Here is a 242,037-nt window from a genome sequence, read left to right as displayed (position 1 = left end):
TGGGTTCGTGCTCCGGAGCCTGCCGGACAACCCCTTCTCCGGAACCGGCCCGGGGCTGCCGCTGCATCGGGGCTTTGGTGTCGGGGCAGGCAGTGCCGGTCCCGGCTCGTTAAAAGCTCGTGCCAGGTGGCACAGCGAGGTTTTGTCCTCCTCTCCCGCCGCATCCCCCCTTTAGTGCCATCTCTTGGAGAGTGTGGGACTTGGTGGTCAGTCCAGCTGTGGTTGCTTCCACCTCTGGTGTCTGCAGCCCGGGATGCCGAGATGGGATCAGAGATAGGACACGTCCCCCATCACTAACAGGGAAAAGTTGAAAAGTTGCTCGCGGTGTGGCTGAGCGGTGAGCAGAGCCCCGGCACTGCGGGGACACGGTGAAGGACGCCGGGAGCTGCCCGGTGCCCTGTGAGCATCGCGCTGCCCGTGCCCGGCTGAGTCCCCGGCAGACGCGGTCAGAGGCCGGTGAGCGATTCGAGCCTCCCGGGCGGGCAGCGAGATGTGACAGGCTGGGAACCCACTGGCCATTGTGGGGGGAAAAGGGGAGCTGCCTCCTCACCTTGTAACATCCCTCATTCCACTTTCTGTGCTTTTGTCTGCACCTCCCACTGACTGCTAAGTCCCCATCATTAAAAATATTAAATAAAAAAATTGCGTTATCTTAGAGCAGCCAGAGCTTCCTTAGTTTTCCTCTACATCATTTCCTTTCCCTGGACAGAAATTTCCAAGTGTCTAACCTCTCACCAACCACTAAGCTTTTTTCTTTGAAATACCAGCCTGGTTTGAAATACAACCCTTGTTGCCACGGGCACTGTGCCACCAGCTGCAGCGTGACACAGAGCAGGCAGCTTGTCTCTCACTTGGATCCAGAGATTTGACATTTATCATTTCCTGGGTTTTCATTCACTCTTTTCCTCACCCTGTAGCTGGTTTAGTTGCCACCTTGGTGAGGGGCTTCTTTCTCCTCCTTTATCAGCTCAGCTCAGTTTGTTTTCTGTCACCTCCCTCCATCACTCATGCTGGGTGGGTCAGGACTTCACCTCACACCTTGTGCTTTCCCTCCAGCAGCAGTTCAGCTCACTGTGCCTGTGGTGCTGGCATCTGGTGGCACAGGAGGCTGAGCAGTGTCTCCCACTCCTTAGTGAGCATTTCCTCTTGTTTACACTTCTGCACAATGAGGACTCACCAAAGCCTGAGGCATGGTTGCAATGCTTATCTCTTGGATTGGAAGCGTGGGTGCTGGGTTTCCAAAACCCAAAACAGGATGCCAGCACCACTGGTAGAAAGCTTTTCCCCCAGATGTCCCCACAATGACTGATAGAAAGGCTGCATAGTTCCAGGGGAGTGTGGTGTAAGTAATGTGGGCAGGTGTGACCAGAGATGATGAGCAAGGAGAGATGACAAACACAATAAAATCACAAATGATACGGGGAAGCAGCAGAAGCTGTTCAGTGTGTTTGACAACAGAAGATCCATATGGGTGTAGTAGCTTTAAACAAATAAAAGTAACTCGTGCATCTTATGCACAGCTTGATAACGTGAGAAGTGGATGGCTCTAGGATGCCATGAACACCAGAGGCATGAGACCCAAAAGGGATTAGCCAAACTTACAGAGAACAGATTTCTCTGTAGTTATTAAAAACGCCTATCTGAGTCATCTTCCAGTTCATGAAGTCCCTGAACTGACTCTCCAGATATTCTTGCTATTCTGTACTTCCTCTGCTTGTATGGTGAATTTAAGTGAGGTGTCTGAGTTGATCTTGCTGCTGTTGATACATGCATGTCCCTACTAAAATTACTTGTATGTGTGTGCTGCTTCTGCTGCACCAGTTCTAGTATTTGTTCTGTTTATCAAACTGGCAGACAACTAACTCAGAGTCAATACTTCTCTGCCTCTAGTGAGTTGAATTAGCCCACTGTTTTCTAAGCCAGTGGTTCTTGCTTCTCTCTGCAGACTAGAAATGAAGATTCTCCTGTTACTACCTGATTCCAGGTGTTCAGATTTTAAGCATTTAGAAAATCAGGGTCATTATAAGATCCTAATATTTGTCTAATTAATTTCTAACAGCTCCTGACAGAGCTGGAGCCTTGGTTGTGCTAGAAGCCACACAGAGTTTAGGAGCAGTATTAAATTCACAGCAAGCAGGGAAAAAGAAACAGAATCATGCTTGTGTGGATGGAAGTGCTGCATGGCTTGCTAGTCTCATATCATTGTCAGCAGTCTATATGGCAATGTAAGTTTTGTTGGGTTTGGGGTTTTGTGTGTCAGGCTGTTTCTTGTTCCTAGAATCAGCTGGGTGCCACCATGAGCCCCCACAGAAGCCTGCAGCCATGTCAAGGCGTGGTCACAAAGGCACTGAGAAGCCTGCAGCACATAAGAAACGGGTTGGTGTCTTGTTATTTTGTACTGCTGCCATCTTCCTCTCAGTCAGAAACCTAAAATATTCAGTCCAGTGAGAGCACCATCTCCTCAAACCAAGGGTTTTCACATCCACCTTCACCAGCTGCAAAAGGAGCCAGAACCTGACACCTGGAGAACACCAGGATGGGGAGTGGCAATTGCTGGAAATAATAAACAGGATTTACACACACTGTGAGTAGGGTTGGTCTGAATACTTCAGACATCTCCACTACTGACTCTTCTATACAAGTCTCATTTCAATCTTGCAGCCTAGGTAATCAAATAGTGTCATTAAAGTCGGTTGGTTTGAGGGGATGTTTCACCTCTTCGTGGAGCAGACATCTTAAAAATGTCAGCTAAATTGGGTCTACACATGGAGCCAGAAGGAGTGCATTTAAGGATGCCAAGGGTGCTTGCCAATATAATTTCAAGATTGGCACCATAGCTACAGCTGTCTCTTTTAACATTTGTTCAAGGACTGGCAAGGTTTACTGCAGAGGGAGTTGTGAACTCAAAAAAGAAAAGCAGGGTACAGAGTAGTTTCCATGGTAGTTTAAAATTTGTCTATCCATCATTAACTGCAATGGAATAGACAGGAAAATACAAAGCATCCTATCTTCACAGTACCAAAGTACCTTTTGCAATAGAGTGTCAGAGTGGTAAAAAATCATAATTGTCAATGTAAGCATTCTGAAATTGTGTGATAAAGTGTGTTCTGCAAAAACATTTCCATCATTTCATAGACTGATAACATGCAGAAAACAGGAAGAGGACTTTTGGCCTGTTTGTTTGTGAAGATGTGATCTGTTCCTCAATAGAGCTTCATATGCTTAAATAGTCTTACATATTGTTATTTTGTTCCTTTGTGCATTTTGTTCCTCGTGTGCATTTGTTCCTTTGTACTCCCCTGACAAGGAGCTGTTTTCACATTGGTGAGCATGGTGGGATTGCTTCAACCCACAGGCTTTCAATGGCCATATTTCTGTCACACAGCAAGTTCAGGTTTGTCCTGGATCATGTCCCACATTCATTGTCCTGCCAGTTTCTGTCATGGTGACTCCTCCTTGCTGACACTCATCCTCTTCCCTGCTTGTAGGAATAACCTGCACTGGAATTTAAATGCAGGATGCTGCAGTGAACACACATGCTTTGACATATATTTAGCTATTTATTCTGTTTTCAATAAATATTATATTGAATTATATTATAATATCATTGAAATAACTGATATTATAACATCATTGAAATAATTGATAATATTGATATTATAATATCATTGAAATAACTATCTTCTTGGACATATCAATATGTATTTCTATACAAACATAACATGTTTTAACTTATCTTTGTGCTCAATATTGCAAGAGCTTCACTGGAGAGGCACTGAGATATCACTCATCCCTCATGTATCCTCTGTGAAATAAATTTGTGTGCTCTGGACTGCAATTCACAGAGCATTGTAAAACAAGGTAAATATGGACATTGATCTCTGTGACACAAGAGCCTCCTCCTTTCAGCTCAGAGGCTGTGGGTGTTATTTAATTTATGATCCTCTCTAGCAAGAGTTTTCATCTGCCAGTTCCATATCACAATTTTTTCCAATATAAATTACTGAGGCATGCTATGAAATATTTACCAGCAATAAGAATGGTGTAATATTAGACCATGTGCCTTTTAAAATCAACCTATAATCTAACCAAAGAAAGGCCCTACTTTGTTTGCTCTTGAATTAAAGTGTCAAAGAAGAGTGGTGGATCATCTTCCTGTGCTGTATCTTACCATTCTGTTCATAATTGGAAATCTTCAAGGGTAGGAAATGCAGGAAGAGAACAAAAGCACAGCTGATACAGGCAGGGAAAGCACTAGCCAGCCTCTCAAAGGCCCTTCCAGGACCATGATCTGTAATTTTATGTTTCACACTGAGCAGGTGAATCACCCAGGGATCTTGGAAGCCATCACAAACTGGCCCAAAGGTGAACATTTCAGACTGTCATCACGAGAGGAGGATGAGAAGTTGATTGCTGCTATAACAGCACATGGAACAGTACCAGGGACTGCCTCGTGTGGGAGTTCAGTTTTCCACCCTGGTTTATGGTTCAAGCCTTCCCCTGGGGGCTGTGTCAGCTCAGATGTCCCCAGGCAATGCAGCAGCACAGCTCAGGATGTGGCAGTGCCACTCTGGAGGACACTGGGTGGACATGGCCCTGTAGTGGCACCATCCCAATCTCTTGGCAGGGCCAGATCAGTGAGTGCCCTTTTGGGAGGGTGGAGGAGCCAAGTCCCAAACAGAGCAGCCTTAAATGCTTCAGTGAGAGGGAGGACTGCCCTTCTATGGGCACACAGCTCTCTCTCTGAGTCCTGGGCCATCACTTCATGGTCCATCCTCAGCAGAGGCACCAGCAGCAGGGAGAAGCTGCAAAGCTGTGCCACAAATGCGGAGGAGAGGCTGAAAGCTGGGTGGACATGCACTGTGGTGGAGTGTGTTGGGATGGCCACAGCAGCGGGGGTGGAGATGAATTGCAGGCTGAGGGATGGAAGGGAGGTCAGAAGGATGATGGGGTGATTTTCAAAGCAGTGTGAGGCTCTCATATTCAGTGTAGACATGACACTTCTGATGTAAAATGCCCAGAGACTAAAACATTGTGTGACATTTAGGCTGCACCACTTGGTGTGCTGACTTCATCCAAGACCTCCTTGTGCCAGCTTCCACCTGGCAATCAGGGAAATGATCCCAGAGACAGAGGAGGGCAGGTTAGAAGGGACCTGCTCTGTGACCCCAGCAGAGCGTCCTGACAGTGATTCCTGACCACAGTTTGTTTGACCACTACTTAAAGAATTCCAGAGACAGGGGTGCCACATCCACCCCAAAAACCTTAATTACTAAGAAACTTTTCCTTGGTGTGTCACTTCATTCTCCCCTAACTTCCCATATTTTGTCACCAAGGAGTGAACCTTTTGCCTATTTTATTTATTCCACACTGACACTAACCATATTCTCCTGCTTCAGTTTATGCATGCAAAAAAGTTAAATGACAGAAATATAAGATCAATCGTTTTCATGCTATTTATTTTGTAGCATTTCTTCATTGGCTGCTCTATTAATGATAAAATGTGTAATAATTAATTCAACTAAATTGTCTCCTTCCTACACTTCACCGAAAGCATAGCTTCAGATGCAGCATTTGTGAAATATCCACATAACTTACATCTGTGCTATGCTGCTCTGCCCTGCTGCTGATTATAGTCAGGCTGTGTCACACATCTCCTGAATTAATTACAGGTTTTATCAGCTTCACATGGGTAAGATGCATGCCATAGAAAATATAAATATCAGATCCTGCTCTCCAGAAACTCTCTCAGCTGACATAAATGGTTAATAATATACAGCAGAAATACTAAAGTGTTGTAAATACACACACAGTTTCCTCCCATCAGGGTAATGTGTCACCTCATCCCACAAAAACTCCCTGGTTCACACACCTTGCCCCATTGCAAAGCTTATTTCATGTGTCACTGATCTTATATACACACATGATCACTGCAGTGAGCATGGACAATTTCTGGTTTGGCAAGTACAATCCCAGACAGAAAGTATCAAATTGGCAAGAAATTCCCAGAAATTTACATGCACAGAACAGGGTAGTAGCAGAGATGGAAATTACCACTCAGTTCCTTGGGAATAAAAGCACGGAATTTCTCAGGTAGGCTGTGAGATTGCACAAGGGTCAGGTACACAGGAGGAGAGTCTCAAGAGGAGCACTTTTTGAAAAGTATTAGTTTCTGGAAAGCCTGTTTAAATTCTTCGTTAAAAGCTGTATAAATGACTGGATTGATTAATGAGTTTAGGTAACCCAACCAGGTGAAAAAGTCCAGGAGGATGGGATGAAACCAACAGGCATCTTGGCAGATTGGTAGGACTAGGGATATGACAAAAAAAGGCAGCCAGCAGAAAATGAAAGCTCCCAGAATAATGCCTAAAGTTTTGGTAGCTTTCCTTTCTCTCGCAGCAGAGATTCTTTTCCTTTCCAGCACACTATCTGCAAGTTTTATTTTAACAGGACCCAGAAATATTGGGGATGCACCTGAATGGGAATGCCCTTCATGGAGGCTGGCATTAATGGAGCAGAGGGAGGAGCCTGCAGAGCCAGTGATCAGGTGTGCCGTAGTAAAACGTTTGCCATACAACGAGGGCGGCTTCAGAATCCTATCTCGAGCTGCTACATAAATTCTCCCATACAATATCAGCAGGAGCACGGTCGGGATGTAGAAAGCTCCACAAGTGGAATAAATGGTGTAGGAAATTTGCTCAGTGTTTACAGCACACTTTGCAATCTCTTCATGAGCTTGCACTTGCCTCCAGAAAAACGGTGGCACGGAGATGCTGATGGATATCATCCAGACCACGGCAATCATGAGGGCTGCTCGGCCAGCGGTGCGGCGCTTGGAATATTCCAGAGCGTCTGTGATGGCCCAGTACCTGTCCAGGGCAATGACACACAGGTGCAGGATGGAGGCTGTGCAGCACGTGATGTCTGAGGACAGCCAGATGTCACACAGCAGCTGGCCAAAGGCCCACGTGTGGGTGACGGTGTAAGCAATGCTGACAGGCATCACCAGCACTGACACCAGGAGATCAGTCACTGCCAGGGAGCCGATGAGGTAATTTGCAGGTGTGTGGAGCTTTCTAGTCAGGAGAATTGTAATAACAACAAAAACATTGGCGAGGATCGTTGCCAAAGTTATGACGGCCAGAAGGATTGACAGTGAAATCTTCAGCCCCAAGAGTGTCCTTTCATCCCAAGGCAGAGGTGTCTCAGTGACATTTAATGATTTATTAGCTGAGCTCTGGAGAGAGAACTGTGCTGAATGGTTGTACTGAGTCATCCTCTGCTCTGATTTCACCTTCCAGTGGAATATTTCTGGGATAATGAAGAAAGATGCTCACTTCTGTTGATAAAATAGAATTTTTCATACTTTGGTCGAACACTGAAGAATTATTAACTTGTTGAAAACTTCAGCTGAAGCAGTATATGAGGTACTCTCCTATGGAGTATTTTCCATTACATCACATCACATCACATCACATCACATCACATCACATCACATCAACTACATAATTGCTAAAGCAAAATGTCATCCAGACCCAAGTCTGGTGTACAACAATGAAATCAGTACTATAAGTGATGGGAATTCAGGTGGTTTTAATCTTGAAGAAAACTAAATAATTCTTTATTATCTTTTTTTCACACCTCCTTTCTGACCTTATTTTCTGCAAAGTTGCATAAATCAATACTGATACCCTTACTGAAGGGTAAGAGATGGAAAAGAAACACCTGGGCATGCAGTTGATGTCCCTTTGTTTGAGACAAAGCTACCCTCAAGATTATTTTCCTTTTCTCTCTAATAGCTGAGTTTCATGGGTTTGGTATTTACAAGGGACACTTTGTTAGTAGAGTACCTAACATATAAAACAATACTTCAGAATTCCTTGCGTAAACATAATTTCTCCCAGATTTGCAAATCAAGACTTCTTCAAGCACAGACCTCCATTTTCATTTATTTCTGCAGACTATTCAGGTTTTCCCTTCAACAATTAGTCTTCAAATGCAGAAGTCAGGTGCTGGGTGCCAGACCCCAATGCACTGGTGCACATTACAGCACAATATGCAATCTACAGGCTTTCCATACTTTTCCTTGTATTCACCAGGGCTGGATTTCCTGAAGTCTTCACAAACCTGAAGGAAACATCCTGAGACAGATTTCACTCACTTCCATGAGCACCCGAATGTCAGTTCTATTATGCCAGCCCAACCTTTCTTGAAATACATCCTGAATGTGGGTTGGGAATGGCTTTGGAGAGTGCTGTGAGGGCTACAAGGAGGAACAGCCAACTTCTGCAAGCAGACAGTCCCCAGGCCAGCCTCCTCCCAGCCCTGGAGGAGAGGAGCCTCTCTCAGTCATCGCTGGTACCAACTCATGCCATCCATCCAGGCACTCAGCTGGGAATCTGTGCAAAAGAGGAGCAAAATATTCCGCATGAAACATCAGCACTTGGAACTCAAACAGCTTCTCTTAAGCTCCTAAATCCTAATATAAGAAGCAGCACTTTTCAGTTTGGTGTATTTGATTTTTTTATATGCAACCACCTTCTGTCAGTCAAACATTTTTCAGATATGCTTTTTCTTTTGAGATGTACTTTTCTAATAAAGAGACAGAAAAGTCTTGTATTTCACTCTAGACTATTATTTTCTTGGGTTTTTTTTTTCTCTCAAGGAAGAGAAAATCCCTTCCTCATGACCATATTGTGATACTGGGCAAAGCCATTGCATGATGATTTATCATGTACTCAGGAAGAGTTACCATCTAGACAAAATGAACATATTCCCAATAATTTAGTATTTCAATGAAGTTACCTTTTACTCAACAAAAGAATGATGAATACAGGTAAATTATTTTCCTGTTAGAAAGAAAAAGAAATTAAGTTTGTGTAAACTACAGATACTGAAGAAAAATAATATTAAATGACAAACAGTCATTAAATTATGTAAAATACAAGGTCATACACATAACTGCCTGTTAAGGAAAGCAGAAAACAAATATATAGATATTACAAATCCTGAAACAGCAGAGCCCAGGGGTGGGAAGTGGGCACCCAGCATGTTTCCTGAGAGCAGAGGGATGTGCTGCCAGGGCAGGATGCACACACCCATGGAGCATGAGGAGCACTGGGCAGAACCTGGGTGTTGAGGAGCACATTTAGTGCCAGCTGCAGGTTGAGCTCCTGTAGATGACAGCTCCTAAAAGACATCTGAAAGTGCCACAGGAAACTTTGTGAAACACCAGCACTGCCATTGGAAACCTGGTGAGGAACCCAGGGGTGCCCTGTGAGTGTGGGGTGGCTGCCAGGGGGTTCAGTGGTGCAAATGTGGCTGCCAGTGGCTCCGGGATGGTCACACAGGGAAGTTTCCCTGCTGCTGGTGCTGTTATCACCTCTAGATGAGATAACATCACCTCTAGATAAGACAGCACCGTGTGTGCCTCTCTGGGCTGGCTCCATGCATGGGGTGGCAGTGCAGCCTGCAGGCAGCTCAGAGCACCGGCCCGACAGCCCCAGCCCGCAGGGCATGGCAGGGCTGTCACCCTGGCGTGTCACCAGCCTTGTCACACTCCACAGCACGGGAATCCTCTCAGCTGCCTTGGCTGCATCACCCCTGCGCTTGGTCATCTTTCCTTGGGCTTCCCCTGCTGCTCTTGGCCGTGGGCTGTGGGCATTGTTTTCACTTCAAAGCACCTGTAATAAACTGAAGGTGATGTCACAGCCACCAGAGTGAGATTGGCACAGCACAGCATGATGACATAAAATGCCAGGCTGCAGCAAGCCAGTTTAACTCTCTGCAGTAAGAAAGCAAGGGCAAGGTGGCATGGAAGGGTCTATTTGAGGAAAAACAGAGCACCAGGTGTGCCAGGGCAGGTACAGTGACAGGCAGGAGAAGGCTGGGTGGCACCAGGAGCTCCTCAGGGCCGAGTGTCATCATGTGCTGCATCACCATTGTTCTCAGTCCATTTTTCCTTGGGCTTCACCTGGTGCACTTGGCCATGGGCTGTGGGCATTTTTCTCACTTCAAAGCACCTGAAATAAACTGAAGGCGATGTCACAGCCACCAGAGTGAGATTGGCACAGCACAGCATGATGGCATACAGTGCCAGGCTGCAGCAAGCCAGTTTAACTCTCTGCAGTCAGAAAGCAAGGGCAAGGTGGCAGGGGAGGGTCTATTTGAGGAAAAACAGAGCACCAGGTGTGCCAGGGCAGGTACAAGGCTGGGTGGCACCAGGAGCTCCTCAGGACCAAGTGTCATCATGTGGCCTCTGGGTATGGAGCTGCAGAGATTGCCCAGATAACCAGAGGTGCTCGGTCCCAAGGGTAAATAAACAAAGTCCCAACACATTTCTGCTCCTTTTGGAGCACAGTTATTACTGGAGAGTGGGGCAATTCCTGCAGAGTGTGATTTCATGGTGCAGCTGACACTTTCTGAGGATGCTGAGCTGCAAGGAGAAGGCTTTGATGCATCTCTGCAATGCTGGGCTGGAATAAATAATGTGTACAAAAGAGGTATGTTGAAATAAAAATACAGAATTTACTCTTTCACTAAATAGAACAGAAAAAAAGAGGAAACTTAGATAAAATGTCCTTTAGTAAGTTGCACATTTCCTTTAAGTTCACACTAAATTTAGAGGAATTAGGGAATTAATTTTCTTCTCTTGAAGGTGAAGAATTGCAAAGGGATGGTTGAGAACAGAGCTGAAGTTCAGCACATTACTGGAAGTTCATTTTGCAGCTTATTTTTGCTTTTCATTTAAATGTAGAGTCCATGAAATAGAGCAGGTCTATTCTGTCATGCTGAAAGTGTGATCAGCAGTGAAGCTGCTTCCAGTGAGAGCCAGCAGCAGGTGGGCACAAGGCAGGACAGGAGGCGGCACCTGGCCAAGAGGAACCCTCCGAAGGCCCTTTTATTAAAACAGGGAGCAAGTTTTGAGTAAGTTCTTGCGTATTTGGGACAATTGCCTCAAGCATGCATCATAGGGTAGATGTGGAGCCCAACCTGAAGACAAATTACTGTTCAAACAAAATGAAATCCATTTAGAATTAGCTCTAGGAATGTGCCCATCCAGAGATCACAACCAGACCTGGATGCAGCTCCTGGGAGAAAACCAGGCAATGCTGCATTGCGTTGCACTGAAACATCGAAGGTGCACTCTGTGTAAATTCTGTTTGCATCTGAATTTCTGGTCAAGCCCAGCAGCAGCTGAGCTCTTTAGGGCTGAGCATCTCTCCTCACTGCCAGCGAGGGGAGCTGGTAGAGAAGAGTTCTGTTTGTGGAGAAGTATGCCTGGCTCTGTGAGTGTTCACAGAGCACGGCTGGGTGTCTGATCTGCCAGGATCATTGTGACTGTTTCCAAGTAAATCAGGTCCCTATTTTGTTCATTTGATACAGAGAACAGCATTCTATATGAGAAACTATATGCAAAACATTTCTCATTTTAAATAAGCAACTACAGTAATTGGCAAGCAAATATTAGCAATGTTTAACACCTTCGCACTCTCCTCTCCACCGTCTATTTTTGCTCAGCTTTTAAAAAATTATTGTTATTTTCCCTCTCTAACCTTTATTTACACACCACCAATATGCATTAGTTATCCAACCCATTGATAATTACCACGTTACAATTGCTGTTACACATTATAACTAAATATTTCTTATCAAAGAGAAAATCTGGGGTTTAATAGGCCGTGATTCTGGTAAATGCCACATTGCAGAAACAGCCTCTACAACGTGTTACAAAGTTCTTTGGAGGGAGCAGGGGCTGGGAAGCTCTCAACCATAAAGTTGAATTTAAGGACAAGTGCAAGGTAGGTATTTCAGGTAGAAATGAGCAGTTCCCCTGGTGTGTGATGGAGAGTGACCAGCTCAGCAAAAACCCTGCACAGTGTGGGATCAATGTGCACTGTCAGCAGAAACTCTGACATTGTACCAGGGCAAAACAGCAACACCTTGGCAAGTGTGTACCTGGGAATAAGGCCTTGAATAGATCTTGTTCTGCTCATTTTGGACAAGGCCAAATGGCAGCCTGGCATCCAGCTCTGGGCACTGATCCCAGCAAGATACAGATCACACAGCAAGAAATCAGAAGGAAGCAGCAGGAACCATCAGAAAAGAAAATGGGGATAAACTGCATGGGAACAGGAATGCTGGGGTTTGAAGAGCACAGCTGAGATGTTCAACAGCCTTTCTGTGCATGAAAGCCTGCAGAACAGGAAGGAATAGTCTGTTCCCTGTGGCTGTGACTAATATCACTGAAGGGAGAGAGACAACTGCAGCAAGGAAGACTGAGCCCCCAGGAAATCTTTGGAGATAGTAAGAGCAGTGAAACAAAGTATTGCTCAGGGACACTTGCATCTCCATCTCAGAAAGTCACAAGAACAGATCTAATAATCTTTTTGCAGTGTGATTTCCTATAACCAATGAAGCAGCAGGAAAGTAAAGTGGATTAGTTTACCCCATGTAAAATGGTGAAAACCATATTTTTTTTGACAGTATAAACATAATGAGCTCCAATTTTGAACTCCAAAATGAACAAAAAACCAAGAAAGTGAAAGTTTTTGCATCACAGTTCAGGTCAGGAACCAGCTCAAGACTCGGCACTGTGGTGCTGTGGATTTCCACACGGGCAGAGGAACACAGAGAGTTTTTGTTGCTTTCTAGAAAGGACTGGTGAGGAATGGCGCAGCTGCCTGTGACATCTGTCAGTGGATGTGCTCAGGGCAGCAGAGCCCCCAGACTCATTTCAGAGCATGAACACAAGGAACAAACTCCCCATGACTGTGGCAGGTAAGAGCACAGAATATCCTCTTGACAGGTTGGGGCATCAGCCTCATGAGCATTTCCCATTCGCCTCTGGCTTTCTAAGCATTGCTCCCTGACAGCTCTCTGCCCTCCTTTCTTGCTCCACTCTGATCTTTGGTGTTCTCTTCTCCTTCAGCTTCACTTTCTAGCATGCACACACAGGTTTCCCTGACGTACAATCCTTGTCCCTTTGCTCCCTGAGCATTTGAAGCAGCACTCCCCTTCAGCTCTGGCAGCCCTGGCAAAGAAGCTGAGCAGTTGTTGCTCTGACCCCAGTTTTTGTGGCCATGATGCTGGTTTGGGTTTTTTTGTTTTTTTTTTTTCCCTCTGGCTTAGAATCAACTCCTCTACCCATCCCAATTTCACGGAGCTCAGAGACGGGAAAATATCCAAATTCCTTCTGCACGATTCTCTGTGCTCACCCAGGGTCAGGGATGGGCAGGCAGGAGGGAACAGCTTGGCTGAGCTCTGCACTGCCCCTGTGGGGATCACAGGGGGGGATTATGGCTTGTGTGCACACTGAGGGATGCCTTTCTTTACATGTGTGCATCACCAAGGGACAGAAAGGAATCTTTACTCAAAAGACAGAGGAAAATCCAGACAATTTTTATGCTGACTTTTCATATCTGGATGGTTTCCTTCAGAGCTCGATGTAGGAGAGTTCTATCCAGGCAAACAAGTATTGCCCTGCTGTGGACATGCCAGAAGTGACTGACACTTGTCACTAAGTTCAGTTCTGCATCTAGGTGAGCACAGTACACTGCCATCATTCTTACTCTGTGTTAAACACTGAAAGTAGCCAGGCCCCTCACATCTTCCTGCATTTTGACACGTCTCAACTCAAGAAATACATTTCCCAGATTTCTAAGTAAGCTGAAAACCAGCAGAGTTCACACCACGGGTTTGACTTTTTTTAAAAAAATTCATTATTCTCTGCACATGCTTGATTCCCAGCCCATCAGAAGTGTCATACATCAGAAGAAAATGAATGACTGATGGCTGGTGAGAATGCTTCTCTGAGATCAACCAGATCTGGGGGTAAATGTGAAAACCAGAAAATGTTACCAGCAACGTGGAAAACAACAAATTGACTGTTTGTTTGCTATTTGCTAATTTTAATATTTGAGAAGCATGTAAGATATAGATCATAAACCCTTTGTTATGATGCTGCTTTAACTTTTAAGACAATATGAAAAGGAAAAGCAAATTTGCCTTGAGAAACCTCACAGATCCCAGCTATTGCTTTCTGGAATAATCTGTTTGGCAGCAGTTCCTAGAAGGAGGAAGTTACAATTACTGGCAAAGGAATCCCACCTCTCTAAAGTCAGTTGTGGTGTTAATTTTGCAAAGGAAGTTGTTTTATTTTCCTGGGGTTTACATCAGGCTCACAACTGGGAAAGGGTCTGTTTCTCTGGGGCAGAATAATTCTCCTTGAAGTCCATGTTCCAGTTTCATGCACTGCTGCCCACTGGAAACTCCAGACTGCAACGCTGGCAGTCCTTGTGCTTGGCTGGCCCCTGCTCTTTGCTGCAGGACCAGAGCCCACCCCAAAAGTGGCTCATGTTCATCATTGAATCAACAGGTGACAGGTGTCCCTCTGGCTCCATGTGAGAAACAGAGCATTTTGTCCTGAAAGCCTGGCTTGCATCCAAGCAGGTACAGAGACATGGACAGGTGAGGATTCCAAGGGTTCAGTGTCACACTGGCAGCTTCTGGCTTTGCTCTAGCCCCTAATCAGAGGTGACCTTTGGCCACCATCCTACCCAGAACAGGAGTGAAGGAGAAACCAGACAGCCCTGTCACTCATCGAATACAAACCAGGATGGTGTGGGATAATAACGGAACAACCTTAAAGCAACCCAAAGCTTTCCCCAGGGCAATCTACATAAAATTACGCCTCTAAAGTGGTCACTTCATTTATCCAGTATTACCTGGTGGAAGAGCCCTGCAAGAAGCATTTAAAGCTCTAAATCGCCTGTGAGCTCCCTCCCAGACACGCACGCAGGGTCAGTGCAGGCTGCCCAGACAGGCTGCGGCTCCGAACACTCAAGGTCAGGCTGGACGTGGCTCTGAGCAGCCTGACTTGACTGGAGATGCATCTGGTGGCTGGGAGGACAGACTCGGTGACCTCTAAAGGTCCCTGTCCGCCCAAACCCTCCCGTAATTCCGCGATGCCCGCGGGGTCCCCGCTCTCCGCAGGGCGATGCCGCCACCGAGCTCTGCCCGCCCCATGCACGGGCACCTGCAGAGCCGGGGCGATACCGGGGAGATACCGGGCGATACCGGGGAGATACCGGGGCGATACCGCTGATCCCGGGGCGATACCGGCTGATCCCGGGGCGATACCGGCTGATCCCGGGGCTGATCCCAGGGTGATGCCGCTGATCCCGGGGCGATACCGCTGATCCCGGGGCTGATTGCCGGGGTGATACCTGCTCATCCCGGGACTGATCCCGGCGCTGATCCCGGGGCGATGCCGCCGCATGACCCGTCCTCCCGACCCCCTCCTCCCGTTCTCCCTCCTCCTCCTGGGCTTTTCCCGGGGCCGCCGTGGCGGAGCCCCCGTGTTCTGTCCCCGGGCACCAACTTCAGCCGGGGCCGAGCGCCCGCCCCGTCGGCATCGCCGCGGCCGCCAGCACTCACCGCTGTCCCCGCTGTCCCGTTCTCGCCCGGTTCCTGCAGCGTTCTCCCGGAACACCGGCGGCCCCGGCCGGGCTCGTCGCGCCCGCGCTGCGCGTCCCGCTGCGCTCCGCTGCTCCCTCCGCTCCCCTCCCCTCGGCTGCGGCTCGCTCGGAACCGGGGCTCGCTCAGAGCTCGGTGTTCCCGAGGATCTCACCGCCCCAGCGGGGCCAGCGCTGCCCGGGGCTGCGGGACGCGGCTGCTGCCCCTTCCCGGGGGTTCCGTGCGCCGGACCCCGCCGGCCAGCCCGGGCTGTGCCCCGGCGCCGTGCCCGTTCCGTATCCCGGTGCCGTGTCCCGGTGCCGTGCCCGTTCCGTATCCCGGTGCCGTGTCCCGGTGCCGTGTCCCGGTGCCGTGTCCCGGTGCCGTGCCCGTTCCGTATCCCGGTGCCGTGTCCCGGTGCCGTGTCCCGGTGCCGTGTCTCGGTGCTGCGGTGCCGTATCCCGATGCCGTGTCCCTGTGCCAGCCCCGGTGCCCTGCCCGTTCCGTGTCCCGGCTCCGTTTTCCCGAGCCCTGCCCCGTTTCGTGTCCCGGTGCCGTGCCCCGTTCGGTGTCCCGGTGCCAGTCCCGGTTCCGTGTCCCGGTGCCGTGTTCCGGGGTCGGGCAGCCTGGTGCCGTTCCGGTGGATGCGGGGATCCACAGCTCAGGGCAGCGGGGATGCCGAGGACAGAGAGCGGCTCCGAGCTCCTCCGGATGGGCTTGACCCAAGTGCTGCTTCAGCTTGGCTCCGACCTGGGCTTGCACACCCTCTCAGCACAGCCCTCCTGCTTTCCGTGCTAATTCCAGCATTTTTCAGCGATGCACTTAGTGGATTTTTACCAGTTCCAGTTGCTAACTAGAAATGAATGTTATTTTCTCTTTCTTTTTATTTTTTTTCCGAAGAAGCAGTAACTATGTTCACACTAGACAAAACTTTTACATAAAAGTAATTCGGATTCCAAGGTCTTGGAACAGAAATTCTTAAGCCACAGCCCCTTTGCAGCATCATTTGGCCTTAAATAGATTCTAAATTAGCCATTGCCAGCTGTCTCCATTTTCCTCTGGCAGCTAATTTACATATTGGATTACTTTCAAAATACAGATAATCCCATGATTTTTGCACACTTAATACTGTGGACAGCCAGGCTCTGCCCTCTCCACCACAGTGTCTCAGTAAATGATTTTTAATCCTGAACCCAAGCCTGCTGTATCACCCCTCAACTCAGTCCCAAAAAATTCACACTCCCTCCAAATATCTTGGAGGTTTTGCCCCAACTTCGACACCCCAAATAGCTGGCTGCTCCCAGAACAGCAGCACTTTACCTATCCCACTGCAATGGACAAGGGTTTTGAACCTGGAATGGCTGAGTGTGGCATAAATCATAAAGCCTCACTTGGGACTGAGAGGAAAAGATGAGCTTTTTAAACTGCAGCCACATGGTGTGAATCTTACACAGAAAATAATAATTCCTTGCAGCATCACTTCCCTCCCAGGCTGGGAGAGGACACATGGCGAATCTTTTGAGCCTCCAGAATTTCCCACTGAGACGAGAGCAGCTACAATAGGTTTCCTCTGAAAGCCTGAAGATGCCTCTCCATTTATTTTCCTCCCAAACAATGTGGGTGTTGTTCTGTGGGTGGGAATGTGTTTGATGTGATACAATGTGAAAGGAAAGAGGTTGGCTCTTTTATATCTCCACATGAGGAATAAATCCTGCCCTTGGGCTGGAGATACTCCATGGAAGCTTTGCAGCAGAGTGCAGGCTGCTCTGGGGTCTGTGGCCACCCCAAGAACCCTGCAGTGCTTTATCAGGAGAAGAGAGCTGGTGTGCCACAGACAGAGCACAGATTCCTCCTGGAATGGGAAAAAAAGGAGTAAAGTTGCTGTAAGGTTGTTGTTCTCCCATGCCAGGGCTTCACAGATATCAGTTATTTTCACAAACACTAATTCCATGCAGAAAAAGGAAGTGTCTGGTGCCCTTCCTTAGGCTGACTGGGAAAATCAGGGAAAATTCCAGGGTCCAGACTGGTCTTCAGATATTAAAAAAAATAAATTCTTCTCGCTCTGACTTTGATCCTCCAGACACTCTCTAATAAGAGCTGGAGCACATTTCTCTCGTGCTTTACAAGGTCAAGATCAGTATTGTGTTTAATATCCTGTGTTGAAAGTCCTGCTTAGAGAAAAATAATGCAACTACTCTTTTTTTGAGATATATTATCTTCACTTCTGATGGAGCAGGTGCACAGGGAGAATTTGTGCACAGGCCCAGAGCTGGCACAAATGTGCACCAGTGAGACAGACAGATCTGCAGATAAAGGAATCTTTGAAACAAGACTAACACTAGGGGGGGAAAAACCAAACCTACAGCTGGATTGGCAAGGCTGGCAGAGTCACAGCAGCCTGTTGGTGCTGCTCAGTCTGTAAATCCCTGTGAGGGATTGGAGATGTTGGTGCTCTCCATCACTGGAGCTCAGGCACATCTGCACCCACCTGGTGCTGCCTGAGGCAGGGCCTTGGGTGAAAATCAGCATTTCATACACAGCTTTTAGTAAATTTCTTCCTTCAATCCACTTATTAAACTTTCACAAGGCTGATTTCATTTTTCCTGGTTAAACGGAGCCCATCTAAGCAGTCCTACCTCTAATTTTTTTCCCTATCATCTCTGACTCCCAGAATTTCTCACCGCTGCTGCTCCCAGTTTAAACATTTCCCCAGCAGCCTGAGCCAAAGTTCTGATGCAGCTGAGCCTTGGCTGGGGAGTGGTGCACTAAGGGTTACAGGCACATCCAAGGGGAATTAAAGCTCATCCAAAGCTCCTGTCTCAGAATCCTGGGTGAAAGCCTCGCCACATCGACCAGACCTGGTTGCTCTCAGGTGGTGAGCAGCATTTCCTGGGTGTCCGATTTCACAGGGCTCAGGTTTTTATTCCCTTGCTGCAGAAGAAAGGCTGAAAAGTTGCTGTTTTCACCATCAGGGGAACAATTTCCTTCCTTGGTGTAGCTGGAAGGCCACCAAAGGCAGAGCTGATGCTTTTCCTCTCAAGGGTTTTGGCGTCCAGGCTGTCCCAGAGCGAGCCCACAATCTGATCTGATCTAATTCAACCCCCAGACACATTGGGGTGATGTTGCTGTGACTCCCCGGGGAATTAAGATGGAGATTAATTATTTCACTTAATTATTTCACTTATTTCACTCCTCCCAGGAATGCTGGAGGAGCGTTTTCACTTGTTTGAGCTGGCAGGAGGGGTGACAATCAGTCATTAAATACTCTGCAGGAGTGAGCACAGGCACAAATTCATCTGGTGCTGGTAAAACACTGCTGTGCTCCACTGAGAACAGCACAACTAGAGACAGAACTTCTGAAATCAGAATTATTTTGCTGCCCTGGTTGTAGCTTTTTCCAGAGCTGGAAAGCATCCTGTGATGGTGGTCACAGGGGTCTGGCGTTGAAGGAAGAGATGAGGATCTGACTCCATGTTTCAGAAGGCTTGATTTATTATTTTATGATATATATTACATTAAAATTATACTAAAAGAATAGAAGAAAAGGTTTCATCTCAGAAGGCTGGCTAAGCTAAGAATAGAAAAGAATGATAACAAAGGTTTGTGGCACGGACTCTCTGTCCAAGCCAGCTGGCTGTGATTGGCCATTAATTAGAAACAACCACATGAGACCAATCACAGATGCACCTGTTGCATTCCACAGCAGCAGATAATCAATGTTTACATTTTGTTCCTGAGGCCTCTTCAGCTTCTCAAGAGGAAAAAATCCTAAGGAAAGGATTTTCCATAAAAGATGTCTGCGACAGCATCCCAGTCTCCTTGTGCAGCATATGGGAGGGGCAGTGAATTCTCATGAAAACCATACCTGGACGCATCCTCCCTACTCAGACACAGAAAATGGCAATAAAGTGGCTGCACCTCGATGGTGTCGATGTAAAAATCCCTCCTTCCTCACCAGCCTGGCTCCTGTGGGTGCAGCACAGTCAGATCCATGGCTCATGTGAACAGACATTTGCTTTTTCTCTTTGCAGACCTTGCCAAGCCCAGGCTAGAGAAGGAGAGAAGGCTGATATCATCCTGAGAACCACAGCAAATACTTCAAAACTGCTTTTGCTCACCATTAAACTGTGGTGAGAACACTAATACAAAACACCCTCCTGGTTTTCAGTCTAATTTTGCCCACTGCTAATTTACATCTATTTCTCCTGCATCCAGCAGGACCTTCCTTGAGGTTTGCCCTCATGATTTACCCACCAACTCTTTTTTGAGGCAAAAAAATGTAATGGTTCCTTGTCACAGAAATTTACCTTGGCTGAGGCAGACAGATGCATCACGTGAGGTCCTTCCTTTTGCTTCAGGAATCCTCTTTGCTTTTTGATATTTGTTGTCACCTTAATTTATCATTGAAAACTTAATTAAAGACCCAGACATTCCAAAAAAAGGAGGAAACTCACAGTACTTTTTTCCTACATGAGTCATTTTCCTCTGAATTCCACGTTTTTGTCACATTCCAAACCTCACACTTAGATGCTGACATATGGAGAATTCTTCAGGCACTGCTTCTCTGCAGAAGGTGTATTTTGGCTTTAGAGCTTTATTCTCAGTCTTACAAAGGAGCAGAACCAGGAGCCCAGCCAATGCTTAACTATTCTGAGGCTCCTCTCTTTCCTTTCTCTCTATTAAATAGAAAAATGCTCAGAAATTGGTAGATAATCAAAATACAGAACCTCTGTTATGATTGCTGAGGTAACTTGTAGCAGTGCTTGGCATTTTTTCCCCCAGAGTCCCTTGAGCCTGTTTTAACCATCTGATTTATGCAGAACATGGCTGAGAAAGGCACTCAGAAGTTGTGTGTGCTCACTGAACTCCATGAGGTCTTATTCACACATTAAACAAAACAATATTGTTATACACAGACATGAATTTTCTTCCACAGTGAGAGGAATTCTCTGTCAGCACTGCTCTCCCACTGACTCAGTGAAGCATTTTTCTGCACAGAGTGACACCAGGGCTGGAGAAATCTCGGGGTCTCTTTTGCTCACAGTGACCCCAGAATGTGTTAGAAAGTCTCTTTTCCCAGCCTGGCAGTCAAAGAAGGAGTCAGAACTTTTCATTTCTCAGTCTCAAGGTTGTTTATTGTATCTTATCTATAAAATTCTTTCTCCTGTCCAGCTGAGGTCCGCTCAGCAGGACAGACAGAGGCACACTGGTATTATCTATTTATACTAAAAACTATGTGTACAATATTTACAATAACTTCCCAATACCCATCACCTATGTTAGACACTGAGCTTCTACTCTAAACCAATCCAAAAGTGCCACCATCACAGCAGAAGATGGAGGCCAAGAAGAAGAAGAAGAAGAAGAAGAAGAAGAAGAAGAAGAAGAAGGAGAAAGGCTGGACATGCCCAGATCCCTCCATCTCACCCCCTGAACCCCCATTCTAAAAACCCCAAAAATCTATTTTTTCACCCTGTGATAAATTCACTATCATTTTACTTAAACTTTCACGGCTTGTAATTCTTCATATAAAGTTGGTAAGTGTTTTTTCCAAGGGCTAAAGGAAAGGCACACAGGGCTCTTGGGCTCTGTGCCAGGGTCTCTGAGCCCTCTGGGCAGGGTTTCCAATCCTCTAGGGCATTCAGAGGAATTTCCTGGGTTCCCACAGAGAAACCCACCAGACTTTGTGTGAGGGAAGGCTGAAGGACCTGGCATGTTCATTTTGGAAAAGACCAAGGGGATCCAAGTGCCATCTTCATTTAACTGATGGGGTTATGGAAGGTGCCAGGGCCTGTGTGACATCTCCACGCACACCATGGGCATTTTGTCATTTCCAGCACTGGCTGGGTCTCATAAAGAAATCATCAGTGAGGTAAGGAAAGGGCTGTAAACAGGCTGAGTCAACATTTATTTCTTTTGACAGTGATCCCTGCATGCAACTGAGAATCCTGAATTTTAGGCTGACATTCAGCTCTGATGTTGTGGTAAATCCTCTGTGGAGGAAATGTCTGTATTCTCCAGGTGGTCATTAATGGGAAGGCTAATGAATAAATATTATATATATATATATTTATTTTTATATATATATATATATATATATATATATATATAAATTTTATATACATAAATTATAAATTATATTAAAAAAACTAAATAAATTTTTATATATAAATAAATTTTAACATATAAATTATAATTATATATAATTATAAATTGTATATACAATTTATATAATTTATAATATATAGAATAAATTTTATATATTTATATATAAAAATTATATTATATATATAAATATATATTTTATATTAAAATTATATATATAAATTATATATTATATAAATTTATATGTGTGTATATAAATTTTATATATATATATATATATTTTATATATATATAGACACATAATTTCTATATTAGAAATCATAGATCTGTACCTGTTCTTTGCCATCCTCCCCTTGCCTTACAGGCTATTATGAATTTAATGTGTATGAAGAGAAAAACAAGGGAAAACACTGAAACACAACACACTTTGATTTTATTTTAAAAAACCACTTTTCCCTGTCAACTCCCATTCTTTTCCTAACAACATATTTTGCTGGGAGGAGTTCAAATACCCAAAGCTGTGAGAAGAAGCAGCCCATGGGGCTCTCCAGTGAGGAGCTGCATTGTGCAGGATGGTGCCAGCAATGCCACAAGGCACACAGGCAGTGTGGTGTCCTCTCATAGATAGCAAACTGAAATATTCTCACTGTATGGAAACAAAAGAAAAATCACAGGAGAGCTGGAAAGGATTCCTGGAGGTCTCCAGTCCAATCTCCTGCTGAAAGGTGGGAAGTTTGGGAGCTACAGCCCAGGTTATGCAAAGCCCCATCCAGCTGAGAGCTGAAAATTTATGAGGTTCATAAAGAGTTAAATCATGGGGTACCATGGGTGAAAATGAAATTACCTCCCTGTGGAAGCAGCTCCTGTGAAGCCAAACCACCAGTGGTCCCATTGGCACATCCCAAAAAGCACAACTGGAAAGCAGTCAGCAAGGTGTAATAGAAAATAGGATTATAGCACATAGCAGAGGAAGGAGATAAAACACAAAAAATCAGAGCAAATGGAATGTTCATGTCTTTAATGCATATTTCAAAATTATGCGTTCGATTTTTCTCAGTGGCAAAAAAAATATTGGAGTAGAAAAAGAGAAGGATCCGCCTGGGAATGGAGAATCTTCTGTTCATGATTCACCTACAGGAATTAGCCTTGTATCTAGCCAGGAGAAAAACAGAATGTACAGACATAATAAATAATTCCTGATATTTTGTGAATTTGTAGGTAATTACACATTAGAAGCCATATGGGGAAAACAACACTGAGGGGAAAAAAATCTTAAAATAATTTCCATTTTATACATTTGGGAAAAATAAATTTTTGACATTTTGTCGAAAATCTCATTAGATTTTTCAAAATTTGTGTTTCCTAACTTCTTATTGGCTATTATTTTTTGGTTTCTGTCTTGGTCCAAACTTTTGAATGGATTTTTTTGTTACTTTTGCTCCATCTTCTTTTCCTTGCATTTGACATTGTCTCACTGGGGTTTTTTTTGTGAACAAACTGAACATTGAATAAAATAAACTATTTGTGCTCATCCAAAACTACACTAGAAAAGGAAAATGAAAGAAAGGAGAGGATAAAACCCATCTGATCAGATGAAATAAGGACAGCACACTGCTTATTGACCTTTGTGTTATATTTGTACCAAATCTCAGCATCAGTCTGAGCTGCTTGCTGTTGTTCATGTTAGTGAGAGGCTTTTACTATTATTATCTCCTTTTTTATAACAATGGAGCTACTTTCGCTTTCATCTCATATTTAGATTCCGTGCTTTCAAAATAATTGCTTCAGTATCTGTCATTGTCATTAGAGGAAGGTATTTTGGATGTTTCCCCTGGGTCTGATCCAATTTTTTCCTGAGAATTGTAGCAAGCACCCCCATCCTTACTGAGGCAGCTCACAATAGAGCTTTAGTGCCTAAGGAATTTGGTAATTTACTTTTTAAAATTTTAGCAGACAGCTAGAGTAGATAAATGCATTGCTTGTGCAGCTCAACACATGAAGACATTGTTCATTTTCATAGCACTGGATAAAAATACCTCAGAAACCTCTGAGCCTGGCAGAAAAGAAAGAGCTGAGCATTATAATAACATTTAAATGCCAAATAAAGAAGCAGATACTGTGTAGTTTGGCTTTGGAATAGAGCAGCTTGGCCCACAGCTCTCAGAGAATTGCAATTTCTGAGCCGAACCTGGCCCAGCAGTTCTCTGATCACTTCCAGAAAAGCTGATTTCATGTGAACATTGCCAAGGTGAAATGCAGAACAGAGCTGGTGGACCATCACCAGGTAAATGTCTAAAGGATATTTTCTAATTATTTTGCTTCCTTCTTGTATCTGCTGTGCCTGCCCCAACCCTTGCACATACAGCAGTCACCCTGGCAGCAAAATCTGAGAAATGGGTGATCTGAAATGGCAGAAATGGGTGAGTTAAAATGGCAGAAATGGGTGATCTGCAATGGCAGAAATGGGTGATCTGCAATGGCAGAAATGGGTGAGTTGAAATGGCAGAAATGGGTGATCTGCAATGGCAGAAATGGGTGATCTGCAATGGCAGAAATGGGTGAGTTGAAATGGCAGAAATGGGTGATCTGCAATGGCAGAAATGGGTGATCTGCAATGGCACTGCAGCTCCCTGGGGATTTAGGTGCCATCCCTCCCTCCCTGTGGGAGTTCTGGGGCTGCAGTCATAGAAATTCAGTGTCAATGGAGCTACATTACTAGAAAATGTTCACTTTGAAAACTTTTTGGATCTTCTGTGCTGCAGGAAATCTCCTCAGGGGACACCCAGCTCCTGCTCTCACTCACAATGGAAGGATCCTCTAAGAAGTTCTTTCTCCCACAGCAAGTTTCTTTACAAGCTGCACTAAATGGAGAAAATTGGAGTGATGCTTCATTTCTCTCTTTTGGTTTCTGCTTCTAGCTAGGAACAGGGCTTACCAGTAATCTTTCCTTTAAAAATGAGCCCTGGCATGTTGGGAATTACTGCTCTGCACAGAGCACCTTTCCCTGCTGGGATTGTAATTCATGGTCCATGCTGTGGGTGAAGTCACACCCTCCTTGCTTCCTTTTTTTGTCTTGTTCTGCTATTTTTTCTTTTTTTTCAACTTTTTTTTAGCTTTCCCCATGAAGCAGAATTTGCATCACTTGCTTTAAGCCTCCACATTGCAGCTGCCTGAATGAGTCACCCTGGAAAGGCAGAAAAAAGCCAGAAAAAAGCAAAGTCTCCCAGGAAGGGACTGATCTGATCCTCCTGTGTGTGACGGTGTTCACAGGGGTCTGAGGATGAGGGAAGAGATGAGGATATGACTCAATTTTTCAGAAGGTTTGATTTATTATTTTATGATATATATTACATTAAAACTATACCAAAAGAATAGAAGAAAGGATTTCATCAGAAGGCTGGCTAAGAATAGAAAAAGAAAGAATGATAACAAAGACTTGTGTCTCGGACAGAGAGTCTGAGCCAGCTGACTGTGATTGGCCATTAATTAGTAACAATCAACATGAGACCAATCACAGATGCACCTGTTGCATTCCACAGCAGCAGATAATCAATGTTTACATTTTGCTCCTGAGGCCTCCCAGCTTCTCAGGAGGAAAAATCCCAAGGAAAGGATTTTTCAGAAAATATCATGGCTGCACCTGGGGTCTGGCTCACTGCACTCCAGTCAGTTTGTGCTAAAGGAGCAGTGAGCTGCACAAACCCCACCAGTTTCATCCACCACTTCCACAGCGCAACTGGGACACCCCCCAAAATGCCTCTGACCCCAGCACCTCCCCTGCAGGACAGGAAAATCAGCAGCCACCTTCCTGTCACGATAGGACATGAAAGAACACAAGTTCACACTGCTGCTCTCAAGGTGAAGAAAAGGGAAGTTTATTCCCTGACTCGCACATTTTTAGATTTCCAAAAGTGACAGTGGATTGGAGGGTGACAGTGCCACCTCTCCAATGACACTGGACAAACCAACAGTTGATCAAATTTCTTTTTTTCTATAAAAGAATGCAAAACAATGAGTTATTTATAGAAAGTGTGTGAGAAAGTTTGCCACAAGAATGTAAACATCAGAAGGTTTAGAAAATCTTTAAAAATCAGGGTGCCACCTTCCTTTGGAGCTCTGCTCTGTGTCCTTTGCAGTTGGTTTGGGACTGGGAGAGCTTTGCAGTGAGGAGTGAAAAGTATTAAAGGGAATTACAGCCAGAACAACCAGACACAGGCAGAACAAGGCATTCCCAGCTTGAAGGATTTCCTACAACAATCCCTTCCACAGGGGAACCCTTCTGGCAGATGGGTTCAAAGATGCTTCCCAAAGAGCAAAACCCTCATGGTTCAGAGGTTGTGGAGAGAGCTCAGTCCTTGCTGGGCTGCCATGGGAGAGGGGTGGCAGAGCTGAGTCACCAGCTGGAAACTCTCAGCTCAATTCCTCACCTCACTTCAGCACTGCAGCCGAGTGGAGAGCACAACCAGGCACAGAGCATTTTCCTTTTGGGGCAGAAAGTCCTCACTCTGCTCCTGCTGGTGACCCTGAGAAGGTCTGACCACACCATCCATGGTCGTCTCTGCCTGAGATGGTCTGGTCTTGTTTGTTATTTATTTATTTTATCTTATTGTCTTGTTTATTGCTCATTCTTTTAAACCTGAAAATAATGGATCTGAGGGGGTCACCTGGACATTAAAAGCAGTCAGGTGAGCAGCCCTCAGGAGGACAGGGGTAAAGTAACCTGGTTACTATGAGATTAACCCCACCTGCTTTACAAGGTGTGAGAGATGGATCCAGTAAAGAATCGTGTATCTGTGATAAACCTCTGTCAAAGTGATGCCTTATATCAAGTGTTTGTGATAAACCTCCGTCAAAGTGATTCCTTATATCAAGGGTTTGTGATAAACCTCTGTCAAAGTCATGCCTTATATCAAGACCTCTGCTCTGCCTGGCTTTGGAGTGCCAAACCACAAAGGATTAAGCATTTAGTGGGGTTTTACCTGTTTCACTTACATGAAACTCATTTTTCTAAGCAAACCTTTAGCAGTTTGTCTTCTTCCGGTCTTAGAATTTAGCCTGCACATTAAATGTAATTCATGAGATATTGTGTAAAATATAAAATTTAATCACCCTAATGATAATTAGGGTGATTAAAAGTAGGAAATACAATTTCTAAAAGTAGGGTGATTAAAAGTAGGAAAAACAACTTCTACATCTCAGTTGGTTTTGGATAGTAGCATTCAAAATATCTCCTGCACACACTCTCAAGACTTAGGATGCACCAGAGCCTCACTAATAAAATCTTTGTGACTCACTCTGCTGCCAATGGGGAACATTTCCTGTGCATTTTGTCCTCTTTGTGAACCACAAAACACAGAAAAGTGCAGCTTGTGGATGTGGAATGGTCCTTGCTCTATCCTGAGAGTTGTCATGACTTGGCAGGGACTTTGAGCTGCTGTAATGCAGGGGAATTCTGAAGCATCCATTCTTCAAAACCCATTTATTTTCTTCTTGTAGTTGTGTAGCCTTTTTCCTACTGTTAAATACAAAGGTGGAGATAACAGCATCTGTTACATGAAAAATACTTTGACTTTAAACTTCCAATTATACAATGACCAATTTACAGAAATGTCGTATTTTAATCACTCTTCAGTACGCCAGAAAAAAATCACTTTTAAAAGGCAGCTCTAGCTGCATTTTCATGTCAGTGGGAGAGGTGCAAGCCAACATTTTGTCAAATATGCTAAATTACATGAGGGTGGGGCCACATATATCTTTGAGTGAGGATGCTGTGTGAGGAAGGACCTGTGTGGAGAAGGCTCTGGCAGAGAGCAGTGGGTGATGGCTTTGGGCAAGAACTACTGGGGAAAAAAAGTTACAAAATTTACAAAGCAACATCCATCACAGCTTTGACCAAATGCAACCTCTTGAGACTTCATTTTGAACCTGAATGACCAATTCATTAGAGTTTTCTTTATTTGTTTATAAATTGCAGAATTATGGAGACTTCTAGGGACCACTTGGTCCAACCAAGCAGGACCAGCTTTAAAGGTGAATTAGTTCTCAAATTAATTCAGGTTGTTGAGGGTTTTTCACATTTAATATCTTCAAGAATGGAGCCTCCACACCCTCACTGGCTTCCTCTTCCAGTGTTTCATTCCCCACCTCATTTGGAACCATTTGGCATTTAGAAATCCGGAGGCAGTAACTCCTGTTCTTCCAACAGGCAAGTTCCAGGCTGTTTCACAGAACTGGAAAGTCAGCAAGGCCCATGAAATAGTTAACGAGACCAAAGCCTCCTGCTCCTGAACATCCCCACCCAGCAGGCTGTTTTTCTCATGTTTTGGAGCGGTTTCAGCACAAGGCAGGTGGCACCATCCCCACGAGCAGATTCCTGGGCAGAGCGCGCTGGGCTGCGCTCGCTGCGTTCCCTGGGATCAGTCTGAGCCCAGGAGCTCTGACTCACTCCTGGATCAGGCTGGGGAGCTCAGAGCCAGCTGATCTGCAAGCTGCTCCGCTCCTTTAATCGATCCTCTCCGCCTGGGAGTGTGTTTGTACTCAAGATGAGGCATCTTTGATGGGAGATGCAGCTCCACCATGGCAGAGAACACCCCATGACCAAACAGAGTGAGGTTTCCTGGGTTCCCCTCAGTGGCACTGAATGCTTTGCATCTGCCTGGCAGGGCAGGAGCAGGCAGGCAGTTTGGAGCCCAGGCACTCTGCAATAATGTTGGCAGACTCTGGCATGTGTAGGTCTATCGTGTGCAAGGAGGGAAAGTCTGTGGCTCCCACATGATGTGGTTTCATGGGAGCAAAACAGTGAGCTAGCAGTGGAATCAGGCTCTGCACCAGCTTTTCCTGGAGCTGGGGCTGCCAGTTCATCTCCTGGGATAATATTTCCTTATTTGAGAGAGCCATGTCCATCCATGATGTTCCAGCTGCATTTAAATTTAAAATGAAATAAAAAAATATAAATTTAAAATAGAAATAAAAAATAAAATTAAATATAAATAAATAAATTTTAAATTAAATTTAATTTAATTTAAAAATTAATTAAAATTTAAAATATTAAAAAATTAAAATTTAAAAAATTAAAAATTAAAATTAAAAAATAAAAATTAATTTTAAAATTAAATTTAAATTAAAAAGCAGTGTGAGTGGAAGGCAAACTGTGTCAACAAAAACAAATATGCTTCCTTGTAGATCCCTCCCACCCCACCATTCCTGCAAGAGACAAATACTCTATTTCAAATAAACCAGAGTATTTTCTGTTGGTCCCGAAAGAAAGCATTTATGTTTTCCAAATTAAATTAAATCCAGTATTAAATGTAACGAATGCTGAAACCACAATGTCTGCATTCCCTCCTGTGCACAAGCAGATGTTTCAGAGAAAAGTGCAGGAATCTCTTTATAGCAGGGCTGTCCCAGCCCTACCAGACCAAACCTTCTGCTTCTGGGCTGGATTTTAAAAGGGAGAGACTCTCTAAAGAACAATTTGCAGCTTATCCCCATGAGATCCACACAGCTGCATCTGGAATTCCCAGCAGTGTTTTGCTCCCAGAGCTTCTGTTTCTCCAAACTGGTCATCTTCCTACAGCTCTGAGGTGAATTATCCTTTATCCACAGATTAAAGAGGGCACAACACACAACTGGTTGCATTTTTATGTCTCAATTCCACCTGGCCCCTGCCCTCCTGTGTATGGTGTTTGCAGGGGTCTGAGGATGAGGGAAGAGACGAGAATGCTGACTCCAGGTTCCAGAAAGCTTTTATTATTTATTATTTTATATCTTATTATAATATTTATTAATTTTTAATTATTTTATAATTTAAAATTTAAAAATTAGTTTATATTTATTTTATTTATTTTTATTTTATTATTTATTTATTATTTTATTATTTCTTTATTTTTAATATTTTTAGAGACTTATTATTTCATGATATATATTACATTAAAACTATACTAAGAGAATAGAAGAAAATATTTCATCAGAAGGCTGGCTAAGAATAGAAAAAGAAAGAATGATAACAAAGGTTTGTGTCTGACCAGTCTGGACAGCTGACTGTGATTGGCCATTAATTAGAAACAATGACATGAGACCAATCCCAGATGCACCTGTTGCATTCCACAGCAGCAGATAATCAATGTTTACATTTTGTTCCTGAGGCCTCCCAGCTTCTCAGGAGGAAAAATCCTAAGGAAAGGATTTTTCATAGAATGTGTCTGTGACACCACAGTGCCGCCATTGCCCCCAAGCAGGGTCATGAGCCCCTCTGGAGAAGGGCTGGGCTGGGTGGGGGAAGCTGAATCCCCACAGCCCCGTTCACTCTGCCAGGATAAGTCCCAAAATATCCAAAATTCTCCAAGCAAGACTTTAACCAGTGAAAATCTTGCACTGCTGAAGTCAGTGTCAGCTGAGCCTTGCAGAGAAGGCTCCTAGCAGAGGCGAGTCCTGTGATGCAGAATCGAGTCTATATTTGTGCAGAGACAGGAAAGTTCACCCACTCCCTGCAAGGAAACCTCAATGTGTCGTGTGTGCTTTTTCTGTGTGTGCTCACACCCCTCTGGCACTAATTTAGGCTGCTCCACAGAGCCATCCCTGCTCCTGCTGATGTCTGGATCCCACGGAGGCTGCGTTACACAAGAGGGGAGAACCAACACAGCCATTCCCCTGTAAACTGTGTCTACAACTAACCCCACATCACCCTCTGTGAGTCACCATCACCCAGATCTCATCACACAAAATATCTTTGACTGTGGGGTCAATCCAAGCATCTAACTGGAAATTCACTGCAATGAAAGTGCAGCAGAACTTCTAAGGAGATTTTAAACTTTTGAGTAAACCTGGAGTATTTTTCTCGAGCCTTAATAAAAGTTCAGCTTTATATTCTGGGGTTATTCAGCTCTTTCACTTACATGAATCTCATTTTTCTAAGCAAATGCTGAGTATTGTTTAGTATTACTTAGTATGCTTAGTATTTCCTTTAGAAAATTTTTGCACCAAAAGCCTTTACCAGTTTATATCCTTCTGGTCTTACTATTTAGCCTGTATATGAAATGTAATTCATTAAATATTGTGTAAAATATCAAATTTCATCACCCTAATGATAATTTAAACAATAAGCATATTTAATAAACAGTATTTCCTAAAGCCTAAGTTCATAAGCACTCCAGTGGGTATTTAAGTAGTTTTTCCCTTTCAGCCATTCACACAATCCCTTTTCTCTGTGCTTCTTCATTTTAGATGGAAAGCAATGAGAAGGATGTGTCTTTACAAACAAAGTGTGGGGCTGTTGGTAGAAAAAGCCAAATGCTGATAGGTGAAAGAAGCAATGGGGAGGAATCAGAAATTCCATAGGAATTCCACTAAATGACACAGACTGTTACTCAAGACTGTGTTAAATCTCTGGACTTAGAGAAAAAGAAGAGAGACACAAGGAAAAGAAAAAAGGGAGGAGGGACATACATTAGAAGGAGGTCTGTATCAGGCATTTTATTAGGGAAGTTTTTACCTCTCAAGTACCTCAGACAGTGGCAAAGAGACAGGGAAATGTGGCCAGGAAATTGGGAAAAAAATCAGGCTGCATCCTCTAACAACTTGAGAGACCCCATATGGGAAATGCCCCATGGCCTCTCCCCTTATTGAAATAAAGTTCCAGCACTCCTCTGTCTCCTTTTTGGACATAAACCTCAGGTGTTTGTGGATTAATTTTCCTGACAGAATCTTCTGAGCAGCAATCTGTCTCCCAATCAGCACAACAGGAGGATAAAATGTGTGTTTGGTCCGTGGTCCTTTGCTGTCAGCCTGCTGTAGGGGTGCAGTTGCTCTGCTGAACTCACCTGCATCCTGTCTCGATGCAAATGACATTTTCCCCAGTGCTAACCAATTTTATGGCTCGGTCCTTACCCCGGTTTCCTCCTGATGCTTCCACACACAAGACGTGAAAAATCCAAAGTCATGTCATGGAATTATTTTCTCTGCACAGCCTGGGCTACGTGTGAATGAAATTATTTCTGTTGCACATCCTGGCCAGAACAACATCCTGGCCAGAATAAAGTAATGCTAAAGTTAGTCCATTCTCTAACACTGAGAATTTTGTTGGAGAGCTTTTGTTTTTCCTGCAGTTGCAGTGACAACCTGAACCTGGGTGAAACTTTTTGGTGGTTCCTCAGATTGACATCCAAGCTGTCACAGAGGTGGGGATTGCTGCTCCCTTTCTCTGCAAAGCACTGTTTAACTGCTGCTCTGTTTGAGCACCCACCACCTCCACAGCCACATTCCTTCCTGGTACAGACACCTCCTACTCCTCTCTGCACACAAACCTTCCTATTCACATACTCACTCAGTCAATTTTCTGCACTTGATGCTCAGAAAATAGGGTGGTTGGAGTACTAATGGTGGCCTTGGTGGTTCTGTTATTTTTCTTTCAACAACCATGCTCAAAGAAATTCTCAAACGGGCTACAGAGGTGGGCTCATGAATTTCCTAGGGAAAGATTTATCATCCAGAGCATTTTGATAATAGCACTTGCAGTTAAGATTATATTTTAAATTTAGTCTGAAGACTGTAAAGTCAAAAATCACTGATTTTGTCTTGGATATGTGAAAAACTTAAATTGTCATTGGAGTGAGTTGGCCACATGGATGAATTAGCCTGTCAAGAGGTCCCAACTGGAAAAAGCCCCAGGCAAGTTGTTACAACTGGTTCCTTCCAGGTCCTTTCATTCTGTGATTACATGATCTATTAAACAGTCCTTTAGGGTTTGTGGAATAAAGTGCCACACATTTTTGTTAGCATTTCAAATGCAATCCTGAATTTCCAGCAGCTCATTAAAGTGCTCATTAAAGCCAGCTCAATGAGTGCTTTGAGTGGGTATTTGCATCAGTGAAACAGGAACACTGAAACCTTGCAAGGAGAAAATGGGAAATGACACAGAATACAAAACACAAGTGCTCTTTTCAGCTAAAGCAGCACTCAGAACCAGCCTCACTGAGCATTTTCCACCCAAACTGAGCTATTGGCAATAAATCAGCTTTCCTGGAGCTCTTAGGACTGTTCTTGGAGCACTCTTTGAGATCCCTTGGACTAAGGCTGGGATGTATTTGTGTTGTATTTGGGCTCCAGGTCAGCCCTGAACACTGAGGCCATGACAAAACCCTGTTATTGATCCTGAGCAATTCAGACTTACTGACTGCCATGGCACTTCCTAGCAGGAGTAATGTTACCTTTATCAATAATTTAACTCAATGACTGTTGCCTCCAAAGAAACCAATACATTATGTTGAGAAATTACACAATCATCTTATTTTTAATGCAGGAAGAAATCAACAGTGATTATCTATAGGAAAAAAACCACATGAAAGTACCAATAAATCTAAGAAATTCTCATGAAACAACAGCATCTGAGTAAAGTGGAGAGGAAGAGGGTCAGAGAATATGCCACAGATGAGAAAGCAATCAGGAACTAGTGCAGACAAAACCCTTTAAAAATTAACTTCCATGCTGTCCATATGCTGCATTATTTAACATAGTGTGGTTACAATACACTTCCATTTATCCAAGCTGTCATCTTAGAACCAGCTTCCTATAGCTCTGGAGATGTCTGGGACAGAGGAACATTGTGGAAAACATCCAGTTAAAGCTGCTCTTTGAGGAGTGAGACATGAGGGTTGGGTGTCCTCAAGGTAAGAAGTAGATTCACAGAAAGGCACCATCCCTGCAGCAATAACACAGCTCAGGTACCAGCTGCAGGCACAGGTCTGGTACTGCAGGATGAGCTCACGGCTGGTTCTAACCATGAAATATCCTTGTACACCTGTACTTGTGGTGTCTGAGCTAACCTGGGCTGGCTGAGCCTCCATTCTCCCTCTCACCCAGCCCTCCTGAGCCTGTCTTACCCAAAGGGGAGTCACAGGGTTACAGCAGTGCTGTGGCAGGAACCCTGCAGGTCACCAGGCCACCCTCCCACATGGAGCAGGGCTATCCCCCACACCAGCTCAGGTTCTCTAACCCAGCTCTTGTTGGCCCGTGGTTGTATTCCCTGAGGGGAGTTTTTCTTCTCCAAGCTCTTCCTGCACATTTAGACATCGTGCCCTGTCACATGCTGGGCTGTGGCCCCCAGGTCGCAGAGAGGAGTGTGAGTGACCCACTTCCCTGCCAGACAACCTTCCCCTGGCATGCAGGATGCTTGGGAGATTCCCTCTCTGATGCTGCCCTGACCTCCTCCATCAGCTGGAAGAGCTTCAGCTCTCTCATCAGTTCTTGGTTGCACAGGTTCTACGTCCCTCACCACTGGCAGCTTTGGAGTTACATCCCACGTTGTCTTGGTTTGGAAAGCCAGGAGTCTGCTGAGCAAGGCAGGAGCCTCCCCTGAAATGGAAAATGTAAACCTTCCCTACTCCCCTGAATTGTATAAATTTTAAATTAAGGGGCTCTCAGGCAAAAATATGGGAGCAGGAAATAACAGTTCTTGAATAGGGAATAAAATAAAAGGATAAAATAAACAACGCAGTGAACTAAACCAACCCTGCCAGAGTCAGAACCCAAGCTGACACCCTGTGGGTCAGGCTGTTGGCAGCAGTGCCATTGGAATTGTGGCTCAGCCCTCCTGCAGTGTCAGGGCTGCTTCTGCTGGAGCAGGGATCCTGGAGAAAGGTGCAGTCTCTGCCTCTGAAGATCCAGGGGCAGAGGCAGCTGCTGTTCCTCTGGGCAATCCGGTGCAGAAGCCGTGCTGGTGTTCCAGAATCTCCAGATTCTATCCGGGTAGGAATGCTTGGCTCCTCCCTCTGGGCTCCCATCTCCCAATGGGATGCTGTAGTTCTTATCAGCCATGCAGGGACATTCAATAGGTGTGATTGTGATCACTCAGAGAGAGATAAGGCAAACTACCCACTTGACAAAAGATAACTGCCATACAGATGGTACTAGAACACATCTTGCCTTGCAATCTGGAACATGTGTTCTCATGGCACGACCTGTGGGTCTCAGCACCCTCTCCCTCAGCTGACCAGTACCACAAAGGCAGCACTTTGTGGTGCTTCCTCAAAGGACCCTTCTCTGCACCCATCCAGGGCTCAGGGGCTCCTGGACTGGAGATGATGGCTGTGTTCTTCTCAGATCATTTTCCAATAACATGTAAAGCCTCACCCTCTGTTTCACAGGGAAAAGCAAGGCACAATTCTTCCCAAGAATATTTCATATTGTCTGAACCTCAGAGAAAGGAAAAACAATTCTTATCTCATTTACTGCCCCTGTGCTGTTCACAAGTGGAATGCATTGAGGAAGATTGTTTACCTGAAGGGAACTGATAATTGGATTCTGGTGTGAGTGTTTTCACTGACCAATTAAATCCAGGTGTGTGTGTCAGGACAGTCACGAGAGAAGTGCTGTGGAGTGCTTGGCAGATTCAGTTTAGATGTAATATAATATATGACAATATAGTATAATAAAGTAATTAAAGTAATTCATTAGCTTTCTGATAAGATGGAATCCTCCTCATCATTCCTCTCTTTCATTGGGGGCAAAAATATCCACGATACCTCTGTACTTCCCCAATCAACCACATCCACGTGTTCCACTGTGTGCCAAGAGGAGGGACAAGCTGTGGTTTGGCTCACATCCACCAGCGGCCTCTGACATCCCCAGCTCTTGTTCTGAAAGATGTAAATGGGAGATTTGAGCCCTTCAGTCTAAATGGGATAATCCTGAACACACTCCTGAGGCATCTTCTGTGCAGTTTGAGCTGTCGTGATGTATTCAGCCACTTCTCTCACAAAAGTTATTCCCTAATTTCTGTTTATGTTTGCTGTTCCTTTCTGAACTCCTCCCTGCAAGTTTACCTTCTTCAAACAGATGCTACAGACAGGCCAGGGATTTAAAGAGCATTGCAAACATGTCTTGTATTCTTTTAAAGCACTTTTTCTTAGTTGCTGAATCAAATTTAGAGCCCCTGCTGTCTGAGCAAACTCAGGATCACCTTTCTTACACTGATCTCACTTGCAGTAGCTTTCCCAGCCTTGCTGAGTAGTCATCAGGGCTTTAATAAAAGAAGGCAGAGGACTCCACCATGTTATCTTCAAACCTTCTGTAAGCACTGTACCCTTTGGTCTGTTCTTTCATTACATCTTTACAAGACTTTATGTGTCAGTTTTTAATCAAACATTACTGCATGTGACTTTGTCACTGCACAAGGTGAATCAAACCCTCTGCCAAACCAGGCCATGTCAAAAGTCACTTCTCTTGTGGGTTCCCTATTCTCTGCTGCACAAAGCAGTCACTGTCACCCTGTTCTTCTAAGTTCTTCTAAGCATTCTGATGTTTATATTTTTGTAATAGAGTTTCTCATGCTGTTTTCATGTAAGTAATGATTGTTTTGCATTCCTTTCTGGAGGAGGAGAGGATTGATGGACTGTAGCTTGACCAGTGTAGCTGAAGACATGGCAATTTCATCTTCCAACCCATGATCACTGTTGAAAGTCTATAAATATTGGAGTTCAGAAATAAACTACCCTTACCCTCTTTTCACCTTGGATGTCTCAGCTTGTGCGTGTCGTTCATTCCGTGTCCTATTGCAACGAGTCACCTTTCTTGCTTTCAGCCCTTCCAATGTCCCTCTGTTTCCTGAGCCAGCTCTCAATGCTCCTTTAGCTTTTAGGCCTGTAATTCACCCTAAAAGGGCCCTGTGTTATTTGCTGAACCACTTATTTGACTAACGTGACCTCAATGTTCCCTCAGTTCGTGGCACCACATGGCAGTGACACGGGAGGTGTGTGACATACCCCAGCCTCAGTGCCTTCCTCACACCAGGTGGTGGAATGTGATTTCTGGTGTCCTCATTTAAAACTAGGATTTCAGCTCTTCTCTCCTGGCATCTGTGAAGAAGAATGAGGCACTTCAGGGGCTAATGGGCCTTGAATGTGATGCATCACAGCTCCTGCAACTCAGATTCTGTTATCCAAGAGCCTCCTGTGACTGTCCACATTCCACTGGCCATCCTGCAGTGCTACTCCTAAATCAAACAAGATTTTAAAATCCCAGTGGCTGACTTTGAACTACAATCACATAAACTCGTCCTCAGCATTGATCCCTCAGCAGCAAGAGATTTCCTCCCTGCAGCCATCCTTTCATTCCTCAGTGCAGGAGATCACAGCCACTCCTTTATCTCCAGCACCTGCCAGCATTCCACCACAGCACAGCAACACCAACATCAACATCAACACCCCGGGGTGACTGACAAGGGATAAATCACCTGCCTGCGATAAACATAAGGAGTGAAAATGCCTTGGGAACAGAAGATAAAACCCTCCCACTGCCCACCAAGGGTAGAATAAAAGGTGAAGAACAGATGGGCACAAAAGGTGAAGAATGTGTGCCCTGTGAGAGGGAGGATGTGTGGCCTGTGAGAGGGAGGATGTGTGCCCTGTGGAGAGCACTGTGCTGCTGGCCCAGCATGGGTTGGAGGCTCTGGAGGGCTCCACCTGCCGTGTTTGCCCACCCCATCCTGGCACCTCCTGTCTCCTGACTCTGCTTGTAGGTCAGCCTGATCCAAGTGCAGCTTCCCAGCGGGTTTGAGAGTTCCTCTCCCATACAGAATCCTACTCCTCTGGATGCACCATAACCCTGTGCTATTGATGCCTGACTTGTGGACAGCTCCCAGCCCAGCCCAGGAGCTGCTGGAAGGTCTCTACAGCTTGGTCATTGTCTTCTATCACACCCCTGCATGCACCAGAGCCAGGTTTCCCCCAGCCCTTGTTGAAGCAGGCAGCAGATCTCTCCATGCCTGACCCAGGGGGACACAGCCATGGGGACAGCTCTCTGCACCCTGTCCCTGTCCTGGCAAGAGACAGACCCTTGCTCACAGCACAAAGCCAGGCTGAAGTCCTGAGGCCCAGAGCAGTGACTGAGAGCCAGCTGGCCTGGCACAGGGCCAGCAGAGGTGACAGCAACACCTGAGTGTCCAGGACAGTGACAGCAAAGCTCTCCTTACACAGCAGCTACAGGACAGGGAATGGCTTCTTCATGCTTCATTCTACTGATTCCTGCTTTCCACATCAATTCCTACACCTTTTCCATGGTTTGCCAAGCTGTCATCTCAGGAGCAGCCCGTGGGAGGGCACAGCTCCATGGGACAGGATCTGTGCAGCTCCTGCACCCCCTGGCCACAGTCCCAGTTTGCTCCCACTGCTCAGGCAGCCCTTCCTCATCTGATGCTCAACATTGACCCCCCAAAACCTTTCCAGGAGCTCCTCAGGATGCTCCCAAGGGTTTCTGTAAAGCTGAGACCAGGCAGCTGTGCCAGCACAAAGATGGCTGGAGCAGGAGCCCTGTGGGCAAACGCATTTCATAATTGTTTTCAGAAGTGCCTTCTTGGAAGGTGTCACATTCCAGACCCGGGATGGTGCAAAATCACTCTGTGAAGGGACCATCCCTTCACTCAGCACATTTGCATTTGTCCTACTTCTATTCTTGTAGACTTAAAAATCATCAAATTCCTCCTCTCTGATACGCAGCACCACCCTTCCCAGGATGCTATACCACAGCATTTCAGCAGAATATGTCAGGACTACACAGAAAATATTTTAAGATCCTACCCTGCGTCAGGAACTCCCCCAAACTCACGTCTGTTCTGATTTCACTTCACCCCAGATCACCTGGACAGTCAAAACAAGAGACAAAATACGAACACGAACAACACTTGTTTTATTTTACAGCTTCTCTGTTCAATTTTGTTTTAAGTAAGAAAAATTATACCAGAAACCAAAACTTCAGGCTGTTATGCCTGCAATGAGCACTGACCTACAGCTGGCACAGCCCAGCAGCCAGGCTGAGCTCTGCCTCACCCCTGATATTTATTTACCACGAGAATTCAAAAACCAGTCACTGAGAGCAAAAAGCTGCAGCCAAGCAGTGGCTTGTGCTGAGTTCCACAACCTTGGAGCAGCTGAACAGCTGGGTTGGTGATTGCCACAAGCTGTGAGCACCCAGGGACTCTTGCAGGAGGTGTTGCAGATGCTGACAGCCACCAAGGACACCAAGATGGGCAGTGGTGTCCTGTCCCCAAGCTCCAGGACAGCAGCAGGACAGGTTCATGCTCTCTCCAGGACTCTTGTCACTGCTGTAGCCAGTGCAAGCTGATATTAGGTGGCTTCCTGGTGGCTCCTCACTCAGCCACCCTGCAGTGCCAGCAGCTGCAGGCTGCAGAGGTTTTTCTCTATGTGTGTCTTAGGGAGTTTGTAAAGTCATCCCCCTCACTAGGAGCAATGATTGAAGATTTCTGACCAGCCAGGATTGGTGGATTTTGATGGCCCCACTGTCTTGGGTAAATGAATTTGTCACAGCAGGACAACACCTGTGGCATGTGATGGCTGTGACAGTCCTGCACAGTTCTTACAGGGATAACAAACGTGGGACTCAGGCTGTTGTGTCCAGCCTGCTCCACTCCTCTCCTCCCCACAGGAGTGTTCAGTGGGAATGCCTGGGAGAGCAGTAACAACCCCAGGTGCTGCTGCCTGAGGCAGCCTCAGGATCGGGACCACCAGGAGATGTCTCTGTCTCACACAAACCTCCCAGAGCAGGAGTGTGACTTCCTCCAAGCCTGTGACCAAAAGTTCTAGGGCAGCACAGGGCTGGAATTCCTCTGCCCTGGAGAACCAGGAGAGCAGGAGCAGGGCTCTTACACCAGGGAGAGGCCAAGGCCATGCTTCAGTGAAACATCTCTGAGGGGACACACAGATCCTGCCTTGACCTCTTTGTGGTGGTGTTCACAGGGGTCCCAGGACGAGGGAAGAGATGAGACTCTTGACTCCATGTTTCAGAAGGCTGATTTATTATTTTATGATATATATTATATTAAAAGAAAATGATATATTAAAATTATACTAGAAAAATAGAAGAAAGGATTTCATCAGAAAGCTTGAAAGGAAAGGAATGGAATGACAATAAAATCTTGTGACTGACCAGACAGTCTGAGACAGCTGGACTGTGACTGGCCATTAATTAAAAACAATCACATGAGACCAATCAAAGATACATCTGTTGCATTCCACAGCAGCAGATAATCATTGTTTACATTTAATTTCTGAGGCCTCTCAGCTTCTCAGGAGAAAAGATCCTAAGGAAAGGATTTTTCATAAAATATGTCTGTGACACCTTTTGTCCTATTCAGAGGTTTCTGAATGTGCCAAGCAATCAGATCCCAGGTGAAAAACCTTCCCACTTGGTTCTCTTCAGCAGCTCTCAGCCTGGCTGTGGAACACACAGCCATGTTCTGCCTCCAGCCACGCACTGGGGTTGTGTGTTCAGGTCAGAGCATCTCCATTGCACAAATCTCCCCAGAAAGGGCATTGGTGCTGCTCACATTATCCCAGCAGTGATTCCCTCCCTGCAGCCCAGAGCCATTCCTGCAGTGCCAAGCCCTCCCACAGCCATGTGCAAAGGGATTCACCTCCACCAGGAGAGGGAAAGAGAATCCTCCAAAAGCTGCAGGAAGGAACAGCTGTCCCCAGCCCAGCGTCTGAGGAAAGCTGCTCTGCCAGGGTCAGCACTGGCTGCATTTGGACCAGCACCTGCAGGGATACCCTGCTCAGGAGGTGATAGTTGGGTCCTGTGTTCATCCTGTAGGAGCACAGAATGTCCCATGCTTCTGCAAATAAAAGGACATTAGAGCATCCAGCCCAGTGAGTCACAGAAAACCCCTCTATATAAATTTTACAGAGCACAGCTCAAAGGGAGCACACTGGGAGAGGAGCTCCCTGCCTGCAGGGCCTGGCTTGGGCAGCTCTCCAGGCACAGCCTCCAGCTGGGCTTTGCCTGGAGCAGGGGCCTCCCTGCCTTTAGCAATCAAATCCACATATGAATATATTCATTTCTGTCTGGGCAGGTCCCACAGCAGCCACTCTGCCTGCTGCAGCCCGAGGCCATACTTTCCACCCACTGGGAAAGCACTTGTTTTTGCTAATAAGCAATTAATAAAGAGAAAAGGCAGAGCAGTAGCCCCAGCAGGAATTTCCTCCAGGGCTGCTCAAGGGAGCCCAGCTGTGAGCTGGGGATGAGGGGCTGGGAATCAGCTCCCCTGCCCAGGCACAGGTACACAGAGGGCATAAACCATTCCCACACTGCACAAGGAAGATGAGGGCAATTGCATCATTAATTCATTAATCCCCAAGCATTTTTAATGCACTCAAGGGGCCTCAGGACCTCAAATCTGATCAGAGGCACTTGCTGCCCCACAGGGGTGCAAGGAGCCAGGAAAAGGCAGGCAGAGCTGTAGGTTCCCAGCCAGGGCACAGATTTCACAGAATTTCAGAGTGAAGACCTCCCTTGAAGGCTCTGCGAGGTTTGATGTAGGAGGGAGCTCAGTGACAGGACTCAGATGTGGGAGGCAATGACAGCAGCCCTGGCAGACAGATACCGAGGCAGATCCTCAGAGCAGACAATGCTCAGGTGGAAGAGCTGTCCCGTGGATGTGGGTGGTTTCACAGAGGGGATGATGGGAGTTCTCAAGGTTGTTTATTGTTTCTTATCTATAAAATTCCTTCTCTGACCTGCTGAGGTCTGTCTGGCCGGTCAGGTTAAGGCACACTGGTGTTATTATTTTATACTAAAAACTACCTGTACATTATTTACAATAACTTCTCAATACCTATCACCTACGTTAGACAGTGAGCTTCTACTCTAATAATCTAAAAATGCCACCATCACTTAGAACATGGAGGCTAGGAAGAAGGAAAAAGGACAAGGCAGGCTCAAATTCTTCTGTCTTGGGACCCTGAGCCCCCATTCTAAAAACTTTAAAAAATCTATTTTTTCACTCTGTGACAAACTATTATTCTACTTAAACTCTCTTGACTTGCAATTCTTCACATAAAGGTGGTAATTTGCCCCATGGGTCATAATCATAATCAAAGCCCCAGGTGTGTCCTGGGCTCTGTGCCAGGGTCTCTGAGCCCCCTGGCAGGGGCTGGAGCCCTCCAGGACAGACAGAGAGATGTCCTGGTTCTGACAAGGACCACACCTGAGCAGGGCCAGTGACCCCCAGCTCCAAAAGCTCTTTTCCAGTAAGGGAGGCCATGGAGGAAGGGTGCAGGCTGTGCCAAGGCAGGGCAAGCTCTGGAAAGCAGATGTGGTCCCATTCCCACCCTGCAGCACAGCATGTGCCCTAGAATGCCATGGCCTTGTTCTTGCTGCTTTATGCATTTGTCCTAAAAATGCACAACACACTCCAGATCTCCAAGAGCCTTCCTCATCCAGGAGAGCCCCAGAGCTCCTGTACCACATACAGTGACAGAATGGTTTGGGCTGGAAAGGACCTTAAAGATCATCTCATTGCACCCTTCTCCATGGGCAGGGACACCTCCCACTGTGGCTCCAAGGCCTTTCCATGGGCAGGAACACCTTCCCCTGTCCCAGGGTGCTCCAAGCCCTGTCCAATTTGGCCTTGAGCACTGCCAGGGATCCAGGGGCAGCCACAGCTGCTCTGGGCACCCTGTGCCAGGACCTGCCCACCCTCACAGAGAACATATTCTCTCCAATATCCCACCTAACCCTGCCCTCCAGCAGTGGGAAGCCATTCCCCCTTGTCCCCAGTCCCTCTCAGCTCTCCTGGAAGGGGCTCTGAGGTCTCCCTGGAGCCTTCTCCAGGATGAACAGCCCCAGCTCTCCCAGCCCTTCTCCACAGCAGAGATGCTCCAACCCTCAGAGCATCTCTGTGGCCTCCTCTGTGCTCCCTCCTCATCCAAACCAACCCAGTCCCTGAGGGATGTGTGTTTACTAACTCCTGCTAAAACCTGAGGTGTGTAAAGCTCTGGGGAAGTCATGACCAAAGAGATTTTATTCTTTTTCATGTTTTGCAAGGCTCTGTAGGAAATCCAGTTCATCATAAAGCAAAAAGAAGCTGCATAGAGAGAAAATACAGGAAAAAAACATCAGAAGTTAGAAGTGGAAACAGTGAAGTCTAAGGCAGAAACCAAGCAGAAATATTTGGAGCACTGGGAGTGATCACAGGGCACATGTTTAAATTAGAGCACAACTGACAGTCCATGACATTATCAACACAAAAATAATCACTGTCACCTGCTGTCCTTTAGTTTATTTTAATATTTACATCAGTTGCAGGTGGGTCAGGTTCCTCCAAGCCCCCCATGCCAAAGGAAACTTTGCACTCATTTTCCTGGTGCACCCCAGGTCACAATGGGAGGAGCTAATTTTTAGTGATCCTGGCTAGGGTGTGCTTTGCAGGCACATCTTCCACCCAAAAATCATCAGCACTGACACAACCAACTCCCAGCGACCCAGGCCGCCAGCAGTGCTGGCTCCTGCACAGTCTGACCAGCGGAGTTCAGAGCAGCAGAGCTCAGGAGAAAGGATCAGTAACAAATTTATACTGCAGAGTTGTCCAATTCCATTCCAAAGTTCCTCTTGGATGAAAGGCAGGCCCAGGAATGCAAAAATCCCCAAAATTATCACCAAGGCTGCTGCAGTTGTGTGGAAACATTTGTTTCTGGAGCTGGAGGTCCCAGTTTCCCAGCACTGTCCTGGCTCTGTGATGTCCCCACTCCAGGCTACATCTGCCACCTCAGCTGACAGCACCACATTTGCAAGCTGTTTTCCAATTCTGTCTACTGCCAAATTTTTCTGATTTCCTTATAAAGATAAAATTCAAATATTGGCTTCCAGTTGTTTTCTCAGTTTATCTTTACAAACAAGATGAGTCAATGAGTGCTTTGCTAAGGGACAGGTTAGCCTGCATTTCTTTAAGTACATCTCTAATGCACCTGCCCTCATCCAAGGACATTTCAGGCAGACAAAATACATATTTAAAAAAATCTGACTTTTAATTTGAACTCCAGCAGGTGGCAATAAAATCACCTGTAAAGAGCTGCTTGTTAATTTTTAAAACACGAGAACTGCACACCATGAAGAATTTTGTCTATGAATGGTCAAGTTAAATTGTTGGGGGCAAAATAAAATACTGAGAATGTAACTCAGTTCTAGTTCTCCTGGAGCCCCTTTAGGCACTGGAAAGGGCTCTGAGGTGTCCCCCAAACCTTCTCCAGGTGAATGGCCCCAGAACAGAGGGGCTCCAGCCCTCCTTGTCCTCCTTGTGCTGGGACCTCCCAGAGGGGGATGCAGCACTGCAGGAGGGGCTCACACAAATACAAATTACACACCAGATTCATTTCCAGTTCACAGGAGCCTTTGGAAAAAGCAGGAATTCACACAATCAAACACAAACATAAAGAAGTTTATTCCTGTTCTGGTGGACTTGCAGGGCTGGGAATGGCTCCTCATCTGCAGCCAGGGATTCCTTCAGGCCAGTCCTAGTTGAAAATTGTCTCTTCTCTCGCCATGAAAGTGATTTGCTTGGTTGTTCACAGGATAAACTTTTTCCATAATAGGAGAAATTCACTGAATTTTGATTGAATGCAGCATCACACCACCCTGTTCCCAGGGAGCAAAGCTGCCTGCCAGGCCACACCAGGGCCTGTGCCCAGGGACTGCACACACAGCACTGACACCACAATGGGCCAAAATGAGACATTTGAGAAGGTTTTGTTTGTCTGAGGAGGGTTAGAGCTGAATCAAACATCATTTTGGATTTTAAGTTGCCAAACATGTTTGGTTTAGGATGTTTTTTGAAGTTGCCAAACATATTTGTTATAGGATTAACTCTAATTCTGTTTTCATGGCCAAGTCTCCAAAATAACCTCATGCCAGCTTCTTAATTTACACTTCTGCAGTAGCTGTTGTCAGGAAACTACATTCCTGCTATTCAGCAAGATTAGTACAATGCTGCATGTAAAAAGGATTAAGCATAGGAAAAACCAATGTATTTCTGAGGGATTCTGGTAATGCCTGCCAGCTGAACTGATAAACAAAACCAAACTGATCTCCATGACGTGCCATAGAAAAAAAAAAGGGATTTTGAAGTCAATACACACATGCACACAGATTTTCACCACTTGAAACCAGATCTGCATGGGCACACAAGCTGCCTTCCATCCTCCCTGGAAAGAACCAAATGGAGGAATATTGAAAACACACCATTGGGTGCATTCTACTCTCTTCTCAGTCCTCCTTTGAATCAAAAACCAGCAAGGCAGGATGAAGCCAACTCTTGGTATTCATGTAAGCACAAGGTAGTTCACCTTCATGGGGCTGAAGTTTCCCCATAGGATTTGGGACTTCACAGGAATAAAAGCTCAAGATCACAACTTCCCATTTGTTTCACCATCATCTCCCAAACCAACATTCAGAATTCATTTTTCTCCATGAGAAATTTCTTTGATTTTGCTTACAATGGTTTTCTGTTGGTTATTCACAGGATAAACTTTTTCCATAATAGGAGAAATTCACTGAATTTTGATTGAATGCAACATCACACCACCCTGTTCTGATCTTAAGCATCAGGACACTCCAAGAAAATATTCAAAACATAGAAAATACTAGTGAAGGTCTTGTGTGGACACAGCAGCTTCAAATAAGATTTTTATTCAAAAGAAGCATTTATGAGTTTCTCTTCTCCTCCCTGCATGATCCAAAGAATACATCAGAAGGATGTACCTAACACATGGGAACTTGGAGCCTTGGAAATCAGCCACAAAGCAAAGACTTCAAAAGATGTTTATTAGGAAAACCAGACATTACAAGAGGGCCAAACAGATTGTACAAGACACGTGCAGTTTCTGGTACAATGCAGAGAACAAGAAAAGTCAGCAAATACAGGTAACACACCCACCTGAACTGCTCCCATGGGCACAGCAATGCTCAGGTCACTTGCCATCAAAGGCAGATATTGGGGTCCTTCAGGTAGGCAGCCAGTCCCTGGGATATTTCACATTTCCTGCAGAAGTACAGATTGCACACAGAGCTTTAATGGCACTTAAAACAAAATTACTGCTCAGGAATTCCTACATCCAAGTTAGGGCATTAATATACTGTATCTCATAAAATTTTATTTCTTTGTTTTCAGTCAAGGTCATCTAGATTTCATGTTCTTATAATGCATTTTTCCTCACAGATAATAAAACCTTGCTGTCTATACATGATTCTGCCTAGCAAAGCATATCTGAGACTGTTTGCTTTGTTAGCTAAGGAAGACATCCAGATGTAATTAAATAATTCAGATGTATTGACAGGCAAGTCCCTTATAACCCACATCAGAGAAGTGAGATATATATTAGCTAATGGTTTTATTAGGTTTTAGAACAAACATGTCCTAAACTTGACCAAACCCAGGAATTCTTGTCTTTAAAGCACAGCTAACAGCAACCAGCAATCCTCCATCACAGAGTGGAGAGCAAAACTCACTGAGCTCAGCAGAGAAAAATGAGCATGACCAGCTCAATAGCTTCCAGCAACAAGTGTGACATTAACACTAATTCTCAATCAGGAAAATAATTAGGAAAAATATCTCACTGAACAGACTGGTGAATTTGCTGTGTCTGTATCTTACAGGACAAATAAACACTGCAAGAATGGTTAAAAATCTAATTCTCAAATTAATCTCTTCTCCTCCCCATAAAATATATAATAAATGCTCTGTTTATTTAGTAATGGCTTTAGCAGCTGTCTAATGTCCAAGATCACAACTTCCCATTTGTTTCACCATCAGCTCCCAAACCAACATTCAGAATTAATTTTTCTTCATGAAAAATTTCTTTTGATTTTGCTTACAATGGTTTTCTGTCTGATCTTAAGCATCAGGACACTCCAAGAAAATACTCAAAACATCCAAAATCTGTCTATAAACTTTAAGGATTGTATTTAAAAAAAAAAAACAAACAGATTAACTATCCAGAGCTTATCAACCCCTTCACCCCCAGCTCTAAACTTACCTTCTCTGTGGCAACACAGCTGTTGGATATGCTATAAATAAAGACAAACATTTCAATCAACACTGAAATTAATAAATGGAGAAAACCACAGCTAAGACACACAGCACCTAAGCCCTCCTCAGACACACCAGACCAGGGGATCAGATAGGAGTACCTGCCACCAGAGTGCACACTTCAAGTCCATGCTTTAGTGCCCATCACAGTGTCTATCCTTCATCATCTAAAAACAGACCAGAAATAATGGCATTTCAAAGAGCAGAAAGTTATTAAAACAAAGAGCACAGATCCTGCAATCCTACCCCATGGAAAAGAGGGAGCTGGCATTCAGCAGATACAAAAGCAGCAAACATGAATAAAACAGAATTCACAATCTCAGGAAAGGCTCTTTGTGGTGAATAATTTGAGAGTGTTAGGTAGTAATATCAATATGCAAATAGTGAATCAACTTTCACACACACTGTTTACAGAACTGCAGTCAGCATGGGCAGGTGTTACACCATCCTCCTGCCTCTCTATAATGCCAAAGGTAAATGAAGCAAAATCACCTATTTCACATGTCACCAAATATCCCAAGTTGCTGAGGTAGACTTGGAAAGATCCTTACTGGATTTTTTTTCAAAATAAGCTGCAACTCTTTGCATCAATTATCTGTAAGGTAAAACTTAGGACTGAAGCTGGAAACAAGAATGCAGGTGATGTTCACCTGAGCCTCTGCTTCAGCTCACTACAGGAAATGTGACACACTGCCAGAGCTGATTTCAGCTGGTTTTACACTTCAGTTTCTGAATACCAGTTTGGAGGTTTGGTCCATGGTAAGTAATGAATATCCATGTTTCCTGACTTTAGTGGTAAGGCTTTCTTCTTCTAAATTCTGTTCCTCCTGCTATATTTTAGATGCTTCTCTTAAGCAAGCAGAATAAAAAGAAATCCCAGCTATTGTGGAACAGATCATCATCTTTTCCAAACTGGCCATTAAGGAGAGAGAAGCTGTTCAGAGATGGATCAACCTGAACATCCTGCAGATGAAATAAAATGCAACAGTCATTTCACTAACATCTGCTCAGGCAATTCACAACATTGTGCAGCAGTGACATTAACTGGTGTTTGCTGACTCTTTTTTTAAGAAAAGGCAAGGATTTAAAGTCCTAAATGACTTTGATGTGCTCACATGAATGATGAACAAGCAGGCTGCAAGGTTTTGTGTTGTTTATGCAAGTGTAAGAGATGATACCTGTCAAGGTGTCACCAGCAAGGTGCCACTGCAGGAGGCAGAGCACAACCACACTTCCCAAGAGCATTTCCTAAGACTAACAGCCAAAAACCATGAATACAAAACAGCCAAGTCCAGAGAAACTAGAGATTTTAAGATTCAAGAACTGTGATCATCCTATTTCTCTAAAAAATGAATGAAGCCTGAAGAGAGCAAGAGGTATAAGCTAAGCCAGGCCAGAGACCAGAGATCAAAGAACCCAGAGGAAAATCACTCCCCTCAAATGAATGCAACCAACAAATAACTGTTCCAAGAAGCTGGGAAGGTTGATGGGGTCCTGCCATCAGTGTGTGGATATAAAGCTCACTCAAACCAAGCTGATTTCTGCACCTAAAACTGTTGGGTCACAAGACATGCAATTTGTATCAGAAAGAGCTCAGACAACAGAGCAAAACCACAAAGCCAAAAAGGGCTTGATCTCATCCCTCCTCTTACCTCTGGAAGATGGAAACTCTTCAACTCAGCACTGTTAGGAAGGCAGCACTACAGAGATGGAACACCTCAATGGAATGGGAAGGTTTTCAGAGTCAGTGAAGTAGAATCACCTCTAACAACACCTCAAACATCACCTACTACATCACCTACATCTCAGACATTACCCCGCGCTCTGAGTGATGGACAAAACCTACCAAAATCAACACAAGGACTGAAAATATTTTACTTATTGTAAATGTAAGCAAAGTAGGAGGATGGAAGACCAAGCCTTGAAGAGCCATCATGAAAAGGGGAAAAGGTCCAAGCCCAAAGAGAAAGGGTCACACATGAAGTGGAAACACAGACAAGCACAGACCTCCATGGCAAAACATATGAAAGCTGAAAAGCTGCAGGCAAAGCTACAATTTTTGTTGGATTTTGGTCAGGGAGTTCCCTAAGAGAAACTGGAAAGGATGCAGGCGTTTGGGGCCTGACACCTTTGTGAGCAAAGAGAGAGAGGCTGCAGACATAAATAAAGCACAAAGACAGCAAGGGTTGAGCAAGGAAAAGCTGCACCAAGCCTTACCTGTCCCCAGCTCCCAAGGGCTGCCCTCCTTCAGCCAGGTCATGCAGCTCTGTGCTGCTCTTCACCAGGTATCAATGGATAAAACACCAGAATTGTTTGGTTCAATTCTTCTCCCAACCCAAATCACACGTGGAAAAAGCAGGCACTGAGCTCCACTTCTGAGAACACAATTGATTTTTATCCTCCTCTGCCTCTCTTGTTGTGTCAGGCTCACAAATATTCCACCTGAGCCTTGCAAAGCAGCAGGTACCTGAGAAGGCACTGAGTCAGGTGACACCCAAAAAGATGTTTTCAGACAAATATAATGAGCAGTTACACACACACTTCTCTATCTCACCTCTACTAAAAGCACATTAAAACCCAGCTTCCTAATCACTTCAATTTAAAGTACAGAAAACCAGGAAGACGTGAATATGTGTTTCTCTTTTTTTTTCCTTTTAAATGTTTGCAATGAGTCCTAAACTGTGAGGTAAATATGAGCCAAACCTTCTGACCATGCTGACTACTGGTGCATGATGAACCATAAGAGATTGAGAGGGACAAAGCCTAAATCCAGAAAAGGAAAAATATTCAAAAAATGTAACAATAAATATTGAAAAGAAACTAGGGAGTCGTATAATTTTCTGTCGAACTTCTCTACTTGCCAGGTTTTTTTTGTTTGTTTTTTTAATTTTTTCCCCCACTGTAGCGTTGTAAAGGGCCACTGAGAAGCCATCTACTGGTATGCCCAAATTCCTTCAGTCCACATGGTGCTGAAGTTTCTAAGAAGCAATTATAAATACTTCAAAAATAAGTTTTGCCTGAGCAGTTTCAATTAAAGAACCACTGGGCTAAAAGTAAACTTGATTTAAGTAGTGGAGCATATCTTGATTATTCCAGGTATTATTCTAACAAGTTTAAGAGCATGGTACCAGCCCAAAAATCCAGAATGTGATTGATATTTGTGCTCTAGTAATCCCTTTCCACATTTCCTGTTCTGCCAGACATCAGCCAAGCAGTGAAGAGCAGCTTTGCCCTGCAGGCCAGAACCCAAAGCATTGCCACAAGCCAAGAGTTACCTACAGGGAAACAGCAATTTTGCTAGATTTTTGTAAATTTAAAAGAATATCCAAGCTCCAACTGATTTCAAACTGTGTCACAGCTTTAGAATCCTTGTGTGTGTGCAGAGGCTACAATGGCAGATGGCATAAACGAAGTCCTGAAATCATTTCAGGAAAGCCAGCAAGCAAACTTCTCCACACAGACAAGGAGAGGTAACTTACCAACTCAATTCATATGGCATCATGCATGTTCCTCAGGGATTATGAGATGAGAATGGAAGCTAAAACATTATTAGTAGATAAAGGAGTCCAGGCACTTGTGTACTAAGATATAAAAATGAGTTTTAACCTCTTCAGAGCCTGATTTCTGATTGCTGTTAATAACCAAAGTTTCTAAAATAGCTTATTTAGACAACTAATAGAGAGGGGGGGAAAAAAGTGCGCATTTACACAGCCATAGGCTTTTTCTTCTCTTTTCATTCTGCCAGCAGCCATCTTCTGACAGCAGCACTGAGACACCTGCACTGGCTGAACTGTTTTAATGACAGGACTGAACTCAAGAGTGTAACAAGCAAATGAACATCTAATCACACTTACATCTCAATTTTCATCAAGCAATCCTATCTCTGTAAGTAACTGCAATCATTCTCAGGCTCTTGGTATTAAAGTCTGATTGTGGGGCTTTTTCTCACTAAAGGTTTTGTGGTCTCAGTTTGGAACAGAGAAGAATTTTTTGCTAACACAAGCAGAGGCTCTGTGCATCAAAAAGGAGTCTGGCTTTGCTTGAGATCCACCTGGCTCTGCCAATCCCACACTTCCTCCTGGAAGTCTTCTTACATATTTATACACTACACTTCCTCCATGCCCAGGGGATTAATCAATTCAGGCATCATTATCTAATTTTCACCTACCAACACAGTATATGTTGTACATGACAACAGAGAATCAATGTGAATTATGTACCCCATGTTTCTGTTACATCAAGAGCAAAGCTCACAATCTCTATGGCCAGATCCAGCTCAGTATCTGAAAAGCATGCATGTTTAAATTAAAAAAAAAAAGTTACACCAAGCATCCTTGTGGTCTGTCCTGGATTAATTAACTTATTACTAGAGGCTTTGTAAGAAATAAACAATGGTTTAAAAGATGCAAAATACACGACTTCTTTGCATTTCAAGCTCAAACTGAAACAGCCACAGAAGACAGCAGAGATGTTATTTAGTGTTAACACTTCCTGCTCCTCTCCTGGCTACCCAGCCTACAAGCAAGTTGTTACTTTGGATTTGGATTTTATGCATTAGCCTCTATTGACTGCTTTCCTAAATGTCTGATGTCCCCTCTTTTCCCCAAGGTCAATCATTCTGTAGAAATATTGAGTAGAAAACTTTCTGAGCTAATTCACTTGCACCCTTTGTTCACATAAAAGCAACACTAAAATAGCCTGTGTCAGTAGGAACTGCTCAGATCCTATCTGCAGACTCAGGCTTTCAGTTGCACTTGACAGTTCAAACAAGACAATTCTAACATAAAATAGACCAATTTTCTTCAGAATGCCAAAAAGTTCTACCCTGAAGAAATAATCCTCATGGAAAGTCAGGATACCACACCTCAATCCCAAGAACTCAAATACATGGCCTTTGGATAATTAGAGAACAGAAAACAGAGAATCAGTATAAAAAGTTCAATTGAGTGATAATTACTGAAGTTAAAGGAAAAAACCATTTGAAGTGCTGCCTCTGAGAATATAGAGAAGAAGGATGATTATTCCCACAAAATTCAACTCTAAACCTTTATGCTAGAGTCTAGACTTTGCTGGAACAGAAGAGCTGCTTTTCATCTACTCCTGAAATGCAAATTTCCATTACTACTTATTCCTCAGTCAAATAAGGGGTGGAGTTAATCACAGCAGAGTGATTAGATAATTAAGAGTGAGCAAGCACATGAGTGCTCTTCCAGATGTGTAAATAAACACTGCCCATCCCACACTGCACACATCTCACACCAGAAAAATCACAAAGAGCTACTCAAGTAGTTGCACATCTGTATCTCATTTCAGCAACTTCTACTGATACATCCACACATTTGATGTTCTTTAGCTGCTTCTATTTTAAATCTCAGCCTAGCTGCTAAAATGATTTTTCAAGCTATTTCTAATGAAAGAAAAAAGATAACCTACATTGGTGGAGGCACCTCTCTGGCCACAGAGCCTCCCACAGTGGGAAGGTGCAGCCTTCACTGCACTGACCCCACTTTGGCTCAGTGAAATAGATTTAATTTGTGACCTTTAGATTTTACATGCTACACTGCAAACCCTTCTGAACCCACTCCTAAGGCACATAAAAGAAAACATCTATTTGACATGAGAGAAAAAGCTAAAACTTTACAACCAAGAGTCAGTCAAGCAAAAAAGGACAGGGGAAAAAAGCACATTTATTTTCTGTGAACTGCCATGAAAGAAACATAGAGAAGATTTAATGTTTACCAGAACATTAAAGAAAATATATGTTCTAATGCTTCACAAACATGATGAATGATGAATGGTTTTGGCATAAAATGATTTTATGAGCAAATTAGCTCCTAAGTGCATGCCTACAGTTCTCTGCAACATCTATCATCTAAAAATGCTGATGAAATTAGTAACTCAAGTTCTCATACTTCAGGTAGGTAAGGAATAATATCAAAGAAATTTGAAGAATCCTTCAGTATTTTTACCTTTACATACCACATCAAAAAAATAATTTGAAAAACAGCAAGGTCCACTCAAAAAAATCTCAAACCTTGCAACAGAGCTTTGCATCTGCACCAGGAGCTTGTTGGCTCAACACATCCAAGACACTGCTGGAAATGCTTTTCTCTTCTTTCTCTCTACATAAGGAGACAAGTACAGGTGAACATCCAACCAACAATGGGAGAGGAAAGGAGGAGTAGAAGTGAGAAGCTACAATGCTACCATTAAGGGTTTAAGCATCCTCATTTCTCAGGAACCTTAAATTCAATGTCTCCACTCATAATCATTGGTTTGTCCAGCATGAGAGTAGCAAGAACTGCTTGATGGTCAAGTATCACTTAGGATCTGAATGAGAAGCAGCTGAGAAATCTTGCTAGCAAGTTCACCAGGAGAACTGCTACAGACTCACAAACTGAATTTTGTCTCTGACCTGTTTGTTCAGCTCAGCAATGCTCTATCAAAAAGCCTACAGACTGCTTATTAGATGTAATGCAATGTATTGGCATCCTGCAAATGTACAGCAGTTTGAAAATCAAAGCTACAGAAATCAAAAATAACATGTATGGCATAAAGATTGACTAGGTATTCATTAATAGGGTTTTTGTAGTGAACCCTTAAATAACAGATGAAGGAAAACTGGCAGGGCAGAAAACCAAATTTGACAGAAATGGTTATGATTAAGAGTCATCTTTAAAGCTGTGTCCACGAAAAATTTTAAACTGAATCCAGAACCATTTGGAAACAGGAGAATAAAGGTGGCTGCTCAAATTTCTGGAGTAAGCACAATGGGATAAGCATGACTGTCCTTATTTATGAGCTACTGCTCAGCTCTCTGGCTATTAAAGGACCTTTTTATGATCTACACTCCTCCAGTTTTTGACCCTGTTGAACTTGACTTGCAGAATGCCAGTGTGCTAATATTCTCCTGGCCTTATTTTTAGCACTGTACAAGATCTCTGGATTCCCAGAAGAGCCCTATGAACCCCTCACCACAGCCCTTTCAACTCTGACCTTCCTGATACTGCATCAAGGACACTTCCAAGGTGGGAAGAGAACACCTACTGCAGCATGAGCAGATTTATAAAATACCTGAAAATTGCCCATTCCAGCAAAAAGAGAAAGCAAAAAGAATTCACAGTTCTTTTCCTATTCCTGGAGTGGCACACAGCAAACTTTGGTGAGAGGCCTCAGAGAACTGATGTCAGACTAGAGCAACCCCTGCCAATAATTCATTTCAGTTTACTGAAAAATGATCCAGCTGTTCCTGAACTGCATTATTGGATGTTTCCCAAACAGGACCAGCTACCACCTACCTGCAAGGACACCACTACAACTCCTCTGCCCTTCCCAGGGAGAGCAGGAAAAGGTGCCCAGTCCCCAGGGTGCTGTGGGCACAGCCAGGCTGTCTTTCCTTGTTTGGGACTTTGGGTTTTTTGGTTGGTTTTGGCTTTAAGAACTGCAAGTATTTTTAATCACAGGACTTTTAGCCCATGCAGCATTTCACTTCTCTTTTCCTGCAGCAGTTAAAGCAGCACAGCAGGGAATTCCAGAACAGAAAGAAGCATCCATTGCTAAGACAGCTGAATGCTCTTCAGAATCAGATTCCTCTCCTATCATGAAATTAATGCTTACACCACATCTCCTCTGAAATTCCAGATGGCTATGCACCTTCTGCACACCAAATGTGAAATGTCTGAAGGTATGTCAGAAAGAATAATGTCATGTGAACAGGCGCTGATACAATGGGTGCTCATTCCTCGAAATTAAAATGCAAATACAATCACCTCTCACAGGTTGCTGTGAAGACTTAAAAAAAGAGAGAGAAAAACCTGTGTATCCTACACTTACACAAGCTCTACAGAAGTTCAACTGGAGAATCCAATGAGAACACTGTATACTCACTGGTGCTAAAGAAGGAAAAAAGTGAAGCTTGTGTCTGAAGCAAGGAGGGTAGAACTGGAATTTGGTCTGCTTTTCATTCTTTTTTCCCTTTTTTTTTTCCTTTAATGCAATTTGGCAGCTTATGATTACATAAATACCTACTGACATTGTGTTTTAAACTCATGAACTTCACTGATAAGAGACTGATGTTTTATGAAAGGAGCATGTCCCATTCCCGTTATTTCCAGCTATCTCCAAATTCCACATGTGCAAAAGCCAATCCATTCAGTTGCTTTTTCTCCTGTAAGGACCTTGCCCTCTGCTTCCTTTCCTAGAGACCACCTGAGCATGTGCAACACATCCTACTACACTCACTATCTATGGGACATGCAGATTGGAAACTCCAGAATTAAGAGATCCTCTTTTTTCTGTTTATGATCCTTCAAGTGAAACAACATTGATGACTCTGTGCGATCATAATGTTCTCAAGTCGTGGTATGCTGAGTAAGGTTTATCTGGAATGAAACAAATACTTCATTTCTGAAAATTCCTTACAAAATACCTGTACTCACCAGGCACATTTCTTCTGCAGATGTTGTCACAACTGGCATGCTATTCAGTCCCATGGTAAACAATGACTGCACCTGGAATGCTCCTCTAGCCTAGTAAGCTTTTCCAACTCCTCTGCTCCTTTCCAAGTACTGCATGAACAAGCAGGAAAAGACAAGTCTGCTGGCTGAGGAAAGGTGCAAGATGAGCAGGTGCCATGAAGAATTCAACATGTCCAAGTATTTGATTTGCAAACCTGTTCTTCAGCTTTTGCTATGTTTGTCTAGAATCAACATATGCCCTCCACAAAAAGAGATGAATATTAAAATCCAGTGGGATTTTATAATGGGATCAACTACAGCTGTCCCTTGGTACAAAAGCCATTCTCTCTTGATTAATGACTTCTAAGCATTATCATGTTTAATACATAAATGATTCAAACTCATGATATGCCAGTTTTGTTATTTCCAAGGCAAAATTTTATTATTTTCCAGAGATCTACTTGGACATTTTTCTTAACAGCATTCTTAAGCTTTGAAGAAGTGTGCTGCAAATTCTGCTTTTCCACAGGTGGGGAAAGAAATCCAACCCATACCTGGATTTAATTAGAGAGGAAAAATTTAAATGTTCAAAATGTTTTATGCTTCCAGCACTCCTAAAAGAGCATCCACCTTTCTTCTGAAGTGCAAGTCATCTTTATTTTCAAACTAATTTCAAGAACCTATACCATATGCCTCTCTTGAACATGGACAGATTTAACCTCAACTTTTACCTTCCACATTTGCAATCTCTCCATGGTAATGGAAGATTTTGAAAGCTATTCCAGTGCTCAGGTCTGTGGAGCTCATATCCTCCCTCCTCCCACACCAACCCTTTCATCTTACTGAAGGAAATGAGAAAGAAAGTTTTCTTACCTAGAACTCCAAGGTTAATGTCCCCTGCGAACCCCACCTAGCAAGTCGACATCATGACATGTCAGGTCAGCCTCAACCACGCTTCCCTGATAGTCAGGTAAAAGGAAGGAGTTAAAATACAAAATTGACACTTGCAGATTTCTGGACATCAGAAAATATATTCTGAACTGTCTTTCAGAGCTTCTGGTAACCTCCAAGTTGTTAAAACAACATTTCTTCAGAGGGATTCTCCTGTTCTAAAATTTCAGAAGTTCCTGATCAATACCAAGTATCGCAGATCCACCTTGACTATTTTCATCATTTCTTATGTTTTCCCTTTAGTACAAATGATTTTTTTCTCCCTACTCTACATATTTTATCAACTAATACATGCTCAACAGAACTGCTCTGGGTTTCGAAGGACAATTTAAGCCAATAGACTACAACAGCTTCATTCAAGTTCTAAGTTAACAGAAGCTCTAACTTCTTTTTGTTGCTGTTTTAGAAAAAACAGGAACACAACGTGGTACACTCTTTCTATAAGGCTCTGAGCTACTCACAGAGGTCACACGAATGACAGAACTCCACTGACAACCTCCACCTTACAAGCAATCCTTCATCACACACATACTCCACCTCAAGTCATGCATGATCAAAGATTGCTGATGACAGATTTCTAGGAGAGCTCCTTGCTGTTCTATGGATGGGCCACCAGCACTTTTGGCTAACAATTCTTGCTGAAAATACATTCATTCAGTTGGGTCTTTGGGTCTTGGTACTAAATGTTTTTGAGAGGTTTAAGGCTTTTTGCTCAGCATTTCACATTTATTTCTCTCCTAGCCTTATAATAAGAGTGCCCTCTGTATTTTTTTTTCTGCGGAGTTCAAATTATAGAAATGGGTTTAATGTCCAAACATAGAAGGGACAAAAAGTGGTCAGGTTTTTATACAGAGTCACCAAAATCATGCGGTGATCTTCTACTTCGAGTTTATTTTGGAAAGGTTTAAGCAATGCAGTTTTCATTCTTTAATAATCAGACTACAGAAGCTGAGATTTAAAAATAAACAATTGCTAGAAAACACTTTGAAAAAATGCAAACTCTGTTGAATGCAATAGTAAAATTTTAAGTTGAGTTTAGTAAACTAAGTTGTTAATAAAGTGAAATTAAGTATATAATAACACAGTAAAGTATTTTGCTCGAGTTTTGGAACTGCTAGGAATCTGGTAACTTGCTTCTTATGTCAAACACCTTATCAATACAGACATTTAAGCAACTGCTATAAATGAGTGATCAAATGATTATTAAAACTCCATTTCATGGCTCCTCCTCCAATGCCAGCAGGACACCCATAAAAGCTGAATATTGGTGTGCAAGTTGAAATCCATTTTCAACATATTATAGAGGATTTTGGTCAGTTATATTGAAGAAACAATCAAAAGAAATGCACGAGAGTAAATTTAAATTTATTTTTTAACTAGATGTCCAAATTGTGCTGAGAAATTCTTCCTTTGAGTCAGGCATGGCAGTTTTCCACTGTACTACAGTATCTTTGCTTGATAATTTTTCCATCATTTCATTAAGTTCTTCAAGTTCAGCACACACCACTATTCAAGTAAGCTGTAGCACACCTTATCTATGGATTAAATAAAAGTACTGCTGCAAATTTAAAAGGTGAATTTGAGTAGCCATAAACCATGTAAATCAAAGAACTCGGTATATCTTGTAAACATAAACTTCTACTGAGTTTAACTGTTATGATTTTCAATTATAAAAATTAATAGCTCACTCCACATATTTACTAAAACTACTAGTAGAAATGATGATTCGGGGAGAAGTAAATACAAAATGCAACCTTACAGTTCTTGAGGAGGACAATTTTAACATTTTTGTTTCTCAGCTGTTTTGTAACCACTATAACTGAGGTGTTTAACTTCCCCCCCACTCCCCCCACAGCCCTTACTAGCACCTCACCTCTCCTAGCTAACATGTGCAATATGGGAACACTACCTTCTTCCAAGATGGAGAGCACTTGAAATTTGATTCCAATTAAGCTCCTTGTACTAGATCCCCTTTACAATAAATACTGAAAAGTCAATAGTTATTGGGACTACAGGGTTCTGCTCAGCACTATAAGAGCTGTATAACTACCAGAAAGTCATTCAGATAGGGCAGCTAAAATTTGTGTTAAAACAGAATTACAAACCATATCCTTATAATGAGCAAAAGCCTGAAGTGTATAATCAGGCAAAGCCCTCTGAGTTCATTGCTCAGGTAAGAAACAGAGAGGACATGATTTGGCTCCATTAACTGGAGAAAAAAAAAACCCCAAACCCCAACATAATAGATATTGATTTTTTTTAAAAGCACTTTTAAGCTATTTATGACCAATTCTATTAATTGGAAGAGGCTGACATGGGCAAACCCATTTCTGAGAAGCAGATAGACATCTTCGATTCAGGTCCCAATCAAACCCTGCAATCCCATTCCAGATCCACAGCAGTGTGGGGAGGCTCATCTTACTGGGAATATTCTGACATTACACACTTGAGACACCAGACAGGAATAGAAGACAAAGGGAGGAGTATGACCACTGAAGTTTAACTTCCTCAATAGTCTGTGTTTGGAATGCTGTAAATCAAGTATGAGCAATGTATTGGATTTGGATATTTAGAGGTCCGGCAATAGTTTTCTTTAGAGAAAGTATAAATCCGTTTGTTTCTCTCTTTTCTTGAGAAGCAAATGTTCTTCATTGTGGTACAGAATGGCTTAGATGCAACACAAGAGTAATGTCATGATTTGCCAGTTAAAATTGACATCTGGGAATGTCCAAGACAAGGGTCAAAGCAACACATAATATAATGTAGCTAGCAATGCCCTCAAAAGATAAAGTCTTAAACTTTTGAACAGCCTTTATTTTAAGGCAGGAGAATTCTAAGGCAAATTGTTCATCATGGCAGAACATCAAATTAAAATGTCAAGATAGAAATAAGCAGAATCTGGAGAGTATGTTTGTGTTATCCGTAGCAAGAAATTAATTTAGTGTGCCATAGCACCCAAGCTGTAATTCTCATTCCTAGTCAAATATTATTTGAGATCAGATTAAGATGCTTGAGATCAAAATAATTTCCCTGTGTGTCTGTAGGCTCAATTATACAGTAAGGCTGGATCCTACCAGAACAGCCTCCACAGGACATCACCAAAGGAACAAAATTAACACCATTGTAGGATCTGCTTCCTTCTCCACATTACATTAGAAGACTAGATTTAAATTAGATCTCTGTGAATGCTTGGATACAATTCAACACTTTTAAATAGGAAAAAAAAGTTTCAAAATTAGATGCCGATAAATTATTGAACAGCAATTAAACAGTGAGTGCCTTTTGGGCTGTCTGTAATTTCTCCTAGTTTTCAGTCTGATGTCCACAGTGCTACATGTTGGAAAGCACAGGAAATTTTGCACGAATTTGATCACTCACATAGGCAGTTATACTTTGAAAACAATATTTTTCACAAGAATTACCAATGCAATAATGTTTTAGGACACAATTGAATTTGAAATAGGTAATGTTTTGAATAGATTTTTGAGTTTTATTGAAATCTTACATGAACAAGAAATTGGAAATACAATCACATCAAGGAACAAATTGCCACGGCTTTGACGTTTTAAGCCAAACAAATTTTGTAGGGCAGATTTTCAAAAAGGTGTGAAGTTATAACAATTTAAAAACACAGTTATCCTACTTCTAGGAATGCAAAACATACAATCATGTTATTTTCAATACAAGAAAACTTAATTTGTTGTAATTTCTTAAAACTACTAAGACAAAGCACTAGCTTTTACTTTTATGTACAGCATACTCCTATGTAGTCTATCCCAAATCCAAAAAAAAAAAAAAAAAAAAAGAAGAAACTGTCCAAAACCAGAGGTTCTGCAAAATCATGATTGAACAGTGTGCCATTCCTGCTTTTAAACTGCTAAAGTGAAGCCTAAAATGATAAAAGCACTGAAACCCCGTAAGGAGTTCAGGAATTCTGCAAGCCCAGTAATGTCCAAGTGCGTTTATGAAAAAAGAAAACTAAGAGACTCGAGTATATACACAATAGAGTGATTCTTCAGCCCAATACAAATGGCAGCCAATCGCTACTGAAGGATGAAACATTAAGCCAATTTTTTTTCTTTTTTTTTTTTTTTTGAAAGATGTAGAGCTATAGCCAATTCTATGTTTTCCAATATTCTCAATCCCTCCTCACTTGTCTACTTCCACTGTTGCCCGTAAGTATCCTGATAAAATTCCTGGTTGTCATTATTGTAACCATAGTTACCGGCATAGTCACCACCTTGCTGGAGCGGCTGCTGAGCGATGGGTTGGGAGCCCCAGTTCTGCTGGTTGTTGGTCTGCCGGCGCTTGGAATCAGGCTGGTTGTACCCATCTGCCTTTCTCTTGCCTCCTACGTTGCCCCCACGGTTGCCCCTGGCTCCACGAGCACCACGTCCTCTCTGCTGCTGTGCAGGGCCCCCTCTCCCCCCCCTGGCTCCTCTCGGCGGTCCCATGGGTGCCCCCCTCTGTGAGTAGCCAGCTCTACCTCTTGGTGGTGGTGCTCCCCGCCCCCTAGGTGGTGGAGGGGCACCTCTCCCACCCCTTCCTCCTCCTCCTCTTCCTCTTATAGCATAGCCATCATCATAGCCGTAATAGGGATCTTCATAGCCACCACGGTAGTCATGATAGTCATAGCCATAGTAATCATCATAATAATCTTCATAGCCATAGTAATCTGGGGGATAGCCATATCCACCTCTTCCTCCACGGCCTCGGCCTCTCATAGGAGGTGGCATGCGAGGCGGAGGGTAGTAATAATAATCTTCATACCTGGTAAAGAAAAAGAAGCAGAGAATTATTTCTCTCCAAAAGCAACTCAAAATAGAGTAAATATTTGCCTTTGTTGATTAACAATATGCAACGTGGAGAAAAGTCAAGGCATTGAGTTGTTGCAGAGCAGCCCCTGTTTGACAGCACAGCTGCAGTGTGCAGCATTACCACGGTGCGAGGTGACACTCACGCAGTGCTCCGGGAGGCCTGTCTGGCAGCCTGACGTTCTTTCCTTTTCTTATCCGGTGGCTTTGCTAATACTATTTCAATTTCTTCCCCTTCTATCTCTTTCCCATTCATTTCATTCATAGCCTGTATAAAAATTAAAAGAAAAAGAACTAAAAATTTTTTTCCATTCAAAGGGAACTAAAACTTACTGCAAGAAACCAGACAGCTGGGCTGCTCCAGGCTGAGCTCTGCCATTTGCTTTGCTTTTGTGCTACATAAACAGAATGTTACTCTTCACTTTTCCAAGAGCCACTTCATTCACCAGTTATTTTTTTATATAATAAGATAAAAAAGAGGATTAAAACGTATTAAGAATTATTTTATGAAGTCAGATGTAGCACCCTCAGTTTTTATGTTCCTGTATCTCCTAGAAACCTTTCAGAAATAAAGAAGTTCTCACTACTCATACTGACATAAACACTCACTGCACTTACAAGCCTGGTAGAACACACAAGAGATAGAATTGTTATGTTTGGGGCTCCCAGGTAGCTGAATGAGAGTCAAGTGACTGAGAAAATCAAGTAGTTCTGAGGACACATACTTGAGGAGAAAAAACCAAAGAAGATTACTGAAACTTGATGATCTTTTTAAGCAAGCCCTGAATCCTCCAGAAATTAATGTGCAATGTTTTACTGTCAAATGCATCCACAAAGAGAACTTAATATACAAAGTACAGTTAGGAGTAAACCCCCCGCTTCCTCACCTGGAGTTATCTGTTTTGCATTAAACTTTATTCAGTATTGATATTTGCATTACTGAAGACTTTGTGTCTGTATACCTACAAGCCTCAAAAGCATTAGAAATTGTGGCAATTTATTTCCACATTATTACTGATAAAAATTAGTAAATGCTGGAGTCAATGATGCAGTTCTATGCACTCCACACATAAATACCACAACTTCATTGAAAACCAAAACACATCCACACACAGAAATATCTCACAAAGTTCATAAGCCAATTTAGTGGCCATAAAGCAGTCACATGGGCCAGATGTGGTGGTTTCCAGCTTGAGATGAACGTTAGTGATGTATTTGGTCTTTTTCTCAGCTGCTACAAGTTTCCAGTTGCTGAAATCTAGCAGAGCATTCAGCAGGTGATTGCACTTGGAAAGGGCTGGAGAGCGTTTACAGACATACTACAGAAAACCACATCCAGAGCTGTGCTGACTTACCCCTTGTTTGAACAAATTCTTGTCCTCCCTCAGACATGGTCTAAACCTATCCAAACCAACCTCAACCTCCCTAAGTATGAGTGATTTTCATCTTAAAGTCTTAATCAAGAGTATTCTAAAATCTGATCTCTTGTGTAGTAAAAGCCTAAGCAATTAAATGGTTATAAAATCATTAATAACAGCAAGTGCAGAGCCTTTGAACTGTCCATATAGCCACATACACCACATGCAATGTATCTGCTTCAAGACTCCCAAATTCAAAAAAACACTTCCTACTCTCCTATGAACTATGGATTTAAAAGACAGATGGAGTAATTTCTACAGAATTCAATGTACTGAATCACAGTCAGCAGATATTAATGAACTTCTCAAAAGCTCATGGACACAAAGGAAGAGAACTCTGAAGCTTACAATAATGATCTTCAATATTTAACAAGTCATTGAGAAGAAACCTCAGGAGCATGCAGAATTAAAAACTGGTAATGCTTTAAGAGTTGCCAACACCACTCTCCTCTCCTTCACAAAGTATTTTTTAATTACCTCCCAATTTCTATTTGATATTTCTGTCACTCCAAAACTACACACAGCCTTTAAATAAGGGTCTTTGAGAGACAACTGATACCTTCTGCCAGTGTTTCCTCAGAAAAATTGTCTAGGTTGATCTTTTTATTTTCCTCTTCTCTAGACTCTCCTGCACTGCTCTACACCAATTTTCCAGCCTACTTGTTAACTTGCTACAGTTTTGTCCTTTCAAGTTTCACATCCTCCTAGCTACTGAAATCATAGGAACAAAATTATTAGCACTGAAATTCTTACAATGGGAACCTTATTAAATGGGCTCTGTGGTTTGTCTTACCGAGGTATTTACTGCAAAGAAATTTCTTAAAACCATCCATAAAAAATAAAGTGCTCTCACCAACTTCACCAAGAAAGAATAATTAACCTACCTTCACTGCTGCACCTCTGTCCTCAAAATGAACAAATGCATAATCCTTCAACTTCTTTACTCTTTCCAGCTTTCCAAATTCAGAAAAGGATTTCTCAAGAATTTCTTCTGTCACAGTAGTGGCCAAGTTTCTTACAAATAAAACTTTAACCTGGTGAAAAAATGAGAACAAAGCTGTAATCTTTAAAAGTCAAACCTTAAAAGAAACAACTAACTAGTAATTATTCTCTTTTTGGTTGCATTAAGAAATTTGGGTAACTTTATTAATTCTGAATCTGTTTAAAAAAAAACAAAGTGCCTTGTAGTTACCTGTGTGAAGTTTTTACAACTTCTCTCCTTTCACAGTTCCCTTCCATAATCAGAAGAATATCCAGCTTTGATTTTCTGCTTCTGGGATGCCACATATCCCAGCAAAATTTTAGTAACAGACCTCCAGGACAACAAGGAGTTACCCCAAAACACTGGGATAAAATGCACATCCATTCCCCATGCTGAACTTCACCTTTATCTCACTCTGGAAAACAGTTTTACACAACACCTACCTGGTATGGATTACAGCTAAAGCAGAAAATGCACAGCCTGATGTGTCCATCCAGCAGGATAACCCTGCACAGGACTAGCTCAGATGTTAACAGCAGTTAGTAACAGCACATTTCCAACATCTTCCAATGGCAACTCATCCACGGTGCTCAGACCACTTGCACAGCTTAGTGTGAAAATGCCCTCTAATTGCTTTTTGTGCCTCAAAATTAGCCTGGCTCAGCTGCAACAAATCTTTGTCACTGTGGCATAAAGAAAACCCTCCCAAAGCACAAGAGCATCCAGTGAAGTCTCCACTGACCTTTGCCATGACTTCTGGATCAGGTTCCTCTACTGGATCAGCCCATTCCACTGTAACAACATTTCCCCAGACTTTTACTTTCCCACTCATCAGGCGTCGGCGAGCTTGTGCTGCTGACTTGTGATCCTCATACTCCAAGAAGCAGAATCCTCGATTCTTCTTTTTATCATCAGGTTGATGATACAAAATTACATCCACCAAACCCTCTGAAAAACATATCTTTAGTACTGAGCTTCAAAAGGAAAGTAAAAATCTAGTCTACCCTAAAATGCCTTCACTCATGTTTGGTAGTGAATTTGAATTTTACACCTGAAAGGGAGTGGGAGCATAAGAAAAACAAAACAAATAGATATTCATCCAATTTACCCAGAAAGATGTCACCTAGCAATTAAAATTCCTCAGAATAGCTCTGCAAAACATCAACCTCAGCAACTCACACAGTCTAAGTTTTCTATACTTTTTAAATCACTTTTACATCTTTGAAAGGCAGCCAGCACTAACACATGACCTCTCCCCTGCCTCCTGCAGAACCTAGAAGGAACATCTTCCACATCTCTCCAAAAACAGGAGAGAGAACTAAATGAATATTCACCTTCTGTTTTCACCACTTCCCTGAAGTACTTATAAATAGCAATCCTAAAAAAGAAGCAGGAGGTTAAAGCTCTCCTACAGGAACAAGAGCAAGTGACTCAATCTCTTATCTAAGGCAGAAGCACCCTTTCACTGATGAGCTGACTTCTCTTCTTCCTACTTGCTGCACATACTGGAGAATGCTGCAAAACTGGGACAAAAAAATTAGTCTGTTATTAACTATTTCTCTATTAATACTCCCTCTAAACCAATTTAGTACTCCCTCCTCCCCTTCACTACTCAGGAATACATTTGCTTCAGGCTCCCCAAAAAACTTCTCAATGTTGACAGCAGAACCTCCTGTAGATCCAGTAACAAATACAGAACCTTCAACAGAAAGTTAGAACAGGTAACAGAATTGGAACCTTTATTTTCTTCAGAGTTCGTGTGTGCTGGTTTCTGAGTTCATCTGAGCTGTTTCCATCTCTAACTGTAAAGTTACATCATCATTCATTGAACAATCACTAAAACAAACACGAGTCCCTTTACACTCCACCTTAAGAAACAGCACATATATAAAATTTCTAACAAAGTCAAACTTGGAGTCCAACTTGAAAACAGTTTAAATGATACCTGAACACATCTGTCAAACAACTAGACCTACAAAGCAGAGACTAAAGGTATTCTGGGACTCATTAAGTCTTACCTGTGACTTTACCAAACTCTTCCAGTATGTTTTCCTTAGTTTTATTCTTTGGAATTGACCCAACAAATAACCTGTTGTTTGCCACGGAGATGCATACTCCAAGGTGCTTTCCAGGACGGATTTCATAGTTGTCACACTGAAAAAACAAATCCATTTATTTGTTTTATCCACAATACTGTGCATAAAAATATTCCCAAACCATAAACTCATTTATTTTCTTCATCATCTACTACTTTTAAACATTGCATATTGAATTGGCATTGCAAGAGAATTCTCAGAACAGCTGTTTTTGTGTCAGCATTCACTTGGAAGAACAGTGCCAAGCTCAGGATTTCCACAGACTCCAGAAGTCTTGTTGAATGGAAAGCTACAAAAAAAACCTGCAGTAACAGGAACAACATGGGACCATATACAAATTGCATTGCATAAATTTATTCACCTACTGTTTATCTCAGACTTGAAAGATCTTTCTAGAAACTGGTTACTGCTTCCTCTGCTGTCAGTCAACTGCTGCTGCTGTTATCAGTAAGCAAATACATGGCATTAAAGATACTGGGAGTTTTTCCTCTTTCCCTGGACAGCTTTGAACACTGAGAGGGTTTGCCAAGACAATCAACAGCCTAAATCAGTCTGTGACCTGGCTTCTACCCCACCCACAACAGCAGGCATTGTTTTGACTTTGTCCATCATAGAATTAAAAAATTTTACTGTCGAGATTTAAAAATTCCATTAATAAAAAATCTAGTCCATGCTTCATGTCTGGTAGTACCCATAGCTGGACTGCTCTGAAAACAAAGACTCCAACAGGCCTTTAAAGGTACAAGAATTCAACCTTTAAAAAAAAATTTGAGACAGACATGGTCTTTGTTTTAATCAGGATTAAAACTGGAATTAAGTAGGCTCCTATCAATCACCTAAGTACTCTGAGCAGCCACAGAAAGGTACAGCAGATAACAGACTTATGAGTATCTGTATTTACTGATGGGATGGGATGGGATGGGATGGGATGGGATGGGAAGGGAAGGGAAGGGGGCAATTTTTAAGAAAGTAAAATTTTGAGTCTGTCATTGGATGCTTTGAAGATGTCATTACTTAAGAAATTACCAACATTTGCTGTTTACTTTGTCTTGACCTGTCTGGAAGAAAGTTAACTCACCAGTTTGACTGCTTCTTGTGCTGCATCTTTACTACAAAAGGTAATGAAAGCATAACCTCTGTTCTGACCAGAAAGAGGATCCATCATGAGACGCAGATCCCAAATTGGACCAGCTTTCTCAAAGAGTGGTACCAACTCATCTTCATAAAGGTCTCGGGGAATTTTACCAACAAAAACCTAAAAAGGAAGAGGACACTTGAAACAAAGGTTTCTCAGATATAAAAGGTTCTTTTTAACACTTGGAAATTCCTGGGAAAGGAAGAAAAATGCAGATAAAACAGCAGAGCAGAATCATTGCAGTCAGCAGTGCAGCCTTCACAGCAGCTGATGTGATTGCATGTCCCAAGTGTTTTAATCCTCCTGCCATTTGTATGAGGTTTTACCCACAGAAAACCTGGGTTTGTTACTTACATTGAAGAGGCTGTGAATTTCCCCTGCTGAAGAGATAAATGGTTCTTACCTGGTGTAAATTTTGGCAGTTAAAAACTAAGACCTTACAGACTATCTAGGTGGGTATCATATGTTAAAGCAGGCCAAGCACTTCCTTGCTCTTGCAGTATTTTCAAATCACTCTGTAAATTACCCTTCCTTGGAAAGCTACAGAGATGGAAAAATTATTTAATAATAATTTCCTTTTAATTGTGTGATGCAAGTTTTTCACTTTTAATATACACTGTAGTCTTGTTTCTTGTCTGCATGTGTTTCACCAACCAAATGTTTAATATTTACTTAAGCAAACCTGTGAGTTCTTGTGGTTTTGTTCCATACAATTAACTTGGGTTAAGTTTTGTTAAGGTTAATATCTTTAGCTGAGGGCTCCCTAGAAAGATCCCCCCAGCTGTTCAATCACTGCAGCTCTCCTCTGAAGTCTCAAAACTTCTTCCTTGTTAATACAAACACAACATTCCAAACACCCATTAAGATAAAAATAAATTTATTTTAACTTCAAATATTTTTTGTAGAAAAAAAAGCCATGAGTCAACATTTTCCTTCTCAGTAAGGCCTTGTCATAATTGTATCTCACACTGAAGGCAGAGCAAAATTTCAGAATTAAACATACTCAGCATGCCCTTAATAAGCACCAATATAACAAACTCATGAGGAGAATATGAGTAATTGGAAAAACATGGAACAAGGTAGAACTTCTAGATACTTCATATTACACAGATATTCCTGAAATTCAGTTTCCAGAACATTTCTTAAAAGCTTAGCCTCTCTAAGTTCAATGTGAATGTTGACTGAACATTACTTATTGGGGAGAAAAGAAAGGAACTGATTCATCACACTAAGTGAAAGTTTAATGGCAGAACTAAATGTTTTCCCAACATCTCCTCCCTAGACAGCTTAAGGTATTCCTCTAGATAGATATTTACATTGTCATTACTCCTAGAACACTTAATTCTAACTCATTTGCAGCTTTTAAAGACAAAACCTCAATTAGCACAGAGCACACAGACCTAGGCAGAGCTTGAGAAGTTACACAGATCAGTTATTATCCTTCAGTGCAAGGACTCATTCTAATTGTTTACCACCACCACTAAATTAATTTTCCTTCATGGAATATGAACATTCCCTTCAGAAACAATCCTTACTGTGATACTTCTTGACATCTTCTTGATAAAAAATGCAAGAGCTTCAGCATCTCAAAGAATGGAAAACTTATCTATAAATTGAAAGACATTAAGGAAAGTGGTTGTTTTCTCATATCAGTCTGGTGGTTTATAGAAAAATCTCTGAAAGAACTCCTGTATCAGATATGCAGCAGTGTGACAGAGTATTTGAAGTGTTGAGCATGTATTACAAAACAACCTGCTAGGGACTAAAACCTTGAAGAATAGCTAAGTGAAGAAATACACAGTTCAAGCATTTTCATAACCAAACCTAAGTTTGCTCACAGCTTGCTAGGACGATGCACAGCTTCAGTCACAACCTTAAATTTCCAAATAATTGCTTACAGACTAGACTTCATCCTTTGGAAGAAAAAAAAAATTTAAAGTCTCTGAAACTCTTCCAACTATCTTTTAACTTTAAAAAGAACAGCAGTATATTCCACTTCTTTTTTTCTCCACTTTACCCTGTCTTTTGCAGAATACTGAGGAGTAAGAAAGATTGATTAAAACACACATAGAAGATTATTTTCCTCTACAATACATTCACCTTGCAATATGGTTTATCTTCAAGCATTTCCTAGTTATGAGTTTGCATAAGTGCACAAAGCAATTACCAGATCAGTCTGTAAATACCAACCTCTGTTCCAATGCCAGGCTGGACACCAGAATACACAGTATCTGGAGGAGGACCCCCATATTTCCTCTGTCCTGTAGTTACATCCAAAGTGTAACCAGTCCGCTCTAGCAAAGCCTGGAAAAAGAAAAAAGTCAAAGAGGGCAATGGGTTAAAATATACAGAACAAAAAAACATTCCTAGATAAGCAATTCTTTATCTGCTCCTTGCCACACTGGGTAAGGTAGATATGAAGAGATAAAAGTTATAAAAAACCCTGTTGTTTTGTGGCTTTAAAAAGCTATCATAAACAGCAGCATTTGTTTTGTATTACAAGGTTACTGGAAAGAATTTGTTTGCCTGTTCCCTTATTTTCCATTTTATATATGGCACCCCAAGAACTGCAGAGCACTGGACAACTGAGAATTCTCAAACAGGTATCAGTGTTTTTATAGAGCAGAAATTCTGGCAACTGTGTGAGCAGAAAGAGCTGCATTTCCAACAACCCTTCTCTATAGAATCCCTATCATGCACACACTTTAAAGCCCAATTTGAATCTATTTATCCAGGTGTTATTGATGCTTTTTGAGTTCATATTCAGTGTATGTACAATTAATATATCAGTTAGTACAGAATAACCAGTATTTCTAAGTGTTACCTTAATCTTTGCTTCATCTGGTCCCTTCGTTGATTCCTGTACTTTGCTGCCTTGTTTCTCTCTTTGCCTGTAGGTCTTCATAACTCCACATAAAAATGCACTTTTGTTCTGTAGATACAATTTACAAAATGATTCAATTGTGTGTATGACAAGCCCTGGGAATCCACTGAATCTTACACTCCATACCATGAAGTCACTACTTCAAGTCAATGAAATAAATGTCAAAAGAATCCTTCAGGAAAATATAATAATTAATTGAACAAACTTGTCAGATTGAAAAAGTCATCAGATTCCAAACAGCATTTTAACCTAGAATTGCACACATATTTTTATTATCTGGGAGGTTTTGCTTGGTGCTCACAGACCTACACATTTAATGCAATTTTTAACAGAGTTATTTGGGTTTGAAATAGAATACAACAACATCAGAGAATTTTTAAGTTACAGCTCTCCTGCCAGGGGTGCCAGAACTATTTGTACTTATGTGCTCCCCCTGCTGGGGCTCTCACCTTACCTGTACATGCGACAGGTCACTTTCTTTAAATTGCTGTAATACAGAGAGGGCTCCTTCTTCATTAAATTCCCTAAGAGCATCAATTGCTCTTTCATCAAGATCGACATAAGCTACCAAGCCTAAAAGTTAAAGATAAAGAAGTTACAGATTTCTATTGAATTTCATGCAATTTGCTTTTAAAGCCAAAAAGTTACATTCCATAGCAACAGAATTAGACATTTAATTATATATTCCTACACAAGTATATGAAAGAATATGAGTACAATGAAAAAGTTAAATTAAAATGTATATACCTAAGCACTAACTGAGGTGCAGGGTTATATCCCATGTGTAAGTTTTCTAGCATTCAGGAATGCAATCTGCTGCATAAAAGCAAGATTACACACCAGGGGCTGAAACAATGAACTCTGGCTCGCTTTTAATGATTGGAATTTTGTTTGTTTATCCCTCATTTTAAGTTTCACACTTCTTTCTCTTGAGTTGAGCTGTTTTAGAGTAAACTGACAGGTGAACATTGCAAGTATCCTGTTGGATGGGAAAAAGGAACTACCCAAAGGAAGCTCTACCCCACAAAATATTAGGAAGCAAAAATTATTTGTTCACTCTTTACTCCAGCTTCAAAAAAGCAGGAGTCAGTGGACTTATGTGAATCTTAAACAGTGTTTGGGGCTTTTTAAACTTGTTTTGTTGCTCTATGCAGTTCCAAGAGCCAGTATTTAAAAAGGTATTATTTTGAGCCCTGCTATGTACCCAGAAAAGCTCATGTTAATTTTACAGGTACAGACTCCCCCAAGAAACACTGGACCAGTTCTGAAGCATTTCTTTTTAAGGATCTTTACAGGGTTTGGTTTTTTTTCCCTTTTGTAATGCACTTGCATCAGTTGTGGAGTCAGACATATAGAGTGAGATTTACACTTTTAAAATCATACATCCAAATTCAGGATAAATACTAAAACTCCACACACTTTGCAACAGCTTGCTCTCCAAAATACACAGATTATTTCACTGCTACTTGATTTGGAAGGTGCACAGTAGTGCCAAGCCCAAGGACTACATTTCAGAAGTGATCCTGCATATTGGAAGGCACCTGTATCTTTCATAGAAGACTTCAGCAGATAAAAAAATCACTGAATTCAACCCCAAATTTGGCTCAAGTGTCTAAAGCAGCTTGCTTCACTGGCAAACCCCTCCACAATGCAAACACCTTCAGTGGCATTAATGAAGTGTAAATAAATGTTTTCAGGTTACTCATGCAGTGGAATTATACTTGGTAGTCATGTTCTGGGCTAAAAAGCTTTTTAAACTCCTTAAGAACTCCTCACAACACAACCTGACTGCAACACAGGTTAGAACCCCACGAGTTCCTCTGCCCAGGTGTTTCTTTACACCTTCTCTCAGACATCAAGTGCACATCATCATGACCCACAGGTGGAAAGTGCATCTCTATGGCCAATAAAAGCTGGCCAAGGCTTGAAGAAAGCTCCCTGTGAATGACTTCCAAAAGACATCACCCACATGAGCCAGTTTCACACTGAGGATTGATAGGTATTGGTTTTGAACTGCCTTCACTTGATCAGGGTAATTTTAACTCTTTTCAACAAAAACTGTCATTTTGCCACCCAGGCATTCAAGAGAAGCACATAGAGCAGTTCTACTGCTTCTTGTAAATCTGTTCACAGAACACACTCTAAAAAGGAAAAGAAAGCCTCTGCCTATAAGATAAAATAGGGTGGTTATAAAAACAAAATAGGAAAACCTCTGGATATGAAGAAACCTCTTTAGAAGTTGCAGAGACCACTTGCTACCAGCAAGGTATTACTGGAGTTGCTAGATAGCTCAGTCCTCAACTTTGTTAGTGTCAGGCTGAACATTTCAGTGCAATGACCAACATGGGTTAAACTGTCCACTCAGAACTAGAGAGAACAAAAATCCACAGGCAGACTCAATTCAAATGTAGTCCCAGGCAAGACAAGCTAGTTGCTTCCCTCACTAAGTCACCTAGCCAGCCTTTGAGTGTTTTAGAATCACTGTGACAGTGACAGTAGAAACAAAAAAGCAAAATGATGATTTGGACTGAAGAAAAATAAAAATGCACAGTTTAGTATGTGGAAACATACATCTTCATTTGTGGGCTAAGAAACTAGTGCTCTGTGCCCTAAAACAACTAAGATATCACATACAACTCCAAGGATGTGTCAAGTAATTAGTCAATGTCAAACCCAATTTGCCTTTAGGGAAATCAAAGTAGCAAAACATTCAGAGCTACACAGATCAAAAACAATGAATTTTTAAATCTTAATCTATAAAAATTTGAAAATGGTATGCCCTCACTTTCATAACCAATCAGAAACAAGAAATGCATATTATACCTGTCTGAAATATTTCATCAAGTCTCTCTGCCACCTTCTGTGGGAGGCCTGCCTCTATCAGTGTCTTGTAGTGTTCTGTGTGAGTTACACTGGAAGTATCCATTGGTTCTTCCTCTTCTTTTAACTGTACCGCATTACCATTCACCTGATTAGCCATTTTATTATGCTGCTGGAAAAAATTCAGGAGCTATATTACAATAAGCCAGAAATAACTAGTTTGTAGGACAATGCATGATTTATCTAAACTAATTTGTATACATGCTGCAAAATCACCTGTATCAAGTTTTATTGAATACTTTTTGGATGCAGCTGGTCTAAGTTTCAAAAGAAAGTACAACCCTTAATACTGTGGAAAATGTACATGGAAGAATTGACATAACTTTTTAAAAATGTACTTCATGTACATAACAAAGTCTAAACTCCATCTACTGATTGTCATTAAGTGGTTACCATAGCAGCTAGAATGTATGGGGACACAGCAGTAACATCCTTCAGCAGAGACTCAGAAGATCTAGTGCTAGTTCCATTTCCCATTCCGCTACTTTTAAAACAATCCTTTAAAATGTACTGAACACAGAACCCTGCAGGGTAGCTTAAGGTATAAAAATGTTAATACTTGTTTCTTTTCAATACTTTTTTCCACTTGCTTGGCTTGTGGCCATGTCTTCCTTCAAACCCAACATGCTGCACAAGACTAGCCACACGCTCTCTCACGACGCTGGCAGATCTCAGGGACAGAAAGAGAGAAATTGCACTTTGATGGACATTGGCATTTGAAGCTGCAATGCAAAGTTTCCATGCTTTCAGTTTCCCTCAAATAGGAGCTGCACAAATCACAGCCACTATTTCCATAATTTACACCTTATTGGTTTAAAAGGAAGGCATGACTGCAGCATCTCCATTTCTGTATATTAATAAAAGTACTCGCTTTCAGAATGAACAAACTGATTCCACTGAAAAATGCACAACTATCTTCTCAGACAATCCCAGTGGGCTTTGCCCAATTCATTAAAGACTGTTTCAATTTCCCAATTAGCCAGCCAGCTGATATTCAGTGCTTTCCAATAAAAGGCTGAGAGAGACAATTCAACTACCCGGCGGAGAACACAAGGACCATCAGCTGCTGGATCAGAAATGAACAAGCCCCAGGCTTTCAGTGAGGGCAGGAGTTGAGGAGCAGCAGGAAATGATAACCAGGCAGACAATGCAGCATGGCTGGAGCAATGCAGTTAAGTACTGGAATACAGGTATGAAGGTGATTCAAGAACAGTTTTTATAAAAAATGCTGAGGCCTCAAGCTATTTCCTAAGCTGCAAAACAAGTCTCCAAGCACAAGCACACCTCCACCAGCCCCCTGAACACCCAACCCTTCCAGACTACAGCTCATGAGCGGCTTGGGAGATATCCTATGAAGATTTGCAAGGGAAGAAAAAAACCAAATCATTTTTCTCCAGACAGTAATAATATAATTTTCCAGAATAGTAAAGCTGTCTTATGCTGAAGGGCAATTTTAGAGACATGTAAAGCAGCCTCACACTGTTCCTGTCAGATGCCACTTCTTGAAGCCATTAGTGTGGAAAAGAAAGGAAGTTTTCCATAGCTACATGGCATATATATATATACACACACACATTCTGCTACTTGACAAAGAGAAACTGCTTTCTAACCAATTCAGTTTACTTAAAAGCAACTACAGCCTAATTACAGAAGAAAAAAAAGCTACCTAAAGCTACAACAACGCTTACCTAGCTTTAAAGGTATTAACTATCACAACACAAATGAACATTGATTTTCTGTAGGTTATGAAGATCACAGAAGGCAAAATCTCAGCTTGCTAGGCAGCCTTGGGAAGATCTCAAATTTGAAACAGTGCAGGGCAGAGGGGGTTTGATTACACTGAAATCTTTGGGTACAGCACCATTCTCAACCTCTTTTCTCAAAAACTCACAAGCTGAGACACACAATAAAGATATAAAGAGGAGGGCATTGTTGTGTTCACCTTCCTATTGCCTTATAAAATCATTTAATTACACACGCACTGTCTTCTCTATACACAGAAAATAAAACCCAAACCAAAGCACAAGGAACTGAGAGGCTACAGCAACACAAACACAGAAATTTACTTGAAGCATTTCTATGACTTTCTGAACTCCAAGGGCTTGTGGTGACAATCAATGACAATTTTTTGAGAACCCAGAGTAGCTTCCAAGTGTTACAAACCCAAAAGTTTAACACTTTTTTCAGTGTTGCCTATAAGTGAACAAAAGCTTGACAGGCTATGCTGTGCCCAGGTAGAAACATCTCCTCTGGAGCAGGAATTCAAACTTCTGCCAGGCAAGATTTGCAGCACAAAAAGAGATCAGCCTTCACCACAAGCATCACCAGTGCAGCAATATCCAACCCCTAAGAATCAGATCACTGCACAGCACCACAGCTCAAAGGCTTTTAGGCAATAGAAATTCATACTCAGCTTCGTCATTTACTAGCTGTATTATTTATTTTTGCTTTAGTTCATAAAGAACTAAAGTCAAAGCAATGTTCAGTTTGAGTTCAGATTTTAGCTATTTCCAGTTACACAAACTTTATTTAAAAGCTTTTCCTAAAGAAATAGACTGTAAAAAATCCTGAAGTGACACAGCTTCCAGAATATTCAGTATGTATTTCTTTCCACAGATACAGCAATAGATCCCTTAATGGCTTGGCAAGCTTGGCCTGAAATCTGAGATTAAATTGATTTTTCTCCCACAACAATCACCAACAAGCAAAACTGCATCTCTTAGAACACTGAATCTTCCCTCTGAGCTCAGCAGAGATCCGTGGGTGAAAGTCATGGCTGAAAAAGACTCTTTAGCTCTCCCTCTAGGTAACACCAGTTAGTTGTAGTTAACAAGAATTAAATTTAAACTGAATTTTATCTAGTAAGTAAAACACACAATGATCACTTGAACATGTTTATTCTGCTCTAAAAGCTATAAAAAGCACGGGAAAGAGGAGTGCTAGCTCAGTGTGTCCATGTGACTCAGCCCATGACAGACCAGCACTCAGGTTCTCATCTGCATTAAATATTAAAATATCGACAAAAGAGGGGGACTGCTTCCAAGGGTGGATTAGAAGTAAAGAATTCTGTATATGTGGGATATGTGTTTGTTTTTAAAACATGCAGAAATGGATGGATTTAGAACAGTGGACACAAAACCATGCTTACCAATGAGCAGAAGTAATAAATAACATCGGGGACAATTTGACACAGCAAGGAGAATTCTCAGTGGTGCCCAAGATGCTGCCTACCCTCATACCTCCTAACTGCACACCAGAGGGCTCTTGGTTCAAGTCTCACACCGTTGCAAACAATGCTTTGCTGAAGACTGTAAATACTTGATGAAAAAAGCATGTTTTCAGCTCATGAGCAATTCTTTATCTTTCACCCCAAATTCCTGCATCTCCAGAGTGATTTGCAAAGTCCCTAGCCCCCTTTTTAAGCTCTGGTATGACAAGTAGGGAGTTAAAACTACAGGTGCTTGCAGTGTTTCATAACTTAAATGGCTCAATTAGTTATTTTTCTGGAAAATAAAAAAATTAACAGAGGTGTGGTCCTCACAGTGTATGGCATCTTGAGAAGAGATACCTGATCCCAGCCTTAATCTGACAATCAGTGGATAAACAGCCATGATGTTACTATTCCTTTATCTCATACCATGCCTCTAACAGAGGTTGCCACCTACAGACTATCTAAGTATAACTCCATCCAATTAATTATAAATTCAGTCTAGTTAACTCAAAACATGCTTAGGAACAGCTTAATTGAGAAGGAACAGAAAATTTCTGGCAAAAGAACAATATCTAAAACAACCATAAGGAACTTTAGTGGTTATACAGCAATGCTGGTTTTGCTGCTGAAAACTGTTTCATGCAGGAATGGAACTTGTTCAGCTCAGGTGCACAGAAGCCAACTAATGCTAGATAAAAACTCTGCACCAAGTCATTCAGCTTGCTTATGTTGCTGCTCCTAACCAATATATTGTCTGTGCCAAGCAGTTAAATTAAATCATGTTAAAAATAACACTGAAGGAAGAAGTTTGGGGGACATTTGTTTTGTTGTTTTAAAAACAAATGCAGTACCTACAGTTATGCCTCACACTTCAAGAAGGTTCTGGTCAAGCAAGGAAGATAAACATATAAGTGGAGGGAAAATAAGAATTCACATTTAAATTCTGAACTGGGGTTTTATTAAAACCTCACTTGTTCAGAAACATTTCTGTACCTTTATTCTGTACATGAAGGCATTACAGCCATTTCTTTTATACCTTATCCTATTGAAGGCATTACAGCCATTTCTTTTATACCTTAGCTTATTCAATCACAGAAAACACACTTTAATACCTTAATTATGATATGCTAGGAGTTTGTTGGAATGAATTACATGAAACTTTATTTTGAGGTAATCACAGCCTGAAGACCACAGTAGCCAGGACTTCTCACTAGCTGTAAGCCAAAATGCAGCAGCACCCTCACTTCTCCAGCTCAGCCCTGCTACTCCACAATCCCTTGGAAAAATCTGAGAACTTCCAGTGTGATGCCAAGCAAGAGACCAGCACAGCCCAGAGAGAAACAAACTCTGCTTCAGTACCCACACAATGATTGGGAGGTGACTTTAGCACAGCAGGTTAGAAATGTGCCCATCAGTGCCACTAAAAACAGAGTGCACCAATAACTCCTAACCTGAACCATACAGTCTGCCCATGCCCATTTCTCACTGCAGTTGGCTGCTCATAGCTCATCTGGGTGTCTGGGTTGTACTAAACACTCCTGGTACTCCAGTTCCAAGCAACACTTCAACAGAAATGAGCTTTGTTCTAAAGAATTTATCCTCCAAGAATTTTGCAGATGCCTGTCTAACAAAGCAGGGAGTATTGGGATTTTTGACTGAACTAGGAAGTTGAGAGTCAGCAAGAGACTCAAGTATTATTTTAACAGAGTTCACCTAGACAGAAAAACTGGGAGATAAGGACAATGCTTGTGGGAAATACAATTTCAAGGATGCAAAATTTTCAAGCAGACACTGCTCGTTTGCAAATACTACACTTTGCATAAGTTACAAAAACCTTACACTGAGAGATGCAAAATTTGTTAGATTACTTTTACAAGTGAAAAAAACAAAACCAAAAAACTCTGCTAAAGTGTAGTCTCAAAGGAAAAGAAACAAAACAACCAATCAAAAAAACTAAAGCAGCAGCTTCATGAGCTTTCATGTCCTTTGCAGCACGAAGTGCCGGTGGGATCCTTTAGAGCCATAAACACGGGAAAGGGAAGCCAACACACTGTTTCAAAAAGAGTAGTCCAGCACAGATAACGTACTTAAGTTGCATGTTCAAATAAATACTGACAGGCAACAAGGCTGCTCAGACCGAGTAAATAAAGTCTTATTTTTCAAGTACTTTCAACAACGATGCATTGAAGCAAAACTTTTCAAGATTTAACAAAAGTTAATTTAAGAAAAACAACGTCTAAACAACACAACTTTGGATAGTTTCCCCTTTAAGCAGTGGCCCAGCGCTATTCCCTGGCTGCAGGCAGGAAGCGCAGCCCCGGGCGCTGCGGGTGGGTGCAGCTGTCCCTGCCGGCTCCACCGTGCGCCGCCTCGGCTCTGAGGGCGCGCTGCGACAGCGCCGCATTCACCGCTCAAAGCGCTCCGCGCCCGCGGGCAGAGCGGAGCGGCCACAACCGCGACGGGAGGGACGGAGCAGGGACCCGAGCCGACCCGCAGCCCCGGGAGAGGCGCGTCCCGGCCGCCCGTCACATGCACCCCTGATCCGCACGGCTGGGCGGAGCGGGCCGGCCGCCCCCCCACCCCCACCCGCCGGGCCCGCCCCCGGCCCCTCCCCGGCGCCGCTCCCGCGCCCGCGCCCGCGCCCGCTCTGCCCGCGGAGCGGCCCCGCCATGGCCCCCGCCCCCCTCCGCTCCGCCGCGCCAGCGCCCCGGGCCCGTCCCCGCCCGCGCCGGGCCTGCCCGCAGCCCGCGCTGCCCGTCCCCTCGCGGGGCCCACGCAGGAGGGCTCGGCGCGGCCGCGGAGCGCCCCTGCCCCGCGGGGCGGCCCCGGCACTCACCGGAGCGGGGCCGGCGCGGCGCAGCTCGGGCCCAAGCAGCGACGGCAAATGGCGCGCGCTCCTCCTTCTCCTCATGGACGGCGGCGCGACCCCGGCAGCACGCGGGGTTTCCCGGAACTGTTTCCAGGGACCGCTGCTTCGCCCACTCAGAAACCCGCGCTGCGGACGGGCAGCCGGCGGAGCCAATGAGATGCGAGAGGCGGGACGCGCCATTCCTCCCGGCGGCCAATGAGAGGGAGGCGCCGTAACCAATCGCGAGGCGCCTTCCAGCCGGCGCGCCGGTAGGGCCGGACTGGGGGCATTTAAAGGGGCAGCGCCTCCCGCGGCCCGAACAAAGGAAGCGCGCGGGGCCGCTGCGCTCGGCTCCGCCCCCTGCGCCGGGGCGGGGTCTGCGCTGAGGGGGCGATGCTGGGGCCGAGCCTGGGCTGAGGGGGCGACCCAGGGGCCGGAGCTGCTGCCCCGGGACCCTGGGCTGGAGCTGCCTCCGGGCCTGCTCCCCACGGCGCGCCCGGGACCCCGGGCCGGAGCTGCCCCCGGGACCCCAGCACGGCCCGGCCTCTCCGCGGGCCCTCCCGCGCTCTCCGAGCCGTGGCTGGTGTGAGCCCCCGGTCCGGGTCTGGCCGCGTTGCCCTCCAGGCCCGAGGCAAGGAGGAGAAGCCACGCGGGTCAGGCTCATCCCAGGGCAGTGGCGTGCGGGCCTCTGCAGCCGCTAATCTGTAATTAATGGGTGATTAAGCCTTACTTGCCTGCTCACCAGATTTTCTTGATGAGGCTCTCGATGGGTGCAGGCTGGACACAATAAATAGATAAGTCAGGGAGAAATCGGCCCGCTGGCAGCGATGGTGTTGGGCTGGCTTCACGTGCTTGTCATGCTGTTGCATAACGTGGAAGTCAATGTGTGCTGGCTTGGCTCAGGCTGAGTCCCAGAGTGCTGTGTCAAACTAAACCCAGAGAACCTCTGTGTGTGTGTGTGTGTGTTCCTGTGGCCATGCCAACTCTGCATCTGGAGTCTGGTGAACAAAAACAGCAGCTCGTGTACTCTCAAAGAGGGTTCTTCCAGTAGCTTCACCCCAGAATTACTGTCCTGAAGATGGCGTGTACCTGTGTGGTGAATCATGTGTGATATCCCACTACTGGTAATGTGGGACTTGTGGGAAAAGTGGAATGTGATGCCCAATGTTTCCAAGCCTGAAGCTGGAGAAGGTTGTGCAGATACTGGAGGTGTTCTGTCTGTCTTGCTGAACCAGTCTGGCAGTATACACGCTGCTTCTCTTGTAGAATTGGCACTGCCTCAGTGGCTTCCTGTGGTGATGTTTGCAGGGGTCCCAGGACGAGGGAAGAGATGGGAATCTTGACTCCATGTTTCAGAAGGCTGATTTATTATTTTATTATATATATTATATTAAAAGAAAGTGATATATTAAAACTATACTAAAAGAATAGAAAAAAGGATTTCATCAGAAGGCTAGCAAGGAAAGGAAAGGAATGATAATAAAATCTTGTGACTGACCAGAGAGTCTGACCCAGCTGGCTGTGATTGGCCATTAATTAAAAACAACCACATAAGACCAATCACAGCTGCACCTGTTGCATTCCACAGCAGCAGATAATCATTGTTTACATTTCTTTTCTGAAGCTTCTCAGCTTCTCAGGAGAAAAAATCCTAATGAAAGGATTTTTTCATAAAATATGTCTGGGACAACTTCCCTCTTGAGATTTAGCATTAGAGCCAGCTCTTCAGTGCTGGTTGTTGGGTCTGCTGTGGTGTAGAGATGGAAGGAGGGGAAATAATTCATTGCCTTGTCCATCCCAGTTCACTGCAGTGGTTTTTCTGGGAGTTTGGAATAATAGGTTAAAGGAGTTCTTGCAATATTGAGAGGAATTGAGGGAGCTGAGCATCTTTAGTGGTGCTTAATGTCCTGTAAATCTGTTAAAATTTTTATAATATCATATCTAGGAATGAATTATGAAGTATAATGACATATGTCCTCTCAGCTGGCAACTGAACATGATGAGGCTAATGAGCAAAATGTATATTGAGAATAATTTCCAGAATATCTCTAGCAACTCCCACCCTGGGTTCTGTGTGCTTTGCAGTGCTTTGTTCTTTGGTCTCCTGTTACATACTTCAGCCTCAGCCCAAAATGATCTGACACCTCTAGCCAGGAACAAGCTATAGCCTGCAGGTGTTTGGGTTAGTGCCAGAGCAGTGCCTGAGAGGACACCCTAGATGCCCTGAGATGATGAAATTTAAATTTTTGCTAGATTTCTCAATTTTAATTTTTGCTAGAAAATCCCAGAATGAGACTAGACACAGCTCTCTGTGACTGGAGCTGAACGGGTACATGTGAGATCTGATTTAGTCCTGGGCCAAGACAAAACAAAAATCATCTTGGAGCCAAGGAGAGGGCTCATCTCAGCTGCTGCGAGGGCAGGAGGCTCCTCTGGCAAGGAGGGTGCCCTGCTCTGCTCCCTCAGCACCTGGGAGGGAACAGAGCAAAGCAAGTGAAGGGATCCAGCTTTTCCACAGCTCTGTACATTTACTCCTCAACCTGTTGACATTTTCCTGTGTTCAGTGGCCAGGGGTTGCTGAGGCTCAGTGAGTTCCATCAGCCTGTCACTTCTCTTCCACACTGGGCTGAAATTCCTGTGTGTTCACATCAGCAGCAAGATGGCAGAGTTGAATCTGCTGTAATTTGTAGGTCAGCTGTTAACTTGTATAAGGAATATGACATTTCCTGATGCTCCAGACTTCTTATCCTGACCAATCATTAGTGCAGCATATTATGGATAATATGTTACAGATGTGCCACCTCCAGTAAATATCTTGTTCTGTGCAGCTCTGGTGTGTTTGCTAAATCCCAGGCTTTCAGGCAGAGGTCTGTCTTAAAAATCTTCAATCTTTATTTATCAGCAAAGACCTTTCTGAGCACCCCCCATGTGTCCCACCACCTCTACAACAGGAAAATACTCAGGAAAATTTCTGCCTGCAGAGGCCATGCTACTGTTGTTACCCTGTGCACACAGGTTTATTTTGCCTCACACAGATTATTTGATTTTTAGGAAAACACACACATGTATCTTTGTCTTGCCTCTTTCCCTTTATCTGCTCTGGACTGGGGAGGTTGGGTGTGACAAAAAGGCCCAAAGAGGCCAGACTGGGCTACCTGGGTGCCTTGCACTAAAACCAGCTTGCTGAAGATCTTGGATCTCACTTTCCTTTCTTTTCATTTTTTATCCCCCACCCCTAAGCCAAGGATTCTTGGCAATTTCCATCACATTTGTGTAGGATCCAGCACAAACCTTGGGAAATAGCTTCTGTTTGCTGCAGCAAAAATCACCAGCTGAGTTTTAGCTGAAAACAAATTGCACTTTTCCTGCTCCTGCAGTGGCCAAGCAGGGTTGGGCTGTGATCTTTAGGAGCGCAGTACAGACAGAGGATCTGGTGTTAAGGAAGGATAAAAGCATCTCATTGAGACATAAAGGCTGCTCCAACAAGTGAAACTTCTGTGCTATAGGTGGCTGTGGGAAGTCAGGGTGTTGTGAACAGGGTCAGTCCGACCCTGAAGAACTGAAGCAAATAACCAAGATGCAGCAGTTCTGGCAGAGAAGAGAGAAGAATCCCTTCCTTTGTGTCCCCCTGTGCCTGTGGGACACAGCAGGGACAAGTCATGCCATCAGCCATCCCAGAGTGATTGAGGAAACCCAGAACAATGAATCCCTTTGTGACCTGTGGTCTGAGTTCAGCTCTATCCTTGCAGCCTCACCCGTTTCAAACATCAGCTTTAGCTTTGGTTGCTCTCAACCAGAATTGCCTGGAAGCAGATGGCAGAAGTTTGCAGCTTTCCAAAAGACAACTAAGCCCTGTCTTCCAAGGACTGAGGGGTTATCCTGGAAGGTGTACAGATATCCTGTGCCATTTTAACTCCTCAGCAATCACCCAGGTCCGAGGTACAATCTTGTTTTACTCCCCAGCATTCCTGCTCTGGAATCCTGCAGCAGGATTCTGGAGCTGGCACCTCTCCCTCCACAGCCCTGGAGTGGTGAGTGAACCCAAACTGCTTGCTGCAAGGCATTCAAATGTTTGTGTCATTTGCTGGTGGCCAAAAATCCCTGTGGTGTAGCAAGGCACTGACTTGTACACTGCAGCCCTGAGGGACTTCAGAGAGTTTGTGACACCTCTGTCTGTGGCACAGGAGATCACAAAGCTCCAAATCCCCTCCCTTAGAGGTGCTTGGGCAGAGGCTCTGTGGCTGAGCTTACATGGCACAGTTAGTGCACCAAAATGCAGAATAAAACCCAGAAATGTGAATTTAAACCCTCCTCTGTTCCCTTCTGAATACAGAATTGTTCTAATATTTATGTCAGCTCTCCACAATCCACTGAAGCTGTTGTGCCAAACTTCTCACCAGTGACTCTGCAGCTTGTGGGGAAGCCAACCCCAGCTGACATATAACAGGAAAAACATTCTGAAAGGGTAAAAAATTGGATTTTTACATAGTATATATTTTAAAAAATATATAGTGCATATATATAAAAATATAGTTTATATATTATATAAAAATATATATAGTATATATATATTTGTATATATTGTATATATATTTATATAATTTATATATATTTTATATTTTTATATATAGTACACTTATATTTTATATAATATATATTTATATATAGTGTATATTTATATTTTTATATATAATATATATATTTATATATAGTATATATATTTATATTTATATATTTATGTATACACTATATATACAGTAATAAATATTACTATATATAAAATATTCATATTTTATTATTTATAAATAATATTTATAATAATAATTATATATTATAATATATAATTATTATATATAAATATATAATTATTTATAATAACTATATATTGTATTTATATTATTTATATAATTATATATTATATATAAATATTATATTATTTATAATAATAAATAATATTTATAATATTTTTATTATATATAATATATATTTATTATATATATAAATATTCATATAAAAATATATATTTTCATTACTCAGTTCATCTCACCAGGTTCAGAGAGGTGGGGTAGGTGCCCATAATTTGTTAATTAGCCCCAAGTAAAAGGAACAAAGCCCCCAGGGACGCTCTGCACAGCCTTGGCAGAACTCACCACAGCATCTCTCACATCTGAGCACAGCCAGGCGAGGACACTCCAGGGCTGATCCCGTGGGTGACATCTCCATTGCAGAACAGTGTTTGAGGGCATGCAGTGACAGTGGTGTCACTTTGCAGACAAGATGTGCCACTACCTGCAATGTTCACCAGGGGAGGGCAGCCCAAAGGGAGCAGCTGGCTGGGGATCTATCAGGGCACACAGGAGAAACTGGGGCACCTTCAGCCACACCCTTGGAAACCTTTCAACATCAAAGGCACCGTTTGCCTCCTGCACTTTCAGACAGGGCAGTTCCAGGCATGGACCCACCCAGTTCAGTGTCACTGCCACCCTTCACTGTCACACAGGCAGCTCTCACCAGGTGAGCCTGTTTGGGCAGATTTACACATGACAGGGATCACAGAACGACTCTGTTCTTACCTGCCTGTTGATACAGAAAGTCCCCTTCTTGTCAGTGTTTCAGGTCACTTACTATGTATTTTATGATGAGTTTCCTACATTAAAATGTCAAAATTGATTGAAACTGCATAAAATTAGTCTTAATCCATCCTTCTTTGAAAAGAGACTTAGCTAAGGAACAGAGAAGTTGATACAGTAAAAAAAAATCCTCAAATCTACTGGGCAGTTGTGGAAAAGAACATTCACATGAAGTCAGGGTCTCTGCTGTCTTGCTCCAGGAACCAGGACCTCCACAAGATAACTTCAACACTTTTTTCTCTCTCACTTTATGAATCCTGTTTTCCTCTCTCAGTTTATGGCACTAAACACTAAGTGCAACAAGTGAACTTTTTTTTTTTTAATCTTCTACTAGTTCAGTGGAGATAACACCACCCCTCTAGGACACAAAATTTACTTGAAACAAAGTTACTTCTCTGAGAATGGATTGCTACACAGGTACCATTTTCTCCCAACTCTTCCTGCAACTTTAGTTATCCCACTTAGTACAAATGGTCATTTCTTTCATACAAATCTAAAAAAAATAGTTCTGTACAGGCCTGCCTACTCAAGAGTGCAGCTTTACTTTGGAAGAAAATGAAGCTTAAAACCAGATAGTGAGGTTGATATGTTTTGTTTTCATTGAATAGTTACTGAGCAAGAAAGTGAGACTGAGTAGTTTATTTGATGTTGTTGCAGACCATAATTGTATGGATTTGGATTATGTTGACCAAAAAATACAGTCTTCACGCTGATTTACACCATGATCAGCATTGGCCATGCACATTCAACAACAGCACCAGCTTAGTCATCTTTAAGCTGCTTGATCTTATGCTTATGGCGCTCGATTTCTTTCTGCAGACGCTCAATCTCTTTCTGGTGGTGGTGAATCTCTTCCTCGTGGTGTTTCCGTAAGGCAGAGAGCTGCTCCCGCTCCTTTTCCCTGCAAGAGAGGAGGGCAGGACGTGCAGCCCCCCAGCCCAGCGGCTCGGGAGAGGCGGCCGGGCCGTGCCCGGGCCCGCGGGGAGCGGCTCCGCAGGCCGGGCCCCTCACCTGAAGTACCGCTCCTCCTCGGCCGCCTGCTTCTTCCCGAAGGCACCGCCGGCCTCGCGGATGGAGCCGCCGCCACCGCCGCCCTTGCCGGCGCCTTTCCCCAGCTCGCCCAGCTGCGGGAGAGACGGCGGTGAGCGCGGGAGGACAGAGCGACAGAACGACGGAGGGACAAAGGGACAGAGGGGATAACGGACAAAGAGGGACAGCCGGAGGGGAGAAGGGGCGCTGTCGGAACACCCACCTGGTCGGCGCCCGATCCCGAGCTCCAGCGCTGCTGCTGCGCCAGCAGAGCCCCTCGCAGGCCGCCCCGCGCCGCCGCCACCGCCACGGCCGCCATCGCCGCCTGCCCTTGGAGCGCCGGACGGGCCGCCGGGCGGGCCCGCCCCACCGCGCCTGCGCAGCCGCGGCCCCGCCCTCCTCCCGCCCTCAGGGCCCCACGGCGGGGCGGCCTCTGTGACGTCACAAGGCGGAGCCCCGTGCCCGCGCGCGCGCCGCTTGGGGGCGGGGTCTGTCGCTGCGGCGCGCGCCGCGGTCACGTGTGGTGACGGCGCGGTCACGTGTGGGCGGCGATGGCGGCGGCGGGGCCCGGCGCGGGCGCGGCCGAGGACGCGTTCCTGACCTTCTACAACGAGGTGCGCTGCGGCCCGTGCCCCGGGAGCTGCGCCCGGGAGGGGCCGGACCGCGCCGGGCTCGGGGGCCGCCGGCGGGCGGGACGGGCCCAGCCGCTATGGGGGCGGGTGCCGCTGGGTTGGCGCTCGGTCCGGCCCTCCCTCAGCCCCGGGGCCTCGGTGCGCTCGCGGTCCCGCTCGGCCTCGCTGTGGGCGAGCTGTCACCGGGCAGGGCCTGGGTCCCCTCCCTCTACCGGGCCCGCTGCTCCGGGCACGGCCTGAACGCGCTCCTGAGGGGCGTGGGGAGAGGGAACGCACGGCTGTGGAGAAATTCTGTGCTGTTAACAGAACTGTTCTGCAGTATCTTTTATAGATAAAACGTGATGTTAAAAACGCTGTTGGGGTGTAGGAAATGCTAAAAAATATGCGCGTTTGTTTAAATAAAGGTGAACGTTAAATATAAACACATGGTTTGGTCGGTACGGTACAGTGAAGGGTAAAAACTGAAGTAAACAACGTGTGGTTATCAAAAGCGGGTTTGTGTGTTTGCATCAGTGGCACTTAACGTGTTTAAAGGGCTGCGCTGCCAACAACGGGTTAAAAGCAAGAACGCCGTGGTTTCCAAGGAATCACAGAACTGCTGGAGGTGCATGGGGAGGAGGGAAGCTGCGGAGAAGGAACAAACAGAACTGTTCTGCAGCACGTTTTATAGATAAAATGTGATGTTGAAAACACTGTTGGGCTGTAGGTAATGCTAAAAAATACGTGCTGCTGGTGCTAATATGTGCTGCTAGTGCCTGAAAAAATAACTACAGGTTGGGGTAAGCAAGGGGAGTTCTGAATTGTAGTACAGGACAAGGATGACTGTATACAAACAGCATGAATAAACAGGTATGGATTTTGTGATGGTCAGTTGATAGAGGTCTCTCTGTTCTTCAGGTAAAGCAAATTGAAAAACGAGATTCTGTTTTAACATCAAAAAACCAAATTGACCGCCTGACCCGACCTGGATCTTCATATTTCAACTTGAACCCTTTTGAGGTTAGTTTGAACATTCTGAATTGATGGGTGAGCTTTTTTTCCTGAGTATTTATTCCAGTAAAAGACAACATAAGGAAAGAAGACATTTCCCTGGGTACAGATTAGTGTGCAGAAGGTTTGCAGAGGACAGCAGGATGGTGTTTGTGTCTTTCTCAGTGTTTGATGGCAGGACAAACTCTGTTGTCACATTTCCCTCATACAGCAGCACTGGAAAATCTGGCTGGGTACTCTCTGAACAGGAAGGCAGCATTTTGGCAGGTTCTGGTCATTGCTCTCTTAATTCAGCATTTATAGTTGTGTGCTTTATTTTGGGTGTTCATCCCACTGGACTTGGATAGTGGATAGAGTTAGAAAAGGTCTCAGTGGTCACACCAGTGAGGAACCATTGGGTGATGGATAATCCCCTTGCACTTTATAGGGTTTGATTCCAGTTGCAATCAATTATAAAGTCTTAGTAAGCAGGAGAGCCTGAGGAAGGCAATAAATAAACAATACTGCATTCATCTGGAATTGGCTTTCCCTGGGTGTGTTCCTTCCTGGTTCATCTTCACTGCCTTTCTCAAGCCTCAGGGGCTTTTATAGTCCCAGTTCAGCCAGATGAGTCAGCAGATTTACTTTGACAATGATGTGTTTTGTATAGGTCTTAATACTTAAAAAGTAAATTAAGAAAGCTGTTTCAGAGTAGACTGTAGCTTTCCTGTGGGAGTGGGTTTTATTTGCAGATTCTTAGAGTCAGACCAGCATCTGCTCACTTGTTGCTTAAATCTTATGTTCAGTAATTAATTAATTCACAGAAGAGTTCCTAAACTCTGCCACACCTGGAAAGATCAATAAACAAGTGGTGTCACTCATGGAAACCAAACAGTAAAACTCCAGTGTCTTCTTTCAAAATGATAAAATTAATAAATTTTTATTAAAAAGTGTGTTTCCTATCCAACATTCTGAGTGGCCTGGCATTGTCCCCAGGCCACCACATGCTTTTATTTCTGTCAGGCTGAGCATTGCTGCAGGGCTGGTTGAAGGTTCAGACCCATTTATGGATCACAGCTGTCTACATAAGATTGAACATAGAAAGGACACTGGAATAGCCAGAGGAATCTAGCACTGCTAAAAGAATTGTCACAAATGTCAACAGGATTGTGAAATGTTTCTGTTTTACTGGGTGAAAATTCATGTGATTGTGGGGTGAGCTTTCTGGTGTGTGTCTGTGTGCCAGTGAACCAAGTGGCACAGAATCACAGAATGGGCTGGCTTGAAAGGCACCCATCAGTCAGTGGGTCCAACCCTGTCCCTGCCCAGACCCCCCAACAGCCCCACCCTGGGCTGGAAGGACCCACAGGATCATCCAGTCCCACCCCAAACCCTGCCCAGACCCCCCAACAACCCCACCCTGGCCATCCCTGCAGCGCTGCCCAAATTTCTCCCCCATCCTTCATCTCCCCCATCCCTCACTCTCACACAATCATGGAATGTGCTGAGCTGGAAGGGACCCACAGGGATGATCAATCCCAAAGCCAAACCCTGCCCAGAGCCCCCAGCAAGCCCAGCCTGGGCATCCCTGGAGCTCTGGCAGCCTCGGGGCCGTGCCCATTGCCTGGGCAGCCTGGGCAGTGCCAGCACCCTCTGGGGGAAGAGCCTTGCCCTGATCTCCAACTTAAACCTCCCCTGGCTCAGTTTCATGCAGTTTCCTCCTGTCCTGTCCCTGGCCATGAGGGTGAAGAGCTCAGTGCCAGCCCCTGAGCTGCCCTTGGAAGGATGTTTGGGTGTCATGAGTTCTCCCCTCAGCCTCCTCTTCCTCAGGCTGAACAAACCAAGTGACTTCAGCCACTCCTCAGGAGAGTGTTAGAGCTTGCTGGCAGGAACCTGAAACATGGAGATCAACATCAAACTTGCTCTGCTTTCATTGTCTCTTTTAGGTGCTGCAGATGGATCCTGAAGCCACAGATGAGGAGATAAAGAAAAGATTCCGACAGGTATTCACTCAGCTTTTGCACTCAGAGTTCATGGAGGGGAAGTAGAAATGCTGTAGAGATTGTGCAGCTGGGTGTGGGCACAAGAAAAATGGTAATAAAGCTGTAGCTGGGTAGAGGGTGTCTATTTTTGGCAGAAATTCATAGAGCAATGCTTGTATCAACAAGGGGAGAGCTGCAGCAGTGTCCCTGGTCCAGGCATGCTGGGCTGCTTTGCCTGTGCCATGTGTGATCAGCCTCTTGAGCTTCAGTTCAAAAGGAACATCCAAAGGTATTTTTCTCAGATATGTGGACTTGGATCCAGATTTTCTCTGAGGTTTAAGAATTTCCATGGTCATTTTTGGTGGCTTGGTTACCTGGGAAAGAGGCTGCCCTGCTTACAGGAAACATCACCCCAGCCTGCCTCTGACAGAGCTGCAGGAAAAGTTTTGAGTTTAATCAGTGCCTACAGCAAAGAAACAGTGTTTGCAGGCTGCAGCCTCCACCTGAATTCATGGTGTGAGTGTCTTTAGACAGGAAAATGCTGTGGGGGCAGGGGAACAGGATATGGGCTCCTCCTGTGTGTGGGAAGTGAGAGGGATAACTTTTGGGTCTATTATTGGCTTCTCACTCCTACAAGACAATAAATAAAGTATGACATTCTCAGCTTTGGGCTGGTAGAACAGTACAGGGAGATGTTTTGAGTTCAGGGTATGAAATGGAAAATGTGCATGGAATTGTGCATTGAAGAAATCAAACACCCAAGTGCAGAATGTGGAACAGTCAACAAAGGAGAAAAAAGGCACTGGCTAAACTGTTCAGGACTAAAGGCAAACCTTTTCACAAACTGGCACCTGCACAGTTCCAAAAGTGGTTATTTTGTATTCTTTTACACTGAAGCAGTTTCAGTTGCTGCTCTGTACAGCAAGGGCAAAAATAAAAAGTCTATAAAAAATTTAAAAGAGGCCATATGGAAAGTTTAAAATAACTTTCTGAAAGGGGAATGTGGAGGATGTGGTTTCCAGCCCAGTTAGAGTTCCCCTCAGGATTGTAGTGATCTATCTCCTGTCTCTGTCAGGTAGAAGTTTTCTTAATTTTCAGTAAAGCAGCCTAAGGAAAAATGACAACTCTTAAATAGTTTGGTATTTGGACAGCCTTGGGCATGCTGGAGAACTTCTTGAGAGACTTTGGTTGAGGATAATCTTTTTATGTTTGTTTCTTGTCAAGACCAAGGATAAAATCTTTGATGACCAAGGGGTTCATATCAGCTGAGGAGTGTTAAATTGTTCCTCTCATCACAAGCTGCAGCTTTTCTTGGACAGCCTGTTTGTTACAAGGATTGTTTGTTCTTTCAGCTTGTACTGGCACACACTTCTGCATGTTGTCAGCTGGTTTGTCCATGTACAAATGAATGTGAGCTCTTTGGATTCTATTTCCCTTTCTCAAAAATCTCTGAAGTACTCTTCATGTTTTACCATGCTCTTGATAGCAAAGTCCTTTTTCTTGCAGCTGTCAATATTGGTGCACCCAGACAAAAACCAAGATGATGCAGATAGAGCCCAGAAGGCATTTGAAGGTAATACTCTGCTCTGGGTTAGCAGTGGCAGCTTTTGTGGTGCTAAAAATTCATTAGGGTGGAGGGGACAGAAGGGCTGCAGAGGAGCTTTGGGTGGAGGGGACAGAAGGGCTGCAGAGGAGCTTTAGCTGGGGTAAAAGCAGCTGTGGCAGCAGCAGCTGTGGGAGGTGGTGGCATTTCAGCAGGTGGCACTAGGTGGCAACAATGCCATTGTCATGTCACCACAAGGACAGACATCTTCAGGAGGGTGTGGGATTGTTCAAGAAAAACTGTTTAATATTGCTTTAGATTTTATTCAAAGACCATAGGACAGAAGTAGAGGGATGGTTTTAGGTGTGTGCTGTGCAGGCAGTAAATCACAGTGAGGTGTTCATGCCCATAACTACAGCTGGGAGGAATGATGCTTTCACCTGCTCCCTCCAGAAGGTACCAGACAGTTCCTATACCCCAAAACTGATTCAACAAATCATGTTATCACTTTCCCAGATGTATTTAATAAAAAAAATTAAAAACCAACTAGAACAGACTGCCAAACAAATGACCTCCACAAATTCTAGAAGCAAAATTAGTAATGCCAACAAGTGGCAGTCTTGTGATGCCTTGTGAACATGACTGCTGGTGCTATTAATATTGATGTTTTTTGTTAGCTGTAGATAAAGCTTACAAGCTGCTGCTAGATCAGGAGCAAAAGAAGAGAGCCTTGGATGTGATACAGGCTGGAAAGGAATATGTGGAACACACTGTGAGTATTCTGTGGGAACATCCAGAGTTGGAGGTGAGAGGTAATCAATCATTCATATTCAATCATTCATATTTTGCTTTTTGCTACACTTGCTTCATGTTTGGGTCACTAAGCTGAGCAAAGCTCATAATGGCACTGTGCAGGTGGGCTCCAAGCTCTTCACAGCTGTGTCCAGGACTGCTGTTGAGCTCAGTGCAAGATAATTCAGTGAAATTCAGTACTTGAAATAATCAGGTCAGACCACGTGATCTGACCTAAATATTTTTTTCCAAGTCTGTGAATGAATGATGCAGTTCAGATATGTGTAGGTGGAAGAGAATAAGTGGTGACAGCAGGAGACTGGGAATTTTGGGAGGTATTGACCTATAAGATAAGAAAAGGAGATTGCATTGCATTGGCCAAGAAGTTAGAGTGATGTGGGTGGATTAAAACACAGAAAGCTTGAGGAAGCAGATGAAATGGGAGAGCTCAGATACTCTTAACACAAGGAACACTTGATGTTCTGTTTGTTGTTAGTCACTTGAATATCATGAAGCAAAATAAACTTCCTGCTGGTTTGGATGGTGTATATTGAATAAGAATATATTCAAGATATATTCAATATCAAGGAACCAAAAGGGATTATGTTGGAGGAATATTATCCAACACAGTAATTTTAATTACTACAGTTCATGTGATAGTAATCTTGTATGTAATCTTGTTTGTAATCTTGTATGTAATCTTGTAGTAATCTTGTTTGGGCCTAGGAGGGTTTGGTGTAAAACAAAACATCAATCAAGAACAGAGTACTTTCTGTACATTGGAATAGAAATCCAGAACCACTTGGATAAAATTATGTAAGCCCTACAAAATTTTTAAGGCTCTTATTTTTGTTCTTAATCATTAGGTGAAAGAAAAAAAGAAGCAGCTGAAGAAGGATGGAAAACCTCCCACTGTAGAGGAGGATGATCCTGAAGTTGTAAGTCATACTGTGTTCAGAGAAACTGGAGAGTACAAAATGTGTTTTGAGGAATTAAGATTGAAAGCCAGTACAGAAGTATTTATTAGACTTGCTAATATTGTAAACCCTTACATTTACAGAAGAACAAATTCTGCTTAGGCACTGTAGGGTATCATGTGTCAGGTGTTACCTGTGTTCTGTTGAAAACAGCTTCACTGTAGTGTAAAGAGTAAATGTATTGTGAGATTATATAGATCAAAATACCTTGTTCTTTTCCCAAAGCAAGTCTTCATTGCTTGTGCATCATGGACTTTTTTAAAAATTGAATTTCTTGTTGTCTTCTGATGCTGGAACTGTGGCATTCCTGCTGCTGGCAGAGGCACATGAAGCACTCACTGCAGAGTGGCTAAAATGAGCTTGTGACTTTTCAATGAGAGCAGTTTCATGTGTTTCATTCATGTAGCACTGAGGGACAGAAGTGAAACCCCTTGCATTAAAAATACCATGGCATAACTTAGTTCTTCTCACCTGGATTTTAGTGTGGAGAAGCCCAGCCATGAGAGGCTGTAACAATGATAGGTGATCACCAAACATTGACTTCATTAGTCTCATCACCTTTTTTTTTCCTGGAAAGGGATTTCTTCCTGTTGATACCACCACAGTAACCCCATAACCATCCTATTTTTCATTTTTCAGAGGTCTGTTGCTCTTCTTTAGTAATGAAGATTGGTTTAAGCATACTGATTTCCTACTGGGAAGCCAATGCTAGATTTTTACAACACATCAAGAAGATCTGCTGGAAAATTACTCTAAAAAACAGTGACCATTTTGCCTTTTTTTGTCAAATGTAACAATGCAAGACTTAACCCAAAAACAAGAGAATTTGAAGTGAACAGTTCTGTTTGGGCACAGCTTCATGAATACAAATTAAAATGAGACTAATATGAGGTTAATATGCAGTTGTTTCCTGGTGGCAGGACCAGAATTTAATAAGCAGTGGTTTATACATTTCTGTGTGCTGCTGCTGTTGTCAGGGCAGGACAGGGGTTATGTGGGCACACCTGTGGTTTGCTTTCTTTTAGCTTCACACATTTGTATGTAAACCAGACTTTAACTGTGTTCACAGCATTATTTTAAGACTGGATTTGTGTTTTACAGTTCAAACAAGCTGTGTACAAACAGACAATGAAGCTCTTTGCTGAACTGGAAATTAAGAGGAAAGAAAGAGAAGCAAAAGAAATGCATGAAAGGTATGAATGACATTCCACTTGTGCAGTTCAGGCTCTTCTTCCACCTCATGCTTCCTCAGAGAAGATATGGCATCAGAGAGTTTTAGAATAGCCTAAATTGGAATGAACCTCTGGAGATCATCTGGTCTGACCTCCTGCTAAAAGCAGGGCCTTGGATTAGATTAACAAGGGTCCTGTCAAGCTGATTGCCAATAATGGATTCTGCCACATCTCTGGTAGCCTGTGGGTTTGTAGAGCTTGAGAAAAGCACCCAGGAAATTTGCCCTCCTATGCTGAAGATGTCAATTTATTTTATATGGTTGTATTCTCTTATGTGCACACATGGAAGCCAGCCAGAACAGTGAAATGGTGACACAATTCTGCATGCTGTTAGCTTGCAGAGGATTGATTTTTAATTTTATTTAAATGCCAGAAATACCCTATGGCATGTGTGATGCTGAACTATTTTAGGTGATTTGACCATGTGCTCACTGTGAGCACACTTCCTGCAGCAGGGTTCTGTGCTGGTCACTGAGGTGGGAGATGGCTGCAGGATGTTGCTTTTGATTACAGGAGAAAAGTAGGAGGTTAAAAATTTAATTTGTACTTTCAGGCTGAAGTGCTTATTAACTTCTCAGAACATGTACCCTCAACAGTTTTAGAGACCACTAGAGTGGTGTCCAGCTTCTTGGATTAAGAAGTGCAGCTTGTTTTGCTGAGCAAGAGAAGCCAACCCTTAATTATCAGTTGTCAATTATCAGCTTGCTATCAGTGGGACCAAACCATCTCGTCTGCTCACTGCTCTTCCAAATTTGAAACCAAACTGTATTTGCTGTGCTATCTTAGGTGTGCATATTTATCTCTTCTGTAATCTGCCAAAAAATTGGAGGAGCTTTCCAAGATGATTTGGAAGTATTACCTTGCTTTCTGAAGTGGATGGTTGTGGGTTCATAAGTTTTGTGCTTTCCCTTCCAGGAAGAGGCAGAGGGAAGAGGAAATTGAAGCACAGGAGAAAGCCAAACGAGAACGAGAATGGCAGAAGAACTTTGAGGTATTCAGCACTTGAACTTACAGAATAGGCCCCAGCAATTCCTGTCCTTGTTGCAGGGAATGCCTCTAGAGAGATGAGAGACATTTTGTATGCAAGTCTGTAAGATAATTTAATAGATCTGCACCAGCCTGGGGTTTGTTCATGTGTGTGGAGAAGAGCCCATCAGTAGGGCTTTGGTATCACCTATGCAGAAACAGGTCTGGTAAATTGAGATGTGCTATTTTGTCATCTCTGTCAGCAGTTCATTCTTATCTTTAGTTGTAAAATAGAATTGCTGCTTAGCCCAGGTCACTGGTGACCATTAAACCCTAATCTGGAAAGTGTTTGTGTGGACTGTTGTGGTGCTTTCCAGTCTGGTTGCTCCAGCATCCAGATCCCTGCTAGTGCTGGGCCTCTCCCATCCTGCCAGGGGAAAGGGGACAGGGAAGCAGAGAGCTGCTCATCTGCAGCCCTGGTACTGCAGAGATGGGCCTGGAGTGGATGGATCACATGCTGTAAAGTAGATAATTCCTGGACTTGTTGGGTCCTGCTGTGAAATCTTCAGCCTGTAAAGATCATAGTTTAGCTTTGTGGGGAGATTTGGGGGTTTAGGGGTTTTTTTGTGGATTTTGGTTTTTTGATTTGGTTTCTGTTTTGGTTTTTTTCTCCTCCTCAGGAAAGGTTTCTGCTGCTTGGCAGGTAGGGCAGGGAGAGGAGAGAAGTGCAAATTTCTCATTGTGTCAATGTGATGATGAGACTTTGAGCAAGAAGCATGAGAGAAGGCAGCAGTACATTTCCCTTCTCTGTTTGTCCTGTAGCACCAGGAGAGGGAGGAGTTAAGGCACAGAAAGGACATGGCACATTCTGGGCTGCCAGATTAGGATCATACATTTGAGAGATTTCTTGTTTCCTTTGAGGATTCTGTAGAGAGTAAGAACTGCCCAGCCCAGTCTGGTGGTTTGTAAAACAAGAATCCAGCACAGTGCTTATACTGGTGTGTGTCAGCTCACTTGTTGCTGCTCTGGCTCTTCCCAGTGTCTTTGTGTCCTGCTGCCAGGGGCTGTGTGCTGGATAAGGGGAAAGTGCCACTGATCTCCTGAACTCTGTCCTGCCTGTGCTTTGGTTATTGCACTTGTGAACTCACTTGTATTACAGCGACTTGAGGAGGTCGCTTGGGGAGAGAAGGACGAGAATCTTGTTTCTTGATTAGAAGGCTGGATTTATTGATATATGATATATAATACATTATAACTATACTAAATAGAATAAAGAGAGAAGTTGCAGAGGCTTGTTAAGTTAAACTAAGAATAGAATAGAATCTAAAAACAAGAGAATTTTTTGTCTCTGTGTTCTAGAGAGCTTGCTCTGTGATTGGCTCTTAATAGTACACATAGAACACAAACCAATCATAAGTGCATCTTATTGCATTCTGCAGCAGCTGATAACAATTGTTTACATTCTCTTCTGGGGCTTCTGCTTCCCAGAAGATGCAGAAATCTGAAAAAAAAGATTTCTGTGAAAAATGTCTGCGACAACACACTTGTTCCTCCCTGTTGTTCCCAGGAAAGTCGGGATGGCCGTGTGGACAGCTGGAGGAATTTCCAGGCAAATACAAAGGGGAAGAAAGAAAAGAAGAACAGGACCTTCCTGAGACCTCCCAAAGTAAAAATGGAGCAGCGTGAATGATCCTGGAAGCACTGCCCAAGTGCAGCTCCTCAGTCCCTTCTCTGCTTTTAAGGACTCATTGGCACCTAGAGTAAGATTTGCTTTTTAGTAGACTGTTTGTTTCCAGTACAATTAATTATCAGTCCAGGTATTTTTTGTACTCTGTCTGTTTGAATAGGGCCAGAGAATGAGCCCAGCCAGGGCCCTGCTCCACGTAGAACTCTTGGCTTAGGAGAGTCCCTGCCATTCCTGCTGTCCCGTGTGTCTGCTGCCCTGTAACTCAGTGTTTTGTACTTCACACAGACTGTGCTGTTTCACCACTTCTGTTCCTAGTTTGAGAGCTGAACAAAATATTGGAGATGCATCCAAACCCTTCCAGGCACCATCTTTCTCAGCAGGTTCAGCTTGGGAAGGATCTGGAGTGGCTCTGGGAAAATCCTTCCAGCACTGTGCAGTGCAGCTGGCCTGCAGTTCAATCCTGCAGCTCCTCACTGCATTGAGTGGTGCTTGGAAGGAACCTGCTCCCAAAATCTGATTTCCAGACTAAAATCCCAGCTCCCAGGCTTAGACTTCTGTTAATCTCAGACCAGCTGGTCACTTCCTATAAAGGAAAATAACTTCTCTTGATTAATAGTTAAGCTGCAATGGTCTGTATGTAAAATAAATTTTTACCCAAATTACTGGTTTTTTCCTTGGAATTATTAAAAAATGCAATAACAAGAGTGTGAGTGGAGTGCTGTCAGTGCTGAGATGCTGCTGCATTTCAGCATGAACTTGTTCTCCAGGCTCAGACTGTGCTGCCAGCTCTCTGCCTTTCCAGTTCTCCACATCCCTTTTAAGCTGCCGAAGCTGTTCCAAGTGCAGTGTCACCAGCCTGGAGGCAGAGGGGACATTACCTGCCCTCATTCTCTGGCTGTGCTCTGGCAGAGCCTGGCTGCCTTAACCCCAGCCTGGCTGGGACAGGCCATAGTTCAGCTTGGCTGTTGGGCTGGGAAGTTGGGGTGTTTGCTGCAGCTCTGCAGTTGGGTGCCTGGGGAGCTCCAGGGCATGCAGCCAGCCAGTGCTTTGTGCACTGATGGGTTGTGACTGTCTGGTCCTTCAGGATTGTCTTAAGAGCCTCACGTTTCCTTTCCTGCCAAAGTAAGAGCCAGTTGTTGCCAACAACATTTCTTTGTTAAACAATTCATGGGGGTGTAAAGGGAGCAGACAGAGAAACATGTGATTTCTTGTTCTAAGTGACTCAGGTGGATGTTGTGTCCGTGACCTGAGCAATGGCAGGTCCACAGCATATGTTGGGGGAGCCCCCATGTGGAATCTGGGCAGAGCAGGAAGGAGTGGGTCCCCCATGTCCCTGACCACCCTTCCTTCCCAGGCTGAAGGAGCACAAGGCCCAAGGGGGGTTTATAGCACTGCAGAAGGGGAACAGGAATGAGCTGCCCCTGCCTGAAGTATTTTCTGGCTGATTTCTGATTTGGGGATTCCCAGAGCAGAGCGCTGCCCTTCCTGGTACTTTGCCTGATGGATCTCCACCCGTGATGGAAGCCCTGGAACAAGTACTCCCTGTGCTGCTTGCTGACCCTGGGACCTGGAAGGAAATGAGGAGCCCAGAGGACAGATCTGCTGAGGGTGCTGGGGCCACCTCTGCACCCCAGGGAGGGCCCCTGACCTGGAGCTGCTCAGGGCTGGGCTACCCCATCTCTGGCCTGTGTGCACCAGGTGCCACAGGAGTGTGACAGCCCCTCAGCATCAGTGGAGCCTCAGCTGTGTCACGTCTGCTGCCTGCCCAAGGAAGGACCACAGGAACTGTGTCAAGCCCCAGGGTGCAGCCAGGGCATGGCTAAGCAGGTCACAAGTGCCAAGAGGGAAGTGAGTCACTCACCTGGGAGTCAGCACCACACCCTCTTTCCTGTCAGAGCCTCTTCCCAGACAGGAGCACACACACACACACACACACACGGCTCAGCCCTGCTGGTCTCTCCCCTTGCACACAGACCTGGTGGGCTGGGGTCTGTGACTGAGCTGGAGCAGGTGCTCTGTGCCCCCAAGGTAAGACTCTCCTTTCCCTTCTGCTTGCTCTCCCAGGCCTCGCTCCCCAAGCTCCACAAGCTCCTTCTGTGTCTGGGTAACTCAGGACAGGGGCTGGCTCAGCATCCCCCGTGGATCTCTGAGCTGTGGCACCTCAGACAATGCCAAGGGCTCCTGAGACATCTTCATCCTCCCAGGGTGTGGGGAGACAGTCCTTGTTCTGTGTGCCCAGCAAGCAGGGCTGGGGTGAGGAGGAGCACTGTGACAGTGAGTCGGGGATCTGCTGCTGCTGCCTTTGGGGCTTGGGATGGGAGGGGGCTGCTCTCACCAAGGTCCTATTCCACCCCTGAGTGACAACGACCCTGCCTTTGCTTGGTGAGGAGCCCTGCCTGGACCTTACTCCTGTGAGGAAGAGGAGGCAGTGCTTGGAGTCTCTCAAGGAGGGCAGGTCCCTCATCCCACTTGTGCACAGCCCCTGCCCAGCCTGGGCAGGCAGATGGAACACAGGGCAGCAGCTGTGGCAGGAGGTGTCTCACTGCAGCTGGGAGCAGCAGGATCACTGTCCCAGCTGTGGCAGGAGGTTGGGAGCAGCAGGGTCACTGTCCCAGCTGTGGCAGGAGGGGTCTCACTGAAGTTGGGAGCAGCAGGATCAGTGTCCCAGCTGTGGCAGGAGGGGTCTCACTGCAGCTGGGAGCAGCAGGGTCACTGTCCCAGCTGTGGCAGGAGGTTGGGAGCAGCAGGGTCACTGTCCCAGCTGTGGCAGGAGGGGTCTCACTGAAGTTGGGAGCAGCAGGATCAGTGTCCCAGCTGTGGCAGGAGGGGTCTCACTGCAGCTGGGAGCAGCAGGGTCACTGTCCCAGCTGTGGCAGCTCGGGCAGGACGTGGCTTTTGTCCCCAGCAGAGCTGTGACAGCCTGGGGCTGTAGCTCACACATCCTGACACGGTGGCCCATGAGCTCACCCCTCTGCCCCGTGCAGCAGGGCTGGGCTGGGGAACCACAAGGCTACCCAGCTGCCAGCAGGGACATTCTCTGCCAGTCTGGGCAATCCCTGTGGCACAGCCTTAGCTGTCAGAGGGGACCCAGGGAGTGCCCCTGCCCAGGAGTGTCCCTGGCCCATGGCTTGGTGTGTTTTCCTTTCCTGCTGAGCAAGACCAGCTCCAGGGCACATTCCTGCAGGGTTGGTAGGGAGGTGGGGACAGGCTGTGCTCAGCCTGCAACAAGCAAAAGAAAATTCTGCAGAGTGTTCAGTGAGCAGTGGGAACTCACAGACAGTACAACAGCACCAGCTGAGCGTGTGCTGCAGCTCCAAAACAATTTCATGCTTTTTCAAAGACCCATCCTGGTACTCAGGAATGTGTCCTGGGGGCTGGAACCAGCAGGGATCAAGCTCACCTGTGTGCTAGGGGCTGGTGCTGTCACGAGCTGCATGTTGGAGTTTCATCTTGTCCTTGTTTGCTGCTGTCACAGACCCATCAGCTGAAATGCTGCTCCTCCATTTGCACTCCTTGGAGAGCTCTGCTCTGCCTACGCAGTGTAGCTTGCTCTTGGGAAGAAATCTCTGGATATTTGCTTACAAAACCAAGAGTTTCTGATCCCTCTGAAATGTACATGTGGTTATCCAAAGTGAGTTATTGCTACCAGGCTGCATCTAAGAAGGAAACGACCTCAAGGGCATGTGCCAGAGGCAGGTGGGGCTCACAGGAGGCACTGGGCATCTGCCATGGCAGCATGAACGCTGCTGGGTGCCAGGCCCAGGGGGAACAGCCACTGCTCACTGCTCAGCCTGTGTGGGGTTTTCCCCAGAGAGTGGAATTTGGAACAGCTGCTCTGGGATCCAGCACGTACAACAACCTGAAGGACGATCACTGCTCCTTAGCAGCATCTATGGGAATCAGAGGAAGAGAAGTTTATTTGGTTTTTATTAGGTTGCAAGTTGGCTTGATGAAAGTAAAGGCATTCTCAAGATGGGTTTTTTTCTCTACACTTGCATAGCTGTCAGAGCTGTCAGCTGGTGTGTGCATTCCCTGGACAGGAAGAACAGGAAATATTGTCAAGCACAGGGCAGCCAGAGTGCCAGGAGTGCTGAACGAGCCCAGCCCCCACTGGCAAAATGCATCTTAATATTGGAGTGCTCAGCAATTGGCAGCAGGGCCAGGAGAGCAGGGAAAGAGGGTCCCAGGTGGGAAGGGAGTCAAAGGGAGGAGCTGGCTGTGGGCACTGTATGGGGGCAAAGGGATCTGCTGATTTAGAATGGCCATGGATGAGCAGAGGAAGGATGGAGACTTTTGAAGGTTCCTCCCCAGCCCAAAACCCCCCGGGCTTTCATTTCCTCTAAGAGCTGGGTTGTGGCAGGACAGTGAACCAAGATTTGTCAAGTGTTGCTACATCCCCTGCAAACATTCCCCTTGGCCCTGACATTGCTGCTCTCCCCAGAGACTTGGACTGGCTGTCAGCCAACCTCTGTGGTTTTGTTTGGTTTTAAGTTTAAACCCCCAGGAGCAGCCTAAAGGGCAGAGCTGGGGCTCTGTCTCATCCCTCAAGGGTCAGATTCCTTCATCCTTACAGCAGCTGATGGAAGGGGAAAGGAGGGAGGAGGTCTGGTGGCAGAGGGAAGGAGATGGCTGCAGCTTCCATCCCAGCACAGCTCTGGGGCATCACTGCAGAGCCTCAGCTCACCCTCATGTGCCCTGACAGACAGAGCTTGGCTGTCCCTTGCTCCACATGCCAGCCCCTCGTGCAGCCCACCCTGCCGAGGCTTCCATCCCGTGTGCTGCAGGTGCTCTGGGGCTCCCTCACATTGCAGGGGTTCCTCTCTGCCCAGGGAGCTTCCAAATGCCTTGGCCACCCTGTGCTGTGGTGGCAATTGTGGTGCCCATGGACTTCTGGTTGGCTTGGAGCTCCCCCTGAGAGGGGTTCAGAGCAGCAGGACATGGAATTGTCCTGCAGTTTGCAGAGCCCTTGCACAAACCCTGAGAGGGGCTCAGAGCAGCAGGACATGGAATTGTCCTGCAGTTTGCAGAGCCCTTGCACAAACCCTGAGAGGGACTCAGAGCAGCAGGACATGGAATTGTCCTGAAGTTTGCAGAGCCCTTGCACAAACCCTGAGAGGGGCTCAGAGCAGCAGGACATGGAATTGTCCTGCAGTTTGCAGAGCCCTTGCACAAACCCTGAGAGGGACTCAGAGCAGCAGGACATGGAATTGTCCTGCAGTTTGCAGAGCCCTTGCACATCTCCAGCCTGGCTGGAGCTCCCTGGGGATCCTGGGCCCTGCCTGGCACCTGGGTGCACACCTTCAGAGCTTTGCTCACCACTGGTGTCTCTGAGCACCCCACCATCAGCATTGCCATGCTGAGTGAGCTTCAGGCTGCCTCAAGCAACAGTGGCCATAATTTGATGGTGGATGGGAGAGGTAACAATCTGCCCTGCTCTGGTGTCTCTGTCTGCTGAATATCCCCGAAGTAAAGGGAGACTTGGGATGGTGGAACTCCTGAATTAGTTCCAACACAAGTGTGAAGGAGAGGGCTAGGAAATGAACCTTTCCATATGTCCATATATGAACCTGTCCATATGTCCATATATGAACATATGTTCATATGTCCAAATGAATCTGTCCAGGAGATTCCTGTCCCTTTCTTGTCCCTTTCTTGTCCCTTCCCTTATTTAGTGGAAGCCCTTCTGTCAGTCATCTGTTTGGGAGAAATATGCTCAAAAAGTTGAGCCTCTAACTGGGCTCAAATCCAACTGGGGACACAGAGTGGATTCCTATTCTGCCTTTAGAGGAAAATCCCAATTTTGCCCTCTTTCAGGATCATCAGAAGCACAGATACTCTGAGGAAAAAGCCTTAAGGACTCTCCAGACTTTTGCTGCACCTAATTGCCTTTCCTCTACAGCCTATTTTATTTCTCATTTCCTTGGTGATGTCAACATTTCCTCTCCTCTAGTGACTCTGCAGTCATGCTACAGTTGCTCCCATTCTGGTGCCCTGCTCTAAAGAGCTGCCAGGGCAGAGACTGTCCAGCCCCAGGGCAGGGAAAATAACATCTGGGAGACATCCAAGCATCCTCAGTGAAACCCTCACTGCTGCTAAGGCTGAAGATGGACGTGTTGTGCTGAATTTTTTTCAACTCTGGTAAGCAGAAAATACTTTATTAGTATTATTCATGCTTATTAATAATATATTAGTATTATTCCTCTTGGAATCTATTATTGCTGATGGCAAAGCTTGCTTGCATCTATAAGCCAGTAAATCCTGCCTGGGAGGGCACAGCCCATGGCAGGGTCTGCAGACCAGGAGCAGGATCAGCAGGTGCCCTGACCCTGCTGCTTAATTCCACCCTCAGCCCTGCATCCAGTGCAGCTGATGGTGCAAACCAGCTGGAATTGCTGGCTGGGGGACTGAGGACAAGGCACTGCCTCGGGCTGGAGGTCTCAGGGGGTTTGGCCAGGCAGCACAGGCTGCAGCAGCAGGGAGCAGCACCCACAGCCCCCAGAGCCTGCCCTGCTCGCCTCTCCTAGCACAGCAGCACGAACAGGCTCCAGAGAAAGGGGAACTGCCCCAGCAGGACAGGCTGAGAGCCCCCACAGAGCACTCCAGGGCTCAGGGCAGCCACAAATGTCCAGAGACATCAGCCTGGCTTCCTCAGGCTGAGGAGGGAATTGGGCTTTGGGTAAATTCCCTGGGGAATGGGGCTGTGCCCCCTCTGGCTGTGCTCTGTACAAGATCTCACTTGGCTCATGAGAAGGACAGGACACCTCTCCTGGGATTCCCTGCAGGACCCTGGCTCTGGCACAGCACAGCCTCTAATGCAAAGATAGCTGAGCTCTGGTGGTGCTGGGGCCAGGAGAAGGCACTGCCATCTCCCACAGACCACCTTTGCCAGAGATTGCAGAGACTGGAAGCAGTCACAGAGCTGGTTCTCACACTCACTCATTTCAGAGCACAGCCCTCCCTGTGGCTCAAGCTTCTGTGCACAACCCTGCTGTGGAGGGGACATGCATGTTCACTCTCCCTTCCACCCCATCTGCTAAATCTGGCAGCTGCTGTGCAGTCTGCAGACAGTGAAGTTCACCAGAGCTCCTGGGCAAGGTTTGGTGGCCACCATGCCATTGTGCAGAGCCAGAAATGGAGGTGTGGGTGGACAGTGCCCTGGGGAGCTGTCTGAAGGGACTTTGTGAACAGCAGCTGTGCCCATGTATTAATGTAAGCACTTCTCCTCATGAATCCTGCTAGAGAGATGCATTACCTGGTTTTTTTCCCCTCCACTCTTGGTATACTCAGGTCTGGTGCCACAGAAATAGATCACCTTTCATTGCAAAGATTCCAGCCCTAAGCATCAGAACTATTTGGTGGTGTTGCAGATGCAGTGTGAATTTATGGCACATATTTGAAAAAGAAAAGAAAAAAAAGAGTTCTCTAATGGCCTTAAGTAATTAGGACTTCTAAGGTTTTTATTCCTTATTCCAGTATCAGACTAGTGTATCAAACATTACACTCCCTGGGACAAAGCCCACCTGAATAATCTACTGCTCTTTGGAGCTCAGGGGGCTCTCAGAAGGGTGGCAGAGATCAAGGTGAATGAGGAGAAATGCACATGTCACCTGGGGCCAGCTCCCAGCTCTGCCAGCTCTGTGTCCATCCTGCTCAGACTGAGCTTAAGAACACTTGGAACTCAGCAATGCCCACAATGCAGCTGCCTGGGAAGGTCCAAATCTCGAAATTGTTGTGTCCTTAGGCGACCTGGCAGGGGTGAGGAAGGACAGCACCCTCAGGAAGATGAGTGCTGCCTTCCTCTCCTAAGGGCTGGAGAGCAGCACTGAGGTTGCAATTCTGCAGAAAAAGGGAGAGCAAACTCCAGCTCCAGCTGACTTCCTCATTTGCAGAGGAAAATTGCAAACGTGTGAATGTGCAAATGAGGAACAACAGCCCAAGGACACCCGGGGGGGACCCAGCCCACAGAGGGTGGGATGGGGGTTCCTGGCACTGCCTGCTGCTGGGGAGGATCCAGAATATTTTGAGGCAGGAGGGCACCTGCTCAGGAGCAGCAGGTGAGGAAAGTGATCCTGCTCCTCTACTCAGCACATCTGGAGTGCAGTGGCCACTTCTGGGCTCCTCAGTCTATGATTAAAGCCCCCAAGGAAGCCATGGAGCTCCTGGAGCGGGTCCAGTGGAGGCTGCAGAGATGATGAAGGGACTGGAGCATCTCTCTGGTGAGGAAAGGCTGAGGGTGCTGGGGCTGTGGAGAAGAGATGTCTGAGAGGGGCCCTCATCCCTGTCTGTCTGTGTCTGCAGGGAGGGTCAGGGGGACAGGGCCAGACTCTTCAGTGGTGCCCAGCAGCAGGACATGGTGGTGCCCATACCAGGCATAAACTGAAAGTCCCAACTGAATATGAGGAAAACTTCTTATCTGTGAGGGTAACAAAGCCCTGGAACAGGCTGCCCACAGAAGCTGTGGGTTCTCCTTCCCTGCAGTTATTCAGACCCTGCCTGGGTGCCCTCCTCCACGATCTGCTCCGGGTAAATGTGCGTCAGCAGGGGCTGGTCAGGTGATCTCCCAAGGCCTTTTCCAACCCCAACTCTTCTGGGGTTCTGGGAGAGGTTTGTATCACGTACTGTTTCACATCCGGAATCCTTTAAAAACAAGTGTAAAGAAGATAAAAAGTATCAGGAACTGTGGTGAGAAGTGGTGGCATGGGGGAGGTGGCAGAGGAAGAAAGAAGAACCACAAGCAGGGAGAGGATTAGTCACAGAAAACACGCCTGATTCTAGTAAAAGATTAAGAAGCTTGAGACAGGGAAGTGTAACAGATTACTTTTATCTAAGAACTTTCATGCAGAAAAGTATTTTAAGATTAGAGATGAGTAATCTGAGATCTCACTGCAGCAAACAATGCTGGATGAAGACACAGAGGTTTGTATGCTGTGGAAATGGGATCAAAGAGAAGACCAAGGGGACAGGGCAGGTGTCTGGCTTGAACCAAGGCATCAGCAGAACTCCTATGGTCATAGACAACTGATAAAGAAAGGTGGGGTTTGGTTTAGCAATGGTGCCAAAACAATCATCTTGATTTCTGCTGTCTGTTTTTAGGTAAGAAGCAAACTGTGTCAGGAAACTGAGCTTCAGACGTGGCCACTCAACACCATGATGTCTGGGAAAGGCAAAGGAGATGCAGAAGGCAGTGCTGATTTCTACATTTCATGCCACATAGACTCTGAGTTCCGCTACAGCCTCTTCACTGTTTTCTACAGCATTATTTTCATTCTAGGCTTTGTTGCCAACTGCTACGTTCTCTGGATTTTCAGCCGTATTTACCCCACCAAGAAACTCAATGAAATCAAGATTTTCATGGTGAACCTGACAGTAGCTGACTTGCTTTTCTTAATTACAATGCCAATGTGGATTGTTTACTACCACAACCATGGAGACTGGATCATGCCTGAGTTCCTCTGTAACGTGGCTGGCTGGTTTTTTTTTGTTAATACCTACACTTCTGTTGCCTTTCTGATGGTCATCACATACAACCGTTACCAAGCTGTGACTAATCCTATCAAAGCTGCTCAGCTGACCACCCAGAGAAGAGGGATCTACTTATCAGCAGCTATCTGGATCATAATAGTGGGCAGCTCTTTGTATTATCTTTTTGACAAAAATACCATTCCAGAGGAGGTGGACTCCAGGAATTTCACGCGGTGCTTTGAGCGCTACGACACCACGGGTGGTGTTTCAGCTGTTCTTGCCATTCATGTCATCATCTGCATCCTCTTCTACATCATTTTCCTTTTAATACTAGGTTGGAACATTGTCATCATCAGGACCCTGTTCTCCAAGTCAGTGCACCCACGGAAGAGCGCCCACGTCAAGCAGAGGGCCCTGTGGATGGTGTGCACGGTGCTGGCCGTGTTCATCATCAGCTTCGTGCCCCACCACATCGTGCACCTGCCCTGGACCCTGACTGTCCTGGAGCAGTGGCAGAAGGAGAACTGCCAGCTGCGCCAGCAGCTCAACGATGCTCACCAGGTGACTTTGTGCCTCTTGAGCACCAACTGTGTGCTGGACCCGATCATCTACTGCTTCCTCACCAAGAAGTTCCAGAAGCACGTTTCAGAAAACCTGAAAAGCATGAGAGGGAGCCGCAAATGCTCCAGGCAAACGACTGATACAATCATTGAGGGCACCGTTCACCAAGAGGATGGCATCAGGATCTGCTAGGGCCACTCGGTGTTTTCTGATTGCACATGGAGAGGTGGGGATTATTCACTCATCTTTTCTCAAGAAGAACTACCAAGGGACACAACAGAGGACCAGGATTTTACATTTTCTTTTTCCCATTAGACAGAAGAATGGATGCTCATTTCTTCTGTCATATGCAAAGGGCAGAACTGGAACCTGCAGTAATCTGGCAGCAAAGCTCCTTGTGTCCAGGCTGCTGTTCTCATGGGTACTGAGAACAGCTCAGATGACTGCTTTAACATGATAAAAATGTGTCACTGAGCCTCTGCAGTGAGCAGTTAGAAGCTGAGTGTACCAAAATTACCCATTGTGTCAGTCCAGACAGCAGCAACCTGCTCCTCTGCCTGCCCAGCTCTTGCAGAGGATCCAGTATCAGAGCTGTCAGGGACTTCTAAAAGACCTGGAAGAACAGATGGAGCTCTGAGTGCCATCAGGTGGCTCTTCTAAGCAGCTTACATGGTCTGGTGAAGAGAGTCTGAGCTAATGAAGCTCTTGGGTGGCTGTAAGGGACATAGTCCATGGAATTCCTCAAGTCCTGTCAGAGATCTGCACCTCTGATCCTTTCATTCCTTCTTAGCAGCTCACATGATCTGCTGGGATCCAAACAGATGTCTGTTATGAATCTTTACTTGCAAATCTTGGGTCAGTAAAGTAGGGAAGGAAAGGAAGAGAAATTGGCAGTCCCTCAGCACATCTCCACCTCCCCCCTCCCTCCACCAGATCAGCATTACTGCCAAAGGACACTATGGTCTGCCCTGGCTTCCTGTGTGAAAGCAGAACTGGCCAGCCAGTGGCCTGTGCACTCAGTTCAGTAATTTCTGACTGACTGCAGACACACAGTCTTGCTCAGGAGGCTCCAGATAACAGAGGGCTACTGTCAGCATTGGCATTAAGATAAGGAAAAAAAAAAAGCCTTGAAATGCTTCTGTATCTTTGTACTTATTTATTTAATTTAGGATTAGAGCCATTACATTATTTTTTTCCTCCATCCTGTTGAAGCTGACTAGTTCTTGATCTACAGCAAGTGAAGTGTTAGGTCAGGACACTTGACAGAGAAATAATTCACACACTCCACGCCCAGGGCAAAGTGGTTTTCCATGGGTGCTGAGTTCTGTTACCAGTCATGAGACACTTGGGGTTCCTTTTCTAACCCAAATTGCTCAATCTGGCACAGGAAATTGGGCAGGGAAGGGAACTTACTTGTTTTCACAACAGTTGTTGGTTCCCTAAATGTCCTGGTCTGTTGATGACAGGAGCAGTGTCTCTGACCTGTGACACCAATTGTTCATGTGCAGGACAGCAGCCCTCCCATACCTGCCTAAGAACAGGAGAGATAAACTCAAACCTTTCCAAAGACAGGACCAGTATTTGTACTGCTTTGCCAGCAGAGATGCAGGTCCTTCAGATGTATCCTCTGGAGCTCCTCAGGCAGCTTTTGTCCTTCTTTGTTCCAGTAAGGAAAAGAATTAAAATGTTTATTTTTCTAAGGCCATTGCCAGGGCCAGCCCTGCACTCCAGGCCCAGTGCCAGAGTCTGATCACAATAAGAGTGCATCTCCCTCCTAGTCCTGGGCTCTGCTCCAGTAATAGCCACCCAAAATAAACATTTGCCAGTACCTCAGACACCTTCGAAGATGCACTCTGAATCTGCAGAGCCACAGCACACAGCAAGGGAGCAATTTCTGTAATTTGAAAATGAGAATCTGCCTCTGTTTCTGCACTGTTCTGTGAGCACATTCTGGATGAGGAGCTCTCACAGCTGGCAGAGGGGAGGACCTGCCTTCCCTCTTGGCTCCCAGCAATAGTGGAGCTCTCATTTCACAGACCCTAAAGCCCTGATGAATGGAGCTTGGCAACTCTTGGAGGAAATGGAAAATATTTTTACATGGAAAGCTGGCATGATCTTCCACTGGTTCTTGGAAAGCTTGTGGGAGTTTACAGTTCAGCTCTTTACCATGGGTACGTAACAGGCTTTATTCCACAGCAAGCACTGTGGGCTCAGGGAACAAACATAAACTTACATCTGAGGAAAAGGATAAGCAGAGAGAAAAGCCCCAGGGCCACTTCAGGAAATGTTATGCTAATTATTCCGTAAAAATGCATTTCAAAAATACAGGCTAAGCTGCTACTTCTGTTCCTGGAAATACTTTCTTGTTCTTACTGCAATGTTGCATTACTCTGCTTTACCTTGCAATGAAATGGATCCTCAAAAGATCTTTTAAATAAAGTTCGTTCCCCAGGTGTTTTGCCCTTTAACTTTTCCCACTTTCTCATCTTTCTGTAACGCTGCGGGGAGGAGGGAGAGAATCGGGAATACAGCCGAGTCCGGCAGCCAGGAGGGCTGGGGGATTAAGATATGGGTTTATTTCTCGTTACCCTGCTCTGATTTATCTCGCAATAAATTAAACTGATTCCCTCAGCCAGGCCATGTCTGCCGTACAGGTGCTGGGTGAGAGATCTCCTGCCCGGCGGGCTGGGGGTTTAAGATGTGGGTTTATTTCTCGTTACTCTACTCTGATTTATCTCGCAATAAATTAAACGGATTCCCTCAGCCGGGCCATGTCTGCCGTAGCGGTACTGGGTGAGAGATCCCTCCTACCCTGCTCTCGCCCCCAGAGCCTTTCGTTGTGTTTGCTCTGCCCTGCCCCACTGAGGGCAATGATGGAGCGGCTTTGGTGGCACCCGGCCGGGCTCCCCTCTATTTAAATACACTTGGGACAGTGCGTGAGGGTGACTTCACAAAAAATAGTTTCCGTTTTCTCCAAGAGTGAGGCCGCCACAGCGCCCAGACCCACGCGGGCCCGGCCCCCTCACGGCGGCGGCCCCGCCCCGGCGGGCGGGCAGTGACGCCACTGCCGGCGCCGCGCTCTGTTCCGGCGGCGGGCGGGGAGCGCGGGCGCCGCTGCCATGTCCGCTGCGGGCCCCGGGCCCGGCTCCGGAGCCGCCTCTCGGTAAGAACCTGCTCGGGCCCTGCGCACGGAGCTCCCGCTGCTGTTCGCGGGCTCGGGCTGGTACCGGCGGGCCGGCGCTGCGGGGCCGCGGGCGGCGAGGCCGACGCGTGTGCTCAGCGTGCGCTCCTGCCCCTGCTCCGCCGGAGCGCGGGCCCGAGCGGCCGCGGCAGCACCGGCGGCGCGGGGCTGGACCCTGTCCGGGGCTGGACCTGCTCCGGGGCTGGACCTTGCCTGGCCACACCCGAGCCCGGCGGGGCGTGCCCGGCTGTCCCGGCTCCTTCGCCGCTGCTGGTGCGCGGAAGGGCCGGGAGAAAGGCAGGAGGGGCAGGGGGCACTGCCCGGCTCCCTGGGCTCGCCCAGGCACTGAGAGCGGACTGAGGGACCCAGAGCCGGCCCCAGCGCTGCCCGGCTCCCTGGGCTCGCCCAGGCACTGAGAGCGGACTGAGGGACCCAGAGCCGGCCCTGGGGCACTGCCCGGCTCCCTGGGCTCGCCCAGGCACTCAGGAGCGGACAGGGGAGCCAGAGCCGGCCCCGGGGCTCGGCCAGGCACTGAGAGCGGCCTGAGGGTCCAGAGCCGGCCCCAGCGCTGCCCGGGGCTCCGGAGATGGCCACAGGAGGGACCGCAGCTCCCGGTACCGGGCACGGGCTGTGCCGGCTTCCCCAGGGCCGGTTCAGCACACCTGCATCGCTCCTGGATGGGTTTAATGCTTATGCTGGAGCCTGTACACTCTAATAGGATGTTTGGGCTGGGTTTAGGCTTCACAAGCGAGGTTGGATCCAGGTGGGCTCTGCTGGATGTTCCTGGTTCTGGGAATGCTGTGCGGAGGTGTTGGAGCTTTATGTACAGCCAGGTCCAGCACAGAATGCCTTGTTAGTTTGGTTGCTGTGCTGTCTGGTGTGGCTGAATGGTTTCCAGACTAGAGCTAGTCCTTGATGGAGCATCACTGAGCCCTTCTGATAGAGCATCAAACAAAGAGTCGTGGTGGAGTTTGCTTTCAGAATGGAGCTGGCTCTGTGATGCACCTAATCTGTAGTGCAGTAACCTCCAACTAGTAATCAACAGGCAACATACTGATGAAGATAATGATAATCACGAAAATCTTATCTGCCACTTGTTTGGTTTCCTTCAGTTTTGTCTGTTGTGCATTACCTTAAACTCTGGAAGCTGATTAAGGGATGTTTGATTAAGAATCACAATTCATGTGCCTGAATGGCAGTGGTTTCATAATAAGTTACTTTTAAAAATACATGAACTTAGTGGTTTTCTCAGCCTGCAAACCTACAGGCTGGTTGGGCTGAACCTACTGTGTTGTGAGGGATTTTCCTTGTCACCTCATGGTGCAATCCCTCTTACCTGTGGGGTTCTCCATCCAGCTTTTGCCACACAAGCACTGATCTGCTGGTGCATTCTCCCTGCTCTCTTTGAAACATCCTGAGCTCGAGGTCCTGCAGTTTCCAAGCTGCAATTCCTGCAGTGTTTGCCTGCAACTTTTGTCTCCCCCTCAGCTCTTCCCTCAGCAGCAGTTATGTTACCTGGGGAACTGTGTATTGTTGGGTTGTGCAGCACATCTGATTGAAAAATTGTTGCTTTTCAAATAATTTGTTTGAAAAACACTCAGGGATGTATGCAATAGCTGTAGGAATTCCCAAGTAATTAGTGACTTTGGAAGTATTTGTAACTTCTCAAAGGTTTGCCCTGGAAATCTCCAGATGTTGAATGAATTTTGAGTTGAATATGCCAGAGGACACTGTAAATGTCCTCTGACATTTTCCATGGGTTTCCATGTGCTGTATGAATGAGTTAGAGCCCTCTACAGTAGATTAATGTACCATTTCCTAGCCTCTGTGTACCAAAAGGTGGTTATAGATGGCTAAACATAAAACTAGATAAAATATTCTGAAATACTTTAATTGAACCTAAAGTCAGGTAAGTAGTGTGGGCCTGTGTGCAAGCCATGCTACACACAAGGTACTCAAGGCATAAAACAGATAATATTGGGATGTGAGTAGCTCCATGCCTGTACTCTCAGCGAGCAGAATTAGGGTTATTTTTTTCCCCTCTTGACAAGTCTCTGCTCTTTTCCCCTGAAATCTGCTCTTAGAAAACAGATACTTGATAAAACTTTTACTGGGTCTGCAAAACTCTGTGATTGGAGAAGGAGCTGCCAGGATGGAGAGGTGTGGAAACTTTTGAGCCTGAAATGGGATTATGTCAGGACTTAACAACTGGTATTTTATGTATGTTGTTGCACCAAGCAGTTTCTACAGACCACCCATCTCCATACAGCATCTTCTTACAGGAACTTGGGGGTGGTTTGTACCCCTGTGCCATGACCAGCATTATACATTGAGGAAGGTCTTTTTCATATCCTTAATTTACTTCCTTTATTTCATCCTGATTTGTCTAGAATTTTTTTTCCTCTACTTGGTTAAAGGGCTGCAAGCCAGCATCTCTCCAGCAGTTTTCCCTGGTGGCTCCTCTCCAGCAGTGGTTCTGGGATAGTTTGTGCAGATGCCATGCCTGGAGGCACTCCAGTACCTGAGGGAGTAACTTCAAATCCTTTCTTTCTTCTTGCAGCTGCCTGCAGAGCCTCAGTGAAGGTGATGTTGCAAGGGCTGGGATCTGCTCCTGATACCCCACATGATGTTTAGGAGAGTGCTGTGACACAGCAGGGCACAGCAGCCTCCTCAGGGTGACCCTGTGATTCACAGCAGGCACTGCCCTGTCTGTTCCAGGTGTCACCCATCAGGCCTTAACTGAACAAGCTAACCACAAAACAAGCCTTGTATTTAGAAAAAAAAAATACAATATTGTCATGGGGACTCTTTCCATCTCTTAAATGGACTTTTATTTGGGGTTAAGGGTATGTCTAGCCTAATTTCAGAGGTGATGGAACAGTTCAGTTCTGCAGCAGATGTGTCTCTCCTGAGTTAAGCCTTGACCAGAGCACTATTTTTCCATCCCAGGAGCTTCCTGCTGTGTCTTGAAATGTTTCTTGGTTGTGTTTGAATACTGACAGTGCTGTTTCCCTGAGTCACCAGCTGGAACTTCACATGAAGCAGGTGGCAGCTTTAAACCTTGGGTGGTGCTTCCTATCTCTACAGAATGCACTGGTATGTGTAAGTCAGTCTCATACTAGTTTGCTTGACCTCCCAGATTCTTTCTTTTTGAGCTTAGTCAGAATTTGTCTGTCCAGCCAAACTGTCCTTCCCCTGCATTTGCTCATTCTCTTGCCTCTTGGGCTGGACTGGGCTCTTGTGCTTGGGGAATCTGTCCTTGATGATCAAACATTGCCTCTTCAGGGTCCCCACAGCACTGCGCAGATCAGATCAGCCTTCTGGACAAACTGTGAGCTGGCTGTTTGTTTTATTGCTTGTCATCTTGACTTCTTCTGGGACCTTTGAGTACAGCTGAGTTCTGAAAAGTTCCTCTAACACAAGTGTAGGTGCATTTTCATGGCAGCCTCTGGTGCTAGCTGTGTGACTTTTTGAGATGTAAGAGTCAAATCTTTTATTGAAAATGGAATTTAGAACTGCCTCATGTCAATAATTCTTTTTTGTGGTTAATGTGATGCAGATTTGCTGTCTGACTGAGAGAAGTTTAAAAAGTTCAGGAAGTGTCCTGATCTATTAGGATATGTCTGAAGTGGCTTTTAGGAATTAAGGGCAGTGTGTCCTGCTGCTGGGATGTTTGTTTTTACAACCATGAAAGTCAAACAGTTTTGTTTTTTTTTGCTGTCTGGGGCTGCAGCTCTAGAAGTTTGTGACCTGTTTAATTATTTCCAGAAACACAAAAATGTATATGGGCTGTGAGATTTCACACTCCGTGTGGTCTTCAGGGGAAAATCTGTTTGGTCTCACTGCAGGTTGTATCCTGAGGAAGAGAGGAGGGAATCAATTGTTCTGTTTGGCTGATGTTTCTGTACATCTCTGTGCTTTGGTTCTGTCACTGGAAGGTAGCAGCACTTCTGTGTTCCCCTGCCCTGGGAGTGATGTGTGTTGGCTCTGTCCAGCAGGAGTTGCCACATGATTTCTGGGCTCAGTGGGAGTTGTTTTCCTTGAGGATGAAGTTGTTCTTTCCAAATCTTCCTTTTGTGAAAACAGTTCTTTTCCCCATTAAAATTTTCCCTGCTGTGTTTCAAAATCGAATTGAAAAAGCATTGCATAAGAAGTGGGAAAACAAGCATGTGGCATGGGTCAGGCAGAGGGAGCTGCACTCTCAGAGCACTGACAGCCCTTCAAGGATCTAAAAATCATGGGGAACCCCCTGTCAGTGAACAGGCATTGCTTAGGGGAAAAGTAGATTTGTATTTCCATGTTTGATTTCAGTTATTTTCTTGTTGTGGTTTTTTTTTTTTTCCTATTTTAAGGTCATGACATTTTAATCAAATAATGATTTTTTAGTCCTACATTATGAGAGCATTTGGAGGCTTGTCATGACCATCCATACCTTCAGAAATAGGGCATACAAAGTGCCCTCCTTGTAAGTTTTACAGTGTTTAATTCTGAAATTTCCTGGCTGATATAGAAGGGAAGAAGGAGCATGGAGAGAGAGCAGGAACTCACCCAGCAGCACTCATCACAAGGATTTATTTGTCTGGTTGTCACAGTATTTTGCAGATACCTGTGTGTGTTGTACCCAGGGGCACGTGGGTGTGTGTGGAGGATGAGAAAAGCCAATAGTGGAGTATCAGTGTTTGCTGTGAGCTCTGCTGCATTGTGGTAATGTCAATATGTGTCTGTTCTGCTTTTGTTTTTATTTGGGTATTCTAATTAAGCCTAAAAAAAGAAAGGGGGGTAGATCTGCCATGCTGCGCTGTGCCAAGTTCTGCTCCTCTGTCAGGAGCTGTCGTGTGGTGAGTGAAAAAAAAACATTGTGAGGAACAGCTCTGCTCCACTTGGGTGATGTTTTGGGTTGTTTTGGCTGCGTGCTCTGGTTCTGTGTGTGTAATGCACATTGTCATGAGATACCCCACCAGAAAATATGGCCACACTACAGTGTTCTGCTGCCTAATCCATGTATTTGTGTTGCTGTTCATTGAACAACTAAGGAGTGCAAATAACTGCAAAGGTGTCTTGTACAGAAAACTTGCACGAAACATTACAGCCATTGCTGTAAAAGACAATAAAATGTTTCTATAAATACATCCTACACCACTTAGATGAGTCTCTGGGGCCGTGTAGGATCCAGACAAGGGCACTGAAGGAGCTGGAAAATGCTCACTGAGCCACCTTTCATCATTTCCCGGCCTCCCTGGCTAACCAGGAAAATCCCACTTGACTGGGTGCTTGCAAGTGTGATGCCCATCTAGAAGGAGGGTCAGAAAATGGATCTGGGGACTGCAGCCTCAGTGGAGAGGAAGGCTGTAGAACAAACCATCTCCCATGGCATTGTGTGGCACATACAGGGGTTAATCCCAGTGTTTAGGAGAGGCAGATCCTGCCTGACCAACCTGATCTTCTACAAGGTGGATGTGTCTACCTGAACCTTAGTAAACCCTTTAACTCCATTTCTCCTGGAGAAAGTGGCTGCTCAGGGCTTGGGCAGGTTGGGTTTAAAACTCTTTGCTGGGTTTAAAACTTTGATATGGCTGGGCCCAGAGAGTGAGGGGGAATGGAGCTACATCCCTGTGGGGCTGGGCCCTGGTGGAGCTCCCCAGGGTTCTGAATTGGGATCCATCCTGCTTAATACATTTCTGAATGTTCTGGAAAGGGAATGGAGTGCATCCTAAGCACAACAATCCATGGAGCACTCCAGGCTGGGAGGAAAGTGGTGGGAAGGGACCTGAGGGTGCTGGTTGGCAGCTGCTGAACATGAGCCAGCATGTGGGTAGGTGGCCAGAAGTGCCAAGGGCATCCTGTGTGAAAAAAGGTGTGTCAAGGAATAGGGAAGTGATTTCCCTCTCTTCTGGGTTCAGTTTTGGGCCCCTCACTACAATACAGAAGTTGAAGGGCTGCAGCATGTTCAGAGAAGGGAGCAGAGCTGGGGAAGAGGCTGAAGCACAGCTCTGATGAGGAGCAGCTGGTGTGGCTCAGCCTGGAGAAAAGGAGGCTGGGGAGGATCTTCTTGCTCTCTCCACAACTCCCTGACTGAGGATGGAGCCAGGTGGGGTCAGGCTCTGCCCCCAGGGGACAAGGGACAGGACAAGAGAAAATGGCCTCAAGCTGTGCCTGGGAAGGTTTAGATTGGATATTTGGGAAAATTTCTTCCCTGAAAGGGATATCCAACCCTAGCACAGCTGCCCAGGGCAGAGCTGGAGTCACCATCCCTTGAGGGGTTTAAAGACAAGGCACTTGGGGACATGGGTTAGTGGTGGCCTTGGCAGTGCTGGGCATTGGTTGGACCTAATGATCTTGGAGGTCTTTTCCAAAATAAATGATCCTATGATTTTATTCCAACACTGTTTAATAGATGTAATTTCATTACCCAAATCAAAACTTTGTTCCTAGGGAAATAGTGACTGTTTTAAGGTAATATAAAACCATAGTTATTAGCTTTTTTCCTAATCAGTATAATTGCTGCATGTTTTATCACAGCATCCTGACTTTAATTATTTGCAGCTTGGGAGAACTGTTGCTTGCATGAAACTTTATATTCAAAGCCAAGGCAGATGGGCTTGAAAACCACAAGCTGAAAGTAAATAGCAGTCCATCCAGGTGCTGCTCATAGCAGGCAGCTTTCAGAAATTCTATCCAGAGCATCTAGTTTGACAAAGTCTGACCAAGCTGGGCTTTGTATTTTAGGATTTTCAACACAGGATTTAGTGCAAGAAACTGGAGATCACTTGCCAGGGCTTTTAATGGTGAATTATTGGCGTGAAGATGTGCAGAGCAGAGAGGGATTCTGCAGCCCATACCTCTGCTCTGAGGTCTTCTAGTTTGAAGTTTGGATAATGTGGCTCCTTAAATTGAGCAAACAAAATCAAATTACACACAAACCCAATTCTTATCATTTTGCATTGTTGGTGTTCCATGCCAGTTGAAATTAAACAGGGTTGCTATTTCAAACAAGTCTAGATCAAATAAAACTTGGTGTTTAATTCACATATTACAGAATAGTTTTCATCAGGTAATTAACTAAAATCATCCCATAAAGCAAAAAAGTGTGGTACTTTGCTGGTTTCCAGAAGCAGAACAATGGACTCATTTTTCTGAATGTTTCTTTCATTGCAGCAGCTCTTAATGGCTTCTTGCACACTTGCTTCCATTTTATACTGTATTTCTCATTCATAAACCCAGTGACCCACAGAAGCATTCTCACCTCCTGAACCTTTGATACCTCTGCTGTTGTGTTCACTTAGGGTTTAAAATGTTCTGTAGTAATGTGTAAAAAAAGAATAAAGCTTACCTGAAATGCAGTTAACTTGAGTTTTATATGAGTTAAAAATCTAGTTTTGAGATTTGATGTGCAAAAAAAAAAAAAAGCCAAAACAACAAAAAACCAAGAAAATCCCCCAAAAGCCTGAACAAAAAATCAGCTTTGTGTATTTTCAGTTTTTAAAAAGCATCTTTGTTGCTGGTGAGCTGCTGGCTCAGTGTGCTCCTCTGAGGCAGCTCAGGCTGAGCAGGTTCAAGGTGCTGGGTTTGATTTTTGGGAAATCCAAGCTCTGGGTGGTTCAGAGCTCTCACACTGGGTGAGGAGGTGTCCAAGAGCAGCTGGAGGAGTTTGGGGCCATGGGCCATGTACCCACCAAGGGCTGGGGGGCAGCTGGGGATGAGCTGTGCTGGAGAGGGCTCTTTGGGACATGAATGGGGCAGGAGCAGGATCCTGCTGGTGGTTTCAGCCTTGGAGCTGCCAGCAGCTTCACTCAGCCTCCATGTGCAGGGAGAGGGAGGCAGGGAGAGGTTCCTGCCATGCCATGCCCCAAGGATTTTGTGTGCCCAGCCACAGGGAGATGTGTGCCTGCTCTGTGTGAGACCCTGGTGACTGGCTGGGTGCTACAGGTGAAAAGGCTGTTGGATATTTATCGCTGCCATGTCTCTGCTTCATCAAAGTAGATGCTAAAATTATGGTTTCATTTGCTGTGGCTGAAAAGGGACATCCTGCTGCTCTGCTTGTGTGTTTTTCCTGACCCTCACCCTGCTGGCTCCCCTGGAGCAGGGCTGGGCAGGGCCAGAGCTGATCTTTGTGTCATCAGCTCAGCAGAAAGAGTCTGCTTGGGTCTCTCTGGTTCTCTTCTCTTTCTCTTCTCTCTCCTCTCCTCTCCTCTCCTCTCCTCTCCTCTCCTCTCCTCTCCTCTCCTCTCCTCTCCTCTCCTCTCCTCTTTCTTTTCCCTTGGCAGATCCTACATCCAGACTGCTGTCCAACCTCACCAGCCTCTGGAGGGCAGGGAGGAGGCAGTGGGAGGCAGGCAGGAGTGGGGTGCAGGAGGCTGGGAGAGGCAGAAGGTCAGGTGAAGCAGGAGCTCAGGAGAAGCAGGAGCTCTCCCTTTTTTTCCTCCCTGTTATTTAGCACTGTTGGGGTGTGGAAAAGCTGCTGCAGCTGGCCCTGGCAGGGGGAGGATGCCCTCAGCCCTTGCTCTCAGCTCAGCTGGGGAGCTCAGTGCCTCCATCTCCCCCTGCTTGCTCTGTGCCACCACAGCACACCTGGAGTGTGAGGTGTCACCCTCTGCCCCTACTGCTGTTTCTGCAGGTACAGGGAAGGCACAAAGCCACCCTGGGCCAAGTTCTCACTTGGAATTCTCACTTCTGTTCTCTCCTCTCACTTCAAGTTCTGCCTTCTGAACACTTTCTGTTCATTTGCTTTGGTTCAGTCATCTGCTTCCAGGTGCTACAAGATGCCCATCTTATTTGGAAAAAGTGCTTTCCTCACACATGTAAGATATTCCAGTGGGACTCTGAGAATCTTTTTGTCTTTGTAATTATTTAAATCCTTCTGAAAACCAAAATTAAAGAACTGCTCACAGCTTTTAAGCAGAGCATGGCATGGGAAGTTACTGCTGTATGGATCAGTGGAATGTAAAATGTTTTTCCATACTGAAGAGTTTAGTTTGGGATTCTTCTATGAAATTACACAGCAAAAAAGTGTTAAATAACAGAAGTGAAGGATGAAGGACAGGAATAAATTTCAAATCTTCTTGCTCTTGGCAATTGTATTTTGTACTCCTTTGTATAATCTCTGAGAACCAGAGTTTCTCTTTAGTCCTAATTTTTCTGTTATTTCTACAAAAAATAAATAAGATTTATATTTAAAATAAAACAGATTGAAACTAGCGGAGGAAAAACTGGAAGTGTGACAGTAGTGCTTTGTGTTGTGAATAGGGTCATTTCCAAAGAACCTGAATTATGGAAAACACTAATTGTGAATTCGAGTCCAGGCAATAAGGGTAAGTAGCTTTGATTAGGGGTGGCAGCCTTGCAAAATCCTCAAACCCTCAATGAAATGCAATCCTGCCACATAAAATACACCGTGGCATGTAAGACCTGCCCTGAAATGAGGGAGAAACCTTTTGTGTTTTGTGGTTGAGGTGGAATTATTGCAGGCTGCACACATCCTCGGGGCTGGCACGTGGGGCCGCGCTGCCACCGGGCTGCACGTGCTGCCAGGTCAGTAGGTCTGGCAGGAACCAGGGAGGGGACACAGCCCTGGTTTTCAGGACACCACAAAGTTGTTTTTGTGAACCAGTTCAGTCACTCTGTGTGGGGGTAACCCCGTGGTTTGGAGGTGCCTGAATACTCCGGGCAGGGTGGGTGAATAGAAGGTCCTGGAGGAAGGAGTGGTGTGTAAAAAAGCACTTTCACATTTCTGCAGAGGCAGGAATAGGTTGTACCTCAGCACAGAAAGGCTCTGGATTTAACTCCTCCAACCCACTAAGAGTTTTTCAGCGTTTTGTCTGATTTCTGCAGTCCCCTGAGGTTGTGCTGTGTGGGTGTGTGGCAGAGGAGGCAGCTCAGGGAAAGCTGCTCTGAAGAGGTTGGGGTTGGTTTAATAAAGAGGCTCCAAAATGAGCTGCAGAAAGAACAAAAACACAGCTCATACTGCTTGTACACATCAGGTGAAGCCAGGAGGACACAGGCCTTTCTCTTTTGCCCAGCAAAAATTGCAAAAGTTAATCAGGTTGTGAGAATATTATGCAAAATTTCTTTTTCATGATTTTAAGTCCCTGGAAAGCAGCAGCTTTTTGATGTATATAACATCTCTCTGCTAAGTGCTTCCAAAATAAAAATTCTTTTATAAAATTTCATCAAACTTCTCTTTTTGAAAGGTGCAACTGAAATAATGAACTTGCTTTGTGAATGTGGTGGGGAACAGCACTGTGTGTAAATGCATTTAGGTGTACAGTCTTGTCCTGATTTTTTTTTTTTTGATTGTTATATAAATGTTCTAAATAAAAACAGGTTAGATTGAATCGTGCTGTTTACTGACCTAGTAGACCAGACTTGATCATTTAAACTGTCTTTAAAATCATGGTGCACGTGTCTGATTAGTGTGTGAGCTTCTGCAGTCAACGTGGTCCGAGCAAATGATGTAGAAATGTACCCATGTGCATGAAAAATCTCTATCTTCAAAGCTTAAAGCTAAATCCCTTGTTTATGAAATCTTTCCATATATGAATTTTGTATTTTATTTGGGAGATGGCCCCACGAGTTTTAGGGGAGGAGTACATAACAATTAATATTCTCTGATAGCCTACATGATAAGCCCCCAAAAAGTACATAAAGCCATGAACACCTTTTCTCAACAGGGCTTGAAGACTGCTGAGGAACACACAGTTTGAATCATTTGAGCATTAAAATAATAGTAATACCCATGGAAGAGCCACAAGACTTACCCGAGCAACCAGTAAGTATATTTTAAAAAGGCTGAAAATGAAAATCTAAAACAAATTACTGATCTCACAATTTTGGTATACAGTTATTTTAGCTAATATTGGAAAAGAAGGTTTATACTTAGTGTATTTGTCCAGAGGACAAAAAGCATTTTGTTGTTCATAAAATGTGCTGTACATTTAATTTACTATAATTGTACAGGCAGTAGTAAGAAAGGAGCAGTTATAAGTTCTTGAACTTTATGATGTTTCTATGCAAAAAGATTACTCAGAAAACCAGACTTACCTCAAGCCTGTTGTAGAGAAAATAAAATTCACTATTTTAGGGACAAATTCAGCATGCTGGGTATTAGAGTGTGTAGTGTTTAATTCTTTTTGTGTTTGAGATCTTGAAAAGATCCTGTGATTCATTGTTTCCACAAGTGGAAGGCATTTTTAAATGACTGATGTAGCAGTAGGTTGGGGAGCATGTCTGAAGGTTAAAGTTGCTACATGTATGTGAAATATTTACAATAGTGTTTGCATTATCAATAACTGATATTAACACAGCATGGAAGTGTTGGTAGAGAATTATCAATACATATGAGATTAATTAAATTGTGTATCTAAAACATAATAGCATAGGAATTAAACAGAAATGTTTGTATTAATGTTCTGTTCCCAAAATAAACCTGGCACAAACTCAACAAGAAATTGCCAAGTTGCAATGGGAGGGATGCTTGTAATCTTGGACACCTTGTCAAATGCACACAGAAACAGAATAATGTGCTTGAGGGCACTTTGTGTTTAATTGAAAAGATTTTGATGCCTTTTTAATGTGAGAGTTTAATATTCTTCAGTTAAACTAGTTAGAAAATACATTGTAATGTCATTTATGCAATTTTATGACTTAGGAACAAAATCAAATGAAATGGAAATGTAAAATTATTCAGAACCTGGCTTGCCACAAGCTGCAGATGATGGGCTTGAGTAATATCCACAAAATGTGAAACTAAGCAGCAAAACCATATAGTTTATACTCCAGCTATTTAAAGATGAATTGCCTGTATTATAAAAGGAAATCTCTCTAAATACATCCTAATATAATGAAAAGTCTTTATCCTTTAGGGCATGAGAGATAGGGTACAGCTAATTTTCAGTGGTGTGTCCTTTAAGCAGATTCTGCTGTAATATTCAGCTAAAGATTTTCTTGGTAATTTCTTTTAAGAATACCAGTGATACCAGTCAGTCATTCTGTGACAGATTATGAGACTCGATGGATCATCATGAATGAATGAGGTGGTAGTGGCATGTTCTTGCAGGAGAAACTCACCCTGGCATCCTTCTGAGGGTTTCACAGTAATTTTGTAGCCTGCAGAAACCAAATTTGTGTTCAAGCCAGTGCTGTCAGTGGTGTAATACCCTGTGCAGGAACAGGATCCAGCTGGCACCTCCAAAATGAGAAAAAGGGCTGTATTGCTTTTAGTCAGGAGTCAAAACTCCTAATTTGTTACAGAAAAAGAATTCATGTTCCTATCTTTATGCAATATTAAAATATAGGGGGGAAAGAGCAAAGTTTGTGCTGAACCTGTGCAGAATAAGATTTTCTTTAAATTTATGACTTGTTTTATTCAATTTTCACAAAATTGCCCTTACCAGCCATTTTTGTGGCTTTATATCTCAGCACCTGTAACTAACATGAATAGTTATTCAGTAATTCTGCTATATAAATCCATTGTTAGCCCTTGTTTTCTAATTAGGAAAAAGCTTGTTTTGAGATGAGGAGCCCATGGTTACACTGGTGGGTTCTGGAGTGCAGGACATTTAACCACCACTGTGAACCCTCCAGCTTGTGTTAGTTGTAGCTCTGAACATTTTTGTCTTTGCAGGTGAAAAAAGCCAAGATGCAGGAATCCAGAGACCAGAGCCTGAGGTATGGGGTTTAAAATTTGATTTTAGTGTGGAACAGTTCTTTATGGTCTTTTACAATTATAAAGCTTTCATTTTAGAAATTTGCCTCTTGATTTATTTTTTTACAGAGCTATGGAAAATAAAGTTGTATTTGGATTTGGTATAATTTTGATTAAGTTCCCAATGAAAAATAATTAACTAGCCCTGTGGTATAAGGCTTTTATAAAAGTGGTCACAAAGAGAATGGCATCAGCACATCTGTCTTTCAGAGAATGAGACTGAAATAACATGCATTTAATTTGGTGAGACTCAGGATATTTTAGTAATATCTGTACTACTGTTCTTGCTGAAACTGTGAGTAACTGCTTTGAGAAATGAAACTCTTGAATTGTAGCCTCTCCTATTTAAAGCTCTTGTGTGATATTATTTTTAACCTCAGTAGATGCTTTTGGATGTGTATTGTATTTAGAAATTAACTATTTTTATTACTTCTTATAATGAGAATAGCTATTTTAGGATTGATTCTGCTTCTCTGAGTAGCAGCAAATTCAGTGAGCAAAGATTTCATTTTGGAGTCTCTGCCATTCCAATAAGAGCAAGGAGGAAACACCATTTCTGCAGGAGTGATCATGTTCTATATTCTCAAAATTACAATTTTGATCTAATCACACCAGCTCCCTTTCTGGCCCATCTGAGTCAGAGAAATCAGATCCTAGGGAGAGTTATTCCCTCTCTTGGGTAGAGAGGTCTGGGCGTGTTGGGGGGCTCTCCCTTCTCCCTCTGTGCTATCCTGCTTCAGCACACCCACACCTTCCTATGGGCACAGGGAGCTCAAGATTTGAGTGTAAACATCCTTGGATTTTAAAATTGTGGACATCCAGATTTTGAAAACAGAAGAGAGGGTTAGGATAAAGCTATATTTCTAACTTGATTAAGTAATCTGTTTAAATATTCTGGCTCTGTTTTGCTAAAGTTATACATGATTTTAAGTTTGACCAATGGATTAATTTAAAAGAACTTATTGGACCTGTTTCTCCCTTTTTTCTGCACTGCAGGAGGTGAAGGAGGGAGAAAACATCAGTTTAGTTGAGCCCAGAAAGCAGGGATGGGTGGGGAAAGGTGTTGCAAGATTTGGGTTTATTTCTCATACAGCCTCCTGCTCCCTGTGTAGCCCAGCTCAGACACTTTAGGCTCTTCCTGAAAATTTAATTTATTTATCCAACACAAAACTGTGCAGTTGATTTTTGTTGGGATGCTGAGTGGAGTCAGGTGATGGAGGGAGGCAGAGAGCACCTTGCTTGGTGCACACCTGAGCTACAAGGTGCAGTTCCTTTGGCTCCTTCACCTTGAGAAACTGCAATTTCAAAATATCACAACAGCACACAGATGGCTCAAAACCTCATGAAAATCTGTGTTGCAGAGCTAGCAATAATAAAATTAAAGCCTGGATGGCAATAACCAAGGAAAAAACAGTTTCATTCAGAAATGATCTGTACTTCCTACTCTGTACATGAACAAAGCAACATCAACATGGAACTGAAACAACGTGGGACAAATCCAGAATAATCCAGCAACCTGCAAATATTTAAATGCAGAAGTGACCCCAGTTGAAGGATGTTTCAGCACTGCTCCTCAGGGACAAATGCAGCAGTGAGGCAATGGCCATGGCAGGGAGCTGTGCCAGCAGGGTCACACTGCACTGCTGGCAGCTCCTCCCTGGATGCTGCAGCCTGGGGACATGGAATGGAGATGCCAAGAGGTGTTTCTCACAGAAACCACCCTGCAGCCCCCCACTACCAAACCCTGGCCACTCAAACCCCATAGTTTGATGTCTAATTCCAGTTGCAGATCTCGCTCTCAGAATCTCTTCCTGAAATAGCAAAGAGCACAAGGCTGGGTTTTGTGAAGAGTTAGCTTGCCTTGCTCAGAAGGGTTGAACACAGAGGTTATGATGGCCAAGGATGTTAATTTTAGAGTTCCTAATGCTAACACTGAGCCTTTGTTGTCCTGGCAGTCATGTGAGCAGCACAGAAGTCAGTGAGCAGAAAACTGAATCTTCAAACCTTGGTTCAAACCTTCCCATGTCCAGTGAGAGTGAGTATCTGGAGTTCTCCCATTGTCTTTGCTCATGCCTTTCCCTGGTACCATGCTCCATCCACCACAAGCTTTGTCTCCTCCTTGTAATCCTTAGCCTGCTCTCACTATCAGTTGTAAAGTGAACATTTGCTGTGGTGTTTACAAAGTGTTAATGCCTGATGGGAAGGAAATATCTGTTTCTAACAAATATTTTTCTGTCACTGCCCCTCAGCTGGCTGTTGGGTGCTTTTGAGCACTGCTGTGTCTTATCTGCCTTAGACACGATTCTTCTTGAGGGTTGAGTCCATATCAGTTGTAATGCCTATTGTAAACATGTTTTATAAATCATTATCTCTACACAGCTGGTTGGGCCCTTTGTAGCAATATGCCATACACTTCATCTTAGACTCTGAATTGTATTGAATGGCTGCAGAAAGCTCTTAGGAAATAAACAGAGAGGAAACAGGCAGGGAATACAAAGGTTGCATGCTAAATGAAAAGTGGAGTGTATAATTTCTCTTGGAAAAAGAGAGTTGGAAGTTATTAGGAAAGTCAGATTCCTGTGTGAAATACCTTTGACTGCCAATACATATTTTGAAGTCTAAGCCAGCTCACCTTAGCTGAAGGTGTGTAAGGTGTAACTTCCCATTGTAATTGATTTAATCATTGCTATTTTAATCCATGAACTGTGGTGTTGCAGGAGTTATGGGAAATTTCATCCTGCAAAATCTGCTGCCTAACTGGATAAGCCATTTACAAATCCTAGAAATTCCCTGCAGTGTTATTGTGGGATTTTTTTGCTTTTTTCACCATTGCCTAGTTCTTTGTATGCAATTTATAAACACAAATTCTAGAAATATCATTACTACATAACTATTCAGATGAATATTGACTTTCTTTAAAAAACCCTGCAGATCCTCAACATGTGGGAACTGACAAATGTTAGAGGAAAGCCTTTAAGTCCAAAAGTTCTCAGTTTGTGTTTCCTGTTGTATCCTTGTGCTACATGGGCTCACACTGTGAGCAAAGGCAAACACTGAGGAGCAGAGGAAGGTGATTCATGGATCATTTGGGATCTTCAGCACATGTGGTTGATGGTTTGTACTTCTCAGCTGCTTGTGTTCAGATCACACAAAGAGAAGGTTTTTGGGGTGGCAGGATGCACATTGGGGTTAGAGCTGCCTGTGGCACTGTCCTGCTTTCCTCAGTGTAACTCAGGAGAGTTTACTACATGGTCATACAAGAGCAATAATTCAGGTCCAATATGGAAATCCCAAATTTTTTGAGCACATTATTGGGGCAGAGGATGCTGTTGTCCATAACCCTGATTTGGAGGCTGTTATTGAGTCACTCCAGAGGGAAAATGTGGTCTCTTGTAATGGTAGGTGTGGGGGAGCAGGGCCCCTGGGGATACACAGTTAGCCTGGATTAGCTCCTGGGCAAGCCTGGGTGCTTTGCTTTCAGAGGGGAATCAGCTGGATCCAGAGCATGCAGCTGTGTTTGCTGAGAGTTTGGGTATGGTGCTTGTAGGTCTGAGCTGATAAACCCATGTGCTTGCAGATACAGCCACAGCACTTGCTGCACTGTGGTGGTGCCATGTGCCACAGAGGCTACAGGGACAAATTCTGTGCTGGGCTCCTGCCACAGAGGCTACAGGGACAAATTCTGTGCTGGGCTCCTGCCAGGGATGCTGCACAGGGGCCAAATTCTGTGCTGGGCTCCTGCCACAGAGGCTACAGGGGCCAAATTCTGTGCTGGGCTCCTACCACAGAGGCTACAGGGGCCAAATTCTGTGCTGGGCTCCTGCCACAGAGGCTACAGGGGCCAAATTCTGTGCTGGGCTCCTGCCACAGAGGCTGCACAGGGACAAATTCTGTGCTGGGCTCCTGCCACAGAGGCTACAGGGGCCAAATTCTGCTGGGCTCCTGCCCATCATTGCTTTCCTGATGGACAGCTGAGTATTCAATCAGCTGATGTGATCCAAGGGTGTTTATTGGCTCTTGGATGAAGCCATAGGAGCCCAAGCCCCCCTCTCCAGCCCAGCCTGGAGTGCTGTAACAGAGCAATCTCACACAAGGTGAACCAGAGCTGTGCTGACTGAGAACATCTGAAACATTTCCTCTCTGGGTTGCCAGCTGAGCCACTCTGTCTTACCAGCTTCAGAGTGCAGTTGCTGTGGATTTATTGAAGCAGAAAAATCTGGTTAAATGTAACTGCCAGCTTATTTTAGAGGCACCTCTGAGCCTTGTGCACTGCAGCTGTGCTTCCCTGGATATTTGTGATTAAGTTCATTGAGCTGGAGCTGTTCCTTTTTGCAGGAAAACTCTTTGCTGGAGCCATGCATGGACAGAATACCTAGTGGAAGAGGAAAGCTTGGCAAAAGAGAGACCAAAGATGTTTGTTTTCTGCTCCAGGACAGAGAAATGTTACACTTGGTGCAGATGAAGCCCCTTTGACAAATATGCAGGGTTTTGGGGAGGACTGAAATCAGAGTTTTTTTTATGACAGTTGCAAAAAATTATGGTATGAGCTGATAAAGAGAAAGAGGGAGGAATAGTGTGACTCACTGATCTACCTGCTGTGAGCTGGCAAAATATTTTTGTGCCAGCTTAACAGTGTTTTTTTGAGAATTTGCTTTGAAACAGATATTCAGGGCACTAAAACTCTTTGTAAATACAGTGTGTTGACTAAAATGTGCCATGAGTATTGATATTTGTCTTTATTTGTTGGGTTTTGAAAGCACCTCTGTAATTACACAAACTTTTTTTTTTTTCAGTTATGACATGCACTGATTATATCCCAAGGTCATCAAGTGATTATACCTCACAAATGTATTCTGCAAAGTAAGTCAAGAAATTGTTACTGAGTTCTGTAATTCTTCTCTGAAGTATTTTTTTGTATCTCTATGCATTTCTCTAGTGCAGTAAATCCCACAACTGGGAGCAGATACTCATTGCTGAAGACACTGAATTTACAGAATTCACCCTTTAGCTTCAGTGACTGTTTTAAAAATGATAAATGAAAGCCCCACAAAGATAAATGAAGCCCTTCAAGTAATTAACGTGATAATCTTGATGAATAATGCACATGATATTTGTCAAATAAACAAATTGAAAATAAATAAATATAAGGGGAATATGAAATTTTCTCATCATTCACTGTGTTTTGGGATCTTTGTATTTTTTCCTGTTGGAGCAGGATGGGCTTTAAGCCCTGCTGCTTGTTTTTGTGTAGTTTCTGTGTGTGTGTGTCCCTGGTTCTTGCAGGTGCTGCTGAATTACAGCAGCTTCAGGGTGGCATGATTAGTGGGACTGACCACTCATACCTGTTGGAATGGGGATGTGTCCCTCCAGCCCACCCTGCCCTCCCAGTCCTGGATCTCTGGCACTGTGGAGGAGGGATTTTCCCTGCTGTCACTGCAGGCAGCATCTATAAACTCAGGAGCCTGCCTTGGGAAGCACAAGGAGCTTATTGCACCAAGAGGAATTGTCAGTCTGAGTGATTTCTCCTTTCTGGAGCAATTATTGAATGTGTCTTTTGGTTTGAAGGCTGAAAGCTGTGTAATGTAACCAGTTCTTTCTGATTTTTGTTCTCTCTCTTCCCCAAGGCCATATGCACATATCCTCTCTGTACCAGTGTCAGAAACAATGAGCCCTTACCCTGCTCAGCCTCAGTACCAAGCACTACAGCAGTCCCAGCCCTACACCATCTACCCCCAGACCACCCAGACCTATGGACTACCTCCTTTCGGTAAAAAGTCACTTCTCAAAGATTTCTCTGTGCCTGCAATTGCTCTTTTATGTCTCAGTAAAAAGCCAATGTTAAGCTTAACCAGGTGTGTTGGAGAGAAGGGTTTGTAGGAGAGCACATAGCTTAAATTGTAGATGGGCACTGATCTCTTGATGGGGCTTCAACTTAAAGAATAAGATTTTTTACAAAGCTGTTACTTTGGATCTCCCCATGAAGTTTGCCACATGGTTCTTGGTTTGGGATCATCATTGTCTCTAGTTGTGGTATAGCTGTGTTTGTGCAGTGAAATGACACAACACTCCATACTACAACTCCTTTTCTTCTCCTTTTCTTCTCCTTTTCTTCTCCTTTCTTCTCCTTTCTTCTCTTTTCTTCTCCTTTTCTTCTCCTTTTCTTCTCCTTTTCTTCTCCTTCCTTCTCCTTCCTTCTCCTTTTCTTCTCCTTTTCTTCTCCTTTTCTTCTCCTTTTCTTCTCCTTTTCTTCTCCTTTTCTTCTCCTTTCCTTCTCCTTTCCTTCTCCTTTCCTTCTCCTTTTCTTCCCCTTCCTTCCCCTTTCTTCCCCTCCTGTCTCCTCCTTTCTCCTCCTTTCTCCTCCTTTCTCCTCCTTTCTCCTCCTTTCTCCTCCTTTCTCCTCCTTTCTCCTCCTTTCTCCTCCTTTCTCCTCCTTTCTCCTCCTTTCTCCTCCTTTCTCCTCCTTTCTCCTCCTTTCTCCTCCTTTCTCCTCCTTTCTCCTCCTTTCTCCTCCTTCCTTCTCCTTCCTTCTCCTTCCTTCTCCTTCTCCTTCCTCCTTCCTTTGTTGTTAACCACAATTAAGACATTTTTATTTCATCTTTCACCAAATGAGAGCTCATGCTAAAATGTCTCCAAATTTACTTAGGCAAATAATTTCCTTAATTTGCTCTACTAACTGAGCCCTTTTAATAGCTATTCCAGTCTCTGCAAATGCAGCTCCCAAAAAATGGAAGGGAGCAGAGGCTGTTTTATCCCTTAGCAGGGAACACTGATGGGAGGGGGAGCATCACAGCACCATGCAGGGAACTGGGGGAGCCCCCTGTGGCAGTGCTGGGGTCACCACCCCTTGCAGAGGACATGGTGCTGTTGGATTTATGGTTGGACTCGATGATCCTAAAGGTCTTCTCCAACTTTTACCATTCTGTGATTCTAAATATGTCTCAGGCTTGTGGTTGTACTGCACAATATGCACTGAGCCTCTTGCAGATTTATCTGTAATGCTAAAATCTTGGTACCTTGATGTGTGTAAACATGAATCTTTCTTTAGTTAAAGAATTAGATGTCTTGGAATAAAAACAGCTAAATTTCTGGCTTTTGTTAGCTGCTGACAGAACATGGGCTTTTGTAAAGGTTACAAAACAATTGATTTGTCATTATATATTTGAAAGATGGTGGAGGAAAGATAATAAATCCAGACTTGGCTTTGTGAAACACAAGTTAAATTGCTAATACTGTAATTACTGATGGTTGCTGGAACATACTCTTCCTCACTGGGTGCCTGCACTTTGGTTTCAGTGCCTTGTTGCACTGGTTTTTGCTGGTTTTTGAGTGCCTGATGGTTTCCTTGGCTTCATTTATTTGGTGTTTTTTGATAGTGTGTTGTGCATGGTGCACTGAGGCTGCTTTGTGTGCTGTTGTGTGTTTTAATGTGTCACATGTTGGTGTTTTTAAAGACAAATATTTGTAAATATGTGGAGTGCTCCAGTGAGGTTGTTTAAAACAGTGGTTTAGACTTCTACAATTCTGAAAGGAAGGAGAGAAGGTGTAGGGGTTTTGTTAGAGTATTGTGTGTTTGATGTTTTGTTGGTTGCAGTAGTGGTGGCTGTATTTGGGGGGAGTGTTCATTTTTTTAAATCCAAATGCTCTGGAGTGCAAGGGTACTCAGCTGCTTCAATATCCTACTCTAAATGTAACACTGGAAATTCTTCTGAACACCTGGAAGGAGATTTGCATTTTCTGTTGACTTCAAAGGAGCTTTCATCTGTAAAATATCCAAAATGTCATCAGTTACTGAAATGTCTGGTGTTGATTTTAGGTCTGTTGTTAAACACCTGAATTTTTAGTGTTAGGAAGATGTTAAAAATCATTTCCAGTAATGGAAATCATAATGGAATGGTACCTGCTGGGTCATGCTGAGAAGATGGACCTTGCACAGTGTGATGGAGAGGTAGAAGTTAGAGCATTGAACACACACTCTGCAGAGGGAATTCTGGAAATTCTGCTCACAAAATCTCCAATGAGCAAGTGAGGGCCAACAACTTGGTTTTACCAGCACCAGAGGCTTTTACAGAGCTTGGTGTGTCTTTCTACCTTGTATTTGTTTCTATGCCAGAAAGAAGGCACCGTGGGTCCTCTAGCTGGAACAAACCAGCATGAAATTCAGGCAAGCTGACAAACACCAGCATAGCCTGGAGGTGGCTGAAGTCAGGATTCTCTTTTAGAGAAGGGATGAGCCATGCTCTTGCTGATTTGTCACCTCTCTTGGTGCTCAGTGCATTGTTCTGCATAGGATGCCCCTGTGGCCTGGAGAGATTTTATTAAAGAAGCATTAAAATAAGAGTGGTGACATCCAGGCTGCACAGCTGTAAGCTAGTATTAGAAACACCATGGATGTGATGGTTTACATTAACTCAAGAAAAATCTAACAGTGCTGGGATGTCCTGTGTGGGGCCTTTTCACGTCTGTAGATGTGTGCTGGGACATTCTGTGACACACAGTGCTGCCATTGGACGTGGCAGAGTCTCATTCCTCCTCTCACAGCTTCTCCTCCATCGTCCTTGAGGCTCTGCTAGTTTATCATACTGGCAGGACATTTGCCATCAGCCCAGGAGTGTGCCTGGGTGTAGAAAATATAAAAGACATGTCTGTAACAGCAGGACAGGGAAGGCAGGGGCTAAAGATGCCTTAGCACATTTCCTGAATCCCCCAGCCAGCCCTGCCAGCACCTCTGCGTGTGTCTGACCTGCTGCCACTCCCTGGGTGGGTTTGTGTTTCCCTCTCAGGTTCTTTGGCACTTCTGCATGTTGTGTGACCATCACATTGTGCTGCTGACTGCTCTCCTTGTCCCTCTGGTTTGTGCCCTAAGGAGCTTCTGGTTGCTGTCCCCTGTGAGAACTGCTCAGCCATTTGGGATGGTGGCACTGCCTTTCCAGGCTAAACAAACACAGCTACTCCCACTCTCCTTGGAGGATCTTTTTCACATATGTTTTGTTCTGGAGTTTCCACAGTCTTTCTTGAATCAGCCTTTCCTTTTTGTTTGCTAATTATTGAGGTTCTGGAGGCTTGAAACCTTAACAAAGACACAACTTGAGAGTCAAAGAATCAAACCCTATGCAGAGGGGAGTGATTGAAGTTGACTGATAGGTGTCAGTTCAACTTGAGAATCAGAGAGTCAAACCCTGGGGTGACTGTGCAGACAGGAGTGATTTAAGTTGACTGATAGGTGTCAGTTTGAGATCAGATATGTAAATAAATCAAAGGGCCATTGCAGAATTTAATTCTGACAAAGCTGCAGCATGGAGTGACCTCCTGGAGCTGTTGCTCATGTCCAGCTTGATGGAGTCTCTCCCATGTCATGTAGGTAAGAAACTGGAGCTCACAGCCCATGGCTTAGTCCTGCTGGAGTGGGTGAAGGCTGCAGGGGGCTTCTGCAGCCTTGGTACTGTTCTCAGGCTGTTTAAAAAGGAGGGTGCTCTTTCTGATGGCCCTGACCTCTGTCTAGCTCCAAACCTCCTTTGTCCCTCTGCTTTGCACACTCCTGCTTGTTTGTAAGTAGATTCTCTCAAAATATTTCTGCTTCCTAACCAGGGCAAGGGAGAATTGTCTTTACCTTTGGCTGTAGATGTGGGGACACTCAAATGAAAGCCTGAAGAGCCCTGAGGAGTGAGGCCTGGGCTGAGCAGCCTCAGTTGGGCACTGTTGGCACCCATCAGTGCAGAGACCTCACCTTACACAGCACCCAAGCTGAGCCACATGCTTGGTGTGCCCTGTGCACATAATTGCAGTCACTCTGCTCTCTGTGCTGTGCCCAGGGTTCTTACAAAAGCATTCCCAAACAACAGGAAGTCTGGAAGAAACATTCAGATTTTTAACTAATTTTTTAGCTCTATATTTGTTGTTGTCAGTCTGGGAAAATTACTGACTTGTGGCTTGGTTTAGAATATTCATCCCAAAGCCCAGTGAAGTAGTGGAGTTGAGCTTGGCCTATAGATCCCAGCTTTTGCCTCTCTGTCACAGCTGATGTCACTTGTAGTGCTGTGCAGCCCAAAGTCACAGCCAGTGTCAGGTCCTTTATCTGCATGGGCACTGAATCTCAGTGACACAAACAGATTTTAGTTAAAAGCTTTGCAAATTAATCTTCTTGGTGCTTTTAATTTTCTCTTTTTCAGCCATTTGGTCACCAGCTCTAATCCCTGCACAGCCTGACAGTCAGTGCTTACTATTGCCAAAATTAAACATTTTCCATGTGTCATTTGTTACTTGCTTTTGTGATGAGCAACAATCTTAATCTGAGGTAGGAGCATGCTGTTTGGTCCCAGCATATTTGTTTGTAACTGGTCCAATTTATCTGATTCAGGTGCACTGTGGCCAGGTATGAAACCTGAAAGTGGTTTAATTCAGACTCCATCTACAAGTCAGCACAGTGTTCTTACCTGCACTACAGGGTTAACCACAAGCCAGCCCAGCCCAGCACATTATTCTTATTCCATTGAAGGTAACTTGGCATGGTTTTTATCTGCATCTCTCTCCACCTAACTGAGTCCAGATACCAAACTAGAGAGGCCTGCACGCTTCTCCTTGGTTTGTGCATGCTTCTTGATGCTTTGCCTCTTTTCTCTTTGTGCCTGTGTGTTTGTGGGGTTGTGTTTGCTCCCCCCTGTGTGTGCACCAGGCTGGCTCGTTGGTGCCATGCTGCTGGGCTGGACAGGGTGAGGGGCAAATGGGAAGGGGAAAGAGACTCCTTGTTGTGTTCCTGCATGCTTTATTGGGAGTGCTCTTGCATTTCTCTTTGTTTGTGGTCTTTAGATTGATGGCAGGAAATATGCTGGCTCAGTGAGATTGTTAAACATTAGTTTTTAATTCCTTCTGGAGGTAGATGGCTCTTGAATGTCACAGACACAGGTTGGTAGATCTGCTAGGAAGTGAATTTCTCAGTACAGAACTACCATTAAAATATTATCATTGCTGGAATTGCCACATCTAAGAAGGCAGGTGCTGAATTTCACCAGCTTCCACAGCAGTGAATATATCAGATAGCTGAATAATGGAATATTGTTGCTTATGGCACCTATCTGCAAATTGATACCTCTTCTTTAGGCTGGAATTTGTCATTTATGTATAGAACTACCATTAAAATATTATCATTGCTGGAATTGCCACATCTAAGGAGGCGGGTGCTGAATTTCACCAGCTTCCACAGCAGTGAATGTACCAGATAGCTGAATAATGGAATATTGTTGCTTATGGCACATGTGTGCAAATTGATACTTCTTCTTTAGGCTGGAATTTGTCATTTATGTATAGAACTACCATTAAAATATTATAATTGCTGGAATTGCCACATCTAAGAGGGCAGGTGCTGAATTTCACCAGCTTCCACAGCAGTTTTTAGGAGTGAATATACCAGATAGCTGAATAATGGAATATTGTTGTTTATGGCACATATTTGCAAATTGATACCTCTTCTTTAGGCTGGAATTTGCCATTTATGTTTTGGTGACAAATGGTGAAAATTTGTCTCTTTCTCTGGAAATTTTATAAAGCATTTCAGGAATTTCTAATCTATGCCTTGTGGAATATTTTCACAAAATAATTCAGGGACTTGAGGAAATTTTCAGTTCAGCTTCCTGCTCAAAGAGTAGTTGCTGCAGAATTCAGAACTAGATTGCTCAGAGCTTTATCTAGGTACATCTCCAAAACCTCCAAGGCTGGAAATTTTGCCAGTTCCAGAACCTGACTGTCATTATGATGAATTTTTTTTTCTTTTATTGACTCAGAGCTTTCACTTTTCCATGTTCTGACCATTTCTCTCCTGCTGCTGCTGCTGCACACCTGCAAAAAGAGCTTGTGTCTGTCCTCTCACTAATGTCCCTGCAGGTACCAGCAGGCTGCATCAGGTCCCCAAAGCCACCTCCTCTCCTGGCTGGACAGTCCCTGTCCCCTGAAATGCCCCTTGCAGGGCACATTCTCCAGATCCCTGGCTGGTTTGGTGTCTCTTTAGCAGGATTTTATCTGCTGAATTTTATCAACACTGAATTTTATCAACATGTTTCTTGTGCTTGAGGGACCAAACTGAATGCCACAACCAGATGTGGCCTCATGTGAGCCAAGAAAAGGAGGATAATTCTTAAAATTAGCAGTGAGTGGGTTTTAGCATGTCTCTCACAGAGGAAAGTCATTGGTATGTCGTGGTACTTGCTCAGCTTGCATTATTGAGACAGTCAATGGCCAGGTGTAGTATTTATCCTTAATTTACTTTTCTCATGCATAACTGCATTCATAAATTACCTGCAATGAACTGATCATTTTTTGTGAGCACACGGGCTCCAGAAGCAGCAGGACCAGAGTTTTATTCATTGATTGAGGGAAAACAACTTTGTGCATCTTGAGCAAACCACTCTGGAATTCAGTTAGTTAAATAAAAGGGAAGCAATACTGGAAATTCTCCCTTTTTCCAGCATAACCCTCCTTCCCCCAGCAGAATGATTCACTGATTTCACAGACCAGCTGGAGTTGCCAGGGCTCAGGGATGGTGCTACACAAGATTTCCCATGAAGGGCAGGTGGATCCCTGGGGGTGCTGAGGGGACAGACCCATGCCAGGCCTTGTTCTGTGAATTATAAAATCACAGACTTGTTTGGGTGGAAGGAACCTTAAAGATGATCCCCTTCCAACCCCTCTGCCATGGCAGGGACACTTTCATTATTCCAGGTGCTCCAAGCCCTGTCCAGCCTGGCCTTGGGCACTTCCAGGCATCCAGGGGCAGCCACAGCTTTGCTGATCATCCTCACAGCCAAGAATTCTTCTCAATGTCCCATCTAACCCTGTCCTCTGGCAGTGAGAAGCCATCCCCCTTTTCCTGTCACTCCATCCCTTGTCCAAAGTTCTCCAGCTCTCTCTGAGCCCCTCTGGATGCTGGAAGGGGCTCTAAGGTCTCCTGGAGTTTTCTCTTCTGCAAACTGCTCACCCCCAGCTTTGTCAGGCTTTCACACAGGAGAAGGATTTTAATCTGTGCTGCTGGGAGAATGTGTGATGTGAGAAATTCCCCTGCAGGCTGCTCTCTGAAAGTGTGCACAAGTCACCCCAAAGTGTGCGAAAGTCACTCCAATGGTGCAAATGCTGTTGCTTTTTGGAAAAACTTTTTGCAGACTTGCAGGAAACTTTTCCATTTTCAAATTTGCTGTATTTCCTTCTCAAGCAGCTCACCAAGGGTTCAGGCCAGTACAGGGGCTGGTGCCAGGGAGGTGTTGAAAGGATGGACAGAGTTGTTTCAATAGTAATCCCTGGGATATCTCAATAATAATCCCTGGAATATCTTTCTTTTCTCTCCACTCAAATCAGGATGAGACACAGCTGTACAATGGTGCTGACCCACTGGAGGGGAATTTCCGTGCATGGTTCTGGCTTTGGCTCTTTGGAAATGATTGAAGCAAAGCAGATTGGGATTAGTAAGGTAGAGGCAGGAATGTAATGTCAGAGGATGAGGTCTGAAGTGAGGGATAAAGAAAGGAAAAGAGTCATGGCATCTTTAATGCAGTACTTGTGTTTGCTGGTCTTGAAACCTCAGCCCTTCAAGTCATGTTTAGCAAATCTTTGCCAAATATTTTTGCATAGTTCTGACCCATTCACAGGTTAAAGGAAGTGGCCCACAGTGCAGGAAGAATTGGTTCATCCGTGTGGTGGGAACTGTTTGAAAAAAATCTGGTATGAAGCAATGTTTAGATACAGGATTATTAAAAAGACCTGTTGGAGGGAGACCAGAGTTAAAATAAACAATGAAGTCCATGTGAGGGAATGCCAAAGCTTTTTTCTCATTTCTTAACTTCTGTAATCAATCTGAGTGGAGAAGCAGCCTGTGCAGAGCATTACAGATAAGAATCACTTTCTGTTTCCTCTCCATAGCAGTCTTGAGAGCAGTGGTGTAACAGTTTGTCTTCCAGAGAGCTGCTCTGCTCTGGCTGCAGGTTTGTTCACTTAGCAAGGGTCTTTTCTGGAGAGCTGAGCTTCACAGGGACCTAGGAAGGGACCTTCTTTTAAGGTGATACACCCTGATAGTTTCCATAATGTGCAAGGAAGGAGCTTTATTTGGAAACTGCCCCTGGTTTTGAGCAGTTGTTTATGAGGAGTGTTTGTGGCAGCTTCCTGGGCTCACACAGCTGGGATTCAATACCTGTGGAACTGCTGCAGGCCCTTGAGTGTCTTCACTGCCATTATTGCTGTTCAGTGCAGCAATTTTGCCTTTTTCTAAATGTTTCTGGGGCTGATTACTTCCCTTTGTTTCTGCTTCCACAGAGATGTCACCCTGTGACGGTGTTCACAGGGGTGTTAGGATGAGGGAAGGGATGAGGATCTGACTCCATGTTTCAGAAGGCTGATTGATTATTTTATGATGTATATTACATTAAAACGATACTGAAAGGATAGAAGAAAGGATTTCATCAGAAGGCTGGCTAAGAATAGAAAAAAAAAAGGAATAACAAAGGTTTGTGTCTCGGACAGAGAGTCTGAGACAGCTGACTGTGATTGGCGATTAATTAGAAATAAATAACCCCATGAGACCAATCCCAGATGCACCTGTTGCATTCCACAGCAGCAGATAATCAATGTTTACATTTTGTTCCTGAGGCCTCTTCAGCTTCTCAGGAGGAAAAAATCCTAAGGAAAGGATTTTTCATAAAATGTATCAGTGACATCACCCTTCATATTTCTCATCTCCTGTAAATCCTGTGTATTTCTAGACATCTTTTAAGATCTGTTTCTTTTCTAAACTTTTTTGAGGTGTATTTTGGATGCATTCCTCTTTCCTGGAGGCACCAGGTAGTATTGGTGCTTCCCATAGCACAACATACACTCATTAAGAGTTCATGGTGGGTCTGTTTTCCTGGGGGAGCAGGACTGAATCCTTCAGAAGTTTGAGTTCTTGGAGTGAATTTTATGTTGTGGTATTTGCAGAAAATATGGGTTTTTCTCAGAGTGATGGTAAGGTAGGGATACTGTGAATTTCTGCAAGTCTATATAAGCATCTGAAAGTGATTTTTTTGGTTTTATTTGTGTGCAGAGGAAGGTGGTTTAGAAAATAGTTCTTGGTGGCATCTGGTTTTGTACATTCTGGTTTTGTTCCTGCTGGTTTAATTATTTGTTGTTATTCTTGTGAGTCCCAAACCTCCATGTTGAGGAATGTTTAATGGAGTGGCCCTGTGTCTGTAATCCCCCAAAAACTGCTAAACCACTGGTGTTCCCAAGTGCTGCTCTAGCAGCCCCTTCTGTGTTTTGGGAGAGCTGAATGCAGTGACACAAAGCTTAGGAAACATCTTCAAGTTGGTGCCAACAACTACACATCCCTAAGAACTCATCCTGTGAGCTGTTGACAGATTATTTCAGAAAATCACATCCAAAAAGCATTTCTAGACACAGGGATGTTGGGAGAGATGCTCACTTTCTCCAGGAGGAAACACTCTGTTTCTACTATGTAAAACTTCTTAATGTTTCCTTAAATTTTAAATCTAATTAGACTAAAAATGCTAAGTTTGATGCATTTTTAACAGAACTGATTTAAACACATTCATGTCCTTTTTCTTGATTTATTCTGATTCATTTTCATCTGCTACTGATTGATCATCAGAATGGGACTGTTGTCTTATCAAATATGTAAAACCTTTTTAATTCTACATCAATTGCTTAGCAGCCATGGAGGGAAAAGGTTTCTGAACCATTGGAAAGGACTGGTTTTAAAGATGTACTTGCTCTTCTTTCCTGTAAACCCAACTGAAATGTGTCAAAATCTGGTGTCAAACACACCGCAGTCCTTTTCTGGGTGTTGGTAGCAGAGTGCTGCTTGCACGTTTGCCTAGTAAGTATTTATTTCACAACTTCTCATTTCTTCTGCTTTTCTAGAATATTTAATGCAGTAATTCTCAATTTTACAGCATCAACTACCAATGCCAGTCCAGTCTCTACATCCTCAACTGTTGTCAATATTTCCACATCAGCAGTAGCCAGCATCTCACAGGTAAAACCTCCTTGGTAAATTTATATGTACCATCTCCTTTACCTTTGTTTAACAAGTTGATCAAAATTATCATGGAAATATCACTTGTGGTACTGGAGCTGTGGGGCTCAGGGTGTAACTCAAATCACCAAATCACTCCTGCTGTCTCTTTGACCATGATGCTTCTCCCTTTGGCCTTTGCAACAAACTCACTCCATCTGTTCAGAGCTGTTGTCTCATCTGCAGATTGTGAGGTGAGTCCTAAAACTGAGATCTCTGCAGGAGAGGTGGAGGGGAAGAACCAATCCAGCTGTGTTGAGGACTAAACCTGCAGGGAGGATTAGAGTTGGGTGTTTTCTTGACACCTTTGTTCTCCCTCAGCAAGAATAGGAAATGAGGTTGTACCCAAACGAACCCAACCCAATAAATTAGGGTGTGCATTCTGATGGTAGAGTAGAACAAAGTGAGAATCCCTGCAAGCTAACAGAGACCATTTCTCCCTGCCTTTTTCCTCTGTGGGTGGTTAACAGCCATTCTGAGCTCTTGGTTATACAGAGGAAGCTTTCAGTGTCCAGCTTTTCAGAAAGAGAGTACAGGAAGTGTGGAAAATGCAATGGATGCACAAAAATCCCTCTGTGCTTATGCTGTTGCTTTTGAAACATTAACTTGTTTGGAACTGTAAGGGGAAAAAAATATTTTCTTTTAGTATTTCAGACCAGGGTTCCTGGTGCACAAAGCCAGGCTGCTCTTCAAGGGAATCAGGAGAGCACTGTGTACCAGATTAGTGTGATGACACATTTGCTTTTTTTACTGTCAGTAGCAGAAGGTGACATCCTCAAGCACAGCTCCAGGTGCTGAGCAGTCTCCTAAATGAATTAAGTGCTTTTCATAAATGGATGCCTTCCAGCATGCAGAATTATTGCTTGATGAAGTCAGCACATGACTAAGAGCCATTTATCCTGTAGTTGTGCCCTCAGCAAGGCCCAAGGTCACTCTCTGTCACTGTCAAATGCAAGACAAAACCACACATTCCAGAGCACAGAGTGCACTGATGTCTTGGCATCCACTCAACTCTCCTGTTGTTGTCTGTTCAGTCATTATGAATTAATTTTTGCAGCCACTGGAAGCAGAAGAATGGCCCTGTGATCACTGGTGTCCTCTGCAGGAGCCACTGGGCAGCCAGAGCTGTCAGCCCTTTTTGGGAATGTCTTCATATGCAGAATGAAACAGCATAAAGTCAGCCTGTGCTCTTGCTGGGATTTTTTTGGACAGGATATTGTGGTGGAGTCCCAGGACGAGGGAAAAGATGAGAATCTTGACTCCATGTTTCAGAAGGCTGATTTATTATTTTATTATCTATATAATTATATTAAAACTATATAAAATATTATACATAAAAATAATATATATAATATATATTTAAAATATATTAAATGTAAGACTATATATATAATTATATTAAAACTGTACTAAAAGAATAGAAGACAGGATTTCATCAGAAGGCTTGAAAGGAATGGAATGATTATAATATGTTGTGACTGACCAGAGAGTCTGAGCCAGCTGACTGTGATTGGCCATTAATTAGAAACAACCACCTGAGACCAATCACAGATGCACCTGTTGCATTCCACAGCAGCAGATAATCATTGTTTACATTTAATTTCTGAGGCCTCTCAGATTCTCAGGAGAAAAGATCTAGCAAAGGATTTTTCATAAAATGTGTCTGTGACAGGAATTTCTTGTACAAAAGCCAGAGGTTCAGAGTGTTTTCTAATGAGGTATCCTACCATCACTAACTCTTTCCCAACAGGAATATCCTACCTACACCATCCTTGGCCAGAGCCAGTATCAGACCTGCTACCCAAGCTCAGGCTTTGGAGTGGTGCCACCAGCAGACAGCAGCACAGAGAGCCTGGCCCTGGCCACCACCACGTTCCCAGAGGAGAAACCAAATGCCCTGGTGCCAGCTGGGGCAGTGCAGAGACCTTCCTCTGGTGAGGCTGGGGCTGTGGAATCCCTCTGAAATTCCCTGTGAAATTCCCCTGAACACTGCAGGGGCAGGTGTGGGGAAACATCTCCAGAGGGTACCTGCAGCATCTTGGCATGCTGGGTACTGGCCTTCCTTGGCAGAACCTTCCTGAGACCTCCTGGGTGCAGAGTATTATGGTGCGCCAGCCAAACTGAGGTATCAAAAACCTTCTACTGCTGCCATTGCAGGACTCCTAGCACTGCTCTGTGTGCCCCAGGGAGAGGGAGCACTCTGAACACCTGCCTGCAGGAGAGAAAGATGCAGGAGGTGATGTGCTCTGTGTCCTCTGTCCCTAGGAATTGTGTTCTTAGCCATAGCAGAACAGGCTCCATCCCATCTCCCTGTCACTTATGGCCATCCTGCTTGGTCATGGCCAAGGCTGTCTCCAGGGCCAACATCATCACTGTTACTCTTTTATATTCAACTTTCTATTAAATAAAATAGACATAGTCGAGTAACAGAGTAGTTCCAGTAGTGGAACTCCAGTAATAGAGTAGTGAAATGACTGCTCTGCTCTGGCTCTGCTCTGCAGGCAGTAGCTGTTGCAATAGCTCAGTTCTGGGGGACTGAATTGAGGAGACAGAGCTGTTTTGAAATGATGGGATGAAGAAATCATGGTTTGTTACAGGGCTTTGCAAGTGTTCCTCAGGGTGAGAGAGATAGACTAGAATCTTGGCTTCAAGATCAGAAGGCTGGATTTATTATTTTATGATATATAATACATTAAGACTATACTAAAAGGAGTAGAGAGAAAAGTTCAGAAGCTGCTAAGCTAAGAATAGAAATTGGAATCAATAACAAAGGAGCTCTCTCTGATCTGTCCCAGAGAAAGGCTTGTCTTTTGATTGGCCCTTAATTGTACACAAGCAACGTGGGCCAATCACAGGTGCACCTGTTGCTTTCCACAGCAGCAGATAACCATTGTTTGCATTCTCTTTCTGGGGCCTCAGCTTCCCAGAAGAGGGAAAATCCTAAAGAAAGGATTTTTATGAAAAAATGTCGGTGACAATGGTTTGTGTTCTAATCAAGGTTCAACTATTACTGCATCCACATAGTAAAGTTACATCTTAGCTTTTGCTGCATTGGTGTTTGTTTTTGGACACAAGGGGATGAGAGCTGTGTGATTTCTTTCTTCCAGGAGATGCATCCACAAGTCCTCTGCTACCAAGAGCAACAGCAAGTAAAGAGTTAGATGAGCAAGCAAGAAAAAACATCCCTGGAAAGAACAGAGGGAAGAGGAAAGCAGATACCTCCTCCTCCCAGGACAGTGAACTGGAGGTAAATAGTCCCCAGCACTGGGGCTGTGGCTTTGCCTGCCTGAGCTATGAGAGCCTCCAGGGCTGCAGATCCTGTACCTAGACAGTGAGATCCTGTTCCCAGTGATGTCCCAGCACTGCCACATCCACCCAGGGAAGGAGCTTGTCTGTCTCCACTTGCAATCTCCCATGCTGCAAATTTCCCCTTCTACTTCCACAGCAATTTTCCATCTGCCACTACTGAAAAGAATTTGTCTCTGTCTCCTTTGCAGTTCCCTTTCAGTTAGTTGTGGTCTCCTGTTGGATATCCTTTAGTCTCCTGTTTGCTGAGAGAAGCCATCCCAGTTTCCTTAGCCTCTCCTGTGGGCTGCTGACCATCTCAGTAGCGTTTTGCTGGCAGCTCTCATTTCCTCACAGACCCCTGGGACCAGGGATGCAGTCTGGGGTCACCTTCCCAGTGCCAAACAGGTTGAGACATCACCTCCTTTCTGGCACACATGGCACACTCCAGCAGGAGAATCACCTGCTCCACAGGGAGAGAGTGCTGCTGGCTTGTCCTGGTGTCCAATTTGCCCTCCAGCTCCTTCAGAACCAGTGTGAGGGGTTTTCCACCCCACCTGTTGGCCCAGCTCTCAAAGTCCCTCTGTACCAAAGCTCTGCCATTCCTCGTGGCAGCCCAGTGCCTTATTTATAACAAAGGTTTCTCTGGCAAACACCAAGGGCATGCACTGGTGCTCTCCAGATCACAGGAAGTACACTTCACCTCAGCACGACTCTAAAATTCATTAGCACTCTAAGCTTCATTTTCATAACTATAAAAGCAAGAGAAGCTTTTGAAATAGTTTGACCAAACAGCCATAGCCTGAATGTGTGCTTATAAATAAACTGCCCTGCAATAAACTGAAGAATTGAATGTTTTCAGCCTCTAGGATGACAATTGTTCATACCTGTTAGAGCATACTGCAGCTAAGCACAAAATGAAAACTTGTTCCTTTATTGCAGTTCAGTGCCTGGAATCTCTCAGCTCTAACCTCCTGTTGCTCTCTCTGCAGAGGGTGTTTCTCTGGGACCTGGATGAGACCATCATCATCTTCCATTCTCTTCTCACAGGGTCTTATGCTCAAAAATATGGCAAGGTAATACTGAATTTTCCATGGAAGAAATATTTCTGTCGTGCAGAATTGAATGTTAGTCTTTGGAGAAGGAATAGTTTGGGGTTTTTTAAACTCTCTGTGGTGGTACTTTTAAGTTGTTGGCAGTTTGGGGCAGGGAAGGAACTAAATTTGGCTTTATACAGAGCTAGGACATGGACATCACCACCATGTCCCTTCTTAAAATGCAAGTCTGTCAAACTGTTTCACCCTCACTGGGAATAACTGAGGTCCTTGCACATAGGGGAAAGAAGTGGTTTTTCTCTCCCAAAAGACATTGTAGATTTTTGAATGTTTTGTATGTGCTGACTGTGAAAATATATCAGTCTCTCCTGTGGGGCACTGAAGGGTTTGGTTTTTTAATTGAGTTGTTTAAAATACTAGGGAAATTGCAGTTAACACCATTGAATGTAGCTGGAATTATGCCAGGTTTGATATACAGTGGAAACTCTGTGCAATTTAACTGATGAGAGATTTGTGACAATTCCTTCCTGCCTGTATCCACAGTGCATTTGCATTTTCTTTTTGTTTTTTTCCAGGATCCAACTCTAGTGATTGGCTCAGGTCTGTCCATGGAGGAGATGATTTTTGAAGTTGCTGATACTCACTTGTTTTTCAATGACTTGGAGGTACATGGCAAATGTTTGAAAGGCAGAACTCCACATTACCATGTCAGAATTACACCTCACTCTGTGAGGCCTCTGTGCTTCAGAGCCTCTTATGTACTTTATATATATACTCTTACATACTCTCTATATAAAATTATATACTAAAAGTAAGCACAGCCAAATCAGGGGGGCACTCTTAGCTGGGAGGAATTCTGCAGCCTTCCAGTGTCAGGAGCTCTCTCAGTTTCTGCTGGGTTTTTACTTGGACCTGTACAAATAAAAACAGTGATGTCTGATCCATCCTGGATTTGCATTTCTGAGCTGATGAGCTCTTCTCACTGTGGCATGGCTTGTTGCTGTTGGGAAGTGTGAAGGGATTGGTTTCTATCACAGTTTCTTTAATCTGTAAATGTCATTGTGTTTCTGGATTACCACAACGTGACTTTATTTTTGTGGTTTTTTTGTCTTTACCAGGAGTGTGACCAGGTGCACATAGAGGATGTGGCATCTGATGACAATGGCCAGGATCTAAGGTTGTACTGATGAATGCAGGAAATGTGTTGCTGATGTACTCAGGTTTTGTGAAGACTTCAAATGCAGATGGGGTTCAGGGATGGAGCTCAGCATTGTGCCAGGAATGAAACCTGGCACAGTGTTTGTTTGCTGGGGGGCATTTCTTTAAAGACCTACAAAGCATTAAGAGTTTTGAAATGATATTGTGACTTACATTGTCCACTGTTGAATGCTGCTCAGTGCTCAGTGACAAGGAGAGCCAGCACTGCAGATCTCATGATGACAGCATTAGATTGGTAACCTAATCTAATGGTTACTCAGATTAGTGGAAAAAGTCCCTGCCTGTGGCAGGGGTTTAGAATGAGATGATCTTCAAGATCCAGTCCAACCTAAACCATCCTGTGATTCCATGTTCTTGACCTTTGGAAGTCCCCCTGTGGTTTGCATCCCTCTGAGAGCTTGTGGTGCTCACTATCAAACAGGGGGAGGAAGGTTTTTTACTGAGCTGAACTGGCTCATGAAAAAAGTCTGAGAAAGATCTGTCAGGGAGAGAGAAATGCAGAAAAAGTGGTGAAGCAGGACTTGCTTTCTGCAGTTATAAACTGGTGAAGCTCTGCTTGTGGAGCTGCAGCTGTGATGGAAGGACATGGGTGCTGTGTTTGGAAGGTGTGCTGGGGTTTGTTGCTGCAGGATGGGGAAGGGGTCAGTGGGAAGGATGCTCTGTGTGGCAGAGGAGTGAGCAGCCAAAGAGTAAAGGAAGGTTTTGTAGTGAAGGGTGTGAGAGGAGTTGTATCCGTGCAGCAGCTGGGTGTCAGCATTCCCACAGGAGCCAGGCTCTGCTCCCCAGGTGCTTGTGCAGCTCCTCTCTGAGCTGTTCTCCAGCTGCTGCCATCAGCAGCCTCACCAGAAATGCCTCAGTGCTTCTGCTGCTGTGGCACACCCAATGTGGGTGTGAGGGTCCCAAGGACAAGGGGAGAGATGAGAATCTTGACTCCATGTTTCAGAAGGCTGATTTATTATTTTATCATATATATTATATTAAAAGGAAATGATAAACTAAAACTATACTAAAAGAATAGAAGGAAGGAGACATCAGAAAGCTAGAAAAGAACGAATAGTAAAACACAAGACAGTCTGACACAGCTGGACCATGATTGGTCTTCAAGTAAAAACAACCCACATGGAACCAATCAAAGGTGCACCTGTTGGTCAGCAACCTCCAAACCACATTCCAAGCAATCAGATAATCATTGTTTCCATTTTGTTTCTGAGGCCTCTCAGCTTCTCAGGAGGAAAATCCTGGCAAAGGTATTTTTCAGAAAATAATCAGTGACACAGCTAACACATCTGCTTTCCTGCAACAGCAACTACAACTTCTCCACGGATGGGTTCAGTGGCTCGGGCAGCAATGCCAACCACAGCTCCTCAGTGGGAGTGCAGGGCGTGGACTGGATGAGGAAATTGGCCTTTCGCTACCGCCGGGTCCGCGAGATCTACAACAAGTACAAAACCAACGTGGGAGGTGAGTGGGCACTGAGGGTGTGAGGTGGGGCCAGACTCCACCCTTCCTGTGTGACATGAGGAGTAAAGCATTCTCCTAGTGCTAACTGGGATCAGATTCCCATGGAATCTAAGAGGGTTCTTGTTCCAAAAGCTAGCAGTGTGCCAGTGCAGGCTGTGATTTATCATGCAGGTAAGGATGGGCACTCAGTCCTAGAGGCAAAGGTTTGGTGCAGATAATGTCCCTTTGCTAATTGGGTGTGAAAGGCTGCCTGGCACCCTGCTCAGCTGTGGCCTGAACTTACCCTGCTGCTCAGGAGCTCTCATTCATGTCTGCACAAAGTCCCTTTGCTCATTTCATTGTCAGGAAATACAGCGGTCACCCCTGGGCTGTCGGGCCCACAGTTTGATATGACTTCTCTGCTCTCTCTCCACAAAGTCATTTAAAGCCAGTTTGATATGACTTCTCTCCTCTCTCTCCACTAAGTCACTTAAAGCCTTCGAGTTTCACTTCCCTTTCAACTCCAAAGCAGTCATAATCATGCAAACCACAGTGAGCAAATGGAGATGAATTTTCTGTTTTGTCTGAATCTTGGCATTGCCATCCCCATAAAAGGAACATTGCTCACCTGGTAGGGTGGCTTGGCTTGGTTGGTTGTGGGATTGGCTACCCTTTGCCTAAACAAAAACCTTGATAAATGTATTTTTGGGACATATTTTCTAAAAACCAGGTGTTCATAGCTACAGCTTTCAGCCTTAAAAATCTGCCAGTACAGGTCTGCAGTTCAGTGTGCTGCAGTTACCTGATTACTTGTAGGGGGAATCAGATCATGATTTCATATTTTACTTGTGGGAAACATAGATGCAGAGTTTTTGAGGACTTATAGAAAGCTGCATGATGAAGCAGCTGTCAGTGCAGCCTCTGGGTCCCTCTGTGGCCTCAGTGTAGCAGAAGGATGCAGTGAGGGGGGGCTCAAACCTCATGGATGGAGATTGGAGAGATGTGCAAGCTCCATGTGCTCCTTTCTTGCTGTGTTTACTGTCAGGAGCAGAAATGGGCTTCACTTCTGTCTGCTTTTAATTCAAAACTGGAGGCTTGAAGAAAATTATATCTAAAAGCAATTACAAGCGGGGGAATAAAATAAGGGGGGTAGTTAAAAAATATATATATAAAAGGGCTTAAAGTGGAAAAGGTCCTTGGAAAGCAGAAAGTCAGAGAGGGAGACTGTAGGAGTTCCTTCCCCTGCTCTGTGGCCTTGGACCCCTGCTACTGCAAGTGCTTTGTGCAAGAGAAGTGTCTTTGTCTGTGTCCTGAAAAATGCTTTGAAATGATTGCAGATAAGTCAGTTCTGGGCTCATTCATGTCACTGGGAGCTGGTTTCTTTCACTGCTTTGAGACAGTCCAGCTCCCAGAGGCTTCAGTTGTGTTATTTATTGCAGAGCAGGCAGTTATCTGTTGCAGGCAGTTGTGTTATTTATTGCACAGCCCTCCCTGTGTCAGGCTTGCCAGGCAAACACGTGTTCCTCACCTTGCAGGCCTGCTCAGCCCACAGAAGAGGGAAGCTCTGCAGAGACTGAGGACTGACATAGAAGTGCTGACAGATTCCTGGCTGGAAACTGCATTAAAGTCCCTGCTGCTCATCCAGTCCAGGTATGGAACCTGCAGGTGCATGTGGGGCTTTCTCAGCCCTTTCTGGCCCTGAGGTGCAGCACTGTGCTGGGCACTGCCCCTGTCTGAGGGCAAGAAAATCACCTGTGTCTCTGCTGCAGCACCTGTAATTAGCAAGGTCCCCATGCTCACCAAATGGTTTTTCTGACAGGGAATTCTGCCAGAAGCAAACAAGCAAAAATTGCAAAACCTTGTCCTAAAATGCCTCCTGAAAGCAGGACAACAAAGCACCTGGCACCTGGGGAGCTGATCAGACTGCCTGGAGCAGTCCTGGCACCCCTGCCTGTAGATGTGCTGTTACAAGTGTTTTTCTTCTTTCAGAAAAAACTGTGAGAACATCCTGATCACAACCACCCAGCTGATGCCAGCTCTTGCCAAAGTTCTTCTGTACGGATTGGGCGAGGTGTTTCCCATTGAAAATATTTATAGTGCTACAAAAATAGGTAAGGGAGTGTGCCAAGTCTGGCATGGTGCCATCTGCTGAGGGTTAGCTGGGATCTTGACAAGGGGAAATGCCATTTGTGCAGCTGAGCAGCCAATGCTGTGATCCACCTGATGAAGGCTTCTGGTCTTGGGAGCTGAACTGGGTGCTGTCCCTGCCCAGTAAGACCAGAAGTGTTTCTGTACTGGGAGGAAGGGAGCTGTTGAGGCTGTTGAGGTTCTGTTTCTGTGTGCCTGAGGTTCCTTACAGGGGGATTGTCTTTGGCAGGTAAGGAGAGCTGCTTTGAGAGGATTGTGTCACGCTTTGGGAAGAAGGTGACGTACGTGGTGATCGGAGACGGCCGTGACGAGGAGGTGGCAGCCAAGCAGGTGGGTGTGACAGTGTGACTGCAGAGGGAACTCCTGCCAGGCTTCCCTACAAGGAATCTCCTTCCAAGCTGAGCTCCTCAGGCCAGGGCAGCCAGGAGCGAAGTTTGCCTTTGATGCAAGAGATCTTCCATTGTGGTAAGATGGGCAGATTTCTGGCTCCTGGGTGCTTAAAGATTCTCTTTTACTGTAGTTTAGGATTGCATATGACACTGTTCCTGTCAGCAGTGTCTTTGTATAGCATGTTGGACTCAGTGATCTTGTGTGGTGTTGTGAGGTCCCCAGGACAAGGTGAGAGATGAGAATTTGACTGCGTGTTCTCAGAAAGCTGATTCTTTTCTCTTCTCTTCTCTTCTCTTCTCTTCTCTTCTCTTCTCTTCTCTTCTCTTCTCTTCTCTTCTCTTCTCTTCTCTTCTCATCCCATCCCATCCCATCCCATCCCATCCCATCCCATCCCATCCCTATACCAAGGAAAGAGGAGGGATACATCAGAAGGCTTAACAAGAATGATCCTGAAAGCTCATGACTGACTCCTCAGAGTCCGACACAGCTGATGCTGATTGGTCATTAATTAAAAACAATTCACATGGAGCCAATCAAAGATGCACCTGTTGGCAAATGAGCTCCAGATCACATTCCCAAGCAATCAGAAAATTATTGTTTTCATTCTTTTCTGAGGCCTCTCAGCTTCCCAGGAGAAAATCCTGGGCAAAGAGGATTTTTCAGAAAGTATCATGGTGACAATCTCGGATGTCCCTTCCACCCTTGATGATTCTGTGGTTCTGTATGCTGATCATAGGCTGTGACTGTCAGGGTATTGCAGTTCCTCAGGAGTGTGGAGGAGTCAGGGCTCAGGATCAGCAGCAGATCAATACAGCACCTGCCATTAGCCTGATTACAAACAAGGAGCAAAGAGATTGATTGGCTTGGACAGGCCTGGATGGGTTGTTCAGTTGTGCTAATTAGTAGTGAGTGCAAAGGTGACTGTCAGGACCTTGACTCTGCAGGCTTCACACGTTCTGCCCTGTGCCAGAGCTGCCAGCCCTGCACAGGCGTTCCTGGCTGCAGCAGCAGCTCACAGCCAAGCTTTCCATGGTGAGCAGCTGTCAGTCAGTGCTGGTGCCTGTCACACACAGCTGTGCACATGAGATGGGCTCCAGATCCAGATGTGCACGTGGCTGAGGTGTGTCCTGAGAGTGGTGAGCTCAGAACCACCACCCTGCAGAGCCCTGCATGCTTCCACCTCAGCTGGGAGTCCCTGCATGAACCTGGCTGTGCTCTCTCTTCACAGCACAACATGCCCTTCTGGAGGATCACAAACCACGCTGACCTCGTGTCCCTTCACCAAGCCCTTGAGTTGGACTTCCTGTAAGAAGCTGGAGCAAAGACACGACTGCAGCTCCTGCCAGCCCTCTCCATTCCTGGGGGACAGAAATCTCACGTGTTTGGGGACTCACCTTTCAGCTTGATGAAGAAAACATACCTAATGCAAACTGTACAGTGGGAAATGACAGCAGGTTGTTCTTGGGAGCACAGGCCCTGCCAAGTCCAAGGTGTGCTGTGAAGAAGCGCTAGACTCAGCAGAGCTAGAGCTTGTGTGCAGAAGGGACTTACAGAGCCAGCTGAATGCCTCTGGCTTCCAGAGAGGGGCCATAAAACAGCAGATTTATGTGTAAGAGCCTTCTTCTTTCTATTCAGCTTAGTTGTAGAACCCAAGTAAACACAAAAATTTATTTTTATAGGAAAACGCTGATGGCAGAGCTTGAACCTCCCTTGTTTTGCAAAGCCGAAGAGCTGTGGGTTTTTTTCATAGGAAATATTAATGAAAATGTCAAAAATACCTCTATTGCTGTAAAATGTGTCCTCTCTCCTTCCCTGGGTGTTCAAAACAGTTAATTTATTACAATGTCCTTATGTTATTTCCTCAGTGTGGGATTACTGGAAAATATAAACGTAAGGGAATGCTTCTGGAATATGTGGTTCCTTGTAGAGGCAAGTGTTGGTGTTCTGAATTGATCCCAGTGGCTTCTAGTGCAGAAGCCCTTTTAGCCAGCAGGAGATCACTGGATTTCAGCCTTTGGACTGTAGATCCCACAGATGTTCCCTGCAAATAAAAATGAAATTGCCTGTGAACATCAGGTACAGCAGACTGGTGCAGACTGCTCAGATGTGAACTGAGTCCTCAGCTGGACTAGGAATAATCTAATTCCTAAATCCTCATGAATGTTGCAGAGAAGGCTCTGGCTATGGTATACCCTTCACCTCTGTGTTCCTGACCCTATTTGTAAGTTCCTTTGAGTAGAATCAGATTCAATTTTCTTACATTCTTTGCATTAGCCTAACTACATAGTGACAAACAAAATGCCTTGTTAAGAGGGACTTAATTTTCTAAGACACTGTGACTTGGCAGCATGGAGCACTTGGGAGGGATGGTGATGCTGATTTTTCTGCAGCTGTCCAAGAGCAGAGGCTGGAGTCAGTGACCTGTTCCCTGGGCAGGAACAGCCAGCAAGGGCTGGGCTGGTTTTGTGCCAGCTCAGGCTGTGTTTGGGGGTCTCCCCCATGTACCCTGATGGCACCAGATCAGCCCTGAGGACAGGAGTGTGCTGTGCCCCAGAACCTGCTGCTGCTGCTCCTGCAGAGCCAGACCTGACCCCTCCAGATCGTGGTCATCAGCCCCACAGCAGCCATTGGGGGACTGGGCTGAAGGTCTGTCACTGCAGGAGGACACTGACCCATCTGCTGTGCCCACACAGGCAGGATGTGTTTGCTGCATCCCTTTCACGGCTTTAATTACTGAAGGTTAATTTCCATCAGTGCAGGGGGAGCTGCTGGGCCAGCTCTGCACGGACTCTGCTGTGCCCTGGGGGCATCTTGGGCCAGCTCCAGTGCCCAGGGGGCAGAAGGTGCCTGGAGCCAGGGTTTGGATACCTCGTGCTCAGGGACTGGACCTGGGAGGTTTATTTCACATGGAACCAGCTCCACTTTCCCTTTGGGTTTGTTTTTTGGGGTTTTTTTAGATTAATTAAATTGGAATCAAAGGCGATTCTCTTTCTCCAGGGTGGTCACTGGAGTCAGGAGTGATCTGTTTTCCATTCAGCTCCCGGCCAGGTGGGTACAGGGTATGTGTATTTCCCCAGGAGCTCTGCAGCAGGAACGTGCTGTCTGTGTGGGAGCTGCTCATCCATGAGGAAACTCTGAGGAATCTGCTCTGGGTGTTGCTGGGCAGCTCAGCAGAGGGTGTTGGGCTGCCCAGGGGGCAAACAGGCTGTGCTGGGAGTGCTCAGCAGTTTGGGAAGGGGAGCAGCACCCAGGGGTGTTCTCTGTCTGCACCAAGTGGAGAGCCAAGGTGTGTCTGCACCTGTTCAAGGCAGCTGAGGCAGCTCCAGCTCCTCTGGGGTCCCTGTGAAGTGCCAGTGCACACAGTCCCTGTGTGCTGAGGAGCAGCCTCATTGCTGCCAGGGCTGGGAACGTCACCAGAGGATCAGGACTCACTTTAGTCACAGAAGGGTCTGTGCTGATGCTGAACATCCCTCAGCCCATCCAAAGGTCTCCTGTAAGCAGGCTGGGGAGCTGTCCCAGCCTGTGCAGCAGCCTGTTGGGAGCATATCTCATACTCCAGCTGGCTGAATTTGGGATTAAAACCTGTGCCTTAACCTCCCACCACCGGCACAGCCGAGCAGCCCACGAGCTTTGCTGCCATGGGAAGCAGAGCTGTGCTGGAGAGGGGCTGGGTTTGCCCAGGCACTGGCAGCAGGTGCTGCACCTGCAGGCCTGAGCTGCCTGGCAGCTGGCTGTGCTTTGTGTTTGTTTACTTCAAATGTTTTAAGGAAATTTTAAGATGTTGCTAAAATTTTAGCTGAGTGTGGAACTCGCAGCCACTGACATTTCATACTGGTATTTATATGATGTTTCCTTGAATGTATGTAAAGTACTTTTATAACAGGAGGTTGATGGTACATTTCTGTGTTTGTTAATAAAGGGGTGACCTGGCTATTTTATTTTTTCCTCTACTGGCTGGATTTAAGCCTTTTCCTGTCTCTTTTGAGGCAACAACAGCATCTCTGTCCAAGCATTGATTTTCTCCTGTCTCTGTCACCAGTTCAGCTACAGTCAGGTCAGGGGTAAGGGGAGAGCAAACCTGAACACCTGAAGGACAGTCAGCCTGCAGGCCCAGAGCACTGAGCTCACCTGGGTGCTGCTGGCTTCCCCTTCAGCTTCAACACAGCCACAGAGGCTTTAAAAACCACCTGATCCACTAATATTTGCTGCCTCCAAGAGCCCTTGGGGAGATGTCTGTGCTGGCCCTGGTGGGAAGCAGTAGGACCCTGGAGCCCACAGCAGCTCTGCTGCTCTGCTGTGAGGGTGATCTCAGGTGCTGCTGCCTGTGGGGCCTTTGCCTGTTCATGGTCTGTGATGGGAACTGTCCTGTGAACTGGAAAAAATAATAAAGTCTTTATTTTCTATAGTCAGTGCTTCAGCCTGTTCTCTGCCCCTGTGACAGCTCAAACCAAGTCTGGCAGCACCAGGAGCATTTGGGGTGCCACAGGTCACAGTGCAGCCACCAGAGCCCCCATGATCCTGGGGAGCCAGTGGGGCAGGACCTGCTCCTGGGCCCTGCTGTGGTGTTTTTGTTTTCCTGCTCAGTGTTCTCCTGCACAAAACATTCCCTTCCCATTTTCCTTTGCACAAGGCAATGCCCCTCTCCCACCCTGTGCTGCTGGCATTGGGCAGGCTGAGCTGCTCACAGGAGCAGCTGTGAAACAGCTGTGAGCAGATGCCTTCAGCTGCTCCTCCAGCTGCATCCTGATGCCTTCCCTGGTATGGAGTTTCCTCCTGGCAGGGATGGGATGGAGATGGGGGAAGGAGCCAAAGCTCAGTGCTGTGGGCAGCCAGGATGTGCCCCAGCTGCCAGCTGGGCAACAGCAAAGGGCAGGGGCTGCTCTGGGTTTGGGCACTGAGCTGGGGGGAGGCAGCCCCAGCTGGGGAGTGCTGGGTGTCTGTGCCCAGGAGCTGGCACACGCTGACCACACCAACAGCCACCAATGGCTGAGCAATGCTGTGGCCTTGGGAGCCCTGCCCAGGCTGTGGTGGTGGGAATGGCAGCCAGGGCAGCATGAGGTGTCCAAGCCCTGAGCCACCCTGCAGCCACTCCTCCCAGCACAGCCCTCCCTGAGCACACTGATAACAGGTGAGCTTTGACCTTAACACCTAAACCAACACAGGGGGGAAAAGCCTGGCTGGAAACAGAAAGGTCAGATAGCCCCAACCATGGAGGAAACAGATCCTCCCGGCCCCACCACCCAGATCCCAGCACAGCACTGGCAGCAGCAGGCACAGGAGAGGCACAGAGAAAATAAACCAGTGCTCTTGTTTTCATTTTTCTTTTTTTTGAAAAAGCTACAAATAAATAACAAGAAAAGTAGACAGAGCAGTGCAGCCAGATGCTACAATGTGCTGGACCCCCACACTGTGGCTTTCCCCGAGGGTACAGCCATGGGAGCCATGCTGAGTGCCATGGGACTCACTGGGTGTTTGCACATCACCCCTGGTCTCTGCCAGCTCCCTCCAGCTGTCCAAAACAACAGCCTGGGGGCACAACCAGGGGCACACCAACATGTCCACCTCCCCCCTCACGTCCCTTTAGAGGAGCTGCCCTCACACAGCAGACTCCACAGCAGCATCTCCATTCAGGAAGTGCTGCTGTGCTGGCTGGGACAAGGAGAAGTGGCTCTGGGCCAGCCACTGCATCCGCCTGTTGACCAGGTCTGGTTCCAAAAACGAGCGAAACTCCACCCCATCACCCCCTCCATTGGCATCCACCTCATCGTATCTGCCCTCCTGCCGCACCCGCACGTTGGGGTGCAGCCACTTGTAGTAGGTGACCCTGAGCCCCAGCCCCAGCAGGTAGCAGGGCAGGGCTGCAGACAGCACGGGGATGAGGTATGAGTGCTCCTCCTCCTCCTCGGGAGCCCGGCCCCAGAGCCAGGCCAGGCCCAGCAGGGTGCTGTCCACCAGCATGAAGCCGTGGTAGATGAGGCTGCGGTGCAGCGTGCTGCCCTGCGCCACGTTGAACCAGCTGAAGTAGAGGATCACGGCCACCACGGCCCGGTAAAGCTGCTCGGGGCCCGGGGACTCCATGAAGTCTGTGCCCTGCAGGCTGACCCACAGGAACATGGCCAGCCACACCAGGGAGAAGTGCACAGCCATGCCGTAGGGCCAGAGCAGGGCGAAGAGCGCCAGCGCCAGGATGCGGGGGCAGATGAGGAAGAGGTTCCAGAGGAAGTAAACGATGGAGGAGCTCCAGCTCAGCTCGTACTTGTCCTGCAGGAAGGAGCGCAGCGACTGGTGGTAATCCAGCAGAGACCAGGACACACACAGGAACGCCGTGACCATCCCCAGGCCTGTGAACACACAGGTGAAAATGTCACAGATACATTTTCTGAAAAATCCTTTGCTAGGATTTTTTCTCCTGAGAAGCCGAGAGACTTCAGAAACTAAATGTAAATAATAATTATCTGCTGCTGTGGAATCAACAGGGGCATCTTTGATTGGTCTCATGTGGCTGTTTTTAATTAATGGCCAATCAAAGTCCAGCTGTCTCAGACTCTCTGATCAGTCACAAGATTTTACCTCTCCCTCCCTTCCTTCCAACACTTCCTTCCTTCCTTCCTTCCTTCCTCCCTTCCTTCCCCTCCCCTTCCCATGAAATCCTTTCTTCCATTCTTTTAGTATAGTTTTAGTACATAATTTTCTTTTAATATAATATATATAGTAAAATAATAAATCAGCCTTCTGGCACATGGAGTCAAGATTCTCATCTCCTCCCTCATCCTGGGACCTCTGTGAACATCACCACAGTGAAAATGCTGAGGGGGGACCAAGGGGTGGCCCAGCCTGGCTCAAACCTCTCCCTGCCCACCACTGCTAAGATGAGTTTCCCCCCAGCTCACAAAGCAGCTGCTGTCAGGGTCAGAGCATCAACACCTGCATCTGTCCCCTGGCATTCTGCCCTCCCTGAGGACAAGGACGCTGGTGCCTGGCCTTGCTCAGAAGATGAGGAAGAAATGCTGGGATTGAACAGCTCTGCAGAGCCCATCTCCCAGGCATGGAATCCCTCAGCCCACACAGGCAGCTGAGTGCTGGCTCCCCCATTGTTGGGCTCCCCATTTCCCTGCAGTGACACCCGCTCCCCACCCCAAGAAGGGCACCACAGCCCCTGCTCAGTGTGTGCTTCACCCACACCAACATCAGCACCTCCCTACTCCTCAGAATGTGCCTGATTTCTCACCTGACCCTCAGCCTCTCCTGGGGCAGATAACAGAATGACCACAGTGCTCCCACAGCTTCAAACCCCCCACCCCAAGCCCAGCATGCTTCATTGGGGCATGTGAGTGCAGGACAGGGGTCTACCCTATAGCGTGACACGTCAAAGGAAGGAGTGACACAGGAGCAGAATGACACTGCAGGTGTTTTGCTGGGTCCTCCAGCTCCTGGACAGACCCTCTGATCTGCTCCACCCAAGCCTGCACCCCTGCATCCCCTCCCTTGGCTCCAGTCCCCTCACCTTGAGAGATCTCAGCCTTGTTGGTCCGCAGGACAATGTAGAGCAGCAGGGTGAGCTGCGGCGTGTTCTCCAGGAAGGTCTCGAACAGACGCAGCATGCTGATGTCGTGCGAGATGAAGGCCATGTGTCTCTGCTCATCCTCCTCCTCTGCCCTGGCCCAGCACACCCTCCAGCCCACCTTCAGAGCATAGAGGCACCTGTGTGGGAGCAGCTGTGGTGAGGGGCACGCAGGGCACACCTTGGTCCCCACGCTGCCCTGACAGCTCAATGAACTCCTGACAGGACCACAAACTCCTGAAAGGGCCACAAACTCCTGAAAGGGCCACAAACCCACTGATTTGTGCCCAAACCCTCCTTCCCCCTGCCCAAATCACACACCACAGCAGCCACGCGATGCAAGTGTAAAAAACTAAACATCGATCTCCCTGGATTATCCCCTTCCCCCGGCTCGGCCTCGCTGCTCCCCTCAAGTGCCGAGGCCGTGACGAGGTTTCGGGGCGCTGCTCCGTTTGTCCGGAGGGCAGCGGCAGCAGCCCCGGGACACAGAGCAGAGCCCGAGGGAAACTTCCCTCGCTCCACCGACACTCCTCATCCGGCTCCGGGCCGGGCTCTGTGCTGGAGCCTCCTGGCCCTGCCGACAGCCGAGGCTGCGCTCACCCCCATCCACGGGTGCCGGGAGGGGCCGGGGCGGAGCGGAGTCCGGCGGCGGGCGGGAAACTCGGTGCGGGGCTGCCGTACCTGAAGAAGAAGCCGAGCTGTAGGAGGTGCAGGGCGGCGAGCAGCAGCACGGGCACGGCGGGGCGCAGGGCGGGCGGGTCGGAGCGCAGCCAGAGCCAGCTGCAGGTCTGGGCGGCGGCTGAGGCGGCGGCGAGCAGCGCCAGCGACAGCGCGGCCCAGCCGGGGTGGCCGTGCCGCGCGTACTGCGCCGCCACCCAGCCGTCCATGAACACGTCCAGGGTGGCCGCCGCCGTGCCCGCCGCCGCCAGCACCAACTGCAGCGGCCCGAAGCGCGGCGGGGCTGTTCGGGGAGACATCGGGGTCCCACAGCCCGGCCCGGAACCGGCGGTGGCGGCGCCGGCACGGGCCGGACTCACCCCGGACGGGGCCCGCCCCGGGCTGTGGGACCGCCCCGGATCGGCAGCTCTGCCCCGGGCTGTGGGACCGCCCCGGGCCGGCAGCTCTGCCCCGGGCTGTGGGACCGCCCCGGACAGCTCCACCCGGGCTGTGAACGCCCTGAACTGTGTGTCCGTCCCGGGCAGCGGGACCGACAGCTCCACCCCAGGCTGTGGGACCGCCCCGGATCGGCAGCTCTGCCCCGGGCTGTGGGACCCGCACAGCCCCACCCCGGGCTGTGTGAACGCCCCAGATCGGCAGCCCCGGGCCGTGTGACCGCCCCGGGCAGCTCCGCCCCAGGCCGTGGGACGGCCTCGGGGTGTGGGACCGGCAGCCCCGCTCTGGGCTGTGACCGTGGCGGGCAGATCCTCCCGGTCCGTGTATCCGCCCCAGACCGGCAGCCCCGGGCCGTGTGTCCCCCCAGGCAGTTCCACCCGGGCTGTGTGAAGGCTCCGGACCGGCAGCCCCGGGCCATGTGTCCCCCCCGGGCAGCCCCACCTCGGGCCGTGTGTCCGCCCCGGGTTATGTGACCGCCCCAGCTCCGTTCCCGCCGCCGTCGCAGCCCCGTGCCCAGCCCTTTATCCAATTGCACAACTGCTCTCCTGACAAGCAATTCCATTCAGCTTCACATCCAAAATCCCTCGGGGATTTTCTTCCTAACCGGCACACCTCCTACAAAAAGGAAATTACACTACTTTTGGCTTCTAGGTATGCTGAATGCCGTAGCCAAAGGTTCACCTGTTACACACCTGCTGCATGATTCACCCACTGAGGCGCACCACGGCCTGCAGCTGGGCCACTGAACCCAAGCAGGACACTGGGATGGGCCCCAGCACGAACTCCTTGGCAGAGCAGAGCAAAGCCCCTGGGTCTCCCTGCCAGCACCATGGATGTGGCCTCAAGAAACTGCCTTTGCCAGTCCCTTTGTGAGACCTAGGCAACAGAAACTCTGCCCTACCTAAACACCCAAAGCTCACCAGACTGTGAGCCCTCTGAACTGTGCCCTATGTGCACACACTGCTATTCAAGCAGGCTCCATGTCCCTGGCCATTTATCAAGCTGCAGTGGAAGGACAGGTCAGCACTGCACAGCAGAGCAGCTGTTCTGGTGGCAGAAATGGTTCTGGCTCTATTTGGAACACTGTTCTTTTCTTCAGTAGTACAATTATTTAATTTCTCACTGGCCAGACATTCACTTCAGTTTGAACCTTCGAAAGTAAAAAGCTAAGGAAAAAATAACAATAGTTAAACTGAAAGTATGAGCTGTGCTTTTATCCCCAGGTTTTGTCAAGCAGTTTTCTTCTTCAAGGCAGACAAGCCTCTAGAGTCACAAACAATGCAAGGCGCCCCAAGTTAACATTTTATTGGAAAAGTTCAAAAGCTCTAGTTAACAAGATCAGCTCTAGTACAAATATAGATTTAAGTGCACCAACTAAAAAATAAAAACATCTTCTCATGATTGCTGTACATCAGTGGAAGATTACTCTTGGCTACCCACTTTGTGAAGAAAATGGAATGGAAGCTGAGTTAGAAACAGCTCTAGAAATAAAAGACAAATAATAAAGAGGCTCTTCTTTCTACCATGCACTCTCTAAGGAGCCAAAACAAAGTGAAAGCTCTGAAGCTTTGAGTTCAGTTTTCCCATGTCTGTTTATACTTTCAGTCACATGGTCACAGCATAGAATCAGGTCCAATTACCAGAATCACACACGTCCTGCTCATCCTTGAATTCCAAGGAGTTGGCATTCACCCATAACCAGGACTTCCCACAAAGAGCAAAGCTCACCTTCCATGTAACAGAGCTCAGCAAGGTACCTTGAAATATGGACAAACATTTGCTTGGAACTAAAGGCAGATGGAAGGAACTTTACTCAGCATCTGTTGACTTGTAGTGATCATCATCCACCGTGGAGTAGATGTGTCCCTCGCTGCTGAGGAACTCCACAGCTTGCCTTGAAGAAAAACCCCACAGCTGGTTAAGAACTTAGCAAAGGGAGGTAAGTGATCACCTTTTTGATTTACAGAATTCCCATTTACAGACCCCATGCCCACATTTCCCTCCTGGCAGCTGCCAAGGGAAGCTCTTGGTGTCTCTGTCCCATGGGCAGTGTAAATGACAGAGGAAGTTTCTCCAAAGCTAAGGCAATGTGCTCTCCCTGAAGCTCAGACTCTGCTTGAGTCACCACTCTGCTCTCCCTAAGCAGTACCCACCAGAGGGGTATTGAACAGGGGGGCTGCTCTGTCCCCTGCTCCAGAGGGCACAGAACACACAAAGGTTATGGAAGGTCATGACAACTTTGGTAAGCCTCAAGAAGACGTTGTAAGAGACGTTGTAAGTGAAGTAGAATAGAACAGACTATTCCAAGATTTTTATCAGTATGCAGAGAGCAAGGTAGACCTTAAACAGGAGAAATGCTAATGAGGGACGGCAATACATTGCCACTGAACTGATAAACAGCTTGTTATAACAACAACAAGCAAAGCAACTGGCAACAGCTCACTCAGGGCAGTGAATCTTTCAAAAGCTCTGGCTCCTGTGCTGCTGGGACCACCTGAATTACCCACCCTGACTCACAGGTGAGTGTCAGGGCTTGTCCACTGTCCCCTCTGGAAGGACTGCCTGGATTCCCATAGCATCCTTCATTTCTACACACACTTACTTGATGGTTGACATACTCAAACCGTGGAGCTGGAGCTTCAAGTCTTGCAGACTCATCCCCTCTGGGACATGGCAGCTTTTGATCAAGTTCAGCACCTGGATGAGCAAGAAGCACAGCAGCTCACATCAGAGGAGCTCTGGTGGCAGTGCTGTGCTCCCAGAGGAGCTGCTGGCACCCACCTGGCTCTGGTGTGCTGTGAGCCCGTTCACTGGCAGGCTGCCACCTCCTCCATAGCCCCCCATGTCGCTGATGCCAGTGGAGGAAAATGACTGTGGCCCTCTCGATGCTGACTGGAATTAGGAGAATAAAAGTGCTGTGGTTAGCCAGGCTGCCCAAGCCTGCAGAGTTAAAGACTCACTGTTATTTCCAAGCCAGAGAGTAAAAATAGCTTCTTATGGAAGCAGATTGCAATACAATCTCTCTCTCCAAGGAAGACAGGACTCCTGTTACACCTTCAGTGCTGCCCAGCTTTAAACTCTCCAGCCCCACAATGAGGGAATTTTCCCAGTGAAAGGTCCCTTTTTGGGAGATCACCACTCACAGGAAGGGCCATGATGGAATCAGGGTCTTTGTACATACCATGAGATTTTTTCTGAGGATCATGTGTGCATTGACAATTTCCAGTATGTGTGTGGTGAACTCATTCATGTTTTCCAGAGGCATGATCTTAAATGCTACCAAGCTCTTCTTATTCTTTCAGAGGAAAAAAAAAAAAACACAAACAAACACAAAACAAAGAGAACAATTTACAGCTCAGGAACATGAAGATGCCTAACAGCCAACCCAGCCATTTCCTCCAGGAGTGTGGGACAGCAGTGGGGAGAGAACTTCTGTGCATGCAGCTCATCCTAAACCTTCTGAGCTACATCTTGTGCTGCTTTTGGCTGGGGTACAGTAGCATGGGCTGGTTTTTAGTCATTGCACAGGGCCAAGGGCTTTCCTGCTCCTCACACAGTATTAAACTGGGAGGGGACAAGGAGCTGTGAGGGGAAACAGCTGGGACTCCCATGCCCCACAGGAGAACCCACACCAGCCAGTGTCATCATGCTCAGTTATAAAACTGATCAAAGAAGGAGGAAGAGGCACACCTGCCTGCCCATGGGAAGTGTGGAATGAATTCCTTGTTTTGCTTTACTTATTAAACTGCTTTTATCTGAACTCATGGCTTTTCTCACTTTGTCCCTTCTGATTTCCCCCATCCCACTGGGAGCAAGCAAGCCGTGGGGAGGGATGTGATTTTGAAAGACAATGGAGACAGAATCACTCCTCTAATCAACTGGGGATTAACTGCACCTTGCCTTAATGCACATACACCATTATTTGAGTATTTACACCACATGTGCTACGTGAAGTGCTACAGGTCCTGCAAGACTCACACACAGGTAACACAACCTTACCTGGAACGACCGAAGGTGACCAGCTACTTTAACATAAGTTCCTGGAGGCACCACAACATTCTCACCTCCTGCCTCCTAACAGAGAGGGAAAAACAGGTTTGCTCTTTCCTGTTTCCATTTCTCAATTGTCACAATAAGCAGCTTAGCATAGCAGGCTCATCTGAAGCAAGCACAAACAATGTGCATTCCTACGTCACACTAAACTTGCAGTAAATCAGCTGAACTTCCTGCCTGATTCCTTCCCCAAACTGTTCAACTGAACTCAGCTACACTAAACAGGCAGACAGTCATATACACCAGAGACCTCTGCTACAGCAGCATCTCCTTTGGATTTCAGGGACACGTTATCCCTGAAATACTTTCCAGAAAAGCCACACCTTCTATACTCAAAAAGCTTCGTGAGAAGTAGGGAGTTCAGAATTGAGTTGATCAATGGTCCTTAAGAGTTTCTTCCAGTCGAGACACTGTATAATTCCCCACCCACTTTCCCCAAAGTGGGGAGAAAAAGAAAAAGCTTTTCTCCCCCCACTGCTCCCCCAAAGCTGCTAAAGAAGCCTGCTGACAGCAAATCCAATGCTTACATCAGTATCAACCCACTGCCTGACGTCCATGGGGGCTGCTGTCATGTCGTCCACCTTGTAGAGGATGTTGGTGGGCGCCTTCTCGGCGTGCCGCACGATGCCCACCAGGGTGACCTGCGGCGGAGGGGGAAGGGTCACACCGGGCCGGTGACGGTGGGCTCCGCGGGGCCGTCCCGGTGCTCACCTGCGAGATCTCCACGTCGCAGATTCGGAAGGTCTCGTCCACCTGCTCGGCCGCCAGCAGCTGCGACACGGTGCAGGGCACGATGTTCTGCGAGCGGCTCCGCTGCGAGGGCCGGAGGGGCCGTCAGAGCCGGATCAGGCCCGGCCCCAGGCCCGACCCGCGGCCCCCGCCCGCCCTACCTGCTTCTTCTCCGCCTGGCCGCCGGCGGGCGACCCGAACCCGCCCGGGGACTGCGTGTATCCGCCCGGGAGCCCCGCGCCGCCCATGCTGCCGTACCCGCCATCAAAGTTCCCTAAGGGGGGAGAGAGAGGGACCGTGACGCGGTGGCGGGGACACAACCCCCTTCCCCAGCGCTGCCGCCATCACGGGGAGCGGCCCCCAGACCCCGCGGCCCGGCGCACCGTGCCCGCTCCACATGGCGCCGCTCCGGGACTGCCGCCGCCGCCCGCGCGCCGGCCCGCGCGCTGCTGCCTGCCGCCCAATCCGGGAGCGCCGCTCTGCCGGCCCGCAGCCAATCGCGTCCCTTCGCTTTCCGGCTCCGTCCAATAGGAGGAGGTCGCGGGGAAGCTGCCGCCGCCATTTTGAGAGCGGGCACTGCCAAGCCTAGCATAGATGAAGGGGCGGAGCCAAGGGGCGGGGCCCAGGGGCCGGCTCTGACGGCCCCTCCGGCCCTCGCAGCGGAGCCGCTCGCAGAACATCGTGCCCTGCACCGTGTCGCAGCTGCTGGCGGGGCCGAGCCCAGGTGAGGGCCGGGCCCAGGTGGCGGCGGCGGTGTTTGCCATGCAGCCCGCGGGCCGCTCTGCCGGCCGGCAGCCAATCGCGTCCCTCCGCCTTCCGGCTCTGTCCAATAGGAGGAGGCCGCGGGGAAGCCGCCGCCGCCATTTTGAGAGCGGGCACTGCCCGGCCTGGCACTCATGAGGAGGCGGGCCTGGAGGGCGGGCCCGGAGGGCGGGGCTGGGCACAGGTGAGAGCCGGGGCCAGGTGAGGGCAGCGGTCTCTGCCATGGCGCCCCCGGGCCAGCTCCTGGTGCTGCTATGGCTGTGCCTGCTGGCCGTGGCCCTGCCCGGTACAGGTGCCGGCTCCGGGCGGTTCTGGCACCTCACGGACCTGCACTGGGACCCGGGGTACGAGGCGGCGGCGGCAGCGGGCCGGCCGTGCCCCTCGGGCGGCGGTCGGGCCGAGCCCGCCGGGCCCTGGGGCAGCTACGTGTGCGATGCGCCCTGGAGCCTGCTCCGCTCGGCCGCCCGGGCCATGCGCGCCCGCCTGCCCGCGCCCGACTTCGTGCTCTGGACCGGGTGAGAGGGACACCGGGGCTGGCCGGGACAAGGGGCTCGTGGTGTGGGTGGCCGGGCTCTTCCCATGGGCTTTGGAAAGGAGAGGGCACAATGTGCCTTGTAATGCAAAACGGGTTTGGAGGAAAGCACAGCCCCAGTGAGGGCGCTCGACACTGACAAGAAGCTTGTGGCAGCGAGGTGATCACAGCTCGCTGTCCATCCTTTGTGTGTTCTGTGTGATCCCACGGTGAGTCCGAGCACCCGGCATGCCCAGGGGAAGGAGCTGTGGGCTGTGTCCGTGCATCCAGCCCTGCCGGTCAGAGCAGTGCGAACAGAGCACGGTAAACCAGCCTGCAGCAGTTCTGGCTGCGATGAGGCACCTGCAGACCTGGCTCAGGAAGGGACAATTCTGCTTTAGGAGTCAGAGGAGGATGTTCTCTCCTGGTGTGGTTTCCAGGGGTGTTCCCTGTCCTATCCCCCTGTCCTTTGTGCCCCTAGCACTTACAGATGGTAAAAGCTTTAGTTTGCATGGTGATTGTGTATATGATTCTTCTGATAGTGCAGCCCCAACTTGCAGTAACCTCCAGTTCCAGTTTGCAGGGCTGTTGCTTGTCCCATGTTTTCATTTTCTGTCCCTGCAGATGCCTGTTCCTACTTAAACGCAGTTATTGGTTCTTGTGACCTTATGTTGAGTATTCTTTTTCCCTCAAGCAATTTTCTCCAGTCCTCTGACATGATTTTGAATGTTCTTTCTTTCCAGTGGGCTTGTGGACAGCCCAGTATCATCCACAAATGCCATAAGCATGTTAATGCAAGCACAGACATGGAGCAGCCCTGGACTGCTGCCCTATAGAGGCATTTCTCTGTTTTATGGTGATCACAGCAGTGCAAACAGCTCTGCTTCATTACTGCAGATGAGATGCCCTCAGATTGCAAAGTGCTGACCCTTGCAGTGTTTGCAGGCAGCTTTAGTGCCCGTGACACACCCCAAAGCAGGGTGCACAGGGCTTTTAAGGTGAAGTGAATCCTGGAATCAAAGAGTATCCTGAGCTGGAAGGGACCCACAAGGATCATGGATTCCAATCCTGGCCCTGCACAGACACCCAACAACCCCACCCTGTGCATCCCTGAGAGTGTTGCTGAACACTCAAGTTTGGAGTGGAGCTCGTTTTCCCTGCGAGCAATTTCTAGAAACTCCCTCAGCATCTTGGCCAGGTAACATAGCACTGACTTCTGCACCCAAAAACCTTAAACTTTCTCTCCTAGGAGGCTCAGAGAGAAGTTGGCAAGTTTCTCTGCCTTGCTCACTGCTGCAAGCACAGACCCTGTTAGTCCCAGACAGTGACTGTGCTGCTTCTCTTTTTGTAGAGATGACACTCCCCATGTCCCCAACGAGCAGCTGGGAGAAGAAAAGGTTCTGCACATAATAGCAAATCTGACTTCTCTGATAAAAGAGACATTTCCAGGTAGGATTTGAGGGGATGAGAAGGGGAGAGGGGCATAGAGACTCATGGGAAGGGTTAACAGGGATGGAGAAATGACAGAATTGGGACAGGGAAGGGCACAGAAGGGACTTGTTTGGTGGCCTCAATTCTGCTGTGCCATACAGCATTGATGCACACTCATGTTTCAGGGGGCAAGGAGCCTTACTGCTGGTGACAGCTCAGTCACTTGGCTGTGTGTGTCTTGTCCCAAGGGTGGCTCAGAGCCCTGGGGCAGAGTAGCTGGCCTTGGCAAAGGCTGGGAGTGCCTCAGGGAGCTCAGAGAGGCTCTGACCCCCCTGCCCTGTGCCCCTGCAGCCCTGAGCTCCCTCCCTGTGCCCCTGCAGCCCTGAGCTCCCTCCCTGTGCCCCTGCAGCCCTGAGCTCCCTCCCTGTGCCCCTGCAGCCCTGAGCTCCCTGTGCCTCCTTGGCTCTGCCCACAGGTACCAAGGTCTATGCAGCCATGGGCAATCATGACTTCCACCCCAAGAATCAGTTTCCTGGGAAGGAGCACAGGATCTACAACCAAACAGCAGAGCTGTGGCGGCCCTGGCTGAGTGATGCCTCCCTTCCTCTCTTCAGAGCAGGTCTGGCACCACTGGCTTGTGTTTAGAGCATGCTGGGGATATGAGGAGGGGTGGGAGAATACCATGAACAGTTTTCCTTGCTTCTCTGCTCAGAGCAGCAGTATTCATAGAGGATTTGCAGAGGTAGGGTCCAACTTAATGCTGATTTCTGTCTTGGAGCTCTGCTTGCAAGAGGAGAAGTTATTTTATATTTTAGTCTCCTCTGCCATTGCCAAGTTACTGGAAAGAACACAGAGTGGTGATCTGCAGAGGGAGGAAAAATATCTTTAAAGGCAGCAGCTGGTGCTGGGGCTCTCCAGAGCTGCCCATGGTGCCCATTCAGGTCTCCCTTATGGGACAGACACACAGGGAGGAGTCACTCCAAACCCCCATCCTGGAGTGCTCAGGGCACTGTCCCAGGCAGTGACCCTGCTGTGGCTGCTGCTGAGGAGAGCAGAGAGAGGTGGAAACAAAGGGATCTGGGATCACAGCCACCAGTGTGAGCAGGTCTGCAGCTCTTCCTCCTTTGGCTGCATTTTTAAGGAGCTTTCTACAGCGAGAAGCTGCCTGGCCCAGGGACGAGGGGCCGGGTGGTTGTCCTCAACACCAACCTCTACTATGACCAGAATGAGGAGACAGCTGCTGAGGAGGACCCTGGGGGGCAGTTCCAGTGGCTGGAAGAAACTCTGACCAACGCCTCCAGAGCAGATGAAATGGTATTGAAAACACTGAATCAACACCCTGGGCTTCTCCCCAGCCTGGAGGCTCCTCCTGCTCTGCTCCTCTGGCTGCTGTGGGCTCTGTGCTCAGGGCAGCTTTGTTCCTGCAGGTTTACATTGTGGGCCATGTCCCTCCTGGCTTCTTTGAGAAGACACGGGGCAAGCCCTGGTTCAGGAGGGGCTTCAACCAGCGCTACCTGGGCATTGTGCAGAGGCACCACAGGGTGATTGCTGCCCAGTTCTTTGGGCACCATCACACTGACAGCTTCAGGATGTTCTACAGCCACACAGGTACCTGCTCTGCTCACCCAAGGGCTTGTGTGACAGCTCTGACACTCTCAGAGTCACTGTCCATGGCAGTTTTTAGTGGCTGTTGGCTCAGAAGCCAGCAAAAGCATCTGACATGCTTGGGGCAACAAGAGGCAGCAGCGTTCTCATCTCTACCCCCGTCCCTCCTATTCACCCTCAGATATTGTTGTTTCCCCTCAATGCCTGGCAGCTTCTTGCCTGTTCTCTCTTGAGGGGTTTGGGCATTGCTGAGGGAGCAGTGCTCAATCTCTGTGTGTGTGTGGGGTGCTGTGGGTGAACACCTTTGCTGAGTGTGGTTCCCTGGCCACTCTCACTGCACTGGAGAGCCCTTTGCTGGCTGCAGCAGCCCTGTGCTCAGTCCCCAGTGTTGTTCCATGTGTAATCTGTGTGTGGGGTGGTACAGGGAGTGGGGACAAAGGTGCTGTCAGCAGTGCAATCTGTGATGGGGACAGGGTGTGGACAAGCCATGGTCTCCATCACAGCTTGCTTTGCATTTCTGTGAAGGTGCTCCAATCAATGTCATGTTCCTGGCCCCTGGAGTGACTCCCTGGAAAACAACATTACCTGGAGTGAGCAATGGAGCCAACAACCCTGCCATTCGTGTGGTTGACTATGATCAGGACACCCTGCAGGTCTTGGTAAGGGACCCTGTGTGCACCACGCTGCAGCTGTGGGACAGCTGTAATTCCCTCTCTAGTCAGAACAGGCTTTTCAGGATTTCTCAGTGCACAGAGGCTGAGTGGCTGTGTGGGACAGGACTCTGACCCAGGACATTTCAGCCTCAGGTCTGGCACAAAGATTTAGTTGGAGCATCAGTGAGTCAAAGCATGGCCCTGGCAGCCAGTGCATCCTGCTGGCATGAGTTCCCTGGGCAGGGTCAGTTTTTGTGGTGTTCTTCATGTCCTTAATGAGTTTCATTTGACACTTGCTTTACTCCCCAGATAATATGGGTCACAGAACTACTCTTTGAGTAATAACAGACTTGTCAGACCCCCTCCAAAACCTTTAAACCATCTGAAAAATTATTTGTGTCCCTCTGAATTGAGGTGAATTGTAGGAGCAGCTTCTGTTTCCTGTCTCTTGTTTGCCCAGAGGTGGAGGACAGGTGCTTGTGCCCTCCTTTGTACTGGATGAAGCTCTCTATAGTTGCTCTGTTTGTGTGTTTATAGCATAGAAGTGAGTGCTACCATATGCTGTGCAAGGCTGGGGAGTCAGTGAAGCAGAGAGAAAAAGGGCAAGAGACTGAGAACAGCTATGAAAAACTGGATTCTTGTTTGTTCAGTTGAGAAGATAACACTGCTCAGTAACACTCGTGTATCTCTTGCTTCTGCTGCTGGGCAGTGCTGATAGGAACTGACAGGCCAGGCTCACAGCTTCTGCTGTTTGGAGGTCAAAGTCAAGCAGAGCAAAGCCACCCTGTTTCTTTTATCCCTTAGGGAACAGGCTGTGTTTGGGGTGGTTCTGGAGGGTCCCCAGGTGCCCGTCTGGGTTGGAAGCCCCATCCAGGGCAGCTGAGCCCTTGAGTGGGGGTCAAGCCTGACCCAGTGTCTCACCCAGGGCCAATCTTGTCCTGGTGTCTCCCCAGTTCTGTTTTTCTCTCCCTCAGGATATGGTGACTTACTACTTGAACCTGACTCGTGCCAACACGATGGGCTCAGCAGAGCTCCCCGAGTGGGAGGAGGAGTACAGGCTGACAGAAACCTTCCAGGTCCCTGATGGCTCTGCAGGCTCCATGCAGAGAGTGCTGGAGAAGATCTCCAGGGACCCCCAGTACCTGCAGCTGTACTATGAGCTGAACTCTGCCAGGTATGACCTGGAGCTGTGCCAGCAGGAATGCCGTGTGGATCACCTGTGTGCCATCAGGGAAATGGATTTTACAAAGTATGATGAGTGTGTGAAAACCAACAGCTCTGCCTCTGCTGCCAGCAGTGTCTGGCTTTTGGTTTTCTGCATTTTCTTAGGATTGCTCCATCCTCAGCAAGTGCTGTGATGGCAAGAGCAAGAGAAAAGCAGGAAGGCACAAGATTACACTACACTGCATGGGAATTGGTGGTTTTGGCATTGAGAACTTGCTTGGAAAGCAGGACAAAATTGTCAATGTTTACTAAAAGCCTTGTGATGCTGATTTGAAATTTTCTAGAGAAGTGTGAAGAGCAATGTTTTTGAGAGCCTTACTGTGCAACAAGGAGTGTCTCCCCTCTGCTGGGGCAGCCTCACAAATCAGATGAAGCCCTGTGGACATGAACTGACAAGGGGTGAGAGTAGGGAGCTGCCACGTGTCCCAGAGGCTGCTGCCAGCATTCCTTATTGTGGCACACACTTGTGGAAGTCACAGCTGGTGACTCAGGAAGTCTGGCTGTGGTGGCTTTGTTCCACCTGTTGAGCAGAGCGAGGTGGGCTGGGGTGGCAGCCCAGGGCAGGCTGCAGATCAGTGACAGGGGATGGTGCCTGAGGCTGCCCAAGGCCTCACTCTGTCAGAGGAGCAGCAGAGCTGGGCTCTGAGTACAGCTTACAAAGAGATTATGCCACAACCAGATAAAACTCGACTTGGACAACAAAAGCAGCCACTGTTCAAAATCCACTGCCAAGTGTCACCTGGGTACCAAAGTGCAGCACGAGGCAGCACAGCAGCTCACAAGCAAAGCAGCTGGAGCAGCTTTGGGAGCTGCAGCCCAAGGCCAAGGCCTGCAGGGAAAAGGGCACTTTGCCAGGGCACCACAGGCAGGCTCAGCTGTACCAGCACACACTGCAATGAACACACTGCACTCTCCAACCTGGCAAAATCAGCATTTAATTTACAACATAGTAAAGGTTACAGGTAAAAAGCTCAACAGAAGTGTGAAAAGGCCTATTACATATTACACAAGTGTACAAATGTCTGTACAAAGCCCCTCGATGTTCCTGTCCCCTCGTGGCCAGCTGTGGCCCCTAAGCTCTGAAATAATAAGAGCTGGTTCAGAGTCTGAGAGGAGAAGAGCTTTAAAAAATGAGCAGTGAAGTTTTCCTTGTCAAGAAAAATCTTGCAAAAAAAAAATCCTAAAACCCCCCAACCCACCCCTCTTCACCTGAAATAAAACAAAAAAAATCCCAAAAGAAAAAGAAGGAAACCTGCTCAACTTTTTTTTTGTCCTGACTAGTCTTACTCTAAAGAGTTGCCTTCAGAAAGCAACTGGCTGGGAAATGAAAGTCTTAGAGGCCAGACTAAAGAGGAAGATTCTGAGTTATTGTGGGAGCACTGGGAAGCAGAACAAATGCCCAACAGCTGAACCATCAATGGCAACTTCAACACAGAGCAGCACAGCTGGATCATGGAGCAGGTGTGAATCCACACAAGGAACAGTCTGAGCTGGATGTGATGGAGTGGGGAGGGAACAGAGCAGGCTCTAAAGCCATGGCTCTGTGAGCTGGGCAGCTGCCTGCTGGCTCCTCAGGGACATGATAGAAGCAATCACTGCAGAGCAGAACTCAGATTGTGGGGCATCTGCCTGAAATGGGTCTGGTGCATCCAGCATCCCATCCCACAGCACTGATCCAGCACCATCCAATCTCCCTGGGACACAGCACTGATCCAGCACCATCCAATCTCCCTGGGACACAGCACTGATCCAGCACCATCCCAGCTCCCTGGGACACAGCACTGAGCCAGCACCATCCCAGCTCCCTGGGACACAGCACTGATCCAGCACCATCCAATCTCCCTGGGACACAGCACTGATCCAGCACCATCCTGCCCCAACAACCTGGCACCACCTCCCAGGTAGCTGCAGTCCTGCACACACTGAGCCAGGTACATGCTCTCATTTCAGTGCACATTTCCTGGATCCCCCAAACAGCAAAGGAATGTGACTTGGAGCTGAACTGCATTAGAGTGTGTGCAAAAATCCAGAATAAACGTAAGAATAATAAAGCTCAGGCCTTACCTTGCATAAAGTACAGCCACAATATGTCTGAGTATGTGAATAATTTTCAGATAAAACTCAATATAAACCCAAGGAACTAAAGGGCTTGAGCAACAACCCAAGTCCACTGAGAATTCCTATTCTGGCTCTCAGCAGCACTCAATTCTCACCTGCAGCTCCCAGCAGCTAAAATATTAGTGTGTGGGGAACATGCCAGTCCTCCCAGCTTTCTGTCTTGATGAACCTCATATACTCCAAACTTAAAAGTTCCATTTGCAAGTAAAAATGAAACTTTAAGTTACATGGGCCACCAAGTCTAAAAGAAACTCCACTGTGTTAACTTCACCCTGAGCTATCCAGGGGAGTCACCATGGCACAGTGCCTGATCCTGTTGGATGTTTGCACCCTGCATCCATCCCACAGACCCATCCTGCAGCACTGGAACAAAGCTGAGGAGCCCAGCTGCTTCCCTGCTTATCCATCTCAACTCACAGCTCTTGGGGTGATCTAGTGTTTCATGTGGAAATCAAAACAAGCTGTAGCCAAACTAAAAATAATAATAATAATAAAAAAGACAATGCCCCACATTGGTGGGGTTTTGAAAATAAAAAAAATAAAAGCTGACCTATATTCTGCAAGTTTTACAACTCCTTCCAATGGGATTCTGCAAGGCTTGGCCCCACAAACATTTCCTCTTGACAGAGCTGCCCTGCTGTGAGCATGTCCAGCAGGAACAGTGTCAGCACAGCGAGCCCAGCACTGAAATACACGGACCTGCAGGGTCATGCCAGAAGTGACAATGAAATTGTGTGACTGCCCCTTTGACTTGTGGATCCAAACTGAGCACAAACACCTCTGGGACAGTGTGGCTAAGAAAAGGCTGTAGGGGTTTTGGTTCAAAAGGAAACGGGAGCTGTATTCTTTTTTTTTTTTTTATAACAGACATATAAAAACATTTGAAGACAGATCTTTAAAGGATATTTCACTCCTCCAATCTTGGTATTACATCTGTTAGGACACCGAAAGTTTAAAAAGACGATACCGCACATGGAAAGTTTCTGGAGTTGTGTCTCCTGCCCTCCCTCAGCCCCGCTCAGATCAGCAGGGACGGGGTCGGCTTCTTGCCCGGCCACGCCTCCTTGGCGTATTTCTTCTTCTTGGGTTCGTTCACAGCTTCGGGGTTGAAGACGGCGGGGTTGGGAGCCGGGTTCATGTTCACCGTGGAGGGCACAACCGGAGTCAAGTCCACATCGGGGGCAAGGTTGGGGTAGGGCATGGGCAGCCCCCCGATGAGCGCGGTGCCGTGCACGCTGTGGGGCTGCGAGCCGGCCTCGCTGTGGGTGGGGGGCAGCCCCCCGTAGAGCCCCCCGCTGTAGGGGAAGCTCTGCATGCGCCGCGACGCCGACTCGTCCGTGGGCAGCGAGCCCGCGTTCTCCAGGCGCTTCTTCTGCAGGCAGAGCGGTTGGAGAGTCACCCACAGTGCATGGGAACTTCAACCTGCCTCAACTGGGTGCCAGGACTGTTTTCTGCCCATTGTGATTTCAGGGTTTACCCCAGAACCTCGGGTCCCTCCCCTGATAATTCCCTCCCAGGTGTGTCAGTCACCTCTCCTTTCCCCTCCCAGCACTGTCTGTCACTCCTGGCATTCCAGAAGGGCATCGAGTGATTGGCAGATCCAAAGGATGCCCTCTACCCCGAGGGGCCATTGGGCCATCCAGGTGTCCTTTGTCCCTTTGTCCCTCCCCTCCTGTCCCTGCTTGGTGGCTCCCTGCCCCTTCCCTGCCCCTCTCCCCGGGCTTCAAAGGAACAGCAACCACGGGCTCAGGGAGTTCTGTTGGAGCTGCTGCTGCATTCAGAGGCCTGTGGGCCAGAATAAAGCTCTGCATCCAAACCCCTCCATCAGAACCGACTCCTTTCCTTCACCATCGCCTTAAAGCTTCTCTGCCAGATGGAAACCTGAGGAGCAGCCCCTGTTATGGGGGGAAGCTCCATCCCAGCACCACCAGAGCTCCTGCAGGCCTGGCCTTGTCCCCACGGGCCCAGCTGCAGCACCCAGGCAGCCCAAAGTGTCTGTGGGGTGAAACACCACACACCCAGCCAGCCCAAAGTGTCTGTGGGGTGAAACACCACACACCCAGCCAGCCCAAAGTGTCTGTGGGGTGAAACACCACACACCCAGCCAGCCAGAAGGGTCTGTGGGGTGAAACACCACAGTGCTGCTGTTTGGTTGAGCACCAAGCTCAGACATGTCCTGTCCAGCTATATTAGTAATATTCCAATAGTTTTCCCCTAAAACTGCCACATGCAAAGTGCCAACAGACCACGTCCCAGTCTTTGTCCTAAAAGGTTTGCTCTGGGTTCCCTTGAAAACCACAACAATGAACTCTTAGAGGTGCACAGTGCAGAAGGGAGACAAAAGCTCACACTCAGGTGTAACTCAGATGAAGTCTGAGCACCTCTTCACCTCTTTTCCACTCCTGCCAGTCTGGAGCTCATCCTGAACAAAGACCAAGTAGGTCACAGAATGTTCTGGGTTGGAACAGACCCACAAGGTTCACTGAGTCCAACTCCTGGCCCTGCACACAACACCCCAAGTCCCACCCTGTGCCTGAGAGCATTGTAACACAAACCTTCCCTCCCCTACAGAGAGAAACCGCAACTTTTAGATCACTTGGATAATTTTGCTCCTGATCATTGGAATCTTCTCCTGCAGTCTGGGTTTATGGAATATCATCCTTCTCCACATGATGTTATTTAGTCTATACCAGCAACAAGTGAAATTGCTGTTACACAGTGGCTTAGCTGCTCTGAAGCTCTGCAGATCTTTCTTTTCCCTTGAATACTCCAATTAAGTAGAACACTCATGTTGGAGCAAAGCCTAAACCTGCTTGTTCTAGTACACCAATGTATGAAACATCAAACACAGTATTTAATTAACCAACTCTCATTTTCCCCTTCTATTTTCCACATTTCCCACAGTTTTATCTGACACCTGGGACTAATGCACTAGATTTCTAGAAAGTGTTTCTTTTTGGGAGGAAAAAAAAAATCACCATTGATCCCATGTGTTATTAAAGAAAAAAGACAAAGCTGAGTTCAAAGGGAAATGCTCAAATTTGCTGAAAAAGAGAACTGTGAAACACAGACATCACTTCTGCCTAGCAATGAAACACCTCCCACGTGGGAGCACTGTTTCTAATGTGCAATTCATAAATCATAAAGTGAGATCATCAATGTAATGTGCTAATGAGAAAGTCAGGAGTCACCCCATACCTTAACAGGGACCACTGCTGTCTGTACCATGTTCCTGAACCGCCCCACAGACGGGTCCACGTCCTCTGCAAAGAAAAACAGGGATGACTGTAGCACAACCAGAGATGATGCCTTCAGTGAGCACAACCTGTGACACCTTCAGTGAGCACAATCAGTGGTGCCTTCAGTGAGTACAACCTGTGATATCTTCAGTGTGTACATGGGAAAAACAACCTCTGTGGGGTAATGTAGGAATGTGCCCCCTGTTGATGGAGTGACCAAATTATTCTTTGTCTCCTTAAAAAGGAAATAAGCCCAGAAGTTTCTCTCCTCAATTAGGTAAAAGATACCTCATAGGACCTTAGGGACTTCACCTCAAACCTGAGGACAGCCAGCTCCTTACCTGGATTGATGATTTCATCATCATCACTGAACGTCACTCTGGAGTTCTTCCGCTTTCGCTTTGGCCTCTGGATGTCCAGGTTCCCCTCCTCAATGGTCAGTGTGGAGATCCTTTTGTTGTGGGCTGTGTTAAACTCTGTCAGATTCTGCAGCAAATATAGAAATAAATGAAGTCTGATTTAATCCCATGACTGTGCACATCAGAAGACCACAGGACATTGTTTAGTTTCAACTTCAGCGTTAGATTTATGGACCTGATGATCTTAAAGGTCTTTTCCAACCTAAATGATTCCATGGCTAAGCAAACAAGCAGGGAATGCTGTCCTTGCTGGAAATGCCATCAAGGCAGTGTGCCATCATACTTGTGGTGTTTGTGAGGGTCCCTAGGATGAGGTGAGAGATGAGAAGTTCTCTGCCTCCAAGTTCTCAGAGGGCTGATTTCTATTCTATTCTATTCTATTCTATTCTATTCTATTCTATTCTATTCTATTCTATTCTATCCTATTTTATTATATTACATCATATCATATTATATAATATATATCATATCCTATCCTATCCTATTATATCCTATTATATTACATCATATCATATAATATATATCACATAATATCCTATTATATATCCTATTATATTATATTACATCATATCATATAATATCATATATAATATCATATCATATCTTATTCTATTATATTATGCTATACTGAAACTATACTAAAGAAAAAGATACATCAGAAGGCTTGACAAGAATGAATAATAAAAGCTCATGACTTCTCAGAGCCTCAACACAGCTGGACCATGAGTGTTTATCCAGCATGTGAATTGTTTTAATTTCATGACCAATCTCCAAATCACATTCCACAGCAGCAAAACAGGGAGAAGCTGAAGCTTCCCAGGAGAAGAAATCCCATTTATGGGATTTTTCAGAATATACCATGGTGACAAATACTCACATCCAGTTCTGTCTCCTCCTCTGGCAGCCCCAGCAAACCCTTGAGCTCCTCATCCTCACCCCCCATCTTCTCATCCCCCTTCACTGCTGAGGGCAGAGTCTGGGGCTTCTCTCGCAGGGTGTAGGCGCGCGTGGAGGCGCCGAAGGAAACCGTGGAGTCGATGGGGATCTGCTGGGGCTTGTGAGCTTCCAAACGGATGTGGCCCAAGAATGTGCCATGTGCTGGGGACAGCAAAACGCAAAACAGGCTGCTGAGCTTGAGCTATTCCAGTTCAAGTTTGAGAATCTCAGATATGGTAACATTTGTTCCAAGGTACAAGGCACTGAGGTACTGCTGAAAGCATCAGCTGTGCAGATCCACCATGTCACAAACTGAGATAACACACACCAGAAGTCCTCAAAAAATCACTGGAAATAAACTACAAACACCTTTTACTTTCTGTATTCCTGCAGGTCCCAATGTACTGTCTGGACAGTGCAAAAAAACACCTGACAGGTTTTAGACCTTGGGAAATCACCCTGAGAAGACAAGGCTTCACTAAAATTGTGATGGGAAGGTCAAGACACTTTTCTCCTCTCCTCTGGCCTCTTACAAGTCAGAAATGTTTGAAACACTCAGTGAGGCAGCTGTAGGCTGACTGCAGCAAACACTCCTTTGCCCTAACCCTTGTCTTTCCCTACGATGCAAATTCAAATGATATCCATTTGCCCACAGTGCAGACAACAATGGAACGGAAAAAGTGTCTGAGATTCAGAATGTTTAAGCACTGAGGTACAGCTCTTCTGTCTGGTTAAATGCCACACTACTTACTGCTGTTCAGATCTATGAGGAAAACCCTCTTGAGATGTTTGTGATAGACCAAGGCAGCATGGACTCGAGAGCAAGACTGGTGGTCAATGGTAAAGTCACACAGATCAGGATTTCTCCCAAAGAGATAGTATTTCTTCTCATCAATGATGAGTTTCTGAGGTAGAATATCAAACAGAGAAGCACATTAGACTCCTAGAATATTTTAGAACTTCCTGAAAAAAATTCAAGAATGTGAATAAATAGAGCAAATTCAAGACAAAGCATCAACAGCTCATCAATATTTCAGTTTAGTCTGGCACTGCTAAAATAAACTCAAGTGTGCTCCACAAACACTGATCAGCTCTGCAAGCAGTTACCTCACAATTTCAGTTACCACAAAAACTGATCAAACCATTTCTCATTCTTGCCCACAACTGAAACCAAAAGCATCCTGTAAGTTTTCATTTGCAAACAATACTGCCCTGCCTGGGGAACGCTCCCAAGAGATTTTGCAAAGACACAAATTCATGGAAGTTACTGCAACAAATAAGATATTTTTATTGCATTTAATACAACGTTTTTAAAATGTTCTGTGCCTCTGAGCTATAACCCAGTGTCTTTCTTCACACACTGAGCTTAAACACTGCATGGCTTGTTTTGCTGTAGCACTTTGCAGACCCAGCAATCACAGGGACACTGATGGCTCGGTTAGTATCAAGTGCTCAACAACCCCCAGGATTTCACAATGCTCCCCCTTGGTTACTGCTGCCTACCAGGAAAGACAAAAGTGAAAAACTCTCTGCCACCTGTATTGAGCAGGGAAATAAACACAAAGATCACATCCAAGTGCTGTTTGGCTCAGTGCTAGAGGATCTTGCAATAATATTTAAATTAGTGGCAATGGTACCTACCAGCAGCAGTTTTTCCTTCTAGACAGAGAAGAGGAGCTGAGGAAAACATGTGAGGGAAAACATGGTGGCACCAAGGGCAGGGGAGAGGGAGAGGGAGGAGCTGCTCCAGGTGCCAGAGCTGAGATTCCTCTGCAGGCTGCGGTGAGACCAGGGTGAAACAGTCCCTGAAATCCATGGATCCATGGGGGAGGCAGAGATCCACCCACAGCCCTGGGGATCCATGGGGGAGGCAGAAATTCACCCACAGCCCTGGGGATCCATGGGGGAGGCAGAAATTCACCCACAGCCCTGGGGATCCATGGGGGAGGCAGAGATCCACGCACAGCCTGTGGGGATCCACAGGGGAGGCAGAGATCCACCCACAGCCCTGGGGATCCACAGGGGAGGCAGAGATCCACCCACAGCCCTGGGGATCCATGGGGGAGGCAGAGATCCACCCACAGCCCTGGGGATCCATGGGGGAGGCAGAAATTCACCCACAGCCCTGGGGATCCATGGGGGAGGCAGAGATCCACAAGGGATGCAGAAATCCACCCACAGCCCCTGGGAAAAGGGCTCACACTGGAGCAGGTGGATGCCAGAGACAGCTGTGATCCAGTGGAGACCCAAATGGAGAGAAAGGGCCTTTGCTTCCAAACTAGAGCAGCCCAGCCTTAAAAGCCTGCACCCCACGGATGAGTGATCCACACCACAGCAGTTTTGGGAAGAGTTTTTGCCCCTGGGAGGGACCCCATGGCACAGCAGAGAAAAGACTCTTCTCCCTGAGCAAAGAGATCTCATGATGAACTGACCAAAACCCCCAGGCCCCCACCAAATCTCCCTGTGCTGTCAGTGGGAAAGAGGGAAGGGCTGGGGAGAAAAAAAGGTGTTTTAAAGGCTTATTTTACTTCTTGTTAGCCTCCTCTGACTCTGTTAAAGGTGTTTTAAAGGCTTATTTTACTTCTTGTACCCTCCTCTGACTGTTAATAATATATTCACTTTATACCTTTAAATTTGAATCTGTTTTGCCCTTAGAGGGTTTTTTTTCCTTCCAATCTTTATCTCAACTAATGAGCCCCTCATTAATTTTTCTCCTCTCCTCTGCCCAACTGTAGCAGGATAAATGAATTACTTTTGTGGGTGCCTGGCATTTGTGTCAAACCACTACACCCAGAAATATTTCTGTTCCAGTCAGTTCCAAGTGAGGAGTCTCTCCACACTGAAATACATTCACTGGTTTGGGCTTTCTCTGTCAACAATGGGAAAGAGACTTTTCTTTATTTATTACTTTCAGTGTGATGTAAGACAAAATATGAAATAGAGAATGAGGTGCTGTAATAAAAATAACTTGCTGTATCTGTGCTGATCACAACACTGCTCACAGATCCTGAATGTGGGAGGAAAAATCAAACCAAACTGTATTTTCATGCTGTAGGACAGAGCAGCACTCTTGCAAAATAGAGAATGCCTGGTTAATCTGACTGTAATGCAAAATAAAAAATAAACTGAGCAGACAGGTTTGTCAAACAAGCAGTACAAGGGGAAGAGGATTAACTGATGGGAGCCCTGCATGGCATGAGGCTGCCTTGCACAGGCAAAGGAAAAGTCACTTCATTCATTGTTTCAGAGAAAAAAACCAACAGATTTGAAGATAATGAATTCATGAGGGAAAGGAAATACTTATGAGTAAGTGTGGAAAATGATGGGGAATGTTCTGCTGCTGATACACCAAATCCATCAAACCCTAATTCCATACCTCAATGAGTTTGTCTCCTTTGACTACATCCAGATGTAAGCCGGGTGGTGGTTTCCCTGCCCTGGAAAATAAAGGAAAAATATAACACTTAAAACATTTAATAAAAATTTTATTTATATTAGAGCTGCATGAGCTATAGACCAAACCTATACAAATGTAAGCAGAAGTATTTTGGGGAAAAGTTGAAAACCCCATAATTTTCTTTTCCTCATTGCAGATTCCTTCTAACAACACATAAACCAAGAATATTTTATGGTAAGAGTGAAGGTAACAGGACATGAAACATCTCAAGCTTTACCTCTCCAGCTAAAAATAATTTGATTTTCACAATAAACAGAGCAAATCCTGAGAGCACATGGTATGAAACCAACAACCAGAGATGGGGGCAGGTTAAAGAGCTCTGTTATCTCATGTCACCCTCACAACAGCACATCTCCACCCCTCAGCACAGCACAGCAAGGGTGAGCTCATGGGGCAGCAGGAACAAACTGGGCACCCACAGTGCCCCACGCCAGGCTGCTGCTGTGCCACAGCACCACACAGGGTCCCTCAGCTCTTGGCACCAAAGGATCTTTTCCTGCTCGGATATCTCAGGATCTGCATCTCCAGGAGTTCCTCACAGGTAACATCTCTGCTGCTGGAGCAGCTTTGCAGGCAGCAGCAGTGACCTGGTTCTGGTTCTGTGCAGAGATCATGTTCCCATTGCTCAGGGAACAGTGACAATGGCAGAGATGTTTGCAGGGTCACTGGTAGCTGAAGTTGTCTGAAGGGGTTAAATACAGATGGTCACATTTCTGGGGTGTGCCTTACATTTATTGGTTTTTCTGTGTTGCAAGGTCAGTTCCCCTCAATAATTTAATGTAAGAACAGTCTCCTGTTATTTCTACTTCATTTCTTTGCCAGGCATTTTCCTTTCTTGTTTCCCATCCATCACACCAGCCTGCCCACATCTCTCTGTTCCTTTCTGAACTGACCACTTGGGACTTTCACAAGTTCTCTTGTCAAGCCCTTCTCAAAAATGGTGGATTTACCACCCTAACAAGGATATGGTTAATTCTGACTCCTATTGTTTCAGATGAACAAACAGCAGCAGCCAAAGCAGAGGATGCTGAACTCCAGCACAAGTGGTGACTTCAGCAGTGCAATGGGATTTTGGTGATGTGGGGGACAGAGCAGCAAGCAGAAATGCTCCAAAGGTGGGACACAGCCTGTGTGCTGAGCTGGAGCCCCTCAGCACAGCCAGGGAAGCTCCTCTTGCGAGGGGCTGCTCAAGGAGCTTCCAGCCAGGCTCCCCTGAGCTGCCCCCGTGCTCCCTGCACATCCCAGGGCTCAGCTCTCACTGGAACACAGGCTCCTTTCATGGATTCCTGTCCACTTCTCAGTGCTCCCTTTCTCCTGTGCCCTTCTCAGTGCTCCCTTTCTCCTGTGCCCTTCTCAGTGCTCCCTTTCTCCTGTGCACTTCTCAGTGCTCCCTTTCTCCTCTCCACTTCTCAGTTTCCCCTCTTTCTGCCTCTGAGCACTGGAAAACTTCTCTTCTCCCATTCCTCTCAAATTGCCAAGTTCTGGTTACTCTGCAACCCAACTTTTGGTCATTTTCACACACCAGCCTTACTCTGATCAAACATCAGCCACTTCCCCAATTTTCTTTTCTTTCCAAACAGATAAACCTTTCAACAAATTCACTCTGCAAGCTCCTTCTAACCCAGTCTGGCCTCTGCTTTTCCTTTCAGTGATCTGTTCCTGGATACTCAGCCTGCCCTAACACATTTTAGCACTCCCTCCCTGCACCTGTCAGGTCACAGAGAATCCCCAGGAGCTCCAGCACAGCTGGATCCTGTCTGATGCTCATGTTTTGCTCTGCTTTTTCATTACTCCCTCTATTTTCAGTTTCATTCTTGCTCTTATTTTTACTCTGCCTCTACCTTCAACCTTATTTTCAACAGATAAACCAAACTCAGTATCACAAGGCAGTGCCTTCAGCTGTGAATTAAAGTGCTAGAAAAATCCACCTATTCTCTGGCCTCTTTTGGACTGCAGAGAATCCTTTGTAGGCACTATTTCCCTCATCTACCTATTCCTGCAAACACAGGAAGCTTGTAAATACTGATTATGACACCATGAAAACAAATTCACAGAAGTAATTTCTGATAGAAAACTCCTTTGGAACATTTTAAGTCAATGGCACAGTTCAGGCTGCCCAAGTTAGAGACCTGAAAAACCATTTAATGAAAAAAAGTGGAAAGATTATTCAGTTTTATATTAAAAACTAATTGGCTCCAGAGGCACCAAAGATCAGAAGTAATGCCTGGATTTGGAAGTATCAGTCACCTTTCACATGCTCTGTCCCATCAAGGAGTAAAACATGAAAGGAAATCTCTTGCACAGATCTCCCAGAAGAAAGTTTATTAGAAAGCTGGACTTATGCTGTTACAGCAAACCAGTTTTTTCCCATTTTATGTCCAATTTAAAAAAGTCCTTTTCCACTAAACTAATTCCACTATGTGCTAAAATATCCACTAAAATAATTTCACTATGTGCTAAAATATCCACTAAATTAATTTTCCTGCACTGTTCTGGAGGGTGAAGAATTACTTGAGGTCAGCAGATTGTCCTCTCTACAGAACACAGAGAGCCCTCAGCACTGCTCTCCTATCACAGCTTGGCTCCAGCACAAGTGCTTGTGTTTGAAAATGAGGAAAAAGCAATTTCTTCTGTACCTTGCAGATGGTGCATCAGTGCCCACTGCTTCCCCAGGGCAGCATCCTGCAGGTGACCTGAAAAGAACTGATTTTTGATAACTGCAGATGCACTGATTGTGGTGGGTACCAGGTGAGTGAGTTTGACTGAGACCCAGGATGCTCTGCCTGCCTCCTGAATCCTGAAATTCCTGGGAGAGAGTTCCAGGATTCAGGAGAATTAATGGAGACTTAACAGAGAATTAACAGAGAATAAACAGAGCTGACTGGCAAGGAGAACAGGAGCATTCCCACTTTGGGATTTCCCCACATGTGGATTTGTACAGAAGACATCAACTGCTTACAGTGATCAGCAGTTAAATATTTACAAGGGATACCACTGAACAAAACCAGGTTCCAGCACAGGTTTTTAAAAGATTTAAATATCTACAAGCAAAGAAATCTTTCTTCTGTACTAGAAACAGAAAATTCTGTTTCTTTGCTTTGTCCACCTCGTGCTCCACAGGCCAGGCCATGTCTCTGTACAAAGATAAAGCATTTTGGAAAAGAAGGACAAGGCCATTTACACTTTGGAATGTGCCAAGTAAGAGAACTGAGGTTTTACAAATCAGGATCTCTTCCACAGTGCAGATTCAATGCTGACAGGCCAGCAGGGTTAGAATTTCCATATCCAGCTGAAACTCAGCAGCCTGACTGATGTAAATCACCACAAGAAATTGGGAATTGTTGCTATTAAGGACAGAGACAGGACAGCCATAATTCTGTTGTGTTAGTTTAGAATTAGGTCAATTATTTGGGTTCCTAAGTGTGACTCAGAACCTAAATTTAGCCACTTCCTAAAAATCTTGGCCTCTGTGACTCATGTACACACCTTCATGTCCAACTTCAAGGACAGGGTGGAATTTGCAGAACTCTGGAGCAGAGAAATCTGTGTAAAAGCATCACCAGGAACAGCCAGTTCTTGGCCAAAGAAACTAAAGAGAAACAATTTCTGTCTTCAAATAAACTATTTCTAATGTATGTCCATTCCAGGACAAACCTGACATCCCCACTACTGAGGTGTCAAAGAGAGTAAAGAATTCCAAATTCCAAAGAGAGTCACAATTGCAAACACAAGTGACACCAGGACAAAAGGACAGGCAGGCAGTACCCACTAAACATCTGATCCCTTCAAAATCACACACCAGCTAACATCTGCACCTCAGAGAAATCACTTTTACCACCCAAAGCCAGCTCAGAATGTTTCCAAAAGTTTAAATCAAATTAAAATGTCTAATTGTTATCTAAAGCCATTTTCTGATCTCATGGAATGGGTAAATATTAAATACAGGAAGTCTTGGCACCCTCTTTATGCCAACTGGAAATGCACAGGCCAAATGTTGGCTGATGCACACAGGAGTTCCAGCACATGCACAAACATGTTCTGGCACCTGCAAGGTGCCAAAGTTTTCATCTGTTTTAAGCTTAGCTGCTGGAAACACAAGGAAAGAAAGAATAAATAGTGGATGGATTATGAAGAAGCAACCTATAACAGCACAAAATCTAAATCAGAGCCACAACTTAAATCAGATGAAAACTGGGAATTTCAGAGCTGAAGTCTTTTCTGGAAATGGGGTACTCAGATACTATCCAAATTATGGAAGAAGTAAAATGATAGAGGCAAACCTCAAAAGCATGGGCAAGGGAAAAAGCTACTCCTTTGGATTACACCTAAGATGTATTTCTCATGTGATTGGTGCTCACAGGTCTCAGACAGCTTTCCTTAGAAGCAGGAACATAAATAAATAGGTAAAAACTGTGATTTTCATTTTAAAGGCAAAGATTGTGATTTTGATTTTAAAGGTAAAGACTGTGATTTTCATTTTAAAGGTAAAGATTGTGATTTTCATTTTAAAGGTAAAGACTGTGATTTTCATTTTAAAGGTAAAGATTGTGATTTTTGATTTTTTGATTTAGAGGTTGAGGAGACTGAAGATAATTCACTACAGAAGAATCTGCTCTGACTGTGAAAACTCTGCAACTCCAAGCTCTTGGTCACCCAAAGCTCTTGGAATGCAGCCCTGCAATGCTGCCTGCACAGGAAAATCTCATGGTTGTGTCAGACCAGGCTTCCTGCAGGGTACTTTTACATCCTCTTAAATCAGAACTTTGAATAACATCAGCATTTCTCCAATCCTGCTGCTGCAAAGCAGCTCCAGCCTGGAGAATCCCACCTGGGAAAGCTCAGACTGGCTCCACATCACACCTGAGCCCTCTGGTTCCACATCACACCTGAGCACTCCCTGGTTCCACATCACACCTGAGCACTCTTTGCTTGGCTCTAAAAGGAACAAATGCTTTAAAGCCATGAGCTGGAAGATCAGCAGATGTCAGCAGAAGGTACCCAGAGCTTTAGCATGAAATATATCTAGAGAAAAAGAACCAGAAATAAATAAATAAATGCACCTGGCAGCAGAGCTCCTCACTCCAGCATGGTTATCACCACCAGCACTTCCCATTTTGGGTTCAGTGCTCAGAACACAAACACTGGGACTGGGAGCTCTCCAGGCTGCCTTCCTGCTGGCTCACTTCTTTATTTTTCCTCTTTTGGGTATCAAAAACAGCATTAAGGACAAACACAAAGCTTTCACTGCTGTTAGCTGCCACATCTGCAGCTAACAGATGCCAATTGGACAAAATTAAAGTTTACTTCACAGCTATAAATACACAAAAATGGTCCGTAAAACCATTACAGTGTGCAAACACACAACAGAGTCCAAGAGAAAATAAAAAGTTTCCTTACAATGTACAAGGAAAGAGCCCAGACAGGCACTTTGCTGTACCCAAGAACTATTTTGGAATATGATTGTAAAAAGACATTCAGGTTGCAAGAAGTGAATTACAAAAAGTCTTTAAAATGTGACAACAGAACAGGGCCTGGCATCTCCCAGATCCCACCTCATTTCTCACCCAGCACAACAGACTGTGCTTGAGAACCAAACCAGGGCAGGGACACAGGGAAACTCTGTCAGACCCTGCCAAAGACACAACCAAGGACCTGAAGAGCCCTCACAGTTCCAGGTGTTACATTCTCTCCTCCAGATGGGATTCCTTTAGGAATTCATCTGCATGGAAGGCACTGAGACTGAGCATTTTACAAGCTGTGCTTCCCCAGCTCCTCCATCCACAGCTTCCAAAGGCACAAGTCATTCCAATTTACCATGAATATAATGCATATTGTGATCACTGTAGTATAAAAACATTAGGGGGAAAAAAATTATATTTCAAATTTCAAGCTGAATATCCAGAACAATCTTTGGCTTTATCTGGTTCATTGTGTCATCACCTCATGGAACAGCATCCTGTCTCATGCAGATGTTTAGTGTTTATTATGTTTATTACTGTGTATGTTCAGCACAAATAAGACCCTACAATACATGAGGAATTCTCTTCCATGAGAAGGTGAAATGGCTTTACCAACTAATGCAGGCACCTAAAAACCAGCTCTAAATGAAACACATGATCAGTGTCACAAAGCTCTGAGAGCTACAGCACAGCTGGGTGAGCAGGGACAGCCTGGGCTCTGCAGGGACAGGACTGGGCCACACAGCTCCAGCTCCAGGTGCTGTGGGCCGCTTGTGTGACTTAAAATACCACAGTGCCCATCCCAGTGCTCCTGTGCCCATCCCAGTGCCCAGGTACCCATCCAATCCCATCCCAGTGCTCCTGTGCCCATCCCAGTGCTCTGGTACCCATTCCAGTGCCCCTGTGCCCATCCCAGTGCTCTGGTACCCATCCAATCCCATCCCAGTGCTCCTGTACCTATCCCAGTGCTCTGGTACCCATCCTGGTACCCATCCCAGCGCTCCTGTACCCATCCCAGTGCCCAGGTATCCATCCAATCTCACTCATCCCATCCCTCCGGCACGCAAAGAAGGCAGGAGAGGCCGGATCTCTTCAGCGATGATCCAAGCACAGAACAAACCATCAAGGGCACCCCGATGCCAGGCTGTGCTCCGGCAGGAGGGCGAGCCAGGGCATTTCCAGGGCTCCCTTTCACCCCTAACCCAGCCCAGGGATGGCCGCGATGCCGTTTCTGCAGCACCCAGCCCGACTCCTGAACTCAGGCTAATACAAGCCCCAGCCTAGTTTCAGACTGACAGATTTCCCGTGCCGCGCACACGCCCCGAGCAGGATATTTCATTCCTCCCACAGCCCGGATTCTGCCTGAGCTCTGAGGAAAAGCCTCGGCACCCCAGGGAGGCCCCGCGCCCCCCGCCGCGCTGTCGCTGGCGGCCCCGAGGGCCGCGCCCAGAGCGCGCCGGGCCGGGCAGCGCGGTGCGGGCCCGGGGAGCGCAGCCCCGCGCCCCTCCCGCCCCGGCCCCGCGCGGCCGCTCACCAGCTCGGGCACTCGAACAGGGACCCGCCGCCCGCCGGGGCCGCGCTCGCCGCCATCTTGGCTCTGCCCCATTCAGCCGCCGCGGGGCACCCTGGGAGCGCGGAGCGGCGCGCGCCGGTCCCGGCCTGCCCCGCGCGCCAACGGGGGGGCGGGGCCTGGTGATGCCCCGCCCACTGATGGCTGGCCCCGCCCCCGACCGGCTCCGGACCCGGCGCGGGAGCTGCGGACAGCGCCGGTACCGACACTGGGACAGAGGCGGTACCGACACTGGGACGCGGGGACAGCGCCGGTACCAACCCTGGAACGCAGGGACAGACCGGCTACCGACCCTCGTTCTCGGGGACAGACCCGGTACTGCCTCTGGAACGCCGGGACAGCCCCCGTACCGACCCTGCGACAGCATCGGTACCGACACTGGGACTCGGGGACAGCGCCGGTACCGACCCTGGGACACGGAGATAGACCCGGTACCGACCCTGGAACGCGGGGACAGACCCTGTACCGACCCTGGGACTCGGGGATAGCCCCGGTAGCGCCTCTGGAACGCGGTGACAGACCGGGTACCGACCCTCGTTCTCAGGGACAGACCCGGCACCGACCCTGGAACGCGGGGACAGCGCCGGTACCGACACTGGAACGCGGGGACAGACCCTGTACCGACCCTGGGACAGAGCCAGTACTGACACTGGAACGCGGTGACAGCCCCGGTACCGACACTGGAACGCGGTGACAGCCCCGGTACCGAGTACCGCGGGGACAGCGCCTCTGTCCGAGCAGAGCCCCGAGCACAGCCCGGTACGAGCACTCCCGGTGAAAAGCCGCCTGTCCCGCCTCGGCCCGGCCGCCGCAGCTGCCCGGGGCTGTACCGGGGCTGTGCCGGGGCTGTACCGGGGCTGCGCCCAGGGCTGTGCCCAGGGCTCTACCGGGGCTGTACCGGGGCTGCGCCCGGGGCTGTGCCCAGGGCTGTGCCGGGGCTGTGCCCAGGGCTCTACCGGGGCTGTACCGGGGCTGTACCGGGGCTGTGCCCGGGGCTGCGCCCGGGGCTGTACCCGGGGCTGTACCGGGGCTGTGCCCGGGGCTGTACCCGGGGCTGTGCCCGGGCCCGCAGGCACGGCACACCAGGCACTTCCAGAAATTCCCAGAGGGGTCGGACACACATCCGAGGGCCAGGATGTGTCACCCTGGCTTTTTAAGATTTTCTAAGCCTTCTGATGTTCACATTCTTGTAACGAACTTTCTCCCACACTTTCTGTAAATAACTCATTGTTTTGCATTCTTTTATGGAAGAGAAGAAACTTGATGGACTGTTGGTTTGCCCAGTGTCATTGGAGAGGTGGCACTGTCACCCTCCAATCCACTGTCACTTTTGGAAATCTGTAAATGTTGAAGTGTCTTACAGCGACACCAGGACACTGCAGCAACAGCCACGGGAATTTCATTAATCAAGAGTGTTAAACCCACCAGTTCTACTGCCATGAACAACGATGTGAGAGAGGAGAAAGGAGTCAAGCAGTTACAGAAAGCTCAGCACCCTGTACCCTCAATTCCAGTTTCCAGAGGAATAAATCAGGCGAGAATAAGGATGGAGCCTACAAAGAATGCTCCTGTTTAGGTCTGGTGACCTAAACAAACAAAACTAAGTGCTTTTGTTCTTAAATGGCAGTGTGACACCTGGCAGCAGGCATGCACAAATCAATAGCTCCTGCAATTTCCAAGGAAAATTAAAAAAAGGAGCAGGAGGACACAGAGGTCCCTTGCTTTCAAGTCAGATTTTATCATACAGGCTCACCAACAGCTCCAAGTTCTAGCAAAAGGCAAATAGTGAGAGCTGCCCCAATGCTGCCCTGAGGTATGAGATTCATTTCTCTGGGATCAGCTATTGTCCAGGACTCTGCACAGAATTATTGTGTGTGTCCTTGTGAAATGGATTTTGTGTTTTCAGGAAGTTTCATTCTGAAAAATCAGGGAGCACAGAACTAAAGCTGCAGGAAACACTACTGTGCTGATGTAAAGTCCTCTACTCCACTTAGAGGGTGTGGGAATTTGCAGGCAGCCCTGACATGGGAAGAGATGAGAACCTTGACTCCATGTTTCAGAAGGCTGATTTATTATTTTATGATATACACTATATTAAATGATATTTTAAAACTAGACTAAAAGAATAGAAGAAAGGATTTCATCAGAAGGCTAGCAAGGAAAGAAAGGAATGGGATGATAATAAAATTTTGTGACCAGACAGTCCAAGCCAGCTGGGCTGTGATTGGCCATTAATTAAAAACAACCACATGAGACCAATCACAGCTGCACCTGTTGCATTCCACAGCAGCAGATAATCAATGTTTGCATTTTGTTCCTGAGGCCTCTCAGCTCCTCAGGACGAAAAAATCCTAAGGAAATGATTTTTCAGAAAATATCATGGCTACAAGAGAAAAAATCCTAAGGAAATTATTTTTCAGAAAATATCATGGCTACAAGAGAATATCATGGCAAACACACCTGTGCCAATGTCTAAACTGCAAGAGAAATGAGCTCAGAGAGGCTTTTAAAAGTGTTTATTGATGATTATTGGATGGAATGGCGGCGCAATAGTGCAAACCACTGTGCAATGGGGAGAACTCCCTTCCCAGCTTTCACGTTCACTTTATTACAGACGAGACATGGAAGAAGGATTAAATACAAAATGGGTCAGTATGCTGCATTTCCCACCCCCACTGGGCTTTGGACAGATTACTGTTCCCTCAGTGCATGTCAGTTCAGAGCTACATTGGAGTGGGGAGTGCCTGCTTGTTCTGCCCAACCCTGTGAGCTGGAACCAGCAATCCTTTTCATTTGCACACACATCCCCAGCCTGAAAATCCCAGCACTTCACTCAGCCAGTTTCTGCACTTTCATGAAGAATTGAAAATACCAAATGTTCACAAGCCACACATAAATATTTACTAGAACACCACAAGTGAGCTTCAAGAGCACTTCAGAATCAAGATTTCTGCTAAAACTCTTCACTAATCTTACTAGCTTGTAAACTTAGGTGCCCACTTCCTCATTTTTAAGTGTTTTTTCCCCCTGGAAGCTTCTGAAAAGTTGGGAGTGAGCAGCTAAACCTTTTATATTTAGTGCTTGAGTCAGCATTGGAAGAGGTTTATTTGTCCACTAGCAAGCAACCAGCTAGTTTGTCTAAGGAGATTGCACTGTTAGATTCTAAGTCAAACAACACTCTGTCCTCAGGTGATGCATTTTGTGAAAAAACAACCCCAACCACACCCCAAAAAAATTAAACTACACTGTTAGAGTCTCAAGGCTAAACTGACCAGCATCAAATCATCATCCACACATACCCTCCTTGCCTCTCAAATCTGTGACAACATCCTTTTCTTCAAGAGAATCTAGAACCACAGCCACTTGGAGACAATAAAACCATGGGGCAGATACTGGAGACTTTAGAAACTGCTGGATTTACATAATGTGACTTGGTGGTGGGCAGTCTTTGAATGCCATTCTCATTCCAGTCCAACAAAGTTACCTACACACACAAAAAGTTGAACTTGTGTGACTTTGTCAAAAACAAGACATCTCCAATTATTGATCACACTTCAGCATACAGCTGGGACAGGGAAGAACACATTACAGAAAGCAAACCCACGAGATTTTAGTTACATAAAACAATATAATTTGTATATAAACTGATAAATACTGTCTCCATGGTTCACTAATTCCATATACTAGTTATCTGCACATTAGTTGCTAATATCTATTATTAGAAGCAGTTCCAACTTGTGCTCTCTCAGGGTGGTCAATTCATCTCCGAGACTAAGTCAGCCTGCTTGCTCTGACAGAAAAAACCTCAGCTGTGACACTGGGTCCCATGGGAAGATTTCATGTTGTCTTCCAGATAAGGAGTCCTATGATTATACAGACCACAGCAAGGCCAAGAATCAGGATACAGATCTTCTTACGGGATTTCTTCTAATAAGAGAAGAGAAAAGAAGCCACTGACACCAGGAACACTTGAGGAAAAAGCAAGGCTACCATTCATGTTACTGACTTGGGTCAACAGGAGCACTTTGAACCCCCCACAGTTATTTGAGAGAAGCAACCAGAGTAGTCTGAACACTTTTACATGTTCCTTAAACTCCATGATTATGATTCTATAGGGGAATGTTTTTAATTTTAGGAGTGCAGTGGTCTAAGAGATGCAGTTAAGTCAAAATGTGACAGGTTTTGCTTCTCTTAAGGAAAATACAAGCCTCAGGGAAGGCCAAGTATTTAGATTTTTTCCTAATCAAACTCCTAAGCAGTTTTCACATACAATCTCCCCTTGGCCACTTGTTGCATTTCTACAATTTAAATGATTTCATGTATAGTTAATAAACTTGGATTTCACAGCTTTCCTTACTTTATTCATCACAGGAAACTACAGTCCATCCATTTACACCAAATATTTTTAACTTGGCATCTAAGGATTTGAGGGTAGCTATATATAACCACTTCTTTCTCCATCCAGAAAAAAAACCCACATGCAAAACATGTCCAACAGCTCCCAAACTTAGGTTTATAAATACCTCAGAACTTTGGCAAGGAAGCCATGGAGAGAGAAAATTCTACTACAAGCTGCCAGATGGTAAAACCAACATTTCCAGCCTTGCACCCAACAGCACTGGAGTTTTATTGCCCTCCAGTAGCTCCCACTTAACAGCTTGGAAGAGTCCAGTATTTCTTGTGTAAATACCAGCAGAATGGGACTGACTAAAGCAGAACCCTTACCCCTTCACAGAAGGTGGATCTAAAGGGATAAGGATGGTGAAAGGAACCTACAGAAAACACTGGAACCTACAGAAAGGAACCTACAGAAAACACTGGAACCCACAGAAAGGAACCTACAGAAAACACTGGAACCTACAGAAAACACTGGCTACCATTCAGCAGTGAGAGCCACTGCAAGAGATTTTGTCTGGGATTGGGACAGGGAGAACAGACTATGGGACAGAAACTCAGCAGCTGGACAGGAGTGTTGCAAATTCTGGTCACCAGAAGTTCCCCAAATGTGGGCATAGATTTTTGTATGCCAGAGTCCTGGCTAAAATATTTACAAGTCAGATACAATATCAGAATTTGTTCTTGTTTCTTCTACTAACTCCTAACAACAACAAAGACAGGTAAACACTTAGGCTTGCAGAGTGTGAATGGCCAGACACTATTTCTACTCTTTTACTCTCAAGTAGAATGTGAATTTCAATACCAATTTCAATACCATGTTTTTGGCTCAAGTGCTTTATGTACTCCTTGCAGGCAATTCTAAATGAGTGCCAGCCTGCATGAACTGGTTTTAATAACTAGTCTGGTGTGCTGCAGTCCTCAGTTTCTTGCTCTGCCTTTTTCAATAGTACCCAACCACACACTGACAATCAAGCAAGCACACAGAATTTACCTGATAATAGGCAGCTCTCTGTAACTGCTCACTGGCTCTTTCCACATGGACTTCTGCACTTTCCACATTTGCCTCTATGCTATCTATGGAAAAAAAAAAGGGGAATTCATTGCAAAATATTTCAGAGCTTTAGTGTTTAAAAATTACAGCCAGAAATACAATACTTTTAATGCAAAATACTGAAAATTTTAATCCATGTAATTCAAGAAAAAACTTATTATCCAAATGCACTTACCAATCATATCTCCTTGGTCATGAATCATCATGGCTAAATCCTTAAATATCTGATTGACATCCAAAATGTCTGCCTGGAGACAACAGTTTAACAAGTTACAATGAACACTGGGTACAAAACTTTCTAATCCTCACTCTTAGTACCTCTTCTGATCATCACTCAAAGGGTCAGAATAGGCACCAGCACTCACTAAGCTGAGTTGATGTTACCACTTCTGCAATTTGGGATTAACACAGGAGCCCACAATGCTCCAGCTACTGAATATTTGTTTAATCACATCAGCAATTAGCACAGCATGAGCACTGTAACATGAGTTGCTCCTGCCATATCTGAAGGATCACCAGTCAACACTGAGGGAAAATAAAACTCCTTCAGATTATCTTGGCATCAATCCTCTCTAGGAGGAGCTCTATTCCTCCACCATCAGCTCTCCTCAGCCCATCCCATTAATTATCCTTTAATTTATCTCCCAGTGCTGTTAACTGTGCAGGATTGACTAGTCACCTCTAATTGCCTGATTGCAGTTTCTCTCTCTTTAATGAGTTCAAGGTCCTGTTCAGTTATTGCCACATCTTCTTCCTGAGACTGCATCTGATTCCAATCTTCACCACTGCAAAGAGAGGGAAAGTCAGTGTCTCTCTGAGCACAGGTACTTCCATGCTGCATTTTATGGGAAAATGAGTTCAAGTTGAAGAGTTTCCTACAGAACAACCTCAGGTTCTTGGCCCTGTCACTGTGCACAAGGACAGGACTAATTTGTGACAAGTCACAAACTGGAGCAATTGAGAAAAGGGACAGATCAGGCAGTGTGAAGGCTGGAAAGCAGTTCCATGCATAGCACACTCTGTTCTAGAATATAACAGTTACCTACAGCATTTTAGGAGAAATTGCCTATTTCAGTTCTGCTTTTTTAAAAAAATACTTGTACCTTCCCTGCTTCTTACCATCTCTCCAAAAGGGAGAAATCAGGGTGAAAGTTCTGATAGAGAGCAGCCTGCAAGCACATTCACAGAACAGAAGAGCACCTGAAAAGCATCTGGATTCAAAGACTCCTGCCTATCTGGCATTTGGAGATAAGACTAAAGTGTTTTAGTATTTTAATTCATTAGTCTAGTAGGAACTTTGAATTAAATTACACACCAAAAGAGATATTAAAACTCAAGTAACTCTGCATCCCAGTCTACCTCTCTCCTGATGAGCTGGTTCTTCTCAACTGCTGCAGAAGTTACATCAATTAGAGTGGAGCCAGCATCTATAATACAAAGCCACCTCTATGTTCAGCTTAGAATGTTCTTCCAGAGCAACATCTCCATCTCTTCAATAGGGAAGTGTGCCAGAAAACATTCTATCAGTCCAGTGTTTGCTACAACACTAAACAGTAAGTTTTAAACTCTTAAAAGTGCCAAAAGAAATGAAAATAAACTCCATGAATAGGTCAGACACAGCTGACCGTTCCAGTAATTCAGTTCTGAGATGACCATAGGGTTTGCAGATATCAAAAGGAGAAAGTTTCTGACACATGGCACACAAGAACAGCTTTACTGTGGAATAGCTGCTGTGTGCCATCATCTCTTATCTCTGGGTCGCACTTAGGGGGCCTTTTTAAGGCCTTCAAAGGCACCCCAGCACTGCATAATGAACACCTGGGGTTCCAGCCCTGGCTCAGAGGGAAAGCTCAGGGCTAAGGAAGGGACACACACCAAGCAGATGAAGGGCACTTTGCAGAGGGAGGATGAGACAGGTAAACAAAATCTCTTGATTCAGAAAGTGAAAGGATTTACACAGACAGGGCCAACAGATTTCAGCCCAGTTGAGAGATTAATCACAGACCCTTCTGGAGGGGCTCAGGCTCTCTTTACCCCATTGCAGAACTGATGTAACATTTACAAAGCCATCACAGGCACACTGTCACTGCAGAAGCAGTACAAGTGTCTGACAGGTGACAGCAATGCTGTCTTGTGCACATTCCAGGATTAGTTTGCCAGTGCACAATGCCCAGGATTTCTGGATTTTAGGCAGCCTCATCTGCTATTCTGCTGTAGCTCCAACTGGGCTGCTAGAGAACATCCAAACCCATGATATAAATGTGCAGCTCTCTGAGGAAAGAGAGTGAGTGAAATCCTGTCTGGTAATCTTGTGTTTACAGGCCAGAACTCCAGGAGCTCCAGCTGCCACATCCCAAGGGCACTACTGTTCCCCTCAGGGTAGCAATCACACAATCTGTACTTCAGGAGGATAAAATACTGTCATATGCAGATTTTACATAGTAAATTACATGTGCTGTAAGAGTTGCTTTTCAACTTTTTGCTTTGCATTCAGCCAGCAGAGCCTGGCCCAAGTTACAATAATATATCACACCATAAAAATTTTAGTTATGTGCAATGAAAACCTCAAGAGTACAAGAAGTTATTACCTATCAAAGGAAACAAGCTGCTCTTCTCTGAACCGCTCATCAGCCTGGAAGACATAAATGAGTCACCACTGTCACACCACCAGGACCATGCACAAAATCACCAGCAGTATCTTCAAGTCCAAGGCACATCCTGTCCAGAGAATTCTTGGAGAATGTCACTACAGCCCTCAGATTTAACTCAGGTTATGTAAGATTAATTTTAGTTTCATCTTCAGATTTAATTTTTAGATTCAGATTGCAAATCAGAGGCAACTGAATGATCAGAAGCAGCCAGTCCATGTTCTTGGATCAGCTGTCAATGTTTGTAACCTCCTTCCCCAACATGAACCAAAAAAAATTTAGAGCATGATTCAATTGATAAATGTGCTCCCTTGCAGAAATTAGGAAGCAAAAATTTAAGAGCATAATTCAATGGATAAATGTGTTCCCTTGTAGAAATGAGGAAGCAAAAATTTAAGAGCATAATTCAATGGATAAATGTGTTCCCTTGTAGAAATTAGGAAGCAAAAATTTAAGAGCATAATTCAATGGATAAATGTGTTCCCTTGCAGAAATTAGGAAGCAAAAATTTAAGAGCATAATTCAATGGATTAATACGTTCCCTTGCAGAAATTAAGAAGCAAAAATTTAAGAGCATAATTCAATGGATAAATGTGCTCCCTTGCAGAAATTAGGAAGCAAAAATTAAAGAGCATAATTTAATTCAATAGATTAATGTGTTCCCTTGCAGAAATTCAGAATGCATACCTAGCAGAAAGCCCTGAGGCAAGAAGAGAAAAATGCTTTCATTGGCCATTTTATTATGAATTCTTAGGAGCCACAGGGGTTTGTCAAAACATAACAGTGAACATACACTGGAGATATTAGCAGGACAGAAATTATAAGAATATAAAGCAACACAGTGTGAGATTTGAGATATAATTTAAGGTGTGTAAGCTTCATTCTGAAGTCTTACATTTCATAGCATAGGACTGACAGAAGTGAAGAGCAGCCTGCAATACTTTGCTCTTCACTTTGCTTTGACTCCTCATCTCATCTTCTGCAACATTTGCAACTTACCAGGATTCCTTCCCTCCTCTACACTGCCACTGGAGCACACCGAAACAAGAAATTACCTCCAACATCTGGAATGGAAAACTACTGCACCAAGGCCTGAGCTTCACTCAGTAAGGTGCCAGCAAACAGGTATGGGGTTGGAAGGCAAGTACAAGACCTCTTAGAAGACTCACAGTTCAGTTTATCACTGCAAAATTCCCATCAATACTTACAGAAATACGGGAGCCAGCTCTTGCCCTTGCTACAGTCTCTTTTTCCTTCTCTGACACTCGCCTCTGTACTGCCTGGAAATTGTTTAAGGCTGTGGAGAAGTCATTCATTAATCGTTCCTTCTGAAGCCTCTGCTGGCGCTGAGGAGTCAAAACACAAACAAGAGTTCAGACATTCCCATTCATTACAAAGTGACTGCCAGACCCTTAAAAAACCAACAATAACAACAATGAACTGCATTCAGTGATCTTTTGGTGTCAGTGGTCAGAACAAAACCCATGTTTTAATTCCTTACATCCACCATGTTTTAATTCCTTACACCAATGCCTTGCCAACTGCAGGACAGCTTCGTGCAACAAGGCTCTCAAATTTCAATCTAGTTCCAAAATCTGAGTACATGACTACTTTTATTCTAATTACATTCCAGTAATTCACCACATTTCACTACATACCTTTCAGTTATCATAAAGTAACTGTCAGACTCTTTAAAAAACCATCATAACAACAAAAAAAATGAACTGGCATTCAGTGATCTTTTGGTGCCAGTGGTCAGAACAAAAATCCCACAATGTTTTAATTCCTTACATCCACCATGTTTTAATTCCTTACACCAATGCTTTGCCAACTGCAGGACAGCTTTGTGCAACAAGGCTCTCCAATTTCAATCTAGTTCTGAGGCACACCATTACTTTTATTCTAATTATATTCCAGTAATTCACCACATTTCACTACATACCTTTCAGCTATCATAAAGTGACTGTCAGACTCTTTAAAAAACCATCATAACAACAACAATGAACTGCATTCAGTGATCTTTTGGGGCCAGTGGTCAGAACAAAACCCATGTTTTAATTCCTTACATCCACCACCATGTTTTAATTCCTTAAACCAATGCTCCATACCTTGTCTTGCCAGTAGTCAGAACAAAAACCATGTTTTAATTCCTTACATCTACCATGTTTTAATTCCTCACACCAATGCTTTGCCAACTGCAGGACAGCTTTGTACAACAAGACTCTCCAATTTCAATCTAGTTCAAAAATCTGAGCAGATCATTACTTTTATTCTAATTACATTCCAATAATTCACCATATTTAACTACATACCTTTCAGTTACCTACAATGCATTTTCCCTCCATTCCTTCACTTAGCAAACCTCACAGTACTTAACAGAATACGCACAAATTCACACTTAAATCACAAAAACAGGAAGCCCCACACTTCCAGAACTAATGATAACACCCACTGTCCCAGTCTCCTAAACTGTCTCTCCCAATCATGCCACACACAGTACAAAATTTTCAATTTTACATTATTTTAAAGTTGTTTTTAGATCAGATAACATCCTTAGTCCTGATAACCATTTCAGTTTATCTTTTTTCCAAATACATTAGTTGCAATAATCCTTTTCATCCTCATTTTACAAGGTCAATTTATTTAGCTTCCACAGGACATCTCCTTTGAGTGCTGTGACATTCCAGCAAATGAGAAATAAGAAATTGTGGAAAAGCTTGTCCCAAGGACAACATTAGGTCAGTTTTTATGTTTTCTGACTGAGAGATTTGCAACAGCTGGCTCAAATTGTGGGATTTCCAGGACTGCAATCCTGCAATGAGCTTGTACCAATTCAACAATCATTTCAAGGAAAAAAAAAAGCATTTTCAATTATATTTTTCCTATAACAAGCCACTTAGCAGCCTCATAATACACTGAAGCTTCCATCTGAACCCTCTGGAAGCAACAACCCTTCTTGCAGAGCAGATCCTCAGCATGCTGATTCCAGCTTCTGCAGATTTTGACTGAATTTTCCCTGGGCTGCAATCAGTGAGATGCACATGACAGGATTTTGTTCATCACAGAAGATTAACTGAGAAATATTTGCTGAACAAACCAGCAAAGCACAGCCATGCTTCCAACTGGCACATAAACCTTCAACACAGAATTAGACCAAGACAACATCTGCTGGTTGTTGTCCAGATCATCCCAAAAGCAGCAGTGGTGAATTGACACTAGCAGGAGAGAACTGTCCCTTCCCTTTCCCACAGAGAGCAGGAACTAATATTTGATAAGAGAAAATCATAATCTTTGCCTCATCATATTTTGCTTTACTCAAATATAAGCACAGTGAGTCAGCTTCTCCCCCTCCACCACTAATAAGTCCCATGCAAAAGGAAAGCTTTCTGGCAAGCTCACATTTCATACTGAAAGGCATTTTGTTCTGAGTTTTTATCCTAAAACACTACCTTGCACCACCAGGCATTTTATAAACAAGATTATTTTTCAGAAATTTACTTAGGAAACCAGAATTGCATATGGTGTTCTCCCCAAACATTCAGGGCCTCTAACTCTCATGTGGGGAAATTTTATACCTATTTGCTCCTGGGAAACATGGAGCCAGCTTAATGAGCTTCTCTACTTCACCATCATCCTTCAATGCAAAAGGCTCTTCAGCTGTGCAGTTCAGGCTTTGTGATTTACCCAGTTTCATGAAATGAGTGATCTAGAAATATGTCCAAAGCTCTGCCTGCCCACCTGTTCAGAAGCAGACAGGGGAAGGGGCAGAGACCCCAACTCCTTCAGGTATTCATTGGTCTCTTTGGCCAGGCGGTTTGCAGAGTGCTGCAGCTGTTGTCTGGAACAGAAATTCAAAAGCAGTTACAAGATCTACCTAAAAAGCAGCCACTGAACATTTAACATCCACAATGATGACTAAATAGGGGTTCTGAGGTCACACAGATTTACAGGAGGTTTTTTTCAACCTAAATGATCAGACAGACACTTTTTTTTTAACATCAACTTGACTCTGGACTACATTTTTAGAACAACATTAAAATAATTTCTTTGTTTCCTGCTAACTAGTGTAATTCAGTAGTTAGAAAATATATTTTTCTTCAATGGCATAAGAGAGAAGCAACTTTATTCAGAGAACATAATCCCACTTTTAGGGTGAATTCCTTATGGTACAAATTAGTAACTAACTCTTCACTTGACAACCACCAATTCCATTGGTTAAATGTACATTTGATTAAAGTACAGGGACTCTGATATTAAATTCTTCATTTTTGTGAAAAACAGTGATTAGAAAGAAAACCAATCCAGCTTCAGGAATTGCAAGGCTTTCCCTTAAGCCTTTATGTTTTCCAACAACATTGCAATATGAAGCTATTGTTGTGAAGAATCTAATATAATTATATAAATCCTATACTGTAAACTAGAAAAAAAATACTAAAACAGAAGCAATTTCTTTTGCATTCAACAGGTACAAGATGCTTAAGTGAAAGTCACTTTCTTGGCCCAATGGACACACAAATCAGGGCATTCAGGCTCCATTATTGTATAAGCTGTATATGTATCTAAAACCACCATCCATGCATTTTGGCAAGTTGGTTTGGCAGCTGACAATTTGTGGGGTGCAGCCACTGTCACCCAAAGAGGAGAGATTATGCAGTGACGTTCAGTGGGAAGGCATTTGTTTGGTCACCAGTGATTAATTCTTTAATCTACTGATTAAACAGAGATTGAGTCAACTGAGCAGCTCAAGGAAACAAATCCCTTTCTCTCCCAATTGGACTCTGATCTCATCCTTCAGATGTGGTGTGTGTATCTTTCACTACAATCAACTTATGAAAAATTGCTATTATAAAAACCAGGATAATTGTGCATTCAGAGATTCAAGGTACTGTCACATGGAAGAATGTACTTTTAAGTTTTTTTTATGACCTCAGAAATTATTATTTCCATAAAGTGCTGTTTATGTTGCATGAGTTTATAAAGATGCACAGACACGGGGAAGTCCTGTACAGTCTCTCCAGGGGTCAGTTTGAATTACAGCTGTTTAAATGTCTTTTTTGTCCCCCACTGGCACATTATTCTTCTGGAATGCCATGTGACATTTTGTCTGCCATATACTGACCAAATCCATCTGTACTACAACCTGCTTTGTCTCCAGTTATGGGGCTCCCTGGCTGCTTTTCCTTACTGGTGTCATGTGAGCACCAAACACTGGTGTGGCATTCATTTCTCCTGAATCATGTGTGAAGCTGGTATTACTGCTCCTCAGAGGGCAGCTAATGCTAATGCATGGTGAGGTACTACTACTTTTAAAAGAAAATATTAAAAAATTATATAGAAGAACAATATAGGAAGAACTGTTCCTACCCAGCAGTTTTGAATGGCTTCTCCAGAAACACCTTAATTTGTCCAGTAAACTACTTAATGCAGCTTAATTCTGGGTTTGCAGGACTGTATTAAATTTATCTAATAAAGCATCTTCCCAAAGCAAGTAACTCACTATGCCTAAGAACACAGACAGAAATGAAAGAACATCTATATCAATGTTTGCTCATTTAATACTCACAAATTTTCCTGAAGCTTGCTGGAATCCTGCTTGGTTCCCAGCTGGCTCATTAAATTCTTTATTTGAGCAGCTGAAGATAAAGAGATCACAAGATGAGTTAGTAAGATAAGTTCAAACATTTTATTCCTTCTTGAATGTATTCTTTTATCTTCTCCCAAAAGAAAGCTAAAAGCTAAATTTGTTTCAGTATCTGACTTAACCTAGTAAGGCAACAATTATATTCTTTGCTTCAAATATATACAAGTATCTTATGAGTGGATGGCAAGAGGATGGAGCCAGAGACAGGACACAGGACAACAGCCACAACTGAAACACAAGAAGTTCCATCTAAATATGATGAAAAATTAATTTGCTGAGAGGATGAGTGCATTCCTTTTCCTCAATCTTTTTAAACCAACTAACAGAGCTCTTTCTACCAGCTTTGCTATTTCAGTATTTTAGGCTAGCACTGCTGCAGAAAAATTTCATTATGCTGTGTAGCCATTTTTACATTATTTTTAAGTTACTTCAATTAATAGTGCTCTGTTAAAAAAAATACAAAGAAAATGCCAAGTGTTGCTATTAGTTTCAAAACTCCCTGCCCAGATCTGAATTTTTCTACTCATGACAGCCCAAAGCTTTCACAATACTGGCACAAACAATCTTTCAAGAACAGACAGCAATGTGCACCTCACAGTTTGCCTTTGTCAATTTGAAATCACAGAGAGGCATTTTAGATCTCCTTCTCCCTTATCTCTGATGTTTTCCCACTATTTTCTTTGTGTAGGCACTCATGATCACGAAACCACACAATGATTCACATCCAACCATTAACCTACCTGAAAAGCAAGTACATTTTCTGTCCCTAATCCTTCTGCCTTGGAATTCTTTTCTGACAGATCAAGAAGCTGATTCACTATATTGTGCAGCAGCACAGATTTTATCATTCCTGAAGTGCTGGGCTCAGCAGCACAAAGATTGATTGTCCCAAATCAATCATGAAATCTCAGCTAGCTCATCATGCAGTGAGAGGCAAGACCAAGGAGGATCACCTTAAAACAGCTCCACAGGCAACTGAATTGAACTGAATTATGCCATGATTTTAACAAGAGTTTCCTCCAATTCAGAGACACCCTCCTGTGAAACTTCTGCTTTCAGCCTGGAATCTCTGCAGTTCAGTAAATGTCTTGCTGGAGAAGCATCAGATCCCTGCAATGGCCACTTATTTTAAAGGGATGTCCAATGGATTACAACAAGACTGCAATATGAGTTAATCAGTAATTAGCTTTTATATCCACCAAGTGTATTCTCACCTAGAATTTCAGATTTCTATTAGGTTATACAGTGAGGAATTGGTTGGCAACTCCTCATATACTGAGCTTGGCTTCCAGCAAGCAAATCTGCACATATTTCACAGCTCTGTCAGACACAGGAAGGTCAGAAAAATTCAAAGCCAAGCTGGTGACAAACAGCACCAGGACTGCACTCTGTGTGTGGCTGTGAGGACTTGGCAAACAGCATTTGTGCCATAATGCCCAGACATTCTGTGCCTTATTTCTCTCTGCATGGGGAGATTCTTGCCCAGCCCCATTTCCAGGCCAGGCAATGCCTGTCCTGCCCCGAGCCAGGTTCAGCAGTTTGCTTTGCTGAGTTTATCTCAGCCAACAGCAACACATACAGTCTACACAAAATGAGAATGAAGTGTCTAGGAAATGAAAGGAAGAGGCTGGAGCTCTTTATTCTTTGGATAGTGGGTATGCACCAACACACAGAGCCCCTCAGTAAACAGCTTTCTATCTCCAAGCCCTTTAATTTCAGGCTGTAGAGCCTTCCAGGTACTCACTATCTGACAGCTAAGGTTTCTTTAAACTTCAATCTCTCCTCTAGCTGCTACATTACCCGAGCAAACAACAGTTTTACCAGCTCAGGCCACCAGTTTTCTGTACATTTTGTGTGAAATGCTCACTCCACAGACTCCCCAAAGAAGTGAATAATAGCTGTGCACACTGTTTGCTTGCTCTTTTCCTTATAGGAGAAGAAATTAAGGCTTCAATATATCTTCTTCTCCTGGCTTGAAAGGAAAGCTTTTATATAGTGTGTAATAAAGTTAACTACTGTAACACTAAGTCAGATGTTCTGTGTGTTCCCACCCACCTCGGTAAAACTGTAGGGCTATTTGTTTAACTTGAGATAGCAGTGCATGCAGATAGGACGGCTGCAGGTCATGAGACAGCAGAAGCCTGTCCCATGAGAGAGAGAAGCTGAGCTGCTCAGAACAGGAGGCTCAAAGAAATCCCGTGGAAAGAAAAAGGAAGGAATGTAAAGGAAAAAATAAAATGGGGGAAAAGGGAAAAAACTCAACAAGCCATGCTATTTGGCAAACTTTGAAACAATTCAGCAATGTCTATGCCAAGGAGAAGTGAACATGACTGAGCAAAGCATTTTCAGTAACATAAATAGCTTTGTATCATCAGAGAAGTCACGAGCTTTCTGAGGAACCAACACGTTCAATTGATCTAGCATGGGCACCTGAACAACTAATGTCATCTTTAGCAAAGCCTGTATCCTTAGGAAGGATTACATCAAACACTCTGCTGGATGTGACTGCTTTAAGGAGCAGCAATTCAGCGACCAGCACTGAGATTTCTATGATTATCATACAATACGGTAACTTTCTCTAATGACAACAAAGTGCCACACCGTGTCCTTAGGGACATCCTGCCGGCAGCAGGACACTGCGAGGGGGGACCGCGCGTTCCGAGCTCCCTGGGACAGCAGCTGCTCCCACACCCGGTGACACCGGGGCTCCTGCTGCCCCCGGAGCCCCTCACGGAGCGCACCCGATGCCAGCACCGGAGCCGGTGACAGCGACAGACCCTCACAGAGAGCGCCCGCAGCGCTCACCCCGCCCCGCAGCCGGGCTGGCATCACCGCGCCCGGTGCCCGCTGTGTGCGCCCGGCCCGGGTGTGCCCTGCCCGCCCCGGCTCCCACCGCGCCCTCACGCCACCGGCCCCGGGGCGCTGCCGGGCCGGGCCGGACCGCCCTATCACTCCCCGGCCGCGTACTCACTGTACTGCGCGATGCGCTGCACGTTGCCGCTGCATGTTTGGATGATGCCGCCGAAGTCCCGGGGCGGCGGCGGCGGCGCCCCGGGGCCGCGCGGGTCCAGCGGCCCGTACGACATGGCCGGGCCGGAGCGAGCGCGGGCCCCGCTGGCTGACAGCGCCCGCCCGCCCCGCGCCTGCGCGGCCGCCGCGCCTGCGCAATGGGGGCGGGCTGGGAGCGCGGCCGGCGTGAGGGGAGAGGGGAGAGGGGCAGCGGACCTGGAGCTCGTGAAAAGTGCATATTATATGGCTCTACGCAGATATTTACCATGTGTATTTTGATGTATTGATTAGTAGTGCTGTATTAACATTTTAATGATATCATAATTGTAGTCTTGTAATTAAAAGGTAACTTTTGTAGTTAAAATAAGAACTATGTTAGTGGGATTTTTTTAAAGAAAGGAATGAGGCAGTCGCACCAGATAGCAGCCGCAGGACACCTGAATCTTTCAGAGAAAAAGAATTTATTGCCTTCTTATCAGAAGAAACGAACTTCTTCCCGCCTCGAAGGCGCTGTTAGAATTAGAAGGAAGAAGTTGATGATGACCAGACAGAATCCTGTACTTGAATGGAATTTATGCATCATGTATGAAGCGTATGAATATGCAATGGACTATTGCTTTTAAGGGTTAATCCTTTGTTAATGTGGGTCCTTTTTCGGGTTCGTGCTGCCCAGAAAAAGGTACTCGGATGTCCATAACTCTTTGTCTCTATTGTCTCATATTATCCTAATTCAATTTGTCCAAATTACTATTTCTCTAATTGCATTACTGTTTTTATAACCATTTTATTACTATTAAACTTTTAAAATTTTAAAAACAAGTGATTGGCATTTTTCACACCCTCTACCACTAAAACATCGCCCAGTGCCACATCCTGCCGCTTGAACACCTCCAGGATTGGTGGCTCCACCATCTCCCTGAGCAGCCCAATGCCTGACAAAAGGGTTTTTCTCAAGTGAATCTCTGCTGTCTCTGCTCAAGGCCATTTCCTCCTGTCCTCTCACTGCAGGCACAAGAGAAGAGACCAATACCCACCTCACTACAACCTGTTCTTGGGGATTTGTAGAGAGCGATGTGATCCCTGAGCCTCCTGCCCTGTAAGATTTAAGAAGTCAGTGTATGTGTGCGCAAAGTAAGAGTGTAAATATTTCTTTAATAAATGCTTGGTACACAAAAAAAATCTGATTTCATAAGCATCCACACCAGGTCAAAATGATGGTAAATATGGAGCAGGACTGTGGATGAAATTTGTGTAATAGAGTAAGAGAAGGCTCCAGGGTGATCTTATTGTGGCATTCCAGGGCCTGAAGGGGCTCCAGGAAAGTTAGAGAGGGATTTTTGGGATGGAGGGACAGGACAAAGGGGAATGGCTTCCCACTGTCAGAGGGCAGGGATAGATGGGATATTAGGAAGAAATTCTTCCGTGTGAGGGTGGTGAGGTCCTGGAAAGGAAACTTTCCTGTCTGCCCACCCTGATGCCACTCTGGCAGTCACACTCATCCCAACCTAACATAAATGGGAGTGGGAAGATGGGACAGGGAGCTCATGGGGAAGAAAAGGAGTTTTGCAGGCAGAGTTAAAGTGACAGCAGTAGCTGTTGAGGGAATCCCTGTGGTGCTGCTGCTCTTACAGTGTGTTCTGCTTCAGCAAGGAGGATTCCCAGGGCTCTGGCTCCCCACTCTGTATTCTGAGGGTGCACGGTGTGAAGATATCACCGCCATTACACATGGCCCACACATCCCTGCATTTCTGGAGCAAACAGTGTGGCTGTGGGAAGGATGGGGCCAGCTCCTGCTTCTGAGAAGGAACCCCAGTGTGGTGAACGCCAGGACCCTCAGCACTCATCACCCAAATCTTGGCACACTCTGCCCCCGAACTCCCCACCCAGCACCTAGCACCCCAAACCCTGCTCCCCACAACCCATATCCCGCACTTGACACCCCACACTCAGCACCCCACACCCAGCACTCAATACTCAGCACTTGCCACCCCAAACCCCACAACCTGCATCCTGCACTTGACACCCCGCACTTAGCACTCCGCACCTCACACCCAGCACCCCAAACCCTGCATCCCACAACCCACATCCAACACTTGATACCTCGCAAGAGGGATGCCTCGCACCTCGCACCCCAACCCCCACTCCCCACATCCAACACTTGACACCTCGCACTCAGCACCCCAAACCCCACAATCCGCATCCCGCACTTGACACCCCACATCCAGCACCCCACATCCAGCACTCAGTACCCAGTTCAGTACCTAGAACCTGGCACCCCGCACTCCTCTCCCCGTTCCCCGCGCCCGCAGCCCGGGCCCGGGCAGGTCGGTGGTTCTCGCCCAGTGCCGCGAGGGGGCAGCAGCGCCCCGTGGGAGTTCCCGGGTGGCCCTTGGTGGCCCTAGGTGGCCCTTGGTGGCCCCGGGTGCCGGGCACCCCTCCTGCCCACGCTGGCTCTATCAGCACCACGGCTGAGCAGCGGTGCCCGTACCAGGGCGAGGTGACCACCGATGGCCCCCAAGCAATCACTCTGCCTCATTTGGGGACAGCCACGCTGGTGTGGGGAGGACAGGCTGATCACACTCTGTCCATACTCATTTCTGCTTTATCCTGGCTACTCCAAAGAGCTGCTTCAAGATGCTGCCATGGCAATGGACTCAGCTATATACAGGGCTTTTTTCTCCCTCCACCCCTACCAAAGGCAATCTTCTCCTGTTCCTTCCAACTCCTTTGCACGGGGCATCAGAGTAGTCCTGGGTTCCCAGGGATGAAGACAAAAGGAAAAGTCAGTGTGTACTTTCCAGAAAGTGCCAAGATTCCTGAAAGCGTGTCTTCCTAGAGAGGTCTGAGAGCTACTTTGAGTCAGACAAGTCCATAATGAAGTTCCATGGAGCTCTGCTGGGCTGAGCTGCCCCGTGCTCAGAGCACAAGCTGCAGGCTCCCTCCCATGGCTCCCAGCTCTCTTGTTGCCAGTCTCAAACTGCCACAGCCTTCACCTGTTTTTCCTCTGGGATACCATGTATTTAACCAGCAGTCCAGCCCAGGTGATTTGTGGAAGTGTGGTGATGATCTTTAATGAGAGGCTGTGCCCTCACACCCTGGGCACTATTCCAGTGTGCTCAACCCCTCTGGAGCACAACCCAGGTCAGCAGTCCAGAAACAGGGCCCTGATTGCACATCCTGCGCTAATGAGCCTGCCTTCTGCCTGGTGAGCACGTCAGAACTGCCACAAACATTTGTGTGGAGGATGTGACTCAGGGTCTCCTGCCTGCCTCCCCATGGCTGAGGGGACCCCAGCTGTGCCCTAAATGCTGGAGCTGGCTGAGCACATGGAGGCAGGTTTTGCATGGCAAGATAAGGAGGGCTTTTTTCAGCCCTGAGAGCTGTTTATTCTTTACAGCGTACTGACACCAGAGCGGAAAGGGCCTTTTCCTGAAACTGGCTATTTATAAACAGCCTGTGGTGCAGAGCCTTCCCTTGCAGGGGGGCAGGGACTCTTGCAGCTTTTCTTTTGCTGCCTTGAGCTCACTCAGAGGTCCTTCAGACAGGAGTGAACAGAGCAGGTCTTGCTGCCCATCTGCTGGAGGCACGCTCCAGTACCAACAGCTTGTAGGAACTCTTTGGAAAAGTCAAACTCCACTGAGTACCTAATTCAGCCCTAAATCCCTTGGCTGTGCACTTGATGCTGTTCACAGCCCTGAATTCTTACAGAGGCTTTGCAGGAGAAATTGGCCATTTGTGGCATCATGCCTTTAACGTGTGACACAGCTGGGCTTGTCCAAAGGGGCAGATCCCTGTGGTAAAGGGCAGAAATCAGGAGCAATTGTAGCTCTGTCTTTCCATGATGCTGAACAGTGCAGTGTTCACTGCATCCACACACACCAGAGGTGGGATTTGGCTGCTCCAAGAGCTCTAAAACACAGCCTTGGAGCCTTGGCTAGCTTTGCTTCTCTGTTGTGTGAGTCAGCACAGGCAGGCAGGACAGCCACAAACCCATGGCTCAAGCACAAAGAGCAAATTTATCCCCATTACTGAGCTGTCCCAGGGATCCCCAAAGCAATGCTCAGGCAGAGGTGCACAAACTTGGCCCATGCTGGAGGAGCACGGGTCTGCTGCTTACACTGCTTTATCAAGGGTTATTCCCAGCTGCAAGGTCAATTGAGCATTTACAATCCTCCTCACCAGCCTTCTTCTTTTAACCCATTCCTCCCCAACACCTGTGAAAGGAGAGAAACAGGCACTTTCAAATCACATCTCCATGAGATGCCTTCCTTTGGATTTTAGCCAGTTTGTGTTGGGATGCTGGGCAACACTCTCCCTCCCTCCTTGTGTTTTCCCCCAGCAGCCCAGTGGCTCTGTGGGCAGTGCTGTGCTCCTTTTCCTTCAGGAACACTGGGATCCTCTTTTGAACCCTGCCAGAAATTCTGAAGAAACTATAGCTCTGTTTAGTTATTAAAATTACTGTTCCTTTCCTTACCTAGCTGTGCCCTCTTGACAAACCAGGTTTGCTCTTGGCGCTGCTCACAGTTCTGCAGTGTTACCTGTGTTGTCCCACCTGTAGAGATGTGATGGCTTTTAGTTGTAATTCTGGCAGAGGATTGTGCCTGGCAAAACACCTTGGCTGAGAATTAAAGAATTAAATAAAACCCTCGGTCCCCTTCTGGAGTTTGTTTTGTGCTGTTGAAGAAAAGCAGTGGTGTGCAGAGGTGTTGAAGAAAGGCAGAGGTGTGTTAATTGAGCATTTACAATCCTCCTCACCAGTCTTGCTTTTTTAACCCATTCCTCCCCAACCCCTGTGAAAGGAGAGAAACAGGCACTTTCAAATCACATCTCCATGAGATGCCTTCCTTTGGATTTTAGCCAGTTTGTGTTGGGATGCTGGGAAACACTCTCCCTCCCTCCTTGTGTTTTCCTCCAGCAGCCCAGTGGCTCTGTGGGCAGTGCTGTGCTCCTTTTCCTTCAGGGACACTGGGATCCTCTTTTGAACCCTGCCAGAAATTCTGAGGAAGCTGCACCTCTGTTTAGTTATTACAATTACTGTTCCTTTTCCTAGCTGTGCCCTCTTGACAAACCAGGTTTGCTCTTGGCACTGCTCACAGTTCTGCAGTGTTACCTGTGTTCTCCCACCTGTAGGGATGTGATGGCTTTTGGTTGTGGCTCTGGCACAGGGGCTGAGAATCAAAGAATTAAATAAAACCCTCTGTCCCCTTCTGGAGTTTGTTTTATGCTGTTGAAGAAAGGCAGAGGTGTGCAGAGGGATGGGGCAGACACAATTCTTCAGCCATGCAGGGAGAAATGGGGAAATCTGCTTTTTGCAGCTGAAGCAGCGAGGATGGACCATGGATCAGAGCCAGCAGCGTGGGAGATCAGAAAACTGGTGCATTGAGGTTTCTTTACCCCCCTGGTATTTCACTGGTCATGAGCAGGTCATGAATGTTTGTAGCAGGCTGAACTTGCAGAATTCCCTGGAAATGTGAACTCAGGGATATTTTTGGCAAATCTGGAAAGGAAATAATAATCCATCCGGAGGCTGCAGGATGCAGCATAGCCCCTGCACATGGAAAGATCCCACTGCCTCTGAGCTGCACACACACAACAGACACAGGACTTGGCTGGCTTGTCAAAACTTTCCTCAGCTCACTATAGTGCCTTGCAACCAACTGAATTTTGTATTTGCAGTTGAAACAGGAAAAGCAGGACTTGATCCATACCTTGGTGTAGCAATTATGAAGCAACCTAACGGCAGCCTGTAACCAGCATCTGAAAATGGGGAGTGTTGTAACATGCTGAACAATGCCCCTGAAGAGCCCCTCAGCATCAAACACTGCTGAGCTGGACCACAGTGTAACCAGCTTTCTAAACAGCAGCATGATATCAAAGATTTGAGGTGCAGATTCCTGTTTCCCCTCTTCTTCAGGGCAAAGCTGATCTGGGAATTGGGCTGGGATCAGATGCTTGCGAAAGCAGCCCCTTGCACAGCTTTTACTACAGGCTTAGTGCTCCTTCTCTGGAATATCACTTGGATTTGGCAAAGAGCTGCTTTCATTAATCCCTATTCATGCAGGGACATGTGGAGGTTCCTGGGAATCCCTGCTGCACTAGGGACTTGGGCTCAGCAAAGTGGGAATACTCCCTGGGAATATTCCACGGTGGGATTCTCAGTTATTGTTGCAGAAGCAGTCCAGCTGTAACAAATCACATGTAGGATCTCAGAGATATCCTCATCATGACTTGAGGATCTGGAAGAGGGAACAACACAGACAATTCTGGCATTGACACAGCCAGACTTACCTCTGGTTTCTGCTGTGATCAACAAAGGGATGCCATGCCTGGCCCCCTCATCTGAAGGTATTCTGCCTCATTGTGGCAGCTGTGACACTCTTGGTCTTGCCTTTGCCGTTGGCTTCTTGAATCCCAATTGCTCCTTTTCCTTGGCAATGTAGCGAGGCAATGGGATTGTCAGGGAGCCCATGCTAACGGGCAATAATCAAGGGGCTCAGTGCTGTCCAAAAGCAGAGTGGGATGGAGTTGGAGGTGGTGGAATCATGCTTTCCTGGGAGCTGCCACCTCTCTCTTGCCATATACCCCAGGAGCAGTGCTGGGACATAGGGAAGGACTCACCTGTAAGAATGACTGGAGCTGATGTGCAGAGCATTCCCTGGACTCTGCTGCAGGTGCCAGTGTTTGTGGGATGGGTGTCCTCAGCAGCCAGCCTGTATTTGAGGCTGTGACTTGTTTTGGGAACTGCACAGGATGACCTCAGGCACAGCCATAGTTTTATTTTTATAAGTTGTCAGTATTTGACGAGGAACACTCCAGTTTTCTAGAGGAGAAAACCACATCTGTGACAGTTCTGTAGCCAAGAACGTGAAAGCTATTTGAATATTTCTTAGTAACTGTGCTTTGGAGTTTTAGGGTGAGGTGAATTGTAAAATCCCCTTTCTTCCTCACCCCTGTGGAAGTCCAGAGGATTCATGGGCAAAGTCAAGCTGTCACAAGAACAAACTGTATTCTTTGGCCGTTTTGAGGAGGAACAAACCATCCCCAGAAGTGTGCTGCAGAGAAACAGAGCAAAGCTCCCCCCTGCTCAAGGAAACTCAGGCTTTTCTCTAGAGGCTTGAGGAGACAGTGGTGCAGAAACTGAGGTCCCAAGATGGCACCATGAGGAAGAGGAGCAGATGGGGCTCCTCACTCCAAACTTTTGAGGCAAATGCAAACCCAGCAATACAGGGTTTTAAAAAAAATGAAGGAACAGAACCCTAAAACTAAAACAAAGCTCCAAATAAATCCCATCCCCTGAAGTTCTCAAAATCTGCCTGGACAAAGCCCTGGGCAGCCAGCCCTGCCTTTGAATGCAGTCCTGCTTGGAGCAGGGGATTGGACTGAGTGACCTCAAAAGGTCCCTTCCAGTCTAAATATTTCTGTGGTTCTGTGATGGATGTTTGAAATATAGAACAACCAGACCTAATTATAGCATTGGCAAAATCCATGACACATCCATCTAGAGCTTAAACCGGTGCTGTTCCCTCCCCCATCCCATAAAGCCAGAAACAGGGCAGGAAAAGGTGATCGCAATCTGTAACACACAGTGGTTCTTGGACAGGGAGACTCTCAAGAGGGAATATCTCAGGAGCTCCAAAATCATCACTAATATGGAGAAGATGAACAAGAAATGATTGGGAATCTGGGGACACAGAACAAAGTGAGGGGGTGGCAGGTTTAAAATGAAGATGAGCTTAGAGAGCTTAAGCTTCTTACAAAGACCTTGATTTCTCCCCTGTGGATTTCATTGGCACAAGACATCACTGAAGGAAAATGTATCCATGAATTAAAAACAAACAAACCCAACCAAACAAAAACCTCACCAAAAATTCCCTCAAAAAAAACCACCCCCAAAGCAAAACAAACATTCCCCTGTTTCTGAGTCAGGAACCTTTGATTCAGGAGATTTTTGAGCCACAGATCAGTGGTTTTGGCTATACAGAAATGTTCAGGTGCCCCCAAGTGTCCGTGTACCTCCTATACTGTCAGAAAGAGCTTCAATGAGCTACACAGAAACAGAAATACCTCTGTTCACTCAGGTTTGACCCTGGCCTCTGCTAAACTTGCAGAGATCAGCAGATATCTCCCACCACACAAAGGAAAAAGAATTCTCTGTCACCTTCTCCTTTCACTTACATTATAAAATTCTGTTGCCCAGCTTCTTCCTGACTGAGGAGTCCCAAGCTATTCTGTGGCTTCTTTTGAGAAACATTACTTTGCTTCAGTTATTTCTTCTTTCTCTCCCATTTTTCTAGTTTTACATTATAATTTTTCTATAAACAGACCAGAATTTTTCACAGTTCACCATCATAGGTCTGAATTCTCTGTTGATTCTGTAGGGCATTCACTGTTTGATTTTACTTTTCATTCATCTTCTCATTTCTTTTGCTTGTCTGGCTCCTCCTGAACAGCAAGCTGAGATTTTTTCATAGAAACATTAATTGTCACAGTTAGATCTTTGCTGAGTGTGGCTAGTTTAGAGCCCAGCACTGTGTGAAGTCAAGGATGAGGGAAGCTTCTAGTCGTTATTTTGCATTTTCCAGGCATTGCTCATGTTATTGCCTGGCCACTCACTGTTAGCAGATCCTGCACCAGACTTTCACCTTTGCAACTCTACATCACCCTGAGCTATCAACAAACTTCATCACCTCCAGAGCACGTGGCCAGAGACAGGCATGTGGAAAAAGGCCTTGTCTTTCTGTGCTTTCACACTCATGCTCCAGAGGCTGCCTCAAGTCCTGGACATTTCACAAATAGCTACAAAACCTATTTGGAGATTTACAGAGGATCCAGCCGAGGTGAGGGGACAGGGTGGGGTTTGAGAACCTCCCTCTCAGTCCCTACCAGAGCTTTGGGGGTCACCCTGCTGCCCTCCTGTCTGCTCTGGGACACAGAGATCAGTGTCAGCTGCATGGGAAAAGCAGAACTCAGCCCTGTTATATTTGTGGTGACTTTTGAGCACCTCACCTGCAGACCCAGGTAGCTGGGCTGTCCCATTGTGCCACCTGGCACCTCTGTTCACAGTGTGGGGCCAGGCACCCTGCTAGACCACACAGCTGAGTGCAGAGGGAGACCTGAGCTGTCCAAGCTGCAGCTGTACAGGTCCTGTGTGCCCGAACAAGGCATTCAGAGCCTGCAGCACGAAGGTGCAGGGGGCAAAATGCACCTGAACTGAGAAAGCATTTCCTTACAAAGAAAATGATCACAGCCAGTCCAGCCCAGACAGGAAAAAACCAAGCCCCAGCAGAAAGAAGTGGTTTTGACCTGGGCTTTCTAGAAAATCACAGACTGACCACACTTAACAGGCTCTTTTGGGGAATGGGGGTGACATACTCAAGAAGCATTGAAATAATCTCAACTGAGCCTGCTGGGCTCCAATAAAATCCTGACTGCGAACCCCCAGTCACTCCACATCTCTGGTATTGTCATTTCATGTACTCTGACTTCAATCAGCATCACCTTTCCCAGTGCAGTGCAGAGCCCTCAGAGAGGATGCACAGACAGGTTCCTCTGGCCATCAGGTGCAAAGTGCTCGTCACACAGAAACCTGCTCCTGGTGAGGCTCTGCAGAAATTGCTGAGTTGACAGTCCTCATCTGGGGGATGGACACAGCTCCCCACTTGTAACTGGGACACTGCAGGTCACAGTGGTGTGTACCACAGAGCTTACACCCCCCTCAACAAGAACTGACAGCCTAGAAAATGCTTATCTTGTGGTTGAATTACTTTTATTCTGAGGTTGCCAAATCTTCACTGCTTACCTACAACCTGCAGCTACACAGAGACAACAAAGTTCTTCCAGGTCTCCAACAGCCCATTGCCACAGAGCTGACAGCCTGAGCAGGGCTCTCCCACCTCCAACAAAAGCCCCAGCAGTTATTTTTTGATCAGGTCACCAGACTGGACAGGTATAACCACCAAAAGGACAGGACTCTAACAATTGGTCTTGAGTTGTGCAAGGAACAAGACCAGGGGACACTGACAGCTCAAAGTGGTTCAGCCATTGCAATAACAGCATCCACAGCCCCATTACTACAGGGCAGGAAAGGAACACTTGGGTATCTCCCTCAACTCTGCAAAGAAACTGTCTGGAAACCCTTTAGAAAGGAAAATCCAAGCCTTGTAAGAAGATCCTTAAGAGTAAGGATCTGTAAGAGTAGGAGAGCAATGGATGTCTTGATTTTTAGAGCCTTTGTGGTATAGAAAACTGTAGCAGAGAGCTGCAACTCAGCTGTCAGAGGTGCACTCAGTCTGGAAGGACCCACCTGTCCAAGCATCTCTAAATCTTTAAGTCCTTAAAAGTCCTTTAAATCTATATCTTTTAAGCCCTTTCCAACCATTCTAGGATTCTATCACCTGGCTCAGCCAGCAAAAGCAGCCATTCTGCAACAGAGCAACACCATCCGCATCTGTAATTCCTCCCGAGTACAGAAAAGGAGCATCTCATCCTCCCAGCCACACTTCAAGGACTTAGAACTAGAAACCCAATCCTCCCAACCCGAGTGTCAGGTGGGGCACACAAGTGACAGGACCTACAGCCCCACCAGCAGCGCTTCTCCCAGCGGTCCACACCGCACGGGCACCGAACAAACGCACACGGGAGATGTTTCAGCTTTTATTCGGAAATCCATCCGTACATTCCGACTCGCCCAGGGCCCGGCAGCACCAGGGGGCAGCAGCAGCCCGGAGTCACCGGAGCGCTGGAAACAGGAGCCAGCGCAGGAAACCGAACCCCTTCTGCATCTCACCTTCTCCGAGCAAGGGAATTGGAAATCGAGTCATCTTTATCACATTCACAGAGGTTCTGGATTTAGAGTCCTGCGCGTTCAGCATAACCATCTCGAGCTGAAGCGACTATTCTGCAGAGCAGCTTGAAAACTATCCCCGGCTCGCTTCGCCCAAAGCCAGCATCTTAAAGCTGCAGTACTCTCCAGGCATCTTTCCCAGCGGTCCCAAAGCCAAATAACAAAAGCAGCCCTTGCAAATAAATAATCACAGGAAAATAAATAAGATTAGAACTGAAATATACAGTTACATGGTCTTTATTTGGTTTCAGAGGTGGAAAAAAGTGGAGCCAGACTGCAGCTTTAAGCCTCATGCCTGAATCAACCTCAAACACTTGGTAAATTTTACAGCTGATTAGCAGTACAGGTCCGAGATCCGAAGTTCCACGGAGATGAACATTTAGGCACAAACGCACACCCTTCCCCAAGGCATACTTTATTTTTGCGAGTTAGAAAAAAAAGCCTGCTATGGGGAAGTGCCCCTTCCCGAGCTGAACAGACACGACTGAAGACCTATTTACTGTCACAGTAAAACATCCCAACAAATAACTAACCCCACCCGTGGTTGCAAGGGAAAACTGGTTCAAACCATGCACCAGGGAGACAATTCTCTCTCAGGATCCTTCGACTCCACTGGCACCACGGATTCCACGAGCAAATCCAGCTACCAGCAGGGCTGCCAGCTGCCTATGGCTTCTTGTGCTCCAAGCCTGGTTGAGGAAAGTCGTAAGTCCATTATTTCTACTTAAGCCAGAAATCCTGTTAATGTCATTTAGAGGCAGTTCTACAGCAGGAGCTCTTGATCTGCTCTCTGTTAGGGGCGCACCAACCCCCTCTCCAGAAACTCCCACACAGAAAAAAAAACCACACAGAAGAGAAAAGCAATCCATTGCAAGCCAGTGTCCGATGATTGTCCCTTTGGGGAGGGCAGGAATCCGGGACAGGGCAAGGCAGGGGAAGGGAGGAGGATGGCAGGTGGGGAAAAGTTAGAAACAAACTCAAAACCACCAAGACACAAGGAGGAGCTCAAAGCCCCTCAGCAGCTGATGGCACTGGGTTGCTGTTTGCTAACAAAGTCTGAAATGAAGTCGAACTCGTTCTGTCCCAAGAATAACTCTGGCAGCTCCTGAATCCGGTCCAAGCCCAGTTCCAGGACAAGGGATGTCAAGACCTCCTCGTCTATAAGATCAGTGTCCATAACATTCAATGTCAGCGCCGGTGAGGGCATGTGCTGCATGCCCGGGTGCTGGCCCGGCCCCACTCTGTACTGCTGGCCCCCCGCTCCCATGGGCCCGTTGCTCATGCCCAGCGGGTGCCCCTGGTACTGGGTGTTGAGTTTTTGTAGGTGCATGCTGGCCATGAGCTGCTGCGTGCCCACCGGCCCCATGTACTGCTGCTGCTGGCCCGGCCCATTGAACATCATCGCGTTCTGCATCTGGTGGTGGCCCATCTGTCCGCTGAGGCTGGCCCTCGGCCTCATGGCCCCGTCCATGCCAGCCCCTCCGTAGGGCATCATCTGAGCGGCGCTGGGCAGCGTCCTGAGCACATGCTGCCCGTGCTGCGGGGGTCCCTGCAGCCCGCTCACCCCCATGCGGTAGCCCTGCAGCCCGGCGCCGCCGTGGCTCATCGGCATCATCATGTGCTCGGCCATGCCTCCGGGTCCCCAGGAGATGACAGCGGCTCGGCCACGGCTCCCGGGGCCGGCTCCGCGTCCCGCTCCCACAGAAGATCGCGGCGAGCTCCCACCTCCTCTTCCTGCTGCTGCTGCCGGGGGAAGGCGCCGCTCCGCCGGGTCCGCTGGCGGGGGAGCCGCGGCCGGGAGCCGGGCTGTGCTGCGCGGTGTGCGCCGCTCCGGGCTCCGGCAGCGCTGGCTGTGCCGAGCCGGGCTGAGCTCCGCGGGCTGGGCTGGGCTGGCCGGGAGTGAGGGCTCCGCTCCCGCCCTTATAGCGCGGCCGGCGGGGGCGGCCCCGGCGCCCATTGGAGCGCGGGCGGGCGGCCCGGCCCCGCGGGCGGGAGGGAGGGAGGCGCGGCGGGCTCGGTCCCGGCTCTGCACGGCTCGATAGTCCCGCCGCTGCATCCCTCTGGCACTGCGAGCGGCTCTCTGCAGTCGCCTCCCCGCTGCCTTCCTCCTGACAGTGCCACTGCCCAAGTCACTGACACACTGAGCCTCAGGTGCCACTGCGGGGTTTGTGCTGAGCTCCCTGTTCACTCTGAACAATGCACCTTTGTCAGGTGCTCCCGTGGCCCAGAACAGCTTGTGGCATCAGCTGCGTGGTTGGTTATTCAGTCAGAAGCATCTTCCTAGCAAGGATGCACCAACCTTCCAAACACGGGTGGTACTGAGGATATTGTACACACGGGGGTTTGCTGGTGTAACTGCAGCAGTGTCTTTGTCACCTCTGAGGTGAGCTCTTGTAGTCATGATATTTTATGAAAAAATGCTTTCCTTAGGATTTTTTTGTCCTGAGAAGCTGGAAGGCCTCAGGAACAAAATGTGAACATTGATTATCTGCTGCTGTGGAATGCAACAGGTGCATCTGTGATTGGTCTCATGGGGTTGTTTCTAATTAATGGCCAATCACAGTGAGCTGGCTTGAACTCTCTGTCCGAGACACAAACCTTTGTTATCATTCTTTCCTTTTCTATTCTTAGCCAGCCTTCTAATGAAATCCTTTCTCCTATTCTTTTAGTATAGTCTTAATATAATATATATAATAAAATAATAAATCAGCCTTCTGAAACATGGAGTCAGATCCTCGTCTCTTCCCTCATCCTCAGACCCCTGTGAACACCGTCATAGGCTCTGTCTCCCGTGCCCACCCACTGAGCTTTGCCAGCCAAATTATATCACCATGGGTGTAGACCACAGCAGCTCTGGTGCTCTCTTCAGGACATTGTACATTCCAGTATGAAAGAACAGCAGTGATCTTCCTTGTCTGCTTTGTTGAAGGAACTGAGAGACTTCCTTATAAAAGGAACTTGTATTAGTGTTGCACAGTTACCTGCTTGGAAGGCACGGAATGACACAGTTCAGCTTGCTTCCCCAACTTCATTCTTTGCCTCTGTCCTCTCCCAGACATCTCTTAACCACAGCATTACAGACCATGGCACTGGTGCTGACAGACAGAACTTTTCTGCTGGCTTGGAGCAGGTTATTTGTGGAGTTTTAAGTGTTCTGCATATTCAGGGTACTCACAGACCCTCCTGAGCAGAGGAAAGGTCTAAGTCAGGCAGCATGGGCACCTTAGGGGAGCTCTGAGCCATGGTACTCACCCAAAGGGTTACTTTTAATGAATATTTCTGTATCAAAACACTTTAAACCAGCAGCTCAGAGCAGGGAACACCTGGGAGCCTTCAGCTCCAAGACACCAGCAGCCAGGAATGGAAGTGTCTTCTCTTATCTGGACAGAGCACAGGGCCATAAATCTCCAGGACATTCTGGGAGCTGCATTTGTTTGTGCCACCTTCTGCCTGGTTAGGTGGCTGGGATAGGCTTCAGGTGTTGTTGGTGAGCCTCTAGCTGATGAATCAGTTGGTTAATTGTTCATTATAATTACGTAATGATTGTTTTTTAACTCTAGAGATTTTGACAAATGAGTTTTTGGTGCTAATAAACACACGCTCACATACATAGACCTGCCTGCCTGCGAGTTCACATGGAGATGCACACCCAGGTGAGGAACAGATGCCAGGGGAGTGTCTGCCCTGGTCTTTTCAGAGGCATCCAGCCATGAAAACATCTCTCACTTGAGGAGAGGTGTGGTGTGTCCTGCAAGACCTGGGCAGGGGTTCTTGGACAGGAGTAAGAGGTAGGAAAGGGCTCTCCACAGCATTTTCAGTACTGGAGACCACAAAGATGGTAAATTGCCCTTCATATTGGAAACAAATCTGCAGATGACAGAACACTCTATCCTCTATATCTCTCTCCTCACTCATGCCCCTTCTCCTGCAAGGGTAAAACCAATCAGCTGCTCATCCAGCCTGAGAAGAATTCAACCAGAAATGGAGCTGTGTGCCAGCTTTGTGCCATTGTCCCTAAATATTTCCCCAGCATGGCCTGGGGTGTTTGAGAAGAGCCAGTGCCTGCAGGAAGGGAAGGGCACAGGGGATGGGATGGAGGCATTGCAGTGGGCAGAGGTGTGCAGAGAGCCACAGCTTCCATGTTTGCCATGTGTGTGCCAATTCCCTCTGCTCTGTGTCCTGAGTGCTCCCTGTCCTTGAACCAGGAATATTTTATTTTACAGGGAGCAGCTTAGACAGTGTGCTGCAATTCACACTGCCCCAGCTGGGGAAGGGCTGAGCAGTTCTGCTAGCATCCCTCTCTGCCCTTTTTGGCCCAGAACAACCAGTGGGTCCTTGCTGTGTGCAGGCCTTGAGGATTAAGGACCCAAACCTCGTCAGCCCTATTTACAAACACTGTGTGTGACCCATCTAACCCCAGGCTCGTGTCTCTGCCCTGCCATCTGTCAGCAGCCCAAGGACAGGCTGGCCTTTCTGGGAAGGTAGATAAACTGCCAGATCCAGCCTTGGGTTCTTGGTCACTGATTGAAGTCACCACATCAGCTCCTCCATCAGAATGTCATTCATGCCTTCCTGACATGGGGCTTCCCAATGTCTTGGGGTGATTTTATGGTGATACTTTATTCCCTTATTGTTTGTTTTATGCCCAGGAATGGCTGCTGTGGCTTTATGATGGACCAGGGTGGGGTGGGGAGCCTTGGGCTCCTGCGTGGTTGGGTTCAAACACTCTTTCTCTCCAGTGTGCTCAGGCTGTGGTGTGGACCAGAACACTTCATTGTTCCTTTTGCTGGATTAGTTTTGCTAGCTTGAAGCAAGAAGTTTTGGTTTTTTTCCCCTTCCCCTAGCCTGGAGGCTGTATTGGGAATCCTCTTGGCAGCTTTTTGGGTTTGTTTTCATTGAACTATTTCAGCTTTGATTTTTGGGGTTTTTTTTTTGATTTGGAGCTGGCAAGGGGCCACCCTGAACCTGAGACCTTGGAGAAGCTGAACCAACACAAGAAAGGACACTGGAACCCACCAGCTTTGCCTGCTGTGAGGAGACCCACGCCAGCAATGTTCCCATTTACTCTGCCCAAGCTCTGTGTGAGCTCCTGTTCCCCCTTTTCCCTGAGACAAAGGGGGGCAGCTGCCATCCACACAGTCTAGGGAGGGGGTTAAGATTTTGAAATTTTGATATTTAGCATTTGTTCAATTTTGATATTTAGCAATTGTTCAATCCTCTTCTGTGCCTTGCAGGCACCCCTTTGTTTTTCGCTTTGCTTTTTGTTTTTGTTAATAAACAGTTTTGTTGGGTTTTTTTTTTTTTTTCACTTTCACCCACTGGTATTCATTTCTCATTGAAAAAAGAGAGATTACTGGAACCCTTCTCTTTAGAGGAAACACTCATTTCAGAGTGTTTTCTCCTGAATTTGTCTCCAAACTGAGACACCCAGGTCTCTACTGTACTGGTACCATCAGCCCTGTGTTATCAGGGTGCATTACCCAGGCTGGGAATTAGCCAGGTTGTTGCTCCAGTGGCACCAGTTTGCCTTGGTGATGTCTTTGTCCCAAGTCAAGGCATCCATGTGGCTGGGCAGAAATTCAGGGATCTGACCACCAGCACTTTGCAAATCTTTTCTTTCCCCTCTTAGGAGTCAGCCTGACTCACAGCTCTGTGCCACCATGATTTTGTGTAGGTGAGGTTTTCCCTCCTCATGTTTGAAGCCTGATCTCATGCATTGGCTGTGCAGTGGAATTCCAGGGGTAAACTCCTGCCCTGAGCTCCCCAGGGGTGAGAGGTAGCATTGCCATGTGCTTTCTGTAAGATTTTCATCTTGCAGGGTTCACCAGCTCCTTGCTGGTGGCTCAGGCTCCTGGGAAGAAAGCTACAGGGGAAATGCAATGGATTTGGACCATGTCATGCGTTATCTCATTTTCTTTTGGTGTGAGAATCCAAAATAAACTCAGGCACCCTGCATGATCTGAAAAGTTCTCCTTGGCAATACTGATCTTTGACCTATTTTTTCTGCAGATCATAACAATTTCTTATTCTAAGATAAATAGTAGGTTTATTTTTTTTTTTGATACAATGAATATGATTTATGTTCCTTTACTATACAAGTAAAATCCTTTAGATTCTCCCTCCAGAGACCAATCTGATTACACAAAGGAATACTGACAGGCAGAGGGGGGCCAAACAGACCTGATGGACTTGGAGGGTCCCAGAGCCCACACTGCCCACCCCACAGGGTCTGCTTTTCCCTTTCTGGGGCATCTGATTCCTTCAAATCCTGCCTGGGGACACCTCTGCTGCCTCTCCCTGTGCTGCCAAAAGGCTGAAAGTTTTTCTACCTAATGTTGATTTCTTGGGACATCCACTTTAATCAAATATTCACCATCAGCTGCTGAAAGTCTTTATAACAGATCTGGAAGGATCCTAGGGAGTTCTGCTGCACATCTAGTGCTTTCCCAGCAGATTTGTTTATTGAACACCAGGAGATGAGAAGGAGGTGCAATACACTCATTTTTCATTTGTTTAAGGACCATGGCACTTTGCAAACCTCAACTCTGGAGGTGAGAAGTCCAGCAGAGACTATGGTGCTATAAATACTGGACCAGGAGCAAAATCTGATGGAATTTCTTCAGTTTGGCTTTAAAGAGGTATGTCAACCTAGGTATGTCAAGGTAAATAGGTAAATAGGTATGTCAAGCCAAGATTTAGGAGTTTAATTAAATATTCATTTTCTTTACACCAAGTTACACTTACAGGTGTCTCTGACACAGAGAACTGGCCAACAGCAAATTATTTGAGACACCCTGATACCCCAAACCTATTTCTTGTCCCCAGATGAGTCTGCCATGGCCAATTAAGGTGACAACCAGCATTCATTGGGCAGGATGTGGGGAATTTGTAGTTCCATCAGGGCCATGGGTGCCAGCATGGCCCAGCAAGGAGCTGTGGTGGATCTGGGGGCTGTGAGTGGGGCAGAACAACATCTCCTGCCTGGGAAGGTGCCCCAGTCACTGCCTGCCTGGTGATGGTCTGTGGAGCTGAGGTGAATTACGGGGAAGGACTTTGCCCAGCACAGTCATGGTGCCGTGCCATCCCTCAGCTCATGTGGGGCAGGAACAGGACAAGCTTCCTTGAGCAAATGCCTCTTGGATGAGAGAGATGGGATGAGTGTGGCTTTTCCCGTTTCTCATTTCTCTCAGAGCAGCTGTGGGCGTGCAGCAGGAAAAGCTTTTCATTAAGATTTTTAAAACGCCCAGATATTAAGGAGGAAAAGCAAAGAGCTCAGATGTGGCTCCTCTCTGGGCACCAGCAACTGCACAGCCACACCCAGCAGCAGCTGCCCTGCATCTCCTCTCCCTGATTTCTGCCTGCTCAAATGCTCCTCCAGGAGAGCAGAATCTCCTGTGATCCTCACCTGCATTTAGATGGAAGCACTTCATAAAAAGCTGGAGGTGCAATGTTACTTTGGTTTTTTAAGATTTTCTAAGCTTTCTGATGTTGACATTCTTGTAATGAGCTTTCTCACACACTTTCTGTAAATAACTCATTGTTTTGCATTCCTTTATGGAGGAGGATAGAGTTGATGGACTGTTGGTCTGTCCAGTGTCATTGGAGAGGTGGCACTGCCACCCTCCAAACTGCTGTCACTTTTGGAAATCTATAAATGTTGGAGTCAGAAAATAAACTTCCCTTTTCCTTCACCTTGAGAACAGCAGTGTGAGCTTGTGTTGTTTCATGGCCTACAGTGACATTGCTAGGCAGGGCCAAGGGGGGCAAACAGCCCATGGCAGAGGGGAAAGGATGGATTGAGTCCTCAGAGCCCCACTGGGTGCAGGGACTGCTCTGCAGCCCCAGCCATGACCCTGCTGGGATGCCAAGGATGGGAGGCTGAGCTTCCTCCCAGCCTGTGGGAGCCTGCCAAACGTGCAGGTGTGCAATCTGCTTGCACAGGCTTCCTGTGGGCCCACTGGCCCCTCAGCAGCATCTCACCCACCACGGCCACCCAAGGGTGCAAAGGTGGCTGGGGCAGAGCCAGGCAGGAGGGGCTGGTGCTGCTGAGGAGTGGCAGCACAGCTGATCCCAGTGCCCTGTGTGTGTGTGTGTGCTCCAACCACCAAGCCGGCTTGCCCAGGTTGTAAACAACTTTTTTTTTTTTTTTTTTTTCTCCCCCTCCGGGCTAATCTTGCTCTGTGGGGGCAGATAACATCGCTGGAATTTTTCCAGTGTCCTTTGCAAGAGCCTCCTGCTTTGGACTTTGGCTGAGGCGCGCATGAACGAGACACACGAGCTTCCTCAATTGCTTTCTCCTGTTTGCTTTCCTCTGGGGCTGCTTCCTGCTCTGCTCACTGCTTCTGGTTCCTGGTCTCGTGGACAGTGACCAGAGCAAGCTCAGCACCCCCTTGTTGTTGCAGGGTATTTGCAGGGGTGTGTACCAGCCAGCCTGCTTCTAATTTTATTATCTAAGCCTCAAAAATTCGTCAAAGATGGTAGAACATAAATTGTGCTAAATTAAGAAAGAAGAGGCTGAGAAACCGAGTATCAAGACCACAAGAACTAAATAACAGAAAACTACAAAACATCTAAACTATAACAAATCATATACTCAAAGAAATGCAGGCAGAAAATGAGTGAACAAGACAAAGGCACCAATCAAGAAGTGTGCACTTAGTAGTTTGTAAAATCTATAAATATATGTGTGTAATGTAAACAATAAACACCTTCTATTTAATCATATTAGTCAGTTGTTCAAGAGTCATAAATTGTGCTAAATTAAGAAAGAAGAGGCTGAGAAACTGCATACCAAGACCACAGGAACTAAATAACAGAAAACGATGAAACACCTAAACTATAACCAATCATATACTCTGAGAAATGCAGAGAGAAAATGAGTGAACAAGACAAAGGCACCAATCAAGAAGTGTGTACTTAGTTTGTAAAATCTGTATGTTTGTAGTGTAAACAACAAACAACTTCTACTTAATCATATTAGTCAGTTGTTCAAGAGTCATAAATTGTGCTAAATTAAGAAAGAAGAGGCTGAAAAACCGAATATCAAGACCACAGGAACTAAATAACAGAAAATTATGAAACACATAACTATAACCAATCATATACTCAAAAACAGGTGAACAAGACAAGGACACCAATCAAGAAATGTGCACCTAGTAGTTTGTAAAATCTATAAATATGTGTGTAATGTAAACAATAAACAGCTTCTACTTAATCATATTAGTCAGTTGTTCAAGAGTCCTGAATTTCCTGCAGCCTTGTGCTTCCCTGGATGTCCCTGTGGGCTGGGATGCTGGCAGGCAGCGGAAGGGGCAGTGGGCTCCGGGCTCTCCTCACTGATGCCCTGCAGAGTGGGGCTGGCACTTGCTGAGCTCCTGCTCTGCATCCTGGCTCATTCCAGGGCAGCTGCTTTGGGTTTAGGCCTGTACCATGGCTGGGGTGGGCTGCACTTCAGCCTCAAAGGCCCAGAGGGGTTCTTGTCCTGTGGCAGAGCCAAACCCAGTACAGGTGAGTGGTACCTGAGCCCCAGCCCACCCAGCTGCCTGTCCCAACCCTGCCAGGAGTTTTCACTTATTGCCCCTCAAGCCCTCAGGGACCTCCCTGTAGGGTCTGACAACAGAAAATCTGTCCTGTGTGGAGAGGGCTGGCAGCCCAAGCACCCTGAGCCATGGATGTGCAGCCTGAGCCCGGCCCAGAGGGCTCCTCCAGGTGCTGCTGTGAGCGTGGCAGGACAGGCAGCCTGCCAGACCAGTCTGCCAGCACAGCCTGTGACATGGCTCAGGGCCCTCAGTGTCACCAGCTCGTGCCTCAGCAGGGTGGAGCACGTGTCACACTCACCCCTTCCCCGTGCTGGCATCCCTCCCCAGCACAGATCTGTGGCTTGCTGCAGCCAGGGAAACTGAGGCACTGACCCTGTGGCCACAGCTGAGCCTCCACTCTGCACAGGCCTGTGCTCTGTTGGTGTTTCCCCCTTCTGTTCTTCCTTTCCAGCTGGGAGTTTTCCAGGTTTCTGTATGGAATCTCTGGTCCCTGTGACCGTGTTCACAGGGGTTTTCACATCGGGGAAGAGACAAGGATCTGACTCCATGTTTCAGAAGGCTGATTTATTATTTTAAAATATATATTATATCAAAACTATACTAAAAGAATAGAAGAAAAGGTTTCATCAGAAGGCTAGCTGAGGATAGAATAGGAAAGAATGATAACAAAGGTTTGTGGCTCGAGCTCTGTGTCTGAGCCAGCTGGGCTGTGATTGGCCATTAATTAGAAACAACCACATGAGACCAATCACAGATGCAGATAACCATTGTTTACATTTTGTTCCTGAGGCCTCTGAGCTTCTCAGGAGGAAAAATCTTAAGGAAAGGATTTTCCATAAAAGATGCCTGTGACAGGTCCACAGACTATGAACGAGCTGGCTCTGGTGTCCAAGGGAGGTTCCACTCCCCAGGTCATGGGGCTCTGCTCTTGCCCAGTGCCCTCAGCCCCATGGCTGTCCTGTCCAGGCCCCCAGCATGTTCTTTCCCTCCTAAAGCAAGGCAAGGAGTCAGCCCTTCTCCTGTGAGTGACCCACAGATCTGCTTTGGGGTAAGGAGGCTTTGCCCAAGGCCTGGCTCACATCACTGCCCATTGTGGTCATCACTGCATGGCCTTTCTGGGTGTCCTGGTCACCACGATTTCCCTCAGGCTGGATTTGAGGCACAGGTGGACAGAGCAGGCTGTGGTTTCTCTGGCAAGAAGCCTGCTGTGTCCTGTCCCATCATGGGTCAAGATTTCTTCTTCTTGTGTCCCCTGCCATGCCCTGTCCCTCTGCCCACTGCTCCCAGGACCTGCTGTGGTGGTGGGCTCCGTGGAGATGGACAGCACTGGGGCTTTCTCACTCCAGTGCTGCCTCGGTGAGACCCATTGTTCTCTGGGGCAGGCAGCCAGAGAGGTTTGGGGCTATTTGTTGTTATCTGCAGGCTCCTGCCCTGCTGCTGTGCTGGGGCAGATTAGCTGTGGCCGTTTCTCTGCTCTGCTGTTGCCTCATGCAACTGACTTGCATTTGGAGGTTGGGATAGTCGGGGCTGTGGTGGTGAGTCTCTGTGGGGGCTGTAGAATGGTGTTTCTTTCATTATCACAGGAATATCTGGTGCTGTTTATCTGCCTTCTCTTCCCTTTTGTTATGCAACCTCCTTTTGAGATGTCAGTGGTTGTTTCTCCAGGGCTGATGTAGCAACAAAACCCTTGCTGGTATTTCCAGACCCTCGTGGCTGTAACATCCACTGTCACACCTGCCCCTCTCTGACTGCATTAGGATCCCCAAGTACTTTTCCACTCCATTTATGAGTCCGGGTGTTGAGCAGGGAGTACAGCAAAGCCCTGGGAAGATGCAGGCTTGTGAATGGGCTGGGTGCTGGCAGCTCTGCTTCGCGTGGCCGGGGAGGATCAGGGCTGGTGACTCAGGGCAACTGAAAGTTCTGTCCTGGGAGAGCTGCCTGGGATCCAGGTCGCTGGGACCTGTTTGTCAGGTTCCTACATTTGTTATTCACTGGCTCAGTATTCCTGAAAACAAATTGTGTTGTTGTCACCCGATTGGCATCGCAGGCGTCAGAGCGTGGAGAGTGTCCGGCGTGGGGAGCCTGTTTGGGTGGCTGGATCCCAGCTCAGCCCTGTGCCTGCCTGCAGCCCCAGCAGCTCCTCCTGCCCCTGGAACAGCCCTGGGGACCTGCCCTGCTCCTCCAAAGCCAGGACAAAGCACCACAGCCTTTGCTGCCAGAGACCTTCAGGCTCTCATGTGTGCCTGGGTTTGGTGTGTGGTGGCTGCAGGCTGTTCATGGAACTGTAGAACCTTCCTGAGATGGAAGGGACCGCACAGGGATCATGGAGCCCAACCCCAGGCCCTGCCCAGAAAATAGAAATAAAAGCTGGAATGCCCAGTTTTAGTGCCTGTGCCCTGGACTGGGCTGCCATGGCACAGCTGGGATCTGTGCGCCCCATAATCCACGGGGCTTTTTCCTTTAGGATTTGCTGTCATTGTTCCAGTGCCATGCTCAGGATGCTGAGGGAAAGTGAGAATAGAAATGGTGTAGGGTTGTAGAATTATGGAATAATCTGAGCTGGAAGGGACCAAGGATGATGGAGTCCTGCCCAGAGACCCCAACAACCCCACCCTGGCCATCCCTGCAGCGCTGCCCAAATTTCTCCCCCATCCTTCATCTCCCCCATCCCTCACTCTCACACAACCATGGAATGTGCTGAGCTGGAAGGGACCCACAGGGATGATCAATCCCAAAGCCAAACCCTGCCCAGAGCCCCCAGCCAGCCCAGCCTGGGCATCCCTGGAGCTCTGGCAGCCTCGGGGCCGTGCCCATTGCCTGGGCAGCCTGGGCAGTGCCAGCACCCTCTGGGGGAAGAGCCTTGCCCTGATCTCCAGCCTGAGCTGCCCTGGCCCAGCCCCAGCCGTGCCCTGGCTGCTGTCCCTGTCCCAGAGCAGAGATGGGAGCTGCCCCTCCACTGCCCCTCGTGAGTAGCTCTCAGTGTGCTCTGCCTTCATTCTCCTCTGGTCCAGCTGAACAAGTCAAGTCACCTCAGCTGCTCCTCATACTGCTTCTCCTCTAGACCCTTCACTGGGCTTTGGGACAAAAACCCCTGGGCTTTGCTGTCCTGCAGCACAGGTGAGCTCTGCTGGCCCCTGGCTCAGGCTCTGGGCTGGGGATGGTCCCTGAGCCACCACTGGGCTGGGGTAGGACAGGACAGAGTCACTGCTGTGTGAGAAACTGCTGGGTACAGAGAGAGGAGAAAGAGCTGGCAACAGGCTGGTGACAGAGCCTCAGGAGGCTGCAGACAGTTCTGAGGAGAAGGCACTTGTGGTGGGACACGGCTTCCTTCATTTCCAACAATGTCTTTTTGGAGCAGGACATTTCTTCTTACACCAAGATTAAGCAGAAAAACCTGCCAGCTAAACCAGGGATTTCACTGATAGGTAACTTTTTGCATAACAGCAAACCAGTCCCATGAAAATATTTGTTCTGCTCTGAAGAAATAAAGAAACAATTTTTTTTTTTCTTATTGCATCATCCATTCTCCTTTTTATCGCGGTAAAGCTGAGAGGGAGCAGGAGCTGCTTGTGATCTTAGAAATACAACAGAAAACATCTGTTGGTGTTTGTGGTGGGAGAAGCAGAGCTGTGCCTATCTCACTGAGCAGCCCTGCTGCTGCTGCCTGCCTGGGCTTTGGTGATCTTGTCGTGCCACCAGGGCAGTGTGTCAGAGCAGCACGTGTGGAAATCAGCCAAAGCAAAGGGGTTCGTGCCCACAGAAAGGCCAGGTCTCATGTGGACAGGTTTTCTTTTTAGGTTTTCTTTTTACAGGAAGAAAATTGTCTGGATGCTTAAGTGAATTATTCATTTATTGGGAGCAAACTGGAAATGTGTGCTATCCAAAAATGCACGTTGCTGGCCGCTATCCACTGAAATCCATGGGAGTTATTGACATGTGTGATGGCAGGAAATAAGCTCGTGTTGCTGCTGCCATTGTCAGGATTAAAACTCAACTGCCCTTTTTGGGAACACTGACTGCTGAAGGCATCTGTTGTGTAAGGAACAAGCTGGTGGAAGTAGATGACTGTCAGGTGGGGAGAGAAACCCTCCTGCTGCTGCCAGGGCCGTGCTGTGGGCTTGGGGAAGGTGTTTGCAGCTCCACACTCTGCAAGGTGTTGGGAGAGTTGGTGCTGTGGGTATGGGGGTGCAGGAGGTGTGGGAGCAGCATCCTTCCCTCCTCTCCTACCCCGCTCTGCCTCTTTCCTCTCCCTCCCTCCTCCACCTGCCCCATCCATCTCTCTCTGCTGCTAAATCTATGAATCTATGGTTGTACATGGTGGTTCTATGTTGGAGACAATCTATAGTTGTCTCAAGGGGTTCTCCTCTGCATCTCAGTGAGGAAGTGGCCAAGGCCAAACTCTGAAATTCTCCTGTCACTGAGGTCTCCCTGAAGCACCCAGCAGAGACCTGAGATGTCATATGTTGGCATCCTTTACATGTGTTTACATCCTTTACATGTGTTTACATCCTTTACATCCTTTAAATATCTCATTTCCTGATGCCAGTGACCACAAGTGCTGCCAGGTCGGGCCTTGGCAAGGTCTGAGTTGGGCCCTGCTGTTGAGAGCATGAAATGAGTTTAGGGAAAAGCTGAAGGTCTGAAATGGGAAAATCCACATTAAAAATCTGCAGTCCCTGGGAGACTCCAGTGCAAGGCTGGGGGATGTGGAGTTACAGATCTCCCACCTGGGACAAAGTTGGAGGTTTTGGGTGAGATTTGGGCCACCACAAATCTTCCTGTGCTGCTGGCTGTGGCTTGGTTGTGCTGCACTGTGAAAGCATTCCCCTGGCTTGGGGTGAGGTGCCTGTGTTAGTGCTGTCCTGAGGAAACAGCATACAGAACTCAGCAGGCAGCTGAGTTTCCTTCTCACTGCTGTGGTTTTCTGATGCTTCAGGGACTTCCAGCATCTCACACAGGTCCTCATCTAGTGCTGGAGCTCTTGGTAAGCAGAGAAGAAGGGCTGGGAAGGAAGGTCTCCTTCTTGCTATGGATATGTGGCATTAATCTGGTCACAATAATCACATTAATCATGTGATGCCCTCTCAACCCTGGAGAGAAATCTGGACCAGCTTTAATCTTCCACCTTGGTGGCCTCAGTCCTCTGCCATCTGTGCTCAGAGAGTCTCCATGAGAAGGTTCAGAGGGCTTTGTGCCTCAGGAGCTGAGCTCCCCCAGAGCTGAGCAAAGAGGATCAGGGGCTGGAGCAACCAGGAGGAGAAACTGTGCAGGGCAGTGCAGCCCCAACAGTGTCTGGGACCTCCTCTGGGCATTTTCTGCTGGATGTTGTCAGGTAGGAGGATTTGGACTGGGCTTGGACTCAAGCAAGCTCCGGCATGGATGTGGGCCCTGCAAATGAGCCCAAGAGGGCAGAGAGCTGCTGCCACTCTCCCCACATAGCTGATCCAAGCTGCACAGGTTTCTGCAGCATTCCCAGCTCAGATCCTCCTTCCCAGAGTCCTATGAGCAATGCAGCTTCCTCCTCAAGGTGTGGGAGCAGGTGACACAGCACACAGACTCTGCAGGCACTCCTGGAATGATCACCATCCATGGGGACAGCGTGGGGATGCATGTGTTCCATGGGCTCACCTAGACTGGGGCATGTGTTTCACAGCCTGTGCTCCATGGCCACAGGGGAATGCCTCTGAGCTGGGACAGGTGACCCAGTGTCACTGCTCAGGAATGTGGCAGGTGCTGCCCATGCTTTGGATTCTGCAGAATTTGGGTCCCCTAAGCTCTGGGTGTGTGCTGGACCAGGGGATGTTGGGGGAAAGGAAGGACAAGGATGAGGCAGGTGAGGGGATCTGTGCACAGGTGGCTTTTCTGGGAGCTGAAAGCACTTGCTTCCCTCTCTCTCCACTCAGGTGTTGTCCCCAGAGCAGCTGCCTCAAGATATTTTACCTGGGATGTGGTGAAGTCTGTGGCTGCGCCCTGGAGTGGTCTGGCTGGAGCATTGTGTCAGAACAAAGCTGCTCCAAACCTGCAGATCAAGGGCTGAATCACTGCAGAGGTCTGCCCTGCTCACTGAGGGCAGGACTGGGAGCACAGGTCTCACAGGCAGAGGCAGCCTGCTCTGAGCCTTCAAATCTTCCAGCCTGACAAACCTTGCTGAGGCATCCCTGCCTTGTCTTTGCCTCCATGTGTAGTCATGATATTTTCTGAAAAATCATTTCCTTAGCATTTTTTCTCCTGAGAAGCTGAAGAGGCCTCAGGAACAAAATGTAAACAATGATTATCTGCTGCTGTGGAATGCAACAGGTGCATCTGTGATTGGTCTCATGAGGCTGTTTCTAATTAATGGCCAATCACAGTTCAGCTGTCCAGACTGTCTCAAGCCTTTGTTATCATTCTTCTTCTATTCTTAGCCAGCCTTCTGATGAAATCCTTTCTTCTATTCTTTTAGTATAGTTTTAATGTAATGTATATAATAAAATAATAAATAATATAAAATAATAATAATGTAATTTATATAAGAAAATAACAAATAATACATAATACTAATGTAAAATATAATATAATATAATATAATATAATATAATATAATATAATATAATATAATATTTATAATATATATCATAAAATAATAAAAAAGCTTTCTGAAACATGGAGTCAACATTCTTATCTCTTCCCTCATCCTAAGACCCCTGCAAACACCATCACAGCCATGGGCTCCTCCCTTGGGCCAGGAGATCCTCTGTCCTCATCAGCTCTGTGCCACAGGGAATGGACACCTCTTGGACCTGCAGGGTCCCATCTCAGCCTCTCCTCATGTAGAAGATGCTCCAACCCCTTCATTTTCTGGCCCTGTCTGCTCCAGTAACTCCACATCCTTTCTGAACTGCAGTTTGTGCAGCAATTTCTGGGCACTGCCCCTTGGAGATCATGACATCTCCTTGGGCTTCCAAGCACCTTTGGGGACGCCTTGAAGGGTTGTGCTGCTGCTGTCTCCCTGTTATCTTTGTGATCTGCATTAGCCCCCATGGGACTCCCAAGGCCAGGCCAAAGCACAGCAGTAGGTGGGAAGGTCAGCTTGAGGTGCTGCAACTGTTCTGTGCTGTTCTGTGCAATGTGTGAGCAGTGAATTACACATGGAAGTGCAGGAAGTGAGGAGAGCTGCTGGCCTTCCCCTGCCTGTCCTTTTGTGGGGTGAAAAGCATGAGCAGGTTTAGGAGCTGGTGACAGCGAGGAGCAGGAAGGGGAAGTGTGAGGGATTATAAATATCTGGCTCTCCAGGGGCAGGGCTGTGAGATACTGGTTTCCATGAATAGGCTCCTGGAGCATGACACTCTCTTCCCTCTTTCGTGTGGCTGTGCTCCAGATAACAGAAACCACTGCTGATTTCCTGAGCTCACTATCTTTGTCAGAAAAACTCCAAACAGCAGCAGTTTATAAATAAGGTTTAGGAAATAGAGCTGCTATTCTGAGGAGCAATGAAACCAGCAGCTTGGCCAGCTCAACGCTTCAGTTCTGGTTCACAACGAACTCGAGCGGTCACAGGAAGAAACCTGAAGCCTTTCACAGAGAGGAAAGTGGAACTGGGCTGCAAAGCAGGCCATGGAAATGCTGTGCAGAGTCAGGGCCTTGGCTGCCAGGGGCTGCCTGCCCCTCTCACTGTGCTTAACCCTTCTAGAATCAGAGATTCTCCTGGGCTGGAAGGGACCCATGAGGATCATCGAGTCCAGCTCCTGGCCCTGCACAGGACAGGCCTAAGAATCCCAAATTCAGGCCAAGAGAGGACCAAGAGAATCCCACCCAGTGCCTGAGAGTGTTGTCCAAATGCTTCTTGAATTCCCAAGCTCCACCAGAAAACCTGCCTGCATCCTGGCAAGAGCCCACAGCCACAGTTACCTGCTGTCGCCCTGGGTTTTAATGATTTTCTAAGCCTTCTGAGGTTGACATTCTTGTAGCAAGCTTTGTCACACACTTTCTGTAAATAACTCATTGTTTTGCATTCCTTTATGGAGGAGGAGAAATTTGATGGACTGTTGGTCTGTCCAGTGTCATTGGAGAGGTGGCACTGTCACCCTCCAATCCACTGTCACTTTTGGAAAACTATAAATGTTGGAGTCAGAAAATAAACTTCCCTTTCCTTCACCTTGAGAGCAGCAGTGTGAACTTGTGTTCTTTCGTGTCCTATGGCAACAACCTGCCACACCTGCTGCACCAGAAAACACCCAGCTCCTGGTTCCCTCTGCTTCTGCAGCCTGTGCCATTCCAGGGCTTTGCACTAACACCAGTGGACAACATTCCACCTGGATTTGTGCTCTACCTCAGCCAGGTGCTGAGGAAACCTTCAGCAAGGTAGCAGGAGCTGAAATGGGTGCAGGGATGTCTGCTGGAGGTTTTCTCAGAGCTCACCCTGTGCCTTGGCCAGAGGATCAGCCCTGTGCTGGATCTTCTGGGTATGAACCTGGCCCAAACTGTGCTGAAACCCCAAACATGTGTGGGGATTTCTGGGTCAGTGCTCTCCTGGCACAGAGGAGCAGATCTGACAGGGTGGCTGTGAATGGGGAAGCCTCAGGAAGGGAATTCCTGAAGCTCCAGCACTTTGGGAGAGATATGGATCTCATGGACTGGAGAGTGTTTTGAGACATGCAGTCATCAGCACAGCCCTGAGAGCTGGAGGTGCTGAAGTTTACCCTGAAGAACAGACAGCAGAGGAGGGCAGGAGAAATCTCCAAATCCACAGAGAAGGAGGAGGATGGATCTTTCTGCCATGATCCTCTAAGAGGCTTCAGCTGCAGGAAGGAGGATTCAGGTGAGACTCAAGGAAGATCTTCCTGCTTGGAGACAGCTCTTTATCTTGTAAGAGCTTTAAAATAGGATGATGCAAGGATAAATGAGCTACCTGAAACTGGAGGGCAGGTCTGTCTACATCCAAAGTCCCTTCTAGTCTCAAGGTGATGCCACATCCAACCTATGAGGTTCTTTGGTCTGTAGGGTGTCTGCCAGGGTGTGCTGAGTGTCCAAAGTGGAGCATTTGCCCTTTGCAGCTCCTTGTGTGCAGTTTCACAGCTCCGGCCAAGAGAGGACCAAGCTGCTTGCTGCCATGTGGAGCAGCTTCCTTGTGGGCAGGAAAAAAGTCTGTGTGGATAGCTGTGCCACCCAAAACTTGTCATGGTTTGCATTTTGAGAAGGTCGTGTGTCTTGGGGGTTGTTGAACCTTGATAGATGTGATGGTGTTCACAGGGGTTTTAGAAGAAAAGATTTCATCAGAAGGCTGGCTAAGAATAGAAAAAGAAAGAATGATAACAAAAGCTTCTGTCTCAGACTCTCTGTCCAAGCCAGCTGACTGTGATTGGCCATTAATTAGAAACAACCACATGAGACCAATCACAGATGCACCTGTTGCATTCCACAGCCACAGATAACCATTGTTTACATTTTGTTCCTGAGGCCTCTGAGTTCTCAGGATGAAAAACGTTAAGGAAAGGATTTTCCATAAAAGGTGTCTGTGCCAGGCCTGGCTGCGCCACCTGGGCTGGACGGGAGCAGCCAGCCCTGCCTGGGGCTCAGGGGGGCCATGGCACAATGTGCCCCCATCCCTGCCCCCCAACACACACTGCCTGCACCCCGAGGCGCTGCTGCCTCCTCCTCAGCTTCCTCCTGACAGAGCCCACAGGAAGCACCGAGGTATTTATAGAGCCCTGAGAGCGCCGCGCACAAACTCGGGGAAAAACCTGCGCTCGGTCAAAAACAACCTCCTGCGCCAGAGCTGCTGCCTCAGGACGTGTTCCCAGCACTCTGCTGGGCCCTCAGGTTCAGCAGAACCTAGAAGGAGGTTGCAGGACTTTCTGCACCACAAAGATGGGGTGTGGAGCATTTCCAGCACTATTTCTGACCTTCTCCGCTGCCTCCCCACCATGTGTCTCCTTCCATCTTCCACCTTTTTAGTCATGTTCCTCCCTCTTCCATCTTTCTCTTCCTTTCTGCTCATGGTCTGTGAGATCAAAGCTGCTCTCACCTGGCCACATGCACTGTAAATAACGGGGAATATGAGCAAGGAAAGCAACCAGCAAAACACAGAGGACTCTGCTGCACAGGACAGGAGAGCAAACCTGCTGCCCTGCATGGGGGGAAGAAAAGCAGAAGAGTCAGAGCTGCTCACTGTCATGTGCTCGTCTCTCTGTAAGTGGCACAGAGTGCAAGGACCCCTTCCATCAGGAATTTCAAGATGTCAGAGTTTGACTTTCATCTCAATCTTTTGGAAACAGAACTTTGCATTCGTTATTTTAGAGAATTCCAAGTTTCTGTTTCTGTTCTGAACCTGAGATAATTTTCTGCTGTCACAAGCAGCAGGAAAACATTGAGATTTCCAAATATCCACTTCAAAAGGAAATCTGGAAGTGTTTCATTCTGAAAGAGCTCTGAAACGGGTTCAATTACAGCCCTGAACTTTTCTTTCCTGAATAAATTCTGATTCACCTGGCCCAGTTCCATGACTTCTTAGTAAGTTTGTATAAACTGAGGCAACAGCAGCTCCAGGAAATTTTTCCCAGCCACTTCTGGCCCTAACATGAAGTCCACTTCCAAGCCCAGTAATGTTCATTTCCATCTGAGCTGTGTCCTGCAGTCAGCCCTCTGAGCAGCCCGGGAGACACAATGGGTGATGATCTTCAAACATCTCACTGCAAGACCCCAGCATTGCTTTTGCTCCCCTTCTCTCAGTCCTGCAGCTAGCCAAGAGTGCCCAGCAAAGCTCTCCTGTGGCTGGGAGAGGCACAGAGCCAAGATTACCCATCCAGAGTGATGCAGGGGCACACAGAGCCCAGCTGGATGTGCTCAGAGCAGAGGGCCCTTGCAGGAAATAAAATTCCTGGACCCTTCCCAGGCTGTCCCTCTCCAGGGAAGCTGAGCCAGAGGTGCCCCACTGGCACTGGCTGGGCTGAATCAGGCTGGAAGTGCTGCTGGTACCTAAAAATCATCTCAGGGAGCCAGTGCTGCCTCAGGCACAGGAAAGCAGAGCCTTGCTACATCACTCAGCTGAGGGCAAAGTGGTTTTATTCCTTATTCCATTTCTTCCTTGTTCCTCCACTGGGAATGGGGAGTTGGCTCTCCCAGCTGGGCTGGAAATGGCCAACAGGGACTGGGTCCACTGGAGCCACGGGCCTTCCTGAGCTGCTCCACTGCAATCAGACACATTTGTAGGGACAGGCAGGCTCTCATGTTTAACAAACCTGCTGTGGCTGAAAATTTAGTCCACCAGAAAAATGTTCTTTGCTTACCTCTCCTGTGTCCCTGCTGCAGCAGCACAGGGAGAGCAGGAAGCCCTGAGGCTTGTGCTGCTTCAGAGAAAGGAGGTGGCAGATGACACCATCTGCACTTTATCCACTCATCCCATCCCATCCCATCCCACCCCACCCCATCCCATCCCATCCCATCCCATCCCATCCCATCCCATCCCACCCCATCCCATCCCATCCCATCCCATCCCATCCCATCCCATCTGTAGTTTCAGGCACACAAACAAGAAAACCTAGAAGAACTTCACGAAATAGGATTTGACTTCACAAGCACAATGCATGAAATATATATATAAATTCTGTGTACAGCTCCACATCCAGGACTTTTTTTGGATTTGCAGAACCCATTGTCATAGCTGCCATGAGCTGTCAGTTCCAAAATACCAGTAGGGAACATGGAGAAGGTTTTTGATGTGACAGAACTCAAGCTGGCATGGATTTTGCCATTTTGCTAGTGTCATGCCTCAAAGCTGAGCCCACAGGGACTGGAAACAAACACACCACACACCCTCCTTTAGCCTGGTGCCCTTCTCTCTGTGTGTTTGTGTGTGTAAAACTCCTGCTTGCATCTGGAATGCAGAAGGTGAAGCACTGGAGAGCAGGAGCAGCTCCCATGACCCCAGGTTGTGCTGGCAGGGTGCTGAGATGATCCACCTTGGCCTGTAAACCATTCTCTCCCCAACCTCTCTGGGAGGCCCAGGCTGTGGCAGCACCTTGGAGATAACTTCTAACAGAGGAATATTTGCACATCTCTCTCTCCTGGAGCCAGGCCCAGCTGCCTCTGGTTTGTGGCCAGCAATTACCAACCTTGCAGCAGAAGACAGTGTTTGTTTAGGTGCTCGTGCTGTCAGGGCTGCAGCTTGCAAAGCCCAACTGCACAGCCAGAGCTGGCAACGTGCTGGAAATCATCTCTGCTTGCAGCAAGAGTTGGTTTCCTGCCAGGTGGGGCTGTGCCAGGCTGCACTGCTCTGGAGACAGGGGGCATGGCATGGCATGGCATGGCATGGCATGGCATGGCATAAATTCAGCAGAAGCTTCTGCACCTCAGGCCATGCCTTGTGGAAGCCCAGAGCTCTGGGGATCAGTCCATGGGCTCTGGCTGTGGGATAGTCCATGAGGCAGCTCCTCTCTGTCACAGACATCTTTTATGGAAAATCCTTTCCTTAGGATTTTTCCTCCTGAGAAGCTGAAGAGGCCTCAGGAACAAAATGTAAACATTGATTATCTGCTGCTGTGGAATGCAACAGGTGCATCTGGGATTGGTCTCATGTGGTTGTTTCTAATTAATGGCCAATCACAGTCAGCTGGCTTGGACAGAGAGTCCGAGCCACAAACCTATGTTATCATTCTTTCTTTTTCTATTCTTAGCCAGCCTTCTGATGAAATATTTTCTTCTATTCTTTTAGTATAGTTTTAATATAATGCATATAATAAAATAATAGATCAGCCTTCTGAAACATGGAGTCAGATCCTCGTCTCTTCCCTCATCCTCAAACCCCTGTGAACACGGTCACACAGGCCAATGCTCCTCTTGGGCTGGATATTTCAGCATTTCTAGAAAGCAGCAAGTGGGGAAGCCACGGGGGCTTTCTGGGAGCCCAGGCAGGAGGATGAGGAGGAGGAGGAGGAGGGTGAGCATTCAGGGTTCTGCTGGGGCTGTCCCAGCCCTTGTCTGCCTGAGGGGTGTTGGGTCAGAAGATGCTGCTTTGAATGGTGGCACTCCTGGAGAGGTTTTTAGGGTGGCTGCAGAGGGTTTGGCTTGCTGGTGTCTCTGAGAGTCCTCAAGGAATCATTGCACCCAGGCAGGAACAGGCAAAGTGTCAGGGGTGGCTGAGTGGCTCAGAGCAGGGAAGGAGGCTTGCAGAACCACTCAAGTGCTGGTGGCAAATGTCTGAAGCTCTTCAGTGTCACTGATATATTTTATGAAAAATCCTTTCATTAGGATCTTTTCTCCTGAGAAGCTGAAAAGCTTCAGCTTCTCCGTGTTTTGCTGCTTTGGAATGTGATCTGGAGAATTGTTTACCCAGTATGTGAAATTGTTTTTCATGATGACCAATGACAGCCACCTGTGTCGAGGCTGTCAGCAGTCACAAGATTTTATTCTCATTATAATAAAATTATAAATATTTATATATAAATATTGAAATATATTGTTATATATATCATATTAAGAGTTATATATTTATATATAATATTAATATATTATATAAATATAATAAATATATAAATATGTTTAGATATTTATATTTATAATAATATAAGTTTTCTATTTCTATTTCTATTTCTATTTCTATTTCTATTTCTATTTCTGTTCCTTTCAATTCTTCAATCAATCCTTTCTTCAATCCAATTCTTCCTCAATGCTTTCTATTCCTTTCAAGCCTTCTGATGAAATAATTTCTCTATTCTTTTAGTGTAGTTTTAACATATCATTTTCTTTTAATATAATATATATCATAAAATAATAAATCAGCCTTCTAAAACATGGAGTCAAGATTTTCATCTCTCCCCTTGTTGGGGTTGCCTGCAAATTCCACACTTGGAGCAGGGCTGTCCACAGCAGGCAATTCCCAGCACTGGGTCGAGCTGGCTGTGTCTGCCTCACTTAGTTTTGAAAAATTCTGAGATGAGGATGAGATGAAGATCTCCCTTTCCAGGCCAGGTTGCCCTCACCCTTCTCTTTGCCATTCTGGCTCAGCCTCTTCCTCCAGCCCTGGCTCCTGGGACCTGGCTCTGCCCAGTTTCCTCATGAACTGGGGCCACAGTTCCCCATATCCCTTGGCAGGGATATGGGTTGAAAAAGGTGGTTCATGGCAGTGAATACTATTTTCTTTTTTTGTTGCTCACGCTTTTTGTTTGTTAGGAATGGAGAAATAGAGAAATTTTTATAGAGGAGGGAAATAAAATTATCATTGGGAATGGAGAAATACCCTTTGAAAAGAAATCAGGCAGTTTAAAGGAATGACAGAATAAGAAAATATCTTTATAAAAAGTGCCTAAAGTGTGGCTTATCCCCTATGCAGTGGTAAAGAAATGGTTTATCAACAGGTCTTTAATTCATTTTACATGGCTGGAAACTATATCTCCAAAAGCTCTATGGTGATTCATGCATGCAAGGAATTTTTGTGTGTGATACGTGAATGTTGTTCAAGAAAGAAAATAGTAACCTTTTTTTAAATCATTATGGTTGAGTTCTGAATCAACTTACTTCACTGTGTCCCAGAAGTCTTTCTTAGAATTAGAGTATCAAAGGGCAGAAAATCCCTTTCCTCAGCCTGCCAGGCACATCTCATCTCCAGTTTAAGGTTTGGCACATTTGCATGGGTGTGCTCAGTGCTCTCCTACACCAGGCAGAGCCCGAGTCACAAGGAAGGACCCAGCTGATGTTGCATGCCATTGTCAGAGGAACTTGCCTGAGGTTTTGCATTTGGGGAGCCCCAGGGCTCAACCTGAAAACAAAATCTGTACTCATGCAAGCTCTGGTCCCCAAGGAAGCTCATGCAGAGCAGATGCCAGGCTGAGCCTTAGCTGTCACCTTGGAAAAAGGGTCTTGGGTGGAGGCACTTGGACAGAAAGGATCCTTTTCAGGCTCAAGAATAGATGGCAAAGCACACCAAGCTAATTTCCCCATAATTTTTTAAAATTATGTTGTAAATTATCTTTAAACCAATTTGAGGCTATGGAGGATATTTTTGTTTGACTGGAAGTGGCAGAATTGTATTTACAGCTAAAAAGCAGCCTTGACTTGGGAGCAGGGATCAGGCGAGGTGGAGGGGAGGGGGGGCAGGTGACAGATTTTTAAATTGAAAAACTGCCAAAATTGATATGTGTTGACAGAATGTTTCTAAATTGTGAGTACTGCACTTCCTAAGACAAAGGAACATGGGGAGGTCTCACAGAGAGACAAAAGCTGCTCCACAGCATGCGGAGAAGGTTCCTATGCTGGGGATTCAGTCTTGGCTATGCCAGCCTGATTGTGCATGAAGAGGGAAAAATAGGGAAAAATGTATAGAGAATAGGGAAAAATGTGTAGGATGGGGACAGGAGCCAGGGAGGTTTGAGGAAAGCATCCAGAACTCTTCCATTGACCAAGTTCCCTTTGAGGGAAAGCTGAAGAGACAGAAGGAAAATGTGAGTGTTTTCTTGTGTTTAGATCAGAGGATGGGAGCTTTTCTGAGCCCATCACTGAGGGAAGTCCCTCTGTGATAGCAGGAGAGCTTTCCTGCCAGCTGAACACGTGTGCTAAGTAAAAGACCTAAAAAGCAAATAATGGGAACCGCTGCAGCTCGAGTTCTCTGTTGGGTGGGTGCAGCACTTGCCCTGCCCTGCACACACAGCTTCATCTCTCAGACATCCTTTGCCTCTGCTTTGCAAAGTAGCTAATGGCAAAATAGAGCATGAGAAATCACTCCTGGGCTCCCACTTGGCTTGCAAGAAACAGAGAGATAGCTTTGTTAGACTTGAAGTTTTGTTTGTGAGTAAACTGAGCAGGAGGACAGACCTTTAGGTTTCTACCCATTCTCTCCAGCTGAAAATGTCCCCAAAACTCCTTCCTGTGCATGTCCCTGTTCATCCACTCAGGCTCTGGGTGGGTTTCTGCCATCCCTGTGATTTGGGAATGTTTCTAGAAGCTCTGGCTTCATTCCCTGTGTGTGATGTACAAAGGACACACCATGGATTGCACTCTCCAGCTTGTCTGTCTCTCTGGGAAACAAGGGCTCTGCTACAGCTCTGCCTGGTGTCACAGGGCTGCCTGCTTCTTTGCAAGAGGAAAAAAAAAATAAATAAAGTGTTCTGCAGTGGAAAGGTACAGCTTGTGCTATGCCAAGGACAGAGGGAAGGGAAGGAACACGGAGTGTGGCAGGGAGGGGATGAACTGTCCCCTGCACAGATCTTCTCTGTCATGCATCCATTTCCCTCCGTGGCTGGAGTTAATCTCGGTGGAGGCTTCCATGACCCTGCCAGGGCTTCTGCTGTGCCAGTGCTGGCTGAGCTAATTCAGGGGAAAATAACCTTGCAAATGTGCTTTGTGCTGGGCCAAATCAGCTGTTTTGTGTGGCCAGAGACAGAGCCTGGTGCAAGGGAAGGGGCTGGGAAGGCAGGGCCTACCCTGGCAGAATTAGAGGGGTTTAAATTGCAGGAAGGACTGCATGGGGTTGAGGAGAAAGGGGAATAAATGAGCCCACAAATCCCCAGAGCTGGCTGGGATTGATCCAAGCAGTCCCTGACCCACTGCCCGTGAGCTGAGGCTGCTCCAGCTGCAGAATGACACGCACCTGGCTGGAAGGTAAATATCCCTGCTCTCTCTTCTTGGGTTATTGTAAAGGTCAGGCTCCTGGGGAGCTGGTGCTGGGTCTGAGCAGTCTGGAGGTGGGGTTTGACCAGGGTAATTGGGACTGTTTGTCCTGACAATGCAAATGGGCAGTCTGGGATCTCTGCTCGTTTTGCTCAGAGGAGCAGGAGGAAAGGAAGCAATTTCTGCAAATTTAGTAAGAAAGTCCTGAAATCTAATTGCTGGAAGTGGTTAGGGAAGCTGACAGACTATAATCAGCTTTGTGACTCTTTCCCAGCTCATCAGCTGTGCCAGTGGTGCTTGGCTGTGCTCAGGCAGCTCTGCTGCAGCACGTGAAAAATGAGCAACTCTCACCTGCCCACAGGTAACCCCACCTGTGAGGGCAGCAATGCACAGGACAGAGCCAACAGCAGGGGTGCAAACACCCCTGGATGGGGAGCAGCCAGGAAAGTCTGCTTAGATAGAGTGCCCAGAATCAAAAATTGGTGATAAAACATTTTCAGAAGTTATTTATACTCAGTTGTAGCAAATGGGAAAGTCAGGGGTAAAGTTATGTTTAAATTGCAGTGACCCTTCTGAGAGAAGAGTTTTCCCAATAACAGTGCCATGGTTTCATGCCAGTTGAGGATAAGAAGGAGTGACACAGCTGTGAATGTCAGGAGCACTGAGAGCTGTTGCAGAAGGAAATTTCAGAGTGCTGGAGTCTGAAAGACCTCTAATTTCTGAGAAAGTATTCTTGAATGTGATGTCTCCCTGAGATTTTAGAGAATTTCATCTGTATCAGAGGCTGAGAGTGTGTGCTGTTTCATTGATGGGGTCAGTGGTGGAGACCCTCCCTGACACCACTTTTATCATGGGTATTCTCTGTGTCAATGTTATCTCATGTGCTAATAAATAATTTTCCTGTAAATTTTCAGGAAATTCATTTTTACACCTAGAAAACAGTTACTCAGAGAATTACAGACTGTGATGTGTTCTTCAGATGTCACCCAGACATGAATGCCTGGGGACAGGGGACTGTATTTCAGCCTAAATGACTGAGTCACCAGGACCCAGCTGCTTTGTGGGGTGACATGACTTAATGTGATGTAATGCAGCAGAGCATGACATCTAAACCTTTTATCCTGTGGGTTTTGAATGCACTTGGCACAAGCTGGGCACAGTTGAACCCCATTTGCACAGCTGGGGTGTAGCTGTGGATGGGACTGACCCCCCTGGGCAAAGCAAAGGGCTTCTTCTCATCCTTCTCATCACTCAGACACGGTTCTGGTGCTGCTGGAGGGACTTTTCTGCTTGAAAGCAACAGGTCTGAACTGCAGTGGATTGTGGATTGTGGATTCCCTCTGGCTCACTCAAGAATCTTGTCCTTAATTCCTTTATTACAAATCATCTGCTGTCCTTGTGCTGCTGAGGAGCAGAGAGGGAAGGGGCAGCTGTTCATCAGGTGAAGCCAGGAGGGGACAGGAGACTCTTGGGAGGCAGAGGCACCAGTGAGGTGCAGGAAAATGGGGTTTTTCATTGTCCATTTGGGAAGCAGAGGCACCAGTGAGGTGCAGGAAAATGGGGTTTTTTTCACTGTCCTTGAGTTTTCAGAAATGCACAGCACTGACAGGGCAGGGACAGGTCTTACCTTAACCATAATTTTCAATCCCTCAGTCATCAGCAGCCTGGCCCTTACCTGTCCTGGGTGGGAAGCGTCTGACACCCTTCAAGCTCCTGTCTTTGCCCCTCTGAAGGGGTTCAGGGACCCTGACTGTGCAGAACATTTCCTGGAAACCAGCATAAAACCATCTGGCAGCTCCCATGGCTGAGCCTGCTGCATCCCCAGTGGTGGGGTTCATCCTTGTGTGGTTTGGAAGGTGGTTGGGCTAAAAGCTGCAGGGATCTCACAGCTCCTCTGAGGCCAGCCTTGTGCAGCTGGTGATGAGCAGTATAGTGTAATATAATGTAAAGTAATATAATAAATATAAAGTAATATAAAGTAATATAATAAATATATATAATAAATATAATAAAATAAATATATATATAATTAATATAATATAATTGATTTGATATGATATGATATGATAAATATATTATATATAATGAATATAATTAATACAATATACAATAAATAATATATAATATATTGAAATATGATATAATATAGATCATATAATAAAATAATAAATTAGCCATCTGAAAACATGGAATCAAATTCATCCTTCCTTCCTGCCACAAAAATCCCAACAAATACAACAGCCCAGTGCATACAGAGGTTGGGGCCAGGCTGTCTGGGCAGCTGGGCAAGGCTGTGAGTGCTGTTTCCTCCTCCTGAGGGTGGATCCAGCTCCTTGCTGCTCTCCATGGAGTGTGGAGCTCCTGAGCACTCAGTCCTTGCCTCGGCAGCTCCTCACTTCCAGCAAGGCAGGGAGTGGCAGGACAGATCACACCTGGTGCTGGGAATGGCCAGGTAGGTGCCTCCTGGCCAGTCTGACCTGTCTGTCCCTTTGGCAAGCTCTCAGGGAGGATCTTCAGGGGGGAAATGGTTGATCTTGTGAAATATGCCACGGGCTCCCTTGTTCCTGGGTCACACAACCCATCATTCAGCTGAAGGAAGCAGCTGCCTCCCTCACAGCAAAGATAATGGACAGCCAGTGCTCAGAGGGGTGTTTAAAGTCCTAATTAAGGCCCAGATCTGCAGGTACAGCATCCTGGAAGGGTGCTGGGATTAGTGCAGAAACGAGGATGCTGGGATTAGTGCAGAAATGAGGATGCTGGGATTAGTGCAGAAACCAGGATGCTCCCTTCTTACCACTGCTCCCCTCCATGCCTGGGGAGCTTTTATCACCCCAAACCAGGGCAGCTCCACACAGCAGAGATGGGAAGGGATCAGGGAGCTGCAAGGAAGGGGCGTGGATGGGACATGCCATGCTATGACTCAGCTCCCACAGGTAAGTCCCTGTGCTGCCCCTGCTGCACGCATTCCTGTGGAACTCTGGGCACTGGGGGAAGCACTCAGGGGGTGACTCACAGCAATCAGCTCCATTTGCATATTTTTGCATATGATCAAACCTTTCTGGCAGTCCATTTAGAAGGATGGAGCAGTGTCTTGTGTGACTGAAGGTCCCAACTCCCCTGTGGGTTGCTGGTCCCAAAGGTTCAACTCCCCAATGCTGCTGATGTGAAGGATTCTTGTTCTCCTAAACCACTTGTGGCCAATTTTGGGACATGTTGCTCTAACAGGGGATGAAATCAGTGAGGAACACTTGGATCCTGACCTGGGCTCTCTCCAGGTGCCCATAAATGGATGGTAGATCATTAAAGTCACAAACTGGCCTGGGTCACTTGGAGTGGTTCTGCCATTGCCGGAGTGTGGGTTCACATCTGGGCTATGGAAACACAGAGGCAATCAGCTGAAAATACACAGTGGAAACCAAGGGAACCTATAATTAAAGGTTAAAAGTTGCAATTAATGCTGCCTGTGTGAGCATCTCAGCTTCTTATGGAATCCAGACACTCTGTGCCACTCCCTGTTTCCACGGGGCAGGCAGGGAGGGCAGTGATGGCTGAGGGCAAGAGGGCAGGTGGGCTGGGAAGGGACAGCACCGTGCACACACCCAGAGCCCGGCAGAGCTGCTCAGACATGTGCAAAGATGCAAACGAAACACAACCTGTTTGTGTGTTTGTTCTCACAACATTTGGATTTTATCTGCATGGGATGGGAGGAATGGGGGATTCTGTGTGCTGGGCTCTGCTTGGACACAGGTGTACAAGAGCAGGTCGGCTGTTTCTGAAGAGAATATCTGGAATAACTACCAGGAGGTACAGTTGTGATGAGTAAAATGCATCCAGAAAAAGCAAGTTATCTCCTTCCTGGATGCTGTGTGAGGGGTCTGTCCCAAGGATCATTCTGAAAAGCTGCTGCAGCAAAGAGCTGTGCTTTGGTGGAAGCTTCCTGATGCAGCTCTGTTGCTTTGCAGCTGACCTGTGAAGTGCTGGGAAAGAGGGAAGCTCTGAATGGGTGCTGAGGATTGGATACGAGTTTAATGCATTCGCTTGGAAATCAATATTAACCCAGGCTGTAAAACTGTATTGACAAGTGTGGGTAAATAGAACCGTCTCCAGCTGGGAAAATGAGGTCTGCAAGAGGAAGGTGACTGGTTCATGCTCACAAAGAAGTCAAGGCAGTGTCTTCTGTCTTCTCCACCCTCCACAGGACCCAGGCATCCTGGTTACCAGCAGGATCACAGGATGAATTTAGCTCTTATAATGTGCAGGTGAACAAAGGAACAGAGACGAACTGAAGAGACACAAGAAGAAGCCTGATCTTAAAGAGGAGAAAAAGCTCTGAGTTTTTCTAGGAGCATGCCTGAAGTTACATTGAGACCAGCTGTCCCTGATAAAATTTTTGCAGGTTGATTTTTTGGAGGCGTGTTAACTTCTGCATGAAGCTCTCTGTTTCCTGTCCTCCCTGCTGGTGCCA

General features: G+C 46.2%; 12 protein-coding genes, 1 long non-coding RNA gene and 1 other non-coding gene across 16 annotated transcripts; 4 read left to right on the top strand and 10 right to left on the bottom strand.

Moving 5' to 3' along the window:
- Positions 1–5,433: 5,433 nt before the first annotated feature.
- On the bottom strand, positions 5,434–7,682 carry HTR1D (5-hydroxytryptamine receptor 1D). Its single transcript, XM_054292553.1, has one exon. The coding sequence runs from the start codon at positions 7,274–7,276 to the stop codon at positions 6,140–6,142; it is 1,137 nt and encodes a 378-aa protein (XP_054148528.1). The 5' UTR covers positions 7,277–7,682; the 3' UTR covers positions 5,434–6,139.
- A 36,317-nt stretch (positions 7,683–43,999) lies between these two features.
- On the bottom strand, positions 44,000–58,919 carry LOC128948067 (uncharacterized). Its single transcript, XR_008484082.1, has 3 exons — positions 55,756–58,919; positions 54,865–54,993; positions 44,000–46,593 (listed from the first exon to the last, which is right to left on the bottom strand). It is a non-coding gene; the product is annotated as an uncharacterized LOC128948067 (long non-coding RNA).
- A 362-nt stretch (positions 58,920–59,281) lies between these two features.
- HNRNPR (heterogeneous nuclear ribonucleoprotein R) lies at positions 59,282–78,195 on the bottom strand. 2 transcript variants are annotated; one of them, XM_054292647.1, is made up of 11 exons: positions 78,090–78,195; positions 71,986–72,151; positions 69,617–69,735; positions 69,103–69,210; positions 68,469–68,582; positions 66,222–66,398; positions 65,066–65,201; positions 63,790–63,995; positions 62,950–63,099; positions 60,794–60,915; positions 59,282–60,603 (listed from the first exon to the last, which is right to left on the bottom strand). In XM_054292647.1, the coding sequence occupies exons 1-11, from the start codon at positions 78,162–78,164 to the stop codon at positions 59,991–59,993; spliced, it is 1,986 nt and encodes a 661-aa protein (XP_054148622.1). In that variant the 5' UTR covers positions 78,165–78,195; the 3' UTR covers positions 59,282–59,990. The 2 variants fall into 2 exon arrangements, with proteins under 2 accessions (XP_054148622.1, XP_054148621.1); XM_054292646.1 differs by having other exon boundaries at positions 71,986–72,154; positions 78,090–78,194.
- Positions 78,196–84,355: 6,160 nt separating this feature from the next.
- On the bottom strand, positions 84,356–85,099 carry ATP5IF1 (ATP synthase inhibitory factor subunit 1). Its single transcript, XM_054292595.1, has 3 exons — positions 84,984–85,099; positions 84,743–84,855; positions 84,356–84,632 (listed from the first exon to the last, which is right to left on the bottom strand). The coding sequence occupies exons 1-3, from the start codon at positions 85,077–85,079 to the stop codon at positions 84,494–84,496; spliced, it is 348 nt and encodes a 115-aa protein (XP_054148570.1). The 5' UTR covers positions 85,080–85,099; the 3' UTR covers positions 84,356–84,493.
- Positions 85,100–85,286: 187 nt separating this feature from the next.
- DNAJC8 (DnaJ heat shock protein family (Hsp40) member C8) lies at positions 85,287–96,200 on the top strand. Its single transcript, XM_054292572.1, has 9 exons — positions 85,287–85,374; positions 86,290–86,391; positions 88,308–88,364; positions 89,850–89,916; positions 90,564–90,658; positions 91,545–91,616; positions 92,757–92,848; positions 93,803–93,878; positions 95,421–96,200. The coding sequence occupies exons 1-9, from the start codon at positions 85,312–85,314 to the stop codon at positions 95,541–95,543; spliced, it is 747 nt and encodes a 248-aa protein (XP_054148547.1). The 5' UTR covers positions 85,287–85,311; the 3' UTR covers positions 95,544–96,200.
- Positions 96,201–101,619: 5,419 nt separating this feature from the next.
- On the top strand, positions 101,620–106,353 carry PTAFR (platelet activating factor receptor). The gene is made up of 2 exons (XM_054292588.1): positions 101,620–101,678; positions 104,634–106,353. The coding sequence occupies exon 2, from the start codon at positions 104,688–104,690 to the stop codon at positions 105,753–105,755; it is 1,068 nt and encodes a 355-aa protein (XP_054148563.1). The 5' UTR covers positions 101,620–101,678; positions 104,634–104,687; the 3' UTR covers positions 105,756–106,353.
- A 2,295-nt stretch (positions 106,354–108,648) lies between these two features.
- EYA3 (EYA transcriptional coactivator and phosphatase 3) lies at positions 108,649–149,632 on the top strand. Of its 2 annotated transcripts, XM_054292582.1 has the most exons (18): positions 108,649–108,726; positions 119,412–119,509; positions 121,364–121,407; positions 123,400–123,479; positions 126,238–126,304; positions 127,069–127,211; positions 131,799–131,936; positions 137,368–137,450; positions 139,240–139,423; positions 140,597–140,736; positions 141,767–141,850; positions 142,405–142,494; positions 142,948–143,006; positions 144,351–144,508; positions 146,023–146,137; positions 146,477–146,598; positions 146,865–146,965; positions 148,254–149,632. In XM_054292582.1, the coding sequence occupies exons 2-18, from the start codon at positions 119,477–119,479 to the stop codon at positions 148,332–148,334; spliced, it is 1,722 nt and encodes a 573-aa protein (XP_054148557.1). In that variant the 5' UTR covers positions 108,649–108,726; positions 119,412–119,476; the 3' UTR covers positions 148,335–149,632. The 2 variants fall into 2 exon arrangements, with proteins under 2 accessions (XP_054148557.1, XP_054148558.1); XM_054292583.1 differs by lacking the exon at positions 131,799–131,936.
- A 2,774-nt stretch (positions 149,633–152,406) lies between these two features.
- XKR8 (XK related 8) lies at positions 152,407–155,563 on the bottom strand. Its single transcript, XM_054292605.1, has 3 exons — positions 155,268–155,563; positions 154,530–154,726; positions 152,407–153,366 (listed from the first exon to the last, which is right to left on the bottom strand). The coding sequence occupies exons 1-3, from the start codon at positions 155,561–155,563 to the stop codon at positions 152,621–152,623; spliced, it is 1,239 nt and encodes a 412-aa protein (XP_054148580.1). The 3' UTR covers positions 152,407–152,620.
- Positions 155,564–156,980: 1,417 nt separating this feature from the next.
- Positions 156,981–160,929, bottom strand: RPA2 (replication protein A2). The gene is made up of 9 exons (XM_054292575.1): positions 160,865–160,929; positions 160,643–160,755; positions 160,464–160,565; positions 160,280–160,393; positions 159,699–159,773; positions 158,881–158,994; positions 158,481–158,591; positions 158,302–158,396; positions 156,981–157,593 (listed from the first exon to the last, which is right to left on the bottom strand). Exons 1-9 carry the CDS (start codon positions 160,878–160,880, stop codon positions 157,509–157,511), a joined length of 825 nt encoding a protein of 274 aa, XP_054148550.1. The 5' UTR covers positions 160,881–160,929; the 3' UTR covers positions 156,981–157,508.
- A 536-nt stretch (positions 160,930–161,465) lies between these two features.
- Positions 161,466–167,036, top strand: SMPDL3B (sphingomyelin phosphodiesterase acid like 3B). The gene is made up of 7 exons (XM_054292474.1): positions 161,466–161,758; positions 163,106–163,203; positions 163,661–163,804; positions 164,327–164,499; positions 164,613–164,793; positions 165,316–165,449; positions 166,418–167,036. Exons 1-7 carry the CDS (start codon positions 161,466–161,468, stop codon positions 166,799–166,801), a joined length of 1,407 nt encoding a protein of 468 aa, XP_054148449.1. The 3' UTR covers positions 166,802–167,036.
- Positions 167,037–169,705: 2,669 nt separating this feature from the next.
- On the bottom strand, positions 169,706–183,933 carry PPP1R8 (protein phosphatase 1 regulatory subunit 8). Its single transcript, XM_054292540.1, has 7 exons — positions 183,830–183,933; positions 176,756–176,816; positions 174,131–174,284; positions 173,321–173,541; positions 172,366–172,510; positions 171,984–172,048; positions 169,706–170,157 (listed from the first exon to the last, which is right to left on the bottom strand). The coding sequence occupies exons 1-7, from the start codon at positions 183,883–183,885 to the stop codon at positions 169,804–169,806; spliced, it is 1,056 nt and encodes a 351-aa protein (XP_054148515.1). The 5' UTR covers positions 183,886–183,933; the 3' UTR covers positions 169,706–169,803.
- Positions 174,698–174,833, bottom strand: LOC128948079 (small Cajal body-specific RNA 1). Its single transcript, XR_008484085.1, has one exon. It is a non-coding gene; the product is annotated as a small Cajal body-specific RNA 1 (non-coding RNA).
- A 2,431-nt stretch (positions 183,934–186,364) lies between the features above and the next one.
- On the bottom strand, positions 186,365–200,706 carry STX12 (syntaxin 12). Its single transcript, XM_054292541.1, has 9 exons — positions 200,575–200,706; positions 197,526–197,595; positions 195,701–195,800; positions 193,171–193,308; positions 191,903–191,946; positions 189,994–190,099; positions 189,490–189,562; positions 189,255–189,337; positions 186,365–187,792 (listed from the first exon to the last, which is right to left on the bottom strand). Exons 1-9 carry the CDS (start codon positions 200,687–200,689, stop codon positions 187,703–187,705), a joined length of 819 nt encoding a protein of 272 aa, XP_054148516.1. The 5' UTR covers positions 200,690–200,706; the 3' UTR covers positions 186,365–187,702.
- Positions 200,707–211,276: 10,570 nt separating this feature from the next.
- Positions 211,277–213,154, bottom strand: LOC128948024 (cbp/p300-interacting transactivator 3). Its single transcript, XM_054292584.1, has one exon. The coding sequence runs from the start codon at positions 213,083–213,085 to the stop codon at positions 212,471–212,473; it is 615 nt and encodes a 204-aa protein (XP_054148559.1). The 5' UTR covers positions 213,086–213,154; the 3' UTR covers positions 211,277–212,470.
- Between the last annotated feature and the right edge of the window lie 28,883 nt (positions 213,155–242,037).

This window comes from Melozone crissalis, unplaced genomic scaffold, assembly GCF_028551555.1.
Source record: "Melozone crissalis strain CALT ecotype California unplaced genomic scaffold, PUWL_Pcris_2 ptg000111l_1, whole genome shotgun sequence".
Classification (NCBI taxonomy): Eukaryota; Metazoa; Chordata; class Aves; order Passeriformes; family Passerellidae; genus Melozone; species Melozone crissalis.
The sequence above is the reverse complement of the archived record's forward strand: the minus strand, read 5'-3'. Positions and strand labels throughout refer to the sequence as shown.

Excerpts from the sequence above, each read along its gene's own strand:
- HTR1D (XM_054292553.1), bottom strand. The coding sequence starts at position 7,276 with ATGACTCAGTACAACCATTCAGCACAGTTCTCTCTCCAGAGCTCAGCT.
- HNRNPR (XM_054292646.1), bottom strand. The coding sequence starts at position 78,164 with ATGAGGAGAAGGAGGAGCGCGCGCCATTTGCCGTCGCTGCTTGGGCCC. Across the intron at positions 68,583-69,102 it reads CAGATGAAGCAAAGATTAAG|GCTTTGCTAGAGCGGACTGG; the intron begins GTAACACTTAGA and ends TTCTTTTTCCAG. Across the intron at positions 65,202-66,221 it reads CACAAGAAGCAGTCAAACTG|TGTGACAACTATGAAATCCG; the intron begins GTGAGTTAACTT and ends TTGTTTTTTCAG.
- ATP5IF1 (XM_054292595.1), bottom strand. The coding sequence starts at position 85,079 with ATGGCGGCCGTGGCGGTGGCGGCGGCGCGGGGCGGCCTGCGAGGGGCT. Across the intron at positions 84,856-84,983 it reads CGGGATCGGGCGCCGACCAG|CTGGGCGAGCTGGGGAAAGG; the intron begins GTGGGTGTTCCG and ends TCTCTCCCGCAG. Across the intron at positions 84,633-84,742 it reads GAGGAGGAGCGGTACTTCAG|GGAAAAGGAGCGGGAGCAGC; the intron begins GTGAGGGGCCCG and ends CCTCTCTTGCAG.
- DNAJC8 (XM_054292572.1), top strand. The coding sequence starts at position 85,312 with ATGGCGGCGGCGGGGCCCGGCGCGGGCGCGGCCGAGGACGCGTTCCTG. Across the intron at positions 89,917-90,563 it reads AGCCCAGAAGGCATTTGAAG|CTGTAGATAAAGCTTACAAG; the intron begins GTAATACTCTGC and ends GTTTTTTGTTAG. Across the intron at positions 90,659-91,544 it reads AGGAATATGTGGAACACACT|GTGAAAGAAAAAAAGAAGCA; the intron begins GTGAGTATTCTG and ends CTTAATCATTAG.
- PTAFR (XM_054292588.1), top strand. The coding sequence starts at position 104,688 with ATGATGTCTGGGAAAGGCAAAGGAGATGCAGAAGGCAGTGCTGATTTC.
- EYA3 (XM_054292582.1), top strand. The coding sequence starts at position 119,477 with ATGGAAGAGCCACAAGACTTACCCGAGCAACCA. Across the intron at positions 142,495-142,947 it reads TGTTTTTCAATGACTTGGAG|GAGTGTGACCAGGTGCACAT; the intron begins GTACATGGCAAA and ends TGTCTTTACCAG. Across the intron at positions 146,599-146,864 it reads TTATAGTGCTACAAAAATAG|GTAAGGAGAGCTGCTTTGAG; the intron begins GTAAGGGAGTGT and ends TGTCTTTGGCAG.
- XKR8 (XM_054292605.1), bottom strand. The coding sequence starts at position 155,563 with ATGTCTCCCCGAACAGCCCCGCCGCGCTTCGGGCCGCTGCAGTTGGTG. Across the intron at positions 154,727-155,267 it reads CAGCTCGGCTTCTTCTTCAG|GTGCCTCTATGCTCTGAAGG; the intron begins GTACGGCAGCCC and ends GCTCCCACACAG. Across the intron at positions 153,367-154,529 it reads CAAGGCTGAGATCTCTCAAG|GCCTGGGGATGGTCACGGCG; the intron begins GTGAGGGGACTG and ends GTGTGTTCACAG.
- RPA2 (XM_054292575.1), bottom strand. Across the intron at positions 160,566-160,642 it reads GCCAGGCGGAGAAGAAGCAG|CGGAGCCGCTCGCAGAACAT; the intron begins GTAGGGCGGGCG and ends CGGCCCTCGCAG. Across the intron at positions 158,397-158,480 it reads TCACAGCACACCAGAGCCAG|GTGCTGAACTTGATCAAAAG; the intron begins GTGGGTGCCAGC and ends TTGCTCATCCAG.
- SMPDL3B (XM_054292474.1), top strand. The coding sequence starts at position 161,466 with ATGGCGCCCCCGGGCCAGCTCCTGGTGCTGCTATGGCTGTGCCTGCTG. Across the intron at positions 163,805-164,326 it reads CCTTCCTCTCTTCAGAGCAG|GAGCTTTCTACAGCGAGAAG; the intron begins GTCTGGCACCAC and ends TGCATTTTTAAG. Across the intron at positions 164,794-165,315 it reads GATGTTCTACAGCCACACAG|GTGCTCCAATCAATGTCATG; the intron begins GTACCTGCTCTG and ends ATTTCTGTGAAG.
- PPP1R8 (XM_054292540.1), bottom strand. The coding sequence starts at position 183,885 with ATGGCGGCGAGCGCGGCCCCGGCGGGCGGCGGGTCCCTGTTCGAGTGC. Across the intron at positions 173,542-174,130 it reads CCTCATAGATCTGAACAGCA|CACATGGCACATTCTTGGGC; the intron begins GTAAGTAGTGTG and ends TGCTGTCCCCAG. Across the intron at positions 170,158-171,983 it reads CAGCAGTGGTCCCTGTTAAG|AAGAAGCGCCTGGAGAACGC; the intron begins GTATGGGGTGAC and ends CTCTGCCTGCAG.
- STX12 (XM_054292541.1), bottom strand. The coding sequence starts at position 200,689 with ATGTCGTACGGGCCGCTGGACCCGCGCGGCCCCGGGGCGCCGCCGCCG. Across the intron at positions 193,309-195,700 it reads CCCTGTCTGCTTCTGAACAG|CGCCAGCAGAGGCTTCAGAA; the intron begins GTGGGCAGGCAG and ends TTGACTCCTCAG. Across the intron at positions 189,338-189,489 it reads TGACCAAGGAGATATGATTG|ATAGCATAGAGGCAAATGTG; the intron begins GTAAGTGCATTT and ends TTTTTTCCATAG.
- LOC128948024 (XM_054292584.1), bottom strand. The coding sequence starts at position 213,085 with ATGGCCGAGCACATGATGATGCCGATGAGCCACGGCGGCGCCGGGCTG.